This window comes from Eptatretus burgeri, chromosome 7 (genome assembly GCF_056783735.1).
Source record: "Eptatretus burgeri isolate ZD-2024b chromosome 7, Ebu_testis_v1, whole genome shotgun sequence".
Classification (NCBI taxonomy): Eukaryota; Metazoa; Chordata; class Myxini; order Myxiniformes; family Myxinidae; genus Eptatretus; species Eptatretus burgeri.
Window position 1 is genome coordinate 5,175,103 of NC_140967.1, and position 246,372 is coordinate 5,421,474.

At 42.2% G+C, this 246,372-nt stretch overlaps 1 protein-coding gene and 1 long non-coding RNA gene across 2 annotated transcripts; one reads left to right on the forward strand and one right to left on the reverse strand.

Moving 5' to 3' along the window:
- The first annotated feature begins 120,496 nt into the window (after positions 1-120,496).
- On the forward strand, positions 120,497-243,369 carry LOC147022596 (potassium channel subfamily K member 2-like). Its single transcript, XM_085887324.1, has 7 exons — positions 120,497-120,794; positions 125,596-125,891; positions 170,430-170,547; positions 170,814-170,974; positions 171,276-171,462; positions 238,629-238,771; positions 241,306-243,369. Exons 1-7 carry the CDS (start codon positions 120,509-120,511, stop codon positions 241,621-241,623), a joined length of 1,509 nt encoding a protein of 502 aa, XP_085743450.1. The 5' UTR covers positions 120,497-120,508; the 3' UTR covers positions 241,624-243,369.
- On the reverse strand, positions 148,174-150,092 carry LOC147022597 (uncharacterized). Its single transcript, XR_015059806.1, has 2 exons — positions 149,981-150,092; positions 148,174-148,301 (listed from the first exon to the last, which is right to left on the reverse strand). It is a non-coding gene; the product is annotated as an uncharacterized LOC147022597 (long non-coding RNA).
- Positions 243,370-246,372: the final 3,003 nt, after the last annotated feature.

Below are 246,372 nucleotides of genomic sequence, written 5' to 3' on the forward strand. Positions count from 1 at the left end.
GTTATTTAATTTATTATTGGCTTTTTTAGAAACTCTATATTTTATCCTAAGTTCAGGTTTAATTTCAAGATAATCCATTATTTTATTTATACAATATCTTGTGTTGATATTTCCCTGAAAATTACATCCATGAATAATATACAACAACAATCCTTTGAACATTTCTCTTATACGTTCAGTTTCTTCCCTTGTAAGGAAAGGTGTGTTATCATCCTCATACTTTACATTCATTTCTCTAATCAATCTTGTAAAGTAATTCATTTTTGGTGTAAATCTAAAATAATTATTTTCCTTTTTATATTTTTTATTATCATTAATTAGAAGATAATCACAGAATATACATTGTTTATAGGCTTTTGACTCTGTGTTTAATCCCCGTCTTTCACACGCAGGACAATTCTCAAATTTGTCATATGGAGAATCAGGAAAGTCTAGCATATTTATAAAGTAAAACTTTACTTAAACTGAAATTCATCTATACTTTCAGTTGTATATTACCATCGATATCGATATACTTTTTTTCATTATCAGATTCAACGACAACATTTTTTATATTAAAGGTAATTTTAAAATTATCGTTAACTACTATTGAACGAAATGTCATTTCACCTGATATATTAACATCCTTTATTTCATCAAGATTTACATCTTTAGGGTTGTTGAAAAAAATACAAATTTCTCCTTGCATATTACAGATGGTCTTATCTTTTCTTTCTAAAGCTTCATCCATAAGGTTTTTGTTCTTTGATACTTTTTCTTGTTTCATTGCTTTTTCTAGTTTTGAATATATTACTAGAAGGAGAGGAGAAACTTTTGTTAGAGATACTTTAATTGATGTTCTACCAGGTATACTAAAAGCCCTTCCACTGAAGGAAATTGAAGAACTCATATTATTTACCATAATAGTTTTTATCCAATAGTTGTTATATTTATCTTTGTTCAATTTTACATCCTTGACATATTTCTCAGTATCTTTAACAGATGAAGAGCTTGATTGAAACTTGTCTTTTGTGTCTTGAAACATTGTATTTATTAAGTGAAAAAGTTGGAGGATAAAATGTTTTTAAGCACAGATTCACCTATAAATTAAACGAAATTTTCATCAAGAAAATTTTAGTTTAAGCAAAGTTTTATTCTATAAATATGGTGAATACAACGTACTGCGATGTTTGTAATCACGAATATAAACATTATAGAAAACACCTCCGAACCAACAAACACACATTTAATCTATTTCATCAAATATCTCCTCTTGAGTTGGAAAGAAAACATTGTGATATCTGTTCAAAGGATGTTTTGAAGAGTAGTTATAATAAACATCTTCAATCACAAAAACACAAGAAAAATGAGTTTAAAGTAAAGGGAGACTTTTATATTGAAAACACTGATGGGGCATTTAAAAGGCATATAAAAATAAGGATTTTTCAATTTGGAGAACCCGGTCCATCATCAATAGCTGAATCAATTGAAATAGTGAAACCCGATGTTAAAAAATTTATTAAAAAGACATTAAAAGAAATGAAAACTTTAAAGTTTTATATGGGAGTGAAAATGAATATGAAAAGACAAGATGAAGAACAAACTCCTTATATGAGAACAGATCTTCATTTTATAACATCATTTCAAGATTTTTTGAATAGTGGGGTTTATGAAGAACTATCAAGACAAGAGGAGGATGTTGATAATACAGTGGTAGGAAGTGGATTCAATATTAAAAAAATCATCTTTTTAGATATACACATTCTAAAATCAAACCCTCTTAAAGCTTCTTCTTATATTGAATTACCAAAAGAAATAAAACTAAAGAAGGGAGTTGTTAATATTAAGAACAATGATAATAAATGTTTTCTCTGGTCTGTTCTTGCTCACTTACATCCACCAAAATGTAATTCAGAAAGAGTAAAACAATATATGAAATATGAGAATACCTTGGACATTAAAGATTTTAAATTCCCAATGCCACTAACAGATATTCCTAAATTTGAGAAAAAGAATAATCTTTCTATTAATGTATATGGATTAACGGATACAAACAAAGTTCAAATATTAAAAATTTCAAACAACTATAAAAATGAAGAAACACACATTGACCTTTTATATTTTAGTGTTGGAAAGAATTCACATTACACATACATCAATAATTTATCAAGATTAATCTCTTCTCAGGTATTCAGAACAGCAAACAAAATATATCCTTGTAAGCGATGTCTTAATTCATTTCATACAAAAGAACGATTAGAACAACATTCAAAATATTGTAGTAATCATAAATCAGCTGTAATTACAATGCCTAAACCTGGTGAAAAGATTTATTTTGAAGATTATAATAAATCTATCATGCACCCATTTGTGATATACGCTGATTTTGAATGTATCCTTAAAAAGATAAATACTGCTTCTCCTAATCCAAAAGAACCATATACAAATAAATATCAAAAACATATTCCTTGTGGTTTCTGTTATTATATCAAATCATCTGTTGGAGAAAAGTATAACAAACTTGAACATTATCGTGGAAAAAATGCTTCACAAGAGTTTGTAAAACGATTAGAAAAGGATTGTATAAGACTCACTAAATTAATGAAAGAAACAAATGAACCGATGAAATTAACCAAAGAAGAAAAATTAGAATTTAGAATGAACAATATCTGTCATATTTGTGAGGGGGAAATTAAGGAGTCTAAAGTTAGAGACCATTGTCATCTTACTGGTAAATATAGAGGTCCCGCTCATTCCTGTTGTAATCTTAATTATAAATTACCTTCTTTTATTCCAGTCTTTCTTCACAACAGCGCCAACTATGATACACATCTATTTATAAATGAACTTTCAAAAACACCAGGGAATATTTCTGCTATAACAAACACAAGTCAAAAGTATATTTCATTTTCAAAAATGATATTCACAAAACCTTTAACTCGTATTAGGTTTTTAGATTCTTACAAGTTTATGGGAACACCACTAGCCTACCTCGCATCAAATCTAAGCTCCACGGACTCTTTTCCAAATCTTAATTCATTCTTTCCAAAAGAGGAAATTCTCACTCAAGAGGAAATTCAGATTAAAGAGAGAATTCAAAGTAAAGAGGAAACTCTAATTAATTAAGAAATTCTAACTGAAGATGAAATTCTAATTATAAAGAAAATTCGAACTAAAGAGGAAATTCAGATTAAAGATGAAATTCTGATTAAAGAAGGAATTCTTACGAGAGAGGAAATTCAAACAAGGAATGAAATTCAAAGTAAAGAGAAAATTCTTACAAGTAAGGGAATTTATCCTTATGATTATATGGATTCATTTATGAGATTTAAAGAAACACAACTTCCTTCAAAAGAAAGTTTCTATAATAACCTTTATGAAGAAGAGATAAGTGATAAGGAATATAAACACGCACAAGAAATATGGAAAATATTTAAGATAAAGAACCTTGGAGAATATCACGATTTATATCTAAAAACAGATGTTTTATTGTTAGCTGATGTGTTTGAAGCTTTTAGATCACTCTGTCATAATAAAAATTGTTATGGATTAGATCCTGCCCACTATTTCACAGCTCCTGGTTTAGCTTGGAGTGCAATGTTGAAAATGACAAAACAAGATATAGATTTAATCAGTGATGTGGATATGCTTTTGATGATTGAGAAGTCCAAGAGAGGTGGAATATCACAAGTATGTTCAAAAAGATATGCTAAAGCAAATAATAAATATCTTCCAAATTATGATAGTGAAAAAGATAGTAATTATTTGATGTATTTTGATGCTAATAATTTGTATGGATGGGCAATGTCTCAATCTCTGCCTTATGGTAAATTAGAGTGGGTGGAAGAAAAGGATTATGAAAAGGCTTTGATGAATATTGTTATTTCTTCTCAAGAGGAATTGAATGACGAAGAAGAAGGTTATTATTTTGAAGTTGATTTGAGGTACCCGAGTGATCTTCATAATAAGCATAAAGATCTTCCTTTTGCATGTGAGAAAGAAACTCCAAAGAAAGAATGGTTAAGTGATTATCATAAAAGTTTTAATATTAAAGGTAAATCAACAGAAAAGTTATTAACAACATTCTATGATAAAGAGGGATATGTTTTGCATCAGAGAAGCTTAAAACAGTTTTTGAGAGAAGGATTGAGAGTAGCTAAAATTCATAGAGTTTTAAAATTTAAACAAAGTCCTTGGGTGAAAAAGTATATTCAATTCAATACAGATATGAGAGCAAATACAAAAGTAAAATTTGAAGGGGACTTTTATAAATTAATGAATAATGCTGTATTTGGAAAGACTATGGAAAATGTTAGAAACAGGCAAAACATTAGATTCGCAACATCTTGGAAAGAAGCTTCGAGATTGATAAATAAACCAAGTTTTGAGAGAGAAGAGGTTTTTTCAGAGAACTTTTCTGCAATTCATATGAAAAAGGAAAGTATTGTAATGGATAAACCAATTTATATTGGAACAGCAGTTCTTGATTTATCAAAGATATTGATGTATGATTATTTGTATAATGACTTAAAGAAAGAGTATGGTGAAAATGTTTCATTGTTGTATATGGACACTGATAGTTTTATCCTAGATATAAAAACTGATGATGTTTATGAAGATATGAAGAAAAATATTGGAGTATATGATACAAGTAATTTCAGCAAGAAGAGTGAGTTATTTTCCAAAAAGAATGAAAAGGTTATTGGTAAGTTTAAGGATGAGTTGGGTGGAAAAGTAATGAGTGAGTTTATTGGATTGAGAGCAAAGGCATATGCTTATAAGTATGGTGAACAGATTGATAAGAGGTTAAAGGGAATAAAGAAATATGTAATAAAGAAATCAATAACTTTTAGAAATTATTATAATTGTTTGATGAATAAGAAAGAAGAATATAGGAAAATGAATACAATAAGAAGTTATAAACATAACATATATAGTGAAGAAGTAAATAAAAAGGCATTAGGAGCCTTTGATGATAAGAGATTTATTTTAGATAATGGAATAGATTGTGTTCCATATGGATATTGTATGATAGAGTGTATAAAATAGATTATGTTTTAACGATGGGAAGATGGGTTAGGGTTTTTAAGGGCTACCGCCGCGTTTTTTCACAATATATAAATGGTTAAACCAAGTATTAATCAAACTAAAGAGTGGAGAAAATCTCAGTCTTGGTATATAAATGGAAAACATAATGAATGTGAAAAATATCAAATAAGTCTTATTGAAAAAATAACTAAAACAAAGGTAAATAAAACAAATAAGCGAATTAATTTAAAAACTAGTAAGTTAGAGGATGTAAAGAAAAAAATGAATATCCTTGAATGGACTGAAAACTTTGATGGTTATCAATTGAACAATGAAAAACAATTTACTATAATCTCAAAATGATATGTGGCTCAGGAGGTGGTCAGATGAGAGCATTAAGAGAAGTTTATCATTTCGTAATGGCACAAATGGGGTATCTTAAAAAATATAAAGATTCAAATGTTTTGTTTGTCAATATTTTAGATGGGGATTATTGTGCAAAGAAAATTAAACTATTGAAGGAATTTGAGAATGAACAAATCTTTATAGGTTCAATGAGTGAGCTGTTCAACCCCCAGGTGTTCAATTCAATGAGGTTCAACCTCCAGGTTAAAAGGGGAGACAAATAAATATACCTTGGGATAAAAAGGGGATTTATTTTTAGGGAAAAAAATATGAATCGCTGAAAATCCCCCATTCATTTACATGGGGAAAAGTGAGCCAGAATCAGTATTCTTACCCTACTCATATCGACGGAAAAAGTGATAATGAGGGTAGAACAAATTTCAAAAATTAAAAAAAAAAATTTCAACTCGATCGACAACCCAACAGACAGACAAACATCGATGGAAAAACTGATAATACAGGGAAAACAAATTAAAAAATTTAAAAAAAAAAATTTTTTTCGACTGGATCGACGACCCAACATACCATGAACCTACCATACCAGTTTCATGTATATCTGACTCATACTCTCTGAGATATAATAAACTTCGATTTTTTATTGTTTTTGACCAAGGTTCATTCAAAGTCGATCTTCTCCGGCAGCTTTCATAGCATTCGGCTGGAAATTTTTGACAATTTGGCGGAATGTACTGCCCACAGGTGCTCCTGGCTCGATTTTTGATTTTCGAAAAAATAATTTTTTTATGATTTTTCAAAAATTTCAAAGTCCCGTTGCTAGGCAACGGTGGTGTCCATAGCAACGGTACTCATTTGAACACAACTTGGTCATGGAATGAACCTACCCACCAAGTTTCATCGAAATCGCCATTGTATTAGGGGAGCACTGGACTGAACAGATAGACAGACAAACATTTCGACGGAAAAACTGATAAGGGCAGAACAAATTTCAAAAAAATAAAAAAAAAATAAGGTTTTTTTCGACTGGATCGACTACCCAATAAACATATCGACGGAAAAACTGATAATAAGATGAGAACAAATTTCAAAAATTAAAAAAAACGTTTTTTTCGACTGGATCGACTACCCAACATAAATATCGACCGAAAAACTGATATAAGTGGAGAACAAATTTCAAAAATTAAAAAAATATATTTTTTCGACTGGATCGACAACCCACCAAACATATCGACGGAAAACGGATTATAAGGGTAGAACGAATTAGAAAAAAAAAATTTCGACTGGATCGACTACCCAACTTACCATGAACCTGCCATACCAGTTTCATATATATCTGAGTCATCGTCTCTGAGATATAACGAACTTCGTTTTTTTATTGTTTTCGACCAGGGTTCATTCAAAGTCTATCTTCTCCGACAGTTTTCATAGGATCCGGATATAATTTTTTGACAATATGGCGGAATGTACTGCCCACAGTCGCTCGTGGCCCGATTTTTGATTTTCGAAAAAATAAGTTTTTTATGATATTTCAAAATTTTCAAAGTCCTGTTGATAGGCAACGGTGGTGTCCATAGCATCGGTTCTCATTTGCACACAACTCGGTCATGGTGTGAACCTACCCACCAAGTTTCATCGAAATAGCACTTGTATTAACGGAGCACTGGACCGAACAGACAGACAGAAAAAACATATCGAAGGAAAAACTGATAAGGTGAGAACAAATTTCAAAAAAATGTAAGAAAATTTTTTTTTTTCAACTGGATCGACGACCCAACAAATATATCGACAGAAAAACTGATAAGGGTAGAACAAATTTCAAATAAAAAAAAACAAAACTTTTTTTCGACTGGATCGACTACCCAATGAACCATGAACCTTGCATACCAGTTTCATGTATATCTGACTCATAGTCTCTGAGATATAACAAACTTCGTTTTTTATTGTTTTTGACCAAGGTTCATTCAAAGTCTATCTTCTCCGGAAGTTTTTATAGGATTCGGCTGGATATTTTTGACAATATAGCGGAATGTACTGCCCAAAGTCGCTCGTGGCCCGATTTGTGATTTTCGAAATAAGAATTTTTTTATGATTTTTCAAAAATTTCAAAGTCCCGTTGCTCGGCAACAGTGGTATCCATAGCAACGCTTCTCATTTGCACACAACCAGGTCATGGTATGAACCTACCCACCAAGTTTCATCAAAATCGCCATTGTATTAACGGAGCACTGGACCGAAAAGATAGACAAACATATTGACGGAAAAACTGAAAAGGGCAGAACAAATTTCAAAAAACAAACAAAAAAAAAACATTTTTTTTTCGACTGGATCGACGACCCAACAAACATATCGACAGAAAAACTGATAATAAGGGAAGAAATTTCAAATTTCAAATTTTTTTTTTTTTTCGACTGGATCGTCTCCCCAACATACCATGAACCTACCATACCATTTTCATGTATATCTGACTCATAGTCTCTGAGATATAACGAACTTCGTTTTTTTATTGTTTTCAACAGGGTTTTCAACTGATAAGGGTAGAACAAATTTCAAAATTAAAAAAAAAAAAACTTTTTTCCACTGGATCGACTACCAACTCACAGACGAGCATATCGACGGAAAAGCTGATAAGGGGAGAACAAATTAAAAAAATTTTTGAAAAAAAAACTTTTTCGACTGGATCGACTCCCCATCAAAAAATATCGACGGAAAAACTGATAAGGGGAGCACAAATTTCAAAATTTAAAAAAAAAAAAATTTCCAATGGATCAACTACCAACTCACAGACAAGCATATCGACGGAAAAACTGAGAATGGGAGAACAAATTTCAAATGAAAAAAAAAAAAACTTTTTCGACTGGATCGACGACCCAACAAAAATATCGATGGAAAAACTGATAATAAGGGAAGAACAAATTTCAATTTAAAAAAAAAAATTTCGACGAGATCGACTACCCAACATACCATGAACCTACCATACCAGTTTCATGTATACCTGACTCATCGTCTCTGAGATATAACGAACTTCGTTTTTTTATTGTTTTCGACCAGGGTTCATTCAAAGTCTATCTTCTCCGACAGATTTCATTGGATCCGGCTGGAATTTTTGACAATATGGCGGAATGTACTGCCCACAGTCGCTCGTGGCCCGATTTTTGATTTTCGAAAAAATAATTGTTTCATGATTTTTCAAAAATTTCAAAGTCCCGTTGGTAGGCAACGGTGGTGTCCATAGAACGGTTCTCATTTGCACACAACTACGTCATGGTGTGAACCTACCCACCAAGTTTCATCGAAACAGCCATTGTATTAACGTAGCACTGGACCGAACAGATAGACAGACAAATAGATAGACAGATGGAAAAACTGATAAGGTGAGAATAAATTTCAAAAAAATTGAAGAAAAATTTTTTTTTTCAACTGGATCGACAGCCCAACAAACATATCGACGGAAAAACCGATAATTCGGGAAGAACAAATTTCAAATTAAAAAAAAAAAATTTGACTGGATTGACTACCCAACAGACAGACAAACATATCGATGGAAAAACTGATAAGGTGAGAACAAATTTCAAAAAAATTGAAGAAAATTCTTTTTTTTTCGACTGGATCGATAACCCAACAAAATATCGACGGAAAAACTGATAATAAGGGAAGAACAAATTTCAAAAAAAAAAAAAAAAAATTTCAACTCGATCGACAACCCAACAGACAGACAAGCATCGATGGAAAAACTGATAATAAGGGGAGAACAAATTTCAAAATTTAAAAAAAAACAAAAAAACATTTTTCGACTGGATTGACGACACAACATACCATGAACCTACGATACCAGTTTCATGTATATCTGACTCATACTCTCTTAGATATAATAAACTTCGTTTTTTTTATTGTTTTCGACCAAGGTTCATTCAAAGTCGATCTTCTCCGGCAGTTTTCATCGCATTCGGCTGGAAATTTTTGACAATATGGTGGAATATACTGCCGACAGTTGCTCCTGGCCCGATTTTTGATTTTCGAAAAAATAATTTTTTTATGATTTTTCAAAAATTTCAAAGTCCCATTGCTAAGCAACGGTGGTGTACATAGCAACGGCACTCATTTGCACACAACTCGGTCATGGTATGATCCTACCCACTAAGTTTCATCGAAATCGCCATTGTATTACGGGAGCACTGGACCGAACAGATAGACAAACATATTGACGGAAAAACTGATAACGGCAGAACAAATTTCAAAAAAATAAAAAAAAAATAACGTTTTTTTCGACTGGATCGACGACCCAACAAAAATATCGACGGAAAAACTGACAATAAGGGAAGAACAAATTTCAAATTTCAAAAAACAAATTTTTTTCAACTTGTTCGACTACCCAACATACCATGAACCTACCATACCAGTTTCATGTATATCTGACTCATAGTCTCTGAGATATAACGAACTTCGTTTTTTTATTGTTTTAAACAGGGTTTTCAACTGATAAGGGTAGAACAAATTTCAAAAATTAAAAAAAATTAAAAAAAATTTTCAACTCGATCGACAACCCAACAGACAGACGGAAAAACTGATAACGGCAGAACAAATTTCAAAAAAATTAAAAAAAATAACGTTTTTTTCGACTGGATCGACGACCCAACAAAAATATCGATGGAAAAACTGATAATACAGGGAAAACAAATTAAAAAATTAAAAAAAAACAAAAATTTTTTTTTCGACTGGATCGACGACCCAACATACCATGAACCTACCATACCAGTTTCATGTATATCTGGCTCATACTCTCTGAGATATAATAAACTTCGTTTTTTTTATTGTTTTTGACCAAGGTTCATTCAAAGTCTATCTTCTCCGGCAGTTTTCATAGCATTCGGCTGGAAATTTTTGACAATTCGGCGGAATGTACTGCCCACAGGTGCTCCTGGCCCGATTTTTGATTTTCGAAAAAATATTTTTTTTATGATTTTTCAAAAATTTCAGTCCCGTTGCTAGGCAACGGTGGTGTCCATGGCAACGGTACTCATTTGCACACAACTCGGTCATGGTCTGAACCTACCCACCAAGTTTCATCGAAATCGCCATTGTATTAAGGGAGCACTGGACCGAACAGATAGACAGACAAACATATCGACGGAAAAACTGATAAGGGCAGAACAAATTTCAAAAAAATAAAAAAAAATAAGGTTTTTTTCGACTGGATCGACTACCCAATAAACATATCGATGGAAAAACTGATAATAAGATGAGAACAAATTTCACAAATTAAAAAAAAACGTTTTTTTCGACTGGATCGACTACCCAAAATAAATATCGACCGAAAAACTGATATAAGTGGAGAACAAATTTCAAAAATTAAAAAAATACATTTTTTCGACAGGATCGACAACCCAGCAAACAAATCGACGGAAAACGGATTATAAGGGTAGAACAAATTAGAAAAAAAAAATTTCGACTGGATCGACTACCCAACTTACCATGAACCTGCCATACCAGTTTCATATATATCTGAGTCATCGTCTCTGAGATATAACGAACTTCGTTTTTTTATTGTTTTCGACCAGGGTTCATTCAAAGTCTATCTTCTCCGACAGTTTTCATAGGATCCGGCTAGAACTTTTTGACAATATGGCGGAATGTACTGCCCACAGTCGCTCGTGGCCCGATTTTTGATTTTCGAAAAAATAAGTTTTTTATGATATTTCAAAAATTTCAAAGTCCTGTTGATAGGCAACGGTGGTGTCCATAGCAACGGTTCTCATTTGCACACAACTCGGTCATGGTGTGAACCTACCCACCAAGTTTCATCGAAATAGCCATTGTATTAACGGAGCACTGGACCGAACAGACAGACAGACAAACATATCGATGGAAAAACTGATAAGGGCAGAACAAATTTCAAAAAAATTAAAAAAAAAAATTTCGACTGGATCGACTACCCAACAAACATATCGTCGGAAAAACTGATAATAAGGGTAGAACAAATTTCAAAGATTTCACAAAAAACAACTTTTTTTCGACTGGATCGATTGATTACCCAACAAAAATATCAATGGAAAAACTGATAATAATGGAAGAACAAATTTCAAAATTAAAATTTTTTTTTCGACTGGATCGACTACCCAACAGAAAGACAAACATATCGACGGAAAAACTGATAAGGGGAGAACAAATTTCAAATTAAAAAAAATATATATATATATTTTTTTCGACTCGATCGACTACCCAACAAAAATATCGACGGAAAAACTGATAAGGATAGAACACATTTCAAAATTAAAAAAAAAAAACATTTTTCCACTGGATCGACTACCAACTCACAGACAAGCATATCGACGGAAAAACTGATAAGGGGAGAACAAATTTAAAAATTTTTTGAAAAAAAAACTTTTTTCGACTGGATCGACTCCCCAACAAAAAATATCGACGGAAAAACTGATAAGGGGAGCACAAATTTCAAAATTTCAAAATGAGTACCAGTGTACTGGGCCGGTGTATACCCCGGTTAAAATAGGTGTACCATAATCCCTGTGTTGTAAGAGGCGACCAGGGTTGCGTCAGGAAGGGCATCCGGCGTAAAACATGTGCCAAATCACTATGCGGATCATACGGATGATCCGCTGTGGCGACCCCTAACGGGAGCAGCCGAAAGAAGAAGAAGAGAAATTTCAAAATAAAAAAAAATAAAAAAACATTTTTCCAATGGATCAACTACCAACTCACAGACAAGCATATCGACGGAAAAACTGAGAAGGGGAGAACAAATTTCAAATGAAAAAAAAAATACCTTTTTCGACTGGATCGACGACCCAACAAACATATCGACGGAAAAACTGATAAGGGTAGAACAAATTTCAAATAAAAAAAAACAAAACTTTTTTTCGACTGGATCGATGACCCAACAAAAATATCGACGGAAAAACTGATAATAAGGGAAGAACAAATTTCAAATTTCAAAAAAAATTTTTTTCGACTGGATCTTTTTGATCCATGAACCCAATGAACCATGAACCTTGCATACCAGTTTCATGTATATCTGACTCATACTCTCTGAGATATAACAAACTTCGTTTTTTATTGTTTTCGACCAAGGTTCATTCAAAGTCTATCTTCTCCGGCAGTTTTCATAGGATTCGGCTGGAAATTTTTGACAATATAGCGGAATGTACTGCCCAAAGTCGCTCGTGGCCCGATTTTTGATTTTCGAAATAAGAATTTTTTTATGATTTTTCAAAAATTTCAAAGTCCCGTTGCTCGGCAACGGTGGTATCCATAGCAACGATTCTCATTTGCACACAACTCGGTCATGGTTTGAACCTACCCTCCAAGTTTCATCAAAATCGCCATTGATTAACGGAGCACTGGACCGAAAAGATAGACAAACATATTGACGAAAAAACTGAAAAGGGCAGAACAAATTAAAAAAAAAAAACAAAAAAAAAACGTTTTTTTTTCGACTGGATCGACGACCCAACAAACATATCGACGGAAAAACTGATAATAAGGGAAGAAGAAATTTCAAAATTAAAAAATATATATATTTTCGACTGGATCGACTACCCAACATACAGACAAACATATCGACGGAAAAACTGACAATAAGGGAAGAACAAATTTCAAATTTCAAAAATTTTTTTTTTCGACTGGATCGTCTCCCCAACATACCATGAACCTACCATACCAGTTTCATGTATATCTGACTCATCGTCTCTGAGATATAACGAACTTCGTTTTTTTATTGTTTTCGACCAGGGTTCATTCAAAGTCTATCTTCTCCGACAGATTTCATTGGATCCGGCTGGAATTTTTGACAATATGGCGGAATGTACTGCCCACATTCGCTCGTGGCCCGATTTTTGATTTTCGAAAAAAATAATTGTTTCATGATTTTTCAAAAATTTCAAAGTCCCGTTGCTAGGCAACGGTGGTGTCCATAGAACGGTTCTCATTTGCACACAACTCGGTCATGGTGTGAACCTACCCACCAAGTTTCATCGAAACAGCCATTGTATTAACGTAGCACTGGACCGAACAGATAGACAGACAAATAGATAGACAGATGGAAAAACTGATAAGGTGAGAACAAATTTCAAAAAAATTGAAGAAAAAATTTTTTTTTTCAACTGGATCGACAGCCCAACAAACATATCGACGGAAAGAACTGATAATTCGTGAAGAACAAATTTCAAATTAAAAAAAAAAAATCGACTGGATTGACTACCCAACAGACAGACAAACATATCGACGGAACAACTGATAAGGTGAGAACAAATTTCAAAAAAATTGAAGAAAATTTTTTTTTTCGACTGGATCGATAACCCAAACAAAAATATCTACGGAAAAACTGATAATAAGGGAAGAACAAATTTCAAAATTTAATTTTTTTTTTTCGACTGGATCGACGACCCAACACAAATATCGACGGAAAAACTGATAATAAGTGAAGAACAAATTGCAAAATTTAATTTTTTTTTTTCGACTGGATCGACGACCCAACAGACATACAAGCATATCGACGGAAAAACTGATAATGAGGGTAGAACAAATTTCAAAAATTAAAAAAAAAAAAATTCAACTCCATCGACAACCCAACAGACAGACAAACATCGATGGAAAAACTGATAATACAGGGAAAACAAATTAAAAAATTTAAAAAAAAACATTTTTTTTCCACTGGATCGACGACCCAACATACCATGAACCTACCATACCAGTTTCATGTATATCTGACTCATACTCTCTGAGATATAATAAACTTCGTTTTTTATTGTTTTTGACAAAGGTTCATTCAAAATCTATCTTCTCCGGCAGTTTTCATAGCATTCGGCTGGAAATTTTTGACAATTTGGCGGAATGTACTGCCCACAGTTGCTCCTGGCCCGATTTTTGATTTTCGAAAAAATAATTTTTTATGATTTTTCAAATATTTCAAAGTCCCGTTGCTAGGCAACGGTGGTGTCCCTAGCAACGATACTCATTTGCACACAACTCGGTCATGGTATGAACCTACCCACCAAGTTTCATCGAAATCCCCAATTGTATTAAGGGAGCACTGGACCGAACAGATAGACAGACAAACATATCGACGGAAAAACTGATAAGGGCAGAACAAATTTCATAAAAATAAAAAAAAATAACGTTTTTTTCGACTGGATCGACTACCCAATAAACATATCAACGGAAAAACTGATAATAAGATGAGAACAAATTTCAAAAATTAAAAAAAAAACGTTTTTTTCGACTGGATCGACTACCCAACATAAATATCGACCGAAAAACTTATATAAGTGGAGAACAAATTTCAAAAATTAAAAAAATACATTTTTTCGACTGGATCGACAACCCACCAACATATCGACGGAAAACGGATTATAAGGGTAGAACAAATTAGAAAAAAAAAATTTCGACTGGATCGACTACCCAACTTACCATGAACCTGCCATACCAGTTTCATGTATATCTGAGTCATCGTCTCTGAGATATAACGAACTTCGTTTTTTTATTGTTTTCGACCAGGGTTCATTCAAAGTCGATCTTCTCCGACAGTTTTCATTGGATCCGGCTGGAATTTTTCACAATACGGCGGAATGTACTGCCCACAGTCGCACGTGGCCCCATTTTTGATTTTCGAAAAAATAATTGTTTTATGATTTTTCAAATATTTCAAAGTCCCGTTGATTGGCAACGGTGGCGTCCATAGCAACGGTTCTCATTTGCACACAACTCGGTCATGGTGTGAACCTACCCACCAAGTTTCATCGAAACGGCCATTGTATTAACGGAACACTGGACCGAACAGATAGACAGACAAACATATCGATGGAAAAACTGATAAGGGCAGAACAAATTTCCAAAAAAAAAAAAAAAAAACATTTTCGACTGGATCGACTACCCAACAAACATATCGACGGGAAAACTGATAAGGGTAGAACAAATTTAAAAGATTTCACAAAAAAACAACTTTTTTTTCGACTGGATCGATTCCCCAACAAAAATATCGATGGAAAAACTGATAATAATGGTAGAACAAATTTCAAAATTAATTTTTTTTTTTCGACTGGATTGACGACCCAACAGACAGACAAGCATATCGACGGAAAAACTGATAAGGGTAGAACAAATTTCAATTTTTTTTTAACTTTTTTTTTCGACTGGATCGACTACCCATCAAAAATATCAACGGAAAAACTGGTAAGGGTCGAACAAATTTCAAAAAAATAAAATAAAATAACCATTTTTCCACTGGATCGACTTCCAACTCACAGACAAGCATATCGACAGAAAAACTGATCAGGGTAGAACAAATTTCAATTTAAAAAAAACAAAAAAACTTTTTCGACTGGATCGACGACCCAACAAAAATATCGACGGAAAAACTGATAATAAGGGAAGAACAAATTTCATATTTCAAAAAAATTTTTTTTCGACTTGATCGACTACCCAACATACCATGAACCAACCATACCAGTTTCATGTATACCTGACTCATAGTCTCTGAGATATAACGAACTTCGTTTTTTTATTGTTTTCGACCAGGGTTAATTCAAAGTCTATCTTCTCCGACAGTTTTCATAGGATCCGGCTGGAATTTTTGACAATATGGCGGAATGAACTGCCCACAGTCGCTCGTTGGCCCGATTTTTGATTTTCGAAAAAATAATTGTTTCATGATTTTTCAAAAATTTCAAAGTCCCGTTGCTAGGCAAGGGTGGTGTCCATATAACGGTTCTCATTGCACACAACTCGGTCATGGTGTGAACCTACCCACCAAGTTTCATCGAAATAGCCATTGTATTAACGGAGCACTGGACCGAACAGATAGACAGACAAACATGTCAATGGAAAAACTGATAAGGTGAGAACAAATTTCAAAAAAATTGAAGAATTTTTTTTTTTTTAACTGGATCGACTACCCAACAAACATATCGACGGAAAAACTGATGATGAGGGTGGAACAAATTTCAAAAATAAAAAAAAAATATTTCGACTCGATCGACAACCCAACAGACAGACAAACATCGATGGAAAAACTGATAATAAGGGAAAACAAATTAAAAAAATTAAAAAAAAACATTTTTTTTTTTCCACTGGATCGACGACCAGTTTTCCATGACCAGAGAGACGACGACAACATACCATGAACCTACCATACCAGTTTCATGTATATCTGACTCATACTCTCTGAGATATAATAAACTTCGTTTTTTATTGTTTTTGACAAAGGTTCATTCAAAGTCTATCTTCTCCGGCAGTTTTCATAGCATTCGGCTGGAAATTTTTGACAATTTGGCGGAATGTACTGCCCACAGTTGCTCCTGGCCCGATTTTTGATTTTCGAAAAAATAATTTTTTATGATTTTTCAAATATTTCAAAGTCCCGTTGCTAGGCAACGGTGGTGTCCATAGCAACGGCACTCATTTGCACACAACTCGGTCATGGTATGAACCTACCCACTAAGGTTCATCGAAATCGCCATTGTATTACGGGAGCACTGGACCGAACAGATAGACAGACAAACATTTCGACGGAAAAACTCATAAGGGCAGAACAAATTTCAAAAAAATGTAAAAAAAAACAACGTTTTTTTCGACTGGATCGACTACCAACAAACATATCGACGGAAAAACTGATAATAAGGGTAGAACAAATTTCAAAAATTAAAAAAAAAACCTTTTTTTCGACTGGATCGACAACCCACCAAACATATTGATGGAAAACTGATAATAAGGGTAGAACAAATTAGAAAAAAAAAATTTCGACTGGATCGACGACCCACCAAACATATCGACGGAAAAAGGATAATAAGGGTAGAACAAATTAGATTATCACTCGATGGCGTTCAAAAAATGGTGATGTCTCTCTTTATATGTTGTCGTTGTTCGTCTTTCGGCTGCTCCCGTTCGGGGTCGCCACACCGGATCATCCGTTATGATCCGCATATTGATTTTGAATAGTTTTTACGCCAGATGCCCTTCCTGACGCAACCCTGGTCACCTCTTATGACACAGGAATAAGGATTAGGTTTCACCATGATTCCAGGCTGCCCTACACCCTCTCATAGCACGGCCCAGTGCAAAGCTGCCGTCCTCAAGCGATCCTCCAACCCAAGCCTCTGAGTAGCCAGATTACAGGCACACGCCACTACGCCTGGTGATGTCTCTCTTTATATCTCTCTGATTAAGTGAATATACTCGACTCTTTGAATGGAGTGAAAATATAAAAGGAAATCAGTAAGTCATGGGGCAGAGATCGATCTCTTCTTTTGACCCCATGGACCGAGAGTCAGAGGGGGCAGGGGTGGGGTTGGGGTGGGGGGGGTTGTGTTTTTGGGGTTTTGGTTTCTTGAGACAGCTTAACATGAGCTTGTATGGGAGAAAATCATTCTCCTGTTTTAACCGAATGAGCCTTGAGTCAGAAAGGTTAGCTTATACATTTGCATGAGGTTTTTTGAGTCCTGAGACAGTCTCAATTCAACATGAGCTTGAATGAGAGAGAGAGAAAGAGAGAAAGAGAGAAAGAGAGAAAGAGAGAAAGAGAGAAAGAGAGAAAGAGAGAAAGAGAGAAAGAGAGAAAGAGAGAAAGAGAGAAAGAGAGAAAGAGAGAGAGAGAGAGAGAGAGAGAGAGAGAGAGAGAGAGAGAGAGAGAGAGAGAGAGAGAGAGAGAGAGAGAGAGAGAGAATGAGAGAGAGAGAGAGAGAGAGAGAGAGAGAGAGAGAGAGAGAGAGAGAGAGAGAGAGAGAGAGAGAGAGAGAGAGAGAGAGAGAGAGAGAGAGAGAGAGAGAGAGAGAGAGAGAGAGAGAGAGAGAGAGAGAATGAGAATATCATTCTCCTGTTTTAACCGCATGAGCCTTGAGTCAGAAAGCTTCCCCTATTAATTTGTATGGGAGGGGGCGGAATCAGTCTCCTGTTTAGGGGTTTTCGGGGTTTAATTGACAGTTTTCCCCCTTTACCCCATTTATTTGCATGGATGCTTCAGAAGCCCCATTAACCCTCTACTGACCTCATTGTGAACATGGACCATTTGGTTTCATCTGTAGTCGTGGGGTTTCGGGATGGAAGGTTGATGGAAATTCTCTATATAAATGTGTATCATGTGGCGTCACCCGGTGCTGGTGGCAGAGGGTATTACAAGTCAGCTGTGGAGATAACTTGCACATGTCCCCAGAGAGTGGAATGGCCCAAAGCCAACCTGCACTAATCAGGGGAGGCAGGGGAGAGATGGGAGTCTGGAAGGAGCAGAAGGGGTGGGAGGAGATAGGGAGAGTGGTGGGACGAGGGAGGGGAAGGGATTGGAGGAGAGAGGGGAAGCAGCGAGAGGGACCCGGTGTTGTGTTCAACCCTGCTCGTACGTAATAAATCCCTCAACATTGGTGGCATCTCCCACGATGAGGCCAAATAACAAGGCCTGTTAATTTCACATCGCAGACAGGTTGGTGGTCTCGGTTGTTTTTTTTTTTAAGCGTCTCTCTTCTGATCCAGCTCTCTCTCTGCTCTCTCAGACCACCCCACCCCTCCCACCACCCCACTGCTTACATGATGTTACTTCAGTTCAACTCCATTCTTGGTTCAACTCCAAATATTCAGGCTTTCCACCCTCCTCCATTCTTGTGTTCCCCTTTTCTTCCGTTTGTGGAATTTTCCTTCTGGAGACAGTTCAACCTCACTCTTCCCTTCAGGGATTCAAGGAAGTGCGACACCAACATCTCATGTCAATTCCCATCCCTACTCGTGATCTTTTCTACCCCCATTAACTCTACCTCACTCAAACATCTTAGCTGAAAGTTAATGTGTTCTCTCTCTCTCTCTCTCTCTCTCTCTCTCTCTCTCTCTCTCTCTCTCTCTCTCTCTCTCTCTCTCTCTCTCTCTCTCTCTCTCTCTCTCTCTCTCTCTCTCTCTCTCTCTCTCTCTCTCTCTCTCTCTCTCTCTCTCTCTCTGTCTCTCTGTCTCTCTGTCTCTCTGTCTCTCTGTCTCTCTGTCTCTCTGTCTCTCTGTCTCTCTGTCTCTCTGTCTCTCTCTCTCTCTCTCTCTCTCTCTCCCCTCTCTCCCTCTCTCTCTCTCTCTCTCTCTCCCCTCTCTCCCTCTCTCTCTCTCTCTTTCTCTCTCTCCCTCTCTCTCTCTCTCCCTCTCTCTCTCTCTCTCCCTCTCTCTCTCGCTCAACTTTTGTTGTTATCTCCTTCCCTCGTTTGTTGAACCCAACCGTGACTCCTTCATGTCACTACTTTGCCTTTTTATCCCCCTCAACTCACTCTTACATCGACTATGTACTGTCTATTAAACAATTGATAAGTAAACAATTTTGTGAGTTTTCCCAACAGCTGTTTTGTACTCGTGGTATGCATGATAAACATAAAATTCACAATCAAGAAATATGTATTTACTTTTACAGAAAAAAACACGGGGATTATCCGCCACGAAAAAAAGTTAATTAAAGAAATAATTTTCAATGAGAAACACCTTCAACAAGGATTTTCGGACAAATCGGGAGTCATTTGCTCCCAAGAACAAAATCTTAATTGATCAGTTCCGTACGATGTGTTCAACTGGGGTGTTGTCTCGTCGGGAGCGATTCAATCCTCCATCAGGACCACGCACCAACGGCACGGCTGTGATGCAATAATTGGTGCAATATACAGTTGGAATTCTGTTGCATCCTCTCTCTTCCACAGATATGGTTTTGATTTAATTCTGGATGTTCAACAAAATGAAACCTTTGATTGCTAGCTCTCATTTTCTCATCACCGTCGGCCCTTGAAAGTGATACATGTCACTGTTTTAAACACACAATGGAAAATGACTTCGGTTATTGCTACAATGAACGGATAAAACACGAGGGGACTATGTATACACCTTCAGGGACTACACCTCGTGCATATTCACAAACAAAACAGGTAACGCTGTGCGAAACCAATCCCATTACAGGTGAGTGTTTAACTTAAAACAAAAAAAATTCTCCTGCAGTTGTCTTTCCAATCGTTTGCATCAAATTTAATCATTCAATTTTTTTTGGTGAAACATCACAGATGACGGGATCAACTCCAGTCTTTTTTTGTATAAAATGTCGAGGCTCATGGAAGAGCCAGACCAGAGAACGAATGAGGACAGAAGAGTATAAATGTGGGGGGGGGAGGGGGGATGTGCCAACAGCAGAGACGAGGGACAAAATAGAGGGAGAGTTGGAGAAATAGGGGATGTGGGGGAGAAAGAAGGCTAAGGGAGGACACAAGATGGGTACAGCTGCCAACTCGAAGGAAGGAAAACTAAAAATTTGGAAAGAGGGTTTGGAGTGATTTAATGGGTGTGGAAAAGTTCACGGTGTTGGATTGGGGACGATCTGAGATGGTGGTGAACAGCTGTCTTGAAGCTTTTGAGAATGGACCCTTCCAACCCCTTCGACTCTTCAGACCCTAAGTACTATTGGAACGTACAGTTTAGAACCTTTAGTTAGACCATCTAGATGCCTTTAGGCACACACCATGCAACATTCTTGAAAATGAAACCTTTGATTGCTGTTTGAAAATGAAATGTTAGAAAATGTTTTGAAAATGAAAATGATTTAATTGAAAATGAAACCTTTGGAAGAATGAGATTGAAGAACATGTGGAAGTTGATTCCACAGTTGGGAAAAAGAGGAACAAATGAGTGGAGGTGTTGCAGTGATCATGGATTTTGGAAGTTTCACCAGAAGGGGGTTGGTGGTGGATCATATGAGCGCCGCAGATACCTGGGGCTGGGTGGACAAAGCATGGAAAGAGGAGGGAGTGTGATCCCAGAAAAAAGATGGTGGATGACTGAGAGACCACTGACCTGTCTGTAATGTGAATGTGAGAGGAAGATGTTTGTTCCTGATATTGAAACATCTCTCCGATTTTTTTGTGTGAAACAGAATTGTTTGTCATCAATCATTAACTCTATATTAAATAAAAGAAGAATAACAAATGTGTAATTATAAATTCATTTTTGATGTCGTTGTTGCCCCCAATCTCAACATGAATGATTAATGGTTGAAACCAACAGGACATTGTTTGATATACGTGAGGTACGGTATGTTAGTGAGGTCTAACGACTATAGGAAGGAAAGAGAAGCTGACATTTCAGGTAATAACCCTTCATCAGAGTCTCTCATTCCACAAAAAATATCTCTCCCCACCCCCGCTCCCTCCAAAAACGACTCAAGTCCTGGTCACGTGGCTTTCAACATTAACTCTGGAATGTACCATCATGGAAGTGACCTCGGGGAGAGTGTTCTTCAAAATAACCAACGAGGGATGTGCAGCCCATTTGGTTATTAAACTGTCTGTGCCTCTACAATTCTACGACTATTAATCGGCGCCAACAACCTTCCTTGACCATGTTGTGAAACGTCGGCCGAAGCCCTCATCTCTTTTTTCCTCCACCCTCACTTTTTCACCTTTATTCACTTAAAAATTTGTTTTCTCCTCAACCACTTGAGCGACTGATTCGAAACTTTCAACATAGGAGTGACATGGAGAATGTTTTAACAAAGCTACATTATGATTGGAAGGAAAATGCAGCCAGCATTCCAAAAAAAAAAAGTTTTCTGTCGACATGAGTTGCAGGGGGTTTAACGTATCAGGAATAAATGGCCTTGACCTCACTTGGCTCATCCTCAGCCAAATGAACCTGCCCACCTCAATCAATTATAATCATAAATAAAAACTATAAGGGCACTCGGTAGAGCACACACCTCCACCACGTAATGCCTGATCCACGAGAACATATCGGGCCCAACACATTTTTGAAATATCATGCGATTGAGTACTATATCGTTTTTGGCCCAATTTCTCAATGGTGAAGAAGTACTTGAAAAATTTAATAATTCTAGTCGTCAGATCCGGATTTGGATCTTCACTAAAATCGAATCAGTTTGTCCTTATCACACACCCAACGTGTCCACAAAATTTTATCCGGACCCATCCACAACTTTTTGAGACACCCTGCACAAAAACAAGCAAACAAACAAGACGAAGACGTCGTGCAGAGCACGATACTTGCAAAATCCATCAAACAGATTTGACCGAAAAATAATTGGTGGTTGAATTCAATGACCAAATTTGCACCACCTCTTCAAATTTCAAATGAATCAGATGAAAATTGACAATTTTAGAAATTCGTCCTATGTTGACCTTTTGGACTACGTTGACCTCCAAAATAATTGGTGGTTGAATTCAGTGACCTGAAATATATATCCTCTTCAAATTTCAAGTCAATCGGATGAAAATTGAGGATTTAGAAATACCACATTAGTTGTTGACTTTGGGACTATGTTGACCTTTTGGTCGATGTTGACCTCAAAAATAATTGGCTAGTTGAAACAATTGACCTGAAATATAAATCCTATTCAAATTTCAAGTCAAATGGATGAAAATTGAGGGTTTTAGCAATCTCACCTTCGTTGCTGATCTTGGGCCTATGTTGACCTTTTGGCCGATGTTGACCTCAAAAACAATACTCTTCTTCCTTATGCCAAACTCTACCGTGTGGTGAAGTTTTGTGAAGATCGGTTGAAAATTTTGACCTGTAGGTGACAAACAGAATAACAAAATCGACTAACCGATATACTTGAAAAATCTTTGATTTTCCAAGAAAGAAACAAACAGAAAGAGGTGAAAACATAACCTCCTTCACCCTCGGTGGCGGAGGTAACAAAACACAATCAAACATATCCATGAACACAGCAAGCAACATGATTAAAAAATAATAATAATAACAATAATAAATAATCATTTTCATATGATTCCTCTACTTCATTTAACGGAAGGAATTATGAATCACACCTTGTTGTGGAGTTGGCGGGGGAAAGTTATTGGTCCAAGTCTTTCACAAACTGGCTGACCAGGACTGAAGTTCGACAGGAGGAGGCAGAAATATGGAATTTGTTTAGTGTGAAAGTGATAACTTACTCACTCTTCGTCAGAGACACTGTGGGACTTTTAATGTCCACAAAACTAATGCTAGCAGATGGGACAACCGACTTAACATCCATTCGAGGGACGGTACACTTTGTGGTGCAACGCCCAGCCTGTGAAGCACTAGATCGACAGTTTCTCGTCGGACTGGGAAATAAACTCAGTGAAGGAAGATAAACAAAAAAATTCAAAAGGCTCGACTTCAATCCAAAGGACACCATGAACGTAAGAGTGCTGTAAACATGGAAATCTTTACTGGAAGAGACAGAAAGGCAAAGGTAGAAATGGGGAGTAGGTATCAAGTGAAAATATTCAAACAAAGTAAATCTACCCAGGCAGACACCATCACAGGCCATAAATCCATAGACCGTCATCCAAAATGGGAAGTGTGCCATGGTGATATGGTTTTTCATGTATTGATGTGAACACCAATCCTATAAATCTCTGTTTTCGTCTTCAGCTTAATCAGCAGGGAAGATGGTTTCTTCCAGACATACTGTCTGACAAGTGTTCTTGGTAGCCACGGTAGTTTCGTGGTGTCCAACAAAACATGATGCAATGTGAGTCATCGTTTTCACTCAATTTGTGCAGTCCTCTGATGGCACTCAGGTTACAACATCCCTCTGGTTTTCCTGTTAAAGGTCAACAGAGAGAAAGCGTGTAAACACCAGGGAGAGGACTCGAGGTTAGGGGGTCTTTCCCCACTTGCGTTTGAACCAAACGGAGCCATGAAATGAGATTCTGTACGAGGGAGGCTGTTCACAGTCACACGCGTCTCCGAAATATGCACTGTACGTGCGTGGAAGACTCACGAACAGCACATAATCATTCATGTCGATAAGAAAAAAGAAACCGTTTCTTTGAACCTGGACTCACACAGAGCAGCACCCAATAGTGGGCTACCCTTTGTGTAACCCTGGACTGGGATTGACCGTTTTCATTACTGCCCGGTATGTCGCGGGTGCAAGGCGTAGGGGTAACGCTCTAATAAAGTGCAATGGATCATTTTATACACACACAGACAGGAGCATGCTTTTCAACTTGCTCTTAAACAATTGGAAAGCACTCATTTATTTAAAATGAAGAACCGTAGAGCTTTGCTCGTAAAGGCTAGCGTCGATGCCCACTGCATGAAAGTTCCTCCATCAATGTTGAGCAGAAGCTTGAGCAATAAGGTTTGTGTTTCATGAGCCATCCACCCATGCAGTATTTCAAAAACATTTATGTTTCATGTATTTCATGGTTCTTTCTGGCATAGTTGGTGTCACGTAACCAGTCTTGGCCGTGCGTAGAGACTTCAGCCTCGATATGTGCTTTCTGGAAGGAACAATGGCGCTCAGCAAGTGCATTCCAGTGGTTTATACGACATTCAGCAGATGGTGCAGAGAGCATATCAAGAACCTCCTGTGCTCGTCACACAATGCCCTCCTCGATGATTCTCTTCTTACAGAAGCACCGCAGATCCAGATCCAATCATTAGTCATCTGGAGAATCAGTTGGAAAGGAACTTTATCGGTTAGCAACTGTTAATACGATAACATATATCAACTGGTGAAATTAATTTATTTCTTCCAAATGCGACAATGCACGGAACGGTTGACCACTGTGACATTGAGAGATAGTAAAGAAACACGGTAGGATGGTGATGCAGCGTTCCGCATACCTTTAGATCATGACATAAATGTTGCAGGTCGTATTCCCTTACAGGTCACTGATTTATTACAAATTTGTGCAAAAAGAACTTTTCATTTCTAATTGGAACAAAAGTGTGAAAGTACCGCTCGGTGCTATTCTCTCCGTGTAGATGTAAGTTTGTCAAACTACGTCTCTTTCCTCTCGTGCTGTTCACCAAACTGCAATTCCGATTCAATTGCCAAACTTTACATCATAGTTCCTTCAAAGCATCAATGAACAAAGCAACAGCATACTTCAAGGAGTCAAATGTTTTCAACTGTCTGCCTTGCATCTGGTGCTTCCAATTATTATCGACGAAGCGCACGTCCCAATCCAACATCGGACTTGATGGTTCGGTTTTGAATCCAATGGATTGGCCAAGAAAAAAAATGACAACGATTCTTTATGGCACAACGTAAGGGTGATGAAACAGAAAGGCAAATGAACACTTCATTGCAATCCTTACCTGTCTTTCCTTACTTTTACCTCCACCAATGAAGCTGATTAGACGTTATGTTTTCACCCTGTTTGTCTGTCTGTGAGCAGGATATCTCAAAAAGATTGTGGACGGATTCGGATGAAACTTGGTGGACACGATAGGAGTGTGATTCGATTTTGGTGAAGATCCGGATCCAGATCCGGCCTATCAGTGGGATACAAAATGTAAACTGTTCAGCCTAGTGGAGGCAAGTTCTCTACTGAGTGCTGTTCTAGTTCACATAGATATAATGATCACCATTACTTGCACTAATTAATTGACTCGTTCGATAATAAATCAGTGGAGTTTAGACGAGTTTAAACCCATGTGTATTTTTATAAAGGACGGAGAGCACATGTGCATCTGAATGAATTCTTTACCTTTCAGCGACTGACCAGATCCACATCACTTCCCATAACAGACAGAAAAGTGATTGTTGTTTAGAGACCATTAGGAGGAGGAGACCATTAGACCCATCGAGCCGGCGCAATTGTGCAAACATCTTAGTACTCCCTCACCTGCACTACTTCCAGAGACGTATCCAACCCTATTTTAAAACTATCCACTGACCCCACTGCCACTACCTTTCCAGGGAGATCATTCCATGCATTAACTATTCTCTGAGTGAAAGACCCCTACCTCACTACCATCACAACTCTCCTCCTATATACTGTTAACGAGGAGCTGCTGATCATAACTTCAATACTTGTGCTGTTACCAATAAACACAAATTGGTTCATAATACCGAACATATACATATCCATCTCTCCAAGCAGAAAAAAACAAACTCGAAAATACATGCTCGATGCCAATAACCAACTGGATAACCAGCTAAATACGAATAACCAACTAGATAACCAGCTACATACGAATAACCAGCTCAGGTGGATTTTGCGCCTCTAACACAAAATAATAAAGTCATATACATATAATGTTCTTGTGTATTGAGATATAATCTATTCTACCACCATTGTTTTATTTTATAAAGTCTCCTATTATTTGTCATTTTGACCCATTCTTTGCCAGTCTTCACAACAAAATATAATGTTTTCTGCAAGTGCTGAGACTCAGGGAAGGGCAGAACAGCAGAGTGTAGAAGATCAATCGACAAAGTAGGGAAAAGGGGGAACAGATGCACGATAATGTGAGGATGGACAACAGCATTGTAGAGAGGAGTTGCAGGTGAAAGTAGGATCAGGGGTTAGTGGGTGAAGAAAAGCTCAGATATATTAATTGGAGTTACCATGATGAAGCAACCAACACCGAACTTGTATCCATTATTTAATTTCCAAGGAGATCATGAGATGGCAGTGAGCAGAGGGAGATTATCAAACTAGTGGGGCAACTTAGCATAAAAATTGTGCATTTTGTGAGGAAAGCACCAAATTTGGCACACGAGTAGCCTATCATATTATGAACAGATTTGGACATTGGGCCATCTCAAAGTTTTTGATGGCAGTAGAAAATGGCTGCCACAGCCATCAGGGGCTGAATTTGAGATGGCTCAATATCCAAATCTGTTCATAATATGTTAGGCTACTAGTGTGCCAAATTTGGTGCTTTCCTCACAAAATGCACAATTGTTATGCTATATTTAGCTAAGTTGCCCCACTAAACACCTATTTCCATTATCAAGGACCTGGAGGGAAGAAAACGAGACAGTGGAATCAACAAGATGGTTCCACAGGTAAGATAAGAAGGTGACTAAAGAATGGAGACAATTGTTAATTGGAGATAGCTGGAAGAGCAAAACCAAGAATGAGACTTAGAGAAGAAGAAAAAGAAGAAGAAAAAGAAAGAGAGAGAGAGATTTTGTTCCACTTTATTTCCAGGAATCATTGTGCACAAGGATGTGATAAACCAAAGGCAAACATTGTACAAAGTTAAGATGAGAAAAGAGGTAGTACATATAAACAAGGTAAAATCATAAATTAACTATAAGGACACCATGAACAAGTTTACATCATGATTCGTTCACACATCACTTCTGTAAAAACAACATAAAATCACTGAGTTGAAATTCAAAGTGCAAACGTGATGCGACGAAGGCTTTAAAAAGATAAACTACATCATCATCAGAATTGTCAGTATTTTGCATTTTATGCTTCCTTGACAAGTATATAGCAAGTTTAGCCTTGGACGACAAATAATTTGCTAAAAGACACTCACTTTTGCATCGGTAAGAGATACTAAAACCGAAGATAAAAACACAATGTGTAAAAACAAGGCCGAGCCCTCGGAGTACATGTGATAAAAAGATAAAAAGGGGGGCCAGCCTTGGGCACTCAATCAAGATGTGAAAAATGTTTTTAATAGCACTACAGAAAGGACAAAATTCCGTGTTACTAGAGAATTACTGTGACTGTTACAAAACATTTGAGGGTAAAATATAGTGCGCCAGCCGCCACTGCAAGTCTCCAGAGCGCTTGGCAATGGGTACCTTATACAGAACAAGTCGTTGTATTGCAGTGGATGGAGTAACATGGAGCATCCTTATCCAGTGCGCTTGTGGTTCTGCAGGTCTCTCAGGAACAAGGGCTTTAACACACAAAAAATAAACAGTACGTTTTTCCATTGAGTTAAAAGGGATAAAACCTTGAAAGTGAAGTAAAAGTGATGGAAAGGGGTGTTGGAGCGAAGGTGTGGAGTCCAGCTGTGGAGTCCATTTTAATCCGGACTGCTTGAAAAAGTATAGAATTACAAAGAAAATTCTTCCTATGACTCGAATGGACCTAATTCCAGTGGCAACAGCGACCTCGGCAGCTGGCTTCCATTTATAAGGAAAAGGAGTTCTAAAATGTTTAACCTTGGTGTATTTAACCAGCTTAATGGCATCAATAACATTTTGCATGAAATTGCGATCACCACAAACTCCTTCAAAAATAGGGTTTAAAAAACTTGGCTCGTTTAAAAACATTTTGAGAGAGTAGCTACTGTCATCACGGTGGATGATGACTGCCTGCCATGCCTCCAGCATACTTCTATAGAACAGGGGCACTGATGTAATGTCAACTTTCTTTGTGTCAATGAGAAAGAGTTCCTAATCATAGCCAAGTTTCCCTGCAGGCAGTGAGTGAAGGCTTTCTAAGAAACATCCGTGTATAACAGCCTATGAAACGAAAGGAGACAAAAAGCCATCACTTTGCTGGTAACGGCAACCAACCCTGTCCTCCTTCAGCAATAGGCAGGCTTAGCACACTGGACACACAAGTCAGTGCTTTCCCCCCAAAAAGAAGTCAATAAAAATGGATTGTAGTTTTTTTAAGAATGAAATCTGGGGGTTGTAGTGCCGTAAAAATATGCCAAAGCATTGACGCCGCAAGGTTATTAATAACAAGGGTTCGCCCCAGATATGAGATTTGACTAAGCAGTCCCTTCCATTTTAGTGACCGTCTCTCAGTTTTATTTATTAAAATTCCCAGTTTTTAAAAACGAAATTTTGAGTGCCAAGGAAGACACCGAGATAAAAAAAATTCCATCCCATGCCCATTCAAGTTGCTCCCGCAGGGTCGGAGAAGTGGCGCCATTTTGCGGACCTAGATAGAGAGCTTTGCTCTTTTTCCAGTTAACTTTGGTGGAGCTTGCCAAACTGAATTCATTGATGCAGCGGACCAAGGCAGAGACATCCTCATCTGAAAGGATAACCGCACAAAGATCATCCGCATAGGCAATTACTTTAACTGGGTTCGCCATTGGTTGGGGAAGAAAACCATGAAGATGTACCCACAACCAAATGAGTAAAGGCTCGATTACTCGGGAATAGAGAAGACCGGACAAAGGGCAGCCTTGACGAATGCCTCTACTCGCTGGGAAAGGCTGACATAAAATATTGTTAACTTTGAGTAAACTAAAAATGTTATTCTACAGGAGCTGTGTGGAAGAGATAAAAATTCCCCCCAAAACAAACCCCCATAAAACAGAAAAAAGATAGAGGTGATCGACAGTATCAAAGGCTTTTTCCTGGTCTCGAAAAACCAAACCAATATTTTTTTTCCTCAAGATTGCAGATATCAATCATGTCTCACACAATAAAAAATACTGTCGTGTATTGTTCTTTTTGGAACACAGGAAGATTTATCAGGGTGTATGATTTCCCCAATCACTGGTAAGAACCTTTGAGAATATTTTATATTCTGTGCAAAGCAATGATATAGGACGCCAGTTGCACGGTTGCTGAAGGTCACCTTTTCTTGGGACAAGGTCAAGTACAGCCCTGTGACAGCTTAATGGCAACAAAGCCGACCATAAACCGTCAATCAGAGCTTCAAGTAACTCAGGTCCCAGGAGGTCCCAAAAGGTTTTGTAAAGTTCTACAGGCATTCCATCTAGACTGGAGGCTTTGCTTGTTGGTAGAGTATGTAGGTCAGCCTGTAGTTCCTCCAAAGTTAGTTCCTTGTCTGGTTGTAGACGTGTGGGTTCTGATAAGGATAAGGTAGGTAGGAAAGAAGTCAGGGATTCCACAATTTCGTTATCAGTGCTCTTCGATTGGTACACTTCAGAGAAGTAATCCTTGAGTGAAACCCTCATGTCTTTTTGGCAGTGCATTATTCTTCCTTCCTTCGTCTTTTGTGAGGCTATCTGCTGACTTGTTTTTTTTCCCAACTTCCAGTCCAAAGAAGAACTTGGAGGAAGTGTTCAAGTGATATAGATTTTCCATTCGGAGACAAATCAGAGCTCCCCTGGCCTGCTTTGAACAGAGTCCAGCAAGAAGGGCTTTTTTCTTTGCAAGCAAAAAGTTGGTCGTTTTGGTATTCGAGGCGGAGAGGTTGGATTGTAAAGATAGTATTTCTCTGGCAGCCAGAGATTGAAGGGCAAAGTCATGTCGAGTTTGATCAGCTTCGTATTGCTGGCAGAAGGATCTTATCTGTGCTTTGGCATTGTCCCACCATTGCACAAGACAGGGAAAGGAGGGTTTACATTGGATAAAAGTTCTCCAAAAACAACGAAAGGCATCAAGGAACAAATGATCCTCGAGGAGGCTTACATTAAAGGTCCAGTAGGCAGCACTTCAGTTACGAACTGGTAGGTGACGACAAAGTGTGACCATATGATGGTCTGAGAAACCACTCGGGACAATACCAGTGTGGGTCACAATTGAAAAAAAAATCATTATTAATATAAAAACAGTCTAACCTTGCGAGGGAGAGACAGCCATCTAAACACCGGCACCACGTATATTGTCGTGTTGATGGATTACAAGTTCTCCAAATGTCAATAAGGGAGAAGTTTGTCAAAGTCCTAGCCAGGGGCATAATGATCGCTGGGTGAGGCTCTTTCCCATTGTGATCAATGGTAGAATCCATCGTGCAGTTAAAATCCCCTCCCAAACAAACAAATCCATTAAATTCTAAGTGTGTGAGGGATGTTTCTCACTATGTGAAAAACAAGAGTTCGATCCGTACTGTCACTCGGTGCACAGACATTGAGTATTGTGTGTTTAAAACCATGAAGAGTAAAGGTGAGTGAGATTAAATATCCTTTAATAATTTCATTAAAATCAACAATGAGATTACAGAGAGAGGGATGTACAAAGATGGCTACCCCAGCTCTGCGACACTCTAAGCCGCTGAAGAACCATCTTCCTTTCATCATTCTCTCCCATTCGCTCATATAGGAGGAGCTACATCTGGTTTCCTGTAAGAGTAAAAATTCAATGTGGTTCTTCAATACAAGCTGCTTAACTTCAGCTTTGCGTAAATTCGAACATCCTCCATTAATATCTAAAGTAGCAATCGAGAAAGCCATAGTGTGGAATTTTGAGAAAGACATCGGTCAATTGGCCGGCTTATGGACGCAGCAGTTTCCTTGCTTTCAAAACCCACTTCTTCAGATGAAACATTTGTGGCTCAGTCATGCCAAACTGCTCGGACTGAAGGAGCCACTTTGCAGAGGTAATAAAACTGTGCATGTCTGGAAAGGAGTCTTGAATTTGAACATGTCTCTTACGGAAGGTGTGCTGTAAAAACTTTATGATCTCCTGGGGGGGGGCACAGTTGGAGCACCCTCCGGCTCATGAAATGAGCCTGGATCATTCCAGACTTCGGTACTATCACCAGAAGCAAGTGACAAGGCCGCGACAGAATCATAGTCTGATTGGTGATCCATACTTGAACCATGCACCACAGGTGGAGCAGGCATTTCCATTTCTGTTGGGAGGGAGAAAACCGTGACCGAATCAGAACACACGTGCTCCACTTCTGTAACGTCCAGAGTTGGCTGGAACGCAGATGTCTCAGACACTATGTCTTTAGTGGAGAGAGGGACCAACATCGGCTCGCTTTCAATGTCCATGACATCAGCAACCATTGAGGTGGTCGCAACTACTTCTTGGGGCACAACACTGCCCTGTTGTTCATGCTCATGCTCATCCCGTACATGATCAGGAGCACTGTCAACATCCACCGAAGCTAGAACAGCAAATTTGTTTTCCGTTTCCAAAGCAGCAAATGAGCTGGCTGTATGTACATGAGAGGCATGTAGTTTGGTCGACGGCGCTAGCTTTTCGAAACGCTCACCATTACATCATGATTGTTGTCGTTAGGATGCTTGCTTCTTCGGGAGTGAACGGTGACAAAACCCTCGTCATCTCCTTGAGATTCTTTTACTTCTGCACTCTCTTTCCAGGACTGATTATTATGGGAGGTGTCTGCACGTTCCTCCGCTATAGATGTACCACTGGTGCTTGGCTTGGGTTCTGCAGCTCTAGATGTACCATTACTGATTGGTCTAGGCTCCTGGCATTTAGATTCCTCGTTAGGCTCCACATGTTGAGACTCACCACTCGAAATGTTTGGTTTCGGACACACTCTTTAAATGCTCGTGCTCGCCACAAATAAAGTACGTCATTACATCAGTGGCGATATAAACCTGGCAGCTGCGATCTTTATATTTAAGTCACAGCAGTACTAAGTGACCATGCACCGTTCTTCAAAACAATATAACAGTGGCGTCGGAACGACATCCAGTAATGTGTCGAACCGAAACGCCAGAACGCAAACGTAATGGGATCATGGAAATCCGTGACACAACCGTCCCAAAATAACTTAAAGCAGAGATAATCTCCTCGCTTTTAAAGAAAGGTGGAATATTTGATATAATAATTTTAACAGCAGGTGTGTCCAAAGGACTCACAGGAACAAAAAGATCCGGCGGGAGAGACAAGCCGGTTTCAACGGTTTGAGCAACGTATCGCTCTTCGGACAAAAATAGCACAACACGTTGATTCATCCTTGACGCCGTGAGGATGTTTTCAAGCCCAATGAGCTCTCCGAAAGCCATTGCGACATCACCAACACTGACTCTGTCCGGTAGACAAATTATGACCCCGTTCTTTGGAGTAAGTGCTTAATATACATGAAGCAAACCTGCCACAAGCAAAGCTAGCAAGTGGAGGGAAACAAAAATGAATATGAACTAAGTATTTAGTGAAGAAAAAGGCTAAACGTAGAAACACAGCAAGTAGTAAAGCAGGCCCCAAAACCAGGAAGTCCTGAACAGGTCTGCAAATCATTTACTGTGCACGCTCTCTTTCTCTCTCCTGTCTCAAAAAAGAAAGGAAACACAGGGAAAACCTTCACAAACACATACAAGGACACAAGGGGATAGGACAGACAAGAGAGAAAGAGAGAAAGAGAGAGAAAGAGAAAGAGAAAGAGAGTATTTTTGTAGTAGCATATCGGGTCCAGTACATTTTTGAGATATTGTGCTATATATCGTTTTTTGACCAAATCTCTCAATGGTGAAGAATCACTTAAACAATTATCGGTTTCGGATCTTCATCAAAATCTAATCAGTTTGTCCTTGTCATGCATCGAACCTGTCCACCAAATTTCATCCAGAGCCGTCCACAACATTTTGAGATATCCTTCATAGAGACAAACAAACAGAGAGACAAGGGTGAAAACATATCAATATTCCATCTTCGGTGGCAGAGGTAATGAAACCAGTTACAAACAATTTTGCTTGAGAGGAGACCATAAACAATAAAAGGTTGAGTAACCATAAGAAGCACAAAGGAAATGTAATAAAGGCTGGAGATTGAGCACCAAACAGCCATCAAATATTTTATAAAAATCATCATTTATACACCATAATTTATCAAAAACTTCAAGTTGGTTGGACAGAGTGTAAGAGTGAAATTCAAGTTTTATCCGACTTTCACAAAGTCCTCCAACCATTGCTATGGTATCCATACTGCACAAATCATTTTGTATCTTTGATTTACTCGTCTTGTAAATTGTAAATTTTGATTGGGAAATGAAAACGTTGCAAGAACATGTTGTTTGAAGGTTAAAGTGGCCACTTGGACCAAAAATGAAAATTTGAAAAATGAATTCAAGGGAAGGACGTGCAAATAGCACTTTCAAGAAGATAAGGAGTTAAACGATTGCATCGAACATACGCATGGGACAAGGTTTCACTCCATCTGCAAAAGGAACACCGATCGCTTAATGCTTGTGTAAAGTGGTGGATATTGGAGTTCGTGGGCAGTATCCAATGTGCAATTCTCCATTGGAGATCACCAACACGTTTTTGCACAGGTTTGTTTTTTTGTAGTAACATCCCTGATTTGGGGAGAAAGCAGGACTATGTGACATGACTGTGCACCACTTACAAGGTGCTGGTCTAGACAAGGAAGGAAAAAGAGCTTTTAAATATTGTTGATACAAGGTTTTGTAGTTTTTATTGGAAAAGGAAAAGGAGTGGCCAAAATATATTAGTTCTAAGCTTTCAGGTTGGGGAAAGAGGAAAAGACTCGGTTCGGAGGGAGGTACGGGACAATCGGACCAAGATTTGAAGGTACAGTAAGTATGAAGCACTGACCTTAAACACTTGTCTATTTTGCGACCGGACCTATACCAGTCGCTGCGCCAACAGCAGCAACGCTTAGCCGCTTATCATTGGCATTGTTTTTATGGTGGCACACTTTAGGTATTGATGCATTGACAAACTTCTGGATACTGTTCCTATTGTTATCAAAACTTTCAAACAGTGTGTTGTGAAACAGTGGCCCATTCAAAAACATTTATCACTTTTACGGAGTGAGATGGCGATGACCTGTTAAAGCTTGCCAAGCATTTAATATACTTTGATAGAAGAAAGGGAGTGAAGAGAAATCAACCTTGGTCAAGTCCATTAGGAAAAGCTCCTTAGCTTGGCCCAAAAATTCTCAACTTGGCCCAAAATACGGTTTGCAAGGCAAAAGTGGCTCGTGCAAAAAGGACCACATCATACGAAGACGGAAAGCCATGATTCAGCACTTTGCGTTGACAAGTCCTGGACCACCCTCAGACATCGGTAAATTCAACTTTTCTGGTCATAGCCAATGTTTTTCAGACCGGAAGAAATGAGTCACGTGCTTATGTATTTCGTCGACCAATACAGTGGGTGGTTGCAGAGCCAGAACCTTGTGCCAGAGGATGGGAGTAACCAAGTTATTTATTACCAACAAGAATGTTTTTTTTTTTTCAAAAACAATGTAAAAACATAGTGGGATGAAATCTCAAAACAACAACAAGGTAGGAATGACACCACATTATGATGCCACAAGACGACACCACAATCCTCAAGGATTACCATCATGACTTCTTTTGACATTTTACTTTTGTTGTGGAATCTCTCGATCCTGACAAATCTCATACTCACACTCTCTCTTTTTCTCTCTGAAAGGACTGTCTGGAAACCCACTGGCCCCCATTTACTTTCTTAACAATCCTATTGAGGAGGTTCAGTCATTCAAACTCCTGGGTCTCACGATCGGCCACGATAATTCTTGGGCAAACTACGTTCCAAAGTTGGCCTCCAAAGCCAGCTGCTGTCAGGGGATCCTCTGTCGTACACAGTCCTTCCTTGGCACACCTGAACTCCTATCCACCTTCAAGGCCATTTCTGCAGCTTGATGGAGTACTGCTCTCTCCTTTGGGCTCACTCCTCTGCCTCACATATTGTTCATTTTGACGCTGTGGAAACCAAGGCCTTCAAGATCACTGGAATCTCCTGCACTGAAGTTAAGTCTATGGGCAGATCACTTTGCGATCGCAGACAGGTCACTTATCTCTCTGTCTCCTACTGCTCTTTACGTGCTTTAGCCCGCCCCCCACCCCCCCCCCCCCAGGTTTCTGAAGGTCACAAACAGTCCACCATCAACCCCCTTCAGGTGAAACTACTTATATGCAGGATCACTGCTCACCTTCACTTATTTGTTCCTCTTATTCCCACCTGTGAAATCAACTTCCACATCTTCTTCAATCTCATCCTTCCCTCCAGGTCATCAAGACAGCTGTTCACCATCATCTCAGATCACCCCCAATCCAAAACCATGATCTTTTCTACCCTCGTAAAAGGTTAACCCAACCCAAATCCCTCCTAATTTTCCAGTTTTTCTCCTTTGGAGTTTCCTTCTCCATGCATGCCTGTTCTGTGTCCTGTTTTTGTCTAAGTCCTGATTCATTTAGTGTGCTAGCTCTTTCACGAGCCTCGATTATGTATACATTGAATACGTAATGGACCATTGTACCATTTGCCTATTTTTGGAACCTGCGTAAATATTTTTTATTTAATTATCACTATTTAAAAAAAAATAATATCGATTTTCTGGTATGACCCCACCGGTATAGCGATATTGAAAAAAACTGATATCGACAGAGCCTAGTATACAAAAATAAATAAATAAAAAACATTAAACATGCAGGAAGTGAATGGTTGTGAATTTCTATGGTATAGTTCATGTAATGGTTAAAGTGGGTAATCCTACTTCGTTTCTGTTTCTAGGTAATAACAGTTAATATTTTGTAATACCTGCAACAGCAATTTTTACCTTTGAACTCTTAGAATTGTTTACTTTTTCATATATAAAACAGAGTTCATCATTTTAAATGAAATTTAATGATTTTGTCGTAAAGAAAATTGTAATTTTGAAGTTTTGTTATGGATTTGCATGTCACATGACGTGGTCTGTTACATGTTCTTCCTTTTTGTGGAAGCAGCTATTTTGTTACCGGCGGCCTCGTGTGGTGGATGTTGTTACTCGTGCTAAATTGAAACATCCATAACTTTCAAAGGACCTTGTTTGTGATTAACATTGTTAGTTTGTCACATGAGGGTGAGATAAGTGAATGAGAAAGCTTTAATATTTTGTTTCTGACAATATATCTCTCTCTCTCTCTCTCTCTCTCTCTCTCTCTCTCTCTCTCTCTCTCTCTCTCTCTCTCTCTCTCTCTCTCTCTCTCTCTCTCTCTCTCTCTCTCTCTCTCTCTCTCTCTCTCTCTCTCTCTCTCTCTCTCTCTCTCTCTCTCTCTCTCTCTCTCTCTCTCTCTCTCTCTCTCTCTCTCTCTCTCTCTCTCTCTCTCTCTCTCTCTCTCTCTCTCTCTCTCTCTCTCTCTCTCTCTCTCTCTCTCTCTCTCTCTCTCTCTCTCTCTCTCTCTCTCTCTCTCTCTCTCTCTCTCTCTCTCTCTCTCTCTCTCTCTCTCTCTCTCTCTCTCTCTCTCTCTCTCTCTCTCTCTCTCTCTCTCTCTCTCTCTCTCTCTCTCTCTCTCTCTCTCTCTCTCTCTCTCTCTCTCTCTCTCTCTCTCTCTCTCTCTCTCTCTCTCTCTCTCTCTCTCTCTCTCTCTCTCTCTCTCTCTCTCTCTCTCTCTCTCTCTCTCTCTCTCTCTCTCTCTCTCTCTCTCTCTCTCTCTCTCTCTCTCTCTCTCTCTCTCTCTCTCTCTCTCTCTCTCTCTCTCTCTCTCTCTCTCTCTCTCTCTCTCTCTCTCTCTCTCTCTCTCTCTCTCTCTCTCTCTCTCTCTCTCTCTCTCTCTCTCTCTCTCTCTCTCTCTCTCTCTCTCTCTCTCTTTCAAAACATCCATAACTTTCAAAGGACCTTGTTTGTGATTAACATTGTTAGTTTGTCACATGAGGGTGAGATAAGTGAATGAGAAAGCTTTAATATTTTGTTTCTGACAATCTCTCTCTCTCTCTCTCTCTCTCTCTCTCTCTCTCTCTCTCTCTCTCTCTCTCTCTCTCTCTCTCTCTCTCTCTCTCTCTCTCTCTCTCTCTCTCTCTCTCTCTCTCTCTCTCTCTCTCTCTCTCTCTCTCTCTCTCTCTCTCTCTCTCTCTCTCTCTCTCTCTCTCTCTCTCTCTCTCTCTCTCTCTCTCTCTCTCTCTCTCTCTCTCTCTCTCTCTCTCTCTCTCTCTCTCTCTCTCTCTCTCTCTCTCTCTCTCTCTCTCTCTCTCTCTCTCTCTCTCTCTCTCTCTCTCTCTCTCTCTCTCTCTCTCTCTCTCTCTCTCTCTCTCTCTCCGTCTCTCTCTCTCTCTCTCTCTCTCTCTCTCTCTCTCTCTCTCTCTCTCTCTCTCTCTCTCTCTCTCTCTCTCTCTCTCTCTCTCTCTCTCTCTCTCTCTCTCTCTCTCTCTCTCTCTCTCTCTCTCTCTCTCTCTCTCTCTCTCTCTCTCTCTCTCTCTCTCTCTCTCTCTCTCTCTCTCTCTCTCTCTCTCTCTCTCTCTCTCTCTCTCTCTCTCTCTCTCTCTCTCTCTCTCTCTCTCTCTCTCTCTCTCTCTCTCTCTCTCTCTCTCTCTCTCTCTCTCTCTCTCTCTCTCTCTCTCTCTCTCTCTCTCTCTCTCTCTCTCTCTCTCTCTCTCTCTCTCTCTCTCTCTCTCTCTCTCTCTCTCTCTCTCTCTCTCTCTCTCTCTCTCTCTCTCTCTCTCTCTCTCTCTCTCTCTCTCTCTCTCTCTCTCTCTCTCTCTCTCTCTCTCTCTCTCTCTCTCTCTCTCTCTCTCTCTCTCTCTCTCTCTCTCTCTCTCTCTCTCTCTCTCTCTCTCTCTCTCTCTCTCTCTCTCTCTCTCTCTCTCTCTCTCTCTCTCTCTCTCTCTCTCTCTCTCTCTCTCTCTCTCTCTCTCTCTCTCTCTCTCTCTCTCTCTCTCTCTCTCTCTCTCTCTCTCTCTCTCTCTCTCTCTCTCTCTCTCTCTCTCTCTCTCTCTCTCTCTCTCTCTCTCTCTCTCTCTCTCTCTCTCTCTCTCTCTCTCTCTCTCTCTCTCTCTCTCTCTCTCTCTCTCTCTCTCTCTCTCTCTCTCTCTCTCTCTCTCTCTCTCTCTCTCTCTCTCTCTCTCTCTCTCTCTCTCTCTCTCTCTCTCTCTCTCTCTCTCTCTCTCTCTCTCTCTCTCTCTCTCTCTCTCTCTCTCTCTCTCTCTCTCTCTCTCTCTCTCTCTCTCTCCGTCTCTCTCTCTCCGTCTCTCTCTCTCCGTCCCTCTCTCTCCGTCTCTGTGTCTCTCTCTCTCTCTCTTTCTCTCTCTCTCTCTTTCTCTCTTTCTCTCTTTCTCTCTCTCTCTCTTTCTCTCTCTCTTTCTCTCTCTCTTTCTCTCTCTTTCTCTCTCTCTCTCCCCTCCCCCCTCTCTTGTGGTTAGTGTGTTAATCCCTGAGCAACATCTCCCCACGTGGCAGATAGGGGTAAAGCTGCTTGGCAAATAATTACAGAATCATGATTATGCGTTAACGACTTCATTCATTAACAAGTAAAAAAGCCCATCAAAAATGATGTTTGGAATTATTTTATTCAGAGTACTCAATGAGACTTGAAGACATGATGTTTTGTAGCAAGAGGCGTTATTTTAAAACACTACATGTACAAATGTGATTTTATTTTCTTTATTTTCTGGTACATTTCGTTTTGATGCTACAGCCTCATGAGCATGCCAAAGTCTGAAGCCTCGCCCTAGCGTCAGGTGTGCTTACATCCTCTTTATTTATAGGATATCCTACGGACGTAAATGAACACTCGTTTTACTCTGCGCATGTTGCACATCACGTGCCATGAATTTCACCTCCCTGTGCCTTGTATTTATTGTTTGTTTTGAGTTTCTGTACACCGCCCTTGAGGCCCGGTTCCAAATCACCATCTACATTTCCAATAGAAGAGACGTAATTACTCTTTTGAAAAATGTTTTTCGAGTTTTTTTTTCTTTTTAATCCTGAAATATCGACCATCGTGAACACACAGTCATGTTAAAAGATTGGTCTTTAAAACCCTTCTTAAATTGTCCTTACGAAGGGGGACAGACAAACACAAATACACGCTTTGTTTTATTTGGGTAAATTGTAATTAACGAATTGGTTTGTGTATTTTCATCATGTATACACACCTGTATTGTTGAGGTCAATTCCATTGTTTCTATTTTTCAATTTTTTCACAAAATGAGATGGGTTATTCCACCAGTTAACTTCGTCATAACAGCTTCACTGTACCAATGTTGTATTATATAACATGATATAAATACTACACACGTATTGAGGTAATGCACAATGAAATATTTGTTGGCTGGCATGTTGCTGTGAAGTAATAGGTCTTCAATGTAAAAGTAATGTATTGTTACTGTAAGAGTAAGGGGCATTTTAATCACTGTAAAGGTAATAATGCAATGTCAGGTGAGCTACTATTTATAACATCTTGGTAATATTGTACATTATCTGCTTGTACTTCATGCTGGTTGAATGGCTGGATTTGTCCTGAAGGCGTCACTCAGGTCTTGTGTATCGGGCCGTGCCATGGGCATAGAATGTAATTAAGCTACCAGAACTCAAGATCATCTCTTGGCATTAGTCTTCATGGGCACATTCTAACCTTTTTACAATTATATAAAAAATTGTAATCTTGAAATTCCTTTGACTTATGAACTGCATGCTTCCATTGTTTGAGATGTCAAGTTGTGTAAAGTAATGCTGAAATATCCGATCACGAGGAGGTAAAATTGCTCGACTAATTCTTGTGATGCCGCGGTGACTAAAAAGGGTGATTTAGACCACCTGGCGATAACACGTGATAGCCGAGAATTGGATTTTGGGTTCCATTTGACACCTGGTTCACACATTATTTCTCATAATTTATTTATATCGTTAATTAGGTACATATTTCTCAAGCTATATTTAAACAGAGATTTACAAACACGGGATGCAAGTAATTGTGAGAGGTGGGGGAGAATGTAGAGGGTGGATAAGAAGGATACAAAGAAAATAATTTGGGAAGTGGGGGGGGGGGATTTAACGGGTGTAGGAAAGACCATGGTTTGGATGAGGGATGATCTGAGATGGTGAACAGTTGTCTTGAAGACCTGTAGGGAAGAATGAGATCTTGTTAACTTAAGAGTACTTATCGCAAACCTCTTCATACTTCAGCAACCAACACAATCTAGCAACGTTTTTGGAATATTTGCCTCCATTGCTCTGCTGAGAATGAAAGGCCGAAGCCTGACCCGCAGAGCTTAACCCTCTGCTTTTAAATCCCCATATGTTGAAAAGTGCTGTTGTCGGTTGGATTTACTAATTTTATCTGCAGACCTCGGTGACTCAAGTGATGATGCATGTACCCTGGGGTACCCGATGGCAGGCAAAGTTCATGTTTTACAAAAAAAATTATTATTATTATTTTCAAACGTTCAAACACAGCCTCTCTTTATTAACACCATTCTCTTTAGGTCTCAACAGTTTCTTTGGAATTGAAAATTGCACCAAAACTGCCTGTGGATGTATTGCATTTGCTTCAGACTTTAATGAGACTGCGCATAAAGCATGACCCTGGGAGAGAACTGCTGAGTTGATGATAAGGCAGACATATAAAAGCCTCGTTCTTTATTCACTGTTTTAAAAAGACCATTACAGAGAAACTCTCAGACATGTTTGTAGTAGCGCTTTTTATAATCGCAATAAGGTTGAAATCACGTTCAGGGTTTCTCTAATCACAGTATGAACCACGTATTATTTAATTTTTAAAAGAAATGACAAAGGGCACTACAAGACTTGACATAGTATAAATGATTGTTTAATCAGTATACACAGAATCGTGCACAAAGGATTTTAAAGAACAGTTCTTAAGTGCAGGCATAACTTTGAGAAGTAATAATGTGGTTCATCATTATCATTGTCATCTGCAAATAATTTCGTTACATTTCAGCGATTTTAACCTCTTGGTATTCCGGCTTTAAATTATGGGAAAACGTTTTAATGTTTTCTGCACATACATAAGGAAAATAAATAAATGTCATCCCCTGTTTTGGAAGGTTTTGATTGTTGAAGTTTTTGATTGTTGAATTTTTTGATTGTTGAAGTTCTTGATTGTTGTTGTTGTTAACCTTATAGTGTCTCTCTCTCGTGCGCCGCTACTGGCCGTTGTTGCGTTGTTTGTTGTGTGTGGTATCACACCTGGCGGCTTCGTGGGTTTGTCGAAGCTGCGAGCTGCTCTGTTTGTCGACTCTTCTCTCCCTCTTCACATCGTTTTCACCCTTTTCTTCCCCTCTTTAGTTCACTACACATCATGACTCTCCGTCTGGGCCCACACCATTCAGTTTCCAGCAAACCCGGCACAATACCCCTCCCCACTCCCCTATCACCCCCTTCCATCCCTTCCCCTCCTCCCATCGCCCTGGTTTTTGTTGCTGTCTATTTGTTTCGTTATATTTTATTTTTCCTTCTCCCCCCCCCCCCACACCAATCTCAAAATAAAATCAGAGAGAGCCAGAGAGACAGTGACCACAGATTACAGTCAGGCAGAGGGGTGAGTTTTCCATTGACACTCTAACTTGTTGCCATGGTTTCTTGAGCTGTGTTTTTCTGCGTTATATTTTTCGTACTGGTACTGTATATGCCGAGTAGAGCCTTTGGCTTTGTTTTTGAATCCCTAATTTTTTCAGGAAGCTGTACCCCCACCCACACCCAGCCTCAACTTGGCTTTGTCCAGGGAATTTTCTATTCGAGAAATGTTGACATGCTTCCAATATGGGGCTTTCGAGACCCTTACATGGAAGCATGGCATGGTCTGTGTTCCTCCTGACAAAGTCAGTGCTGAACACATTATTGTGATTGGTAATACTAGTGCGGGCACGTAGGTGTGGGCTCGTAGATGAGTGCCAGTATGTACAGCCCTCTCTCGCCCCCTCTCTCTCGCTCCCCTCTCTCTCCCCCCTCTCTTGCCCCCCTCTCTCGCCCCCTCTCTCATCCCCCCTCTCTCATCTCCCCTCTCTCCCCCTAGTCTCGCACTTCCTCTCTCCCCCTCCTCTCTCGCCCCCACTCTCATCCCCCCTATCCCATCCCCCTCTCTCGCAAATATTGGTCGACAGATAAATGGCCGTAACTTGGGAACCGCTCGTCTGATATTATCTGGGATATTATCTGGGAAGCTTCACTCATGAATAAGTGCAGTGGTTTGTGTAGCGGAAGAAAGCCTCGTACATGGGATTGTTGCGGCTGGCTTGTCCACAGCCAATGGACATTTCGTTCTGGTTTCACCACTCGACACCCTAGCCTTAAAAATACTATTATCGAACCACGTGGTTCATTACTCTGCCGCCATTATTATCTCCCGCCATCCATTAAGAACGAAGCACTGTTAGCGGACCTGTCTCAGTATGGTACTGTCATGTCCCAGATCAAAATGTTGCCTCTGGGCTGCTGGAATGAACAGGCAAAGCATTTCATGTCCTTCCAGCAACAGGATGTTACTTTATTTATTTATTTATTTATTCGTATGCAGCCTGTGGCTGCTTGGTTGCATTGTTTTCTGGGGGAGCTGCTGGTGCAGTACCCCTGTTACCAGAAAGTTAGTACTCATTTAGCCAACCTCCAAAGGATGACAGATTGAGTCAACCCTACCTGGTGTTAATTCAATAGCCCAAAAGGTGCTTGAACTCAAGAGTACATGATCTTAAGCCAAGCACCTTAACCACTAGGCCAGCACCAGGCCTAGGATGGTACTTTCATGTCCCAAGTCAAAATGCTGCCTCCAGGCTGATGGAATGAACAGACGAAGCACATCATGTCCGTCCGGTGACAGGCGTACGTTGTACAGGGTGTTCCAAAAAGACCTGGACATCTTTGGTTGTTAATTCATTTAGTACCACAAATGACACAATGATACCCTTTGGTTTAGACAACACAGAAACTCATGACGTTTTCTTTATTTTCAGGTCTGGCGGTTCCATGTAAAAGAAAACGGTGACTCCACCGGAGAAAGCTCAATGCATCCAATCGATGATGAAGATTACCTGCAAAAGGCCATGTTCACAGACGAAGCTTGCTTTCATGTATCGGGGAAGGTTACCCGGCACAATGTGAGGATATTGGGCTCGGAAAACCCCTACATGGTCATTGAACACATTTGTGATAGTCTAACGGTCAATGCGTGGTCAGCCTTCTCCATGACTGCTTGCTGGGTCCGTTTTTCTTTGTGGAGGACACAGTGACCTCAACAATTTACATGAACATGTTGAAAGGATTTGCCTTCCCACGGATTGAAGACCTGCAACCTGATATCATTTTTCAACAGGATGGCGCTCCCCCTCATTGGGCATTAGTCGTTCGAGCCATCTTGAATGAAAAATTCCCAGCATCGCTGGATTGGCTGAGATGGACCAACCGCCTGGCCCCCACAATCACCAGACATAATGCCCCTTGATTTTTTTTTCTGTGTGGGTTTATCAAAGATGTCTACATCACCAAGGTTGCAAACCTGCAGGATCTTTGTTCTCGGATCATATCTACATGCTCACTGATGGATGCAAACATGCTGAGCCGGACATGGTAGGAACTCGTGTACCACCTTGATGTCCTGTGCGTGACAAATGGAGCTCACATTGAAGTGTATCGATGGAGTGCACAAAACTTTGAGTGTCTGTATCATATAAAACAAAGGGTATCATGGTATCATTTGTGTTTCTAAATATGTTAACAACCAAAGTTGTCCGGGTCTTTTTGGAACACCCTGTACTAATCCCTATATCCAACGTCCAAAAAGTACTAAACTTAGTACTGTCGGACCCTGCTATTCGCGGGGGGATATGATCCTGAAAAATGGCATGAATGTCAGGCAGGGAATTGTTTAAATTTTACTTTATTTATTTCGTGCTTTATTTATTTTACACGGTCTAGGCTCATGGAAGAACGATTACACAGAACAAAGGGAACAGCAGGGTGGAGGGAGAAAGTAGTCGGGGATGGACAAACAAGGGATGCAGGTACCGATGAGGGGTAAGGGAGAATGTAAAGGGGGGACAATATGGATACCTCTCAAAATTGTGTTTGAACAGTTTGTAATTTTTGTCAACGTCTGAAGAGAGGGAAGAGGCTGCTGCCTGCCTGTCTGAAGAATGAGGGATGCCACTGCAGAGGGTAGTCATCAGCAAAAAGATAAAGAGGATTTTCCAGAGAGTCAGAGAGATTATTGATGAAAATCAGTAATATGACTCGGGCAGAACACAGCCTTGGAGCACTCCAGCCTTGACAGGGAGAGGAGATGAAAGGATTCCGTTGAGTGCCACACTTAGCCTACGAGAGTAGAGGAAGTCATAAACCATGAGTGGAGTTGGCCTTGGATGCCAAAAGCAGTTTGGAGAGTTAGACAGGATGCCAGACTGCATCAAAAGCACAAGATATGTCCAGAGAGATGGCCCTGATCGCATGTGTGACATTGAGGGCCTTCATCCATTGTTGGGTGAGTAGAATCACTATACCCAAGGTGGAGTGACCTGGTCTGAAACCAAATTGATTATCTGAGATGAGGTTGTTGGAGAAATGGAAGGATTTTATATCAACTGCAATGATGGATTCCATGACCTTGCTGATGATTGGAAGTAAACTGATGGGTCTGTGGTTAAGGGGATCAGTTTTTGCTACTTTTTAAAGTAATGCTGTGATGTTGACAGATTTCCAAGCAGATGGAAGATGACCTACAGCAAATGGTATGGTGAAAAGGGTAGAAAGATGATGTGCAAGAGTAGTAGAGCATGTTTTTAGGACACGTGAACCGATACTGTCCAGTTCAGTAGAAGAGTCAGAGGGTTGAAAGAACCTTTTCCACCTTCTCAGGTGCAAAATACATGAAGTCTAGGAGCAGTTGGGTATGACAGGAAAAGATGGGTACCGAGAGTGAGGGTTTGGGGGACACAAAATTTAAAAGCAAATACATAATCGAGGCATCATCCTTCTCACGAGTAGAGTCGGCTGTAGTGCCTTTTGAAGAGAGGGAATGGGATGGAAGTGGAGCATACACCAGAGACAGACTTATTAAAGCACCACCAGGTTTTAGAGGAGGGAGACAAGTTTGAAAGTTCATTTTTGCAGTTGGACAGATGTCGTTTCCTGTCTCTTCTGAGAGCGGACACAAACTTGTTGCAGACTTTTTGGAATGCACTGAGATTGCCTTTGGTCAGATTTATCTTCCAGGAAGAGAAGGCAAGTTTTTTCAGAACAACTGCTTCACCACAAGATTTAGTGTAACAGGGGCGGGAAGAATGGAGAATAATTGAAGATGAGAGATGGAGACGGAGATAGATAGATTACTGATGAAGAACTCCCAGGCTGTATTAACATCAGGTGTAGTAGATATGAGAGACAAGTCCTTGGGACAGATGATGCTTGCAGTCCCTGCCAATCTGCCTGAGTGAAATGCCAGACTCGGCAGCATTGAGGCAGGTCTCTGAGAATAGCCAGAGAGATGTTGACCATCACCAGCACATGATCAGATGAACCAATTGGAGCAGAGGAAGAGCAGGAGACATTTGTGGACAAGTTAATCATCACCAATTCCAGAAGGGAGAATTTGCCATCGGGAGAAATCTGGGTTGAAAAGTTGATGTATGTTTACTTATTACATGTGCACCTTTGGTATTCAAATATTAGCTATGCACAATCCTCGATTTCAAACCTATACCACGATTACACTTTAGCTTCTGACATCAGATAAATCCCTTGAGCTACAGCCTACCGGTAAGCTTGAGTTGGGACACAGGTCAGCAAGGGTCGGAATTTGGAGCAATCAGGCAGGAAGGAAGAGACCTTGAAGTGACCACGTTTGGAGATGAGATACTTTCACATGTTGATTGTACTTTCTTCATTAAGAATTGTAAAATTTGAGTAGTTTGTTGTCTTGAAAAGACTGGAGTGATGCATATTGCAAAGAATGAGGATGGCACGGTATTGGTCCAAAGCAGGACATTGGTAGACGGTAGTTGTACATCCAGGACCAAATGAGATGCAAGTAAAGTTTAAGACCTAAACCTCGACCTACCACCAAATCTTCCTGCTGAGTTCTATGCTCCAAATCTGCTTTGGGGATTATGTGGTTCATTCCTTTGCTCAATAACTTACATTTCCTGATGTTGAACTGTATCTATCAATTATCTACCCTGACAATGAGAGCATATTAGCTTCTCAGAATCAAGTCACTGCCTTCTTTGATAATCTCCTTACCTCCAAGCACGGTGTCCATCTGTTAACCCTGCAGTCCAAGTGTAATTATAAATTTTATTGCTATAGTGCTGAAAGATATCTGCAGGAAATATATTTTACTGGGACAGAGAGGACCTGAACCAGGGGAATGTCTTGAGAATGAACAGAAAGTTGAGTTAAGACTGAAGCAAATCATAGTGGAGTGTAATGTAGCATTAATGTATGGAACGGTCTTCCTGGGAAGGAGGTAGTAGCAAGGAGAGTATACGTGTTCAAAACTTATTGATTGGCTATCGACAATGAATGGAGATAGAGGTACAAAAACACAGGTAGGTATGGTAGGTAGACTCCGGATTGGAATGGTGTGTGATCAGTGGTTGGTATGTACATGTTGCGATTTGGATATTTTGAGCCATTTTCATTCACATCAGTGTGGGTTTCGTCAAGTGTGATCATTTGATCTATTAATTCAACCCCCCACAACAAGTAAATATCAAAGGTGCTGTGAAGGCAGCTTGGCACAGGTGAGACAGGCCCGAATGGCCCATTCCTGCATTTGATTGATGCTTTGACCGTATAATTCAAGTGAGTAAGCTCGAGCGGACCGCCTTCCGTGACAATAATAAAGTAGTTTAAAAATTTGCGAATCTGAGGTTATAAAACAAAACCTTAGATGCGGGGTAGTGTGTTAGTTCAGTCAATTACACCACAACACATCACCAAATGTCATAGGTATTGTCTGTGTATGTAAAAACCCTAGGTGACTGTTTTGAACAAAGCCCTTACACTATGCAGGCCTGGGTCTGGGAACCTGTCAGCATCGTGGATGAATTCCTTTCAATCCAGGCATCACTTCCTTTGGATAAGGCTGCAGATGCAGGGTGGTTTTGAAGAGCTATCGTCTCCTTGTGGGTAAATTGCGTGCCAATTACACAAGAGAAAACACAAATCTAATTATACACAAAAATTACCTTATAGTGCTCGAAAGGTATACTTACAATCCATCGTGGATAATCATGTCAGCTACTGCCTTATGTTTACGTTGTCATCAATTAAAATGTTCAGTAACCAGCTTGGAATAATGTCTTTAGCCAAGACATGGTATCGATTGAATGAGTTGAATCATCTTTTTTTTTCATAATTAGTGGGTTTTTATAATCATAAGTTTCTACAGTATCTTGTAGGGTTGAAACTACGACGTTCTTTTAAGTGTGTCGTGACAGATTTTCTCATCCTTCACCATATTCTGACATTGAGAAATACTTTACGTTAAAGGTGGCTCCCAAACCAGGAACAGCAACAGTTTCTACAATTGTGGTGGCAAAACACCAACAACGCAAACAAACACCTGATTCCAGACCCGACCGAAGAGCCTCCTCGATTTCATCTGCACCAGAAACAATGGTCCACGTCAAACCGGATTCTCACTTGCCATGCTCCGATGGCTCAGCATCTGCACGAGTTCAACGTGTGACTTCTCGAACCCTGAAAAAACGTGCACATTGAAGTAAAAATCCAGCGGTGGCATCGGACAAATCCATGTATCCGCCTGAGATGCGGTGACTTGCATGTTCAACATTAAACCTGGACTTGGAGTTATAAGTCGCGAGTCATCAAGTTCTACGCAGGAGGAGAGTTCACGTACGTGCAGTGCAAAAGCAGAAAACTTGCAAAAATCATATCACGATGACCTCTCCAACGATTAGCTGAGGTGTTCGGTGTTGCAACCATGTATGTATATATATATATATGTATATACACACATACACACACACACACACACACACACATAGTAGGTCCAGCCTCGTGGAGGAGTGAAACGACAAAGGCAATCAGGTTTATAAACTCCCAAGCGGTCTGGGAAGGATGGACATGCACACAAGGAGGAAATGAGGAATAACACAAAAACGCGAAACAATGGCCCAGAGAGGAAAACAATGGGAAAGAATGAGCGCGGGTGGAAGAGATGGTCCGAATGCATGGGACCTTGGACCTCCTCGCAAGGACGAGAGCAGGTGGTTTACCATCCACGGATCCCACCCACCCACGCAAAGAAGCCACTTGTGGCTCAGGGCTTATTTGTGGATCCCGGGGACAGGTGGGACCACGTCCACGATATTGTACATCTATTCTACACTCAAAGAACCATCAAAACCACCCCCAAAAAAACAAGCAGCATTTTAAAATATCTGCTTATTTATACACTCAAAAAATTCACGAATAATATGTATGATTAAATAGAATTCAGATAAAAATGAATGGAAGTGGTTAACGGATTCGAATGAAAACTTTGTTTGTTTTAATCCACATGTTAACCGACTTTCCCCCCCCCCCCCCCGCAAAGGGAATTTAAATGTTTCTCCAACCGTTGCTGATCCAGTCCATCCAAAAGGATAAACTTCCCACGGCACTCCCACCACGGCACTCCCTCACAATCATAAGAATGTACCTTTTAAAGGAGCAACACTGTGTGTGAGATAAAGCTTGGAAACATTCACATTATTACATTCTCGAGGTAAACAGTGAGCACTCCACGTGAACCCCGGACGTGAATGTTCACATCCACAGCATTTCTCAGGTGAGACCCTCCTCATGGAAGATCTGTTCTGGACCCTGAACACTCATTTTAAAGTTAAAACCCACCTGGTGTCTTAATTAATTAATTATTATCTGAGATGATCACCATGAATAATCCTGATGAAATATTTCACTTTGCAAAGCGAAAAGGAACTCATGATTGTGAATGAGATAAAAGAGCGATTTACCTTTTATTTCATTCATTTATTTTACACGTTGACGTCATCCCAAGATCAACCTTTACATTCACCACTTGTACTCTTCCCATTTTACACAAATCCTATTTTATATTTCATTCGAAGTGTTGTCGTTATTACAAAGATAACGCATGATGTCCAAGGTTTACAAGAGATTGTGGAGGAAAGTTTCGGTTGAACAGATACTAAATCAAAATGAGTGCTTCACAATGCGTCACCCCAGGGGTGTCCCCCATCACCAATCGGCTTGCTTTCGTTTGCCAAGCCGGCCATTCCTTATCGACCTTTTCATTTGAGTGCTTGTTTCAGTGCTTGAGCCACTTGGCGGACACTCTCCAAGCTGAATGGTCATGGAATGGAACATCGCTGTTGGCACAGTCCTCAAATCAAGAATGCAGACCAAAAACCGTGCACACGACCAATGAAACAGTCTTTACTTTGACAAAGAAGCAGTTCTGTGGTTAATTTCCCATTTTATAGGCGATGCAACAAAACCTGCCAATCAAATAGATGGGGTGTATTCCATTACCAAGGAGCTGGTTATCGCTTTCCAAAACAGTTGTTCCATGATAACCGCTTCACAATCTGCTTGGCAAATGGAGTAAAGCGACAAAGAGATGTGCTTCGTTATGTTAGCTAAAATAGCCACTGTATTCTGACTCAAAACGATACGACAATCAATGAAATGTTCAGTCATACATACCTTGGTATGTGCACTCATGATATTATGTAAACATGTATTTCACAGTTTAATTGACGGAGGTAAAAATGTCAAAATATGTCATGATGGCAATCCGTATAAAGATTGTGGTGTTCCATTGTAGTGTTATTCCTTGTTATCCTTTCCTACCTTGTTTGGTTGTATTGTTGAGGATTCCATCCCCATGTATTTATTCATTATTTTTTTCTGACTTTGAGGTTTAGATTCTGCCTAGATGTCAATGATGGATATGCTTGAATCAAGGTGTGGAGAGATTCGTTGATTGTGCCATGAGGCAGTATGATTCGTTTGGTATGGGCAGCCTAATGATATGGGCTGGCATTCAAGTTGGCTGAAGAACTGAGTCACCATTCGGAGGGCTGCTTCGACAGGTGTCAGATACAGGACACAGGATTGCAATTATAATTTGTAATTTATATCAATATACCTGCAGCCATCACTCTGGTCCATCACATCAAGGTCCCAATATGGATGAAAACGCTCATCCACATCGTGTACATGGAATGAACAGTACACTTAATTGCACAACATTCACTCAGATATATCAGATGGACTCGCCTGTACGATCTCCAGACCCAAACCCTGTAAATTTTAAAACATACAATTCCGAAACCTAGGACAACCTATGACACCATTAAGTCCAATGTGCTGGTCTTCAACAACTAGATTACAAACACATTTCAATGAACAATTTCAATGTCATTGATGATTGTCAAAAAACAATACAGCCTTGAAACGTTTGTAGCTTCAATTTTTGGTGAGTAGTCAATAACAAGGACGCTTGCTGAAAAATAATCAAAACACTTGAAAATTAATAATAATTTCTTGATCTGCTTAGTGTTTGAGAATCATCTGAAAACCTGGTCGTGATGCTCAGATTCTCAGTTCATGTCACAAATAACAGGTCGATTTGTCTATCGTTTCCTCATGCCCTCGTCCTACAAGTGACTTTGGGACAAGTCTTAGATCTTTGAGGGGAGGAATGAAGGGGATGGGGATGACGGGTGGGGATGGGGGTGGGGAGCAATGCTAATTTTAGATATCAATGTTTCACCTTTTAAACTTCTATTTAATTCCTTTTGAAAAACAGAAATCTTGGCTCATATTTTCGAGCGAACTGCTAAAGAGGTCAGTCGGTACACAGACTGTAATGACATCCAGGAAGACAGATATCACATAGGAGTGGGTGGGCCACAGAAATGAAAGGAGTGGGAGGAATGGGTCAGCATGAGTAGAAGAGAGCAGGGGTGAGTGTGGAAGAGAGCATGAGGTCATGGCAGGCAGAACTTGCCATCCAAATCTGAAAATAAATGCAACATTAATCAATAAATACAACACTGGTTATTTTCCCATTTTTTAATTTTGAATCTGCAGATGATTGTCAAATCTTGTTTCCTTTTTGGCCTGCGGATGATTGTCAAATTGTGAAATCTTGTATTCTTTTTGGCCTGTGGATGATTGTCAAGTTGTCAAATCTCGTATCCTTTTTGGCCAGCGGATGATTGTCAAGTTGTCAAATCTCGTATCCTTTTTGGCCTGTGGATGATTGTCAAATTGTCAAATCTTGTATCCTTTTTGGCCTGCAGATGATTGTCAAGTTGTCAAATCTTGTATCCTTTTTGGCCTGCGGATGATTGTGAAATTGTCAAATCTTGTATCCTTTTTGGCCTGCGGATGATTGTCAAATCTTGTATCCTTTTTGGCCTGTGGATGATTGTCAAATTGTCAAATCTTGTATCCTTTGTGGCCTGCGGATGATTGTCAAGTTGTCAAATCTTGTATCCTTTTTGGCCTGCGGATGATTGTGAAATTGTCAAATCTTGTATCCTTTTTGGCCTGTGGATGATTGTCAAATCTTGTCTCTTTTTTGGCCTGCGGATGATTGTCAAATCTTGTCTCCTTTTTGGCCTGTGGATGATTGTGAAATTGTCAAATCTTGAATCCTCTTTAGCCTGCGGATGATTGTCGAATTGTGAAATCTTGTATCCTTTTTGGCCTGCAGACGATTGTCGAATTGTGAAATCTTGTATCCTTTTTGGCCTGCGGATGATTGTCAAGTTGTCAAATCTTGTATCCTTTTTGGCCTGCGGATGATTGTCGAATTGTCAATTCTTGTGTCCTTTTTGGTCGACAGATGATTGTCAAGTTGTCAAATCTTGTATCCTTTTTGGCCTGTGGATGATTGCTGAATTGTCAAATCTTGTATCCTTTTTGGCCTGCAGATGATTGTCAAATTGTCAATTCTTGTATCCTTTTTGGCCTGAGGATTATTGTCAAATTGTGAAATCTTTTATCCTTTTTGGCCTGCGGATGATTGTCAAATTGTCAAATCTTGTCTCTTTTTTGGCCTGCGGATGATTGTCAAATTGTCAAATCTTGTATCCTTTTTGGCCTACAGATGATTGTGAAGTTGTCAAATCTTGTATCCTTTTTGGCCTGCAGATGATTGTCGAATTGTAAAATCTTGTATCCTTTTTGGCCTGCGGATGATTGTCAAGTTGTCAAATCTTGTATCCTTTTTGGCCTGCGGATGATTGTCAAATCTTGTCTCCTTTTTGGCCTGCGGATGATTGTGAAGTTGTCAAATCTTGTATCCTTTTTGGCCTGCAGACGATTGTCGAATTGTGAAATCTTGTATCCTTTTTGGCCTGCGGATGATTGTCAAGTTGTCAAATCTTGTATGCTTTTTGGCCTGCGGATGATTGTCGAATTGTCAATTCTTGTATCTTTTTTGGCCTGTAGATGATTGTCAAGTTGTCAAATCTTGTATCCTTTTTGGCCTGCAGATGATTGTCGAATTGTCAATTCTTGCGTCCTTTTTGGCCTGCGGATGATTGTCGAATTGTCAATTCTTGTGTCCTTTTTGGCCGACAGATGATTGTCAAGTTGTCAAATCTTGTATCCTTTTTGGCCTGTGGATGATTGCTGAATTGTCAAATCTTGTATCCTTTTTGGCCTGCGGATGATTGCTGAATTGTCAAATCTTGTATCCTTTTTGGCCTGCGGATCATTGCTGAATTGTCAAATCTTGTATCCTTTTTGGCCTGCGGATGATTGTCAAATTGTCAATTCTTGTATCCTTTTTGGCCTGCGGATGATTTTCATATTGTGACCTGATTATTACACTCAATTGTACATTCATAAATAGGTTTTTTTTATCAACTATATGTTGAGGACGTTATGCTAAATTCTGTGGGAAACATTGCAATGCTGAGATTGCTTTCAGCCGTTATCCCTTCATTAAAGCCTTCTTGCCAACCCAGATCGACAATATCATTGACAAAGTCTCCTAAGCATCCATAAACACCAAAATGCCATTATGGACAATACCAGCAGGGGACGCTGGTCATCAAAGCATGTTGGTACTTGCAGATTGGTATGTGATACATCGTTGCAAGGGTAGTACGATTACCTCTAAGCTGCCGAGTCAGGGTTCAAGTCCCATCCCAGCTATAAACTGCCATTCTGCTGATTCACAAGCATGGTGATTCATCATTATGTGTGGCATCCTGCGGAAGGATGTTAAACTGGGTGTCCGGTCTGTTAGCATTAGTAGGTGGACCTTAAAGATCCCACGGTGTCTTTTGTGAAGAGGAGTTGAGTTATCGATGGCACCCTGAACAAATTACAAACTCCTGCCCTAACTTCCAAGGGGCACTGCATTAGTGGCACAGCCTGACTGAAAGCAATGATGCAACAAGCACCCATGTGTTGCACATGAATTAGTGAATGGATTGGGTATCTAATTTACAAGTCCCTTATTAAAGCCGACTTTCATCATCACTATATTTTGCTTGTTGAGGTGAAACATCCAGGTGCTTTTTTAAAATAGAAGGCCACTGTGTGTCCGTTGTCAAATTTTCTGCTTACCTGCAGTTAGTGGGATGTTTGTCTCGATTTGGCAGACGTGGTTAAACGGCCTCCTCTTGTGATGAAGTTACCTTACACAAGGTTGAAATTGTTTGTAGAACTCTGGAATTTTTGTGAACAATTTTGTTACTTTTCATTGATTGTTGGTTATTTCATGTGAGGAAAGGAACTTATTGATCATCATTCGTGCAATATTCGAGAAAGACTTCAAGCGATCTGTGATCAATTCCATCAAATATTCAGATTAGTGGTACTTTATGGTAACACATTTTAACCTACCTGGGACAAGTGCCGTTTATTATAGGATTAACTTCCAGAGCTGGTTAATAGTGGGGCAACTTAGCTAAATATAGCATAACAATTGCGCATTTTGTGAGGAAAGCACCAAATTTGGCAGACTAGTAGCCTATCATATTATGAACAGATTTGGATATTGGGCCATCTCAAAATTTTTGATGGCAATGGAAAATGGCTGCCACAGCCATCAGCGGCTGAATTTGAGATGGCCCAATATCCAAATCTGTTCATAATATGATAGGCTACTAGTGTGCCAAATTTGGTGCTTTCCTCACAAAATGCACAATTGTTATCCGAAGTTGCCCCACTAAAAGAGCAAGTTAACTAGGAAATATGATGAATCTCTCACTCACTTCGAGCACTGAACGTTCTCGCTGTTATGGGATGTGCATCACGTTCACCCTTAAATGACTTGTTCGGCTTGAGTGACGGCCATTCCAACGACTGAGGGAACAATATCACAAAGCATATCCCCATGAGATTCCTTGTCACCTCTTGTGGGTTTAATTTCACTCCCTTACATGCAGTCCCCAGTTTAAAACATTACATTGCTCGGCCCAAATAAAATGATTTTAAAACTGTCATTTTACCACATTGATCTTTTTGACTTAAAAATAAGAGGTATTTCATTTAAATAGCTTATTAACAAAAAAAGAGAGAGATTATGAACAAGGGGCCTTCCATATCTTATGTCAATGCTCAAAGGGGTGTGTGAATGGTTGGAGTAGAAATGCTGGTGGTTGTGTGTTGGGGGGAGACTAAAATTGCAGAAACCTACATTATTTAATATTTGGATGACCTAAGCTTCAATGAGGGACAAATAAACTTGTTTATTTGTATAAATTTAATCCACATCCGAGGTGAGTGGGAAACATCAAACGGTAGGGGCAGCCATTCCCTGGAGAAATGATGAAAATATTATTGCCATGTTGGGTGAGAGCATAATTAAATAAATGCTGCAATGGACCTTCAGGAACCAAAAGGTTTGTCAACAAATAAGTGAATCATTTTCTTCCATGGGATTGCCAATTTAAAAATTTTCCTTCCAGCAATGGAATCTCCCGAAGCCGAGTTTATGGGCCGATCACTCTGTCATCATGGACAGATCAGTTGTCTCCCCCTGTCTTCTACTGCCTCCTTTCTGGTCTTTCACCTTCTGCTCTTTCCATGCTTTTCCCCCTCCCCTCCCTCCTCCAGGTTTCTGCAGGGTGTACACGATCTACCTGTTGAAAACTACCTTCTGTTGAAACTACCTAAATCCAGGATCACTGCTCACCTCCACTCATTTGTTTCTCTTTTCCCCCCCCCCACCTGTGGAACCACCTTCCACATCCTCTTCAATGTCATTCTCCCCTCCAGGTCTTCAAAACAGCTGCTCACCACAATCTCAGATAGTCCCCAAACCAAAATCATGCGTGCTCTCTTCTACCCTTCCTCCTTCCAAATTACCAGTTTTTCCTCCTTAGAATTCCCTTCTGTATCCATCTTGTCCAAGGATTGCATCCTCTCCTGCCCCTCATTCCTCCCCACACCCATTATTTGTCTGCCTCCCTCTGTCTGTCTTGGTCTTCGGCTCTGCTGTTGGTGTTTCCATGCTCTCTGTACACCTTCGTCCTGATACGTTCAGAGTTCTAGCTCTTCCACAAGACTTGATGTTGTAAACAATAAAACAAACAAATAACCTTGAATTACATAACATAAGTAACACAGACACCTCTGTAATGATGCAAACAAGGAGCCAACTCCATAATTGGATCCTGGTGCAACATGTGTTTGCTACGTATATCATTTATGAGTAAGATCTTGTGGATTGATGAAATTGACAATTAATATTTTGAATCTAGCCCAGGGGAGGATTGAATTAGGAATGCGTGATGTCATTATAATTTGAGGGAGAGATATAATTATAGATAAGGGATATATATATATATATATATATATATATATATATATAATTTGAGATATTATAATACCCCCCCCCCCCAAGACTAACCAACCTTGCATTGCAGGGGTGTCTCCGTTCAAAGGCGCCCGCAAATCATGGCCCAGGACTTCCTCAAATCAGGCATTATCGTGCTGCCCCCCCCCCTTGAAGCAATGTCCCCTGAGGACTTTAAAAAATGCAGTCTCAACCAGGAAACCAAGATCTGCTTCCCATGCACTGACAGCTGGGAAGAGACCTTTCCCTGTGTGGGTTGGAGGGAAACTTGCAGTATCGCCCCCACTGGCTCTTACTGGCCTCGCACAGTTCGGCAGACGGGAACTAGAGGAGGCACCATACCTCTCACTATTATCTAAATTTGACAATGCCACCCCCACCCCCCTCATGGTAGCACTGAGGACACCATAATTGAACCACATGTACTTTAATAGTGTTCACAATGTCCTAAGAACCTTAAGTCAACACAAATAGTCACTAACGTTTTACTTAACCATAACTCCACAAATGCAACAGTAACTAGAAGGGCACTCGGTAGAGAACGTACCTCCACCCCGTAATGTCTGATCCACGAAAACATATCTGTCCCAATATATTTCAGAGATGTGGTGCTATACATATATCGTTTATGGCCCTATCTCTCAATGGTGAAGAATCACTTAAAACAAACTCTTGCAGTCGGATCCTGATCCGGATATTCACTAAAATCTAAGCAGTTCGTCCTTGTCACACACCCAACCTGTCCACAAAATTTCATCCGGATAGTACACAACTTTTTGAGATTTGATTTGAGAAAAAAAACCCAGTAAATAATTTGATGAGTAATTTTATTTATACTGTGACTTTTGCTGATGGATACTAGACCCTGAAAGAAAGAGAAAGAAAAGGGGTCTTGGGTGGGGCAAAGGGGGAGGGGGGGAGAAGAAAGAGCAAATGGAGGTGCTGACATGGAAGCGCTCAATCCACCATACAACGTTGAAAATCATTCCCACCCCACGACCTTTCCTTGAGGAACTGTATCTGGAGATCCCTCATCATCGTTTTTAATCATTCAGCAACCTCACCACAACACCCTCAATGACTGGTAATGGTTGTTGTTGTTTCATAAGCAGTTTATGGCTGCTGGTTGCATCATATCTGGAAGCACGGGTGTGCCGCTCATGTAGTGCCTGTTAACAGTAAGCTGGTACTCATTTTGCCGACCTCGAAAGAATGACAGGCTGAGTCCACCCACCTGGTGCATTTTCAACGGCAGGACAGGGGATCAAACTCAGGACCCTAAGATTTCAATCCAGCCACCCTATCCGTTAAGCTAACTGCAGGCTTACACTGGTAATGGTCCTGGACAGGGATGAGCCCACAGGGCCTCACCATTTCCTTGGTTAGCCAAGGCTTGTGGAATATCGAGGGCTTGGAAAGATAAAGAATGATTAAGGACAGCATCTTGTTTCATCCATCCTTTGACAATTTGCAGGTTATCGAGGACCAACAAAAGAGCTTCAAGACAACCACTACTCGGCAGACGATGGTCCTGGTTTGATAGCGCAGATAAATATCTTCACACACACCAACACACACACACACACACACACACACACACACACACACACACACACACACACACACACACACACCATTCTTCTTTTCCAAATCAACCCATGTGATCACGCATGTCTCCACGACATCATCTGGACGCTTGTGTACAACCCAAAAATCCGCAACCCCAACAAAAACTCAGCAGCTCGGAGCCAAAGCTGCGTAGCTGGTATCAGGGCTCAGGTGGGAGAGGGGACAGGTTTTGAAAACTGTTTGGCCAGTGGTGTTAGAGAGGGGCAGAGGGAAGAGGAAGTAGTTTCATGTTTCCAAGTCCATGATCTGCAAGCATTGTCCTGAATGCGTGAACCCATACCATTCCTAAAGGCCCAGTCACACCTTGACGTTTTAGCCAGCAATGGCAACGTATTAAAATGTATGTAAAACGCTGGCTTACGTTGAACTTTTGATGTTTTTTTTTTAAGATTCGGACATATTCATAACGACTTGGTCTTATGCATAACGTATTAGTAACGGACACAGAAGGTTTCGTTGTGTTATAGATAACTTATACCAACGAATGCTGAACCTGTTGTCGGCCTACACAACCTATGCCCAATGATAGTCTAACTTATGTATAGCGCGCTGCACGCATCGCCGACGATGACGTGGCGTAGGTTATGAAAAGGCTGCCGCACAACGATTCAAATCATAACCGCCGCAGAAATGGAAATGTCAACATCGCAGTCACACCTTGGCGATCTTGCCAGCGTATACCGACCTCTGAAAAATGCATCTAAAACGCTGGCGCACGTCGAATATGGTATGGGTAAGTTTGGTATACGTGAATAGAACGTTAAAGTACGCTATCATACGTCGTATTAAATGGAGTACGTCTTGTAATTTTAAACATGTTGAAAATTTTACGACGTACTTGCCGTATGACACGCTCCGCATGCGATGGGAATAAGTTGTACGCACGATATGCGATCGTTGACACACATCGACACACGTTACTTGTAAGGTGCTCATCAGTCGAAACACGTCAAGGTAATGGTTAGCGTCAGTGTTCCAGACTCCCGGTTTTTTTTTTCTTCGGTATGACGGTGTTCAGTGTGCAGTGCGGTTATGATTTAAATTGTTGAGCGGCAGCCTATTAATTATATTATATTATAACCGCACTAGAAATCGAAGTGTCAAAATCACCATCATACCGAAGGAAGGAAGAAAAAATAAAAAAAAAAACCAGGGAGTCTGGAACACTGACGCCAACCATTACCTTGATGTGTTTCGACTTATGAGCACCTTACAAGTAACGTGTGTCGATGTGTGTCACCGATCGCGTAAAGTGAGTACAACACGTTACTCATAGGTTAGAAATAAGTTTCGGGTACGCTAAACATTACCTCGACGTGTTTCGACTTATGAGCACCTTAAAGTAATGTGCGTCGATGTGTGTCACCGATCGCGTAAAGTGAGTACAACACGTTACTCATAGGTTAGAAATACAAGTTTCGGGTACGCTAAACATTACCTCGATGTGTTTTGACTTATGAGTAACTCACAAGTAACGTGTGTCGACGTGTATCAATGATCGCGTGACGTGCCTACAACTTGTGGCCAGCGTTATGCGGAACGTGTGAGTCATACGCTGGCATACGTCTTAAAATTTCAAGCATGGAAAATTTGAGGACAACCGAAAAGTATAACATTTAAAGCCAGCGTACAACGACGTATGGCAGTGTTTTTCAGTGTGCTCTCAATGTTATCAAAACTTACCCATAACGTATTCGACGTGTACCAGCGTTTTAGACAAATTTTCCAAAAATCGGCATAAGCTGGCTAAAACGTCAAGGTGTGACTGGGCCTTAATGTTTCACGGTGAACGTGGACGGAGCATCGAGCGAGGAGAAAGAGGAAGGTCGATGGCTGCAATGACGTTTAGAATCGTTTGTAGGTGGAATAGTTGATACATTACTTCTGAGGACAATTAGTACAAATGGATATGCATCACTTGTAAGATGTGAAGAGATGCACGAGAGGAAGAACAGCAGTATCTTTTATATATATATATATATATATATATATATATATATATATATATATATATATATATATATATATATATATATATATATATATATATCTGTGCCAGTCTGTCCGTCCATCTGTCCGTTCATACGTTTGTTCGTTTGGGGAGGGGTTTCTCAATTCAGAGCAGGGCTTCGAAATCGAATCTCCGCCATTTTGTTTGTTCCGTATTGCCTCTTATATAAGGCTCGCACTTTCTTGCACTCTCATGGCTTTATCTTAACTCGAATTCGAGATCTGGTTTCATTTTTTTGTAGTCGCTAAGATGTTGTAAGTTTCGGACGCAAAACAACGGGAAGAAAAATTCACATTTTTAGACAAAAAATGCATTTAAAGTGAAATTTAGGCCTGTGATTTCAACGATAAAGTCCATTCAGACTCCCTTGCAGCTATATTTTCACTTTAATTCACCTTCTGGTTTCATTTTTTTGTAGTCGTTAAGATGGTTCAAGTTTCAATTACAGAAAAAGGTGAGAAAATAGGACGAACATTGGCATTTATACACAACAATGCATTCGAATATCCGTTTTCAATGTATCTGGTCAGACGTGACGTGGGGAGTGGGAGTTATGATTAAGTTACCTTTTTATCACAGTTACCGTTTGAAGAACCAAAGGTATATTTTGATTACAACTCATGCAAAGATAAGGAAGTAATGCATGTCAGTGACCGGAGCAGTGGTCTAATTATTTACCACCCAAAGAAGGTACATTTTCATAATCCAGAGGAAAGAAAATCATGAAATCTTTAATAATGAAAAAAAAACTTTTGGTTTTCCTATGAGTTTTTAAGTCTGAATCGTGTGTAATTACAAATTATAAACAAACAAATTATAATTACAATTATAAACAAACCGTATTTCACATATGCCTGGTGTTGTCTTCAGGGTTAGGGTGGTGGGTTTGGAACCTTGGGTCCTGAATTCAAATCCTGCTCAGCCGTTGACTTCAAACCAGGTGTGGTCGGTTGACTCACCCTGTCATCCTTCCGAGGTCGGCCAAATGAGTACCAGCTTTCTGGGATGATGGAGCCATTCGAATATCCTGTACCGGAGTGATGACCCATCCAGGATTGTGTCCAATAGCCCAGGAGACTGCTTCAGCAGCACCGACGCTTTGTACAGAGTATGGTCCCGATGGATTTGGATTTTTTTTTGTATTCCACATGTGCATGGACATGTAATTCACATACATATACTACGTGAAATAAATAAAGGTTGGAAGAAAAATTTCCGAGAGATGTATTTTAGTTCTTATTTTACAAGTTATATTTTACAACTTTCTATTTTACAAGAGACTTGTACAGGATTGTGAACAACGAAGACTTTGGAGGGTAACACGTGCTCAGCAAACATATATAACAGTATCTGTAATCAAGTAATTAATCAAACAAAGGATCTGATACTATTGTCCAAGAGCAGAATTACGGTCCTATGACCTCAACATGTGTGTACTGTTCTGAGAAACATTTCACAAATTAATCAACAGCGAAAGGGGATGATTTAACACTTTGTTGCTCCAAGGAGAAAGTCCAATTACCTCCACTATATGCCATACCTGCTCAACTGCAACACCTGTTTGGGTGAGGGAATCACTGCTCACCTTCACTCTTTCATTCCTCTTTTCCCCCACCTTTGTAACAAACTCCCAAACTCTTTTCAATCCTTCAATCCCACTCTTCCCTCCATGTCTTCAAAACAGCTGTTCACCACCATCTCTTATCTTGTTCCATCCAAAACCATGATCTTTTCTACTCCCGCTTATCCACCCCAACCCACCTCCTTCAAATTCCCTGCTTTCCTTCCTGAAAGTCCCTGTCATGTAAGGACTTGAACGTCTCTGAAGCGTCCATCTTGTTTAGCCCGTGTACCCCACCTCATCCCTCTCCCTTCCACAGATCTCATGTCTGTTCCCCACTGTTTTGCCCTTCCCCCTCGCCCCATCTTCTACTCCCCTTGTTTTACATTCTGCATGTTAGCTCTCATACGAGCCTCGACATTGTTAAAAAAAACCCCAAAAACTTTAACAAGGTAATGATGGAAAATATCGCAACTTCCGAGACAATATCCAAAGTCGCAATTCGGCTTTGCTCCAAACACAGCCATTTCAGATATCTGGGTTTTTATAACCAAACTGTATTTCACAGATGATGTCGTCACATGTTATGTGAAGTAAATAAATTGTGGACATTATAAATAATTTCTGGATCTGATGAATTGCCAGGACCCATTTTGGAAGACTCTGTGCAGCATCCAACTCAAGATATCCAAATGTCATACATTTCAATGCCCGTGAGTTTCCCACGAGTACCCCAATAGTCATATATGTATATATATATATATATATATATATATATATATATATATATATATATATATATATATATATATATATATATATATATATATATATATATATATATATATATATATATTTCACCAGTCTGTCTGTCTGTTGCTCTGATGCTTGTAAGCTCAAAATAATTTTAAAATCTAATTATACATCCACCATTTTGGTCAATACTTGAGGCTGCAGGCTTCAGGCCTAGGGCCTTAGGCTTCAGGCCTAGGGCCTTAGGCTTCAGGCCTAGGGCCTTAGGCTTCAGGCCTGTGGTGAACATTTGAGGAGTGAACAACGCATCTTCTGTCATGTAATAAAAGTATGTTTTGAGGAAATAAAGGTCGGTTTAGATTGTGACCCATGTTGAGGAAATGAGGTAATGCATGTTTTCCTCGGGACCAATCGAGGCAGTGGTCAATAATTCACCGCCCAAAGAAAACTTTCATATCATCAAGAGGACTGCTGAGTTTATGTGCATGATTCATAAACTGTTTCGCATGTGCAAGGACATGTAATTCACATATTATGTGATGTAAATACACATACATAGCCAGTTGGAGGCGACAAAAAGTGGGTTTGTACGAATGGGAAAGCGGGTTTTATTTTGTTTGTTTGTTTTTCACCCAAACCTGATAAAAAAAAAAAAAAACGCTATTTGAAAGATTGTCGGTGACACAAAATACACCAGAATAGTGAGATCGTCGTTATTGACGAGTAATGACGAGGAGGTACCGAGAAAGACAACTTCAAATTGCGGTGACACGATGTTAAAGATGTATGTTCAATGTAAGAATGTCCTTTTGCTTTTATGAGTGGGAGCAGGGGAGGAGAGAAAGGACAGAGAGTTGGGGTTCAGAGGGGGTGGGAGAGCAAAGATGGGACAGAGATGGGAGGGGGAGGTTGAGTCTTTGTGGGTGGGAGGAGTTGGGGACTCTTGGTTTGGTGGTGGGGGGTTTGAGGAGTTGTGGTGGTGGTTGGGGGATTGAGTTGTGGTGGTGGGGGTGTTGAGGAGTTGTGGTGGTTTGTGGGGGGTTGAGGAGTTGTGGTGGTGGTGGGGGATTGAGTTATGGTGGTGGGGGGTGTTGAGGAGTTGTGGTGGTTGTGGGGGGTTGAGGAGTTGTGGTGGGGCAGTGGGGGGTTGAGGAGTTGTGGTGGGGGAGGGTTGAGGAGTTGTGGTGGGGGGTTGATGACTTGGGGTTTGTGAGCGGGGTTGATGACGGGGTTTGTGAGGGGGGGGCGGTGTTGGAGTTGAGTACTTGAAGTCACGTTTTACTTGTAAGATGTGAAGACTTGTAAGATGTAAGATGTGATGTAAGATTTTACTTGAAGTCACATTTTACTTTGTGCCGATATTTTTCAGGTCCCAGTTAGTATTACAATCTTATGGAGGGAAAGTATGTGTACATATGTATTTATCATTTCCTTCTCCAAGAGTATTAAACCTAATTCGAGAAAATGTCATATAATAGAAGTTCCAGGAAAAAAATGTCGATTTCGTGCGAACGGTGTTATTCAGATTTGTAAAAATATTGAATATTTGGCCAGAATTCCTGGGAAAAAAATTAATAAATAAGAGAAAAATGACACTTTCTGCCCAGAAGGCAGGTATTTGCAAGTTTGGAGAATGAAAACAATGTAATGAAACATCAAACTGCCCTTGTGTTTGAAAAAGGAAACTTCACAATCAGTGCGTTATTCGTGTAACGACACCTTGATGGTGAAACACGGCGCCTAATGAAGACAATGGAGCAAAAATTGATCAGAATGCAAAGAACCCTGGGATGATGGTGTCTTGGCATCAACAAAAGAGATGAAAAGATAAATAAATGGATCAGAAGTAAAACGAAATTCCTCAATGTTCCGGTCACAACATAAAAACTGCAATGGAGCTGGGCCGGACACGTAACAAGAAGAATGGACAACGAGGAGAAATCAAGAATTACAACCTGGAAGAAGAGAGAAGAATGTCCTGGAAGAAGCAGAAGGTTGACCAAAGATCAGATCGAGAGATGAGATGGAATAATTTCCAAGAGTATAAATGGTTGTGAAATTACGTTGAATAGAATAGAATGGATCATGGTGATGGAGGCCTTTGTCCTGCAGTGGACTAAGTAGGCTGGTCAAGTCAAGTGATTATAATATTATTATTGCTATTGGAGGATTATTTTCGAAATACTGAAAGAACGAACTATTGATCTATTGAACCTGCAAAGAACCAGAAATAACTCTGTCTCGTTAACACCAAACTGAAACCTTGTCCTGTTTTTATCCTGTTTTCCAGAAGGAAATTCCACCTCAAATCAAGTCATCAAAATGTTCTTGAGGAACCCTTTCCCACTCAGTAGGAGGAACAGTTCATCGGTATAATAATGTCATCACACTCACTCCAAGCCTCTTTTAAGAAAGACCAAGCAGATGCAGCGAAGGCGCCATCTTTCGACATTGCGGAGTTGCTGGCACTTTTGTCAGACGAGAACACAGAAGCTGAATTGGCATCAAGTTAAAGGAATGAAAAAGTGTTCCATCACATTTGCACACATTGTTATCCAATAGTTCTACAAAGCATTGTTCGGGGGGGGGGGGGGGGTAAGGTGAAGGCTGAAAATTGTGAACAAGATAATGAAGGACCGTAATCGTAAAAGTGTGGAAGTGCCAAAAACAAGTCAATAATTATATCACACATTTTGTTAGGAATTAGAATAAAATTACAACTCAAACTTTTATATCGAGTCATTCATGGTTGAACTTTTTGCCATCTTTCCATTTTCCTTTATAGATGGGAAGTGTAGGGATTTGCGATGGCTGTTAGTGTGAGCTGTCGATGGCTGCCAACTTTGGTCTCGTTCTTACTGTGGTCAAGATCTATTTTTATAATCAGGCCTTGTAGCAGTGACCATTAACCCTGTGCTTGCTTGGCCACTTAATTGCTGTTCCGAATGTCAATAATTAACTCCACAGTCAGGGAAATGCAGAGTTGCTATGACCTCCTCATGAGAAGTGTCTTGGCATTCCAAATACCTCATGGGGAATCTCAAACCTCAGTCATGTGTCGCTATATCAAAAAGCATTACAAGTGTTCAATCGAAACATTTCTTCAACACCAAATTTGGAGTTTCAGGGAAAACATAAATCTTGTGTGGCTAGACAATAAGGTCATATGGAATGGCCTTCTCAAACATCTGAAAGGCTAAATGACGTTGTACCACAAAATTAAGAAATACGATTCACAGATGTACAAATGTATGGAGACAAATAAGGGACGTGAGCATAAACAGATCAGATTGAGAAGGTAGAGTGGGTGAGTTGATAAACAGTCCTATCCCTGTGAAGTTTGAATTTGGAAAGAAACGATTGACAAGGTCGGTAAGAAGGGCAGATGAATACTGAGACAGCCAAGGTGAATTTCGGGCAGGAATAAAGAAGTCTCCATCATACCATAATGAAAAAGCATTATTAGTCAAGGCCTTGGATCCCAGACATCAAAAATTACCAAGCGAGCCTTAAACGTTCGAGCCAATTGTGTCGAGATATAGTGCTTGGTACTGCATACAAATGCCACCAATTCCATGAGGAGCTTAAAGGTGTTCACAAGGTATTACTCACAACAACTACTGTAGCGAACTGAGACATGCAACTCACCCAAGTCTGGTCGTTAAATCTTGATAAAAACCACAGCATTGATAAAATGTGAGCAATTCGATCAAGTGCTTTGAAATTCTTCCAAAAGTTAGTAAAATATCATGAACATGTCTGTGAAGAATCTTAGCTCTTGGATAATTATAAGTCACTGGAAAGGATGAGAACCATTAAGTTATTGTTCCATTGCAGTGGTTTAACGTGAATCGGCATAAGAATGGATTTTTTAATAAGAAATACAAACTTGTGCAGATATCAATACACATAGAAAGTTATGTACAATGCATGGTACCAAGGAATTCTCATTCCGCAAATCAAGTGCACTGCAGTTTTAACAATGGTGAGTAATCAAATAATAACAAGAAAAAGAGCAATCAAAGATTGCAGATCCTCACCAGGACTTCTTTTGTGTGGTGTATTTTGTGTGGCATTTGTGTCCTGGTGTGTTACTTAATAAATAGACATAACTAGAACTGCCCCTTCTAACTGCTCGCAGTGATGACCGGGTAACCAAGGCGTCCCGCTTTGATCAGACACCTGATCCTGACCCATAACGTTTTTTAGTAAATGGGATTCAGAATGGGATTAAAAATAAATTAAATTCAAATCAAATGGAAGACCAAATAGGTACAGTCGTGCATTGGAGTCATCAGAAGGAACACAAACAAGCAACAAGCAAAGATGAAGTCATCAGGAGAAACCTGGATCGGATTTTTGTTCCAGCTGCTACTCCTCTACCCTCAAACCCATCCAGGTACAACCATACAAGTGAGTCTTATTCAAACAAACAAAAAAAAAGAAAAAATGAACCCATATGAAAAAATCAAATAATTCTGGCTGCCAGACCATGTGTCTGATGAAGTTGAAATTTAAAACATATATTTCAAATCACTTCTAGATCACAAATGTGAAGTTTAATTTCGATTGTTTAAGCATTTCCAGAGAAAACATTATTTAATATCTTTCTTCAATCCAACATGGCTGCCAAAGCATGTGACCTATCAATTATTCCTTGACAAACTTGTACACGCATGGCTTGAAGAACATTTTTGTGAAGTTTCCCCTAGATTTGTCCAGCCGTTCTGGAGAAGAAGAATTTTTTATAGGTTTTAGGGTAAATCCAATACGGCTGCCAAACCATGTGACTTATGATGTCATATGTGTGAAACTTTTGTTCCTCATGGATAGGTGGTCATACTTTTAAAGTTTTGCCTCGATCTGTTCACCCACTTCAGAGAAAAAGATTTTTGAAGGTTTATAAAGAACAAAACAAAAGAAATATGGCTGCCGAATCACGTGACCGATGACCTAAAAAAAAATTTCTGCAGACCATTTTATCCCGAGATGACCCTCAAAAACTTTCATACTCATTGGATGTAGAGTTCTACATTTGCAACTATGACATCATAACGAAGGCACCTATAACGTCATTATAAAGAAAAAAAAATCACTAATTCCGCATGAGGAGTATTTGCCATGTGCCAAGTTTCAATTTTTGTCCTTTTCAGAGATGGAGGTTTCAGAGATAGAGGTCCAAAGTTTCTGTTTTTCAAACATGGCTGCCACACCACGTGACCTATGACATCATAAATATGATGACCGCATTCTGCATGAGTTGTCGTACCAATGGCGAAAATTTCGTTTCAATCCGACAAGCGGTTGCGGAGAAAAACACAAGAGTTCTGTGCAGACAAATAAACAGACAGACAGACAGATAGAGACAAACAGACCCAAACGCAAGACCATCTCCTTCAGCGAGGTTATTCATCAGCCCTTTCTGGCTCAGGATAAAATAAACAAGAGCCATTATAAAAATGAACAAACAAACTCAAAACCCTAATATCTCAACACACACGAACAACAAAGCTTAACATAGAAAACCCTTTAACAAGTACAGTTCACGTCCGTTGTGATCACATTGTAATTCTGGGTGAATATTTTTTTTTTTTTTAATAAAACACAGGCTAATACAGTCTTCCTGGTGGGTCGTTAAATTTAACACGTTAAATTAGTTCTTCATGCCCGTTGTTTGTATTCTTTATAACATCCTGAAAAACAGTACGTTTCCTGTTTGGAATGATTTTCAATTTTGTTTAACTGACAGACAGACAGACAGAATGAAGTAATTGCTTTACTGCACTGTGCATGCATACACGGGACGAGACGCCGTACAATTTTGCCAAATCAGAGCCATAGTACAACTATACTGCAAGTTCTTGTTCCAATTAATGTTCCAATTTGTGTTCTACAGTGTTCAAAATATAAAATTAAATTGAAATTGACTGATCAACGGACAGAGTGAACCAATCACTGAACCCTGCTTTGCGTACGCATGCAGGGTGAAACAGAATTGTGTGTAGTTTTATCCAATACTCTTTGTGGTTCACTGTCGTGAAAGTTCAGTTTCTGTAATAGCTATTTGAATTTACTTTTAGATCAAACTTCCTTCAAACGAGATGTAAGTGAGATGTTCAAAATGTTTGAAGAATGTGGTATAATAGTCTGTGAAATGCCAATGTTTGTTTTTTTCAATACATAAATATTTCAAATTCGTCAAATATTTCAAAGCTATAATTTTTTTCTACTAAGTTTGTTAAAAAAAATACAAAGACCATCAGATCCTTTGAGTATTCTTTGAACTTACTGCTTACCAGATAGACTGGAATCTCTTCCTGCTCCCATGGCAGTTCAATGCTGTAGAGGGGAGAAGTGCATGGGAAAGGCTCCATTCTTCTGAATACATATGACCTTTGAATCCAGGCAACTTCACCCATTGCAATTGACCAAACATCTCCATTTGTCTTGAGGAGGGCCAAAAATTTAGATGGTATGTGAAGTGACAGTGCCTTGTGCGAAAAGACCTTCATAAAAAGCCAGTTGTGGTTGGCTGCTATTTAAGTGGCGACAGATATTCAAACCTTCAAACTGACTGAGCATCCTTTTGCTTCTGGTGAGATCAGAGTTGCCTGTAGTAATTATCTGAGGGTGAGCCCAAGGGCCACAGGGATAATAGGGAGATTATCATGCTCCCGAGCCCAGTGTTTGCTTCGCAGACAATCTTCTGTTTCTTGTGATGCAGGGCAAGTCCTTCACTTGTAAAGAGGCCTTCGGAGCCATTGAGGTCAATATCACACAGCCTCATTAGCATAACAGAAGCCATTTGAGGATATAATTTTGGTGCCCATTTTGGAACCAGGAAGTTTTTTTATTTATTTTAAATACCATGTCGAGGCTCATGTAAGAGCTAACACACAGAACATAGAGCATACAACAAGGCAGGAGACTAGAGGGGTGGGGGAGGAAAGCACAAAACAGTGGGGAACAGAGGTAATAGGAGATCTGTGGATGGGAGAGGGAAGGGGGGAGGGGGGTACACGAGGTAAACAAGATGGTACAACAGGGACTTTCAGGAAGGAAAACAGTAAATTTGAAGGAGTTTGGTTTGGGATGGATTAACAGGGGTAGGAAAGATCAAGTTTTGGATGGGGAAGATATGAGATTGTGATGAACAGCTGTTTTGAAGTCCTGGAGGGAGGAGTGGAATTGAAGAGAGTGTGGAAGTTTGTTCCAAAGGCGAGAAAAAAGAGAAATGAAAGAGTGAAGGTGAGCAGTGATTCTTGATTTGGGCAGTTTCACCAGGAGGGGTTTTTGGTGGACCTTGAACACCCTGCGGAAATACAGGGAGGACTGAGCAAAGACAGAGCAGGGGGGGGGGGCAGAGAGGAGATGGGAGAAGACAGAAAGACCACCCACCTGCCTGTGGTAAGAAAGCGAGAGACCCAAAGAGTCGGCTTTATCGTGGGAGATACCAATGATCCTAAAAGCCTTGGTTTCCACCGCGTGCAGCCAAACTAGTTGGGAGGCAGGAGAACCACCCCAGCGGGGAGAGCAGTACTCCATCAGGCTGCGGATGAAATATTTTAAGTGGTGAGAAGCTTTGGTGTGCCAAGGAAGGACTTTGCAGGATGGAGCATGCCCGGTCCACGACTGGCTCTGGAGGCCAGCTTGGAGATGTAGCTTTCCCAAGAAAGATCATGGCAGATCGTGAGGCCCAAAAGCTTGAATGAAAGGACTTATTCAAGTGGATTGTTGAGAAAGTAGATGGGAAGGGAGGGGAGGGGTGGGGTGGGGTTCCAGACGGTCCTTTTGGAGAGACATAGTGAGAGTGTGAGATTTGTCAGGTTTGAAAGACATCTTCCAAGTGTTTGACCAGTTTGTGATTTTATTCAGGTCTGCAGAGAGTGAAGAGGCCAATCAGCAGTGGGCTACCTAATTCATGAAATAGCTCCCCAAATCGCTATTCCAGGAAATTAGCATGGTGTCTGATTCTCACTGATACTGCTAAAGAGGATCCGGCAGGAAGCCACCCATTTGTTTTTTTATAAGCTACAAGCAAATACCACCTGTTGCTTCACTGATGGGAATACTAAAGGGGGAAGGGAGAAAAAGAGGGGGAATAGGGAAAGAGAGAGGTAGGGGGAGGGGGAGAGAGTCAGGAGAGAGGAGAGAGCAGGGAGGGGGAGCGAGGAAGGGTGGGGGATCGAGGTGGGATGGGGGAAGGGAAGACAGTGTGATGTGAGAGGAAGGGAAGGCAGATGTCAAACACAGCCCAGACATGTGCAGAGACAAACACCGCCTGGACGTGTCTGGAAACAAACACCGCCTGGACACATCTGGAGACAAACACCGCCTGAACGCGTCAGGAGGAAAACGCCGCCCAGATGCATCCGGAGACAAACACCACGCAGACGCGTCCAGAGACAAGCACCGCCCAGATGTGTCTGGAGAAAAACACCACCCAGACTCGTCCGGAGACAAACACCGCCCGGACGTGTCAGGAGGCAAACAATGCCCAGACGCATCCGGAGACAAACACTGCCCGGACACGTCAGGAGGCTAACACCGCCCGGATGCATCCGGAGACAAACACCACCCGGACGTTTCCATAGACATGCTGGCAGGAGACAAACACTGCTCGGACATGTCAGGAGATAAACCCCACATAGATATAACCACCGGCCGGATATGTCTCGAGACAGAGACAGACAGAGAGAGAGAGAGAGAGAGGGGGGGGGAGGAGAGAGTGAGAGTGAGAGAGGTGTGTTGGAGGAGGGTGCTGCACTGCATTGGGAGGGGGTGGAGCAAGGATGGGGGAGAGAGAGAGAGCAGTATATGCTTTATGAACAACACACACACACACACACACACACACACACACACACACACACACACACACACACACACACACACACACACACACACACACACACACACACACTTGGCTGATATTGGCAATAACCCAAAAACCTTGAGTAGCTTTCACAGAAAAACAACGTTGCATTTACGTAGATGTTTCAGGGATGTGCAATCTTTATAAACAGCTTCGTGTGATGGGTGGAAAAACATTTGGCCCGCAAATTAAAAAAAACGTGAATACGGCAAATGATTCAGAACTTGGGTGTTATTTCACAACTCGCTCAGGGGGGCGGAACACGAGCCACTCGCTCTGAATAATGTGGCGGGTAAAAGCGTCCGCAGTGAGTGAATGATTCACTCAGAAGGACAGAGTGTGGGACCACTACTGATTGTAAGGTGTTCGGCAAGTGGCTTAAGCCCTCATTCAAGCACTCCAACTAAATGGTTGATAATGAATGGTTGGCCAGGCTGTTGCTGCATATAATATAGGATCCCTTTAACTTTAAAGCTGATCTTCACCGTGCACACAGCAGTTTATGAAATTAAATGAATTCGTTCAAATAATGACTCAATCCAGAAAAGAGTTGCAGCTTAATGCAGAACAATCCTTGAGACTGCAAAGTTCAAATCGCCCATGAAATATACATTGCAGATAATCCACCATCTTGCCTGCTCCTCTGTGCACACGTCACTTGGTACACCGATTCGGGGTTTGCACAAATGTTATAACTTTCTTTTTTTTAATGTCCGTTTTCCACCAGATTTGCATTCATTCGCTGTGGAGCACCTCATGACACCTCCGAAAATATAGACACAGATCTGGCAGATGCTATGGATCGGCAGTCCCTCTGGGGGACTGCAGATGCTATGGATCGGCAGTCCCTCTGGGGGACAGGGCATGAGGTCGAGCAATGAATGCATTAAATCATACGGCTCAATGAAGCGAGTTAAATTTGGCACATTCCTAATTTTTTTATTCACTCATTATAATTCTCCAAACAGTAGAAAAAGATAAGTTTAATGTTTTGGAAATTTCACATTTTCTTGTGTATCGATGGAGAAGGAGGGAACGTAGCTTTGCTTGTTCAAAGTAAATAGGTATATCGGCTTGGTTATCAGACTTGTTATTTCTTTAAATTATCAGATTTCACAACAGATTTTGACACTTATTTAGTTCGGATGATATCCGATCCTCAAAACTGAAATAATATTTCGATGATATACTTTAATCAGTCCGTGAGAGTAGATCGTAGAAAATCAAATCATTTAACGCATGAAATTGCTCCAAGCTCCTAATTTGAAAACTATCGCACTTACGAAAGTGATGAAAACAATGATTCATCGCGATGATGGACAGGCATTCGATTATAATATGAGTGAGGAAAGTGAAAAATAAACTTTATCATTTAGAAATCATTGCGGCCTGTTCCTAGTCAAGGCAATGTTGAGCAAGCCAAAAAACATGGCAGCTTCAGACCCCAGCGAGGCTACCCATGAAACACCTTCCAACCCCAGCGAGGCTACCCATGAAACACCTTCCAACCCCAGCGAGGCTACACATGTAACACCTTCCAACCCCAGAGAGGCTACCCATGAAACACCTTCCAACCCCAGAGAGGCTACACATGTAACACCTTCCAACCCCAGAGAGGCTACACATGTAACACCTTCCAACCCCAGCGAGGTTACCCATGAAACACCTTCCAGCCCCAGTGAGGCTACCCATGAAATGCCTTCCGACCCCAGAGAGCGTAGTGGCTGAGGATCGCCTGATGAAGGATATAATTAAATAAGGATATAATTTGAAGATTAATTATCTTCAAAAGGGGAATAATTAACCCAAACACCCAATTTTCACTTTTTCACTTCTTTGGAGTTTTCTTAGTATGCATGCAAAGTTTCAGGCTGCTAGGTTTTATAGTTTGGGAGTTATGGAGGACACACACACACACACACACACACACACACACACACACACACACACACACACACACACACACACACACACACACACTTTTATTGGTGTAGAAAATAGTTGCTAATTCAAGCAAATAACTCATGGTCTCGTGGTCTGTGTTGGTGGCGCAAGAGAATGAAAACATGAGAATGACGTGGTTCAGGATATCTGCCGTAAAATATCACAAAGCGCTTTTTTCAGGCCTTGCCCTCTTCTTGCTCCAACAAAGGGCAAGGCCCAGAGCATCAGCATGTTGCTATCTTTTACAGCAGATAACCTGAAGCATTTTATTCTCGTTGTTTTAAGTTGATGCCTTATCTGGCTTGAACACACAAGAGGGACCCAGATCAACATGGCATCCATCCCACTTTGGTGATTGTGCCTGCTATGCTTCCTAACCACTGTGGAGATTGGCATGGGCAGTCAAGAGACTGAATTCAGAGCTCTTGAGGATGTTGTACAGGCTGCAGGGTGGCAGGTTGCACTTAGTGAGTTTTCCAACCTGGTTCTCATCAACAGTTTAACTCTCTTTGCTTGACCTATTCACTTTCCTGATAATATATCGAACTCTCTTTCTGTGCAAATGGTTCATGAGATCACCTGATGGTGAAACCATCCATTTTATTGACTCTCTTCGGTGAGCCTCCCTCGCATCACAGTGCCTGGCCGCTCAACAAATCAAACTGGTCTAGTCTACAATCTCCTCTTTCTCTCTCAATGGCTGGTCTTCCTTCCCCATAGCTACAAATTTTGAGAATGTCTGGAACTCCCTGCACAAGGTCTTCCTCTCTTTCCTGTATCGATCCACTAACTCGCACCTCCAGTTTTGCTGTAGAACATCTTGTTCATCATATACAAAAGCTTGTGCTTAGGTAGTAGCAAATAATTATCCTGGGCTTTACCAGTGAGAATAGGCGAATCCAAGAAGTGGGAATTTGCAAGCACTTAACAAGGCCTGAAACTAGTGTGTGTCAATCCTTCAAAAAGTCACAATGGTGTGAGTAAGAATGATGACAAATCCAGTTTAACTGCTCACCTCCACTCTTTTTATTGCCCTGTTCTCTCGACTGTAAAATTGCCTCCCCGAGTCTTCCCAATCGCGTTGTTCTTTCAATGAAATCCATTAAAATTAAACGCCGTGCAAAATCTCAAGTTATCCCCTCTTCCCATTCTTCATCTTTTCTCTTCTTCCAGACTCTCCTCTCATGACCACAAAAACTTTTCCACATTTACCCTGTTTGTCATCTTTTTCTGTCTGTTTACATGTTCCTGGTCTACCCATCCTACTTGGTTCCCTTGCCTTGTGTCTATGTTCCGCTTCTGCTGCCTCTGTGCTCTTTCTATTCCTCCATCTTACTTCATATGTCAACTCCCTCCGCTCAGTCGCCATGTCATCATCACCCCTGGATTTACACTTGACATTGTATGGTCACGTGAAACTATTTGCATAAAATATGGCTGTCATGAAGTCACATTAAGTAAGTATATTTGCATTCTTAACATTTACATAATTTCATTTACAGCTCTCTTTTTTATTATTACAATGGATAATTTTGGCTTGAAATTGCTGGAAATGAGAGTCTTGCGGCCCTGGAGTTGTTTGAGTACTGGACCTGCAGCCCTTTTGGTTAGATCAGGTTGTCTACCGCTGCTCTCGAGAGTTACGAAAGGGCCATACAGGTGTGTTTAATACATCGATGTGTTTAGCATGTGAAACTCTCTGAAGTGCTAACACAGGAAATGATGTACAGCATCAGACTTGACTTGTTGTCTTTCGATGACAACAAATCAGCACAATCCAGTACACTAGAAGAAGTGTTAGCACTTCAAAGCAACCGTTTATCCGATGCGTGCAGCGTCATGCTGTCTACAAAAGCCATTTGATGACCATTTGAATGCTCATATTATTCACTGTGGTAATATTGCAATGGGTTTTGCCACATGACAATGACATGAATCCAAGCAATGCTCTGTCTACTCAGACAGGGGGGGAAAAATATATAGAAACATATAAATTTTGCCAAATCAGTTTTTTGCCAGTTTGAATGCTTTCCAGGACGAATCTATTTTAATTAGCTCATTGGACTGCAAATCAAAAACCATGACAACATAAATAATGGGTATTCCCATTTCTTGCAAAATGGAATGATCGCCAGAACGCATACAGTATCTCTTCAAATTAACAAGACTCAACTGGATAACAAAACCATGCTTCATGCAGATACCATCTAAAGAGGCCCGAGTTACCCTGCTCTTCCTGTAGGAATAACTGGCATCCGCCCAAAGCATTCCAAATTAGAAGGGCACTCGGTAGAGCGCATACCTCCGCCACGTAGTGCCTGATGCACGAGAACATGTCGGGCCCATTCCATTTTTGAAATATCATGCTGTACAGTACTATATCGTTTTTGGCCCTATCTTTCAATGGTGAAGAATCACTTTAATAATTAAATAATTATCGCATCGAGATCTGGATTCGGATCTTCACCAAAATCGAATCAGTTTGTCCTTGCGACACTCGCAACCTGTCCACCAAGGTTAATCCTAATCCGTCCACAACTTTTTGAGATATCTTGCACACAAACAGACAAGCAAACAAACAAACAAACAAACAGACAAACAGACAGACAGACAAAAAGGGGTGAAAACATAACCTCCTTCAACTTCGGTGGTGGAGGTAATAAATCAACACAGTGTGTGGGATTCGAATGGGTGATGAGAGCATCATCAGGGAAGTCGTCAACTCAGAAAAAGAAACATGACAAGACTTTTCAGTTGTCCTTCCAACAACACAACCATTTGTTGAGTTTGATGTTCTTCTGATGCAAAACTATTTTAAATGAAAAACAATACAGTGTTGGTTAAACTGGAAAAAGCATCGTCATGAACGGTCTGTTGCATCATCACTGAGATGAATGTAGTAAGCATGTGTTAAATGTAAAGTTCATGAGTTTATTTTTGGGACCATGATTATTTCATTTGTACTCTGTATTTGGAACAAGCAAAAAGGTGTGATCTGCTCTGGGATCTGAAGTCTATAATAAAAGGACTTCACACATTCACCAGCTGTGACTCAACAATTATCATCTAGAAAAGAAAAGGCCTTCAAACGTCTGGAATTTTTGATGGAACATTTTTGAAACTGAGGATTCCTTCGTGCACTGGTTATAAAGGTTTTACGGTTTAGATATTTTCATCTCCCACGACGAGCTTTTTCATCTTGAACAATGATCATTGCTGAGTTTGTTACTCTAACTTTGAGGATATTATAAATACGTAAATTATCAATCTCTCTTATGGAAAAGTGTGGATTGAAAAGTGATTATTCACTGAAGTGGAATGCAGCAAAGTTCTCTTGTTTTGATGTTAACATCTCTTCCATCTCCTTCCCCCTCCTCCTTCATATGTCGCACATGGCTGAGGGTAGAATCATTGGCTGAAGGTACAGCTGTGCCATTCATGCAATGAACCTATTACCAGTCGACTGGTACTCATTTTGCCAACCTCAGTAGGATGGCAATCTGAGGAAACCCCACCTGGTGTGAATTCAACGTTAAAAAACAGGGGCTCAAACCCAGGACCCTGAGATCCCAAGACAGCCACCCTGACCGCTCAGTCAACACCAGGCTTATCTCTTTCACCGATCTCTATGAATGAGGTCTGTTGTGACATCAATAAAATATCACGAGATAGGATTTGATCCAAAGAGAATCACAAGAGAAATTTGATTTTGTGATGTTCAGTTTAAGCGTCGGTATTATGAAGTAGGAATGGTTAATTTGTTTGCTTAGTCTTCCTTGCTGACCTTGACAGTTCATGAATCAGGGAACCCAGTTTCAAATTTCATATGTATGTATGTATATATATATATATATATATATATATATATATATATATATATATATATATATATATATATATATATATATATATATATATATATATATATATCTACGGTTCTGCAAAACTGCATGACACGAAGGCAATGGCACCCAACATAGTGATCCTCAGGCAGTTATTCCATTAGTTTCGTGTAGTTAGTCCTCCCCTCATGTCTAGTGGGTTAACGGGACGAAGTGCGTTGCGTGGGTCTCATAGTTAGGTCGACTAACTTTCTCTGATTCCCACTCTAACACTTTCCTTTTAGCCATATCACAAAACAAGCATGCGAGCACACACGCCATTTAATAGGCAATTGTTTTCAAGCACATCATGATTCCTCCCGTGGCTCGGATCCTCCACATCCCCGTTGCACACTACACAACTCGTACAGAGGAATCGCGCCATTATTTCGTTCAAATCTGCATGCCCAATCCCAACGGGCACCTCATCTTACTTCGCACCTCGCTCACCAAATCTAACCACTTTGGACTCTGACCAAAAGTACCGAGTGTTATCTTGTTTCTCAAAACTGCTTTGGTAGCCCCTAAACTCTTCCACTGAGGATGGATGACATGCCAAAAAGTCTCACACATATCAAAAATAGATTGTCCAGCATAATTAAATGGACTTTCTGTCCAATATTTCTGCATGACGTTGTTATATTGCATCCCCAAACGATATTATCTCAAGAATTTTTGTTTTCTGCTATACCCCAGATAGTATCAATGAGTCTCTTGCAAGAATCAATCCTGTTTCCATGCTTACAGTGGAACAAAACCAGGTGATGTAATGCCATGTGATCAGGAGTTGAGACCACCGATGAAAAGTTCCAAAGGCCGAGAATTTAGGGAAGGTGTACAATGAAACCACACCCCAAGGCAGAAACCGCACACCAATCACAGATCAGTTAAATGTCACAGATAAACGAGCTATTGAGATGGGCAATGAACATGTTAACTGGGGGAAAGAAACCCATTCCACAATGCCGTTGATTTAAAGTAATTAAAATAATTATTATATAAAAATAATGGCCATTTTTCTGACCAGGGGCCATAACCTGAGGGTAAAGAAATGAGATGTAGGACAATATTAAGGCAGGGGTCTTTCAGTCAGAGTCGGTCGTTAATGCATGGAATGGTCTCCCTGGAAAGATAATGGCAGGAAAGGGTGTAAATAGTTTTAAAATTGAATTTGACAGGTACCTCGATGTATTGGAGATGGAGGGGTATGAGGATATTGGCAGGACTTGCAGGTAGTTGGTGTATGGATGGGTGATGGTTTCTGGGGTTGGTGGGCCAATTGACCTCCTCCTGCAACAAAGTTCCCTGTGTGTATTATTATGTGTAACCTTGGATTATAACCTATCACTTCACCCTTATGCTCACTTCCCATATTCCAACCAAAGTCGAAGCAGTCTGACAGAATTTAAAATCCAGTAAGATCACTAAAGTTGAATTGTGACTTGACGGTCTTGCAGCGTACATGCAGCAGATGGCATATGTGCACTGAATGAAGAACAAAGACACACGAATGGGAGGGAGCTCAGCCAATAGGGAAATTCACAGAATGAGGACCTCATTGGGTTGGAAGTACAAGTTTTCTGAGGAGGAGAGGATTACAAATGATGCCGACTATGGTGACAGCACAATAGCCTGCTCAAGGTTGCTCAATGCCAAAAACAAACTGTGTGACACCCATTACATAATGAAGTGGGAACGCTCCCACCTCATTGCTGAGTCTAATTGAGCCGTGGATGGTGTGCAACAGCGTTCTCATAGTTGGCTTGTTCCAGCAGTGATGAGACTACACAGTGAACACGAAGGCAGTGGGCCACGTATTCAAGCCAGAATAATGCATAGGCCAATGTTATAGCATTTGCCACTCTGCTCAGGTGAAGTCAGGCAGCTACAAACAGATTTTGGAAACATGGAGACATGCGACAAAAGCATCATATTTTCAGGAATTAGTTCTTTAGTACGTCGCGTTGGATTTTTTTTTTTTTTTTTGGTCGGCCCAACACCAAAAATTCTATAATTGATGACATCATCAACTGAAAATTGATATTTTATAAAAATTGCTAAAACAAGCCTTATTACACATCAAATCAAATTACATTTTTCTGAAGATTACAAATATGATGGTTATAAAAATGTATTGTTAAACCCCCCCTCCCGATAATTGATGATGTCATCACGTAGCAATCGATAATCCCACGATACTAAATAAAGCAATTCTCTGTATGTGAGTGCACGTCCGAAAAAACAAACAAACAAAAAAACATGCTTGGGCTGATCTCCATCAAATTTTGTAAACGTGTTGGTGGTGTGCAGGGGTAGGTAATGTTCGTCTTTCGGCTGCTCCCGTTAGGGGTCGCCACAGCGGATCATCCGTTATGATCCGCATACTGATTTGGCATAGGTTTTACGCCGGATGCCCTTCCTGACGCAACCCTGGTCGCCTCTTACGACACAGGGATAAGGATTGGGTTTCGCCATGATTCCGGGCTGCCCTACACCCTCTCATTGCGCGGCCCAGTGCAGAGCTCCCATCCTCAAGCAATCCTCAAACCCAAGCCTCCGGGTAGCCGGATTACAGGTGCACGCCACTACACCTGGTTGTGCAGGGGTAGGTAATGGATATACAAAAAAACAGCAGGGGGTGGCAGTAAATAATCCCCTGAGGAGAGGACTTGTGGTTTTCACCTGCACATGTGCCACAGTAAAAGTGGTTTACTGACCTCCATTGCAGACGGGGGATTATTAGCCCAGTCAGAGCCCCGACCTAAATCGAACCAAAAATCTATGGCATGACTTGAAGATTGCTGTCCATCAATGCTCCCCATGCAACTTGACTAATCTTGAACAGTTTTGTAGAGGAGAATGGGCAAATATTTCCCAACGAAGGTGCACAAAGTTGGGAGAGACCTATCTTAACACTTACAGCTGTAATTGCTGTCAAAGGTACTTCCACCAAGTATTAACTTGGTGAGGTGGACACTCCTCCAACCAAGATATTCTCGTTTTGTATTTTTAATCGATTTTCTGAATTTGTAGGTTTTGTTTTTTTTACTTGGAAGAGCATATTATGGGGGCCGGGGGTCGGGTGAGAAGACCACTGTGGGGAGGGGGGAAGCTATCTCAGGTTCTCCAACAGCCTTCCCGGACCGTGGAGCCGAACCGTAATCGACCGTGGATACCAATAACTCAACCGCGTGACCTAGGGTCCTCCCGTCTATGGGTTAACCAGGCTACCTAATTAATCACGTGATTTAATTACCGGGGAACATGCCCTCGGTACGCCTTGTCCGAACCGGATCACTTTACCGGACTGGATGCAGCCATGCGACACTGCCAAGGACGTACCAGCTAAAAGGAACGGATAGTTGGGAATAAAGGCCCGGCTAAGTTTGGATAATCTTCTGTAATCTGAACTTACGAGGACAGGTGCCAAGACACACACACACACACACACACACACACACACACACACACACACACACACACACACACACACACAACCTGACGAAGAGGAGTTCATGAAGAGAAAAAGGAAGAGAGGAGGCCAACAGTCTCTGAATACATTGCACGATTGCCCGATCGCACCACCAATATGTTTTTGGGGGATACTCCCCTGAGCGATACCTGCCTGACAGCTGGCGCATTGTTTCTTGCTTCGTGACACTTTGTGCAGTGAGCGTCGGTCCAGAGAATTAGACGCAACCGTAGGGCGTGAAGGGAGTGACTTGGGTCAAGAAAGCGGAGTCGATAGCGAGTGGGCGGAGTGGTAGACGGGACCAGGTGGAAGGGTGGAGTCAGCAACGTGTGGGCAGAGAAGTGGAGGCAGAGTCGCAGGCGATGACGGTCGAGTGAAGAAGGCAGAGTCAAGAACGAGTGGGTGGAGAAGGCGGAGTCACAGGCGAATGGGTCGAGATCCAGCGCGTGTGTGAGAGAGAGAGAGAAAGAGAGAAAGAGAGATACAGAGAGAGAGATACAGAGAGAGAGATACAGAGAGAGAGATACAGAGAGAGAGATACAGAGAGAGAGATACAGAGAGAGATATACAGAGAGAGATATACAGAGAGAGATATACAGAGAGAGAGATACAGAGAGAGAGATACAGAGAGAGAGATACAGAGAGAGAGATACAGAGAGAGAGATACAGAGATACAGAGATACAGAGATACAGAGATACAGAGATACAGAGATACAGAGATACAGAGATACAGAGATACAGAGATACAGAGATACAGAGATACAGAGATAGAGAGATAGAGAGATAGAGAGATACAGAGATAGAGAGATAGAGAGATAGAGAGATAGAGAGATAGAGAGATACAGAGATAGAGAGATAGAGAGATAGAGAGATAGAGAGATAGAGAGATAGAGAGATAGAGAGAGAGAGAGAGGGAGAGAGAGAGAGAGAGAGAGAGGGAGAGAGAGAGAGAGAGAGAGAGAGAGAGAGAGAGAGAGAGAGAGAGAGAGAGAGAGAGAGAGAGAGAGAGAGAGAGAGAGAGAGAGAGAGAGAGTACAGCTTCGCGATCCGCCTTTTATAAACCCCGCAATGCGGGGCAGGGGGCCACCCCGAAGCGATGCATCGTCAACCGAATCGGGCGCTCTGGCCCTGGCCCCCGCTCGGCCCAGCCGTGATGGCCGGAAGCGGCTCGACTCCACTTCCGGCAAGATGACTCCAAGCTGTGGAATCGTCTCGCTCCGACCCCACGACATGATATGAATCACCCCACACCGAACTCCGTGACATGAACTGCCTTGCACAAACACCCGGGCCATGCCCCGATGACCGGCCGAGAGTGGCGTCGGCCCCACATGCCTGCCCGGCCACCCCCGGCTAGCACTGGTCAATGTGCCTGCTACGTGATGCGCCACGCGGCCCAAGCTGTACAGCATGCCCCAGCCTCATCGCGGCCTTGCCGGCCTTAGAGGCGAGAAGACGTCCCCGTCTGTGGAGGACACCCACAGCCGCCAGCGTGGATCAACAGTAAGATGTTATGGCAAACCCATGCACAGACGGTAAGATGTGTGCCATTCGTGACCTGCTCTGTACGATAATAAAGTGTCGTGAGCGGTGCATGGGTCCGCCATGGAACACGTTGTCAGCTCCAGAACACGTTGTCACGTTGTCAGCGAACACGTTGGTAGGGCGTATATGAAGGGCGTACAGGAACTGATAGGGGGTTCACCCGATTCTGCTATCGTGTTCGCGGCGCCAACCCCAATCTGTGTCAGGAATTGAGGGGAACGATCGGATATAATAATTAGATGGAGATTTGGATTGAAAAATAATATAGATGTAAGTGTCAGATGTAGAAATGAAGGGAAAAGAAGATGCCGATATAATGAAATCCAGAAATGGGTTGAAAAGAACGAGCCGCTGGTGTCTTGCACACTTGTGTTTCATACAACGTGGCATAGTTGTTGTTTTTCTGTCATCGGCCTCTGACAATGTAATTATTGGCACCAAGCTACCAGCCATGCTCCCGCCGATATTGGGTCATTTGCTTCTGTGTTGTGAAAACAACATCCGTGCAGCCTCTTTGACTTGCACAGGTTATTCCGAGGGTATTGCTGTATCCTCGCATCTGCGCTGCTGTTGTATCTTTCCCATCCCCTATGGCACGTCCTGCATGTGTTGGTCTCTGCAAGGACTCATTGCTTACAGTAAAGGGCGTGGCTGCGGTTTCTACAGGGAGGTGTCTCAGCGTAGTGCCTGCTGGCCTACTCAAGGACCCAAATTCAGATTTACTTCAGGAATAAGCAGAAAAGGAGAGTAGAAATGAAGTTAGAGTGGTGTAAACAAACAGAAGTTAGAGTGGTGTAGAAATGAAGTTAGAGTGGTGTGATCCGTTCGATTCGATCTATGAGATCCCCGCAACGCACGTCCTGTTTGACCCGTTGGCAAGAGGGAAGGGACTAACTATACGTATATTAATGAAATAACTGTCTCGGGACCATGATATGTTGGATGCCATTGCCTTGGAGGCATGCGGTTCCTGGAACCACAACACCATTATGATACTAAGGATTCGTCACTCCTTGGGTGTGCTTTCCCTGGTTTCTGGAAATGCTCCGACTGAGGCGAGTGATCTCACCATGAAGGGCGTATTCTTTGCTACGCTCGAGTCGGTGGTTGATCAGTGCCCCAGGCAAGATACTCTTCTAGTCTTGGGGGATTTCAATGCATCGATTGGAACGGATAGGGATGGTTATGAGACGTGTATTGGTCCCCAAGGGTCTGGAACTGTGAACCAGAAAAACACTAAGTTCCTTGGCTTTGCAAGAAGTCATGGACTTAGGGTGGCTGGTTCATGGTTTCAGCGCCCACAGGCTCATCGCTGGACTTGGAATTCCAATGCTGTTGGTGTGGCATAGGAGATTGACCATTTGCTCACTGATGGGCTCTGGATGATGATCCAGAACTGCAAGGTCTACTGGGCTCAGTTCCTCAATATCAACCCCAGGCTTAAGGTAGCATCTCTGACGTTGCAACTTAAATCCAGGAGAATGGTACCATCCCAGCCTAGGCTGGATGTTGGCAAGCTCAAGGATGAGAGGGAAGCTGAGGAATTTGTGAACAGGCTGAGTGGGGATTTGTGAGGTCTGGGGGCTTTAGGGAATCATGGAGAGTTGTGGAGTGCCTTTAAGACCATCTTCCTTGATGTTGCCGGTGGATGTCTTGGAACTCACCAAAGGGTAAAGAAGAATTTTGTCTCTCAAGGGACACTGGATACCATTGACCAGAGCCAGAGGGCCAGGCTTAATGGCAGAGCTGAGCTGTTCAGGGAGCTGAGGAGTAAAACTGTACGTGCACTAAGGGTGGACAAGAAGGTCTACGTGCGAGGAATCTGTGAGGGTGTAGAGCATCACCTGTGGTCAAGTGATTCTCGTCCTGCTTACAGGGGAATTCGCGCATTGCATTCCTCCAAGTCAACCCACGGTGTACTGCAGTTCGAGTGGAGGGTGGTGGGCTTTTGACAGAGGAGTCCGAAGTGAAGGCCCGCTGGGCCGGTTACTTTGAGTGGCTGTACCAGGCTGATCCACCAGCTGTTGAATTGGATGTCAGGGGTGTTATTATCCCGAATGCTGACACTCCAATCAAAGATGTCTACCTTCATTTGTGGAAACACAGGCTGCGGTGAACTGGTTGAAATGTGGTAAAGCTCCATTTTTTTCCTTTTTTTGTATACCTTGGTCGAGGCTCGTTTGAGAGCAAACACACAACTCACAGCAAGGAGGCATGAGACAAGAGGGGCGGGAGTGGGAGGGCCAAAACAGTGGGGAAGACACATTAGGAGATCTGTGGAAGGGAGAGGGATGGGACGGGGAACATGGGGAAGAGAAGATGGACATTACAGGGACTTTCAGGAAGGAAAGCAGGGGAATTGAAGGAAGTGGGCTTCGGTGGATTATCGGGAGTAGAAAAGATCGAGGATTTGGATGGGGGGTGATAATAGGTGGTGGTGAACAGCTGTTTTGAAAGCCTGGAGGGAAGAATGGGAAAGAATAGAGTGAGGGAGTTTATTCCAAAGGCGGGAAAAAAGAGGAATGAAAGAGTGAAGGTGAGCAGTGATTCGTGATTTTGGTAGTTTTACCAGAAGGGGGTTGTTGGCGGACCTTGAGTGCCCTGTGGAAATGTGGTGGGGACAAATCGCAGAGAGAGCAGGGGGGGCAAGGCTGGAGAGGAGATGGAAGAAGACAGAAAGACCACCGACCAACCTGCGGTGATTGAGTGAGAGGCCCAAAGACTCAGCTTCATTGCGGGAGATGCCGATGATCTTAAATGCCCTGGTTTCGACAGCGTGAAGCCGAGAAACGTGGGAGGCAGGAGCACCAGCCCAGATGGGAGAGCAGTACTCCATCAAGCTACGGACAAAAGCTTTGTAAGTGGTCAGGAGCTCAAGAGGGCCGAGGAAGGACTTTGCACGACGGAGGATTCCCAGTCGGCGACTGTCTTTGGAGGCGAGGTTGGAAATGTGACTTTCCCAGGAAAGGTCATGGCAGATAGTGAGACACAGAAGCTTGAAAGAAAAGACTTCTTCCAGAGGATTGTTGAGAAAGTGGATGGCGGGGTTTTCTAAATGGTCCTTTCGAAGAGACATAGTGAGAGTGTGAGATTTGTCTGGATTGAAAGACATGTTCCACGTGTTGGACCAGTTTGTGATTTCATCCAGATCTGCAGTGAGCGGAGAAGCTGCTGCTTGCCGGTCTGAGGGATGACAGATGGTACGGCAGAGGGTGGAGTCGTCGGCAAAGAGAAATAGAGGATTTTCCAGAGAGTCGGAGATCATTGATGAAAACCAGAAAAAGAACAGGGCCCAGAACGCTACCTTGAAGAACCCCAGCCGGGACAGGAAGAGGGGATGAAAGAACTCCATTTAGGGCCACACGTTGACTGCGACAGGAGAGGAAGTCTGTGAGCCATGAGTGGAGATGGCCTTGGATACCATGGGAAGAGAGTTTGGTGAGTAGGGCAGGGTGCCAGACTGTGTCAAAAGCACGTGATATGTCCAGGGATACGGCTCGGATTTCCTGTCTGGCATTGAGGACCTCCATCCATTGATGGGAGAGCAGAAGCTGCATATCCAGGGTAGAGTGAACTGGTCTGAAACCAAATTGATGATCAGAAATCAAGCCATTGGAGAAGAGGAAGGATTTCATGTCTGAAGCGATGATCGATTCCATAGCCTTGCTGATGATTGGGAGAAGGCTGATTGGTCTGTAGTTATAGGGATCTGTTTTTGCACCTTTTTTATGCAGGGCAGTGATGTTTGCAGATTTCCAAGCAGATGGCAGATGACCTTGGGCAAATGAGAGGGTGAATAGAACAGAGAGAGGGTGAGCAAGAGCAGAAGAGCAGGCTTTGAGGACACGGGGGCTGATGCCGTCTGGACCGGTTGCAGACTCTGAGTCGAGGTTTGAAAGCAAGCTCTCCACCTTGTTAGGAGAAAAGGACACAGAGTCCAGGGACAGTTGGGTGCGACTGGGTCAGGTGGGTAGAGAAAGTGATGGGTTTAGGACACAAGATTTAGCTGCAAACACCGAGTTTAGGCATTCAGCTTTTTCACGTGTGGTATCAGCAGTGCGGCCTTTTGAGGTAAGGGAGGGGATGGAGGGGGAACATACACCAGAAACAAATTTTATTAAATGCCACCTGGATTTTGAGGAGGGAGAGAGGTTTGAGAGTTCAGACTTGAGATGAGAAAAATGTTGTTTTCTGGCTCTCCTCAGGGTAGATACACACTTGTTCAAAGCTTTGTGGAAGGAACTGAGGTTGCCTTGAGTTGGGTTTGCTTTCCATGAGGAAAAGGCAAGTTGTTTCAGGACAACTGCCTCGCCACAAGCTTCAGTAAACCAAGGGCAGGAGGAAAGTTAGGACAACTGAAGACGAGAGGGGATAAATCTGTGCATGAGGGAGAGCAAGTTTCTTTGAAAGAATTCCCAGGATGAGTTGATGTTTGAGAAACTAGTGATAGGAGACCAGTCTATAAGTTTGATGGCTGCTTGGAGACCCTGCCAGTCGGCTTGAGTGAAATGCCAGACTTGACGGCGGTGAGGTGGTTCTCTGATAACAGCCAGAGAGATGTCCACTTTGACAAGGACGTGGTCAGAAGAACCGATTGGATCAGTAGAAGAGCAGCAGATATTGTCAGGGAAATTTGTCAAAATCAGATCCAGAAGAGATGGAGTACCATTGGTTGAGATCCGGGTCGGGAAGTTGACCGATTGAGTCAGTCCCAATGAGTCGCAGAAGACTTTTGCTGAGGTGCCATGACAGGTGAGAGAGGTATCCACACCTAGCCAACTGGCATGATGACAATTGAAGTCACCACATAAGAGGAAGAGAGAGTTTGGATGAGAAGATGGAAGTTGGTCCATGTTTTCGGATCGAGAGGTGTAGATGGAGTCATCACTGTTAGGTGGATGGTACAGTACACATATAAACATGAGGTGGGAGTGGAGGGGAACCTGTAGCCAGAGGTATTCCTGGGGGTGTGGGTGAGTGAGAGCAGTGCATGGAGAGTGAGGAATAGAGTCTTTGATGAAGAGAGCAACTCCTCCACCAGGACGAGGCTCAGGTCTATCATACCGGAGGAGGGAGTAACCGGGGAGAGATACTTGGGAGTCAGACACGTCTTGGGAGAGGAAAGTTTCTGTTCGGCAGATTATGTCTGGTTTGTCAGTGGCAGCCTGTATGGAAAGATCTGAAAGATTTGAGTGAAGGCCTCGGATATTTGAGGTCCACACTTTTAATGAAGAGGAAGGGGAGGAGGCTTTGGGTGCAGGGGGTGGGGGGAGGGGAGGGTAGGACAAGGGACGAGGGGGAGGTAAGGAGGATTGTTGAAAGAGTGTGGGGGATTGCAGAATAGCTAGGGAGGGGCCGAATGAGGAGGAGAAAAGGCTCTGTGGTGCTGGGGGAGAGGGGGGACAAGAGAGGGGAAAGAAGGCAGTTGAGGATTTGAGGAGGTGGAGTGAAGAGATGGAGGTGAGAGGGCAGTGTAAGGATGCAGCTTCGTGGATGAGAGGGGGGGGAAACTTTGAGAAGGATGAGCCAGGGGGATGAAAGGTGGGAGAAAGGTGAGGGGGACTTTTTGAGAGAGGTGAGAGGGAGACTTGGAGGGAGAAGAGTGGGATGGTTGCTTTGAGAGTGAGAGTGAGGGGTGAGGGGGTTGAGCTGGCACTGAAGTTGGAAAAAAAGAATGGTTGATGGAAAGCGAACAATCATAGTATACTGGGGTTTTTAAAAGTTTGAGGTCAGAGATGCGATTTAACACAATTCTTGAGGGATGCAATAAAGGCGAATTCAGAGAATGGAGAGAAGAAACGCTGTAACAGTTGGATTTTTTAGGCAAGGAATGAAGGAAAGGTTGAAATGAGAGCAGTCTGTTAAAATAGCAGAAGAGTAGTGCATTATGAAACAGTAAAGAGTACCACATGTGTGAGAGAGGAAGATGAAGCATTATAAGATAGTTTTTGTTATTATTATTATTAATGTTTGAGAGTTTTCAACAGATTAGGTCATGGAAGTGTTGTGGAAAAATCGAGGAAGAAGAAGTGGAGGAGGAATATGAGGAAGAAGAAGTGGAGGAGGAATATGAGGAAGAAGAAGTGGAGGAGGAATATGAGGAAGAAGAAGTGGAGGAGGAATATAAGGAAGAGAAAGTGGAGGAGGAATATGAGGAAGAAGAAGTGGAGGAGGAATATGAGGAAGAAGAGGAAGAGGAAGAGGAAGAAGAAGAGGAAGAGGAAGAGGAAGAGGAAGAGGAAGAGGAAGAGGAAGAAGAAGAAGAAGAGGAAGAAAAAGAAGAAGAAGAAGAAGAAGAAGAAGAAGGAGAAGAAAAAGAAGAAGAAGAACAAGAAGAAGAAGAAGAAGAAGAAGAAGAAGAAGAAGAAGAAGAAGAAGAAGAAGAAGAAGAAGAAGAAGAAGAAGAAGAAGAAGAAGAAGAAGAAGAAGAAGAAGAAGAAGAAGAAGTGGAGGAGGAATATGAGGAAGAAGAAGTGGAGGAGGAATATGAGGAAGAAGAAGTGGAGGAGGAATATGAGGAAGAAGAAGAAACAGAATCGGGAGGTTGGCGTATTGCTGTTGTTGTTTTATTTTATTTGTTTTTAAGATAAGAAATAGAGATTAGTTGGGAGAATGGTGGACATTAGGAAAGTGGGGAGGATAGAAATTGAAGGTAGTGGGAAAAAAAAAAAAAAAACGATCGAACACGGAGGGGAACCGGTAGGCCTCAAGCCGAGGCCTCGGCCTCAAACACCCGATAAGAACGTCGACAAAAACTCATAAAATAGCACGATTTTTGAAACAAAACCGAACTCGGAACACACAGTAACATGTAGGTGAGAAAATTAAACAGTTAAAACGGGACAAATAACGACCGGAAACTTAACTTTGAGAACGTCAGCAGAACTGAAAGAGACCTGTCGACGCTCCAAACCCGGAACCGGAAGTGATCAAAAGAAAGCTCTTTTCCTCCAAAACTCTTTTCCTTGGAGAAAAGAGCGCAAGCTCTGCCCGTCTTTCGGTGGAGATGCCTCTGACACCGCAACAACACGAGAAGGGTCAGATGTCAGTCCTATGTGTGACTCTACATGTCTGAAAAATGACAGCTCTGTCTGTCTGAAGTAGCATTTTGAATGGTTCCGTTTCAGTCCAGTTGCATCGATGTGCTGCAGTGCCGCTCTGAGGTGTTTGTCACGTGCTTCAGGTGTCCCTCCAAAAAACGATTACATCACCAAGGTAACATCGAGCTCCGGGTTGATTTTTTTAAAATTCTCTTTCAGGAAATGATTGTGTTCTTTGAGAGGCTTGCTTGTGAAGCTCTGGCACCGTTTCAGTGGGTCGGGTTTCTTGTGGATTGGATGTTGCCTGTCGGCATCATCTAGTTTGCTGTTTGAGATGTCTTGTTGAAAGGTTGCTGGTGTTTATGAGACCTTGGTCTTGGGTGTGTAGACAGTACCTTTAGTATATCTGTGTCCTTCAACAGGTTGCTCCATCTTCGATTGACCTGTGCTAAAGGTGTAGCGAGTGAATCTGGGATAATTTCTTGTCCTTGCTTCACTGCAAACAAAGCTGGTAATGAATGAGAATGGAGGAAAGCAGATGTGATACTGTTTCTCGTATTTGGAGCCCTGGGACATCCACTTCTATTGCAGATTGTGGGGTAATTTCTCTGTGATGGGGTTTACGGCCCATGCTGTGTCCAGGTAAGTGAGCCCTGGTGGGGAGCCCTCTAACTGAGTGGACTCCAACTTTCGCAGCAGATCTGCTCGTTCTCTGAGTTTTTGGTGATCCCTTTTGTTACCTCCACCACAGAAGTTGAATTAGGTTATGTTTTTACCCCTGTTTCTTTGTGTTTGCTTGTCTGTCTGTGTGCAGGATATCTCAAAAAGTTGTGGACGAATCCGATTGAAACTTGATGGACAGGTTGGGTGTGAGACAAGGACAAACTGGTTAGATTTTGGTAAAGATCCGAATCCGGATTTCGATACGAGATTAATTTAATTTTTAAAGTGATTCTTCACCATTGAGAGTTGGGGCCAAAAACGATACTCTTCTTCTTCCTCTTTCGGCTTGCTCCCGTTAGGGGTCGCCACAGCGGATCAACCGTCTCCATTTCGCTCTATCCTCGACATCTTCCATTGACACTCCAACCACCCACATGTCCGCCCTCACCGCATCCATGAACCTCTTCTTTGGCCTTCCTCTTCTCCTCCTGCCTGGCGGCTCCATCTTCAACATCCTTCTCCCGATATACTCTGTTTCCCTCCTGTGCACATGTCCAAACCATCTCAATCTCGCCTCTCTCACTTTGTCTCCAAACCGTCCTACCTGCGCTGTTCCTCTAATATACTCATTTCTTATCCTATCCATCCTCGTCACTCCCAACGAGAATCGCAGCATCTTTAACTCTGCCACCTCCAGCTCCGCTTCCTCTCTTTTTGTCAGTACCACCGCCTCCAAACCATACAACATAGCTGGTCTCACTACCGTCTTATATACTTTCCCCTTCACTCTTGCAGCTACCCTTCTGTCACAAATCACTCCTGCAACTCTTCTCCACCCACTCCATCCTGCCTGCACTCTCTTTTTCATTTCTCTCCCACCCTCTCCGTTACTTTGGACAGTTGATCCCAAGTATTTAAACCAATCCACCTTCCCCACCTCAACTCCTTGCAACCGCACCATACCACCACCCTCCCTCTCATTTACGCACATGTACTCCGTCTTACTCCTACTGACTAACATTCCCCTTCTCTCCAGTGCGTACCTCCACCTCTCAAGGCTCGCTTCAGCCTGCTCCCTACTCTCCTTACAGATCATGATGTCATCCGCGAACATCATGGTCCATGGAGACTCCAGTCTGATCTCGTCCGTCAACCTGTCCATCACCATTGCAAACAGGAAAGGGCTCAGAGTCGATCCTTGGTGCAATCCCACTTTAACCTTAAACCGGTCCGTCATTCCTACCGCACACCTCACCGCTGTTCCACTGTCCTCATACATATCCTGCACGATCCTCACATACTTCTCCACCACTCCCGACTTCCTCATACAATGCCACAACTCCTCTCTTGGCACCCTATCATAAGCTTTCTCTAAATCCACAAACACACAATGTAACTCCTTCTGGCCTTCCCTATACTTCTCCATCAACATTCTCAAAACAAACATCGCATCAGTGGTGCTCTTTCCTGGCATAAACCCATATTTCTGCTCACAGATCGTCACCTCTCCTCTCAACCGAGCTTCCACTACTCTTTCCCACAACTTCATGGTGTGGCTCAACAACTTTATCCCTCTGTAATTTCCACAGCTCTGCACATCGCCCTTGTTCTTGAAAATCGGAACCAGTACACTTAATCTCCACTCCTCCGGCATCCTCTCACTTTCCAAGACTTTATTAAACAATCTGGTTAACAACCCCACTGCCATCTCTCCTAAGCACTTCCATGCCTCCACTGGTATACCATCTGGGCCAACCGCCTTTCCACTTTTCATCTTCTTCATAGCAGTCCTCACTTCATCCTTACTGATCCACCCCACTTCCAGATTCACTATCTCCACCTCTTCCAACCTTCTCTCTCTCTCATTTTCTTCATTCATCAGCTCCTCAAAGTACTCCATCCACCTTCTCAACACACTCTCCTCGCTCGTCAGCACATTCCCATTTGCGTCCTTTATCACCCGAACCTGCAGCACATCCTTCCCAGCTCGGTCCCTCTGTCTTGCCAATCGGTATAAATCCTTTTCCCCTTCTTTTGTATCCAATTTCTCATACAGCGAGTCATATGCCTTTTCCTTGGCCTTTGCCACCTCTCTTTTTGCCTTTCGCCGCCACTCCTTGTACTCCTGCCTACTTCCTTAATCTCTCTGACTATCCCACTTCTTTTTCGCCAACCCCTTCTTCCTTATACTTTCCTGTACTTCCTCATTCCACCACCAAGTCTCCTTATCTTCCTTCCTCTGTCCAGATGTCACACCAAGTACCTTCCTAGCTATCTCCCTCACAACTGCTGTCGTTGCCCAATCATCCCACCCATCTTTACCACCATCCAACGCCTGTCTCACCTCCTCCCTAAATTTCACGCAACAGTCTTCCTCCTTCAGCTTCCACCATCTGGTCCTTGGTTCAGCCCTCACTCTCTTCCTCAACCTCACCTCTAAAGTCATCCTACAGACCACCAATCGATGCTGTCGAGCTACACTCTCCCCTGCCACCACCTTACAGTCACTAATCTCTTTCAGGTTGCATCTCCTGCTTAAGATGTAATCCACCTGTGTGCACTTTCCTCCACTCTTGTATGTCACCCTGTGTTCCTCCTTCTTCTTGAAATACGTGTTTACCACTGCCATTTCCATTCTTTTTGCAAACTCTACCACCATTTGCCCTTCCACATTTCTCTTGTTGAGACCGTACCTCCCCATCACCTCCTCATCCTCTTTATTCCCTTCCCCAACATGTCCATTGAAATCTGCTCCAATCACCACTCTTTCATCCTTGGATACATTCTCCACCACTTCATCTAACTCACTCCAGAAATCTTCTTTATACTCCATCTGACACCCCATATGTGGGGCATATGCACTGATGACATTCATCATCACCCCTTCAATTTCCAACTTCACCCTCATCACTCGGTCAGACACCCTCCTCACCTCCAATACCCTCTTGACATGATCTTCCTTCAGGATTACCCCGACACCATTTCTCCTCCCATCCACACCATGGTAGAACAGTTTGAAACCACCTCCAATGCTCCTCGCCTTACTCCCCATCCACTTGGTCTCTTGTACACACAGTATGTCCACCTTTCTTCTCTCCATCATATCAGCCAACTCTCGCCCTTTGCCAGTCATCGTCCCAACATTCAGAGTTCCAACTTTCACCTCCACACTTCTACCCTTCCCCCTCTCCCACTGCCTCCAGACTCGCCTTCCCCGTCTCCTTCTCCTCCTTCGCCCAGCAGTAGCACAATTTCCACTGGTACCCTGCTGACCACCGGTACCGGTGGCGGTCGTTGGTAACCCGGGCCTTGACCGATCCGGTACAGAAATTCGTTTTGTTGTCTGCATAATGATTTGGCATAGGTTTTTACGCCGGATGTCCTTCCTGACGCAACCCTGGTCGCCTCTTACGACACAGGGATATGGTACACCTATTCTAACCGGGGCATACACCGGGCCCAGGTCAACTGGTACTCATTTCGCCGACCTCGGAAGGATGGCAGGCTGAGTCAACCCCTGGTGTTTTCGACTTGGTATGTATGTATGTATGTATATATATATATATATATATATATATATATATATATATATATATATATATATATATATATATATATATATATATATATATATATATATATATATATATATATATATATTAATTCAGTGTCCCAACAGGGCTTGAACTCAGGACCTTTTGGGTCCCAAGCCACTGCCCTAACCACTGCGCCAACACCAGGCTACATATCATGATATTTAAAAAATGCATTGTGCGCAATATGTTCTCATGGACCAGGCATTACGTGGTGGAGGTATGTTCTCTACCGAGTGCCCTTCCAGTTAATTTTCGGGAAGTTCTTTATCCTCTCGAAAAGAGCTCTTTCAATCACATCATCAGAGCCAAAGCACTCTTTCAGCCATTCCGAGGACATCTTCAGCCCTTCAGCAGGGTGTCTGATGTGCATGGCTCTAATCCTCCTTATGTGCTCTGAGGACTGGTTACCAAGTCACTTCGTTAAAAGGTCGAGCTCCTTGCTGGACGTCAAGTTAGTCCCTTCCATGGTGTTCATAATTGAGGACCTCCATACCCAGCAGTTTTCTGGACGGTCATCAAATTTAGTGAGTCCGGTGTTCACAAGCTCATGGTGAACTAGAAACCTGGTAATGCCACTCATATCTGATTTCTCCTGTAGGAATGTCTATGATCCGACTCTGTCAGGTGAGGAAGTGCAGGGTTGTCGAAGGCAATGATGTTGATCAGGTGGTTTTTGTCTCCTTGGCTGGTATTCATCATCATTATCATCTTCATTTTTCACACGATTGGTTCTTGTTCCAGAAGCTTGGTCCTGTCCAGTGATGGAGAAAGGCTGGGGTGGTCTATCTGAAAGCATGTGCTCACGTGCGTTACTGGGCATGTGACTGACATATGAAGAATGGTGTGCATCTTGATGGTTTCCAACAACACATGATTACAGTAGTGATGGTGTAAATGGTTGAATACCAGGTAATGACCGCAGAATTGTGTGCAACTGTAAGTGATTCTTTACAATCTTGCTGGTATGCTGCATGGAATTGAGAGGGGCAAAATAAGAGTCCGACCCCCCCGAGGCCCTCTTCATCTTCTCGCGCTGCTGCTGCTTCAAGCTCCTCGGCCTTGGCCAAAGCTGCAGCAGTCTTCTTCTCATGTTGCAATGAAATTTAAAGTGGTGTATACGTAAGCCCTTTCCACCTTAACCGCTATTTCTACATTCATAAAGGTTGCACGTGCACATGCTGCCTCCGCTTTAGCTCGTGATTTGGTTGCCACGATGCTTGCTGTTGACTTGTTTGATCCCCAGGATGAGGCAGAGGGGAATGACCTGGCCTCAGACGTGTAGTGAAATTTTGTGGTCTCTCTTGGTTGCAATTCTGTGGTATCCTTGTTCTCCGTCATCATGTACTGCTGTTTGTGCGAAGTCACGTGACCACTGTTGTAATTGAGCACCTGGTCAGTATGCGTGGGTTTGCAGTACGCATGGGATTGCGGTACACCTGGGTGCTCAAGTACTGATCTGTTTGCACGTGTGGTGCATACATCCAGAAAAGCAATGAAGCCGGATTGTTTGAGTTCATGAGTAAACTGTATGGCAGGTGTGATGCTGTTGATGCGAGTTTGGAACCTGTCAAAGCCCTCTCTTTTGATGATGGTGGACGTGTCATCCACAGGGCAGAGTCAAAGTTTGCAGCATGTTCTTGCCATTTAATGCCTGTTGCTTGAAATGTTGCATTACTAGCTCTGTGATCAAGCCTGATATGGGAGATCCCATGGGTGTACCTTGGTGTTGGTGGTAAATTTGACCTCCAAAGCAGAAGTATGTGGATGTGAGGCACAAGTCCACCAGTGAAAGTAGCTGTGTTGGACTGAGTCGGCTGTTGTTGGCCAAGTATTGATCTACGGTGATGGTGACCTCAAGAGTTCTCCTTGTTAAGTTAAGAAGGATGCAGGTAAATCGGGCTGTGACATCAAAAGACACCGTGTTCTCATCATCTTCAATGTGGACAACTTAGATATGTGAGAGGAACTGCTCAGCATTGCAGACTGTGTGAGATGAATCTGGCACCAAATGTGCAGGATTCTAGGTGGGGGAACCTCGTCAGGCTACAATGGGTCGGAGTGGTATTCCGTCTTTCTGCACCTTGGGTAGGTCGTAAAATTTGGTATCACCGAGTCCTCTGGTTGCATTGTCTGTTGTTCCTTTTCCATCAACATGGCAGTCACATGGGAAAACACGGCAGTGGAAGCTTCGGCACCCGGCCGAGCCAGCCGGGAAATTCTCAAAGTATGGTTTTCGGGCACATGGTCCATTCACTGTCACATTGACCCACATGCTATCGAGGATTATGCAATCGCCTACAGCCCCCACCTGCGGGTGTGAAGGCCAAACCCAAAGCGCAAACCCGGATCAGACATTGAACACGTGACACCGGACATTGAAAGAACGTGACCCAACCATCCAATCCGGAAGCAAATCCACCCTCCAATCTCACCCTCTCTAATAAATCTGTCTGAAACCTCACGCTGATTGGTCCCCCTCACAGCCCAATCATGACACGCCACCATTCGTGTTGGACAGAAGTAGAGTTAACGTCTCTGCACATGCGGTGTTATAAGAAATATTTTTTTTACTGATGAGGACTTCTTAAATGTCAGGGTTTTCATAAAGAATTTTGTTATTATTTTAGGCTGAATGTGCTTTTACTCTTCATACAAATATGTCTCCTGAGCAGCCTATTTTTAGTTATTTACATATATATATATATATATATATATATATATATATATATATATATATATATATATATATATATATATACATACATATACATTTATTTATTTATATTCATATATATTTGTAAATAATGGAACAAGTCTGTGTTATTGAAACAAGGACAATTAATTTTCTCAAGTGAATGTTGAGAGAGGCATGCTAACCGCTCTGGGAGGTGGGGGTGAAATGACATTTCACGCATGAGGTCTTCTTCAAAGCCAAAGAGAACGTCTGTCCTGTTCGAAGAAGTGATGATGCCAGAAGCTTTGCGAAACCTATTTTGCCATGGTTGTTAGCATTTCTTGGTCAAACATTAAGTTGAGAAAAGGATTTGAAAATTCCAGCATGGGTTCGATTCCTGACCTGACTATAAACTGTCAGATTGGTCCTTTGCAAGCGGCGTGTTGCAACACAGTGTACCGTACCTCAGATGGAGTTTAAACTGGGGACACATCCGCTAGCATGAGTTGGTTACCTTCATGATCTCACGGTGTCCTTCATGAAAAGTAGACGAGTTATCACGGGTACCCTGTATTAATCACATGCAGTAATTCTGCCGCCTTCAGTCTAACATCAATGTCTGACAAGGCGATTTGTGAAAGATTTTTGAATACAACCTTTTCACGACTGATCCCTCAAGAATCTTGGAATAATTGGAGCCACAAATGAAGGACTGACTAGCAGATAAAGACAACCAGAGAGTTGGTGTCAAAGCCACCCAATGCTCGGCTGTTTATACATTTATCGTTTTTAAAAGACTCGTCTAATAATTAATATTTTTTATAAAGCATTGCAGTGAAGTCTGATCCAAATAATTTTAAAGCAATATATGTATTTGTATGTTGTAATCAGTAACAAGAGCGCAAGTGAGCACAACATCCGCCTGAACAAGAAGGTATATATAGAATTGTGCTACTACATGGAAAACAGCATCCTGGTTGCCATGGCAACCACTTTAGATGACAAACGTATGTCACGACACACCGTCTCCAGAGTCTGTGCCTATGTACCAAATATGAAACGTGAAAGTTGAAAACTTTGGGAGTTAAAGTGCGGACAGGAATGGATGGACGGACGGACGGACAGACAGACAGACAGACAGACGGACAACAGGTATCACATGATACACCCCGATATATATATATATATATATATATATATATATATATATATATATATATATATATATATATATATCGGGCGTATAAAAATAGTGTGGTAGATAAAAACTTTAGAAAGGAAAAAAATAACTTGCACCAAAAACTTTAACATTTTCATGCTCACGCTGACGCTCATGCCGGGGGTATCGCTATAGCTCTCTGTTCTTCGAAAAGGCGAGCTAAAAACAAAGATGAAAAGAGAAAAAGAACAGATTGAGGTTCAGAAAAGTTTCATCCAAGACCCATGGATTTCTTCAGGCCCCGGTGTGACTCTGGCACTTAGCTTGTGTTCTTATTCCTTTGGCAACTGATTTCTGATCAGGCACCAGAGCGTGCAGTGAAAGTAGCATAATACCCTAAACACTGCACTATCGTCGATATTCTGTTCAACCCAAATTTGAAATTGGTGTGCTTTGGTTTTATTTGGATGTAAATAAGCAGTAGTGTAAGTACTTTTATGCTCATGTATTTCTGCCCAGGGAGTCAAGAAAGGGATGGAAAGGGGGGAGGGTGTAGTGGCAACATGTTGCTGCACGGAGGTGACACCCGTTCTTTGAAGGGGCACCACATGCTTAGTATGGATTGAGGTGGGGGATCGTAGGTTGAGAAACAGCGAGGAAGTTATAGGAGTAGAAGAAAGACTAGGGATGAAGAGTGGAGGAGGAAAGGGGGAAATTATCACGTTTCATAATATGTAGAACAGCCATAATCTCCTATTATATGAAAGAGACCATGAAGTAATGTGAATGCAGAGTACACCGAGACCCCATCTGGCAGTGAAGGTTCGCAGCTGGGACAACAAAGCATTTTGTCATTGTCAGACACATCCCATTTTTCCAGTGGAAAGTGGGAAGGAAAATATTCCCACCCAGGATCATCTGAATCATTGGGAAATGGTGTAATTTAGCATTCCTGGACGAGGACTTTCGCCTGTCCGTGGATAAATTCTGTGCTCTTTCATCACACAATGGACAGAACATTTCTAGTCAGGAGTATGTTTGGTTGATAGCTATTAAAACAAGTAAGAAAAGACTTCTTTTTTTAAAAAAAAATGTAAAAGGATGTAGGCATGGTATGGCAAATAGTATGTAAATAAGGTAGGAATACAATGGTCACAATAAATTATCATGTGAAACCATCCCTACACTTTACTTTGAATAAAGCTTGTTCCTTGTCCATCCCTACATCCATTTGCAATGATCGTGTATGGTGATTGTTTCCATGTATGAACTTCACCAGTGAAAAATTTAAGTTTTTTTTTCATGTTTTTTCACACATACATCTCATTTTATTCATTTCTGTTCCTCACAATTAGAGGACACACACACACACACACACACACACACACACACACACACACACACACACACACACACACACACACACACACACACACACACACACAGTATCGGCTATTCCTAAAAATCATATAATTTACAGGATTGTTGTCAATGTTGTTCCTTTCATGACATCCGATATACAACTTTATTCAAACCTTTAAACTTGTCAGTAACTGAATGGTTTCCCGACCACACAGTTCATAAGCTGGGCACCGTTCTTCCACGAGGTTTCGATCCTTTCAGCCCAGAGCCTCTCCAAACGGCAGATCCACAACCGCGGTCATTGATCTACATCAGCAGATTACGCACATCAACAGATCCACAACCTCAGTTGGCCAGGCAGTCAGTCAACTCATCAATGCAACATCACTATTCAAAATTTACTCGCTAGAGGATTTAATGTACATTCACATAGTTACCACTCCAATCATTTACACTCCATTATACGATAATACATTAAATCATGCACATCTTAACTTAAATATAACATGTCCACCAACCAGAACATCAACTCCACTTACACGGAATCAAACTGTTATTCAAATCTTCAAATGGTATTTATAATGTATTTTCTACATGCTGTATGTCTCCTTGCAACCACGGAAAATGATATATATATATATATATATATATATATATATATATATATATATATATATATATATATATATATATATATATAATATTATATATGTATATAATACATATATATATATATATATATATATATATACATACATACATATATTATATACATATGTATATCTTATATATCATATATATTATATATGTGTATTATATACATATATATTATACATATATATCAAATATGTGTATTATAATATATATATATATATATATATATATATATATATATATATATATATATATATATATATATACATGTACATAAATATATATATTTTAAATAATGTATTTATATAAATGTCTCATTAATAGAAATTTTACTGTTCATATTGTATTTCCATAATTCTATTTGGTGTCGTTTTATGTGTAACTGTAGCTTCTTGTGTTAGCATATGTATGATTATCTGTTTTAATCGACAAGTTTATCCAATCCCTCTGGGAGCGTCAGGAAGGTTCATGTTATTATCCTCTCTGGTCTAAATAGATTACTTTAGATCTATTATTGGGTCCGTTTTTCTGTCTTGGACGTGGAAAGCATAGAATGTCTCAAGGATGTCAGGATTTCTCCAGATTTCTTTCAGTTTCATGTTAAACAGTAATCGTGACTGTTTAACAATGTAATCATATGTGTTTGTGGTTTATAATTTTTTTTTACTTCTGGTAGGCCTCTTTCTTCTTCTTCTGCTTCTTCGTGGGGCTTTCCCCATAAAATGTCACGATAAGCTATTTATATACGTTAACACGACGTTTGTCCAAGGAGGAAAAACCCCTTGGGGAGAGGGAATATTATTGGTGTTAATATAGTTTTGTAATAACCTTAATATTATGCTATTATCATTCGTGTTGTTATCACTTTTGATATTAGTAGCGGCCTTGGAAGAACACCACCTTTAGCTATCTTAACACAGATATACACCTCAACATGGACTTCACCCAAGGCAGAACATCCCATTGGGGAGGGGGGCAAATTAAGTCGCTGCAACCTCCATCATGTGACCGTTATTCCTTCTGTCAAGTTTGGTTGATATTGGATAAGTAACAACTGAAAGTATCGTGGTCACAAAAAACAGTCAGACAGACACCAAATTGCATATTTTAGTATGATTGATAAGTTCAGTGCTGTATGTGGTTGCTCTCACAGTCTTCATTATTTCACCTGCAACTGTCCCATAAAATAACTTCTTAAGAATATTGCTGTCTAAGAAAGGCATTTGTATAATGTGGAATGTAAAAGCATCTCATTTATCAAATAATTATTTATTGATATTGATTTTTAATTCTAAAAAATAAACTGAAGTGTGAGTTTGGTTTTCCTCTTTTAATTTTAGTTATTTTGGATATTCAGTGTATCATTATCAAGATGATCAAATACAAACCCATCATCAATTGCTTGTAAATCATCAATGAATCTGAATATGTATCAACACCTTCGTGCAGTTGTTCGTTCATTCCTGCACATGTTCTGAACTCAATCAGACTCGTACATGTGCAGGAATAAATTTGCAAAGAAAGGGGCAAGATCTGAACCCATGGGTATCCCCACTGTCCGCTGGAGTATCTTTTTGCCAAATGTAAAGAAACTGTTGTTTTGAAGAAATCTAACACCTTATTTAAGTTTATTTTTTGAAAAACTTCCCCGGTCCAAAACCACGATCTTTTCTACCCCCGTTAATCCACCCCAAACTGCTTGGGGTGGATTAACGGTGTGAAATGATGAACGGTGAAATGGTTAATGGTGAAACCCCCAAATCCACCCCAAACTGTCAAACTCCTTCAAATTCCCTGCTTTCCTTCCCGAAAGTTCCCTGTCGTGTAACGTCCTGAAAATCCCTGTGGTGTCCATCTTATTTACCCCTTGTTGCCCGCCCCATTTGTTTTTTTTTGTATACCTTGTCGAGGCTCGTATGAGAGCTAACACACAACGCACAGCAAGGGGGCATGAGACAAGAGGGGCGGGAGTGGGAGGGACAAAACAGTGGGGAACAGACACACTAGGAGATCTGTGGAAGGGAGAGGGATGGGACGGGGAACATGGGGAATATAAGATGGATATTACAGGGACTTTCAGGAAGGAAAGCAGTGGAATTGAAGGAAGTGGGCTTCGGTGGATTATTATCAGGGGTAGGAAAGATCGAGGATTTGGATGGGGGATGGGGGATAAGAGGTGGTGGTGAACAGCTGTTTTGAAGGCCTGGAGGGAAGAATGGGATTGAATAGAGTGAGGGAGTTTATTCTAAAGGCGGGGAAAAAGAGGAATTAAAGAGTGAAGTTGAACAGTGATTCATGATATTAAGAGTTTTACCAGAAGGGGGTTGTTGGCAGACCTTGAGCACCCTGCAGAAATGTGGTGTGACAAATCGCAGAGAGAGCAGGGGGGGCGAGGCTGGAGAGGAGACTGTAGAAGACAGAAAGATCACCTACCAGCCTGCGGTGAGAGAGTGAGAGGCCCAAACACTCAGCCTCATCGGGGGAGATGCCCATGATCCGAAATGCCTTGGTTTCTACAGCGTGAAGCCGAGAAAGGTGAGAGGCAGGAGCACCAGCCCAGTGGGTAGAGCAGTACTCCATCAGGCTGCGGACGAAAGCTTTGTAGGTGGTCAGGAGCTCAGGTGGGCCAAGGAAGGACATTGCACGAAAGAGGATTCCCAGTCGGCGACTGGCTTTGGAGACGAGGTTTGAAATGTGGCTTTCCCTGGAAACATCATGGCAGATAGTGAGAGCCCGAAGCTTGAAAGAACAACAAATCCATTGTTGGGAGAGCAGAAGCAGCACATCCAGGATAGAGTGACCTGGTCTGAAACCAAATTGAAGATCGGAAATCAAGTCATTGGAGAAGAGGAAGGATTTAATGTCTGAAGCGATGATGGATTCCATAACCTTGCTGATGATTGGCAGAAGGCTGATTGGTTTGTAGTTGCCGGGATCTGTTTTTGCCCCTTTTTTATGCAGGACCGTAATGTTTGCCAATTTCCAAGCAGATGGCAGATGACCTTGGGCAAATGAGAGGGTGAATAGAACAGAGAGAGGGTGAGCAAGAGCAGAAGAGCAGGTTTTTAGGACACGTGGGCTGATGCCATCTGGATCGGTTGCAAAATCTGAGTTGAGGTTTGACAGCAAGCTCTCACCCTTGTCAGGAGAAACGGACACAGAGTCCCGGGACAGTTGGGTGCGACTGGGTAAGGTGCGTAGAGAAAGCGATTGGGTTTTGGACACAATTTAGCTGCAAAGACCGAGTTTAAGCATTCAGCCTTTTCACGTGTGGTATCAGCAGTGCGGCCATTTGAGGTGAGGGAGTGGATGGAGGGGGAACATACACCAGAAACAGATTTGATTAGACCCCACCAGGATTTTGAGAAGAGAGAGAGAGAGGTTTGAAAGTTCAGACTTGAGCTTAGAAAGATGTTGTTTTCTGGCTCTCCTGAGGGTAGATACACACTTGTTCCGAGCTTTATGGAAGGAACTGAGATTACCCTCAGTTGGGTTTGCTTTCCATGAGGCAAAGGCAAGTTGTTTCAGGACAACTGCCTCGCCCCAAGCTTCAGTGAACCAAAGGCAGGATGAAGGGTAGGACAACTGAAGACAAGAGGGGATAAATCTCTGCATGAGAGAGAGCAAGTTTCCTTGAAAGAATTCCCAGGATGAGTTGATGTTGGATAAAGTAGCGATAGGAGACCAGTCTATAAGTTTGAGGGCTGCTTGGAGACCCTGCCAGTCGGTTTGAGTGAAATTCCAGACTAGACGGTGGTGAGGTTGTTCTCTGATAATAGCCAGAGAGATGTCCACTTTGACAAGGACATGGTCAGAAGAACCGATTGGAGTGGAGGAAGAGCAGCAGATATTCTCAGGGAAATTTTTCAAAATCAGATCCAGAAGAGATGGAGTGCCATTGTTGAGATCTTGGTCGGTAAGTTGACCGATTGAGTCAGTCCCAATGAGTCGCAGGACGCTTTTGCTGAAGTACCATGACAGGTGAGAGAGGAACCCACACCGAGCCAACTGGCATGATTACAATTGAAGACGTCACATATGATGAAGAGAGAGTTTGGATGAGAAGATATAAGTTGGTCAATGTTTTTGGATAGCGAGGTGTAGATGGAGTCATCACTGTTTGGTGGATGGTGCAGTACACATATAAACATAAGGCGGGAGTGGAGGGGAAGCCGTAGCCAGAGGTATTCCTGGGGGTTTGGGGGAGTGAGGGCAGTGCATGGAGAGTGAGGAATAGAGTCTTTGATGAAGAGAGCAACTCCTCCACCAGGACGAGGCTCACGTCTGTCATACCACAGGAGGGAGTAACCACGTAGAGATACTTGGGAGTCAGACACGTCTTGGGGGAGGAAAGTTTCTGTTCGGCAGATTATGTCTGATTTGTCAGTGGCAACCTTTATGGAAGGATCTGAAAGGTTTGAGCGAAGGCCCCAGATATTTGAGGTCCACACTGTTAATGAAGAGGGAGGCTATGAGGCTTTGGGTGCAGGGGGTGGGAGGGTAGGGGGAGGGTAGGACAAGGGACGAGGGTGGTGGGGGGAGGTAAGGAGGGTTGTTGAAAGAGTGTGGGGGATTGCAGAATAGCTAGGGAGGGGGCTGGATGAGAAGGAGAAAAGGCTCTGTGGTGCTGGGGAGAGGGGGGACAAGAGAGGGGGAAGAAGGCAGTTGAGGATTTGAGGAGGTGGAGTGAAGAGGAGGAGGTGAGAGGGCAGTGGAAGGAGGAAGCTTTGTGGATGAGAGGGTGGAGGCAACTTTGAGAAGGGTGAGTGAGGGGGGGTGAATAGTGGGAGAAGGGTGAGTGGGGAGAGTTGAGGGAGAAACGTGAGGGGGGGAGTTTTTGAGAGAGGTGAGATGGAGGCTTGGAGGGAGAAGTGTGTGATGGTTGCTTTGAGAGGGAGGGTTGAGAGGGGTGAGTTGTCACTGAAAATGGAAAAAAAGAATTGTTGATGGAAAGTGAACATTCATAGCAAACTGGGATTTTTAATAGTTTTAGGTCAGAGATGCGATTAAACACATTTCTTGATGGATGCAATAAAGGCGACTTCAGAGAATAGAGAGAAGAAACGCTGTAACAGTTGGAATTTTTAAGACAAGGTACGAGGGAAAGGTCGAATTGAGAGCAGTCTGTTTAAATAGCAGAAGAGTTGTGAATTATGATACAGTAAAGAGTACCATATGTGTGAAAGAGGAAGATGAAGCATTATAAGAGATAGTTTTTATTATTGTTATTGTTTTTTGAGAGAGTTTTCATCAGATTCGGTCATGGAAGTGTTGCAGAAAAAATCGTGAGGTGACTGCTGAAATTGGATCGGTAAATGCAGGGGGTGTAAACAGATCACATGGTTACGGGAGAAGCACTTGGCTCTGGGAGGTGTATCGTCAAAAGTGAAATTATTTATTTTAAATAAGGATTGCATAACATTCGGAAAAGGGAAGGTTGAAGTAAAATCGTGGAAGTGTGTGGTGAATTTGGAACTGTAAACGCAGTGTGAAGCTGCTGGGTCGATGAAAAGTACCAGGGGGAGAGAGAGAGAAAGAGAGAGAGAGAGAGAGAGAGAGAGAGAGAGTGTGAGAGAGTGTGAGAGAGTGTGAGAGAGTGTGAGAGAGTGTGAGAGAGTGTGAGAGAGGGTGAGAGAGAGTGAGAGGGAGAGAGTGAGAGAGAGTGAGAGAGAGGGAGAGAGTGAGAGAGAGTGAGAGAGAGTGAGAGAGAGTGAGAGAGAGTGAGAGAGAGTGAGAGAGAGTGAGAGAGAGTGAGAGAGAGTGAGAGTGAGAGAGAGATGGTGTGGAGATCGAAAGAATACAAGGAAGATTATTATTTTTTGATGTATTTTTGAAGAACAGGTTAGATTCGGGAATGGAAGGTTGTAGGAATAAATCGTGAAGGTAACGGCGAGAGTGGGTCAGCTTAGTAGAATAAAGATGGTGTGCCGGCAGGAGGAAGAAGAAGAAGAAGAAGACGAAGAAGAAGAGGAAGAAGAATAAGGATCGAGACTCGTGAGTGTGCAAGGAGAAAGGTATTTTATTTTTATTTTTTTTGGATGTAAGACAAGAAATAGAGTATTTAGTTGGCAGGGATGGGGAACATTGGGAAAGTGGGGAAGATAGAAATTGAAGGTAATGGAGAGAAAATACAAATAAACACGATCGTACACCGAGGTAAGGGATGGGTAGGCCTCAAGCACACGGTAAGACAAGGTCGACGAAAACTCACAAAGTAGCACGATTTTTGAACCAAAACCGAACTAGGAACACACAGTAACATGTAGGTGAGAAAATAGACAGTTAAAATGGGACAGATAACGAATGGAAACTTAACTTTGAGATCATCAGCAGAGAGCCCTGGAGACCCGCCGACACTCCAAACCCAGAACCGGAAGTACCATTCCTCTCCCTTCCACAGTTCTCCTTATGTCCTTGTTTCACACTGTTTTGTCCTTCCCTCTCCCGCCCCTCTTGTCTCCTGCCCCTCCCCCCCTTGTTGTGCGTTCTGTGTTTTCGCTCTCATACAGCCTTGACAGTGTATACAAAAATAAAACTACGTGAATATTGATTTTCCTTTATAGATCAATTTGCTCTTTTTTGATAGACTTTCAATGTAAAATTTATTACCTCCTGTAAATGCTTTATCTACCACTCTGTCCAATGTGGTTACGAGCTTGTCATGGAGAATGTTTGTGTTTAATGTGGAAAAATCACCAGTTTATAAACATGTAGTCTTACCCTTGTTATTAATGTTGTGGGTACTGTCGATTATAGGTTTGGAATTATCAATGATCCAGAATTTTTTAATACCAGAATAAAACTTCACCTTTTCATGGTAGTTTTTGTTAAAAAAGCATTGATAAATTAGTTTCATCATCCCTGTAAGACTACTTGACAATGGTTTCAAACTACATTCTCTACCTGTGATGATGAACCTCATCTTTCAAGGGTTTTTGTGCATTTTGTGGGATACTGTAAATAAATGAATTGTAATTTATGGTGTTTATCTAGAAATAAGAGTCATCTTGCTTTTGTTTTGAGTAATTGATATGATGTTGTATCATGTCTATTTTATTATCGTTACTTATTTTGTAGTCTTTGAGAGTCCAGTCTGTATGTCCAATTATTCCAAAAGTGTTTGAATGTGGAATGTTTTGCATACAAATGCAATATTATTATTTACTTTGTCAATGGGAACAATAACATTGTGTTTGAAGATGTTTTAACTCGACATGTTTCCAGATTGTTAAAAATTACGTTCGGATTATTGATTCAAACTTATCTTTTGAAATCAACAATTCTCCTTTTTACATGTTTCTCTACTTCCTCCAACTATAAAGCCATTTGTGTGTTTGGTACTTTGTGTTTATCAATTTGTTCTCTCACTCATTCCATCCAGCCTGGTGTTGGCATTGTGGTTAGGTTGGTGTCTTGGGATCTGCAAGGGTCCTGAGTTTGTAGCCCCGTTGGCCACTGAATTAACACCTGTCATCCTTCTGAGGTTGGCAAAATGAGCACCAGTATATTGGAAATAGGGGCACTGCATCAGTGTCATAGCCACACGCCCACACCCCTAACCAATGATGCAACCAGCAGCCAAAAAGGCAACACACGATGATAAGTCATTCCATCAGTCTTATCATTGTAAGTTCATTGCCTTATTCCAGTTAATCCTTTTATTTTCTCGATAATTTGGTCCTTTTGTAAGTCATGTATGTAATTTTCTATCCTTCACTATTCTGAGATCACTTGGGACAATGTGTTTTTGATGTGGATCTTTAAACATGGAATGTTCACAATTACAATGATGTATGTTACTCAACCATCCCTCTGCATCTATAAATTGTACTGTTTCCTTATAGTTGAAGATTTTTCCCGAATTGCATTTCGCAAAAGTGTACATCACCGTCTCTCTCTGTCTCTCTGTCTCTCTCTTTGTCTCTCTCTCTTTGTCTCTTTCTCTTTGTCTCTCTCTCTCTCTCTCTTTGTCTCTTTGTCTCTTTGTCTCTTTGTCTCTCTCTCTTTGTCTCTCTTTGTCGTATTTTCTCTACATTGATCATTTCCACCCCTTTGTTATCAGATATCATTTTGATTCTGTCATTCTTTTCTTTGATTAACTTCTTTATGTTTCTCTTTCAACATTTTATGGTCAATCATATCAAGAATTCCTTCCATTAATTTGTTAACGATTTGCCAATTGCTTTTAGTTTTATTTTAAGTATTGATCTTACTTACACTGTTAAGTAATATACATATATTTGGTTTGCTAAGATCGAACCAATCATTTACAATTTGTTGTGGTGTGTCTGTAACTGGATGTTTACGTCTATAATTATGTACTCTGTATTTCTCTCTGACAGTCTTGTGGTATTGTGTTAAAAAACGGAGGCGATTCTGGTTTGCCATTATGTTGCATGTATGTATCATTCGTTCTTTCATTTAATCCATATGGGGAAACAGTTCTTAATTCTTTCATCCAGAAAAGTTTTCCACACCTACATAATTGTGTGATTGTTTTATCTTTCAATCCCATTCTTTTGTTGGCCATTACCGCTTATCTTTTCTACAACATGAACACTGAAGCTCGCATCTTTACAGTATCCATAAGTGAAGTGACGAGTAAGTTATTGTAAGATTTAAGTTGATCACAAATAGCATTTATGTGAATTATAGTGTTTTTCGGCCACCATTTTGGATTGACACATGTTCTGTCACTGAGTTTCCCATTTGGCCAGGCCAGCATGGGTTTTTGTAATGTATGGATGCAATGCAATAAAAATAAAATCACTATAACGTTTTGCTCCACAATATCGTTCCAAAAAGTTCTCAAGCTCATGGGCTAATAGATGTGATTGGCCCTTGGCCAATTGTGTCGTCACAGGCCCGTCACCACCAGGCCGATTGACAGGCACTGACTCGCCCATCCCTCTTGGTCCTTCAATGCCCTATGTGTAGGTATGCAATACTTTCTAGTTATCGTGGGGAACTCATTGGCGAATGGGTTCCCCACCCTGCCTACTTTGTAGAAACCTTTCAAGTCTTGAGGAGCCATGGACTTTCCCACTGTGAAATGTAGTGGATTCATGTATAATCCAAGTACTGAGTGTAAGCCAATTTTTTGAGTTCAGCTGTCTAAACAGAATAAGAATTTAAAAAAAGAAGAAGAAGGAATGGGGATTACAAATAGGTTGTTTTGGTTCTGTCAGTTTTGTAGTTCAGCGATGCTGTCCAAGAGCTACATGAGTGTTGTTGGATGTGAAATCCTCTGCAGAAAACTAGTAGGATACTTTATCGGTTTATATGTGTTTATCTTGGTGGATTTATTTGGAGGAGTTGTGTTGTGTTAGTGGTGAGTGTAGGAGTCTGGGTAATGTTCATGTCCATTCGCTCATCTGGCGCAACTGGGTTTTGTTCCCAATAGCCAATCAGTGAAGAGTAATGGGGGTGAGGTTTAGATCACATTTTTTTCATGGCTTGGGGTGGAAGAACAGACTTTAAGTGGTTGACTCGTTATTTACCTGAAGCTAAAATAAAAACTTGTTATATGATCGAACTACTACCTTGTTCTCATTAAAGTGGTGACCCATGACGTGATCTCTTCACAATGTCAAACTTCAACCCTGCCATGGTCGACATGGCACCGTTACTCACTGTGATTGACATCAATCTGCCGCCATTTTGGGCCAAGGATGTAGCCTTGTGGTTTGCACAAGTGGAGGCAACCTTCAGAAACCATGGAATTACGGTAAAACAAATGATGTATGATCATCTGCAGCAAGCCTTGCCTCCCCAGGTTGTGATGCACATATGTGACACCTACTGAGTGACGAATTTGATGCCCTCAAAGCTGCCCTCATCACTCGGTTCTTTGACAGTGAGTTCCGACATTTTGAACAAGTGAGACACCACCTCAAGCTGGGTGACTCCAAAGCTGTCCCATTTGTTTTGTCAGATCCAGCAAATATTTGGCTACAGATATGCCAGTGATCCTCGGTTCATGTCATGTGTTTCTCTCATAGCTAGATTACCACACCAAGCACATTGTGTGCTGGCAGCTTACACCATCTTGGAACTGTTACAACTTGCCACAACGACTGATGCAGTTCTGCAAACCAGCATGGCTGTGCCGGCTGGTCGACTCTCCACAGCCTTGGCCGATCAACCACATGCGATGAATACACGTGTTTTATTCTCCAACAACTGCCAACACCAACGATACCACCCACCACTCGCCACCGTTATCGCCGATGCAGGCCCAGGCCCAGTCATTGGATGGAAAGAACAGGTTGCCACGATAGTCCATTAGGAGCTTTGGACCAATGAGGTGGGCAGTGGTGGACCGGCCAAAAGGCACCAATATATGTATACAGGTATTTTGCTTCAACTTTTACACAACAGTCAGAAGAATTGCCAATAGCTGAGAGTATTTATCAAGGAGGTGAAGAAGGGCTTTTAGAGAAGATCCAGGTTGGAGTGGTGGAAGTAAAGGAACAGCTAGGTAATCTAAGAGTAGATAAGGCTAATATGCAAACTAATATAATCTGTTCACCCCAGCGGCGAGCTCACTGAGTGCTTCTGCATGAACTACACTCGCTCGGTCACTCTTCCCCTTGGTCCTCAGTCATCATACCGGTGTTCTCCCTCCGTGACCACACCCGACTACCAATCCCACGGGTTGGACCGGCCCCGACACAGCGATGCCACGGTCTGGGCCATGTTCAAAAGATTGGTCTCAGCTTTGGCAATAAACCTGGAGAGATTAGGGCAATGTGGCTTGGAATGGCTCATCAAACAAGATGTGTGCTCAGGCACAGCTGCTCTGCATGTCGCATCCTCAACAGGGGGCCATGACAAAGTGTCTCTTATGCGGCGATGATGGAACAAACCTGGAAGTGGAAGTGATGCAGCAACATCATCACAGTGCTAATCAGCTGCCAACGTGCTGCCCCAAAACATTGAGACAGAATACAATATTATATATATATGTATGTATGTATGTATGTATGTATGTATATATATATATATATATATATATATATATATATATATATATATATATATATATATATATATATATATATATATTGTTGCGGGCCGGGGTCTGGTGGCGAGAACGACAACGAGGTGGGTGAAGTTACATCGTCTCCCACCAGACTCCCGGAATTGTAGGCCATTGCTCACGGATAATTCCATGACGCGGCGGGTTGCTTAACCGACCGTGGACACCAATACCTCAACCCCGTAGCTTAGGGTCTTCCTGCCAGGTGTAATCAGTTTACATAATTAACCACGCGGTTTCGACTTCCGGGGAACCACGCCCTTGGTACGCCTTGCCTGAACCGGATCACTCTACCAACTACCAACTCTGGATCGGATGCAGCCGAGCGGAACTGCCAAGGACGTACCGGCTAGAATGAACAGATTATTGGGGATAAAGACCCGGCTAAACTTGGATCCGAACCATGCTGGACCAATGAAGGTAAAGACAAAAACGAACTGGGAACATTTCTACAATTATTTATTTACACTAGGCGAGGAAAAACATGTGGCACAGGAACAAGTTTATTGGTGTGTTATGCAGGGGAAAGAAGAGGGATGTAGTGCGACAATAATACAGCAACTTACCAAGGCGGACACAGTGCAGACTTGTGCTAGATTAATACAAGCAACAATTACAATAATCAAAAATCTTATACAATTTACTTAAAGGACAGGTGCCACACACTCAGACACACACTCGGCCAAAATGAACCCCATTAAAAGAAAAGGGGACCTTTCACAGTTCGGAAGGGGGGGGGGAGTTGAGGTCGCAGTTCTCGGTACCTGAGAGTTTCGGGGGAAGGAATGCTCCGTGGTGCGGCACCTGACAAAGGTTGAGTTGGTCAGCCACAACCGTACGTGTGGAATTCGTGTCCGTGAAGGAGCTTGAGTGGAGAGCGGGGGCCGCCGAGGTGAGATGTGAGTAGAAACTTTGCAACAACGCCAACGAACCCACCGAACTCTCCAACCACCAAAGAACCCACGACCTTCCTTCTTTCTTTCTCAAGACCCTTCCACCAACTCAACCACCCCCACAAAAAGAACCCTCAAATCCAACTACGAACTCCATGAACTCCAAGCACTCAACCCTCCTCTGAGGATCGCTCGTACTTTATAGATCCTCCTGGGTGGGGAGGGGCCTTGGCGAAGCTGACCTCATCGTCCGTTCCGATTGGACAGGGCCTTCATTGGGTCTGCCCTTTCTGGGTAGGGCTTCGGCCAGGCAGGCAAGCCAGCCCGGCGCCCACTCCACGCGTGTCTGGACCCGCCAAGAAGGAACTACTGCAAGATTTTGCCTCTACAAACGAGTCTCTGGTTAGGCGAGTAGGCAGTGAAGCGCTTGTCCAGCCCAAAACGAGAGTAGCAAGCGAGAGGAAGGTACTGCGGCTTCAACAACAGGGGAAATAAAATAAAAGGGGAGAAATGATTTATAATCCCAACGAAAAACCCATCGCAACGCACCCCAGTGTCTTCCCACTACACACAAGGGAGGGATCTATCTGCTCATATACTAATGGCATCACTAACTTTGGGACAACTGTATGTTTGCAATATATATATATATATATATATATATATATATATATATATATATATATATATATATATATATATATATATATATATATATATATATGATCGCGGTGTGAACTGACACATTGTGTAAGCATACGAACCGTGCTTCCCCATTGTCGGGTCCATCCATCCATTGGGACCATACTCTGTGCAGAGCGTTGGTGCTGCCGAAGTAGTCTCCTTGGTTGTTGGACACAATCTTGGACGGGTCGCCACTCTGACACAGGGTCTCAGCAATCTGGCACTTATTTTGCCGACCTCGGAAAGATGACAGGCAGTCAACCCCACCTGGTATTAATTCAACAGATATGGGATTTGAGCTCAAAATCTTAGGATCCCAAACCCACCACCCTAATCATTAATCCAACACCAGGCATTGTCTCGGGTCGCTCACGGGCATTTGAGTTTTCATTCATTTATTTTCATTTATTTTGTTTCATTTATTTATATTTTCATTTGTGGATGATGTCCGACGATTCTGTGATTTTTTTTTTTTCCGGTGTACCAGCGAAATTTCAGCTTTCGATATCACCCGGAAGGCACCGATCTTTAAAATCAGTCATTCAGTCAGTGGTGAGAAAGACCTATATATAATAAATAATGTTGTTGTTGTTCGTCTTTCGGCTGCTCCCGTTAGGGGTCGCCACAGCGGATCATCCGTTATGATCCGCATACTGATTTGGCACAGGTTTTACGCCGGATGCCCTTCCTGATGCAACCCTGGTCGCCTCTTACGACACAGGGATAAGGATTGGGTTTCGCCATGATTCCGGGCTGCCCTACACACTCTCATCGTGCGGCCCAGCGCATAGCTCCCGTCCTCAAGCGATCCTCCAACCCAAGCCTCCGAGTAGCCGGATTACAGGCGCACGCCACGACGCCCGGTTATATATATATATATATATATATATATATATATATATATATATATATATATATATATATATATATATATATATATATATATATATATATATATATATAAAAATCAATCCTCCATCCTTCCATCTATATATATGCCAATGTTAATATATATATATATATATATATATATATATGTATATATGTATATATATGATTGACCCCTCCCATGCTCCTCCAGCCAAAGTAGCTGCATAAAGCAACCCAAGAAGACTTACACAAGGTAAGTGCTAAACGCTGTTTCGAACCCTTCCCAGAGTTCTTCACCAACTATAAAGACGTTCCCACATAGTACACACAGGACAATCCCAATGCTATACCCTCCCCTCAGCTACTGGACCGGTTTCATCACTTATTGGCAAATCATCACCGATAGCGCAGACAGAAATGCATACGAATGAGGCCCTCAAGCAGTACCACGTGCAAACGTCAAAAGCAGTCAATATATAAATAAAGACCCACCCACCTCTCTCACCTGTGAATTGAAGGAATAGCCAATCAGCTCTCACTGAATCGATGACACCCAGATGACCGGGATTATATATATATATATATATATATATATATATATATATATATATATATATATGTGACCCCTCCCATGATCTCTAAGCCAAAGTCGCTGCATAAAGTAACCCAAGAAGACATATACAAGGTAAGTGCTCAGCACTGTTTTGAACCCTTCCCAGAGTTCCTCAACAACTATAAAGAGTGATGAGAGAACATCGATACAATAAGTGATGAAACCGGTCCAGTAGCTGAGGCGAGGGTATGGCATTGGGATTGTCGTGTGTACTATGTGGGAACATCTTTTATATTTGGTGAAGAACTCTTGGAAGGGTTCGAAACAGTGTTTTGCACTTACCTTGCGCAAGTCTTCTTGGGTTGCTTTATGCAGCTACTTTGGCTGGAGGAGCATGTGAGGGGTCAATCATTTATATAATCCTTACCAACTGGGCGTAGTCGATTAGGTGAGGGCTGATTGGCTATTCCCTCCATTCATTGGTGAGAGATGTGGGTGGGTCTTTGTGTGTGTGTGTGTGTGTATATATATATATATATATATATATATATATATATATATATATATATATATATATATATATATATATATATATATATATATATATATATATATATATATATATATATATTGGCCTGTCTGCTTGTCTGTCGTGTTGTATTACTTGAGAACAGATTATCATATTTCAATACATCGAACTATGGTGGATTCAGGGAACTCCTGGGAAGGTTTGTGACAAAAACTTTTTTTTGGTAAGATTTCTTTATGATATACATATCTATATCAATTTTATAAAAGGAGCTGTGTCTGTTTCATTTTCATATATATATACATATATATATATATATATATATATATATATATATATATATATATACATACACATATACATACTGTATACATATCCACACCACATTGCCAAAAGTATGTGGACACCTGCTCGTCCAACATCTCATTCCAAAATCATGGGTATTAATATGGAGTTGGTCCCCCCCTTTGCTGCTATAACAGCCTCCACTCTTCTGGGAAGGCTTTCCACTGGATGTTTGAACATTGCTGCAGGGATTTGCTTCCATTCAGCCACAAGAGCATGAGTGAGGTTGGGCAATGATGTTGGGTGATTAGATCTGGCTCACAGTCAGTGTTCCAATTCATCCCAAAGGTGTTAGATGGGGTTGAGGTCAGAGTGCTGTGCAGGCCAGTCAAGTTCTTCCACACCGATCTCAACAAATCATTTCTGTTTGGACCTCACTTTGTGCATGAGGCATTGCCATGCTTAAACAGGAAAGGGCCTTCCCCAAATTGTTTCCACAAAGTTGAAAGCACAGAATCATCTAGAATGTCATTGTATGCTGCAGCGTTAACATTTCCCATCACTGGAGCTGAGGGGCCGAGCCCAAACCATGAAACACAGCCTAAGACCATTATTCCTCCTCCACCAAACTTTGTAGTTGGCACTGCATTCGGGCAGGTGGTGTTCTCCTGGCATCCGCCAAACCAGATTCATCCGTCAGACTGCCAGATGGTGAAGCGTGATTTATCACTCCAGAGAACGTGTTTCCACTGCTCCAGAGTCCGATGCCGGTGAGGTTTACACCACTCCAGTCAATGCTTGGCAATCTTAGGCTTATGTGAGGCTGCTCGGCCATGGAAACCGATTTCATGAAGCTCTCGACGAACAATGCTTGTGCTGACGTTGCTTCCAGAGGCAGTTTGGAACTTGGTAGTGAGTGCTGCAACCGATGACAGACTGTTTTTCCACGCTACATGCTTCTGTTCTGTGAGCTTGTGTGGCCTACCACTGTGGCTGAGTTGTTGCTCCTAGACATTTCCACTTCACAATAACAGCACTTATAGTTGACGGGGCAGCTCGAGCAGGGCAGAAATTTGACGAACAGACTTGATGGAAAGGTGGCATCCTGTGACGGTGCCACGTTGAAAGTCACTGAGCTCTTCAGTATGGCCCATTCTACTGCCAATGTTTGTCTATTCGAAGATCCTCGTCGCCAACTGTACTATACTGGAATGGGAGATGCTTAGCAGGCAGACACGAAGCGGAGGAACAGTCGAGCCGGGCTGTGTTGCACGAGTGCGAGCCAGGGCGTACTGTGCCCGCGGCTCCCCTTTATTCCGTACGCGGTACACTCACGAGCCGGCCGACTCCAGTATTACTACGACGCCTCAGACGGCGTGCACACCTCATATCCCTCGCCGAACCCCACGGCCACTCCTCCACCATCACGCCCATCATGCATCATCATCATGCCCCTCCCCGTGGGCATGGCTACACCACAGAGATCAATTAATTAAAAGGGGTGTCCACATACTTTTGGCCATGTAGTGTGTATATACATATATATTTTTTATACTTAGAAAACAAACAGGATAGAACATCATAAATATATGTGGAAAAATTACAGGCTCAGTTGGAGAATCAAACCCAGGTTCTCGGGAAAACAATACCAGTGCTCCGCCATCTGAGCTATCTGGGCAAACCACCAGCAAAACAACCCAATTCTTCCACATATACAGGTGCCGCTCTCTTCCCCCTACTGCTTCCAGGGCACTCGCTGCCAACCATTGGAGCAGCTATGGTCTGCTCTCAAAAGGGTCTTCCCCCTATGGCAGAAGACATCATAGTTGTAGCTGTGAGATCCCTCCCCGGATGCCCTGGTTCAAATCTCTATGAACCGCTCAACGCGGTCACACTGGCCAATTGTGTTGTTGCTCTGAGCAGCGTCCCAGTCCGAAAATGTCCCAATCTCTCCTTATATTAACTGAATGCATCAATTGTCATCATTCACAGACACAAAGTGAATTGTTGTGGTGTATTTCAAAATGGGGTTTAGAAAGGAAAAGTAAACGAATAACATTTAAATTCCATTACTCTCCCCCGAAACAATGTACAGAAGAAAAATCCTTAATTGCACAAGTCTTCAGGCCTCATTCATTCCATGAGAGAACACAGGAAGAACGGACGGGACACAGGAATACCGTAGCTGCACCTTGAAGGGGCACAGTGAATCCCAGTCTGTACAGTTTGTACAAATGTGTTGCACAGTGCGAACTGGCTGGTGAGAAAAGACAAGTTCTGGGCGTAGCTTGTTCAGTGCTCGATTCGGGAGATGGCACTGTGAGGACGACGCAGGGCAAAGACCTCCAGCAGCTTCTCTCGTCAGGTGCAAACAGATCTTACGTGACTTCCGCTTATGCCCGCCTTTATAACCCCGGGCCTTCCGCCCCATGACATCATCCAACTTCATCCACTCCATGCCCATTGGCCATGCATGCGTCACTCACACAGAGGCCACCCCTCTAAAGGGGCTGTCACACCTTGATGTTTTAGCCAGCGTATGGCAATGTCTCAAAATGTATGCAAAACGCTGGCGTACGCTGAACTATTGATGTTTTTTTAAAGTTTTGGGTGTATAATAACGTGTTGGACGTATGCATATCATATTAGAAACGTACACAGAACGTTTCAATCACAAATAGATAACTTATACCAACGAATGCTGAGCGTGTTGTCGGTGTTCACAACCTATGCCCAACGATAGTCTAACTTATGCATAGCGTGGCAGCGTATCGCCGGCGATCACGTGGCGTAGGCTATTCATAGGCTGCGGCTCGACGATTCAAATCATAACCGCACTAGCCATCGAAGTGTGAAGCCGCTGTCACACCTTTACGTTTTAGCCAGCGTATGCCGACATATGAAAAATCTGCCCAACCAAGCTGGCACATGTCGAATATGTTATGGGTAAGTTTTGTATACTTTAAGAGCATGCTGGCATACGTCGTAGTATGCTGGCATACGTCGTCATACGCAGAGTACGTCGAGAAATTTTCAGCATGTTGAAAATTTCTCGACGTACTCGGCGTATGACATGCGTTCCGCATACGCTGGCCATAAGTTTTAGGCACGTTACGCGATTGTTGACACATGTCGACATACGTTACTTGTACGTTACTCATAAGTCGAAACACGTCGAGGTAATGGTTAGCGTCAGTGTTCCAGACTCCCTGGTTTTTTTTTTTCTTCGGTATGACGGTGGTGTTGACACTTCGATTTCTAGTGCGGTTATGATTTAAATCGTTGAGCGGCAGCCTATTAATTATATTATATTATAACCACACTAGAAATCGAAGTGTCAACATCACCGTCATACCGAAGAAAAGAAAAAAAAAAAAAAACAGGGAGTCTGGAACACTGACGCTAACCATTACATTGACGTGTTTCGACTTATGAGTAACTTACAAGTTATGTGTGTCAACAATCGCGTAACGTGCCTACAACTTATGGCCAGCGTTATGCGGAACGTGCGAGTCATACGCTGGCATACGTCGAAAAATTTCAAGCGTGGAAAATTTGTCTAACAGTTCGGCGTACTACGACGTATGCCAGCATGCTCTTAACGTATACAAACTTACCCATAACGTATTCGATGTGTGCCAGCGTTTTAGCCAAATTTTTCATAGGTCAGGCATACGCTGGCTAAATCGTCAAGGTGTGACAGGGCCTTAAGGTTCGTAGCTATCCCCCGGAGCTCCCGGCAGCTGATTCATTCTTAAACAGGCGCCTTTGGTGGTGTGCAAGGCTGCTAATCTCCCCAAGGGAATATTATACAGATTACAAAGGGTAGAACATTAAAAATGGTGAAGGAAGAAACAGTATTAGACGAAAACATTTGTGGAGGGTTGACAGAGCTGGCGATGTGAATAGCGACACATTTTCTCGATCACAATGAAATTACCTCACAATTACTCTAGTACATGCATACTCTACCGGTCAGGAGTTTTAGAACGCCCCCATTTTTCCAGTTTTTACTGAAATTTAAGCAGTTTAATGTTTCAATGTTCTCTGAAATTATAGCACAGAATATATAAACAATTGCAGATAAAAAAGAAATCATGGAATCGTTTTGATGAACAAAATTGAATCAAATTTTTGACTCATCAAAGTCGCCACCTTTTGCACTATATAACAGCCAAACATACTTGTGGCATTCTTTCGACAATGGAAATCAAATATTGTTCAGAAAGTTCTTCCCAACACTGTTGCAGAAGTTCCCACAAATGTGTTGCACTTGTAGGTTGCTTTGCTTTCACCCTTCTGTCCAGTTCATCCAAAACCAGCTCGATGGGGTTGAAGTCTGGAGACTGTGAAGGCCATTCCATGATTTGAAGCCTACCGTCTTGTTATTTTCTTCTGAGGTAGTTCTGACATAGCCTGGAGGTATGTTTTGGGTCGTTATCTTGCTGTAGGATGAACTCCTGAACAACTAGGCGTAGACCAGAGGGTATTGCATGTCGCTGCAAAATGCTGTGGTAGCCCTTTTGGTTAAGGGTGCTAATCACTCTGTGCAAGTCGCCGACTCTGGATCCAGGAAAAGAGCCCCAGATCATCACACTTCCTCCTCCATGTTTTTAGTTGGTATCACACACTGAGGAACCATCCTTTCGCCGACTCGACGGCAAACAAAAACCCTGCATGATGAACTGAAGATTTCAAATTTTGTTTCATCGGTCCATAATACCTTCTTCCAGTTTTCAGTAGTCCACTGGTGGTACTTCATGGCCCAGCCAAGCCTCTTTTTCTTTTTTTGCCATCTTAGCAATGGCTTTCTTACTGCCACTCGACCTGTCAAACCTGCAGCTCGAAGTCTTCTCTTCACAGTTGAAACTGAGACTTCCTTACTTCGACCAGTGTTAAGCTGTGCTTGAAGCTGCTGTCCTGTGAGCCGCCTATCACGCAAGCTGTTGACTCTCAGAAACTTGTCTTCTGATTGTGTTGTGGCTTTGGGTCTGCCAGAACTCTTCCTGTCAGTTTCCTCCAGTTTCCAAGTGTCTTTTGATAGTGTGGGAAACTGGACTCACTGACACCTTGGCTTCCTTTGCAGTTTCTCGAAAGGAAAGACCAACACTTTTAAGGAATATAATGGTCTGTCTGTCTTCCTTTGTTAATTGTCTTTTTCTCGCCATTATGATAGCAATATACAACTTCCTGCAGTGCAATATTGTCCAAATAATGCTTCAGAGGGTGGAGCAATACAGTCTGTTCCAACATTGCTTTTTTCCAGACAGAGGGTTTGTAACTAATCAACAAAAGTTGTGACACCTGCAGGAATTGTTTGCATCAACTTTCAAGGATTAATTTACTTCCATTTGCTGCAGAACAGCTGCAGTTGCAAACCCATTACTTGTTCCCTGAAAAGGGACTTTTTAAAGATCTATGAAATTTACATTATTCTTCAGTCTTTGGGTACCTAAACTTTTTTTAACCTCTGGCAGTTTACCGCTTAGCTTTGTACCATTTCAGGTTATTCACTGGACTTGAACTGTTTAAATTTCAGTAAAAACTGAAAAATGGGGGTGTTCGAAAACTTTTGACCAGTTGAGTATATGGGAGAGAACTGCACTATACTATGCAAAGGAAATCCCGATAAGTCATTCCCACAACAATATATAGTGTATTTCATGCTTTTCACTGCAATTTTAACACACCGATCCCAGAGAGAGAAAAGGTAGTTGGTTGGAAGGTGCCGTGCTGTGAGCTATCTCATATTCTATTTGTTCCACATTCAAAGATCAGCAGGCCGGGCTCCGATCCATCATCATTCTTTGGATCCCCGGAATGGCCTCACACCAAAAACAAGCGGATTTGCCAATTGGTTCCCCACCCCACCTCAATGAAATGATGAGCGAATGTTCACAGGTTACCCTTTTTGATGATTGGAGAAATACATTGATGCACATGGAGCAAATTAACTAAATGCAGTAAATATACTGATGCAAAGTTTCCGAGAGAGTGGCTGGTCACCCTGTAAACTGTGATCCCGTCCTTTGAGTAAATGGAATCAATTTATAGTGTGAGGTTCCCATGTTCGATTCCATGCAAGTGACAGCCCAATCTTCCTGAAGTGGTAAAAGTTTCTCGAACTGAAATACTTGCGTTTGGAAGATCATCAGATTGCTTTTTTGCCATCCTCATCATGCATCTTGGGGATTTCCTGAACGGCAATACCGCTGATTGCCACACCTGAGCAGGTGCACATGGAGAAAATTCTGGCCACACTCCCTCCACTACCCCAGGAGGCTTTCCCATTGATTCATGATTTTTTTTGATCTCGGACTTTGTGTTTAAATATTCAGCAAAAGGGTCTGCCAGCACCGGCTGCACTCACTCCCGCCTGGAATCTGGCACTCCGATCCCTCATTCTCCACCACCCCAAAATCACATCTCCTCCCACCGCTGGGATAGCAGCGCGCCCGCTCAAGAGCCGATTGGCAAACGGGTCACTCTGAGAATGATCCACAATATTTTATTTTTAGATCGCAATATTTTACAATTTCAAGGACGACGAACGTGGTTATAAGTTAAACAATCAGCCAGATTTCACTGCACGCCGGAAGCAAGCGATCGCTGATGCTCGAGCTCCATGAGCATCGCATGAATCCACGAACCTACGGTGCAAAGGGGGCGTGGGGTCCGCCCGCCCGGTATCTGCCAACAATCTGTGTGAGGTTGGTCGGAAGCTCAGAGGGAGTGTTGGCACAAGAGCTGATACAACAAAGGGATATTGTCCTGCTGGAACAAAGGGATCATACTATTGTGCTCGTGCGGGGAGCTCTCCTCTGTGACGTCCGGACGCTTTTTGTTCTGCACTGCTACAGCCCAAGACGGACGTATCAACGCAGCCACACCACAGCGAGTGAGTACGACCTGCATGCCATCTTATCACTGCTGGTTGATCCATCCCATTGCTGTTCTATCCGTTCCCACTGTCAGGCGCCGTTCCGGGGGTGGGAATGCCCGAAGACTTATACTGTGGGACTCGACGCACTCTTCTGCACACCACATCTTTTCCAGCCTTCCAGTAGCCAGTAAGGGTTTGTAATGAGAGCAAGTTGTATAAATATGATTTGTGAATATTTAATTATTCATTTGGAGGATGGGGGAGAGGAGGGGTGCACTCGTGTCCCTGTCGCTTTATCTTTGATCTCCCTGCCATTTTTCATCATCATTTACTCTAGAGTATCAACTTCCATTCAAGGTGAAGTGTTTGAAACCCTATTTCACCTGAATGGTTGCAGTTGTATGCTTTTTTCCCGATAACGGTGCAAGAGAGTGTAAACTTTGGGAATTTTAGGAAGTGCATATAAAATCAGGTGGATGTAAGATGGCTCTGTTAGTACAGTGCTTTAAATCCCCATCCACAGCTCAGTTACCTTGGTATGGGTTTCGTGTAATTTGGGTTCAGTCCTCCACCTTGTCCCTTTAAACCAAACGCCACCGTCTTGGTGGCGTGCGGACATGGGACACTACATTTGGGATCACCATATATAAAGACCCCACGATGTATTTCGACATCATTTTTAGCCACTGTGTGTTTACCTGTATTCCTGTTTCCCATTGGGCAAATTACCTGCATTGGATTCGCCGTGAGGTGGGGATGCTGAGATTGGACTCGGTGCAGGGACAACAGGCCAAACGCTCTTTGTAATGTAAAAGTTGCTGAAACTATTTATTCCCTCAAAGGAGTTTTTGATTAATATACTTGCCTGCAACCCTCCCCACAACTGGCCCTGCAAGTTCGTTAAGCTCTTGCGGCAGTTTTTCAACACAAACCATTTTGTGCACAACACATGATATTTCGTTTTTTATTCTTGGATGTACTCAGACCTCCTGACTCTGCCCACTCCACAACATCAGGAGACTTTGAGACTTTTCACATTGCTATCCTACAATTTCCAATTTTTAATGACATTCACATAGTGATGGCATTGACCGAAGCCCTTCCCCTTGTTCTCGACTTGGGTAACGACTTTAAGCCTCAATGATTGCAGTTGAAGTCGGCAAGCACAGTCCGATTCATGACTCCAGTGTTGGGTGTCCTGTTCTAGTGGACAACGGCGAGTGGAACGTTCGCAAAACACTCAGTTGTACAAACATTTTGGCCTGAACTACAAAAGTAGAAAAGGAAAACAAACAAACGTGTGTTTCCATCATCAAATTATATCATAAATTTCAAGTTTTATTTTATTTTTTTCTTCCAAAAAAAACCTTTTAAAAGTACCTACGCCACTGAAGGTGGATGGAAGCTCTGTTTTCACCGCTGTCTGTTTGTCTGCGTGATTGTCTGTCCGTGAGCAAGATATCTCAAAAAGTTGTGGATGGATTCCGGCAAAACTTCGCGGACAGGACAGGGGTGTGTGACGAGGACGAATTGATTCGATTTCGGTTAAGAACTGGATCTGGATACGACAATATTTATTAAATTTTTTAAGTGATTCTTCACTTATTGAGAGATGAGGCCAAAAACGATATGTAGCATGAAATCTCATACAGTTAATTATGGATGGATTATGAGAAACCTTGGTGGACGAGTTGGATCGGTGATGAGAAGAATCTGATGAGATTTTGGTCCAGGTCTGCTGTCCGGATCCAAATCCAGCCTGTCAGTGGGATACAGAATGTAAACTGTTCAGCCTGGTGGAGGTATGCTCACTATACCGAGTGCCATTCTAGTTTACATGTGGAATTACTAATCTGATCCATTGACTGTTGCCGAGTAGACGTGTCGGTGAGCTCTCGCTTCCTGAACTCCCAGGTTCACCAAGCATAATCCTCATCCCAGGTTCATCTGGGAAGATCCCAATCTCAGGTTGGCCCTGTGCGATGCTCATCTCAGGGTGGTCCTGCACAGCCCTCATCCGAGGTTGACCCCATGTGGCCCTCATCCGAGGTTGGGCCTCATCGAAGTTTGCCCCAAGTCGTTCTCATCCTAAGTTCACCTCACATGGTCCTCACTCTTTCTCACTCTACCCACTTACTGTATTTTTTATTGAGATTTTCTTTAGCATCTCCACTACATACAATACGTACTTACGTGCCACCTTGAATTATTTATTTATATACTCTACATAACTGCTCCCTTCATTCCACCTTTAATGAGTTCATTATGCACACGTTACCATCTCCACCACCAACACAGAACTTTGAATTATTTATTTAATTATATCCATGTTACCATCTCCACCACCCACCAACAGTTTTGTAATTTATTTTTATTTATTTATCTACACTTACCATCTAAATTACCTACATACCACTTTGAATTATTTATTTATTTCGTATATACTGAGTCCGTATATACTGGGACTGTCGCGACAACTTGCAATTCGACGCCATTTTGTATCCATCGAGTGCGGCGCACCGAACATGCGCCCATAGTGCGTGAAGCGTGATCAGATGTGTGTCTGTTTTCTCATCAAGTTGTTCTTCTCTGCACCCAAAAGGACGATTAAATTACTTAATGCTTTATTTTCGTTCTTCCAACACATCAGAATAATCAATCAGACAATCAGACTGGCAAATTTTTTAAAAGTCAGCACAGTCCGATTACAGAGTTCATCTCTTAGCTGCCTAGCCTGAGTTTGAATCCTGACCCAGCCACAAACTGCCATCTCGGTGTTTCACGGGGAGAGTGATTCATCAATGTTTGTGCCATCCCTCGAATGGACGTTTAGCCGGGTGTCCTGTCTTTTAGCATCCATTAGTGGACGTTAAAGATCCCACAGCAAAGAGTCAGCGGGTTGTCGTGAATAAATTCCAGCCTTGAATGTTGTTGGGGAGGCAAAGTCAAACCATTCAGTGTAATGGTGGCCGTGGGGCACCATCCATCCATCCATCCATGGGGAACATACTCTGTGCAGAGCGTTGGTGCTGCCTAAGCAGTCTCCTTGGCTATTGGGGACAATCCTGGACGGGCCGCCTCTCCGACACAGGATACCAGCAAGCTGGCACTCATTTTGCCGACCTCGGAAGGATGACAGGCAGAGTCAACCCCACCTGGTATTAATTCAACATCCCAGTGCAATTTGAACTCAGGATCCAAAGATCCCAAACCGACCACAGTAACCAATAAGCCAACACCAGGCATGAACCATAATCCAGGATGTTTATGTATTACATACTTTATAATTGCCACCCACCGCATCCCTGTTTTTGCAATGCTTGTTCCTTCCCCCACTTACATTGCACTACTTTCCTCGAAATCTCTTCTTCCAGTTCTCCCCACTACTCTCACACGACCCTTCTTCTCTCGTTCACCCTTATTTTCCTTATTATTACTTACAAAATCAAAGATTCACAAGTGTATTGGTTGGGCTGCTCTGTGGTTCTGCGATGTCTGTTTGTTTGTTTGTCTGTCTGTACGTCAATCGAATCCAGGTCACAATTTCAAACCGATCTTCACAAAACTTCAGGAAGTGGTAGAGTTGATCATGGGCAAGCAGCCTCTTGATGTTGAGGTCAAAAAGTCAGGAACTTTGGCAAATTTCTAAAATCATCAATTTTCATCTGATTGACTCGAAATTTAAAGAGGATTTGCACATAAGGTAAGTGAATTCAACCACCAATGATTTTGAAGTCGATATAGGCCAAAAGGTCAACATGAATCATATTTCTAAAATCATCAATTTTCATCCGATTCACTTGAAATTTTAAGAGGATTTGCATATCGGCTCACTGGATTGAACCACCAATTATTTTAGAGGTAAACATACACCAAAGGTCAACAACTTTGGTGAAATTTCTATAATCCTTAATTTTCGTGCAATGGAGTTCAAATTTGAAGAGGATTTGCACATCAGGTCACCGAATTCAATGAACAATTATTATTTTTTTGGGTCAAATTTGTTTTATGGATTTTGCAATTGTCATGCTCCTCATTCAGAACATTTGTCTATACATTCGTGTGTGTGTGTGTGTGTGTGTGTGTGTGTGTGTGTGTGTGTGTGTGTGTGTGTGTGTGTGTGTGTGTGTGTGTGTTTGTGGATAAAAGTTACATGTGAGTACGTCTATTAATTACATACTGTTTGAACGTGATTTCGACTGTGCCGACATCCATTAATTCTCTTACATATTATTGAAACATAACTTTTGACCTCTTATACGTTTAAGACCACGTACACCCCTCAGACCCTTTAAAAACCCCTCAAACCACTTACACCCAATAGACCCTTTAGATCCCCAGATCCTTGAGACTCCTTAAAGACTCTTCAGACCCGTTAGATCCTTTTAAAGACCCTTTTGATGGGAAATAATTCGAAGTAGCACTTACTTAATGCTTCCTCGAAAGGCATCTTCTCAGATGATATACCTTGTGCTGGCATGCATCATTCTGTTTGGTGTGTACCTACGTGTGTGCGGTTGGACCGAATTCCTCGGTGAATGTCACGTAAACCAAACACTCATGACAACTGTTTTCGACGTGTATGTCATAGTTTGATTTTTTCCCATTTTGCTACAAACTCCATCACTAATTCATTCACATAAGTTGGCATTGACATGAGGAAACGCCGTGTAATTGCTTTTACACCTGTGGTTATTGAGTACATGCTGTATGAGTATGAACATCTTTCTCTGTGTCTGACATTGCAACCCTGTCCTTTCTCTGCTCCTGATCCCCAAACAATCCCTTCATTCCACCATAACCACATCATGATCAGTGGATGGCTTTGGCAGCACCCCACTGCCACGCCTATCTGTCGACTCTCGTTTCACCGCACTGACGACGGGTGAAGACCTTGGAAGCATGGCTGAAGGTGGTTCTGTTATGAAACGCAAAACAGTCCTGGCTGTGTTTACATTGGTGCTCGTTTACCTTGTCCTGGGTGGAGTGGTCTTCTGGGCCCTTGAGAAGCCATTGGAAAGCAGACTGCAGTTGACCGTGGTGAACAGTAAGGTTGCCTTCCTGAATCGGCACACCTGCGTTGCTTCCGACGAGTTGGAGCAGCTCATCCACGTGAGATTCTCCCAACTCTCTTTAAAAGATCTGTTGTAAAACAGTGAGCAGGCAGACAACCAAGAAGAGTATGAAATGTGTCTGTTATGTATCCAATGCGTACATGCTGATCATGATTCAGTTATGAAATAGGTCTGCTGGTTGCATCATTTCTAAACTGGGGCTATTCGACAGATGCAGTGCCTCTGTAGTCCATGGCAGGAATTTAGAACTTGGTCAGCGTGTTGGCACACAATGACCTACTCTTTTCAAAAGGTACAGTGTGATCTCTAACATTCACAAGGGAGCAGGCAGGACAACTGGCGTTGAAGGACGGCACACTCAATGTTGTAAGGCCTTACCTGTGAAGCATCGGGTTGACCATTTATATAATTCTATTCAAATCAGGAATTGAATGTAGACTTACCGGCAAGTATCTTACCACTCAGCTATCCTGCCAGCCCCATGTAGCAATTATTGTAAATGGACGCATGAACAAACAGCCCAAGCGATGGCCGTGAAAGCATATTAATTTTTTTCGTCAAGTTGTGTTTGTGCACCGATACGTATCTGTAGGCCCACGTATAGGGCTATCCATCTCAGTCAGGGTCAGTCATTGGGTGCAGTCCATTACACCATTGTTTCCGCAGCCCCATGACTGACGTGTGATTTATAAATGCCTCGACGGGTCACACCTGGAACGCATATTGCGACTCAGCGAAACAGGATAGCTGAAAAATGCTGTGTTAAGAAAGCATCGTTATTAGGACTTTCAATGAAGGACAACACAAAGCAGTCGAGAGAAAAAAAAAAAAAACATGGCCACCGTGGGAATCATAGCCTCCAAGGTTGGCATCTTCAAAGTATATATCTAATTCAGTGACATTATTGAGATTTGCTGCCAGAAAATGGAACGTAAGGTGACTGACTATGCTTTTTTCACTTGGGATGTAATGTTATAGAATTTAAACATACACTCGAGACTTTAAAAAAATAAAACAGCCTTTTTACAGCCATGGGGTTAGCTTTTTGCGGGCTGCATGTAATCATGGTTCCCTTCTTGAGGCAATGTTTTATGGCTGGATGCCCTTCCTGACACCAACCCTGGTCGCCTCTTCCTGGTCGACACACAGGGATATGGTATACCTATTCTAACCGGGGAATACACCAGTACCAGTACACTGGTACTCAATTTGCCGACCTTGGAAGGATGACAGGCCGAGTCAACCCCCTTGTGTTAATTCAGTGGAAAAAGCGGGGCTCGAACTCAGTACCCCAGGATCCCAAGTCAGCCACCCTAACCACTAAGCCAACACCAGGCTATACACTCAAAACTGATGAATATTATTCATGAGATACAGTGGCTTGGCACTTATGATCCAAATATCAGATCGTGGATGGTTGTGAGAATACCTTGCAGACCCATGTACAGACTGGATCCATCAAATTGTTAACTGGATCGAAAATTGTGATTTGATGTTTCAACTTTTCTCTGACGAAAGTGCTAGTGCAACGTGGACCCCGTCTGTGCTGCACTGCATTACATAGTCTTCGCTCTTCGGGGTGTGCTCTTCATATTTGAAGTTTTCAAGCGATCTTGTGTTCATAAATGGAGCTTGGGTGAATTGTCAAATGACTGTACTTTTCTGTGCCAACGACCGAGTCGAGGTAAAACATTGTGGAGCATGGAATATTTTATGATGCTTGGGATGATTGACTCTGCTTCTGCCACGGTGAGACTATTATGAACTGTCAGATGTATGTTGTGTGGTTAATACCAGCTTTTAAAGCAAATCTGGGTCTCTGCACAGTTTTGTGGTGGTCAAGGAAACATTCCACAACTTGTCTTTTGTCGCCTTAATGGTTTGGCGTCCACTCGTCGAAGTATTCTATGTTGTATCTCTTTGAGCATCTCAACTCCACCCTTTCCTTGTTCCTGGGCCAAATCTATTTCGGGCAAATTTCAGTCCTTCGTAATCGATACTCTTCCTTATCATGTGCCTTTCTGAATTATTCATGAACCTTTCTGTCATGCTCTTCCCTTGCACCAGGAGTCCTATTATAGCGTTATGTGTGTGAGGTACTCTACATGCTAGTTTTTAAAATGTCAGGCCTCAGCATGGACTGTAGCAGAGATCATTTCCACTTGTATCAAGGAGTTCACGTTTGGGTTAAGTTGTCCTGTTTTTGTAAGTCGTTGGAATGCAGTGTTTGCTTGAGAGAGGATACCTATGCCAAGGACATCACGTGATCTGTCCTTCCATCCTGAACCAGTGGAGGTCAGGTGTTGTAAGGTGAGGGGGACCCTTGAGAGAATAATATATATGAGGTCTCCCTTGCACATGACACAATAATGTCGCTCCCTTCTCCCCCTCCCTCTGGCATCTGCGTGCGTCTGAGGGCGTGACGTCACAATTGCCACGAATGTCACTCCGGGGCAGCCCTCCTCCCACCCCCGGAAGTATCCTCCAACTACGGCAGCAAAGCGGCTTACTATTGGCCATAACCGCTGGCAAAGGGAAACATCACTGTTGGCAAGAGCCTGATTTGGTCAATGGTGGGAAGACGCCATACCAGTGGCTGCGCTGCCTCACGTTAGGGGCAAGAGTAGGTGCGAGGTGGGAGTATTTGAGGACCGGAGGGGAGGAAGTCACTCTTTCAGTGGGGATGCTCTGTGGTGTCGGAGATGAGCTCTTTTGTCTGGGACACTCTTGGTGCTCGTACGCTGTGCAGTAATCTCTCTGGTTGGTACGAGACTGCTCTGCTCTCCTTGCTGTTTCTTTGAGGATACCTGAACTTCATAAAGTCTTGGCTGGTTCTGTGTGAAAGCATGAAACTGTGTCCTGGTTCTGTGTGAATGTATGTGAATGTATTACAACCAAGCTAACCAATTTAGAGGGGTTAGTTTGATTGTAATTTCAGGGTTAATTTATTTATTATTACCATCATTGATCGTCTGTTCTCCTGCTGGATCTGTCCTTTTATTTAATAAATCCTGATAACCATCATGCGATTAGCCCATGCTCAGAATAGGATTGCTGGCCCAACCTCTGAGGCTCGACAATCTCTCGAGGTGGCAGGTGCATTTTGCCACCAAAGTAGGGCTACCCTTCACGGATGCAAGGCCGGTACCAGACACGTGACAATTGCAACCTGTGAATATCTTACTATTTTTTACCATCCCTGATCTTGATTCAAACAGAATTCTCGACATTAGCCCCTCCTGGGTGATCCTTTCTCTTTTTACAATACTGTCTTTTACCCACATTGCTTCACCTCTTCTGATTTTAGCTTTCCTGTCGCACCTCTGCACCTTGTAGCCTTATAGTCTTGTCCTCAAATTTATCTCCCCTTGAAACCATCTTGCGTACTGCAGCCATACCGTACTCCTCGCTTTTTATAGTTCTTCACTTCCAACTCATACACATTATTATTTATATTCCTGGTATCGGTATCGAATGTTTTTATTTATTTATTTATTTATTTATTTTAACTTTCCCTTTCATTTAATTATTTTTATGCCTGCCTTAAGCATGTTCAACCACTGAAAGCAGCCTCAATATTATGGAGACAAAAACCAATGTAGTTACATGCTATTGACCTAAAAACACGACTACCACCTAAATGAATACGGATCTCCGCACAGCAGATAAGTACCATCACCAACTTCTAACCCTCACCATCATCCATGACCTCTCCTGAGCTACCCATATAGCAAAGCTAACCTCAAAAGCCAGATGCAGACAGGGTATCCTGGATCTTTCCAATCTTTCCTTGAAAAATCCAGGCTGACTGCACACCTTAACTCTTTTGTTTCTCCCATATGTGGAACCCCATTCCAGATTCTTTGTAGTTCCACTCTTTATGTGCAGGACTTCAAGTAAGCAGTGCAATGCCACCTCATGCCATTCGCATCCTGACTCATGATGTTTATTACCCCCCCATAACACTTCCCACTTCAACCCATTTTTCTCACAGGTTGTAGTACTTTCTCTCTCTCTCTCTCTCTTCTCTCTTCTCTCTTCTCTCTTCTCTCTTCTCTCTTCTCTCTTCTCTCTTCTCTCTTCTCTCTTCTCTCTTCTCTCTTCTCTCTTCTCTTTCTTTTCCTGTTTGTTAATTCCCTTGTTTTGTTATATCCAGAACTTGTCCTACTAACTGCCTTACAGTAAGTGCAGACTCTCCATCACCTTGCTCTTCCATGAGCCTCGTTCTTGTCGAGACAAAAACCAACGCTTGTTACATGCTGATCTGCTACAAACACAACTCCAACTTTAATGTAGTATACAACACATTACACAAAATCAAAACAGCAAATACTAAAAACACCAATAATACAAACATCTCTTCTGCCTTGAAAGCAAAAAAAATCTCTGAAAAAAAGTGGCATTTTGATCCTTCTTCGTCATCCTTCTCCCTTTTTATACTAAAAACTTCCTTTCTACTTCCTTACTCACAGCACTCATTTATCACTTCAAAACCTCTTGAAAATGATGTTGGCACTTATCTTTTAAATGATGTCATAACCTCTTAAAACATTCCATCTCTTTTAATCAATCTCTTGTGTTTCTCTTTTGGTTTGTTTGCATACACCAAGGCTCATCATGTCCGTGCAGCAATACGTTTCTTTGTTCTTTTCATCAATCTTTCCTGTATCCTGGTCATGAAGTTTGGCTTCATTTGGTAGAACTTTGGATGCAAACACAACCCAGTTTGCAGCAAGTGTGGGTTCACTATTGTTAACCCCTTCATGTCTGCACCTCCACATCTTACCCTAACGATGTCCACCCACCTCTTCTCCCTGAGCTCCCACCCCCCACCCTCCCAAATTGTGTGGATGAGTAATATCTTAGGTCTTTGTTCTATGATTACTGATCTATCAGATCTGATTACTGATCTGATGTCAAATCCAACAAAAACGAGCTCAAATGAGCTAAGATCCTCGTCCTCTTAATGATGACGTCATAAAAACGAATATGAAATCATTGTGATGTATCAGGTTTGTGATAAATTATCTGTGCTAATGCCCGGCTTGATTCCCGCAAACAAAATTCAAACAGCTTGCCTAGTTTCGGAGATAATGGTAGAGGCGATTTCTATTAGCGGCGATATAATGACGTCAACTTTTTTTCTAGGAAGAATTTCCAAAATCGGAGATGGTTACTGCCTGCGCGTGGGCTTTCTGCATATACATGGCAAGTTTCACGAAGATCCGATGAAAACTCTGGGTTGTGAAACAAAAACTGTCAAAAAATAGGAATGACGTCATAAAAATTGATATGACGTCATAGTGATGTATCATAAGTGCTGTAATTCATCTCTGCTAATGCCCTGTTCGATTCCCGCAAACAGAATTCAAAAAGCTTGCCTAGTTTCGGAGATAATTTTTTAGGCGATTTCTATTAGCGGAAATATTTTGTCGTCATAACTTTTTTTCTAGGAGGAATTTTCAAAATCAGAGATGGTTACTGTCTGTGCAGGGTATTTTTACATATATACGCCAAGTTTCAGGAAGTTTTGATGAAAACTGTAGGCTGTGAAACAAAAAAGTCCACAAGAAGAAGATGAAGAACAACAACGTGAGTAAGACTTAGAGATCCTCCACGAGGATCTAAAAAACAATGAATTAGAGCGAAAATAAGGAGCAGTAAAGCTCAGTTCCAAACACAATTTCATGCCAAAATAAGCTACTGATCGTCTAAATAAAGTCAGAATCGGTTTCCTCAACAAAGATTAACCTGAAAATGTTTGTTGCAATATTATTTATATGAAAAATTATGTTTTTTCAAAATTGCATCTGGAAAACCGGAATTCGATTTCCCTGTGCAGAGTTTACTGCTTTTTTTGTTGTTGCCGCATTTATGTCAAACTCTAACGTCTTAATTTGAACTCACATGTAAGATCGTATTTACATGCTCATTTTTTCAACATATATATTTGCAATAAGTATATGTAATTTTTGTGGTATATTAAAGTGGTGCACATAGTAATGGAGCACTCATTTCTAAGATTTTTAATTTTTTTTTTTAAAGTCTGAAGATAGCTGTTATTTGTTATTTTTATGGTACTAATGCTTAATGCAAAAGTATGGTATTTGTCATATTACCCAAAATGTTACTGTTCTTTACTATACAACACTTTAAAAGACGTGTACTCTTTAAATGAAATGCAAAATCAAAATAAAGGCCAATTACTGTACCGTCGTCCCAAAAAGGAAGTCAGACAACAACACACACACACACACACCATATACCTCCACCATGTAATGCCTGATCAACGAGACCATATTGGGCCCAATAACCTTTTGAACTATTACGCTACATATTGTTTTTGACCCATTGTCTCAATGGTGAAGAATCACTTTAAAAATTAAATAATTCTCGTATCCAAATCCAGATTCAGATCTTCACCCAAATCGAATCAATTCGTCCTTGCGACACACCCAACCTCTCCACCAAGTTTCATCCAAATCCGTCCCCAAGTTTTTGAGACATCACGCTATATATTAGTTTAGCCCAATCTCTCAATGGTGAAGAATCATTTTAAAAATTCTACTAGTTGGATCTGGATCCGGATCTTCACCAAAATGTAATCAATTCGTCCTTGTCACACACTGAACCAGTCTACAAAATTTATTCTGGATCCGTCCACAACTTTTTGAGATAGCCTGCACACACAGAGACAGACAAACAGACAGACAGAAAGGGGTGAAAACATCACCTCCTTCACTTTCGGTAGCAGAGGTAAATATGTTAATATATCAGTTTATTCTTCAGTTTCATAATTGAAAGGGAAACAACAGAATATAGACCAACGTTAAATGTTAAGATTAAGTGATTAGCTTAGGCCTAAGTCACATTTGCTCTACGGCGAGGATATAGCGGCCGTAAGCCCTCTAAATTGACAGAAACGTGCGGCGGCCGCAGAGTTTCTGCGGTGGCCTCAGGGTGGCCCTAACGCCGTTTGGCTATCTTTTACAGGCCGTAGGGGTCGCCGTGGAATTATAACGCGGAGTTATAACTTTTTTCATTTCTACGTTCCAGTAGCAATTCGACAAGCCGGAAAAAAAAAAAACTGGTAAAAAAAATAAAAAAATAAAAAAATGAATTCACTCGTTACCGTCTGTCTGGCCGCACGCTCGCCTTCGGGCCCCCCTGCGGTCGCCTTGTGGGCACCTTGAGGCTACCTTGCGTCTGCCTTGAAAATTCTATGGCCGCCGCAGGGCCCCCTTAAGGTCACCGTGCGACATCAAATCAAAGACTGTACGGCAACCCCACGTTTTCGGTCTCCACAATTTATAAATACGTCGTGCGGCTCCCGGAAGAATAAAAACATATGTGACTGCTACATTGTGTGACCATGGAAATACTGCGGCCGCCGTATAATTGCTAGTGGCCGTACATTTTGGAGACCCCACGGCCGCCGTGGCAAATGTGACTTAGGCCTTAGCAACAATACATCAGAATTATAATTTTTAGTATTTGCTTCATGCTTTTGTTTAACGTTGCGAATGATTGGGGAAAAAATTCCCGACGTTGAAATCAAATTTTAATGTCACCACAGTGTCGAGATGATGTTACTGAGAAGAACAAGTGTTCGCATTAACTTGTATGATGTCAAATAAATGAAATGCAATGGCTGGGACGTTTGGACGAACATTTTCACAGCACAATTAACTTTGTCTGCACGAGTACATGCTCGGGCTCAGAGGTTGTTCTTTTTCAAAAGCTGCATTTCCATTATATTGTTGCGGGCCGGGGGTCGGGTGAGAAGACCTCTGGGGGGGGGGGAGTTATCTCGGCTCCCACTAGACTCCCCGGAATGTAGGCCGTCGCACACGGATAATTCTGTGACGCGGCGGGTCGCTTAACTGACCGTGGACGCCAATAACTCAACCACGTGACTTAGGGTCCTCTGTCTAGTTAATCCGGTTACCTAAAAATATATACGTGATTTAATTACCGGGGAACACACCCTCGGTACGCCTTGTCTGAACCGGATCACTCTACTGGATTGGATTACTTTACCGGATCAGATGCAGCCGAGCGACACTGCCAAGGATGTACCGGCTAAAAGGAACTGATTGTTGGGAATAAAGTCCCGGCTAAGCTCGGATTCAGACCATGCTGGACCAATTGAAGGAAAATATAAAAACGAGCTGGGAACATTTCTAATAATAATTTATTTACAATGGGCGAGGAAAGGTATGTGGCACAACCAAGAGATTTATTGTGGTGTGTTGTGCAGAGATAGGGGAGAGAGGTGTGGTGCAGCAATAAACAAGCAACTTATAAAAGTGGACGCAGAGCAGACCTAACCCCAAAATAATAACGATCTTCTGCAGGCTTACTTACATAGATAGGTGCCAGGACACACAGACACAGAAAACTCAATGAAGAGGGATTGAAGCAAGACAGGAGAGGAGTTGAGGCTACAGTCTCTCGGTACTTTTGTATAATTGATACGCAGTCCCCGAACGCGCCACCAATATGTTTGGGGGGAATGCTCCGTGGTGCGGTACCCCACTGACAGCTGGCGTGACGTCTCCTGCTTAGGGCAGCTCGTGTCGAAACTGTGGGCGTGAAGGAGGGGCTTGAGTTGGGAGGGTGGAGGCAGCGTCGTGTGGGCGGAGAAGAGGAGGAGGATCCCAGCGATGACGACAGAAGGCGGAGTCAAAGAGATGATGACAGAAGGCGGAGTCGAGGTCCACCTTGAGTGGAAGGCGAGGCAGGACAGCAGAGAGAGAAAGAAGGATCCGCTCGGATCTTTATAGGCCCGCGACACGGGCCAGGGGTCCACCCCGAAACTCGGTGACATCACCCGAATAGGGCGCTCTGATTGGCCCCGAACACCTGCGCGGGCCTGCCGTGATGGCCGGAAACTGCAACATTCCATTTCCTGCAAGATGACCCGCTCCGACTTCACGACATGATACGAATTGCCCACACCGAACTCCACGCCATGAATCGCCTTGCAACAACCCCTGGGCCATGCCCTGATGACCGGCCGAGGGCAGCGTTGGTCTCGCACACCCTCTCGGGCACCCCCAACCAGTGCTGGCCAATGCGCCCAGTCCGTGTGCGCCACGTGGCCCGAGCTGCACAACATGCCTCTGCCCGATCGTAGCTTTACTGGCTGTAGAGGCGAGAAGGTAAGATGTTATGGCAAACCCATGCACACACAGTAAGATGTGTCCATTCGTGCCCGGCTCTGTATGATAACAAAGTGTCGTGAGCAGCGCATGGGTCTGCCTTCGAGCATGTTTTGTACAGTGCGCGTGGATTCGCCATTACGCACGTGACCAGCGCTCGCATTTGCCCGATTCTGCTATCATGTGCGCAGGGCAAAACCCGATCGATATAATTAGTCCATAAATGGGTTGAAAGGAACGTGCCGCTTGCACCTTGCACACTCGCATCCCACGCAACGTGGCGTGGGGTTGCCTTTCTATTATCGGCCTCGGTACACATTCCGTGCAGTGTGGGCGTCATGCTGGGTGTGTTTCCTGTGTTGTGGAAAACACCATTGAGTGGAAATTACCGCTGCGTGTGCGTATGGCGGGCTGTGTTTTCTACGGAGGGGTGTGGGTATAATGCCTGCTGGCCCTTTGCTGAGGACCCATCTCACAGCGAGGGGCGCATGTGTCTCAGATTTACCTTAGGAATAATCAGAAAAGAAGAGTAGGAATGACGTTAGAAATGAAATGAAGAAGAAATGATGTAAGCAAACTGAGCTATGAGATCATCGCAACACACGCCCCTGTTGTCCCACTAGACAAAAGGGAAGGGACTATCTATACGTATATTAATGGAATAACTGTCTTGGGACCACTATCTGTTGGATGCATGCGGTTCCGAGAACTGCAACAATATGTTATACCATGATCATTGCTGTTACTATGAATATATATATATATATATATATATATATATATATATATATATATATATATATATATAATATTTTAAAACATTATTAAGCTCTGAAAGAGTAATCAAACATTTTTTTATTTATAAGATGGTGTAAAAGACGTGGGTTTAAATGGTGGTAAATGATCTGTGATTGCCAATGATTTATAAGGGGCCGTTTAAACATCACTTGATGATATTTCCAGTGGAAAGAGTGTTTTCAAGAGGAGTCCTTATGATGTGCCATCATTGAGCAAGGTTGGGAGCGGACACTGTGTATAAACTGATCTTTTTAAAATGCAATGAAGCTATTCTTGGCAGCAAGTATCAACCGGTCACCCCAAACTTTATTTTCATGAGTTAATTCCTCTATTCATTAGTTCATTGAAATCAGTTCATTAGCTCATTGAAATTGTTTAGATATAGATAATATGGAAATGAAATTTAAACATATTTATGAAAACATGTCTAACTTGCAGGCAATCTTCTAACCCTTACTATAATTCACCGACCAGTGTTTGTGTGTGTGTATGTGTGTGTGTGTGTGTGTTTGTGTGTTTGTGTGTTTGTCACACTCCTCCTACAGTTCTGGGGTGATTACATCCAGACTTGCTGTCGAGGATCAGCAATCTCAATTAATGTATAGGGCTGTTTTTATCTTTGCTGGTGGTCTTGGGGAGGGGGAGAGGGGGGGGTGCAAATTCTCTATGTAAATGTGTATCGTGTAGCGCCACCTCCAGGTGGGGGAGGATATTACAAGTGTCCACCATTTACAGTGAAGTATTTCTGGCCCCACGTTTTCCAGTGCAGTGAGGTGTTTTGTATTATAAGCAGTAGGTATGTTTTTACTTCATGCACCGTAACCCGGGTTATTTATTTATCTTGCCTATACAGAGCTTTCATTTGCCTATACACCGCCCAAATAAAGGTATGCGTCAGAAGAACTTGTTGTATTCTTGGACCAAGATCACCCATAGGGTGGGGTACTCTGCTCGGATGGACTAAAATCCTGATGCAAGTCACAAGTTACATTGGTCATCAGTTTTGATGTTTAATTATTTTTTATTTATATTATACATAAACACACACAAAAAAAAAAAATTTGGCCACTTTCCAATACATGGCCGGCACAGGATTGAGATTTGGACTCGGAATGCCAAGTACACACACTCAGATCACAGGACTCGGACTTGGACTCAGACAGATTGGACTCGGACAGATTGGACTCGGACAGATTGGACTCGGACTCAGACCTGGTGGAGTTGACGACAACACTGATAATGAACAGGGTGCTGATCATGAAAAAAAATGCTTTACGAAGATGGTGGCGCACCAGCTTGGTCAGCCCACGGTCATCTCGCAGGGGTCTTCACCCGCCTTTTTGTTTCGCCGTGCTCAACAATGCCTTGACTTGGAACAGGCCGCAACGGTTTCTGTACGATAAAGCGCTCCAAATTGTTGTTGTTTTTTTTCCTTTTCCTCACTCATATTATGGAAAGCCTGATATTCATACCTAAGAATCGCTGTGTACATCACACTTGTAGGTACTATACTTTTCAAATTATGAGGTCAGAGCAATGCAATTTCCCTCACCCCCATTCCTCTGCATTATATAATGCAAGTTTCCTGACTCCTCTGAGCTCCCAAGGTGAATTGCGACAAAACTTTTTATTTTTACCACAATGCACCTTATTAGGGGTTTTAAACTAATTTTCTCACAATTAGTAACTTATAAAAACATGAGCCACCACCTATCACCATCGCCGAGGGTGGATGCATGTCTACAATGCTTTACAAAAAGACCTATTTTTTTGGATTTCAACGTGGATACTTATATAATTGGTGAGAGGGTGAGCTCCGATCGTCAAATATGGTATCAGATGTGAAAAATAACTGTTAACTAAGATGTTACAACGATCGGTAAGATTGGTGAAGGAGTCACGTGACCTCTAATATGCACTAATCGCTAATAGTTTAAAAAAAACATGGAAAATAGTACAAACACAATCCAGCCATCGATTTAAAGGTAATTTTTACTGTTCATCTAATGACATAATTCTCAAGGGTGAAATGAGGTTACCACCTTAGCTAACTTTTCCAAATATACACCCTGCAAAAGGGGGGGCAGTTGTTAAAAACACCCTTCAAAAAGGGGGGGCATATTGTGGAAACACCGTGACCTTTAACCCCAACCCCACCTCCGACTTGCAACAGCACCATTGGATAAGCTCAAACTTTACACCTTGACTTATTGCTGGAACCTCACCCCCATCCCCCTTCCCCGTGATGCCACATATATGACAGGTGACTTCCAAAACACCGATATATTTGTACAAACGGGAACAAATTTTTCTAATTCTTCCAATGAATGCACTGAGAAATGCTTTTCTTTTATTGGTACAGTACTTTGAACACTCAGTGATTAGGCTGACCATGCAAGACAGACATTTGGAAACATCATGTTGGTGTATTTTTGGATACGTTTACTGGAACTATAGTACTCAATTGAGAAATAATCACAGTAATATGAGATACATGATCAGATTGGAATGCTGAACAAGCCAGCCCATTCAGTAGTTCCATTCAGAGATTCTCTGCACACTGAAATGCATTACTAATACACAATCTGTAATGTAGATTTTCAACACTTCATTATTCTCTGTTTTGTTCTGTATCCCATATTGTCGAGCCTAATGAGTCACTTGGCTGAAAGATTATGGCAGAAAAACGAGTTTAATCAACAGGCGATTGCCTTTGAGAATTTCAAGGCTGTTCCTCTTGGCTGGAATCACATTTCTGTATGTTCCGACTTTCCTAATGATGCAGCACAACTTGTACAAGTATAATTGCCAACTTTCGGAGACACGGCATTGTAATTTGTGCACTTGCAAACGACCCAACTGTTGGGAAATATATGGTAATTCTCAGTCCCTCTTGTGTTTTTTTTTTTAGCTCACCTGGAATGTAGTTCCGGGGAGCTTATGGGATGGTGCGTCGTCTGTCCGTCCGTCCACAAACATTTACAACTTCTTCTCTGAGACTACACACACAATTTCGATGAAACTTCACCACAACATACATCACCCAGTATGTACCTAAGTTTGTTCATGGCATTAAAAAAAGAAAAAAAATCAGGGTCTAAGAAAGTGTATGGGTGGGGGGGGGGGGTTCTCCCAAAATATGTATTTGCTTTCTTCTCCGAAACCACACACACAATTTCAATGAAACTTGACCACAACCTTCATCGCCGTGATGCACCAAAATTTGTTCACTGCAATAAAATAAAAATCCATAGGTATTTACTTTTTTCTCCGTTAATTACTTTTTGGGTTATCCACCCCTACTGGTGGTTCCTTGGTTTTCGTATCCAGCCGCTACTAGGTGTGCGCCCAGGGGTATTGCCCCTATATGTCTTTATTTTTTGGACATCACAAGAACAGGAGAATGCCTCTAATCTCCACTGTACAAATTTTTTTTTCATTTATTTCACACATAAATGCAGGCCAACATTGTTCCAGGTTCAGTGGGTTGCAAGGGGAGTTCTCGGACACACTTCCCGGCCGATGACCCTAAAGCCAACGAGTTGCGAATAACTCTGCAGCATGATGGGTTTCCAAGCAACCATAGATGCCATCTGAGATTCTCAGTTTTGGGAAGGTCCAGCGTCCAAATCCCGCTTTACCTCCCGAGCAAATTTATCATCCCAGATAATTACTGTACTTCCCAACGCTCTTGCTGTCAATCAAAACTGCCGAGCGATACCATAAGTGGAACATTGGCTAATATCTTACCATAATAAAGTGGTACGTTTGAACTCCCTCTCCTAACAACACGCTATGCTTAACCAATGTAAAAAGACAATCAGACAGTTTGGAAAGAAGTTTATACGGATTAGCAAAAAGGCACGTACAAGGCAAAGTCTCACAAAAGAAAGCTCTTCCTCCAAGCACATAAGCTGACTTAGTCAGTCAATTTAGTCACATTTTCTGCAGACACGGGCGCCTCAATCATTCCGGGCAAAAGAGATAAGAAAGATTGATAGACAGCGGAATGAAGCAGGAGAGGTGTGGTGTCGACCCTGTCCTCACCGGTACATGAGCCGGGGGCTCACGTGGTAACAAACAGGGTTTGTGTTGTGGGTGAGTGAGAGGTGCAGTTGCAGGTGAGACATGCGGTATATGCGGATGAGTGTAGTGTGAGTTCTGTCAAGGACTGTTGTGATCTCTGTTGATACTCCGTAAAACCAGGGTGAGTCAATGAGGTGCGTGCAGTGGTTGGTGAAAGTGTGTAAGGTGTGTGAGTAAGGCATGAAAGGAGATAAGTTAGCTTTGAGGAGAACTACTGTTGATGCTCTTGATGCTCAAGAGTTTGTAGCTGGAATTAATGAAGTCGGTGAAGGTGGTAATGTCAGTGAGGAGGTGGTGACCACAAACTGGAAGTCCACATCTCCACACTCGTTCTGCTTGGTGCTTTCAGCGGTCATTCTGCTGCGCTCTCAGTGCTCGTTCCACTTGGTGCTCAATGGCCATTTGATGGCATTCTCCATGCATGTCTCTTGCCGTGGTTCACCTCAAACTCTCAGCGCTGCTCTTTCAACTCTCAAATTCTCTCACCAACCACAACAACTCCTCCTTCATATGCAGCACACGGCTGTGGGTCGCATCATTGTCTGAGGGTGTGGCTGGGCCGCTGTTGCAATACCTCTATTACCAGTACACTGGTACTCATTTTTCCAACCACACCTGGTGTTAACTCACTGGAAAACAGGGACTCAAACTCAGGACCCGAAGAAGATCCCTCGCCAGCCACCTTCACCACTACGCCAACATCAGGTTTATACCAACTCCTTCAAACTCTTCAACCATGCTGAACTCTTGAACCAACTCCAGTCAACTCTTGTTTTGACTCTGCAGGCATTTTATGGACCCGGCTTCTGTCTTCTCCCACATCAGCTTTTTGTGATCCAGCCATTTTGATTGGCTGGCACTCTGCAATCCAGTCATTACGATTGGCTGCAGTAACACAGGGTGTTGGGGGGATGGAGGCAGGCTGCTGATTCTTCGTGGCGTGGCAAGGACAGGGCAATGAGTCTGATGTTTCCGTGACCATCGAGCCTGAATTCCTTGCGTTGCAGAGGACACAGTGTTCGATGTATAATGATTCGTGGTGTTCATGGTGTGGTTTGTGGAGTGAATGTTGGCTGAGGTTTGTATCTGCAAAGTGTTTACAACTCCTGAGAATGGACTTTGAGAATGAGGAAAAGAGCAATGGAATAACTCTAACTCCACTTGCAACGCATCTTTACCTTCCGCTGATACGGAGAGGAGAGGTAATTTAGCTCGACAAAATACTGCAGATGTAACTACGCTTGGGATCCCTTATTAGGCCATGAGCACATAATGTGGCTAGAAAATGATTTTCGTGGCACCCAGTCAGGAATTACGGGAACATTGTTGATTTTTTATAGTCAAAGATATTGTTGCGGATTTCGCGCCCGCCGGCGTGCGAACGGCCACGTAACTCGAATCGCGGCACGTCGCCCACCGGACGGACAATCCAGTCGTGACCCTCTCGGACTAACGCCGGGAACCAGTCACGGGTGGACCTTTCGGTCTCACCGCGATCGAGCCAATCAGCCCCCGCGTGGGATAGGGTTGCTCGCCAAATTCGACCTACCTAAGTACCCACGCGGAGGGTAGACCGGGCGATCGCACCTCGCCGCAGGTCGACTTCGGACACGGGCCACTTAAGCGACCCGTTCCATACTATCAGAATAACCGAGCGGTGTTATCGTCGACCTCGACGGTTCGATTAATTATCGGGCGTATTCAGCCCACTACCAACCCTTTACGTGAAGCAAGATGAGGGTTCAATGGGGGAAAAGACGAAGCGAAGCGGGAGAACAGTTCAACAATAAAGCACATTTATTCGCGGCACACGGGAAGCACACAAATACAATTCCACCAAAAGCACACAAAAAAAAGAAAACACAATTCCATTTTCACAAAAAGCAAATATAAAAGTGAAAACACAGTGCAGAGCTAATACCGACTACCGAGCACACGGCAACACTTATACAATTCTACTTCACAGACGGCGCCGACAACACATACCAAAAACCAAGGAAAAGAAACACCCTCAAGGATGAGGCGGGCCTGAGGCCGAGACCGGGTCGCGCCTACCCGTCTGGTGATGAGACGCGGAGCGGCGATGGCGCCTCACTCCGCGGGCCTCGCGGACAGTGCCTGGCAGGGGGTGGGAAAAGGGGCCCCCTTGGTCGCACTATCTCAGCGCGGGGGGGAAACAGGAGGGAGTTGCTGATGCTCGGGGTATAGAGGATCTTTATTATCCCTGGTGTGCGTCTCCACCTCGGCCAGGTCGCGCTGCCGGCCTTCCTCGGGCGTGCAGCTCCCGGCACCGTCGCGAGCACCCCCTCGTCTGCCTTCGCCGCTGCCGCCTCTCCGCCTCTGGACTCTCCACCCTGGACTCTTCTTTGGGCTCTCCTCGTTCGACTCTCTTCAGCTTCTCCAGCTACTGCAGGCTTCGGGCTCCAGACTTCCACACTCTTCCCCTCCGTTCCGACTCCTTCTCGTTCTCTTGACTGACGAACACCGTCCTTTTTATCCCCCCGTAGCTTCGCCTTTGACCCCCTCCCTTCGACCTTTCACCTCGCTCCCCATTGGCCCGAGAAAAAGTGGGCGTGAAGGCTTTTTGATCCACAAATTTGCATATATCGATCGTTCTGGAGGCGGGGCCAAATCGCCCCTCGCTCACCGATTGGACGGCAAAAAGTGGGCGTGTGTCGTTTTTGATCCGTTTTTGAAGCACAAAATCCGTGATTTTGTACACGCTGTTCAACGTGCGCCCTGCACGAGTCCAACACCGGTACCCACAGCGGGGCAAGAACGGTGGCGATGCTACGGTTGCGAGGTGTGACGTGAAGGTCGTGGCGGTTGTGGTGAAGCGGCGTTGTGGTTGGTGGTTGATGTTGTGGTTGTGGTGATGGCGATTGGTCCAAAATAAAGATAGTAAAAGAAAAACGGCTATCCTGAAGAGTCGCAGCTCGCATAAATGACATGTATTCCCACTAGACAACGGGTTCGGGCCTAACTACACATGTACTTACCGAGATACCTCACCTAAGGGACCTGAATGGTGGTTTGCGAATTTGGTAACCACAACAATATTCTGAATCCAAAACTCAATGTTCCCACTTTGAAAGGTGTGGATAGCTATGTGAAATCTGCTCCTGAATGGTCTCATTAAGGGGTCAAAAAATAGAGAAATTGGCATTTTTGCCATTGTTGAAAGGCCGCAATTCAGCCAATTTGGTTCAGATTGCCACAAAATTTCATCAAGCTGCAGTCATCAGCCCATAATCCAGACAGATGAAATATCACAAAGCAGGACCCCTTGGTTTTTTTGGCTACTGCTAATGACAAAGGGTCATTTTGACAATCACGGCTCTAGTTCGTGAAATGTGAGGAGCAAGCATATACGAGAGTAACAGTCATCAAAATTGATTCATGGCTTTTATGCAGGTCTCTATTGTTCAGTATGCCTGGTGTTGGCTTAATGGTTAAGGTGGTGGGCTTGAGATCCCACCGTCCTGAGTTTAAATCCTGCTTGGACATTGAATTAATACCAGATGATTTACTCAGCCTGTTATTCTTCCATGGTCAGCAAAATGATTACCAGCTTGCTGGGATGATTGAGCCATTGGAGCATCCTGTGTCGGAGTGGCGACCCATCCAGGATTGTACCCAATAGCCCAGGAAACTGCTTTGGCAGCACCAATGCTCTGCACAGAATATGGTCCTGATGGATGGATGTATTGTTCAGGATGGACACTGTACCAAATTCAAAATGTCAGATTAGGAGGTTCAGGGGTCTCTGGACCCCATAATATATAGGGAACCAAACATGTCGGAAAGCACGATTGGGCTCAAATCCAAGTGGGGTTTCTCCTCAGAGATGTCTACTTAGACCTCCATACAGGGTGGGCATTGATGAGGAGTGGGCATGACGACCCTGTTTTCAAATCCCTACACTACCGGTCGAAAGTTTTAGAACACCCCCATTTTTCCAGTTTTTACTGAAATTTAAACAGTTCAAGTCAAGTGAATAACCTGAAATGGTACAAAGTTAAGCGGTAAACTGCCAGAGGTTAAAAAAAAGTTTAGGTTATCAAAACCTGAAAAACAATGTAAATTTCAGAGTTGTTAAAAAGGCCCTTCTCAGGGAACAAGTAATGGGTGAGCCACTGCAGCTGTTCTGCAGCAATGGAAGTAAATTAAGCCTTGAAAGTTGATACAAACAATTCCTACAGCTGTCCCAACTTTTGTTGATTCATTACAAACCCTCCGTCTGTATAAAAGCAGTGTTGGAACAGACTGTGTTGTTACACCCTTTGAAGCATTATTTGGACAATATTGCACTGCAGGAAGTAGTATATTGCTTTCATCATGGCGAGAAAAAGACAATTAACAAAGGAAGACAAACAGACCATTATAACCCTTAAAAGTGTAGGTCTTTCCTTTCGAGAAATTGCAAAGTAAGCCAAGGTGTCAGTGAGTACAGTTTCCTACACCATCAAAAGGCACTTGGAAACTTTTGGAGACTCTGACAGAAAGAGGTCTGGCAGACCCAAAGCCACAACACAATGAGATGACAAGTTTCTGAGAGTCAACACCTTGCGTGATAGGCGGCTCACAGGACAGCAGCTTCAAGCACAGCTTAACACTGGTCGAAGTAAGGAAGTCTCAGTTTCAACTGTGAAGAGAAGACTTCGAGCTGCAGGTTTGACAGGTCGAGTGGCAGTAAGAAAGCCATTGCTAAGAAGGCAAAATAAGAAAAAGAGGCTTGTCTGGGCCATGAAGCACTGCCAGTGGACTACTGAAAACTGGAGGAAGGTCTTATGGACCAATGAATCAAAATTTGAAATCTTCAGTTCATCACGCAGGGTTTTTGTACGCCGTCGAGTAGGCGAAAGGATGGTTCCTCAGTGTGTGACACCAACTGTCAGACATGGAGGAGGAAGCGTGATGATCTGGGGGCTCTTTTCCTGGATCCAGAGTCGGCGACTTGCACAGAGTGATTAGCACCCTTAACCAAAAGGGCTACCTCAGCATTTTGCAGCGCCATGCAATACCCTCTGGTCTTTGCCTCGTTGGCAGGGGTTCATCCTACAGCAAGATAACAATCCAAAACATACCTCCAGGCTATGTCAGAACTACCTTAGAAGAAAAGAACATGATGGTAGGCTTAAAATCATGGAATGGCCAGCACAGTCTCCAGACTTCAACCTCATCGAGCTGGTTTGGGATGAACTGGACAGAAGGGTGAAAGCAAAGCAACCTACAAGTGCAACACATTGGTGGGAACTTCTGCAACAGTGTTGGGAAGAACTTTCTGAACAATATTTGATTTCCATTGAAGAAAGAATGCCACGAGTATGTTCGGCTGTAATATCTGCAAAAGGTGGCTACTTTGATGAGTCAAAATTTTAGATTAAATTTTGTTCAACAAAACAATTCCATTTCTTTTTTTTGTCTGCAATTGTTTATTTGTTCGCTGCTTTAATTTCAGAGTACATTGAAACATTAAACTGCTTAAATTTCAGTAAAAACTGGAAAAATGGGGGTGTTCTAAAACTTTTGACCAGTAGCGTACATCTGCTCCAGGAAGGTGATGTGTAACCATCCACGTGAATATAGGATCGGGTGACTACCTGCCTGTATTCCTGCAAACAATGGAAAGGGGTGGATGCTGATCCATGCGTGAATGGCAGATGCTGATCTGCGGACGAAGGGTGGCTGTTGATCCTCGGGTGAGGGGTGGATGCTGATCCGAGGGTATCGTGATCAGAGTGATGAGCGCTAATCTCACATGTCAGTATGTTTGTCGGACCAATTCATGGAGATGACTGCACATATTTTATTTATATACATAAACTCGGACAACACAATATACAGAATATAGTTGAGAAGATCAAAGAGTATACATAGCAGTATATGACCAAAAATAGCACTGCAGTATATGACTTGGTTTAACGATTAAAGTACCTGGTTTAAGATCTTAGGGTCTCGAATGAACACCAGGTGGGTTGACTCAGCCTGTCATCCTTCTGAGGTTGGCAAAATGAGTACCAGATTACTGGTAATGGGGGCACTGCATCAGCGGCACAGTCCAGCAAATGATGTAGCCAAGCAGCTGCAGGCTGCATACGAATGGATAAACAAGAAAGATGTCGCGCATAACGCGATACTTGTGAAATCCATTAAATAAATTTGACCTTAAAAATAATTTGTGCTTGAATTCTCTGACCTGATGTGCAAATCCTCTTTATATTTCAATTCAACCAGATGAAAATTGACAATTTCAGACATTTTGCCTCCGTTGACCTGTTTGGCCTATGTTGACCTTTTGACCTCAAAAACAATAGACTACCTTCGTATGACGAACTCTTCCAGGCGGTGAAGTTTCGTGAAGATCGGTTTAAAATTGTGACCTGTCAGCGATTGACAAGCAAACAAACAAACAAACAAACAAAGGCAGGCAGACAGACAGAATAATGTACAAGACCAACCTCAGGAACTTTGAACTCAGGAACTCAGAATATACTTGAAAAATCTTCATTTTTTGCAAGTCATATAGTCTTATTGTTTAACACTAACTGATACAGTTGACTAACAGGTTTGCCACTGATCTGAAATCTTGACAGAGATCCTTGTCTTTCACCACCTGATTGTCTGAAAAAGCAAAGGAAGAACTCGTATCACAAGCACATGCGTAATCATGGAAGACATTTTAATGAAATGTGAGGTGGAGACGCCAACCTGGGGGGTTGAGCCTCAGTCTCTAAAAATCGGGTGTATCTTCGATAACGACTACCATGATATTTGACCTCGATTGCCACACAGTCTTTGCCTCTGATTTGTCTCGGGATAGATTCATCAGCTTTAACTGTGGCTGCTGTCCTTCGGAGACCTGTAACAATTGAACAAATTAAGATTTACTCCTACATAACAAGCTAATAGGCTGTTATGTGCACTGAAGGAAGTCAATGCTACTACATTTACTATTTGTGTTGATCATATGAAAAATTTCTGACGAGCATCATTAGTCCCAGCTTGTACAAGTTTGGCAGTTACATGTTTAGCCCATGGTCCTTCACGTAGCTTTTCTTTCCTGCATGCAATACAGATTTTTGGAAGACCATTTGATGACCTGGCTGCTGTCCGACCAACGACTGATGCTGCTGGATGAGCGTGCAGATGCTTCTTCAGAGAAGAAATATGTGCAGTAATATCTTCAACTTCTTGCGGTTCATCAGCTATAACTGCTTGAGTTCTGTGGGCCATCGCTCTTTCAACTTTAGATTTGTCTGATAAACGGCTGTAACAGACATGATGAGTTGGATCGATGTTTTTTAACATCGTCTGAAAACGTACATCCAACAGCTTAGCATGTTACCTCTTCAAGTTATTGACACCCAGTACAGTCATTCATCTATTGGGACCATACTCTGTGCAGAGCGTTGGTGCTGCCTAAGCAGTCTCTTTGGCTACTGGGCACAATCCTGGACGGGTCGTCACTCCGACACAGGATACCAGCAAGCCGGCACTCATTTTGCCGATCTCGGAAGGATGACAGGCAGAGTCAATCCCACCTGGTATTAATTCAACAGCGATATGGGATTTGAACTCAGGATCCTCAGATCCCAAGCCCACCACCCTAACCATTAAGCCAACTCCAGGCATATTGATGCCCAGTCATCAAGAAGGTATTTATTTTGTTTACAAAAGGCATCCCTCTTCACTTTCACTATCATAATCATCAAACACCGTAAAAATGCACATAGGGAGATGCCAATAATAGAGAATCAGCAACTATTGTCCCTTCTGTTTGACCATAACTTTATTCAATGAATGTCGTGTTATTTGGATGAAGGAAGAGACAGCAACATTAGAGAGCAAGAAGTACAATGGTACCTATCCCAGTACCTATGTTGGGTGTACTTGGAGAGTGGAAAGGTTGGGTTGAAAAATGACAATCTGTTAGCTTGTCCACCACCACCACCACCACCACTACCACCACATTTGGTGGTCCATTCAGTCATCAACTGACTTGGGTGAAATAGACACATCAGAATAGGCTGCACTGTGGCCTCGACATTTTCCCCATTTTTTTTCAGCCAAACCTTTTTACTATACCAGTACGTACATCCAGCGTACCAATGACACTGTGCTGAGATAGGCATCATCTATCTCGCAATGAGAAGAAACACCCACCTTGTTGTAACAAATCACTGCTTTTTTCAGCTACTTCTTGTTCAATGCCATCGAGTTTGATCCATTTCTTGGAAAAATCACACACCCTCGACCATGATTGTTCAGTAAATGGCCTTACATTGCTGAGATTCTTGTTGCAAACGTGAATAGTGCAACGGATTTTGGGCCGCACCTTCTATGAAATGGGCGCAGCCATCTTTCATCACCTCTGATCAAGTGTTGTGATTCACGACCTGTGATTGGTGGAGGGGAGTAAAAGGCATGAATTTTGCATCATACCACGCACTTGTTTCGAATTTTGGCCGAGTTTTCAACGTAGCCATCCACACTTTTAACACTAGAAACATTCATAATACACTTTTTTATTGACGTAATCTTAATATTCAGCCCATCAGATTGTAGTTCCTGACCTCGATGTATAATTTTTTAGCCACCTCGATGTATAAGTCAGGAAATATCAGTTTAAGCATTATCTTGTTTGCCTGTACACTGTCCAGGGGATGATTGTGGTAATAATTAGATAGGGATTATAGTTAAGGAAATTGTGTGTAAAACCCCGATGCAAACCTCTGCCGGGGGGGGGGGGGGAACTTTGAGGCTTGGCATGGAAGAGGTGGGAACAGAACGGTGGATCGCCACCCAAAAAGGGGGCGGAGCGGTGGATTGCTTCCCAAGGCGTGGAGTGACACACCTCCCAAAAGGGGGCAGAACGGTGGATTGTTACCCAAAAAGGGGGCGGAGCGGTGAATTGTTACCCAAAAAGGGGGCGGAGCGGTGGATTGCTTCCCAAGGCGTGGAGTGACAGACACCTCCCAAAAGCGGGTGGAATGGTGGATTGCTTGCCAAGGGGTGGAGTGACGGACGCTTCCCAAAAGGGGGTGGAATGGTGGATTTCTACTCAAAAAGGGGGCGGAGTGGTGGATTGCTACCCAAAAAGGGGGTGGAGCAGTGGATTGCTTCCCAAGGGGTGGAGTGACAGACACCTCCCAAAAGGGGGCAGAACGGTGGATTGCTACCCAAAAAGGGTGCGGAGTGGTGGATTGCTACCCAAAAAGGGGGTGGAGTGGTGGATTGCTACCCAAAAAGGGTGTGGAGTGGTGGATTGCTACCCAAAAAGGGGGTGGAGCAGTGGATTGCTTCCCAAGGGGTGGAGTGATAGACACCTCCCAAAAGGGGGCAGAACGGTGGATTGCTACCCAAAAAGGGTGCGGAGTGGTGGATTGCTACCCAAAAAGGGGGTGGAGTGGTGGATTGCTACCCAAAAAGGGGGTGGAGTGGTGGATTGCTACCCAAAAAGGGGGTGGAGTGGTGGATTGCTTCCCAAGGGATGGAGTGACAGACGCCTCCCAAAAGGGGGTAGAGCGTGGCCAAGAAAACGATTGAAGGAAGGGCCAAAATCGGCAAAATCGGCAGTTGGGGGAGGGAGAGAGAACATTCTTGGCAGTTTGAGAGAAAGGATTTGAGAAAAGTTGAGAGTGAGTGTTGGGAACGGCTGAGGGGAAAGTTGGTCTGAGGAGAAGGTGGAGAAGTCTGGGAATGCGACTGGGAGTTGTTGGCATGTGCGAGAGTGAGAGGAGAGCTCTCTTTGAGGGGGTCATCCTGCCTGCCTGCCTCTGGCCCTGTTCGTCACCGGTGTCCTGTGTGTGACCCTCCTACAGATATAATCGTCCTGCGATCTTCTGGACGCCTTAATCTTTTTCTCGCTTCATTGCCTCCTCATCTCTCACCATCTGGCCGTCCCACTGCCATAAGGCTGAGTCCCCCCCGGTTTTGTCCCCTCCCCGTCTTAGGCCATCAGCCATGGCTCAGAAAGTGCCTGAAAATCAAGTTTCGTTCCACTCATCGGGAGGGGGTGTGGGTGGGGGGGTAGACAAAACCTTGATGATATGATAGTCTATATCCAAATACATACGTATCCAAAAGTTCTCCACTCAAAGAGCTGCAGTTATTGTGTATTTTCATCTTGAAAATCGATGCATTCCCCGCTCTCTCTCATTTGAATTTTCTCCACACGGATCACGTGTTGGCCACGTGACGCCTCGACAGCCAATAGATCGGCTGACATCGCATGCAAATTACGTCAGACCGTCATGTGACCAGCTTCGTTGTCCAAGATGGCAGCTTCCTGCAGGGAGGAAATCACCAGCAGCTGATCGGCGATTTTTGATGAATATGGCCAGTGAGGACGCTCTCCCGTGTATTATTCACCAGGACAATGGAGCGAACGAAGAAGTCAAACGTTTTACGTCTGAAAGATGAAGTAAATGGAGAGAAAGTGTCAACAAATGGCTCGTGTTAGACGGTCACGAACGACGTTTCGCCGAGAGTGCCGGGGCGGGAGGACTAACTTCGATCATGGGCCTATTGTACCCGGAGTGCAGGTGTAAAGATTTCAAGTTACCTCCCGGTAATCTGAAATCGATTTAAAGTTACCCCCTCCGATTACAGATTACCCCCCTCAAAACATTTATTTATGTTGTTTATTTACAAAAACTAGTAATTTAACTGATATTGAAAACTAATTAGGGAAAAACCATTGACCACGTGACCACCTTTATAGAGTTTGCAATGAATTTTGATTTTATTATGAATGATTTTATTTTAATATTGTTATTAAATGAAATCAGTATTTCTCATACAGTTATAGTTTTTGCCACATTTTTATGAAATCCTTCTTCGATATAGTTGATCCAAATAGACAAACTGGTTTATCTTTTAAACCAACTCAGACTATACTTACAATTATGGAAACAACCCAATGAAATCAATGTATAAGAAAGGCAATGAAATCAGCTTATTTTTAATTTACAATTTCGTTGTAGTGGTGGTGGTCGTATGGTAGCTTATCTGCCGGGGTAGCTGTCATTTCTTGAAGCGCGACTGTGTCGCTGATGCAGTGCCCCTCTACCAGTGCACACACCGGAACTGGTACTCATTTCGCCGACCTCAGAAGGATGACATGCTGACCTGGTGTTGGCTCAGTGGTTAGGGTGGTGGCTTGGGATCCTAGGGTCCTGAGTTCAAGCCCTGTCGGCCGCTGAATTAATCCACCAGGGGTTTGACTTAGGATGTCATCCTTCCGAGGTCAGTGAAATGAGTACCAGTTCCAGTGTGTGTACTGGTAGAGGCGCACTGCATCAGTGGCACAGTTTCTGGAGCAGTTTCTTGGCAATGGACAAAGGCTATACTATGTGGTTTGCCATTGCCTTCCCAGCATTGTTTTTCCATGCTCTCTCGTGTTGAATGCTGAGTGTCAAGCAAGGAAGCTACCGTAACTTTGTTTCATTGATTAGGTGAGATTTTAATGTTTTTTTTCCTTCCAATTACGTGTGAGACGTGATCTAGTCTTGATATACAGTACATATGCATACACACCACGCACACACACACACACACACACACACACACACACACACACACACACACACACACACACACACACACACACACACACACACACACACACACACACACACACACACACACACACACACACACACACACCACCTACCACCTACACACACACACACACACACACACACACACACCACCTACCACCTACACACACACACACACACACATTGTTGTGGTTAAGGAAAAGACCCCAGGGAGTTGCATCCAATGCTTAAAAGAACCCTGGAGTTTAAATATTTCCATAGTCATTGTTTCATGAAGTTCCCCATCCCTTTCTAGAATTTTAAAGTGATTCTTCACCATTTAGAGATATGGCTGAAAATTTTATATGGCACGATATCCCAAAAAGTTGTGGACGGATTCGGATGAAACTTGGTGGACAGGTTCGATGTGTCGCTAGGACAAATTGATTCGATTTTGGTGAAGATCCTCATCTGGATCTGGATATTAGACTTATTTAATTTATAAAATGATTCTTTACCATTGAGAGATAGGGCTAAAAACGATATCGATAGTACTGTATTGCATGATATTTCAAAAATGTATTGGGCCCAATATGTTCTTGTGATTAGATATTACGTGGCGGAGGTGTGCACTCTTCCGAGAGCCCTTCTAGTTGTTTCCTGGAATCGTAGCTTCGAGTTATATTGGTATGCAAATTTTCAACTACATATCTTACCTGGACAGACATTAGCATTTACATGTAACATATATATATATATATATATATATATATATATATATATATATATATATATATATATATATATATATATATATGTATGTGTATATGTATGTGTATGTTGTGGGTGTAGATTTAATTGGGAATTTAGGATTGAAGAGAGTTGGTTGGTCTGTGGATGTGTATGAGATATCTTGATGTAATTAAGTAGGGAACCAGTTCGCTTAAAGGCCCAGTCACACCTTGACGTTTTAGTCAGCTTATGCCGATTTTTGGAAAATTTGTCTAAAACGCTGGTACACGTCGAATACGTTATGGGTAAGTTTTGATAACATTGAGAGCACGCTGAAAAACACTGCCATACGTCATTGTACGCTGGCTTTAAATGTTGTACTTTTCGGTTGTCCTCAAATTTTCCATGCTTGAAATTTTAAGACTTATGCCAGCGTATGACTCACACGTTCCGCATAACGCTGGCCATTAGTTGTAGGCACGTCACGCGATCGTTGACACACGTCGACACACGTTACTTGTGAGTTACTCATAAGTCGAAACACATCGAGGTAATGTTTAGCGTACCCGAAACTTATTTCTAACCTATGGGTTACGTGTTGTACTCACGTTACACGATCGGTGACACACATCGATACACGTTACTTGTAAGGTGCTCATAAGTCGAAACACGTCAAGGTAATGGTTTGCTTCAGTGTTCCAGACTCCCTGGGTTTTTTTTTGTTTGTTTGTTTTTTTTTTTCTTCCTTCCTTCGGTATGATGGTGATTTTGACACTTCGATTTCTAGTGCGGTTATAATATAATATAATTAATAGGCTGCCGCTCAACAATTTAAATCATAACCGCACTGCACACTGAACACCATCATACCGAAGAAAAAAAAAAACCGGGAGTCTGGAACACTGACGCTAACCATTACCTTGACGTGTTTCGACTGATGAGCACCTTACAAGTAACGTGTGTCGATGTGTGTCAACGATCACATATCGTGCGTACAACTTATTCCCATCGCATGCGGAGCATGTGTCATATGGCAAGTACGTCGTAAAATTTTCAACATGTTTAAAATTACAAGACGTACTCCATTTAATTCGACGTATGATAGCGTACTTTAACGTTCTATTCACGCATAGCAAACGTACCCATACCGTATTCGACGTGCGCCAGCGTTTTAGATGCATTTTTCAGAGGTCGGTATATGCTGGCAAGATCGCCAAGGTGTGACTGCGATGTTGACATTTCCATTTCTGCGGCGGTTATAATTTGAATCGATGTGCGGCAGCCTTTTCATAAGCTACGCCACGTCATCGTCGGCGATGCGTGTAGCGCGCTATGCATAAGTTAGACTATCGTTGGGCATAGATTGTGAAGGCTGACAACATGTTCAGCATTCGTTAGTATAAGTTATCTATAACACAACGAAACGTTCTGTGTCCGTTACTAATACGTTATGCATTAGACCAAGTCGTTATGAATACGTCCGAATCTTAAAAAAAAAACATCAAAAGTTCAACGTAAGCCAGCGTTTTACATACATTTTAATACGTTGGCATTGCTGGCTAAAACGTCAAGGTGTGACCGGGCCTTAAGTGTAACATGTCACCACATGGGGGATGGTGCGGTGTTAATTAGATAGGGATTAAGAATAAGTTTCCCCAGTATGTGATTGCCCCCCTGTAACCTATTCCTACATTTTTGCATTTACAAGTGAGCCAAATGTGCCAAGCAGGCAGAAGCCCCATCTCTAAGGGTGATTGGGGGCCGGGGGGGGCGAAATCACACCCCCGAGGCTAATAATTAATTGATGGGCGTGACATCAGAAGCTAGCCAAACATGCAGAGCGGGCGGAGGCCCCGCCTTGCCAGGTTTCGTGCACGCAAGCTACGCCCCGGAGGAGGAAACTGGGGTTCGTTGATGTCAGAGTTGAGTTCAGGGAAAGAACATACGAGTGCGGAGTGAGGGACGCACACGGTCGAGAGAGAACGTACTTGATTCCAAGTTCCATATTTTTATATACAATATATATATATATATATATATATATATATATATATATATATATATATATATATATATATATATATATATATATGTACACGCGATCTTGCGCGCGCACACACACACACACACACACACACACACACACACACACACACACACACACACACACACACACACACACACACACACACACACACACACACACACACACACACACATTACTTTTTGTTCAATACTCATCAGAAACATGAATATTTCAGTCATTAAACATTAATGTTTATCTCTGTTATAATGCTTTGCATTAAGGTTTTACAATAATATCAATGTTGACGTTCTTCGACCATCCTCAAAATTGTAACTTACAACTTCAGACAATTTGAGGTTTAGACTAATATTTTGAAATAAATTAACTTCTTTATTTATTAACGTACAACAGCCGTGCCAGATAATTGGATGAAATTGAGAGAGAAAAGGATCTCGTTGTGTTGTTGTCAGGCAATTTTATTAACAATAGAGTACGGGAAAGTGAATGTTTTATTATTTTATTACTCATGTGAATGGAGTATTACTTAATTACTTTTACTGTGATGGTGGTTCAATGAATATCACTGTTGGTGATTGATATCTTTCTGATTGTTGCTTTTTGTGCTTTGTTTTTAGCTATGCTAAATTGTCCGAGCAATGCCATTGCCAACATGTCCTCCACATTGCCAGGTTTCCATCAAGCCAGAAAGCTTTCTGTAATTTGACAAATTCAATACAGTCAAATGTGTACAGTTTAAATACAGTGACTTGCACTTTTGTGAAATAGAATGACCACATGAACACAGGTTTGTAAGGAGAGTTTAGTGCAGGAAATCTTAATCTCACTCTCCTTTTATAAACACTGTTTTGACAGAATATTCAGTCTGAGCTCCTTGTCACATTGAAACGCAAAAAGAAGAGGAATATAATTTGTTTGGCAGAATAGAAAATAAAGGCTATGTGGGTTTGGTGACGTGAACTGGGGGATAAGTAATAACACTAGCATGCCGAAGCCAAACAATGGGAAGCTGATGTGGAGCTTTGCAGGCCTTTTGTAAATTTGCCTCTTGGGTAATATTAATAGCGTCAAGTCCAATGTCTGCTTGACACCGTGGTATCACTGTTGGTGAAACCTTGGCTACGTTTTGATTTATGAAACAATATACGATTTTTAAATGTTCACATGAGTGTATTGCTCCGCATACATAGAGTGTTAATTAGACATGCCATATGTTTATTTATCTTCCTAAAGAACTAATAAAAATACAGGAAATGAGAATGAATTCTGTGGATGAAGTTAAACAATGCTATTAAATTGGTTTGGAGTTCCAAGCAGTAGAAGTATGGATTACTAAGTGATTATTGCACATCTCCTTGGCCTGTAGGGGCCATCTGTCTATCTCGATTACGTATGCAATACAGTAGTGGTTGGATTTTTTAATTTTATTTTAATTTATTTCCACTGCTTATTAAATACATTCCTCTTTCCTCCCTTCTCCTTCCTCCACTAACGACAACCCCCTCTCCTCTTTCTACACATGCAGTATATTGAAGGTCCTTTTGAAAATGCCCATTTGTCTTCTCTTCAATCCGAGCGGTGCTGGGAAACGCGCAAGTACAGATGTTTGGAGAAATATATGTGGATGTTTGTTGGTAAACTACCAGAGAAGATTTTACAAGATGTGCACAAAAAAACCCATAGTGGCCAGGCTTATAAAAGTAGAAAACTAATTTCATGAATGCCGTCGGCGGTAACCTTGTGACGAATTTGCTTGCATTTTGGAAGGAAAGTTAAACAATATGGTTGAAAAGGTGAACCTTTATTAAGAAGTTCTTGTACGTACAAGATTTTTATATTATTTGTATGCAGTGTCGAAGCTCATGAAGGAGCTAGAACACAGAACTGACAAGGAAGGATATAACAGAACAAAAAGAACTGCACAAAGAGAGGGTGAACACCAACATCAGAGTTGAGGGTTAAAATAGACAGAGACTTGGATGGAAAGGGATGTAGGCAAGAATGAGAGCAAAGGGGGGGGGGGTGAACAGGATGGATACAGCCACAAACTCTCAAGAACATAAGTGGAAGGGCAAGCTAGAAACCTGGAAAGAGGTGGGCTTGGGGTGCGTTAATAGGCGTATAAAAGATCATGGTTGTGGAGAGGAGATGACCTCGTATGGTGGTGAACAGCTGGCTTAAAGCCCCAGAGAGTATAATGAAATTGAAGTGAGTGATTAAATTTGTTCCACAGGCGGAGAAACGAGGAACGGATGAGTGGAGTTGGTCAATGGGTCTGGATTTTGGAAGTCTCACCAGGAGGGGGTTACTCACAGACTGCGTGCTCCATGCAGAAACCTGAGGTGGTTGGGGGGGGGGGGACAGAGCATGGAAATGGCAGAGGGTGCAAGACCAGAAGGGAGGTGGAAGAAGACAGAAAGACAAACGGCCTGTCTGCGATGTGAAATTGATAGGCCTCGAGACTCAGCTTCATCGCAGAAGATTCCAATCACATCCAGCCGAGCAAGGTGTGAGTTTGGGACACCAGCCCAAAGAGGAGAGCAGTACTCTATCAAACTGCGGATGAAGGCCTTGTAAGTAAAAAAAAATAGTTCAGATGTGCCAAGGAAAAACTTTGCATGAAGGAGAGTGATCAGAATGGCTTTGGAGGTCAACTTGAAAATGTGGTTGGCCGAAGAACGTTAATGGCTGATGGTGAGGCCCAAAAGTTTCAGTGACTGAACTTCTTGAACAGGATTGTTCAGAACATAGATTGGAAGGTTCACCAAATGGTATTTTTGGAGAGACAGTGAGAGTGTGACATTTGTCATGATTGAAAGACATATTTCAATTGTAGGACCAGCTTGTGATTCTTTCAAGGTCTACAGAGAGGGAAGAGGCTGCGAGTGTCCGGCTTAAGGATGAGGGATGTTACTGCAGAAGGTGGAATCATCAGCAAAGAGATAGAGGATTTTCCAGAGCATGAGAAAAATCGTTGATGAACATTAGGAATAGGACTGAGCCCAGAACACTGGCTTGGGGCACTCCAGCCTTGATGGGGAGAAGAGATGAGAGGATCTTGTTGGCCACGAGAGTAGAGGAAGCAGTGAGTTTTGTGTGGAGTTGGCCTTGGATGCCATAGGCACAGAGTTTTATGAGCAGGGCGGAGTGGCAGACTGTACAGATTGCTCGAGAAACTGTATGTCTAAAGAGACAGCCCTGATCTCATGTGTGATATTGAGGGTCTCCGTCCATTGTTGGGAGAGCAGAAACAGCATGTTCAAGGTGGAGTGACCTGGTGTGAATTCGTAATGATAGGCTGAGATCAGGCCATTGGAGAAAAGGAAGGATTTGATGTTGACTGCAATGATGGATTCCACGACCTTGCTGATGATTGGTATTAAGCTGATAAGTCTGCATTTAAGATAATCAGTTTTTTCACCTTGTTCATGTAATGCAAGGATGTTGCTTGAATTTCCAGCAGATGGAAGATGACCTAGAGCAAATGATAGGGTGAACCAGAGCAGAAAGAGGATGTGCAAGTGCAGCAGAGCAGGTTTTGAGGACACATGCACTGATGCCATTTGGGCTAGTTGCAGAATCAGACTTAAGGATTCACATAAACTTCTCCACCTTCTCAGGTGAAAAACACAATGCTGGGTTTATCTCGCTTTGAACCTTGTTTGCTTTCTTCCCCGCAGTCTCTCCTAACTAGGATTGAACAGGTGTTAGTGAGAAAGATCAAACTTTAACCCAATAAAACCTGCCGATGAATGTTTTTATCAGTCATGTCGCTTCATTGGCACTATTGGCGCATCATCACATTTGTGGAACACCCTTCCGGAGATGGTTCATTCTCACTCTTCTCTCTCGGGCTTCAAACAAGTGATACACCACCATTTCATGTGATCCCCACCCACTACCCACAATCTTAGATATCCCCTATTACATTACCCAATCAAATTAAAGAAACAAACACTGCATTGAAGTCATCAAAACAAACCTGGATTGAGCAAAGACTGGAGGCATCAGGAGGAACCTGAGATAGGATTCAGGTTTCAGCTGCTACTCCACTACCCTCAAACGTACTCAGGTTCAGCCAAGTGAACCTTACAAAAACAATTTGTGAGAACTCACCTCTCCAAAGACAGTTAGATGGAGAAATAAATTTATTGAAACTAAGAATAAGATAAATTAAGCACACAATATACTATATTAGCACAAGCAGGGTTACCAAGCACTGCCCAGCTGGGTGAGTTTTTCCCAGTGGTAGTTTTGGGACGTGCTGCACATTGAAAAGCAATGGAGTTATTGGGCTCATGGTGGTTACCTTTTGCCTGCGGGCTGGTGGAAGCACTGCTTGATCTCACCTCCCAATATACACGTTATAGCCGCCCTTGGTGGCCTCAAGGCAGACGTCAAGCCCAATGTATGACAGCTTAAAACTTTCCGAGATTCTGAAATCCCTAAACCCAAAATCTGGGGTCTCTCAATGTTACTGTTCGGCCGTGAAAGGATAACGTACAAATGCACAAACAAACACACGACCACTTGAAAATATTTACAAGATTAACTCGATGTTAATACTGTACAAAGTATATTCTAATACAGGTGTAAAGCTCGAGGCAAAAAGAGAGCACAGTAGTTGAGCGGGGAGTTAAAGAGTGCTGTTAGATTAGCACAAGGGATTTATTCATTCGGCTGACAGGATGGATTCGAGGTACATGCACACTCGGTTCTAAGTTGTCTCGCCTGGTTTGAATCCCAACCCAGTTGTCCACTGTCATCCCGGTGTTTGAACAGGCAGAGTGATGCATGGATGTTAAACTGGGTCTGCCAACATTAGTTGGTGGATGTTAAATATCCCACTGTATCCTTCACGAAGAGGAGTTGAGCTATCGCTGTCATCATGGCCAAATTCCAAATTCCTGCCAGAACTACTGCTGGGAAGTCGATGGCAAAACCACCCAGTTAAACTTTTGCCAGGAAACTGCTTTGGCAGGACTGAATCTTTATCTTAAATATCTCATTGAAATCAGGAAAGGTATCAGAGGAATGGACAGTAGCAAATGTAACATGACTTCTCCACTTTCCAGGCCACCAAGATCAGTGGCTCCTCTTCCTTCTTTCTCAAAGACAGAAGTTGTTTCCAGAACTTCCTGGAATTCCCCTCCCTGAGAATCTCCCATCCTATCATGTTACCTTTACAAGGGGTCAGAGTCATACAGTGCAGCTCCTTCTATTTCTAGGCCACACAGAACCTTCCACATATCCTTTTCAGAACCATATTCTTGTGAGAACTTGCACGAGTCCCTCCAGTACAAAGTTCCAGCAAACCTGAGAAAGAGGTAATGAATCAATTTGCATTAGCTTGCAATTTTGCCTCACTACTCGAGGGTAAAAATCCCACCTGCCACTCCAAAGGGCTCTCTCGGTGACAAAGGGTGAGCTGGACAAGAAGACAAGATCACTAAGCAAGACAGACAAAAAGTAATGGATGTAATATTGCATACCATAATGGTAATAAGCAAAGGTGAAGCTGTGATTATGTAATATTAAACACACCGAAATGTAAACTTTTATAGAAAGCAAAACATCTCCATAAACACAGTGTTCCATTGATTGAATAAACGCCTCGTGGTACAGATATAATGATACAGGTGGCAGAAACAGGTTGATATGTTGGTTCGTGTGTACAACATTGTATGTGTGCATGCAGTCTTGGATTTATAAAATCTGGCATGTAAACCCGAAGGGTGATTGCATCGCCCCACCACTCCCCCCCCCACAGTGACACACACACACACACACACACACGCAATTCCAAACTCAGCCACCTCTGTCCCATCTTCGCTGCCCCCTACCTAACCCCAAGTCCTCACCCTCCCCTCCCAAACCAACCCAAAGGCATCGATCCGCTCCCCACACTCAAGTCCTCAATCCCCCCCCCCTCACCCTTCCAAAGTTGTCCCATCTTTACTCTCACCCCCCTCTTGTCCATAAAAGCAAACGGGAATTCCCACATCAAAACAGTGGAATATGTAACGTTTTCTGCTCTCCTATCAGGCTATCAACGACTTCACAGAAACCCGTCGACACAGTCACCCGTTGAACTCACAATTTGAGAAAATAAAATAAAATAATAGCAAACTCTGCATAACATCCGTGGTAAAAACGCTGCTTGAGATTAAAGGTAATTTTGAAGGGTTCCTAAATTTGTGGCTGTCGTACAGAAATTGTGTGTGGAGCGAGTGTCCATCCAATGGGTGGAACTTACACACACGGACACACACACACATAGCTCCTTTAAATAGATTTTGGTACTTAAGTATAATTCATTATTTGCAGTGAAAACGTAGCTTTTTCTTTTCATCGTACCCAACATTGAGCTGTCAATTCTGGGTTCTGTTCTTGAAAACATTGCATTTAACAAAAATCTGCCATTCTGGTGGGGTGTTATTGTGGGTGGCTAAGTAAAACTGAAGATGCTTGATGTGAAGGCCTGAGGAAGCCTGGTGTGAGGCAGGTGAAACATCTCCTGAGACCGGGTCTGCTCATTGCTTCTCATTGCTCAAATTAGCGGAGTAGATCTAGTTTCCTCTTGATTGGAAGTGCCTTCTTCTTTTTAAAAAATGTATAATCCCAACCACCCTCATCTTTTATTATATATATATATATATATATATATATATATATATATATATATATATATATATATATATATATATATATACCCCGGTTAAAATAGGTGTACCATATCCCTGTGTCGTAAGAGGCGACCAGGGTTGCGTCGGGAAGGGCATCCGGTGTAAAACGTGCCAAATCACTATGCAGATCATACGGTTGATCCGCTGTGGCGACCCCTAACGGGAGCAGCCGAAAGAAGAAGAAGATATATATATATATATATATATATATATATATATATATATATATATATATATATATATATATATATATATATATATATATATATATATATATACACAATCCTGGTGTTGGCGCAGTGGCAAGGGCAGCGGCTTGGGATCCAAAAGGTCCTGAGTTCAAGTCCCGTTGGGCCACTGAATTAATACACCAGGGGGTTGACTCAGCCTGTCATCCTTCCGAGGTCGGCAAAATGAGTACCAGTATACTGGGCCGGTGTATACCCCGGTTAAAATAGGTGTACCATATCCCTGTGTCGTAAGAGGCGACCAGGGTTGCGTCAGGAAGGGCATCCGGCGTAAAACATGTGCCAAATCACAATGCGGATCATACGGATGATCCGCTGTGGCGACCCCTAACGGGAGCAGCCGAAAGAAGAAGATATATATATATATATATATATATATATATATATATATATATATATATATATATATATATATATATATATATATATATATATATATATATATGTTGTCGTGTTTCCACATCGATTAACACTGATGCTGGACAGATGGACTGAACTGGCTTTAACTCCTTCAGACTGTTCAATTAATAATTGTTCGAATAACAAAGGAAGATTGACCTAACGGAGGGATATGACGATGGGTTGAAGTGGGGAAATAAGGGGGAAAAAATAATAAATATATAAATAATTATGTACAATAACAATAGAACCTATGGCCCCACACATCAGATTTATTCACAGACAGGGACGGGGAACATGAACTGGATTAGCCCTCAGCTGCTGGTGGACGAGCAGGGGATGAGCAGATGAGCAGACGGCAGGACCAACAAACAGGGCCAGGCAGGAATGATGAAGCACAAGGGCAGGAACCAACGAAGGGACCAAGGCAGGAACAAAGAAGCAGAAACATGGCAAGAGCAGGAACAACAAGGCAGGGCCACTGCAAGAGCAGGAACAGGAGAAGGCAGGCAGGACTGACAGAGCAACCGTTAATGCTCGGTTCCCACTATCACGATGCACGGGCACGATTGAAATCGTGGTCTTAATCGTGGACTAATCGTGGTGATCCTATCAGATCTTATCAGATCTTGAGGTCAGTCGTGGCAATCGTGTTAATCGTAGAAAATTTTTGAACGGTTCAAAGTTTTTCTACGATCAACACGATCAATTGTCAATCGGGATCATCGTATCAGATCGTATTGCATCGTAACAAAGCGCGACAGATCGCATCTAATCGTGGTGATCGGGATCGATCTTAGACAAGAGAAACACCACACTTTGTGAGACCACGATGTCAATCGTGCTGCGCATCGTGATAGTGGGAACAGACTTTCAGAGAAATTCCATGATCAGCTACAAATGGCCAATCGTGGCATTCGTAATGGATCGCACAACAGTGGGAACCTAGCATTACTCGACAGCACAGAATCTCATTCTCTGTTGGCGCAATCCCTCCTCTCTTTCTCCTTTCTTTCTCCTCTTGATTCATGCCCGACCCTTCTCTTCTTGCTTCACTTCGCTCCCAACACTACTCGCTCTCGTGAGAGGTACCCTATTGCCCCGCCCTCTCATGGCAACAAAAACTCCACCTCTCCAGAAAGACGAATTCCATCCTTCCAGAGGTGCCCAATACTCTGCCCCTCAGGAGCTCCTTCCCTCGCTTTAGAGGAGATCCAATATCTCTCTCTCTCTCTCTCTCTCTCTCTCTCTCTCTCTCTCTCTCTTTCTCTCTTTCTCTCTCTCTCTCTCTCTGTCTCTGTCTCTGTCTCTGTCTCTGTCTCTGTCTCTGTCTCTGTCTCTGTCTCTGTCTCTGTCTCTGTCTCTGTCTCTGTCTCTGTCTCTGTCTCTGTCTCTGTCTCTGTCTCTGTCTCTGTCTCTGTCTCTGTCTCTGTCTCTGTCTCTGTCTCTGTCTCTGTCTCTGTCTCTGTCTCTGTCTCTGTCTCTGTCTCTGTCTCTGTCTCTGTCTCTGTCTCTGTCTCTGTCTCTGTCTCTGTCTCTGTCTCTGTCTCTGTCTCTGTCTCTCTTTTTTTTTCTCTCTTTTTTTCTCTCTTTCTCTCTTTCTCTCTTTCTCTCTTTCTCTCTTTCTCTCTTTCTCTCTTTCTCTCTTTCTCTCTTTCTCTCTTTCTCTCTCCTTGCTTAGGACTCGGGCATCTCATCTGGTAGGCATACAAGAGGTTAGTTATATGTACAATTGTCTTAACCTTAATCTCTAACTAATTATTACCACTCACCATCCCCCATATGGTGCACATTTAAACAAGACAATCCTTAAGCTAACGTTTCCCTACTTGATTCCATTGAGATGGGCTAACTTCTCATACACAGACCATACTACTCTAAACATGTCTATCTGTTCAAAGGTAATGTCTATCCCCCCCTCCCTCCCTAATACAAATGTAACAGAATTGTATAGGCTAGCAGGATAGCCTAGAGGTTTGCACAGTTGCCTCTCAGCTGTCTATCTTGGGTTTGAATCCAAACCCAGCTATGGACTGTCATCCTGGTGTTTTGCAAGCTGGGTGTGGTATCGGTGTGTGTCGTCTCTCAGATGAATGTTCAACTGGATTTCACATCTGCTCGCATTAGTTATTGAGAGTTTACTATCCTAAGCTGTCCTTTGTGAAGTGTAGGCGAGTTTTCACCGACATGCTGAACCAATTACAAGTTCTGTTTGTAACTACCGCTGTGAAATTGGCGGCAAACCACGCGGTATAATCCTTGCCTTGTGGCGTATTTGGCATCACTGAACATGCCTTCAGGCAGGGAATGAGAGAGGAGAGGGGAGGGGAGGAGAGGCGAGGGAGATAGTGAAAGTTTAAATTCATGTTTTAGTTTATTTTTGATGGTATATGCGGTAGTTTGAGATTTCACCATTTACAGTACAAGTTGTTGGGTAGGTGTGGTTTGGAGTGGTGGAAGCCTTGTTACTAAAGGAGACTTTACTCAATGGAGCACAAAATCTCCACCGACTAAATGCTACTGTCACTCAGTTTCCTGGGGAACATGCCATGCCCTGCCTGACCTAAATTGACCTAAATGTACAATTTCTGCAAAAGGAAATGCTCTTCCAAGTGTCCTTTGGATAACGGATATTTTCATTTACGGGCGCTTTCTGTGACCCCCCCCCCCCGCCCCCGGTGTATCGGCTTCAATGTCCATCGGCACACAAAATTTCAGCTTTTTATGTCATCCGGAAGGTACTGAACATTAATATGTCAATCAGTCAGTTTGTCAGTAAGTCGATGAGTGAGTGGTTTGAATGAACTTTATATATTAGAATTTAGATGTACAGTATTCACAAATCAAAGATTTTTAAACTATATTGGTTGGTCACGTGTGCTATTCTGTCTGTCTGTCTGCCTGTTTATCTGTCTGTCTCTCTGTTTGTCACCTACAGGTCACAATATATAACCGATCTTCATGAAGCTTCACCACATGGTAGAGTTTGTCATAAAGAAGAAACCTATTGTTTTTAAGGTCAATATAGGTCAAAGTTCAACAGCTTTGGTGAGGTTTCTAAAATCCTAAATTTTCATCCGATTGACTTGAAATTTGAAGAGGATTTTTATTTCAGGTCAATTAATTCAACCAACCAATTGTTATTGAGGTCAACATCGGCCAAATGGTCAGCATAGGCCAGCTTTCTAAAATTGTCAATTTTAATCCGATTGACTTGAAATTTGAAGAGGAGTTGCATATTTGGTCACTCAATGAAACCAGCCAATTATTTTTGAGGTCAACATAGTCCCAAAGTCAACAACTAAGGTGGTATTTCTAAAATCCTCAATTTTTATCTGATCAACTTGAAATTTGAAGATAATTTATATTTCCATTCATGTAATCCAACCACCAATTATTTTGCAGGTCCACATAGACCAAAAGGTCAACATGGGCTGAATTTCTAAAATTGTCAATTCTCATCCGATTGACTTGAAATTTGAAGAGGAGTTGCATATTTGGTCACTCAATGAAACCAGCCAATTATTTTTGAGGTCAACATCTACCAAAAGGTCAACATAGTCCCAAAGTCAACAACTAAGGTGGTATTTCTAAAATCCTCAATTTTTATCTGATCGACTTGAAATTTGAAGATAATTTATATTTCCATTCATGTAATTCAACCACCAATTATTTTTTCTTCTTGTTTCTCTGTTTGTCTATCAGCCGCCTTCAGGTTACAATTTTAAACTGATCTTCACGAAACATTACCAAGTTGCAGAGGTAGTCGCAACCGATAAGCCTTTTGATGTTGAGGTGAAATATGTAAAATCGTTATTTTTCATCCGATTGACTTGAAAGTTGAACACATTTCCATATTGGGTCACTGAATTGGGAAACCAACTATTTTGAGGTCAAAAGTCAACTCAAGGTCAACTTTATAAAATCAATTTTCATCTGAAAAATAATCTATTTGATTAATATCGTCAATTTTAATTTTAATGAAATGGACAATTTGAAGTATCCATGGCAACGTTTTTTGGGGTAAGGTTGGTGGGATGGATTTTGCAAGTATCATGCTAAGCACAATGTGTATCTTGCTTGTTTGTTATTTGCAAAAAACGAAGATTTTTCAAATATATTGGTTGGTCTTGTGCGTTATTCTGTCTGCCTGTTTGTCTGTCTGTCTCTGTTTGTTTGTATGCCAATCGCTGACAAGTCACAATTTTAAACCGATCTTCACAAAACTTCACCACTTGGTGGAGTTCGTCATAAGCAAGAAATCCTCTTGTTTTTGAGGTCATCAGGTAAACCTAGGCTTAAGGTCAACAACTTTGTCAAATTTCTGAAATCCTCAATTTTCATCTGATTTACTGTAAATTTGAACAGGATTCGCATATCAGGTCGCTGAATTCAACCCTCCATTATTTTGAGGTCAATATAGGACAACAGGTCAACATAGGCCGAATTTATAAAATTGTCAATTTTCATCTGCTTACCTTGCAATTTGAAGAGGATTTGCATATCAGGTCAATTAATTCAACCACCAATTATTTTTGAGCTCAACATAGGCTAAAGGTCAACAACTTTGTCAAATTTCTAAAATCCTCAATTTTCATCTGATTTACTTGAAATTTGAACATAATCTGCATATCAGGTCACTGAATTCAACCACCAATTATTTTGAAGATCAATTCGGTTTTAGGGATTCCACAAGTATCATCTCCTGCATGACGTCATTCTTGTTTGTTTGTCTGTGAGCAAGATATCTCGAAGAGTTATGGACGAATTTGGACAAAACTTGGTGGACAGGTTGGTATGTGACAAGGCCGAATTGATTCGATTTCGTTGAAGATCCGGATACTGGAAATTTTAAGTGATTCTTCACCATTCAGAGACAAGGCCAGAAATGATATACAGTACGATATCTCAAAATGTTCTGGATGAGTTGGTTAGGGGACAAGGAGAAGCCGATTAGATTTTGGTTCAGGTCCGGATGCAATTCCAGCCTATCAGTGGGATTCAAAACGTAAACTGGTCAGCCTGGTGGAGACAGTATGTGTGCTCTACCGAGTTCTGTTTTGGTTCTCACTAGTTTAATTTGGTTCCTGCACTCTCGTTTAGTCACTGGCTGCGAGTATGAGCCAGTTCTTTTCTAATTAAGTAACATTGATTTTAACCTTACCATTTGGTTTGAATAATTAATTTAAAAGTACAGCGAAAAATCCAAGTCATCCCTCTCTATGGAGCACCTTTGTGGTGTTGTGTCATCAAAGCAGTCGGTGAAACATTCATGTAGAGGCCCTGCTGGTGAACCAGAGGATTATAGAGGGGGAGCACAACCAGGAGAACACTGGCAGAGGGTAGCGCACAGTCCCGGTGTGAAGACAGAGTGTTTTGAAATGAGCTGCCCTTCACCTATGGTCTGATAATGTTTCTGTAAACTCATTTCAGCCCTGTGGAGTCCAACACCTCATCTGAGTCTGAGTGAGGGTTTGTTGCATGTGTGTAATTGACAAAGACTGTGAATTTGGAGTTGTGATGTGGCTCTGCTGTTGAGTCAAAAGCAGGAAGACTACAAATTGTTGTAGGGGATAAAAATAAAAGAATACCCAAAAAATTATGCTATGATAGAAGACGAGGCAGACGTTTGAGAGTAGGAGAAGCATTATGGAACCTGTTGGTAACAGGAAGAAGTGCCTCGTCCCCTGCCCCTGCCTCCTTACTTTTTTATGAGAGTGGTGTAGAGCATGGAGTTATTGATTGTGAGTAAGGTTGTTAGGAAAGACTAACATGAGTAAGTAAAATAAAAGAATAGAGTAGAGTAAGGAAGGAGTAAAGTAAAAGAATGGGTGTTGCGATATGCAGGTGCGGAATGCAGGTTACACAGATGAGAGCAAGGAAGAACAGATATTATAAATGTTTAAATAAAACACCAGAAATACAACTCTCGATACTTACAAGAAACGATAAAATAAAATAAAAAATTCAATATTCTGGATGGTGTCTTTATCCTTCATGAAAGATCACCTGAAGTAGAGAGATGCACGTCCTTCGATGAGGAACCGGAAGTGGCCGTTTCAGCACCATGACCAAAAAGCACTGCTTCAGATTGTGGTGCTGAGGTTTTTGTGGGGATCCAACTTTCGGAGATGCGATGTCGGACACGTCCAAGTATTTTGTGTGTCGAGAAGCAAATTCTGCCTTGACAAACGACAATTTGTGTAGCTATTTCAGTGATGTTCATGCTGTAATCTTTCATGATCAATGCCTCAAACTGGGAAATAGTTTGTACGTCGGCAGCATCTGCCATGCATGTTTACCTGGAGTCATCTTCAAGGGGCTTGCATCCCTGATTAAAATCAGTCGCCAATTTTGCTACTGTATAATGAGGTCACACCTTCACCACACACCATCATCATGTGTTTGTGCATTGGTTTTTATATTATTATTTATGGAAATCACCCCAAACAAGGCACAAAGCTACTCTAGGTAGGGGGCTAAGGGAAGGCTAGATTAAGATAAGGATAAAGCAAAACAAAAGAAATAGAGACAGAAATAACAAGAAAACATCAAAGACACTGGGAATAACAGAAGTCAGGTGAAAGGTGATGTAACCTCAAAGATGGAGGAAGTAGGAATTGACATTCCTCTTAAAGCTGGGTAAATCATAGGATAACAGGAAGCACGATACAGGTAGTGAATTCCAAAGCGCGACAGCACGAGAGATAAAACTATCTGCATAACCTTTCATTCAGCACTTTGGATCAGCTACAGTGCATGGGTGCACGGAGATGGCAAACAGAGGCTTGTGTCCAAACACTGGTACAGGAGGAACCAAGTTAGAAAGTCCAGCAGACCATTTACCATGAAATTAGCTGTAGAACAAACTAAGAGGGCAACTGACCTACGATGGGAGAGCAGTTTTAGAGTTTAATCCATCTCAGCACAAACCAGGTTAACTATGCGTTTCTGGAGCATATCAAGTAAAGATAAGTGGCAGACTGGTGCTCCAGCCCAAATGTGGCAACAGTACTCCATAAGGGGACGTACAGTTGCCTTATACAGGTACAAGACATCATCAGGAGGTAAATACCTCTTTGCTCGATAAAGACAACCAACTCGCTTGGAAGCACTCTGAGCTACATCAGAAATCTACTTATCCCAACGGAGGTTAGAGAGATGTCCAGATCAAGAAACCTATAGCTCAGATGATTTTGTTAAGGCTGAAGACCCCATGTGCACAGAAGGGAAAGACGTGTTTCTGGAGTGAGACATGGACAAGAATTTTGTTTTCTTTGCATTCAAGGTTACCAGCCAGTCATGCCCCAACTTCAACACATTATTTAAATCATTGTGCAGTGAAACTCCAACCTCATTACGAGTAGTGTTGAGTCAATCAACAGATGTACAGTAAAGTGAGTCATCATCAGCAAACATGGCTAGCTGAGACAGAACATTATCAGGAAGATCATTGATATCAACAAGGAACAGAGTGGGACCAACCCTGTGGAACACCAGAATTGATGGAGCTAGTCGGAGAAGGTTGACCCTTGAGTGCCACCTACCACTTTCATCTTGTGATTTGTAAGGAAAGTTGAAATGATTGAATGCATTACAACAAATTCACCATACGACTGAAGCTTGTGGAGCAGACCCTTGTGCTGCACTTTATCAAAGGCTTTTGAGATATCCAAAGCAACTAATCAAGCTTCATTCTTGAGCTCCAATGCTCCGTTGAAATGATCCATTATTAAGGATCGCAGATCACCAGTAGAGCGAGAATGGCGAAAGCCATACTGGCAGTGAGTGAGAGGTTCATTGTCCTCCAGATAGCTGAGAAGTTGTTCATTGATGAAGCATTCAAACACCTTACTTATTGCAGGAAGCAGGCTGATGGGGTGATATTTACTTGGCTCAGAATTCTCACCAGCACCCTTGAAAACAGGGACAACAGAAGCCACTTTCCTGGATGAAGGAAATACTGAAGCAGACAAGCACAGGTTGTATAGCTTGGCAAGAATCAATGACAGTTCAGGCCAACACATCTTCAATACAATCACAGGGATTCACATTAGGACCAGTCGTTTTCGAGGCATCTTCTTTGGAGCTGGCAACTTCTTTGAACAAAGTTTAAACGAAACCTCGATGCTCAATTTCAGTAAAGTCCAAAACGGTTTATTGTAGCAAACTTCTGGTTATACTCAGAAACAACACACACTCGGAGATGAAACGAATTAAATGTAATATAAGCATACATATTTGTTTAATATGAGCAAAAGACCTGTGAAATCGAAGGTGTCAATGAATACTCTGTTCCTCGAACATTTTGAACATTTCTCATAACTTTAAGCCATGTCTTGTTCCTAATTTCTGCAATTTAAGATCATTTGCCATGTATTTCTTTCAATATAGTATTAAGTTCATTAAATGGGCTGACAGGATGGCCTCGAGGTACGCACACTTCCCTCTACGCTGTCTCGCCTGGGTTTGAATCCCAACTGAGCTATAAACTGTCATCCCGGTGTTTCCCGGGCTTGGTGATTCATCAATGTGTGCTGTCCCTCGGATAGATGTTATACAAGCTTCCTGTCTGCCAGCATTCACTGGTGGAAGTTAAAGATCCCATGGTATCCTTCACAAAGATTAGGTGAGCTATCGCCAGCACCCTGAACAAATTACAAATTCCTGCCCTTACCACTAGGGGGCACTGCATCAGTGGTACAGCCACATGCTCAGCCAATGATGCTACCCTGCAACCTTGGCCTGCAAAAAATGAAGAATAAGAAGTAGTACGTTAAATAATCATCTACATTCTGCAGCATGTGACACTGATGAATGTGGCACAGACTTGCACATTGTGTCCTTTAGTTTGCAATGTCTCTTCCTTTTACAGACAATCACCATAGCAGTGAAAGGTGGAGTGAATCCCATTGCGAACTCCACCAATGTAACGAGCCACTGGGGCCTGGGTGATGCCTTCTTTTTTGCTGGAACTGTCATCACTACCATAGGTAGAGTTTGTTCTACTGTGGTCTGAGATTCTGCGAATGTAAAGAAAAATCTTGGAAAGTTTTGTCATTGTGTTCATAAAATTATTCTCCATTAAAAATTGGCGCTCCAATCTTCGGAGGCCTATTTTGATTGGTGAAATCAAGTTGAAGGTCCACGTCCAATTGAAAGTGGGCTTTGACGTGTGGTGCAGTGGTCGATTTGCTGAGCTGAGTTTGAGAGTTTTGTAAAATATATTACTGGAAATCGATCAATTTGCATATTGCAGGCTTTGGTAACACTGCTCCGAGTTCAGAGGGTGGGAGAATCGTCTGCATTGTGTACTCTATCATCGGAATCCCACTGTTCGGGATCCTCCTAGCGGGTGTTGGCGATCAGCTGGGCACCATCTTTGGCAAAGGAATTACCCACGTCGAAAAGATTTTTGTTGTAAGTGGTTTCCTCATAAGGGGTAACACCATTTTGAAAGCCATAGGTTTTTGGTTGCCTTGCAGTCACATTTGCTGTGCAATTTTTTTGATGCCTTGTGGAGATCAATTTCAGGATGTGTTCTCATTGATAAATTGACGCTAGTCAAGGCATTGCAAACTTTGTTCCACAATGACACAATATGATTGCATTTTCATCTATTTCCTGTTCTTCTTCTGTACTACTTCACCCCTACCTTGTCACTTTTTCTTTTTTCATTCTCCTTCCTGAATCCTGCTGTGATGCAAAAACATTATCTCAGGAGCGCAAGATCAGCCAAATACGAATCCGTGTTATCTCTGCCTTCCTGTTCGTGCTTGCTGGGTGCCTCTTCTTTGTAGCCCTCCCGACCGTAATCTTCAAATACATAGAGCAATGGAGCACCCTTGAGGCACTCTACTTCGTCGTCATCACGCTCACTACTATTGGCTTTGGGGACTATGTAGCAGGTCAGTGACATCGCACCTGTCCTCTCTGTGTGACGTGTCTCGCTCGTGGAAAGTCAAAAGGCCATCCTTCCTGATTGTGGTGAATACAAAACTATCTCCGAGGCTGAAACATTCTTGGTAATACGAAGTTTTTGTTCGTGCTTATTTTTGAACCTTTATTTTTGAAAAATACAATTTGAATGTTTTTGAGATTATTTTATTAAATTTTATTTTAATGGGTATTACATGAAGCACCCTCATGTAGGAAGGTGATTGAGCTTTAATTAGTCGTTCTCTTTTTTTTATTATTATTAAAAAGAGTTAAAATACTGATTCCTAATGATTGTCTCAGCTGCTGTTGTTGGCACTCAGTTACTTCTTTCATCTAATTTTGATTTGCACATAGTTTATAACTTGCTTTGAGTAGGTGGACATTTTTGGAGTGCATGGATGGCTAACAACTTTAAGTATATATGACGTCATCATCTGAAAGTACCAAATATTAAGCGGCCTTTTTCATTAAGCATGTTTTATTTCATGCATCAAATCTCCAAACATGTTTCTTTGCAAGAAATGGATGACATCTTTGTTCGGAAAAAAAAATATGCAGGAATTGATATACCATTAAGGATGGAAAAAACACGAAGCTGGTGTTTGCTTTAAAAATGAGACAGAGATTGAAATCGGAGGTAAATATTACAATACTGTAATAAAAGAAGAGACTGAAAATAGAAATATAGAGATGGGAATGTCATTCTATACGCGTCATTTCTTTGAAGTACTGTCGACACAAATGTCTATGAGTATGGAGTGGAGCGATGATGGACAGTGCCTTGAGATGTGAGAAACGTTTTCAGGTTTATTTTTATATTTATTTCCTCAGACACTTATCAAAGTGATATCACATTCAAAATTGAATCCAAACAAAGGAAATGTTGTTGTTAAATCCCACTATTAATTTGCTATTGGTCACTGGCTTTGACACCAACACAAATTCTTATGACGGACTCAAGGCATCGAAACCCTACTTAGATCGAACCGACAGTTTCAAATGGAGCGCCTCGCCTCTATTAAAGCATTTAAATTGCATGAGAAGTGGCAATAAATGTGAATTGCTGCTCCCAGCTTGTCAGCTTGATGGCAGAAGATCCCACTTGCATTTTTGCCACCTTCATGCTTACCCCGTTTTGAATCCTGTGCAAGCACCGGTTACTTGCGAGTAGAGATAAACCTAAATTTCAAACAAGGAATTATCAGACGGTATCTGATAAAATCAAATTTTTCATTTTGCATCCAATGACCTTCCTCGATCCTGCTTACGTGTTCATTGTCTTGAATGTTGGCACCAGAGGGCTCTTCGGCTGATTCATGGATGCAGCCAATTTCAAACAAAGATGTTCAGGATTTTGAACAAGAAGACTGCAGAGGTGAAATGAAAAATTGTCCCATTCAGTGATAAATGCAACTTCAATGGCATGACTGCATCCATGAATATGTTACTGGGAAATTCACTGAACTTCAACCTGCCACTTAATGGTGCATTTTTGTTACAGAAACAATCATGACGACAAATGAAAAATCTGATAATTAATTATCAAATATAAATATTCTCAGGATTTGAAAAGTGAAGTTGTTTCCCTCTACACATTGTTGTGTTAAATTAATCGATATTATAATACTTTAAGTCTTAGGGGTCAACATTCTGCATCCATCTCCTTTGGCATGCTGTTGTCTATGTTCCCTTATGTGGTCTCACAGGTTTTAATACCGACTTTCTCTTTTGACATTGATGGTTTTGTATTTTCACCGACTTGATTTGTTGAGGTTTTTAAGGTTTAATCTGCATGTTTTTCTTGGCAAATACTGTTATCTTTCTGATTGAAAGGAATAGTACAGTAGTATTGTTCCAGTTGTGTAGTTGTGAAGCTGCAGCATATCTATATTATAAAAGGAGCCATGTCTGTTTGTTTGTCGTGCTATAACTTGAGAATGGATCAACAGATTTCGATGAAACCAACGATGGTGGATTCAGGGAACTCCCAGGAAGGTTTGCAATGCAAAAATATACAAACAAGAAAGATGTCATGCAAAGCTACTTGTGAAATTTGGCCTATGTTGACCTTTTGGCCTATGATCACCTCAAAAATAAGATGTCATGATACTTGCGAAATCCATCTTTAAAATAATTGGTGATTGCATTCAATAAGAAAATGCACAAATCCTCTTCAAATTTCAAGTCAAATGGATGACAATTGATAATTTTAGAAATGACATGACTTTTTGGCCTATGTTGAACTCAAAAATACTTGTTTGTTGACTTCAGTGACCTGATTTGCAAATCCTCTTCAAATTTCAAGTCAATGGGATGAAAATTGAGGATTTTAGGAATTCTATCTATGTTGACCTTTGGCCTATGTTGACCTTTTGGTCCATGTTGACCTCAAGAATAATTGGCTAGTTGAATTCAGTGAACTGAAATATAAATCCTCTTCAAATTTCAAGTCAATCGGATGAAAATTGAGCATTTCAGAAATCTCACCGAAGTTGTTGACTTTTGGTCTATGTTAACCTCAAATAGTTGGTGGTTGAATTCAATGACCAAATATGCAACTCCTCTTCAAATTTCAAGTCGATTGGATGAAAATTGGCAATTTTAGAAATTCGGCCGATGTTGATCTTTTGGCATATGATCACCTCAAAAATAATTGGTGGGTGAATTCAGTGACCTGATATGCAAATCCTGTTCAGATTTCGAGTCAATCGGATGAAAAGTGAGGATTTTAGAAATCTGATAAATTTGCTGACCTTTGGCCTATGTTGACCTTTTGACTTCAAGAACAAGAGGCTTCTTCCTTATGATGAACTCTACCATGTGATGAAGTTTCGTGAAGATCGGTTTAAAATTGTGACCTCTAGGCGATAAACATAAAAACAGACAGACAGCACAAGACACACAACCAATCGATTTCCTTGAAAAATCTTCGATTTCTGCAAGTAATAAATAGACAAGAAAAAGACAACATTCAGAGCACGAAACTTGCAAAATCCACCCATCTCCAAAGGTTTCCATGGATACATCAAATTGTCCATTTCATTAAGATTAAAATTGACAATGTTAATCAAAGCTCAGAACAATCGGATAAAAATTGATTATTTTTCAGATTGAAATTGATGTTCGAAGTTTGACCTTTGACCTTTTGACCTCAAAAATAGTTGCTTTCCAAATTCAGCGATGCAATTGCTGCTTAAATTTCAGGTTAATCAGATAAAAATTGATGATTTTTCAGATGAAATTTGATGATCTTATAAGTTTGACCTTAAGTTGACCTTTGACCTTTTGATCTCAAAAAGAGTTTCTTTCCAAATTCAGTGACGGGCTACCCAAATCCTGTTCAACTTTCAAGTTAATAGGATGTAAATTGCCGATTTTTGCAGTTGAAAATTGATGATCCTATAAGTTTGATCTTGAGTTGACCTTTGACCTTTTGATCTCAAAATGGTTGGTTTCCCAACTCAGTGATGCAATATGCAAAGCTTGTTCAAATTTCAAGTCAATCGAATGGAAAATTATTTTTATGGAAATTTGACCTCAAGATGACCTTTGACCTTAGACGTCAAAATCAAAGGCTTCTCAGTTGAGATTACCTCTACAACAAGGTGAAGTTTCATGATGATTGGTTTTTAAATTGTTACCTGTAGGCGATTGACAGACATATCGACAACAACAAAATCGACTGACCAATATACTTGTAGTCCGGGAGCCAACCTGTGTACGAGGCTGTTTTAGGGTTGGACCTTACAGCCTCTGCTATAAAATTTTACACCCCCAGGATGTTTAGATATATGTTTGCAGTTCATGAAAACCAATGTTGGCAATTCATAAGCTCTTGCGAAAAATTTTGGCGGCCGTTTTTGTTTGAGGAAGATTTGAAAAATTTGATAAAACAGCAATTGTCAATAAAATTTCTAAAAAAATTAAAAAATCACATTCATGAAAAATAAATGTGAACTAAATGTAAGAATTCAATCAGTGCATTGTAAAATGACAAAAAAAAATTGCCTTTGTGAAAGTAAACCTCGTAAAAGTACATAATTTTGTGAAAAATGCCTTAAAAATAACGTTTTTTGAAGATGGCCTTTAGAACTTTTCTTATCATAGGCAGATGCTGCATTAGAATACTAATTTCTCTTAATGTGATATGAACATGGTATCCATGGCTAATTAAAACAGCAAATTTGATTGAGTTCTATCAATTTTTAAAGAGAAAATTAACATTTTTGTCAACCAAAGTTACCCCTACCCCCAAAATCCTCTTACTCTATTGAACACAGTTCGGTTAAGGTTTGCTGGATCCAGGTTGGGTACTTCACAGTTCACTCTTCCAAAGGAAAATTCAATGGTGTTTGGAGTGACATGGCCCTGGAGCAGACATACAACAATGAAGGGAAGACATCTCTGTTCAAACGCATATCTCAGGCACCAGCTGCTCGAGATAAATATGTGAAAACAGCACCATATTTCACAGCTGTATCAGAGAACATAAAGTCTATGGCTAATCTAGGCCAACAGGAATCTACTCATCATGGAGAAACACAGAAGCAGGCAACAGAAGAACATATGCATGTTGAGGAGATCAAGAAAGTGATATGCCAGCAGATGATAAACCCATTCCAGTGTAACAACCAAGTGGTTCTGCTCAATAGAGCAACTAGTGAGAAGGCTGCTTCAAAAGACTTGGTCCATGCTCAAGCTAAGGGCATGGAAGCCATTATGAAAGCAGAAGAGGTGGTCTCTATTAAGATTGAACCACTGAAGCTGGTAACTTTCTCCTCACAGAAGAAATCAAAACCATCAAGGAAACAGAGTTTAATCAGGATCTATCAAGATGAGACTGCAACTACACGTGTGCTGTGTTTCTATCGAGATGCCGACCCAGTCACAAGACAGATTGCATTTTCCCATGAGTGGACAGACTATCCATCATCCCTGTTTGAGGTTGATCCACGCTTAGCACAGGGGGTTGTAATGCGCAAAGGCAACGAGTCTGATTTCGTGGCAGTGCTAATTGCTGAAGCTGAGCAGGATGTTGTTTTACAGCTGCCATCATTACCACAGAGTGACCTATACACAGTTTATCTGGTAGACACAATGGCATTTGTAAATAAATACCAAAAAATGGGTGCGAAAACATTTGGTGAACTTCCCCAGCTGTATCTTCGCAAGCAGGTGTATCCTGCAGTTGAAACCTGAAATGTGCAACTGTGTCAACATCATTGGTGATCAGTATGATTTTGATGATAGCCATACTTTGAAGGGTGATGAGCAGCAGAGGAGAAACCAGACAGACCAGGCAAGACAATTCTCACCATCCAAGAGTCTAGAAATTCCGGACTGGAATTTATTCATGAAGAATCCAAGAAATAAAGGAAATCTTCAGAACTTCATTGGCACTTCCCTTTGTGAGAGTCCTGAAGCTATTCCGGATGGAGTGACCATCATTCTTGGTAGTATGATGGAAAACAAAGGTCACACTCTTTCCATCACATCAGCATCAAGTTCAGTTCTGGACTTACCTTGTGAAGAACATGAAGAGGCAGACACAAGGATTATTGCTCATCTTGCGTATTGTGTGGAATATCTTGATCACCATCGAGCTGTTGTGCATGCAACAGATACAGACATAATTATGCTGTGTATATATCACTTCTGCTGCTTGAACACATTGCAAGAACTCTGGATACAATGACAGAATCAATACCTACCTATTCATGAGCTGGTAGAAGTGTTGAGCAAGAAGTACCAGAAAATCCTCTTGATGTCGCAGCTACACTTCTGTGCACATATGTGTTGTGTGGATGTGACACAGTGAGCTACCCATTCAGAAGGGGAAAAGAAGAGGTCAGGTCAGGTATGGGAGCATGTGCCAGAACAGCGCGTCGCTGCGTCCACTTTCCGCCGGTACTCCAGGGGCCTCCGTCTGGCCATCCCCCAGGCAGATGCCAGGCCCATCCCCATCTCCTTGAGATGATGGTCAACCTGCTGCAACCATGAGGCACGTGGTCGGCCCACTGGCCTCCCACTCATGAGACTCCCTCGCTGAGAGAATCTGGTGAGCAGGATCAGCGTCAGGAAAACGAGCCACATGTCCATACAGCCGCAGCTGACGCTCACGGACTATGCAGGTAACAAATCTCATCCGAGTCTCTCTCAGCAACCGCTCGTTGGACACAAAATCCGACCAGCGATAGCCAAGGATTCTCCGAAGAGACCTGGTACCAAAGGAATTAAGTCTCCGTCTCAGATCCTTGGTCAAAGTCCAAGTCTCGCACCCATAGAGCAAGACTGGAAGTACCAAGGACCTGAAGACTCAGACTTTCGTCCTCCCGCACAGGTACCGGCAGCGCCACACCCCATGATCCAGTTAATCCATGACTCCCCAGGCCCGACCCAGACGTCTATTGACCTCCGGCTCACAACCTGCGGAGACATGAATATCACTGCCAAGGTAAGTGAATCTCTCCACGACCTCAACATCCTCACCACAAACAGACACAGACAGGACAGCAGCATCCAAGATGTCACCGAAAGCCTGGATCTTAGTTTTGACCCAAGAAATCCGTAATCCCAACGGCTCCGACTCCTCATTCAGCACCTCGAGGGCCCCCAAGAGGATGTCTAAAGTCTCCGCAAAGATGACTGCATCATCTGCAAAATCAAGGTCTGAGATCTTGACATTGCCAAACGATGCACCGCAACTTGATCTCTCCAACATCCTCCCTAGAATCCAGTCCATACAAGTGCTGAAAAGTGTGGGGGCAAGTACACATCCCTGACGAACTCCAGTAACAACTGGAAATAAGTCAGCGATGGTACCACCACACTTCACAGCACTCTCAGTACCAGAGTAGAGTTCAGACATCAGATCGATCAGTTTCGGTGGCACCCCACGAAGACCAAGAATCCTCCAGAGGACATCCCGATTCACTGAATCGAACGCTTTACAGAGATCAACATAGGCTGCAAGCAGCCCCTGCCGAAACTCTCGTCTGTGTTCGGTGAGGACACGAAGTGCAAGGATACGGTCAATCGTTGACCTCTTTGGTGTAAAGCCTGACTGCTCTGGACGCTGGTGCTCAAGCAGATGGTGGCAAACCCTATCAAGAATTATCCGAGCAAAGACCTTGCCCGGCACTGAGAGCAGCGTCACCCCTCGGTAGTTTTTGCAGTCTTGGCGATCACCCTTCCCTTTCCAGAGAGGGACAACAAGGCCCCTCTTCCAGTCAGTTGGGATGATGCCTGTGTTCCTGTGAAAAGAAGAGCTGGCACAGGTTTCTCTGGGACTGATAGGAAACCTTCCCCACCTTGTTGATTTTGGAAGAGATAGTGAAATGGCAGCAACAGAATGTGTCATTGATGAGGCCAGAGTATACTGGACTGCTCTGCATGGCCAAAAAAGGGTTCAGCTGTTTGGATACCCTCAGGCAGCATATGTTTGTCTCTTCAAAATTAGACCTTAGGTCACTGCCAGCAACAGAAGATGCGTTTTACTTCCTTGTTTTAAGAGCATTGTATCAATTGCTTCTGTATAGACGTGCACATCTCAGTGACCGAGCACTTCCCCCAGCCACAACATTTGGCAGAACCCTTATCAATGGAAAACTGGTCCCAATTCTCATGTCTAAGCCAGCCAAGCCAAACATAGACAAAACGGTGTCTTGCATGTGCAAATTATCCAAATGTCTGAAACGATGTTCATGCAAAAAGGCTGCTGTGCCTTGCTGAGTGACATGCATATGCCTTGGTCAGAGAGGTTCATGTGGTGGAGTTGTTTCAGAGAGTGACTCTTCCTCTGAAGAGGATGTTTCATGTCACAATATTGTGTTAATCCATTTCTAATTTTATCTTCCTTAAAACCATGGCATGTAAAAGTATGTTCTTGTTCCTGACCCCATTGATAGTCAAGCATTTCTGAGTTACATAAATCTTTTGTTGTTTGACATATAACCTTGTCAATTGAAGGTAGGTTAAATCTACACCAATTGTGATATAGGAAATGAACTCCTCTTTAATATGAGGGGTCATTTGTGTATATAGGTTTAGTGGTTATGATTTTAGGACAATATGAATTACCCCTACCCCCATCCTACATCTTCGCTTTTGCCAACATTTTGTTATCAGAGGGGGCTCGCAAAAGTGTTGACTGTGTTGTTGCGCAAGAGTTTCACCATTGCCAACATTGGTTTTCATATACTCAAAGGGTGTCTCTTTATGAAAATCAACACAAAAATTTTATAGCAGACCGGGCAATTTTTTTTTAATTTTGATCGGTTGGCTCCCGGACTATTGAAAAAATCTTTGATTTTGCAAGTAATAAAGGACGGTTTGTATATGGGTACATGGGCATACGTTGGGAAAGTACAAACACCAACTTACGATGCTGGTTATCCCTGCATGGAGGGCAGTGTAACATACACGAGACTCCAGCTTGTCAGCCATCTGGGCCACGCCGGAAGCGCGTTCTTTATTTTTCTTGTTCTGTTGAGATAACCAACAACAACAACACTAAAGTCGTTTCTGAATTGCAAGGACTTCAAACATATATTACATCTTCCCCTTCAAGATGGACAAGAGCAGTGAACAAGTCATTATTGCATGAGCAAATAGTGCAGAGCTCAAACCAATGCAGTAAGAGAAATAGAATCAGAACCTAAAATAAATGGAAGCATTGATGGCTTGCAAAGTCCAACTCGGTCCCAAAACGAAACAACAGATCAAACACTTTAATCAACATTACCTTGCAACAAATCAAATCCAATTCAATGCGAGGAAACATCCAAACTTAACGAGGGTAACATTTACAGTTCATCACACGTCAAGTCTGTATAGTCGACGACTGATACGACCACGTCGAGTATGAGTGACGCATGCGGTAATTGGGCGAGATGTAGACACTGACTGCTCTGTCTGGCTCACCCAGATCTACAGTAGGTGCAGTATCACCAGCTGGGGGCTTCATGTCTGACGAACAGCTTGAGCCATCATGGGCCTCACTGGTAGTGTTATCATTATCAACGAAAGACCGATTGAGAGTAACACTCTCATTGGCTACACTGTTGCTCTTGTGTAAATCCTGACGGTTACGGTGATAAGTGTCACCCGTTTCTCGGGACCGACCAATGTACGAATGTGGCTCGGAATGCTGCTTCACAATCACAGTTGGTATCCATCTTTTGGAACCCGTAGGAGGCTGCATTCCAACTTCATCATTCTGATGTAATGGTGGAAGATCTTTAAGTCAGTGATGATCATGGTAGAACTTCTGTTTTGCTTTTTACAGCATCATGGTCATAAGCTATAGGCACCAGAAGACCTCGGGCAATGAAAAGGGTATTCCTCGGGTGTCATCCCATTAGTAGTTGAGCCGGTGATAGATGAATGCCTTTCAGTGGTGTGTGATAATCCAGCAAGGCCAGGTGCTTGTCTAGATTTTCACCAGAGTTGTTTTACCATTTGTACAGCCCTTCTCTACCTCTCCATTTGAACGTGGATATCTGGGACTAGACGTTCTAAGAATGATTCCATGATCCTTGCAAAATTTCCTCACAAGTTGTGAGTTGTACATCGTCTTATTATCACTCCGTCGAGTCTCCGGTAGACCATGCCAACTAAACTGGGCTTTTAGCCGCTCAAGAGTTGTACTGCAGCGTAAATCCTTCACTTCATCCACCTCAATGAATTTGGAGCAATAGTCAACTGTTGTCAGGTATGTCTTCGCATCAAACTGGAACAGGTCTGTCCCAATTCCACTCCAAGGTAGATTCGGTGTCGGAGTTGGTTTCTGGGCTCAGCAGGCAGGCAATTTTGATAGTCTGCACACTCAGAACAGTTCTGGAGGGCCAATGGAGGGTTTCTGGAGGGTTTGCTCTATGTCCCCATTCATGGAGGGGCAATGTAGAACCTCCCTAGCTCGTTGCTTACACTTGACTATTCCAAGATGCGATTCGTGAATTAGGCTCAACATGCATAATCTTAGAGTAGGTGGTGTGACAATTCGCATGCCTTTGTATATGATGCCCTCCATAACCGAAAGTTCACTCCAGGAACCCCAGTGTGGTCACAGACAGAATGATGCATCTCGCCTGGCCTCTGACCATCCGCCAAGAATCATGGACCGTAAATGACCGAGTTCTGACTGAGTGGCTTTTTGAAGATCCGCGTTCCTCTCGTCAGAAATGGATAGAATGTCCAGCATTGAAATATGCTCCAAGTTGTCCAGTTCTCCAGTATCTGACATATGCTCTGAAATATGCTCCAAGTTGTCAAGTTGTCCAGTATCTGACAGGTATGCTCTATAAATGGTGTCTGGAAGTTGCATATCCTCCCCTCTCCTGTGCTGAATGTTGAGGTCATACCATTGCAATTGTAGTAGCATGATCTGCAGTCTCATCGGAGCGGACAGCAACGGCTTCTTGGCGATCATGTCCAGAGGCTTATGGTCATTGTAGACGGTGACTGGTTTCCAAAATATATAACAATGAAACTCCTTATGGGCATGAACTATGGATAGCATCTCCTTCTCTATTTGTGCATACCATGTCTCCGTCTCTGTAAGGGCCCTGGAACTGTATTCTTCCGGTCGGTTGTCCTGAAAGAGAACTGCATCAAGTCCACTTCGGCGGGCATCACATTGAATCGCGACTGGTTTGTTAACATCAAAGTAAGCAAGAACAGGCAGAGAACAGCAATGTTCCTTCAGTCTCTCAAATGCTCTGGCTTGAGCCGGTTGCCATTCATATTCAACATCTAATTTCAGTTGCTCTCGGCGTGGCGCTAACTCATCACTCAGCCGAGGGATGAACTTTGACAGATATGTGATAAATCCAATGAAGCGCCTCACAACCTCCTTATCGGTTGGAATCGGCATACTATGAACTGCCTAAACTTTGGCCAGATCAGGTGATAATCCATCAGCAGACAGTATGTGTCCTACGTACTGTACCTGAGACTGGTGGATTTTGCACTTCTTCAGATTCAACTTCAGATTCTAATTTGTTGCTCTCTCAATAACCTTTTCCAGAATTCGATCATGCAACTCCATGTTTGGACCGGCTCCAAGAATATCATACTTGATTGCACGAATGTTCCATCTCTGCCTTCAATCATCTGGTCCATAATCCTCTGAAAAAGTTCAGGTTTCTAGTTCCGTTGAGATAACCAACAACAACAATACTAAAGTTGTTTCTGAATTGCAGGCACTTCAAACATGCAGTGCTCGGTTTGGCATACAGTTCGGCAGTGTGCGTGTCAGTCTGATTAATCAGACAGCGTCATCGTGTTGCAGGGAGCTCCGGTTCGGCAGTGTGCTTGAGACGCTGATAATCAGATAGTGTCATTGTGTTGCAGGGAGCTCCGGTATCAATTCTGAAGGTCACTTGCCTTCCTGATACCAAGAGAGACTGCCTCCCTTTATCACCTTGTGATGCAGCCATTGTCTGCAGTGCACTGATCCATATAATTTGCCCATTGGTTTCATCCATGTACTCGGTTGTATCAGTACAAGCACCGTCAAAGTGAGTTTTTACTGAATGTATGCTGGCATGTCGACGGCAAGTTGCAAGCCAATGGTTCGGTTTCTTGCAATAAGAGCAGGTGGATCCAATGGCTGCGTATTCACCATGATTCCATGCATGGTTCAGATCCTTACCACAGCAGTGGCAGCTGTCCTTATGCTGGGGTCTCTTCGGGGTTGATCTCCTTCGTGACGGTAGTTGTGGTGCTGGGTTCAATTGTGGTTTCGGCCTCGCTTGTTTGTAGTGTACTGCAGCGACACTCTTGTCCTCATCATGGACCATGCGAATTAGAGTCCTTGGAAGCTCAAATTTCTGACCCACTTGAAGAGCTTTGGCCAGTGTAAGTTCCTCACCTCCGTCTAGCAGGCGCTGCTGAACCTTCTCCTCATACACGCCTTGGATAATCGCATCCACGAGCACATCTTCAGATTTCACATACTCGCAGTCAAAGAGAATGAGACGCAAGTCCTTAATAAAGTTGTCAAACGATTCCTCGGAGCTGTTTCCTCTTGAACAGCCGATGCCTCGCGATACGCTTGTTTTTTCGGGGACGAAGAAACAATTCAAATTTATCCAGAACTTTGTTTGGGTCATCCTTCTCACCTTCAATCCATTCAAAAGTCTTGTATATCTCTCGTCCTTGTTCCCGGATCCATGTTCCAAACCAGCCTGCCTTGCGTTTGTCAGGCAGATCAGCCAACGGACCATCAAAAACAAATCCAACGACATTTCGAAATCGAACAAATTCCAGATATAACGAAGCAAAATCCCAGTCAATCGTGGGGTGCTCAAAGTTAAGGCCCAGTCACACCTTGACGTTTTAGCCAGCAATGGCAACGTATCAAAATGTATGTAAAACGCTGGCTTACGCTGAACTTTTGATTTTTTTTTTTTTTAAGATTCGGACGTATTCATAACGAGTTGGTCGTATGCATAACATATTAGTAATGGACACAGAACGTTTCATTGTCTTATAGATAACTTATACCAACGAATGCTTAGCCTGTTGTCGGCGTTCACAACCTATGCCCAACGATAGTCTAACTTATGCATAGCGCGCTGCACGTATCGCCGACGATCACGTGGCGTAGCCGATAAAAGGCTGCCGCACAATGATTCAAATCATAACCGCCGGAGAAATGGAAGTGTCAATATCGCAGTCACACCTTGGCGATCTTGCCAGCGTATGCCGACCTCTGAAAAATGCGTTTAAAATGCAGGCGCACGTCGAATACGGTATGGGTAAGTTTGGTATACTTGAATAGAGCGCTAAAGTACGCTATCATACGTCGTAGTAAGTGGAGTATGTCTTGAAATTTTAAACGTGTTAAAAATTTTATGATGTACTTGCCGTATGCCTCACACGTTCCGCATGCGATGGGAATAAGTTGTACGCACGATATGCGATCGTTGGCACACGTCGACAAAAGTTACTTGTAAGTTACTCATAAGTCGAAACACGTCAAGGTAATTGTTACCCTCAGTGTTCCAGACTCCCTGTTTTTTTTTTGTTTGTTTGTTTTGTTTTTTCATCGGTATGACGGTGATGTTGACACTTCGATTTTGAGTGCGGTTATAATATAATATAATTAATAGGCTGCCGCTCAACGATTTAAATCATAACCGCACTAGAAATCGAAGTTTCAACATCACCGTCGTACCGAAGAAAAAAAAAAAACCAGGGAGTCTGGAACACTGAAGCTAACCATTACCTTGACGTGTTTCGACTTATGAGTAATTTACAAGTAATGTGTGTGGACGTGTGTCAACGATCGCGTAACGTGCCTACAACACGTTACTCATAGGTTAGAAATAAGTTTCGGGTACGCTAAGCATTACCTCGACGTGTTTCGACTTGTGATTAACTTACAAGTAACGTGTGTCGACGTGTATCAACGATCGCATAACGTGCCTACAACTTATGGCCAGCATAGCGGAACTTGTGAGTCATACGTCGTAAAATTTCAAGCATGTTAAAATTTGAGGACAACCGCAAAGTACAACGATGAAAGCCAGCGTACTCCGACGTATGGCAGTGTTTTTCAGCGTGCTCTCAATGTTTCCAAAGCTTACCCATAACGTATTCGACGTGTGCCAGCGTTTTAGACAAATTTTTCAAAAATCGGCATAAGCTGGCTAAAACGTCAAGGTGTGACTGGGCCTTTAACGGATGCCATAGTTTATGTATCTCGGATACCAGATTCAGATGGCACGAATGAACGAAGTTATTTGCAGATAACTTCTGACACCATGTAACATACGCAAGACTCCAGCTTGTCAGCCATCCGGGCCGTACCGGAAGTCCGTTCTTTATTTTTGTAGTTCCGTTGAGCTAACCAACAACAACAACAACAACAACACAAAAGTTGTTTCTGAATTGCAGGCACTTGAAACATACATTACAGGCAGGATCTTCCAGGAATCCTTTTTTGTTCTTGCCCCATAGATTAGCCATCGCAGCAAAGATCGGGATTCCCGTCAGCGAAGCAATGGTCTTGTATGCCAGCACATCTGAAATACCAGTGGGTGTGTTTCAGTTTCTGTTTCTTTTTAATTTAAGTGTATATATATATATATATATATATATATATATATATATATATATATATATATATATATATATATATATATATATATATATATATACAGGGTGAGTCAGAAGTAGCGCCCGATTTCTGTCAGTTGATTGTTTGTTTGCCATTTGTATTACAGTGTACAAGAAGGTAGAAATAAATGAATGACATGTTTATCTAACCATTTATTCAAGAAAAAGTTATTATGGAACTTTACCAAGCTGTTTTACTTGCAATTTTCAGTGCCCTCCCTCGTGATGGATGCACAATTGCAGCCGAGCAGGCACAGAGCGGCGCACACGTCTGCAGAGTTCGATATCAATTTCCTCAAACTTTGCAGTGATTTGAGCCTTCAATTCCTGAATGGTACGAGGCTTTTCACGATAAACAAGGTCTTTCATGAGCCCCCAAAGAAAGAAATCTGGAGGTGTAAGGTCTGGGGAGCGTGCCGGCCACTCAATCGGACCGCAGCGGCCGATCCACTTTCTGGGATGAAATTAATAATCTGAAAGACAATTATTAACAACATGACATCACAGAAAGAATCTGACAGCCAAAAAACAGAAATCGGGCGCTACTTTTGACTCGCCCTGTATATAATGACAGGATGGCCGAGTGGTATGCACACTTGCCTCTAAGCTTTGTAACCTGGGTTTGAATAATCAAATTTTTTTTATACACCATCTTCCATAATACGTGGTTCAATCTGATTTTCCAACTTATTGAAAACATTCTCCACTTGTGAGTTAATTTCATGAATTGCATTTGTGATCATAGCCCGAAGTTCGTCCAAATGTGTGGTTTTGATGCGTAAACAATAGTTTTACATAGCCCCATAAAATGTAGTGCAATGGAGACAGGTCAGGCGAATGAGGTGGCCAAGCAATTAGTCCACGTCTCCTGATCCACTTGTCTCGGAAGACGTCATTCAAGAACCCTTGCACATTCGAAGCATATCGGCAGGTAGCCTAGTCCTGCTGATACAAGGTGATTTTTAAATGATTTCATCGTCATAGTTTGGGAATCAAATGCGGTAATTGTGGTGTCGACTTGACCACTTATGTAGAAATCGTCTCATTCAAAAATTTCAACTCATCAATAAACCCAGGGTAATTGTGCATTTAACAACACCAATAACAACGTTAATAGCAACATTAACAAAACTTGACAAACAATTCTTTCTTGCACCATTTACAGTTTGTTTCTATCTTGTGTTCATCAAAAGGTTTCCTCGCACTCTTAAGTAGAATGGTCACCGATGACCATGAACCTCTGTGGCACACCAGCACTTGCTGCAGGGTTCTTGACAAACAGAGATGAACCAAACCTAACCAGAAAGACCATGGATAGGGCAGTGACATGTATAATATGTCTTTGGTTTGAAATTCACTGATTTGATCCAGTAATTCCGTGATACTTGATCATGATGCCACAATGTAAGCACACATGGCCATTGTTCGACATAAATATGGAGTTTTTTTTAATGCAAGTACTAAATGGATTAAGTTCCTTTATGCAGATGGCTCCAAATTATGGTATACTGTACACCATCCCTCCAACAGAGAGCCAGCAGTTGTATCACTCTCTACTTATCTGGAATTGATTACATGCTAGTTTGACAAATGGAAAATGTCCTTCAATCCTAACAAATCTCACAATCTCACCCTGTCACTCAAGAAGGATCGCAAACCCACCTATCTTTTCACGATCAGCCATTGGAGGAGGTTCAGTCTCATGAACATTTCATCCTCAGCATCAGCCATCACATCTCCTGGACTGAACAAACCTTCAAATTAAGATGCATATGGAACATCCTTCATTTCCCTTCAAATGTAGGATCCATTCTTTTTTTTTCCTCCTTTCACTCATTTGGAGTGGATCTCATGATGGTCCAGAGATATGCACACTCGCCTCTAAGCTGTCTTGCCTGGGTTCAAATCCTGACCCAGCTATAAACTGTCATCCTGGTGGTTCACAGGCAGGGTGATTCATCAATGTGTGTGCCGTCCCTCGGATGGACTCTAAACGGGGCGTTCTGTCTGCCGGCACTGGTTGGTGGATGTTAAAGATCCCATGGTGTCCTTCATGAAGAGTAAGCTAGCTATCGCTGGCACCATGAACGAATTACAAACTCCTGATCTCACTACCACTGGGAAGGCAACAGCAAACCACCTAGTGTAGCCCTTGTCAAGAAACTGCTTCGGCAGCACTGATGCTCTGAAACAGAGTATGGTAATAACAATCACAGATCTTTCATTTGTGAACCTTCCTTTGGAGGATCTTCAATTCCACTGTCCTTCAATGGCATCAAGTTGGTATAACACCACCAGTCCACCACCTTATGTCATTCTCCATCCTCACCTGTGATATTTTCTTACCCCATTAACCACTCCCTAAACAAACCTTCTGACTGAAAGGTTGTCGTGTTTCCTTCCATCTTTCCACCCTTCTTTTCCTGTCCGTTCATTCCCTTGCTTTGCGTTTGTTTGTTTTTGGCCAACTGCATCACCGTTCACCACTATCAGTTTGTTGCCTTTTTTGCCACCTGTCACTTCACTCCTCCAAAAGCCAGATTTTGAATCGAAAAATAACTTTTCAAACCGATACCATAAACAGAACAGTTGTTTTCATTGCATGTCAGTTAGCCAGTTGAATAGTCAAATGTCAAATGCATTTGAATAATCAGTTGCATAATCGAATGCATTCAAACTTGCATGACCAGACACATGCCGAAAAATGAATGAAAAACAGATGAACGTGAACTGCTTTTACAAAACAAGTTTTAAACGATCTTTGCCTTGTTTTGTTGTGATTTGTTAAATTTAGTGCCCTTTGACTTTCCCTCCTGAATTACCGATATGGATAAAATACAAGCAATTCAGTATTCAGACTACAGCCTTTATTCCGCATGATCTCTCACAGTAGAACAACGTGAACTTGATGACCAACGCACTTCCATTGAAACATCTTGGGAAACCCCAAGTGCATTCCTTGCAGCATTCGCATCAATTTCTCCAAACAAGAAAACGTGATGCGGAATGGTGTGAGATTGATTCATTCCTGCGTCTGATGATATCGATGTAATAATTATCAACCGGCCAGTTGTTTGTAATCACGTTGTACATGGCACGGACAACCGTCCACCTCTGTACAGCAGTCTGTGTGCAACCCTGAGAAAAACTTTTTTTTTTTTTGCATACATAGTTGAGGCTCATCGAGGAGCTGGAACAAAGAATGGATCACGACGTCACAGAACAAAAGGAACAGTAGAAAGAGACGGGGAAACACACCAACAGCAGGATTGAGGGACAAAATAGAGGGAGACTTGGACAACTCAAGGTGTGGGGAAGAATGTGGGGTAGGGGAGGATGCACGAGGTGGACAATATGGATACATAAGCAAACTCTCAGAAAGGAAAAACTGGAAATTGCAAGAAGGTGAGCTTGGAGAGGGATAATAGTGGTAGAAAAACAATCATGGTTTTAGATGGGGAATGGTCTGAGATAATGGTGAATAGCTGCTGTTTTGAAGACCTGGAGGGAAGAATGAGATGGAAAATCTGAGAATGTGGAAGTTATTTCCATGGGTGAGGAAAAAGAGGAATGAATTCTGGATTTTGAGAGTTTTGCCAGATTGGGATTGCTGGTGAACTGCATGCCCTGGGGAAACCTGGGGATGGGGAGCGTAGGGGGGGGGGCAGAGCATGGAAAGATCAGAGGGACCAGAAAGGAGGTGAGAGAGAGAGACACAGACACAGACACGTATGTCTGCGATGGGAAAGTGAAAGGCCCATATATTCAGCTTCATCGTGGGAGATTCCAATGATCTTTAAGGCCTTGGTTTCCACGGTGTCAAGTTCAGAAAGGTGTGAGGTGGTGGTGCCAATCCAGAGGGGAGAGCAATACTCCATCAATATGCGGATTAAGGCCTTGTAGGTGGAAAGGAATTCAGGTGTGCCAAGAAAGGACTTTGCACAATAGAGGATGACCATTCGGCGACTGCCTTTGGAGGCCAATTTAGAAATCTGGATTGCACAAGAAAGATCATCGCTGATCATGAGGCCCATACGTTTGAGTGACTGAACTTCTTCAAGAGGTTATTACGTCCATTGTCTTGTGCTGGAAAAATTTTGAACCAATTTGTGGACATGCCATCCAAATTCCATGCGTAAACCACTTACGATCCAGCTGTTGAAAGACTATAACTCATTAGGCATGTTTTACGGGTATTAAGTAATTTTGAACCTGACAAGCATGCAATTTCCTTCGCGTTAGATGCTTGTATTGGCGTATTTGCATTCTAATTGGCAAGTTTATTTTCCAACCTAATGATGACAATCCTTAGAACATGCTAGGTCACGTGATGTTTGATAATTAATTTTGTCAGATTATTTCAAGGCATACACTTGAATGGCCCTAATATGGAAAACATTTACATCAGTGGAAAACCAAGGTGCACAAAAGGTGCTGATAAATTCTCAGGTTTAAATTACAAATTTAATTGTCCCACGTCTACAAGTAAACTCAATAGAGTAACCACAGCTAATTATGCAAGAAAGTGGAGAATAACCTCATACATCGTTTTTAAAGCCTGGATCTTTGCTGAAAATTGATTTGAAAGTTAATATGTCATCGTTGGGTTCACCTGACAACCCAGTCCCTGGGTCCACTATGGACTCCGGTGGCTGGTTCTACTGGGTACCCTGGTCAATTGGTTCACTGCGGACACCCCAGTCAATGGGCCCACTATGATCTCTGGTCACTGGATCCATTTGGTACCATGGTCACTTGGTTCACGTAGACACCCCAGTTGTGGAGTCTGCGCTACACCCTGGTGTGTGTGTCCACTGGACCCCCAGTCACTGGTTTCACTGGACAACCAGTCGTTGACATCACTGGACACCCTGGTCGCTGGATTCATTTGACACCCTGATAGCTGAGTCCACTGGGCACTCCTTTTTCTCAGTGTGCCTGACATTCTGTCGCTGGGTCCACCCGACATCCCGGTCACTGGATGACCTGGACACCCCAGTCAATGTGCCCAGTATGGACTCCAGTCACTGGGTCTTCTGGGCACCCTGGTTCTCCTTGGTTCATGTGGACACCCCGGTTGTGGAGTCCACTGGGCACCCTGGCATTTGTGTGTGTCCACTGGACCCCCAGTCACTGGACACCCCGGTCACTGGGATCACTGGACACCCCGGTTGCTGGTTCCACTGGGCACGCTGGTTGCTGGATCAACTGGGCACCCATTTTCCTCGGTCCACCTGACACTCTGGTCGCTGGATCTGCTGGGAATCCCAGTGGATAGTTCCACAATGGACCCCGGTTGCTGGGTCCACTGTGAGCACCTCGGATATGAGGTTCACTGAGCACCCTGGTGTGTGTGCGTGCATGCGTGCATGTGATTATTTATTTTCCCATAAGTTTCCCACTGGAATGTCTGATTTGGTAAGGAATATTGGAACCCAGAGAAGTTTGGCCAGCCAACATTTGGCCTTAGCAGGCATCTTTTACATGTCGTCTGCCCAGGATATGTCAGGTCTGATGGTGAGGTCCATTGATTCAAATCGACTGTGCATTTCTTCCAGAGGTTCATTAATAAAAATAATGAATTGTGAAAATACAACGTGGTCATTTGAGAATGACACCACAAGGTTGTGGTACTTCCTTGCTTTAATTGTGAAGTTTCAGTTGCCAGACAATCTTTCGATGTAATGTGGATTTCTATCGGGTGGTGAGGTCTTTGATAAAATTGTTTATATTACATAGTTTGTAACCAACTATCCTCGTATTTATGACATGACAGAAAAAGAGAAATGTTCAGATTATACTTTGCTGGAGTATAAGGCTTCGTTTTTATTTAATGCTACATTCATCCCAAATGCCACATGGTGTTTTGTTTGAGTCTCACCAAGTGTTAGCTCATTGTTCTGAGAGTTGACGAGTTGCAATAAATGGAGGTCAGCCAAGTGACCTTTACTGGCTTGTGATCATCCAAATGATGACAAGCTGCAATGCCTGAAACGTTTGCCTCATCTTGTTTCCCATGGGGGGGTAAACTTGTGCTTTTTTTCAAATCCACTGTTTGGGGAAGAAAAAAAAAAAAACACGATTTGGCTTTGCCAATCTGTCGGAGGCTCGAGATGCTCAGATGTTCCTTGCCTGTTGGCATTTCTTGGCATCTGTTTCCTCCAATTATTAACATACAACAAACCTCCTCTCCCCCATAATGGACACACTTTATAACTAAAAATGTAATGTTTTGTTGTTATCCACTGGTGTTATCAGGGGAAGCATTGTGTATGCTCTTCCCTCCAGGGATTCATGATGTCGGGTTTACTCATCCATACTCATGATCTTTTATGCTTTCATTAACCCTCCCCAACCCTCCCTCTCCAGCTTATTGTGCACCCCTCTCCTTTTCCCTTCCTTTTGCATTTTTGTATCCCTGTACCCCACCCCCCCCCCCAAGCATAACCGCTGATTTTCCATTCCTGTTATTTTAGCCCCCCTTCTTGCTGTGTTTGAGCTTGTATCCGGCTGATTCATTCCATGTGTCCCACTCCTTCCCCTTGCTCTCATTCTTCCCCCAAGTATATCCCTCTGTTGTGTCCCTCTACCCCGTGAATTTCCCCCGCTTACCATTGTCATCCTGTTCTGTGTTATGGCTCTTCCATGAGCCTCGACTTTGTACACAAAGAATAACATGTTTAACGAATGAAAACAAATAATTCCAATTAGTTTGCTTTGTTCCATTAATTCTCTGTCTGTTGTTTACATTTATAAACAGTTGATACTTTGCTGCAGGAGTTAACCAAATGTATTATTGAACGTTTTGTGAATATATTGTTGTGGGCCGGCAGGGTCAGGTGACAAAACGACCACGAGGTGGGGGAAACTAAGTCGATTCCCACCAGACTCCCCGGAATTATAAGCCGTCGCTCACGGATAATTCCGTGACGCGGCGGGTCACTTCACCGACCGTGGACGCCAATACCTCAACCGCGTGGCGTAGAGTCCTCCTGTCGAGAATCAAGTTACCTAATTAACCACGCAGTTTCGATTACCGGGGAACCACGCCCTCGGTACGCCTTGCCCGAACTGGATCACTCTACCAACTACCGACTACCTTTCCGGATCGGATGCAGTCGAGCGGCACTGCCAAGAACATACCGGCTGGAAGGAACGGATTATCGGGAATAAAGACCCAGCTAAACTTAGATTCGAACCATGCTGGACCAATGGAGGAAAAGACAAAGGTGAGCTGGGAACATTTCTACAATTGTTATTTATTTACAATAAGGCGGGGAAAAGCGTGTGGCACAACAAACAGGGTTATTCAGTATGTAATGCAGGGGAAAGATGAGAGAGGTGTGGTGCGGCAATTTTACAAGCAACTTACACGGACACAGTGCAGCCTTGACGCGAGATTAATAAAAGCAATAATTACAACAATGAAGATCTTATACAGGCTTATCTAATGGATAGGCGCCAACACACTCAGACACACACTCAGACGAAATAAACCCAATGAAAAGCAAAGGACTTTTGCAGCCAGGGAGGGAGGGAGTTGAGGTCAGTTTTTGTTACCTGAGCGTTTCGAGGGAAGGGACGCTCTATGGTGTGGCTCCCGACAAAAGCTGCGCAGTTTGGTCCACAGCCACACGTGTGGTAATCGTGTCTGGTGGAGTCCAAGAGGCGAGAGATGAGCAGTTGGCAGGACCAGGTTAGAGGCTTGGTCGAGGTCCTTCGCATCCACCAACTCCGACTTCTCCCTTTCAAAAACCAACCGCGACCTTTCAAATCCAACGGCAACCTTCCCTCGCATCCAACTCAACTTTCCCTCACATCAAACTCAACCTTCCCTCGCATTGAAGTCAACTCTGAGGATTGTCCCATACTTTATAGATCACGGAGTTCGGGGTAAAGCCATGGCGAAGCCGACATCATTGTCCATTCTGATTGGACCGGGCCTTCATGTTGTCCGCCTTTCTGGGCGGCGTTTCGGCCAGACACTGGTGAGGACCGCCCACACCGCCGTGTCTGGGTTTGGAAAGGTGGAAGCCGATGCGGCTTTCATAGCGAACTTCGGGATTCTGCCTCAGAAAACGAGTCGCTGGATAGTCAGTGGTACGCTATGGTAAGCGAGATGAGGGTTTCACAATTCACCTCAGAAAATAAATGAGGAAGAGTGGGAAGTGGAATGGAGGGGAAAATGATTTAATAAAATAAAAGGGAAAAAATGATTTATTAATCCTAACTATAGCACATCGCAACACACGCCCTTGTCTTCCCACTACACAAAAGGTACCTAACTACACGTATATTAATGAAATAACTGACTCGGGACAACTGTATGTTGTATGCAGACGGTTCCGAGAACCGTAACAATATTAACTTTGTGAGGTTTACACACTATTTATACCTTTCAATTTCCTGTTCACTTCGTATTTTAACCCCAGTCCGACCAACAGTGGTCTTTTTGAATCCCAGGCATACATTTTGATGTGTTATTTCGGTATTAGTTTTTACAATCTATTTTATGTTCTATTAATTTGTTTACCTATGTGTGCCGGTAATATAGAAATGCGGAAATGGCCCTTAATGTGTTATTAAATATAGGATTAGCCCAGATCCCCCATTAAATGCATGTTTAGCCAGGTTGTTCGGTAAATGGACGCTACATGTGTGTCGGGAGGTGTAAGAGGCTGTTCATTGTTCGTACATTGGTGGTGGACCGAGAGGTTCTTCTTCTTCCTTCCTCTCTCCAGACAATAGTCCCCGCCCAGCTCTGAGAGGGGGGGGGGGTAGCAGAGAGTAGGAAGTGAAACTGAAGGAAGGAGCCAGTGGGCTTCGAGACAAGCGAGCAAAGGAAAGGCAGGGTGAATCTGCCGGGAGAAAAACTGAACCTGAGCGTGCCGAGTCTGCGATCGGCAGTGGTGAAACTGAGCGCCGAGGTGGTGCGCAATCGGCTTTCGTGAGGAGCACATCGACAGGTTCATCCGGAGTCCAGTGACGGAGCCTCTGACTGTCCCTACTCACCTCACGGCTCGACGATGTCTTGGAATCCCATGGACCCAGCCTGCGGAGCCCAACACCTTGATTTGGCCTGGTCTGGTGAACAGGCCAGGTCTGGACTTGTATACTGGACCTTGTGAGAAGCCAGCTGGGACCCACCATCGACCTGACGGTCTTTTACCGTCGACGTTGCATGGGGTCAGAACGCGCTGAGGAGGGCGTGCGCAAGCGATGCCTTGAGAAGAAAGAGTATGACGCCACCATCTTGCCATGCGGCATGCTCGAGCTTAGGTGCTCGAATCCGTGGACATTGGCTTGTCACGAGCCACATTCGTGTTTTTGACACTTTCCTCTCATCCATGAAACATCACCAAGTACTCTTTGTCTTGTCTGCATGTCGTTTAAGGTTTATCTCGTTAGGGTCCCCTTCGAAACCCGTAATCCTAGCTCCCTAGTTAAGAACGGGCAATAGATTAATTATAACATTGTCGTGAATGCTTTGCTTGTGTTGTCTTTCCCTGATGTGTCCCCAATAAATTTGGCTGATTCGTATGAAGTTGCTGCTTTGAATTAATTCGTGCCGCGCCGAGGAACGATCCGCTCGATTTGGATATAAAAACCAAAATGGTTACAGACTGGCAGAATTTGCTCGGTCTCTGACAAAACCAGTCTGTAACCGGGGTGTATTTCCCCAACTGGTAAGGTCCAAGTGTACATTGGTATCGCGATTCGAGACGCGTGACCCGAGGCCCGTGCCGAACCAGCCGGCGTTATAACCCCAGAGATGGCGGTGGTTAGGGTGGCGCCGAATCTGTAACATTTGGCTGTCGAGAGTAGGGTGCGAAAACCCATACTGGTTACGGATAGTCTTTGACGCATTCGTCCGAAGCACCCCCCTCCCCACCCCCGAATCCGTAACTATATATATATATATATATATATATATATATATATATATATATATATATATATATATATATATATATATATATATATATATATATATATATATATATATATATATATATATATATATATATATATATATATATATATGTTTTTTAAGATCCCACCTTGCTGCATAGAGTTACAAGAAAATCCTTTCTGGGGTCCAGAGACCCCAGTTGTTTTCGTAAAATTTCTTGGATATATGATTACTTCATGTGGTATTTGTATGGAGCAAGTCCTCCAATTAATTTTTTTCTGCTTATGTTTGTTTACTTTATCACTGAAACATCATCCAATCAAAATAATTATGTTTCCTCGTTGATGTGAAACTTCAGCAGATTGAATGAAAGTTTATAGTGCTTCTAAGTTGGGGGTCAAAGCCTGGTGTTGGCTTAGCAGTTCAGGTGGCTGGCTTGGGACCTTAGAGTCCTGAGTTTGAGCCTCTGTCAACATTTGAATTAACACTAGGTGTGGTTGACTCAGCCTGTCATCCTTCTGAGGTGGGTGAAATGAGAACCAGTGTACTGGGGTAATAACCATTGGGGGTAACCTGTGTCTGAGTGGCAACCCGTCTTGGACTGTACTCCTTGCCAATGAAACTGCCTCAGCAGCACGAAGCGCCTTTACAGCACAAAAAGAATGTTGTTGTTACCTCCGCCACCAAAGGTAGAGGAGGTTGTGTTTTCACCCCTTTCTCTCTGTCTGTTTGTCTGTTTGTGTACAGGATATCTCAAAAAGTTGTTGATGGATCCGGATGAAATTTTGTGGACAGGTTCGGTGTGTGACAAGAACGAACTGATTAGATATTGGTGAAAGATCCGGATCCGACTACGAGAATTTTTTAAGTGATTCTTCACCATTGAGAGATAGGATGACAAATGATATATATATATATATAGTACGATATCTTAAAAAGTTGTAGACGGATTTGGATGAAACTTGGTGGATATGTTGGGTGTGTGACAAGGAAGAATTTGTTCAATTTTGTTGAAGATCCGGATACGAGAATTATTTAATTTTTAAAGTGATTCTTCACCATTGAGAGATAGGACCAAAACGATATAGTACTGGTCTCGCATGGTATTTAAAACATGTATTGTGCTCAGTATGTTCTCGGGGATTAGGCATTGCGTGGCGGAGGTATGTGCTCTACTGAACACTCTTCTAGTTATTATTTAGTTAGGGGTGCGAAAAGACCCCGGTTTATAAGATGAAGTACTAAAATATGTTGGTACGACTAGAGGTAAGGCAATGAGAAACCAATTAAAATGAACAATCTGTCTAATAAACACAGGAAATAATTTCCTTATCGGGAAGTTTCAAGAATCTCTGGAGTAAATATAATAGTAATATATTTTCCATAAATAAGTAATTTCAATACCTACTCTCTTTCATTTCTGTATTGAAGAGCGGATTCTTGCACAAACCAATGCCACATCGATTTGCAGACAATAATATATGTCAGAGACTCGTGAAACATGCCGTACAGCCATCACGTTTCAATATTCCAGATTGTGAACCTGTTTTTGCCTGTTGTAAAGTTGTTCTGTTCAAAATTAAACTTATCCTATTGTTCAGACTTGGGGCAGTGGAGATGAGACAATTATTTAATTATGTTGTTCCTTGGAATCATCCTTTGGAGATGGTTGAAATTATTTAAAAAAATTTGACACAAACCAACCCGCTACCTCTTGACAAGGACAAGGTCAGGAGGTGTTGACGAACACACAACAAGGACAATTGCCGAGAGCACAGTTGGTAGGGAGAGACGTACTGTACTCTATAATCACGCCAGTCGATAAACTCGTTACTATGGGGCCTGTCGGTAAACACAAAGATCATTTGACTCTTTCCGTAACCCATTCAATGAAAGGTACAGGCACAAGCCTAAAGGATGAAGACTCGATGGTGTTGCCAATGCTGGAGATTAATTCATGGCCTGTGGCATGGGAGTGGGATATAATAAGGCGATTTTGGACATATCTGTGTTCTTAACAAGATTATTTCACGACCCCTCCTTCCATCCTTCCATAAGATTTTTATCCCCATGCTATTTGAAAAAAAAACGGGTGATATTATAATCTCCGTCCGTCTGTCTGTCTGTCTGTCTGTCTGTCTGTCTGTCCGTCACGCTATCTCCTCAAGGGTTGTGCAGAAATTCACAAAATCTGGTAGTTATGATCACCACATGGCAAGAAGGTGCAACAACAGTATCATTTTGGGCCCCGTCTCCTGGGGTGAGGTCAAAAGGTCGAATACCAAAAAATGCAACTTTCGGGTACATTTTAAGACGTATTTTAATGAAACTTTGTATATGCAATCGACATTAGGGGGACGTATGAAATATGTAACATTTTTTTAAATTTGACCCCCGGTTCATACCCAGGGGTTGGGGATTTTTGGTCGCAGGGGCCAAAACGGAAGATTTTTTTTTTTTACTCAAAATTTGATATCGGGTCATTCCTGGTGGAACTTTTTGGCATCTATCAACTTTGCTTTAGGTGGGAAGCATGGAGATTTGCGATGGCGTGCCATCGACTTCGCTCAAGTTGTAGCTACTCTTGTACTGTGTTCACAAATAAAAGTTAATTCGCACTAAATCCAGGTATTCGATGCTTGAGATGATGTGCGAATGGAAGTTGGTACTTTTAAGTTTCGGACTAGTTATTCCTTGTGGGAAATTTCTCCCCTCTAATTTATATGGCTCTTGGAGGAGCTGTAACACGCACACGCACACGCACACGCACACGCACACGCACACGCACACGCACACGCACACGCACACACACATCACACACTCGCATCATCGTATGCACACAGACAACACAGGACTTCACATCAGACAAACACGTGGGTGTGCTACCATGTCGTGCCGGCACTGTTCTCTCCTCAACGTTTAGGGTGGTGTCTCTCACCAAGGGATGGCAACCCACAAAGTTTCTCCACGCTCTATCCTTTTTAAGTGCTGAGCATCTAGCACAAGGCATTTTAAAAGTCTTTAGTACGACTCGGCCGTGGTTCGAACCTTCCTCGACTGAGCGGAGGCTCAAACCATGATGTCACTATTCCACTGCAGCTTACCTTTTATTTACTATTTCTTCTCTTCCTTAAGTTTTTTTATTTCTGGTAGTTTACTTGGTGTCTCTGATCTCCCAGATCACTTGGTGCCTGACAAAGTTGAAATGACGATGCTATTGGAATTGTCTCTCACGGACACTGCAGTAATTAAATAAATATCAGTTAACCACGTTTTAAACCACCATATTTAAGGGGCATCTGCTCTGCGAGCAGGATTGTCTGTCTCAACCTTTAAAACACTGTACGTTTCTGATGAATCTATTTCTGCTTGCTTCCATTTTATTTGACCTTTTCAGCTGTTCGCACATAAGTGGCCGAGTAACCGACTTCACATCAATCTCTGGAATAAAATCAAAATTTTAAGAATTTTATATTAATTGTAAGAATATGATTTTAAATACCTGCTGTTAAAATGGGACGGACATCCTTACTAAAATTCATGGACCGGTGTATGTTTGTTTGTTGGGGGACTACTCCTCCTACAGTTCTGGGCCGATTACATCCAGACTTGCTACATAGGATCTGCATGATCCCAATTAATGTATAGGGGTGTTGTTATCTTTACTGGTGGTCTTGTGGGGGTGAGGGGTATGGAAACGCACATTCTCAATGTAAATGTGTATCGTGTAGCGCCGCCTCCAGGTGGGAGAGGGTATTACAAGTCTCCACCATTTACAGAACAGTATACCTGTCCCCACATTTTCCTGCACAGTGAGGTGTTTTGAATTATAAGTAGTCGGTATGTTTTTGCTTCATTCACCTAACCCTGGTTGTTTTTTTTTTTATTTTTTTTGGGGAGTGATTGAGGCAGCTGCCAGTCGCTTATACACCACCCAAATAAAGGTGATCGTCCATGTGGCGGATACTCTGATATAGCATATTAAATACCTGGGAGAGGGATGCTGGGTTTTGAGGGGTGGGGGATGGGGGGAGGTCGGTTGGTTAGCCAATAGTAGCTGAGTGTCTGTACGAATAACTATTATCAATAATTATTTACCTTTTTGTTCTATTTTTCAACAAACTGTTTGTAATTTTTGTCTCAATGAAATGTTAATTGTTTGTTTGTTTGTTTTTTGAAGCTGTCAACATTTCTCTTTCAACACACTCATCTTGCAAGGTAGATTAATGCTGATCAAAATGTTTGAGGTTTTGGTAATTTGGCCCATCATGCCTGTGCTTTATCCTGCCCCATTAACTTTCTCTATCAATTTCCTTATCAAGAAGTCGGGAGACTTCTTATGTTGGGATGTCCTGGACATTCCATTGGCTCAATACAACATAAATCCTCAAAAATCATCTTCCAAGATAGAACTTATAAAACCCATAAGTTACCTACCAGTCATTTGCGGAGAATTCCCCATCCAATAACACTCATTAAACTTTGGATTATTTATATATATATATATATATATATATATATATATATATATATATATATATATATATATATATATATATATATATATATATATATATATATATATATATATATAATGAGCCTGGTGTTGGCGCAGTGGTTTGGGCAGCGGCTTGGGATCCAAAAGGTCCCGAGTTCAAGCCCCGCTGGGCCACTGAATTAATACACCAGGGGGTTTAGTCAGCCTGTCATCCTTCCGAGGTCGGCGAAATGAGTACCAGTGCACTGGGCCAGTGTATACCCCAGTTAAAATAGGTGTACCATATCCCTGTGTCGTAAGAGGCAACCAGGGTTGCGTCAGGAAGGGCATCCGGCATAAAATATGTGCCAAATCACTATGCGGATCATACGGATGATCCGCTGTGGCGACCCCTAACGGGAGCAGCAGAAAGAAGAAGATATATATATATATATATATATATATATATATATATATATATATATATATATATATATATATATATATATATATATATATATATATATATATATATATATATATATATATATATATATATCTGTTCATGTCTGCATGTCACAAGATGTCTATTAATCACGTATCGGCCGGGGGCCAGTGGGACCTTCCTTGCACCCCCCTGCGACAATTTTCCACTAATACCACAGTGTTCATATATATCCCAAGTATCAGAAAAAGATGTTCCTAGAAAAATAACTCATTTGCACTATGCTTTATTAAGCTGTTTCCATGGCAACCAATCAAAAATAGACGAATCTCACAAAGATCGGCAAAATGTCAATATCTCTGTCAAGTATAAGCATAAAATCACAAAATTGGTTTCAAATTAAAGCTTATACATTTACGTGTTAAAATTTATTTTGTTTCTGCTAATTATCTCTTTTGCATATTAATTAAATTTGACTTGAAGACAATAATTCCCACAAAAATGCAAGAATTTCTATTTTCTTTCCTTGCAATTACCACACGTCAGTTTTTTTGTCAAAATAACATTACTTAAGTGTTGCCAGATACAAGCCAGGTTGGCAAAGAATATATTAAAATTTTTGAATTTTTTTCAGTCGGCTAATTACAATAAAATACAAAGCACAATGAATCGTTCGAAAATCATACGAAATCAGATTAATCAATATAATTAATTACCTGGGCCTGATATAATACATAACTGCGACTTATGATGTCTGTTGGTGTTTAAGGGAAACATAACTATTTTCCCTTAAATAACTCCAGGGATTGTCAGGTCAGGTTCGATCTGTGACCTGCTACAGGTACCATGTAAACCTGTACTAACCTGTTCCATGGTCGGGTTGTCGGCGACTAAACCGTCTCCCCCACCAGGTTTTCTGGTGAGGAGGGTGTTTGGATATGGACACCCAGCAGGAGTAAAAACAAAACCTGTGAAAGGGCGGAGGAGCTCCTTGTGAGCCAACGGCCATCCATATCTCGTGCCCAACTGTGTCTGCAGACGTCCTCCTGCAGTTGGGTTACTTCTTATTAGGAGGTTGGTGGCAGGATTTGCACTCCAACCACCGTAAAACCCTTCATTCCGCAAAACGCAAAAACGCAAAAAAATCTTAAAACCCACTCAGTGGGAGTATCTCCTGTGCAGCTTCCCTTCGCAGGGCAGCTCACCGGATGACGGGATTGGGGCAAAGCCTTCAGGACCCCCAATCTTTGATCGGAGGGAAACCACGGGGTAACAACCCTGGGTCAGATTGCGGGAGAGTGTGTCGGAGTGGTGCTGAGGTGTCGTCCACCAGACGGCGGTCTCCTTGGGTTAACCTGAGGCGGTCCCTTCGGGTGGGTGCCTGGAATGTCCTATCCCTAAGAGAGGATGATCACCTGTCTCTGTTATCATCTGAGCTCAAGCGTTTGGACATCGGGATTGCAGCTCTCTCTGAGGTTCGGAGACTGGATTGCGGCGAGATAATGGTGGGTGGTTACACCTACTATTGGTCTGGTCGCTCTGATGGTTACCATACCCAAGGAGTTGCTGTAGCTGTGTCCAATAAGCTGACCCCAATGATAATTGAGGTAACACCGGTCAACGAGCGTATTATGAGATTAAGGATTCGTCACTCCTTAGGTGTCATTTCCCTGGTCTCTGTTTATGCTCCGACTGAGGCGAGTGATCTCACCGTGAAGGATGCATTCTACGCCACACTCGAGTCTGTGTTTGATCAGTGCCCCAGACGAGATACACTTCTAGTCTTGGGGAATTTCAATGCATCGACTGGAACTGATAGGGATGGTTATGAGGTGTGTGTTGGTCCCCATGGGTCAGGAACTATGAACCAGAATAGCACTAAGTTCCTTGACTTTGCAAGAAGTCATGGACTTAGGGTGGCTGGTTCATGGTTTCAGCGCCCACAAGCTCATCGCTGGACTTGGTATTCCAACGCTGGCGGTGTAGCAAAGGAGATTGACCATGTCCTCATTGACGGTCATTGGAGGATGATCCAGAACTGCAGGGTCTACCGGAGTGCTCAGTTCCTCAATACTGACCACAGGCTTGTTGTAGCAACTCTAAAGCTGCACCTTAAATCCTGGAGAATGGTACCATCCCAGCCTAGGCTGGATGTTGCCAAGCTCAGGGATGAGAGAGTAGCTGAGGAGTTTGCGAACAGGCTGAGTGGACACTTGGGGGGTCTGGGTGCTTTGGGGGGTCCTGAAGAGTTGTGGAGCACCTTTAAGACGACCGTCCTTGATGTTGCCGGTGGATGTCTTGGAACTCACCGCAGGGCAAAGAAGAATTTTGTCTCTCAAGGGACACTGGATACCATTGACCAGAGTCGCAGGGCCAGGCTGAATGGCAGAGCTGAGCTGTTCAGGGAGCTGAGGCGTAAAACTGTACGTGCACTGAGGGGGGACAAGGAGGCCTATGTGCGAGGAATCTGTGAGGGGGTAGAGCATCACCTGTGGACAGGTGATTCTCGTCCCGCTTACAGGGGAATTCGCGCATTACGTTCATCCAAGCCCATCCCTCGGAGCACTGCAGTTCGAGCAGAGAGTGGTAGGCTCTTGACAGAGGAGTCTGAAGTGAAGGCCCGCTGGGCCGGTTACTTTGAGCGGTTGTACCAGGCTGATCCCCCAGCTGTCGAGTTGGACGTCAAGGGTGTTACAATCCCTGTTGCTGACCCACGAATCAACTGTGGTCCACCTTCGCTTGTGGAAACACGGGCTGCGGTAAACCAGTTGAAACGGGGCAAAGCTCCAGGGATTTGTGGCATCCATGCCGAACTTCTCAAGGCTGGTGGAAATGCTGCACTCATGTCGTTGCTTGCAGTTTTGTGCTCTGCCTGGAACACAGGCATCATCCCAACTGACTGGAAGAGGGGCCTTGTTGTCCCTCTCTGGAAAGGGAAGGGTGATCGCCAAGACTGCAACAACTACCGAGGGGTGACGCTGCTCTCAGTGCCGGGCAAGGTCTTTGCTCGGATAATTCTTGATAGGGTTCGCCACCATCTGCTTGAGCACCAGCGTCCAGAGCAGTCAGGCTTTACACCAAAGAGGTCAACGATTGACCGTATCCTTGCTCTTCGTGTCCTCACCGAACGCAGACGAGAGTTTCGGCAGGGGCTGCTTGCAGCCTATGTTGATCTCTGTAAAGCGTTCGATTCAGTGAATCGGGATGCCCTCTGGAGGATTCTTGGTCTTCGTGGGGTGCCACCAAAACTGATCGATCTGATGTCTGAACTCTACTCTGGTTCTGAGAGTGCTGTGAAGTGTGGTGGTACCACCTCTGACTTATTTCCAGTTGTTACTGGAGTTCGTCAGGGATGTGTACTTGCCCCCACACTTTTCAGCACTTGTATGGACTGGATTTTAGGGAGGATGTCGGAGAGATCAAGTTGCGGTGCATCGTTTGGGAATGTCAAGATCTCGGACCTTGATTTTGCAGACGATGCAGTCATCTTTGCGGAGACTTTAGACATCCTTTTGGGGGCCCTCGAGGTGCTGAATGAAGAGTCAGAGCCGCTGGGATTACGGGTTTCTTGGGTCAAAACTAAGATCCAGGCTTTCACTGACATCTTGGATGCTGCTGTCCTATCTGTGTCTGTTTGTGGTGAGGATGTTGAGGTCGTGGAGAGATTCACTTAAGGCCTGGTCACACCTTGACGTTTTAGCCAGCGATGGCAACGTATTAAAATGTATGTAAAACGCTGGCTTACGTTGAACTTTTGATGTTTTTTTTTAAAGATTCGGACGTATTCATAGCGACTTGGTCTTATGTATAACGCATTGGTAACTACACAGAACGTTTCGTTGTGTTATAGATAACTTATACCAACGAATGCTGAACCTGTTGTCGGCCTACACAACCGATGCCCAACGATAGTCTAACTTAGGCATAGCGCGTTGCACGCATCGCTGACGATATCGTGACGTAGCCGATTAAAAGGCTGACGCACAACGATTCAAATCATAACTGCCGTAGAAATGGAAGGGTCAAAATCGCGGTCACACCTTGGCGATCTTGCCAGCGTATGCCGACGTAACAAAAAGTGTGTCTAAAACGTTGGGGCACGTCGAATACGGTATGGGTAAGTTTGGTATGCGCGAGTAGAACACGAAATACGCTATCATAAGTCGTAGTAAGTAGAGTACGTCAAGAAATTTTGAACATGTTCAAAATTTTACGACGTACTCGGCGTATGACACACGTTCGCATGCGATGAGGATAAGTTTTACACACGATATGTGGACGCTTACACACGTCCACAAAGGCTACTTATAAGCTACTCATAAGTCGAAACACGTCGCGGTAATGTCTTTTTTACGCGAAACTTATTTCTAACTTATGTTTGACGTGCTTTGAACCAATTCTTTACGTAGTCCCAACACACATCGACGTATGTAGACGTATTCCAATGACGTCTTCCGGTCGACAAAAAAAAAAAATGAACGTGTTTCTAGGTTACAACTGCCATATAAAGATGTGTTCCCAGCGGTTTTGGGAATTGGTATATAAAAATGCTGCTCATAAAAGGGGAACCCAACAGTGTTTTCGAGTCCTTTTTTGAGTCGATGTCCATGTCAGCAGTAACAGTATCAGTATTACTATTAGTATTAGTATTAGTTTGTTCATGTTGGCAGTAGTAGGTGGGTGTGAGGGGGAGGGTGTGGGTTATGATGGATCGTCCTTGCGTCCGCGTGTCCACGGGTAGGTTCATAGGCTGCCACTCAACGATTTAAATGGCTGCATCTCCACTATTGAAAGTAGACGCTTGCGCTCAACAATTTGAATTTTTTTACACTCTACGACTTTTAAACGGTACCACTCAACTATTTTCATTGTTTACAATGAACGATTTAAATTGCTGTCACTCGCCTTTGTTTTTTGACGCTGAGGTTTGGAAATTTTAATCGTTTCTATTGAACGTGTTAAATCGCTCAAACCCCACTATTGAAAGTAGACGCTTGCGCTCAACAATTGGATTTTTTTTACACTCAACGACTTTTAAACGGTACCACTCAGCTAGTTTCATTGTTTACAATGAACGATTTAAATTGCTGTCACTCGCCTTTGTTTTTGTTTTTTTTTGTTTTTTTTTGACGCTGGGGTTTGGAAATTTGAAACGTTTCTTCTGAACGTGTTAAAACGCTCAAACTCGACTATTTTAAATAGACGCTGCCGATGGACAATTGGAATCATAGCCAAGCGAGACATCGAAGTGTGAACATCCTCGTCATGCCGAAGAAAAGTTTGAAGAATGCTGCAAATAAGTGTCCTGGCCGTGGCCGTGGACGCTGACGCAAGGACGATCCATTATACCGACGTCTTTCAGCCTATGAGTAACTTAAAAGTAACGTCTGTCGACGTGTGGCAACGATCGCGTAACGTGTCAACAACACGTTAATCATAGGTTAGAAATAAGTTTCGGGTACGCTAAACATTACCTCGGCGTGTCTCAACTTATGATTAACTTACAAGTAGCATGTGTTGACGTCTGTCAACGATCGCAGACCGAGCCTACAACTTGTGGCCAGCGTAGCGGAACGTGTGAGTCATACGCCGGCATACGTCGTGAAATTTCAAGCATGAAAAAATTTGGGGACAACCGAAAAGTACAACGTTTAAAGCCAACGTACAACGACGTATGGCAACATACTACGACGTATGCCAGCGTGCTCTCAATGTTATCAAAACTTACCCATAATGTATTCAACGTGTGCCAGCGTTTTAGAAAAAAAAAATAAAAAATCGGCATACGTTGGCTAAAACGTCAAGGTGTGACCGGGCCTTTACCTTGGCAGTGATATTCATGTCTCTGCTGGCTGTGAGTCAGAGGTCAATAGACATCTGGGTCGGGCCTGGGGAGTCATGGATTCACTGGATCATGGGGTGTGGCGCTGCCGGTACCTGTGCGGGAGGACGAAAGTCCGAGTCTTCAGGTCCTTGGTACTTCCAGTCTTGCTCTATGGGTGCGAGACTTGGACTCTGACCAAGGATCTGAGACGGAGACTTAATTCCTTTGGTACCAGGTCTCTTCGGAGAATCCTTGGCTATCGCTGGTCGGATTTTGTGTCCAACGAGCGGTTGCTGAGAGAAACTCGGATGAGATTTGTTACCTGCATAGTCCGTGAGCGTCAGTTGCGGCTGTATGGACATGTGGCTCGTTTTCCTGATGCTGATCCTGCTCACCAGATTCTCTCAGCGAGGGAGTCTCATGAGTGGAGGAGGCCAGTGGGCCGACCACGTGCCTCATGGTTGCAGCAGGTTGACCACCATCTCAAGGAGATGGGGATGGGCCTGGCATCTGCCTGGGGGATGGCCAGACGGAGGCCCCTGGAGTACCGACGGAAAGTGGACGCAGCAACGTGCTGTTCTGGCACATGCTCCCATACCTGACCTGATAACTATTTTCTGTGTGATTAAAAGTAGTGGAAAATATTTTAAATGTGTTGATATGCTAATTTGGATCCGCCATTATGGAAATTCTCATTTTCGTAAATATCTCAACTTCTGGTGTATGGAAATTTGTAAATGAGGAATCTACACATATGTTTGGAGGGTCAAGGAATAAGGCGAACATATATCCTTTGTTGTCACCGATGTAGATTAATGTTTGGATTGCTTAATTACATGCAAAAATGGAAACAGCTTAATATAGCATAGTGCAAATGAGTTATTTTTCTGGGAACATCTTTTTTCTGATACTTGGGATATATATGAACACTGTGGTATCAGTGAAAAATTGTCGCGGGGGGGGGGGGGTGCAAGGTAGGTCCCACTGGCCCCCGGCCTAGTACTATTTGGACATCAGTTGCATGCTGATTACACGTACGTATGTAGATTATTTCCTACTTTTGGAATCTACCTTTAAACCAATCAACCCTATAGACTGCTGAGACCCCTTAGACCTTTGAATACCCTTTAAGATGCCCTTGATCCTTAAGACCCTTAAGACCCTCAAAACCACTAAGACCCTTTAGACCTCTAAGCTCCCAAAGAACCCTCAGGCCCTTTCAAACCCAAAGATCCAAAAGACCCTTAATACCCCTAGGAACCTTGAACACCCTTTAGACCCATGGGACCCTTAATACCCTGAAAACATTTGAAGACCCTTAAGACCTGGAAGACCGTTTAAGACTCCTAATACCGTAAAGACCCAGAAGACCAGTTAAGACCCTTTCAACCCGTAAGACCACTTAGAGCCTTGAAGACCCTTAATATCCCTAAGATCCCTGAGTACCCTTAAGACCTGGAAGGTCCTTTAGAAGCCTAAAGACCCCAAAGACCCTTTAAGACCCCTAAGCCACTCAATACCCCCAAGACGCTTAAGACCCCCAAAATCCTTAAGACCTGGAAGATCCTTTAAGACCATTAAAACCCTTGAACACTCCAAAGACGCATCACACCCATAAAACCCCCCAAGACCCTTAAGACCCTTTAGACCCCAAGACACCTCTGATTCTGAAGACCCTTTTAAGCTTGAATACCCTTTCGACACTTCAGACGCCTTTAGGTCCCTTCACCCTTAAGACCTTTTATACTCTTTATACCCATAGAACCTTAAGTCCTTTACACCCCTTAAGTCCCTTTATACCCCGTAGACCTTATATTATGTGTCTGTGTCTGTGTGTGTCAGAGAGCCATACAATAAGAGAGCTATTTGTGTCCCTGTCTGTCTGTTGGGATGTTCCTCCAAAAAGTATGTAAACAAGGCAGGAATGGTCACAACAAATGATCATATGAAACCATCCCTACATCTTTCTTTGAATAATGGTTGTCCTTACACAAGACACTAAGTGTGTGTGTGTGTGTGTGCGTGTGCGTGTGCGTGTGCGTGTGCGTGTGCGTGTGCGTGTGCGTGTGCGTGTGCGTGTGCGTGTGCGTGTGCGTGTGCGTGTGCGTGTGCGTGCGTAAGTGATTGATTGTTATCTCCATAATTCGTGTTTCAGAAAAGGTGGAACAGAGTCCTCCCAGAACTCGAGGTATCCACCTTCGTTCCGGCGAAGGATCGTGATTCATGGCCTAAGTTGTGAAGTTTTGTTGTTCTCAGAGTTTTGGTCTGTGGGCTCTTTTCAGGATCGTCACTGAGCCCATGACGGCCTCCAACTGTAGTTCATTTGTGGTAATATTCCCAGGGATGGTTTGCAGGATCTTTGTGAAGTTCTTCTTTATCATTCCCGTTGCTCCAATTATCCCTGGTATAATTTCAGTGCTGTTCAGTTTCCAGGATCTTTTCACTTCATTCTTGAGGTCTTGATATTTGGTCATTTTCTTGATTTCTGCATTATTTAGACCAAAATCACTGGGTACTGAAACCTCAATTAGCAATGCCTTATTTTCCATTTTTGTATCTGAGTACAATGTCTGGTCACGGTGCTTTGTTTTCTGTGTTCACGCTGGATGGGATCATCGGGTCGTATGTGAGCATTTTGTCCTTTTTTTTCAATGATTACTTTTGGTTCATGTTTCCATAAGTTTTCTGGGACTGGTATATTGAAGTTTTTGCAGATGTGCCAATGGATTACTCCACATACCTTGTTGTGCCTTTGTGGGTACAGCTGTTCTAACATGAGTTTTTTTTTTTTAACATCCCGATAGAAGGTGACTCGTGCTTTCTGTTTCTACCTTGCAGAACCCACACCTATCCGATTGGCTCAGTCCTACCATTTTATAAAAAGCCATTCATGTTGTGTCCTTGGTCTTGGGCATTTACAATGATTCGTTCTCCACATCCCAATTAAATTGACCTCTTCTTATCCATTCCAGTGATTCTTCTTTATTGATCCACATTCTGTCCAACTCTTTTTTTAAATATATATATATATATATATATATATATATATATATATATTTCCCTGCTTTTTTTCTTTCTCCCAGTTGTCACTAGATATCTGTTGTTATTTTGACTTGTGTTTTTCTTTTGTCTTTTCTGCAATTGTTGTGGCTGTATTTGTTGCTGTTTTGGTTTGGTGTGTGACATCTATTCGCACCTGGTTTTGGATTTTGTTTTTGCAAGGTGAGTGAGAGATACCTTTTCTGGCTTGTGTTCATGCTTGGTACAAATTGTATTCAGTAGTCTGTTGAAATTTGTACTCTGCTAATCCTACAGTCGTCGCTCTGTGCACTTGATTGAGTTCCATCAGGCTGCCACCTCCTTTCCTCGGCAGGTACATTCTCGGGATGCATTGATTTTTGGAGAACATTTTGTGACCAGTGAGGAGTTTCCTTGTTCTGACATCTAGTTTTCTGATTTCCACTTGTGGCCAGTTTACTATTCCGCAGCTGCATTGGAACACTGGTACTGATAGTTGGTTTATGGCTTTGATTTTGTTCCTTGGGGAGAGGTATGTTTTCAGGATCATCCTCGTTCTATGCAGGTATTCTTTTCTTTTTTTTTGATAATTTTTTAAATGATATATTTGGTGGAACTTTTCTACTCCAAGGGATTTGTAAGATGCTTTGTTGTCTCGCTCCTTTATCGTTGTACCAAGGTCGATTTATATATTGTCCATTTTTGTTGGTCTACCTTGTGTGAATGTGCACTTGGCACACTTATCTAGGCCAAATTCCATTTGTATGTTGTCAGAGTACCGTTGCACTAATTTCACTTGTTTATGTGAAATGTGTCAAGTGGTTTCACTAATGATTTAACACTTTTTGCACCGAACGATGAAAAATTGAAAAAAAAATGTCAGTTTTCCGTTGTTTGGTGCAAATAGTTTTAAATCATCCATGTACAGTAGATGCGTCACCTTTCTTGTTTCTTTGGACATTGTTTTATTGGTTGTTCAGGCGTATCCGTGTCCTTGCTCATTAATGAGGTTACTTAGTGGATCCAGAGCCAGGCAAAACAGGACGGGGGAAAGACTGTCTACTTGGAAGATCGCCGTGTCATATCTTCACTCCTAGTATTTCGATCTTTCCTTCCGAGTGCTGCAGGATTAGTGTGGTATTTCATAAATCCATGGCTTTCTCAATCAAATTGATTTATTTGTGGATTTATCTTGTACATTTGCATGCACTTTATCATCCATGAATGTGGGACACTATCAGAAGCTTTTTTTATGGTCTATCTTGGCTGTGGACAATTTGGTTCTAGTATTGCAGTTTTAGAGTCTGGCCTTGTTTAGTAATAAGTGGTTTATTGTTCCATAGCATCCCCTCTTGCTTCCCTTCTGTTCTGCCTCGATGCCTCCTTGTTGTGTTCGGTGGTGGTACATTGTTTCTGTGATGATTCCTGTTAAAAGTTTGTACGTCGTTGGTAGACAGGTTTTTGGCCGGATTTGTGAGATAGTTGGGTTTCTTCAGATTTTGGGATAAGGAAGGTGTTACCATCTGTGAGCCATTAAACCATTTCCTGATCCCCTTGGATAAGTTCATTGAATTATCGAGCGTAGTGAACGTGGAGATCATCAAATTGCTTAAGCCAGAAATTTGGGATCCCATCTGGGCCAGGGCTTTTGAAGTTTGCCATGTTTTGCAAGTTGTTGGCTTATCTTTTCTGCATTAACTATTACTGGGGGCATTTCCTCCAGATGTTGCTTCTTCTCTCGGTTTTGGATCCATTCCGCCTCCTTATTGTGTTATTTTCGATCTTCATAAATTCCTTTCCAGAATTGTTCCAGTTCATCTTTTTCAGGAGGGGTTTACACATTCTTCTTCTGCTTCCTAGATCACGGTAGAATCTTTTCGGGTTGTTTTCAAAAACATCTGGCCTTGTTTTCTCCTGCTATTAGCCTCGTTCTAGGTTTAAAAAAAAATCCCTTGCTATCATTTCTATTTTCTGTTCGTTTTTAGCAACCATTACCTCAAGGTCTTTGTCTTCAATTTTGTTTTTTTATTTTTTATTTTTTGGATCCTCTTTAGTTTTGGGCTTTGATTTCATCTTTGGAATTGCTGAATCTGTCCTGTCTTCTTTCTTTCTTGTCTCCTTGCGGTGTTTTGGTGTTACTTTATCCTGAATTAGTAGTGCTGCTGCGAAATTTACTCTGGTTGCTTCTTTTAGGGTGGCCGCTTTTGGTATAATATTTTTGAAAGATTTGTTTGTTCTGCTGATGAGCGTTTTCGTGCGTTTATTAATATGTAGTCGAATTTGACGTGGTCTTTCTTCAGTTTGTGTCATTCTCACCTCTATCTTATGAGCCAACTCCTCTTCTAGAGAACATTGTTGTTAATCATCCTTCTTTCTTGTACCCCTGTGTTCCTCTTCATCCTTCTGCCCATTATCACTTGTCCTTTCCTCATCTATATGTGCTGTAGCCATGAATCGATCTCCTCCACCACCCATGTCCCATGCTTGAAATTCAGAGCATGTTCTGCATGACGTCCTCCCTCCCATCAGCATTCCAGCTTTCATTGTTGTTGTTTTTTTGTTTGCAGTCCTGCTTTGGTCTTTCCTTTGAGACGGGCAGCATCGTCGTAGCTTTGTACTTTGATGGAGTGCTCAATGCCTGATTGAGGAAGGTGTAGCCATTTATCTTAGCAGGACACACCCCTTCTGCCTGGAGTGTCTGCACAGATTTCACAGAGCTTTATATATTTGGTGCCTGTGACCCTTTGTTCGGAGTTTGTTTTTTTAATACTCTCCAACACACCCACCTGTCGTGCGTCACGCATGAGGCTTCCGTTTCGCCACTTGGGTTCTCCCGGGAGCTCCCTTGGCCTTTCACACAATACTGCGTGCGTGCGTGCGTGCGTGCGTGTGTGTGCGTGCGTGCGTGCGTGCGTGCGTGCGTGCGTGCGTGCGTGCGTGCGTGCGTGCGTGCGTGCGTGCGTGCGTGCGTGCGTGCGTGCGTGTGTGTGTGTGTGTTTCACATGATCACTTTTTTTGACCATACCTACCTTGTGTTTACATACTTTTTGGAGGATTCCGACATCCTTTTGCATTTTTATGCCTCCGCTGACGTCGTCGCTGGAGGCAATATGTTTTCGGGTTGTCTTTCGTCCGTATGTACATACGTACATTCGCCCATCCATGCTAATTTTATCTGTTTTCTCTGCAACTGCTTATCCAATTGACACAATTTTTTTTACCATAGGAGAGAAGACTCATGTAGAATGTTTTATTGATAATTATGACGTCATAGGTCATGTGTTGTGGCAGCCATGTTGGAAAAAAAGACAAACATTTGGACCTCTCTATCTCCGCAACCACACGAAGGAAAAAATTGAAATGGCACATGGCAAGTACTTCTCATGAGAAATAAGCTTGATTTGCTTATGATGTCATAGGAGCCTTCATTATGACATCATAATTTCACATGTAGAACACTACATCTGATCAGTATGAAAAAATTTGTGGGTCATCTCGAAACAAATTGGTCCACAGAAAAAACTTGATGATGTCATCGGTCATGTGGTTCGGCAGTCATTAAAAAAAAACAAACAAGAAAACCTTCAAAAAACTTCTCTGAAACTGCTGTACAGATTGAGGTGAAACTTTACACGTATGACCGCCTATCCATGAGGAACAAATCATTCACACATATGACATCATAGGCCACATGGTTTGGCAGCCATATTGGATTTACCCTATGATCTTTAAAAATCTCCTTCTCCAGAACAACTCAACAGATCAAGGGGAAACCTCACACACATTTCCCAAGCCTTCGGGGTACCTGGGTGTTCACGAATAATTGATAGGTCACCTGGTCTGGTAGCCATATTGGATTGAGCAAAAATCTTGAAAGAATTATTTCTCTTCAACCGCTTCATCGATCGACGTGAAATTTCACAGTTATGTTCTCGGAGTGATGTGGAATATGTGTTTTATATTTCAACCTGATCAGACACATGGTCTAGCAGCCAGAATTATTTACATTTTTTATATATAGGTTTTTCATTTTTTTATTTTTCTCTAAGGCACACTTGGCTGTGCCTGGATGGGGTTGAAGGTAGAGGAGTAGTAGCTGAAACCCGAATCCTATCCAGGTTCCTCCTGATGACTCCATATTAGCTTTTTGCTTGTTTGGGTTCCTTCTGATTACTCCAATGCAGGACTGTACCTATTTGGTCTTACATTTGATTTGAATTTAATTTATTTTAATCCCATTCTGTATTCAATTGCATAATAATAAACATCATGGGTCAGGGTCGCGTGTCCGATTAAAGCGGGGTTGTATCAAAGCGGGACATCTTGGTACCCAGTCATGACTGACAGCAGTTATAAAGTGGCAGTTCTATTTATGTCTGTTATTAATTACAAAACACAGCAGTACACAAAATACACCACACAAAACTTCACAATCTCCACACAAAATAAATCCTGGCAAGGGTCTGCTCTTTTTTTGCTCTTTTTCTTGTTTGGTGCTTGTATCACTTGCTGATAGTTATCTCTGTGTGAGACACATTTGGATTTACCTCCTGTCCCTGCTGCTGGCCCGAATCCTAGCTGCTCCTCAGATCCTCGTCTCTAGAACCTGAAATCGATCTCAGAGCTCTGCGCTAAATATAAACTACTTAAATAGCAGCTAAGTCCTTCCTCAAACAGGTCCACTAAAACTGAACACAATAATGAAGATGTGTCCTCACTCGATTCCTTTGTAATGTTAACACCACATCCAATCTATAAACGATGCTCCTGCAAATTCCAGCGAAAATCATGTTTGCTTTTCAAATTGCTGCCCTGCAATGCACAGACTCCTGAAGCCCCAAATATACAACCTCCGCTAATTCACACGTTCTTCCTGTTTCACATGCTTCAATACTGCCCTTATTATTATGTAGGCCCCATTTCTGGTATTCCTGCTCATGCCCAATCCTATTATATTTCCTAACATATTGGATTGCATCTGCTAATTTTTCCTATGCAATGAGAGTGTCTCAGCTTTCCTAACTCTGAACCCATCTTCCCCCTCTTAGCCATCTTCAAGCATGGTATGATCTGCGATTATTATTATCATTATTATTTTTTTATATAGCATTTACCATGCTATATAAATTATAATGAATATATATTTAATTACAAAGAACAGAGGCCTGCGTACCAATCCCTGAGCTACTCCACGATACTTACAATTTCCTGGTCTGCCATACTCTCACTGGCAACCATTCTTTGTTTCCTATCCAAAAGCAACTTCTTGATTCAGTTTGCTACTCTAGCAACGATGTCATGAGCCCTGATCTTCACTAATTGCATTTCACGTGCTGTTTCCTGGAGGTCTAGGTGTATTAATTACATCTACTGCAATGCATTTGTGCAATGCACCTAACCAAGAACTCCTATATAAAATTCAAATCAATTTGTTCAACACGATCTCCCTTTAGTCAACAAATGCTGACTAACTTTAAGTAATTTGGATTTTAGTGTCCATCCTGAATTTATCAAGCTCTGGAATATACCCGTTAATATTTCATTTATGTGCAGGGCTATCTCCCCACTCTCAGATGGTCATTATCTCACCTTAGAGTCTGATGGAGCTTGAACATTACACTCGTGAGGGAGCTGTTCGGGTTAGGGTTGTATGCCCACCTGTCCCATAAAGTTATAAATATACTGTATTGTTACGGTGTATGGATTAGCTAGTATGTTAAGTTCGCCGAGCCTGTGGAGGTTATAACATTTGATGTAACAAGGGACCTGTTAGAGTGAAGTTGTTTGTTTTAATGTAAGCTGGTGAGAACTGGCATAGTTGGCATCAGAGTAGATAGGAAAGTGGAATTTATACGTGTCCTCTCTGTAAAGACAGACAAAGTACCAAGGCAAGGGAAAAAGAGGGGTATACTTGGATGTATTGGCGGTTTCTGTCTGGGCTGATATACTTCCCTCGTGGTTTGTGCTCTGAGTACATGGCGCCTGGCATGGCACTAACCATTACAAGGACTCCCAAGGGCGTGCTGCCATTGGCACATTGCAAGGTGTCACATCATTGATTTGGGCAGCGCTGGTGGCAACACTCCATCAGCGCGACGGCAACATGCCACCTTGTTGGCTAATGCCGGATGGAGCGTGAGCAAAGATGTTGTAAAGCATGGTGCGGCACCACGTGGGGAAAGAGAGATGTTATAAGGCTGTACATGGACTTGTTCATTCTCTTTTATCTTCTCTTCACTACTCTCCTTTCTTCTCGCTCTCTGCTGAGTAACACTCAGCGATGGGGTAGATCAATTTGGTCAGAGCCAGGGATGCTTGCAATCTCTCAGGAATCGGTATCGCCAGCGCAAAGTGAGCCGGCCTTCGTGGATACCGGAGTGATAACCTGTACCACCTTGCAGTCTTTCCCTGTGCTTCGCCCTGGACACCTGCTCACCCATATCCTTCAAGACCCTACCTGGTTTCTTTCTTTCGTGCATGAGTTGATGAGTACATGTGGCGCCATCGGTTCTTTCCTTTATTAAGTTTATTTTGGGTTAACGAATTTGTATTTATTTGTTTTTCTTCATTCATTGTTTCAGTCTGCCTTTCATCTTAGGATTCTCCATTTGTATTGTGCTGTCTCTCCTTTCAATAAACTTCCTTAAGAATATGTGCCGCCTGATACCCGCAAACCGTTTTGGCCCAGGTAGGTTAATCCCTGGGGGAGATGATATTTGTTAAAGATTAGTTTAAAGAGATCAGCAGGATTTTGATCATGACCTGTGAATGCTACGCCATCAGTCCAAGTGCAATTCTCTTTAATTTGTGCCAAAGCGCATTGCTTCGGCGCAGCGAGTCCGCGTTAGCAGACCCTGTCGACGCGACAATATGTTCCCTCTGCTTTGAGATGCTTTTGTAAACTAAGTATTTTGTGCCTCTCAGATCTTGACTCTGTGTCTCTATTGCACTGTGCCTTTTGGGTGGGTCCTTGGTGCTGTCCTGTTGATATGTATATCTGTGTTGGTTATGCAAGGGAGGCATTTCTTACAACCCCTGTTAATATATGTCAATGTGACATGGATGGATTGGTAGATTACATCAAAAAAACCTTCTCATTAAGCACCGACCCTTGTTTCAATGCTGAGCAAATGTCGTGACATTATTGGTGGTTGCACTACAAAGCATAGCAAACAAGGGCCTTGAATAACATGTGTCCATACCAAGCAAGTTGATGTAACATTTCAATCAACATGGCCTGCAAGCTGAGTTTTTATGACGACGTATTTCAACGAGTTATTTTATATTCTGATGAGATGATGTACTACTTTCAATATTTAATGTATTAACAAACCAGCATACATAATTTATCACACTAATCAGCATATTTTGTAAACTGCAAAATCACTGCTTTCAAATGTATATGCCAGATGATCCATAATTATAATAACAACTAGAAGGGCAATCGGTAGAGTGCATACCTCCGCCACGCAATGCCTGATCCAGTAGAACATATCGGGGCCAATTATTATTATTTTTTTTTTTGAAATGTCATGCTATATATCATTTTAGACCCCACCTCTCGATGGTGGAGAATCGCTTTAAAAATTAAAAGAATTCTCGTATCCGGATCTGATTCCGTATTTTCATCAAAATTGAATGAATTCTTCCTTATCACACACCCAACATGTCCACCAAGTTTAATCCGAATCTGTCCACAACTTTTTGACTGAAGTTTTGAAGTTTGAAGTCCTGAAGTCCACAACTTTGACTTTTTGTCCACAACAACACAACTTTTTTGACACAACACAATCTCCATGAACCACGATGATATGATGTCGTGAACAATTGCTGAACAAACACCAAATGCAAAACGATGTCAGCGAGTGACGGTGGCCTTATTCACTTAATCATTTCTAATACCTGGCTCCAATTGCTTTCCCTTTCCCCCCAATGTGTAAGCAGAACACTGTGTCCAGGACATGATATGATGGTCAGGAATAAACTTAACAAATATACAAGGTGTACAGGACATGATAGAATGGTCAGGAATCAATTTAACAAATATACCACAAGCAGCCCTCTTGTTTATGAGCCAAGTTTACGGAATTTGTGGGTAAATTAATTTTCCAAGTGTTGAATTTTTTATTTTTTATTTTTAGAAATGCGCATTTATCAATTTTGGGAGCTTGGTGTTTGCTTAGCGACGAGGGTGGCTGTCTTAAGATCTTAGGATCTTGAGTTAGAGCCCCTGTCTGCGTTGAATTAACACCAGGTGGGGTTGACTCAGTAGGTTATCCTTCCGAGGAAGGCGAAATGAGTACCAACTTATTGGGAACAGGGGCACTGGGGACAGGGCACATCAACAGCAAAGCTGCGCCACAAGAAAATGATGCAACCAGCAGCCATCGCTGCATAAGAAACAACAACAACAACAAGATTCCATATCCTGAATTTCTGAACAGTGATGACTGGTGACAGGGATGAAGTTTGGACACTGTCGTGCAATGGTGTGAACATCACTTCTTGGTAATGAATTCAACAACAAAAGTGATGATCAATCAGTTTCAGAAGTTCAAAGTAACCGATGTTATAATTCAAGGTAAATGGGTTGAGTTGAAGTCCAGTCGCAAATATCTCGGTTTTAGGATGGATGATAATCCCAAAGTATCAGATAATGTGGAAATGATCAGAGAGAGAGAGAGATAGATAGATAGATAGATAGATAGATATAGAGATAGTGAGAGATATAGAGATATATTGTTACTGGAGCGAAACATTTGCGTCTAAACATCTTGACCTTGGAGGAAGGAGTTGTACCAATCCTCTGTTATTGGTAGAGTGTTGGACCTTGATGTACCCATTTGGCATTAAATTTCGTTCTTAGAATTCTGGTCTTTGAACAAATCGATTTTATTAACCCATCCCCCACACATGCAATGTGTGTGTGTGTGTGTGTGTGTGTGTGTGTGTGTGTGTGTGTGTGTGTGTGTGTGTGTGTGTGTGTGTGTGTGTGTGTGTGTGTGTGTGTGTGTGTGTGTGTGTTTTTGTTTGGGTGTGTGTTTGTGTGTGCGTTTTCGTTTGTGTGCGTTTTCGTGTGTGTGTGTGTGTGTGTGTGTGTGTGTGTGTGTGTGTGTGTGTGTGTGTGTGAGAGAGAGATAGAATTGTTAGGAACAGTGTGTGTCCGTCCAGGCCTGTTTTTTTTTTGCCGTTTGAGATTGTCATAAATTTTGAACAAACGTTTTATTATGAGCATATGGAGAAAAAGAATAAATAATTTGGTCAAAATATCAAAGAACGAAGTCATACTAACTATAAATAGCCCTTATAAGCCCCACCACACTGCAGCTGCATGAGACTGCGGGTTTATTTCGCCTTGGAGACGAGTTTCTGGGAATGTGGTTGCTCAGGAATAGCCCTGTATTCCTATAACATGGAGGCCCTTCCCTGTGAAATGTTTTTCTCAGCAGAGAAAAGGATTAAAAGTGTTCAGGGCAGTGATAATGATGATAATAATGATAATGTCAATAATTATAATGGTCCATAATGATAATAATGATAATGATACGTCAAGATGATAATAATCATGATAATGTTAATGATATTGGTGCATAATGATAATGGTCAGGTCAGTGAGGTAGGGGAGCATGCGCCGGAGCAGTGCATCGCTGCGTCCACTTTCCGCCACTACTCCAGGGGCCTCTGTCTGGTACATTATGATAATGACTGTCTTTGTGTCCAGACCATAACATTTTTTATGAATTGAGCTTTTGTCGTCAAATTTTCACCAAGCCTTTATTTTGAGAATATGGAGAAGACTAATTAATAATATGGTCAAAATATCAAAGGGAAAAAACACAGTGAGTACAAGTAGGCATCAACCTAATTTTTCCCCCCATTCATCCTGATGTCCCTTCCCGCGAAAAATGTCTCATACACGATGATGGGCTTTAACAAACCCCTCCGGTTTTTTTTGTTTGTTTGTTTGTTTTTTTGGGGGGGAGGAGAGAAGGGAGGAAGGACAATTTTTTTCGTGCGAAGAGTGCTTCAACCGCAGCATTGTTTTCGTTGCCCAGGTTGTTGTAGCTGTTGTTTTCATCAAGTTTAGTTTGAGTACGAAGTGGACATGGATGAGCTTTCCATTTTGAGATGCTTTCTAGTTTTATTATGGTTTGTGAATCTTCCATTGTGCAGTCAATGCGAGCTCAATGAAGATACATCCGGGAGAATATGGGGTCATATATATATATATATATATATATATATATATATATATATATATATATATATATATATATATATATATATATATATATATATATATATATATATATATATATATATATATATATATATATATATATATATATATATATATATATATATATATATATATATATATATATATATATATACTCTCATGGAGAATCTGGTAACTGTTGCAGTGGTTAAAGCAGGTGGATTCACATCTGCCATGGTGGGACAAATTGGAGTGCATCCAGGCAGCCTTTGTGACTGGAAGAAGTGTAAGGCTAAGATGTTGGAAGTGTATACTACAGAGGAAACGTGGTTGCATTGGAAAATTTCATCAAATGGAGGACATCTTGACCATTCTCTTCCAGCACTTGGAAAGAGAAAGCATTCTCTAGTCTGCTACTCCAAAACAAACCGCTGGAAGTTTACAACATTCGCTCAGTGTAGTATACACTTGTATAGTGAATTCAGAGACAGATATCGACAGCACAGTACCAAGCTCAGCATCTTCAAACTCATTCATCGAAATAGCACGAGATCTCAGCTGACAACTCCTCTGCCCTTTTATTTTTTTTTATTCTCAACTTCTTTTACAACTTTGCAATTTACAACAACCTACAGAAAAATCTGGCATTGAGCAAGGGGAGTCATTCACTGCAGATGTTTGCTGGCAGACCTGCTTAAAAATTCATCACGGCTTCCACTTTTCATCCATGCATGGAGAGAATGCAGGTGTGTGTGCCCATGCATGTTCATTTCAGATTTCATCTTCTGTCTTTTTTTGACCTTGCATTCTGGTAAAAGCTTTCGATGGTGCTTGTAAATAGACAAAATGATTTGAGCAGTACTTTGGAGTTGTTTCAGAAATCCCTCACGCTCTCAGCTGCACTTCACTGCGTGAGTTACAACACCAGGTCGACAAGTTGCCAAAGCACCGTCATGTTTAGTACTGTACCTGTTGTTTAATGTTTAAAGGGATTTGTAAATCGACCATTTTCTGTTGCTCGCAGTGTCGTACCTGTCGAAAGAAATACTCATGGCGTCATCTGTACACTGCATGCAAATGGTTATTTTGTTTAAAATGGTCATATTACGATTCATTTTGCAACACGATGAAAATATAGTGGAGTGCAGATAAACTCCAATTTATCCGATGAACTGGGAAGAAAATAATTAAATAATCAACGGACTGGGTACTTATTTAATTAAATATCACATGAATTTGTTTGTCTGTGAGCAGGGTATCTCAAAAAGTTGTCTGGATTCGAAGGACATTTTGTGGACTGGTTGGGTGTGTGACAAGGACAAATTGATTAGCTTTTGGTGAAGATCCAGATACAGATCCGGATACTATAATTTTTAAGTGATTCTTCACCATTGAGAGATTGTGCCAAATATGACAGATAGCATGATGTCTCAAAAAGTTGTGGAAGAGTTATTATAAAACTTGGTGGATGAGATAGGTAGGTGACCAGAACAAGCCGATTCAATCTACTTAAGTAGAATATTTGAATGATCATTGTGACATCATTGGTCACGTGGTGTGGCAGCAATGTTGCAAAAAAGGAGAAATGTTTCTCAAAAACTGCTTCTTGGAAAAAATTGAAACTTAGCACCTGTCAATTACTCCACATGGGGAATAAGTGTGATTAAAAAAAATGATGTTATAAGTGCCTTTGTTATGATGTCATAATTGCATATGTAGAATGCTACATCCGATCAGTATGGAAAATTTTAATGGTCATCTCGGGATAAATTGCTCCACAGAAAAAAAACAAAACAATTATATCATCGGTCATGTGGTTCAGCAGCCATATTAAAACGACAACAACAAAAAAAAAACCTTCAAAAATCTTCTCCGAAACGGCTGAAGAAATCGAGGAGAAACTATACAGGTATGACTGCCTATCCATGAGGAACAAAAACTTCCCCACCTATGACATCAGAGGTCATATGGTTTGGCAGCCATATTGGATTTCCTCTGAAACCTTTAAAAATCTACTTCTCAAGAATGGCTCAACAGATCAAGGGGAAACTTCACACACATGTTCCCTAAGCCTTGGGGATACCAGGGTGTTCATGAATAATTGATAGGTCACATGGTTTGGCAGCCATATTGGATTTCCTCTGAAACCTTTAAAAATCTACTTCTCAAGAATGGCTCAACAAATCGAGGGGAAACTTCACACACATGTTCCCGAAGCCTTGGGGATACCAGGGTGTTCATGAATAATTGATAGGTCACATGGTTTGGCAGCCATATTGGATTTCCTCTGAAACCTTTAAAAATCTACTTCTCAAGAATGGCTCAACAAATCGAGGGGAAACTTCACACACATGTTCCCTAAGCCTTGGGGATACCAGGGTGTTCATGAATAATTGATAGGTCACATGGTTTGGCAGCCACATTGGATTGACAGAAAAAAAAAATTCAATTTTCTCACTTGAACTGCTGCATCAAACAACATGAAACTTCAAAATTATAATGTAGCATTGATGGGAATATCTGTTTTAAATGTCAATCTGATTGGATGCATGGTCTGACAGCCAGAATTATTTAATTTTTTGAATCAGTGTTCTCTTGGTGTGGTTTTTTTTTTTTTTTTTTAATAAGGCTCACTTGGCTGTGCCTGAATGGGTTTGAGGATAGAGTAGTAGCAGTTGAAACCCGACTCCGATACTTTTTGAACAAGGCTCACTTGGCTGCTTCTGGATGGGTTTAAGGGTAGATGAGTAGCAGTTGAAATCCAAGTCCTATCCAGGTTCCTCCTGATGATTTCGTCTTTGCTTTTTGCTTGTTCGGGTTCCTTCTAATGACTTCAATGCTGCACCTTTTTTATTTAGTCTTCCATTTGATTTGAATATTATATTTATAATTCCAAATTTGCCGCCAGAAGTGTTGGCTTCCACCAAGTCCTTCTCAAGACTGCACGGGGTAAGTATTCCAAATGAATACCATCGAGATATATATGGAATTGTATTTTTTCTGAAGATTGAGAATATTGTTGCGAATCTGGAAACCATTATCGCACTCATCATTCAGGTCCTTTCGCTCAGTTATCTCGGTAAGTGCATGTTCCATAGATAGCTCACCTTCCATTGTTTAATGGGTAAAAAATCGATGAAATGCGCTGTGATTCATTTTAATAGTTAGGGTTCCATCAGAACACAAAGAAGAACGACCCTCCCCCTCCTCTGCAAAGAGGAAGAAGAACCCTCCCGTCCTGTGATGCAATGACGTAAACAACTCCCACCCACCCGCGGTTGTGCGGCGCACGAGGGCATGAGTCACTCCGGGAGCGGGGGAGGGGGCCGATAGGAATAAAAAAGGGACACTCTGCTTGGGTCTTGTTCTTGGTTCTTGTTGGAGAGTTGTTCATCGGAGGAGTTGGTTCGGGTTGTTGTGGTTCTTCTTTGGCCTGGTGGTCGAGGAGTGTCGGCCTGGTTCAAGGGTGGTCGAGTTGGTTCGAGGTTGTTATTCTGCTGGTGCTTCTTCGAGTTGGCTGTGCAGTCGGTGGTTCAAAGGGTCGTGCTGGTTCTGAGTTATCTTGGTTCGGCCTTTGTTCTGCTTCAAGGCCTCATCTTGGTTCGGCTGGCTCTACTTGGAAAGCGACGCATCTTTGGGAAGGCTCGATGTTTCGTCTCACCAGCACGTGGTCCGGAGCGCGAGGGGATCCGCTGGACCTCGGGAAGGATCGCGGCTCATGGCGATTGGATCCAGCTCACCCTCGCTGGAGCCAGGGTCCGAACAGCTTGAAGACCACATGAGGTGGAGAGGTTCGAGATAGGTTCTGGGTTTCAGCTCATCTGTCCCTCTGAGCTGAAGTCTTTATTAAGTGTGTGTGTGTGCGTACGAGTGTCCGTGGGCCCGTCTAACAAGTAGAGAACTGTTTAGTGTTTTGTGTGCTGTAAATGATTGCATTTCATTTATTGTATTCGGTATAGTTCTGCTCTTGCATGCTTCCCTAGTTCCCCGATTACTGTATAAATAAACCCCAATTGTTAAATGTTTTCAGCTCGTCACGTCGATTCTTTCATTGACTGAGCATGTTGTGTGTTAGGAATTAGAAGGCCGTTGGGCCGCCGTAAGGGGACATTCGGACCGACGGTTCTCGGCGATTAAGCTGCTCAGAATCGCGCACGGGACAGGCTTGCTTAAGCGGCTTGTTTCGTACGAGTTCCGTCGAGGGCGTGGAGGCTCAAGTGGATCGCCACGTGGTCTCCAGGTATTTTGAAGAATTGGCAAATAACCCTGTACCACGTGGTAGAAACATTGGCCCTTCACGGTTCTTGCACAAGGACCCGTCGGCTTCAGACTTATCCGGGCGACGATCTACATTCCGGGCGATTGGTCGGGCTGACTCGACTTGCAGCTCCGTCAGAGCGGTCAGCTCACGGCCGACCCCCCCCCCCCCCCAACTACCGTAACACTATGTTTGTTTTAAAAGATTATTTGGTTAAAAACATGCGTTGGTTAATGATTGCATCAACCATTAGCATGCAATAATCAATTCAGGCTCAGATGGAGACATGGTCAAAGAAGTTGATTTGGACAACTGCACACTTTGCACAAGCAATAATTGGGTTCTTCAGCTTGAGAGTCAGCTGGATACTGTCTGGGAGCATGAAAGAGATGACCTTGTAGTTCCAGCTCAGTTATGATGCTGACTTCTTACTGTGGGAGAATTTGACAACTTGCATCTCATCCCTTCAAGTACACTAGCCAATGGCTCATTTCATGGTACAAGCATTGTTCTATTGGTTCACAAGTCAGTAAGTGACCACTATATTTGTTATGGGGGGGTGTCTGTCTGTCTGTCCCGAGCATAGCTCTGTGGGTTTTGATCTGATCCTGATAAAATTTTGGTGCGAGGTTTGTATCATGATCTAGTTGTTTTCCTGAGAATGGGCGTGCTGCACCCATTATGGGCGGAGCCACGCCCAAAAAAATGTGTTTTTAGGGGTAGCCGATTTCAAGTTGCATCTTCTCCTTGGGGGTTTGGCGAATCTGGCAGCGGTTTCGGTATTTGCTTTGCCCAATGGCACCTGCATAGCCCTACGGAGCTCGATTTTTCATTTTCGTCCCAAGGTCAAGGTCACAAGGTAAGCCTGGTGTTGGCGCAGTGGTTAGGGCAGTGGCTTGGGATCCAAAAGGTCCTGAGTTCAAGCCCCGTTGGGCCACTGAATTAATACACCAGGGGGTTTACTCAGCCTGTCATCCTTCCGAGGTCGGCGAAGTGAGTACCAGTGTACTGGGCCGGTGTATACCCCGGTTAAAATAGGTGTACCATATCCCTGTGTCGTAAGAGGCGACCAGGGTTGCGTCAGGAAGGGCATCCGGCATAAAACATATGACAAATCACAATGCGGATCATACGGATGATCCGCTGTGGCGACCCCTAACGGGAGCAGCCGAAAGAAGAGGTCAAGGTCACAAGGTCACGAACTTAGAAAATGTCAAAAAAAATCAATAAATTGGGCATCGAGCTCCTAGGGTTTTCAACTGTTTCGAATGAAAGTTGGTATGCAAGTAGTGCTCTTCGGGTACTACAACTTTCATCATTTACGTTTTCCCGATACCCACCAGTTTGCCTGTGGCGTCCCCTCGAAGGTGAAAAAATAAAAAAGGCGAACTGTGTATATTGCTCGTGAACCATCGCCGTCTCCAGACTTATTTCAATCTTACACTCAGTTCAATATGGGAAAAAAGCAGAATGACACAAAATTACCCTCTCCCAACGAGTCTGACACCAGTCTGCTGATTGATGTGCAAGAATCACTGAATAATGGTTCAAGCACCTGCTTGGTATGAACGGTTGACAATGATGTTCTTATTAAACTCATTGGTAAGTTCCCATATCGAACCACTTTGTGCAGTGCTGAACACATTTGGGTAGCTTTTGGTGGAGTCATAAACTTTACATATTATCACATCAATTCTATCTGCCATATTCTTCGTGAGGATAAATCTCTGGCACTGCCAGTCTTCCATAGACTCTGACACAACCTCGGCCTTCTTTGTGAAGGGTAAAAATTCAACATGGGAAGCATGGGATTGCTATCCTGAAATGACCTAAGCCTTCACCTTCATGGCATTAAAACATTATGCCCCTATAGCTATATGCTCACCACTTTCAAATTATGGAGCACATTATCACTTGCATAAGTAATCAAACCCCTTTGCCTAATTTATCCTAAATCACTTCAGGAGCAAATTATTTGTTTGGGGGTAACAAAATAAGTGTAATAGGTGTTACTTGTATGTAGTTAGTGATTTAACTAAAAAATTAAGCTCCCCCACTTGTCTAGAATTTTAAGGTGCAACTTCACTTGGTCAACCAGCAAGGGAAACATGAAGACCACGGAGTTTCCCAAAGAAGTGACATAATTGGTGGAGAAGCATCGTTCAGGAGAGGGTTATAAGAAGATCTCAAAGTCACTCATTATCCCTTTGAGTATGGTGAAATTCATCATTAAGAAGTGGAAGATGTATCATACCACCGAGACTCTATCCAGATCAGGTCACCCATCTAAACTCAGCAGCCGGGCAAGCAGGAAACTGGTCCGGGGTGCAACTGTAAATCCAACAATGGCTTTGAAAGATCTGCAAGGTTCCATGTCCGAGATAGAGTTCAGCGTTCATCAATCAACAATATCTCGTTCCATTCACAAAGCTGGCCTCTATTGACAGGTGGTTAAAAAAGAAGACATGACAGAACAAGTATGACCACACTGTGGTCACAACTTGACAAAATTCAGTAATGCGGTGATTGCGAAATGCGCATTTACAGCACTCTCTTAAAAGATGAACAGTGTGATTGTGAAACACATTTACTGTGCTATTAAAAGATGAATTTGTCACCTCTTATCCATGTCAACCTCCGCCACAGTTATATCAGAACGAGCTGTTTTGTCACAGTCATGGATTGTTTAACGCCGTTTGGGGCCGTTCAAAAACGACGTAACATTTATAAATTTATTTAACTTGATTACATAATGTAATGCTTGATTCCCATGCGTTCTGTGATGGATCGCACGTTCTGATGGGTTTGATTAAACCTTTCCATTATTCGACTTGTATTATGATTGGAATTTTCGGAGTCCCTCATTGTGATTGACACTCAACCCAAACAAAGCCAATGGAAACCTGATGCAACAAAGCCGGATAGTGTATCATCGGCAAAGGCTTACAGGCCTAATGTGTTCAGCCCACCAGAAAACCAAGATGGTGACGATATCATTATGTATGGGTGCTATGGTGGGTGAAGTCAAGCAAAAGATGTGGTTGTGGTCTGGCAGCTGTCCAACCAATGCATGCACTTTTCATAAATCAACCACCAACAAGAACCCCAACAATAACAGCAGCAGCAACACAAAGCTATTGTAGACCTGCAACATGTCGCTGGTAAAAAAATACTCATCTCAAAGCTCATATGGAGTTTGTGGGGGGGAATTGAATCTTAATGATACTGTAGGCATGTGGAGAAACGTTTTTTTGCTCAGAGGAGACAAAAATTGAACAATTGAATGTCTGGCACAAACCAAACACTGCACATCACTGTTAAAAACATCCCTCCTGTCAAGAATGGTGGTGGCAGCATCATGTTATGGAGCTGCTTCAAGGATTCTCCTGTACTTTGACCGACCACATATATCTATCTATATTTCTGTATATATATATATATATATATATATATATATATATATATATATATATATATATATATATATATATATATATATATATATATTTCTGTATATATATATATATATTTCTGTATATATATATATTTCTGTATATATATATATATATTTCTGTATATATATATATATATATATATATATATATATATATATATATATATATATATATATATATATATATATATATTTCTGTATATATATATATATATATATATATATATATATATATTTCTGTATATATATATATATATATATATATATTTCTGTATATATATATATATATATATATATATTTCTGTATATATATATATATATATATATATATATATATTTCTGTATATATATATATATATATATATATATATATTTCTGTATATATATATATATATATATATATATATATATATATTTCTGTATATATATATATATATATATATATATATTTCTGTATATATATATATATATATATATATATATATATATATATATATATTTCTGTATATATATATATATATATACTTATATAAAAATATACAGTTCCTATAGAAAGTCTACACCTGTTTTCAAAATTTTTACCTTTTGTTTCCTCATAACCTGGAATGAAATTGCATTGAATCAGACCTTTTTCCACCTTTATTTACACCTCATCACCCACAACTTCCAAGTGAGACACAAATTCTTGAAATTTCAAAAAAGTTTATTAACAATACAAAACTAGAATATTTTGCTTCGATAAGTGTCCACTCCCCTTAAAATAGCACTTGTAAATTATCTTAGGTGTAACCAGTCACCTTCAAAATCACATATCAAGTTAATTGGCCTCCACCTGTGTTAAATTGTAGTGATTCTGTATATTTCAGAATAAAATCAGCTGTTCCTGAAGGTTTCCTTTGCTGGGTGGTGCATTTCACAGCAAAGACTCAACCATGAGCCCCAAGGAGCTTTCAAAAGACTTCTGGGATAAAGTTGTGGAAAGACACAGATCAGAGGGTGGGTATAAAAATATTTCAAAGGCCTTGAGTATCCCTTGGAGCACAGTCAAGACTATCATTAAGAAGTTGAAAGCATATGGTACCACCAAGACCCTGCCTAGATCAAGACCCTCCAAACTGGATGACCAAGCAAAGAGGAGACTGATCAGAGAGGCCACCAAGAGGACAATGGCAACTTTGTAAGACCTACAGCCCTTTATGGTAAAGATTGGTTACTGTGTGCATGTGACAACAATATCCCGAGCACTCCACAACTCTGGTCTGTACGGTAGGGCAGCAAAAAGGAAACCATTACACAAAAAAGCCCACCCCGAGTCCTGTTTGAGGTATTAAAAAACCACTACAGAGATTTTGAAGCCATGTGGCAAAACGTTTTGTGGTCTGACAAAGCAAAGATAGAACTTTTTTGACTGAAATGCAAATGTTACATTTGGCACAAACCCAACACAGCACATCACCAAAAGAACACCATCCCTACTGTGAAGTATGGTGGTAGCAGCATCATGTTACGAGGATGCTTCTCATCTGCAGGGACTGGGGCACTTGTCAGATGGGGATGTTTCTCATGAGCAGGGACTGGTGCACTTGTCAGGATAGAAGGGAAAATGGATGGAGCAAAACACGGAAAAATTATTGAGGTAAACCTGCTGCCCTCTGCAAAAAAGATGAAATTAGGATGGAAGTTCACCTTTCAGCATGATAACAACCCGAAGCACACAGCCAAAGCTACATGGGAGTGGCTAATAATAAGTGGCTATAAGGAGCAAAATGATAAATGCCCTTGAGTGGCCCAGTCAGCCCTGACCAAAATCCAATCGAAAATCTGTGGCATGACTTGTAGATTGCTGTCCATCAACGTCCCCCACGCAACTTCACTGAGGTTGAACAGTTTTGTGCAGAAGAATGGGCAAATGTTGCCCAATCAAGGTGTGCAAAGTTGGTAGAGACCTATCACAACAGACTCACAGCTGTAATTGCTGTTTAAGGTGCTTCCAGCAAATAATAGCTCAGTGGGGTGGACACTTCTCCAACCAAGATATTCTAGTTTTGTATTTTTAATTAATTTTTTGAAATTTGTAGAATTTGTTCTTCCCTTGGAAGCTTTGGGTTACGACATGTAAATAAAGGTGGATAAAGTCTGGTCTAATGCAATTTAATTCCAGGCTGTAAAGCAACAAAACGTAAAAATTTTGAAAGGAGTTGTCGACTTTCTATAGGCACTGTCTGTATGTATAACGCACCTCCTGACTGGTATGGTGAGCATCGCCACGGATTATGTCTTGCATGGTAAAACCACATAATCCGCAAAGAGCAACCATCACTCTGCCACCCAGACAATTGTTCCTGCTAATGCAAACCATTCATCCAGAAGGCACGTGACGTAATCAGCGGGTAAATTGAAACATGTGGAGTGTAACGAGCAGTCCCCCGATCCTCATTGGACATCGTCCTACACTGCAGCCTCAACTCCAACCAGAGACCTTGGCCCAGTGACTCTGTCGAACAGACAAAGACTACATGGTCAACATCAGTTAAACATCAAGTGGAGCTGCCTCTCCAGATTTCGGGCTTATTTGCCCTCACCAGGATGGCATATCGATAAATATCTCACTAATGATGACCACATTCGTTGTGTATATATCAGACGCACCTCCTGACTTATGGTGAGCATTTCCACGGATATTGTTTCTATAACTCTAACCACTGACTCATATATATATATATATATATATATATATATATATATATATATATATATATATATATATATATATATATATATATATATATATATATATATATATATATATATATATATATATATACATATATATACATCTCTTCCATTATAGACAGATCTATCTTTTTGAAGTGGCCAGAGTCCACTGTAACGTTCCTAACAGAATTGATAAAAATGATGGACGCTAAATTCCACAATCTCCCCTTCATTGAAAGATTTGCAAAAATTCACAAGGGTCTGTGCAAGAAGAGCTTTATCATGTACAATGTCATTTTAACGATTTTCAAAACGTACTCCTGAAGCGATACTTTACCGAAAGTAATTCAGCCTTTGGTTTATGAGCCCTGTACAAAATGACCACTGCGGTTATCTGTCATGGTAATTTACCCTCAAGTGTTGTACATTTGAGCGATGCGGTGTTCCCCATAAAATCCCGTGATTTAAGCGCACCTGCTGATCATCAATTGTGAAATTAAAATAAACCAATTTTACATTTTGTTTGGAAAAATATTTTTATGAAAAGCAAGCCAGTACTTGGACTCCAGATTGAGTCGAATCAAACTCGTACTCACTCAGTTTCAATGCAGAGATCTTTATTTTATTGCATGGTCTGAGGCTCGAGGAGGAGATGCAACACAAATTACACACATATACAAGAGACAACACTAGACTTGACTTCACAGAAACAGCAACGAAACTTGGGAGAAGTGATTTGACTCATCGCTGTTTGACTCATCACAGTTGACTCATCACAGGAAACTAAGGAGAAATGTTCTCTTTCCCCATGGATGCCAACTTATGAGGTTTTTTTAATCCATTCTTTATCCTTTAAAAGCTGAGAGTCAAGCAAGGAAGCAGCCAGCACGTTTTACATTTTATGTACATCAAACACAAACTAGTTTCAGTGTTTCCCCCTCCTCTCTCAACTGCCGATCGTCAAACCCTGTTTGTTCATTCCCTTGATGTTTGTTCCATCGTCAGTTCTACCTTGCTCTACCATGAACCTCACTCCTGTAAAGAAGAAGGAAAATGTTGCCCTGAGATGGAGCATGTTACTACAATGGGGGTAATGGAGTGTTTTTAACCAATTGATGCATCCTGAGTGGCTAATCCATTTGATTTTCGATGCACACATTTCAATGCAATTAAATCAAAAACCACCTTGTAGGTGGTGTCATGTAATCACAACTACTCTTCGAGTATTTCTGACTGTTTGATTAATTTGGGGTGAATCTGAAGGTAAATTGTGTTATTGCTCAAGTGATTCGAGAGGATTTATGTGGTTGTGAACCATGAATGTGAAATTGACTGAATACATAGAGACTGTGGACAATTGCAACCCAAAATTTTCGATGATGCAGCTTCACCAAGGACATGTGCACAGAATCCTGGTGTCGAAGAATATGGGTTTTTACAAAAAAGAGAAAGCCTTCAGACTAGAGTCAAACTCGAGTCGGTCTGCATCATCGTCCAAATAAGGACAACAAACTTCTTCAACCAAACATTGAGAGATGTATGGTGAGAGAGAAGATGAAAAGGCATTTTTGGTGTGAACCCTTCTTCAAGTCAAGAATCGGACCTTCTTTCTCATGGTGGTTAGCTAGCAGGTCTCTCTCTCTCTCTCTCTCTCTCTCTCTCTCTCTCTCTCTCTCTCTCTCTCTCTCTCTCTCTCTCTCTCTCTCTCTCTCTCTCTCTCTCTCTCTCTCTCTCTCTCTCTCTCTCTCTCTCTCTCTCTCTCTCTCTCTCTCTCTCTCTCTCTCTCTCTCTCTCTCTCTCTCTCTCTCTCTCTCTCTCTCTCTCTCTCTCTGAAAGAATTTATTTTCGTTTGAAGAAAGAACCAACTTATGTACACATCTGTCTTAAAGGCCATTCCCTTTTGTCCCAAAACTTCCACCCAGTAATGGTGATGTTAAAGCTGAATAACGCATTTGGCTGTATTTCATGGACACCGGAAACACCAGCTCCCTTCGGGAACATTGGCAAGTCATTTCTCAACCCCCCCTCCTTTACGGGGGGGGAGAGGGGGATGGGGGGGGTATGTTACCTTGGATACTACCAACACGTATACAAAATTTGGTAGAGACTGGGCCAGCCATGTTTTTTCTATGATTTTCAGATGTGCAGTACAAATGTATGTACATACATATATACATACATACATACATATCATTGCCTTATTTAGCATAGTAGAATTTCAAGCCATGCACACTAATGACAAGATTCATACACATTTGATGAATTATGATTTTACCATTTCATTCGTTTGAACAACTCTTGGGAAGCGTGCTTTGCTTCCGATGTGGATTATTAAAAATAAGATTGTTCGTAATCTCTGATTTCTTTCCATACAAGTTCATTATAATCATAATGAGATACCAAATAAGTTTGTTAAAAGAACCTTCATAAGAGTAGTATGCCTCGTGTTGGCTTAATGGTTCAGGTGGTGGATTTGGGATCCTAGGATCCTGAGTTCAAATCCCACTCGGTTGTTGAATCAATACCAGGTGGGGTTGACTCTGCCTGTCATCCTTCCGAGTTTGGCAAAATGAGTGCCACCTTGCAGTTGTCCTGTGTTGGAGTGGTGACCCATCTAGGATTGTACCCAATCACCAAAGAGACTGCTTTGGCAGCACCAACGCTTTGCACAGAGTATGGTCCTGATGGATGGATGGATGGATTGGACAAGTAAGTTCCTCCTGTCATGTTTGGGACATCGGGCAGCAAAATAACCTTAACAACTAGAAAACTCAATGCTACATATGACTGTGTAAATCAGGGCGTCACATTTGGCTCTAAATAATTTAGTATAAAGACTTGAATGTGAAAAATGCGAAACCAAGAAAGAAATTAAAATTAATTGCTGATTTTGCGCTTTTGCATTTAATAACCGATGGATGTCCTTTGCACCCTTGGAGAGGATAAAGTTGTGGACGAAGTTAATTAGAATGTAAAAATTGAAAAAATAAAGAAATAAATAGAAATAAAAACGAAGAAAAGTTGTCAAAAGGCAAATGTTTGATCTCAGGAAATGTATTTTTTAGAATTCCGAAGGAGTAAACGTGATCCTAAGGAGATGATTGAGGAATACATGAACGAATTGTTCCATCAAGTTGAACTTGAACAAGAATTAAACCCGTGGTGTTGCTGCACATCCTGATGCTGTGATCCCAGATTAAGATCCCATATTTAGGTTCACAGAGCTGACAGGATGGCCTCGACCTAGAGGTCCTAAGCTTTCTTACCTGGGTTTGAATCCCGACGTATCTCTAAACTGTCATCCCAGTTTTTCACAGTCAGGGTGATTCTTCAATATGTGTGGTGCCATCCCTCGGATGGATGTTAATCTGGCTGTCACATCACCAACATTCGTTGGAGGATGTTAAAGATCCCACCATGTCATTTGCGAAGAGTAGGCGAGCTATCGCCGAAACCTTGGACAAATTGCAAATTCCTGTCCGAACTACTGCTGGGAAGGCAGTGGCAATCCTAATGTCCTTGTAATTCACATAAAAGCACACTGGTAACTTTTAATGTCCTTGTACAAGTTCTCCCGTGAGTTTCTGATCAAAATAATAATGCCACTGGTTTTGAAACATTTAAATAACCTTCCTGTTCCCATCCGGTTTAGAATTGTGATCACGACTCTTCCTGTAATGTTATAAGAAGGATCATTTAACTGAAACAGGCTTGTATCTGAAGGTTAAGCGAAGTCAATGTAATATTTTCACGATATTGTGAGCAGAAATCATTCGTTTTATCAAGTGGTCCAATACCCAGACTCATCCAGTTATGATTGTTTTACCTCTTGAACCTATGTTATAGGCCAAGGTCATGTGACCTAAGAGGTGCATATTTTGACACATGTGAAACTCGTGATCCCTGTTTCAGACATTCCATTGTGTTCCACTTAAGCATTTTCAGATTGCTCTTGTGCGTGACTTGAAAATAATAATTCATTTTCATCGAATTAACCTGTGTTACCTTTATTTTTAAAATGTCGCACTTATATATTACCATCCCGTTGTTGTTACAATAGTTGTATTAAAAATGAAATGTTTGGGGTGAGCTTGGTACCATATGTCCACACGAACGTCCCACATACAAGTACTATGCTCACCTTGTTGCGAGTACTGTCCTGCTTGAGAACTCGTTTCTATCTCTTGGATTTTACCTCCGCCACCGAAGGTAAAGGAGGTTATGTTTTCACCCCTTTCTGTCTGTTTGTTTGTTTGTCTGTTTACAGGATATCTCAAAATGTTGTCGATGGATCCGGATTAAATTTTGTGGACAGCTTCGGTGTGTGACGAGGATGAATTGTTTCGATTTTGGTGAAGATCCGGATCTGGAAACGAGAATTATTTAATATTAAAGTAATTCTTCACCATTGAGAGATAGGGCTATAAACCATATAGTACTGTATAGCATGATATTTCAAAAACGCATTGGGCCCGATATGTTCTCATGGATCAGGCATTACGTGGCAGAGGTTTGCGCTCTTCTGAGTGCCCTTTTAGCTATGCATGTCATGATAAACCAGATGGACATTGGCATTAAATGATTCTGCTTCTGAACAGAACACTTGCTACAAAATAACAGCTAACTTTTCAAGGTCACTTATTAAGGGGTGAGCTATCTCCGCTGCTTTTTACGGCCTCATTCTGCGATCAGAGTGTGGGCAGCTGTATCTTGGATGTTGAACTGTGCAATTTGCTGTACTATTTGTATCTGTTCACTGCTAGAGGGCACAGCTGATCCGTGAAAGGCAACTTTGAACTAAATGATTGTGTTGCCACCTCAACCTGTTTTTCACACTGTTGAACATGGGGATGTTGTGCTAAATCAATGCACTCTGATTGTGACTCCTGTGACCTTTAAAACACTATTTGCTTCTGGCTCGTAATGCTTCGACTTGACGGTTCGGTTCGAGCATCTAACCGGTTATTAAGGTTCTCAACCTGAATTCGGCCTCATGCATGTATTCTCTTATTCTTTTTCACTTCGAAATTATTTTTGACATGTAATCTACAGCACTCCGCTCGTAGTTTGATATCGTGGCAGCATTTTCAAACTGCGAAGATTAATAATTCCAGATTCTTGCCTTTTATTGTTGCTTCAAATTTCAGGGTGGATATTCCCTTTTTTTTTCCTTTTACAATCAGGAGAGGAGGGTGAAAGTTAATGATATGCATTTATGTGAACAGCAAGGATGTCCTAACGTTGCAACAAAGGTGGTCAAATTGTCTTGAGATTATTTGATTGTTAAATTTACTTTTACCACATCGTGGTCAACAAAAACTAAATATCTACCTTCCAAGCAACTCCGCATACACTTAAACACACCATCTGTTGGTCCCTCTTTGTTCATCGATTGCGCAGATCGATGTTGGCTCATCTGTAACATGAACTTGAATGTCCAAACGTGGTCTGTTTCTCCAAAAGATATCACCATGTGTGGTTGAGGTAGCTCACAATAGAAAGTGAGGACATCACAAATGCAAATTGATGGATTTAGCCTGGAGAAGAGAATGATAAACATGATCAGTCATCCATTATTACTGGTATTTCTTTCCAAATGTCAAAATCTTTCTTTTGAACCGTCTATTTGTTCCAAAGCAGAATTCCATGAAACATCGTCTTGTTGTTTCAGCCAGGAGTTAAATATTGAGATGTTGCAGGGGTGCTGGCACAACCTTGAGAGACCTATACGACGATGATGAACACCCATTGCACCTGCTGTATGTGGATTATCTTTTGTTATGTGTGCTTTCGATGACCCTTTTCTCCATCAATATGCACTCTCTGATCTAGCTTCACTGTCCTTATTCTGAACGCACGCAATATTCTGGTAAAGAGGAAGTGTTTTTAACCCCACTTGTGCAAAGTGAAAAGCGGGGTTAAACAATTGGTTCACTTTGTCTGTCTGTCTGTATACAAATGTCAGTTGATGATCGACGAGCAACTAAATTTCGATCGAATTTTGTATTTTGAACACGAATCGGATCATGAATCAGAACACGAACCTGCAGTTTTGGATTTGAATTAGTCATGATGTCAAAGCCAAAATCTTTGAATTTGTATTTTAGTTCTGAATTTGTCCCGATCACACACATGGAGTGAGATAATTTTGCTCTCTCTCTCTCTCTCTCTCTCTCTCTCTCTCTCTCTCTCTCTCTCTCTCTCTCTCTCTCTCTCTGTCTCTCTGTCTCTCTGTCTCTCTGTCTCTCTGTCTCTCTGTCTCTCTCTCTCTCTCTCTCTCTCTCTCTCTCTCTCTCTCTCTCTCTCTCTCTCTCTCTCTCTCTCTCTCTCTCTCTCTCTCTCTCTCTCTGTCTCTGTCTCTGTCTCTGTCTCTGTCTCTCTCTCTCTCTCTCTCTCTCTCTCTCTCTCTCTCTCTCTCTCTCTCTCTGTCTCTGTCTCTGTCTCTGTCTCTGTCTCTGTCTCTCTCTCTCTCTCTCTCTCTCTCTCTCTCTCTCTCTCTCTCTCTCTCTCTCTCTCTCTCTCTCTCTCTCTCTCTCTCTCTCTCTCTCTCTCTCTCTCTGTCTCTGTCTCTCTCTCTCTCTCTCTCTCTCTCTCTCTCTCTCTCTCTCTCTCTCTCTCTCTCTCTCTCTCTGTCTCTGTCTCTGTCTCTCTCTCTCTCTCTCTCTCTCTCTCTCTCTCTCTGTCTCTCTCTCTCTCTCTCTCTCTCTCTCTCTGTCTCTGTCTCTGTCTCTGTCTCTGTCTCTGTCTCTGTCTCTGTCTCTGTCTCTGTCTCTGTCTCTGTCTCTCTCTCTCTCTCTCTCTCTCTCTCTCTCTCTCTCTCTCTCTCTCTCTCTCTCTCTCTCTCTCTGTCTCTGTATCTGTCTCTGTCTCTGTCTCTGTCTCTGTCTCTGTCTCTGTCTCTGTCTCTGTCTCTGTCTCTGTCTCTCTCTCTCTCTCTCTCTCTCTCTCTCTCTCTCTCTCTCTCTCTCTCTCTCTCTCTCTCTCTCTCTCTCTCTCTCTCTCTCTCTCTCTCTCTCTCTCTCTCTCTCTCTCTCTCTCTCTCTCTCTCTCTCTCTCTCTCTCTCTCTCTCTCTCTCTCTCTCTCTCTCTCTCTCTCTCTCTCTCTCTCTCTCTCTCTCTCTCTCTCTCTCTCTCTCTCTCTCTCTGTCTCTGTATCTGTTTCTGTCTCTGTTTCTGTCTCTGTCTCTTTGTCTGTCTCTGTCTCTGTCTCTGTCTATGTCTCTCTCTCTCTGTTTCTCTGTCTCTGTCTCTGTCTCTCTCTCTCTCTCTCTCTCTCTCTCTCTCTCTCTCTCTCTCTGTCTCTCTCTCTCTCTCTCTCTCTCTCTCTCTCTCTCTCTCTCTCTCTCTCTCTCTCTCTCTCTCTCTCTTCCAAACAGGAAACTTACTGTATTTAAGGACGTCATAAAGGACACAAACTACAGGCATGAAGAACTAATGTAACATGTTAAACAAAGTGGTGTAAAAGACTCTGCATCAATGGTGGTAAACTTCTGAATTTTTTTTCTACAACCTTTAAAATACATATTTAATTTCAATTGAATTACATACCTGAACACTGTAAAACACAAATCACATTGTTTGCACTTCCAAAAACCTCCAGTTTAGTAGTATTTAGGCAAAATTGTACGTGGTCTCGACCAATCAAATTTGCCACGTGCTCTGAGGGCAGAGTAATAGCGAGATTCAGACAAAATGGCGGTATCTGTTGGTGCAACCACAGAGGTAACTTTGTCCAAAAGATGTTTGTTTTTCTCAAAGGTCGTTCCAAAATCGTCAGTTATTCCGAGAAGAGTTGGCAGAACATTCAGCTCTCGGCTGTTCCGTTTGACCGATTAGCTTGGCACCTGTTATTCAACGTTCACAAACAAAGCTAACATAGATCGAACTCAGAAACCAAAGGAAGAGTTGAAAATACCTTCCCCATGTCCCGTTTCTCAAGAGTGCGTGGGATAAAGTGCTCTATGATCTGTCTAGTTCTTGTTGGTTTTTTTCCAAATGGATGGGAAGAAGTAAGTGCTTTATGAAAGTTTTCCAACAATAATCTTTCTTTCATTCATGGTAAAACTGAGACACCCACCTAACCTCCTTCAAACTGACATCACATTGGTGTCTATCCATCCATCGGGACCATACTCTGTGCAGAGTGTTGGTGCTGCGTAAGCAGTCTCATTGACTCTTGGGCACAATCGCCACTCCGACGCAGGATACCAGCAAGCTGGCACTCATTTTGCCGACCTCGGAAGGATGACAGGCAGATTCAACCCCACCTGGTATAAATTCAACATCCGAGTGGGATTTAGAACCCCTGACCCTCGGATCCCAAGCTCACCAGTCCACCCTAACCATTAAGCCAACACCAGGCATGCATTGGTAAAATAATAAATCTTAAGCCTTTTTAAGTGTTACATGTCAAGCAACATGCACCATTTTAAAAGTCTTTGGTATGACAAGGCCACGGCTTTAACCGCTGACCTCCCAGGCTCAGAGTGGACGCTCCAGCTATTATTACACCACCGAGTCTGGTAATCCTTCACAATATGACTTTTAAAATGTTGGCTAACCTTTGGTTATTGAACTATTCCTCCTTTCTCCTTAATAAATTCTGGATTGTGACACTGGTTCTCATGGCTTGAGGAACCTCAGGTTCTCATGGCACTGTGACCTTGATTCAAACATTTGTGCACGCAGGTGGAAACCCCGCCATTCGCTATGGGGAATGGTACAAACCACTTGTGTGGTTCTGGATCCTTATTGGACTCGCGTACTTTGCTGCCATGCTAAGCATGATCGGATACTTGCTCCACGCCCTTTCTCGCCGCACGCGCAAAGAGGTGAGGAACACTTTGTGAGGGAAATGTTGGCCACAGCGAATTCATAATGGCGACTTGCTAATGCACCCGAAATCACTTAGAGTTTGTGCTCACTAATGAGGAATTGCCAGGATGTTTATTTCATATTAATCGTTATATTTTATATCCACATTGTTAAGAATATCATATGTCAGATCATCTACATTCAGTGTGTTTTCCAGGAACAACCTTCCAAGTTGTTTTAATTTACATCGGTTAGAATTTTCCCGACATCGTGAGAGATCTCCCAGGATTTACCCCAAAATTTGCAATACCTCCTGATCTGCTGACGTATGTTTGCCTACAATAAAAATCTACCGATTTTAAATAATGTTAAGCCCAACATCGATGTGAGATCACCTGCACAAGCTATTTTTTATGTTACATGACTTGACTTAGTATGATTTAGATTTTAGAAGAATCGATCTGGTTAGTCCACTGGCCCTGTGAATGTCTCATACTTGATATGAATGTCTGGAGACCTAATTAGTGTTTTCTTTCCACTAACTTGTACATTTAATAAACTCTGTCTTCCTGGAAAAATCGCACCGAAGGTCGGGTGACATTCTGGATATCTATTTGGCAAAATGAATCCATTTCAAACAATCTGATACAAGTTCAGGTACAGATAAATTAAAGTCCGAATCTCGATTTGGAAAGGATTGTGTATAAGATGTTCCGTGGATTCAGCACAATGACCAGGCTCTCACAGTTTGTGTGTAGTCTGTAACCAGGACGTTTGGGTTACTCGCAGAGGAAAAAAAATGATGTGAACAAACAATAGCATCCTGAGTGTCACATGGGAGAGTGGAGGAAGGTGAAAAGGAATGGTGTTCTGATCTTCACATTTCCATAACATTTGTAACAGGTGAAGGGATCAATAATTAGAAGATAAAACAAAGCATATACTACTTTTATACTTGATGTCTGCTATATTCTACTACTTATATTCTACTCATGGTTAGGTGGCGAGCTTAAGATCCCACGATCTCGAGTTCAAGGCCCTGTCGGTCCATTGAATTAACACCAGGTTGGGTTGACTCAGCCTGTCATCCTTCTGAGGTTGGCAAAATGAGTACCAGTGTACTGGAGTAAAAACCATTTGGGGTAACCGGTGTCGGAGTGATGAACTCTTCAGGTTAGTTACTGTACTTGCCAGTGAAAGGAATCATCGAGTGAAAGAAATTCATAAACTCTTCCGTGGGATACACGGCCCTGGACCCCCTTTCATGTCCATGAACATTTTCCCTCCATCTTCGGGGTGTCAGCTGATAATTCACGATATAAAGATGAGCAGATATAAATTGTTAACCCTTTGCACTTGGGTTCTCTACATCTATTTGCTGCACACAAGCTCAACATTTGTAAGTGGGGAGGGGAGTTCTGAGGTTGGAGGGGAGTTCTCCATCATCCTGATGAAGGTAAAAACAAAAATCTACCTTTAGAACGTTTTGCTCTTCCAAAGTATTTGATATTCCAAATTGAATGGTCATTGAAATGTACTTTCCAGGAGGACATCTTTGAACTGAGTGTTATTTTCCTGCCGCTAAACAAAAACTCCTATTAGTGAGCAAGGGCCTGCTGTAGTTTCCCGTTTCATAAGATATATCCCATTTTCAAGGCTACCTGATCTCTTCCAATCAATAGTTGGTGAAGGAAGGTGAACTACCAGGCCAATCCATTCCAGGGAAACCATACTCTGTGCAGAACGTTGGTGCTGCCGAAGCAGTCTCCTTAGCTATTGGGCACAATCCTGGATGGGTCGCCACTCCGACACAGGATACCAGCAAGCTGGCACTCATTTGGCCAACCTCGGAAGGATGACAGGCAGAGTCAACCCCACCTGGTATTCCACAGCTGAGCAGGATTTGAACTCTGGATTCCAAGCAACCGTAGCTGAGACCCTGAGGGACACCACCGTGGCTGAGACCCTGAGGGACACCACTGTGGCTGAGACCCTGAGGGACACCACTGTGGCTGAGACCCTGAGGACACCACTGTGGCTGAGATCCTGAGGGACACCACTGTGGCGGTAATTTTTAATATTTTTAAAGTGAAGAATCACCTTAAAAAATAAAATAAATTTTTTTATCGTATCCGGAATCGGATCTTTACCAAAATCAAATCAGTTAGTTCATCCTTGTCACACACTCAACCTGTCCACCAAGTTTCGTCTAAATCCGTCCATCACTTTTTGAGATATCCTGCTCATGATCAAACAATCAAAGAAACAAACACACAAACAGTGGTGAAAATACAAGCTCCATCCACCTTCGGTGGAAGAGGTAATCATTAATGTTCTGTAAATAAGCCCTTGCTGGAAATTTGTATTCAATTATAAATCTTGATTTTCACAAGTGTTTCTATACTGGGAAAGGTGTACCACCTATTATCACATTTGACATATGCAAAATGTTTTTTGAAGAAGGTACACCTTTGAAACTGCTCATGAAGGGTAAAATGGTAATAAATGTCAGAATTGAATTGAGCAATGGGTGATCCACATTTCTCCCAAGGTGGTCGAGATCCGCGCACAAGCTGCTGAGTGGAAGGCGAATATGACTGCCGAGATTAAGCAGACGCGAAGGCGTCTCAGCGTAGAGATCCACGACAAGCTGCAGCGCGTGGGAACCAGTCGGCGACGTGTCAATGATTCCAGTGGACTGCGGCGCCATTCCGTGGATGTCTTCACCACGATGCACCGACAAGGTTCTCTGGCACTGACCCCTAAATCTGGATCGGCCGACGGTATTGCCGCCGGCTCTTATCATGGCAACTTGCTCCTGCCAAATGGACATGACATGGTCCATCACAAAAAGCGCCTTTCCAGGTAGCCAAATTAGAGACCAACCCTTTGTCTGTCTATTTGGACATGATTGACATTGATAAAGTAAAGTGTTCAAGCTCATGACATCCTTAGGCCTTTATAATGAGAGAGGAATACAAAGATCCACTGGAAATGCCGAATCATCGTGTGACTACAACAATGATGACTATCGTCACAGTTGGCCAGATGCCTAAAAGGACAACCAGAGCCAATTTCACTCAGGAAATTGATATTGACATCTCAGTGCCAGACATAGACCGACAGAGAGTGTATGGGAGGGGTGAGTATGAGATTGGAGGGAGGGTGGAGGAGATTTTCACCCCATTGACTGAAATTGTGCGAGCGCACCTGTTTCCTCAACAAAGCCATTGTCCTGATTTTTTTGTATAATGGAGGCACAACCCATCAATAACTTTTGTACCTGACAGCAGATCAAACTTTTGGAGACGTGAAGGGGAAATAATGCCCAAAAGTAAATTCCAATAAAACTTTAAATCATTGGCGAGAAGCAAGGTGTGCATTTATATTGTGTTGCCCGAGTGATCAATTATGTGCGAAATGTGCAGGGCTTTGCAGTTTCTACCATAGAAGGTGGAGAAATTCCAATGATTTATGAAGAAGGAAGCCTTAAAGGATGCGGTCCTCATGTTTACAAGATAACGGTGCAGGTGTGCTTTTGTTCAGATTCAAGAAAGCAGCAGAATGAAAACCATAAAATCTTCGTGCCACGATTTTTGCCGAATGTACATCACCATGATGTTCCTACATATCTTTTGGTGGCAGGCTGTGATGATCCTTTTTGTTTCTGTGTTCAAACATATCCACCGGTTAAGAAAGTTCGACGCCATACCGGTGCTGCCATGTTGTTTATGTGGAAGCCAAAAATGTATGATGTCATTATATGTATTTTTTTGTGGCGAGATGAGTATTTTTGCAATGGAAATCATGTTTCAATCAGAATACATAAAAATGCAAGTCGCGCTGTTGTATTGCATGAAGCTTGCTTAAGTGATTGGCGTAATATGCCATTTCCATTTTGAGAACCGGTTTCTACATAATGCTTCTTGTTTTGCCAAGGGTGTCGGTTGGAAACCACCTCCTGTTGCCAATCGAGTAAAGCACATCAAATTCCAAGTATACTTAACGCATTCCCAAAATTATTTGACCGTCGTTCACGGTCAAAGCATTACTTTTCCAAGTGCATCAACACGATATATTGAAACATTCGGCCTTCCCAAATCTTGTGCAAGTGATGTCTTCTGATTATGCTCATGATGAACATCTGGATCTTTATTCGAGGAGCTAAAACACACCATCAGATGTTGTTGATAACCACAAAAGGGGGAAAATACTCGCTTGGAGCAAGAAATTCTCCTTTCTTAAATGTACAATTTTACAAAACTGGAATATCATTTTGCTGTGAGTGCATTTATGATATCTAAGGAAGAAAGATGTGATGTCACACTGATTTTAACTGGATGCGACCTCAGAGGAGGCTCTCGAAAACATTTCTTCTCAACAAAAAGCGAGTTCGGGGTTTTATCGGAAGTCCAAAGGAGAATCGATTTTTAAGTGGAAAAATAAATTGGAAATTAACAGCAAATGACGTCACGCAAGCAATGCCAGTACAGTTGCATGCATCAGTCACTAATTCATGCCAGACACTTTTATACGAACGGATTTGTTCTGTAATTATGCCTTGTCCATGAGCTGTATAATGCTCCCAATAAACATGACATGTGCACTGAAATAAGTGGCATTTGAGATGGCATGATCACCGAATATACGGCTTCACATAATAAAGGATTTTCTTTTTAATAGCAAGTAAACCGGAATCGTGGTTGAGTTTCATATTTATTTCTCAAAAGGTAACTTGAAGCTCATCCGCTCCTCTTATCCATAACCTTTTAACTTTACCATCAGTAACTCCAGAATATTATGTCTTACTGGTGTCATTTTCGCCTGTGACGTTGCATCAAGATGAACAATCACTAATTTTGCGATCATCTTGTTTAGATCATGAAACAATTCATGATACAGCAATTGGATTCTGGGGTGAAATGTTAGTGTTCTATGAATGACAGGTCAGGTCAGGTGTGGGAGCATGCGCCGGGGCAGCTCGTCGCTGCATCCACTTTCCGCCGGGACTCCAGGGGACTCCATCTGGCAATCCCCCATGCAGATGCCTGGCCCATCCCCATCTCCTTGAGATGCTGATCAACCTGCTGCAACCACGAGGCTCATGGTCGGCCCATTGGCCTCCTCCACTCATGACGCTCCCTCGCTGAGAGAATCTGGTGAGCAGGATCAGCGTCAGGAAAACAAGCCATATGTCCGTAAAGCCGCAGCTGATGCTTGTAGGCTATGCAGGTAACAAATATCATTTGAGTCTCTCTCATCAACCGCTCGTTGGACACAAAGTCTGACCAGCAATAGCCAAGGATTCTCCGAAGAGACGTGGTACCAAAGGAATTAAGTCTCCATCTCAGATCCTTGGTCAGAGTCCAAGTCAAACATCCATAGAGCAAGACTGGAAGCACCAAGGAGCTGAAGACTTGGGACTTTTGTCCTGCTACACAGGTACTGACAGTGCCACACCCCATGATCCAGTGAATCCATGACTCCACAGGTCTGACCCAACATCTATTGACCTCTGGCTCACAGCGAGCAGAGACATGAATATCACTGCCAAGGTAAGTGAATCTCTCCGTGACCTCAATATCCTCCCCACCAACAGGTACAGACAGGATAGCAGCATGCAAGATGTCATTGAAAGCCTGGATATTAGTTTCTACTCAGGAAACCCATAATCCCAGTGGCTCCAACTCCTCATTCAGCACCGAGAAGGCCCCAAGAGGATATCAACAGTCTCCGCAAAGATGACTGCATCATCTGCGAAAACAAGGTCAGATATCTTGATATTCCCAAATGATGCGCCGCAGCTTGATCGATCCGACATCCTCCCCAGAATCCAGTCCATACAAGCACTGAAAAGTGTGGGGGCCAGTACATACCCCTGACGAACTCCAGTAACAACTGTAAATAAGTTGGAGATAGTACCACCACATCTCACAGCACTCTCAGTACCAGAGTGTAGTTCAGACATCAGATTGATCAGTTTTGGTGGCACCACAGGAAGACCAAGCATCCTCCAGAGGGCATCCCGATTCACTGAATCAAATGCTTTACAGAGATCACCATTGGCTGCAAGCAGCCCCTGCCGAAACTCTCGTCTGCGTTCGGTGAGAACACGAAGGGCAAGGATACGGTCATTCGTTGACCTCTTTGGTGTAAAGCCTGACCGCTTTGGACGCTGGTACTCAAGCAGATGTTGGTAAACCCCAGCAAGAATTATCTGAGCAAAGACCTTGGCTGGCACTGAGAGTAGCATCACCCCTCGGTAGTTGTTGCAGTCCTGGCGATCACCCTTCCCTTTCCAGAGATGGACAACAAGACCCCTCTTCCAGTCAGTTGGGATGATGCCGATGTTCCTGACAGAGCACAGAACTGCATGCAATGACATGAGTGCAACATTTCCACCAGCCTTGAGAAGTTCAGCATCGATGCCACAGATCCCAGGAGCTTAACCCCATTTCAACCGGTTCACCGCAGCCTGTGTTTCCACAATTGAAGGTGGATCACTGTTGATTGGAGGGTCAGCAATAGGGATAGTAACACCCCTGACATCCAACTCAACGGCTGGTGGATCAACCTGGTGCAGCTGCTCAAGGTAACTGGCCCAGTGGGCCTTCACTTCTGACTCCTCTGTCAAGAGCCCACCACCCTCTGCTCCAACTGCAGTACTCCGAGGGACGGGCTTGGAGGAACACAATGCAGACATTCCCCTGTTAGCAGGACAAGAATCACTTGACCACAGGTGATGCTCTACCCCCTCACAGATTCCTCGCACATAGGCCTCCTTATCCACCCTCAGCACACGTACAGTTTTATGCCTCAACTCCCTGAACCCCTCAGCTCTGCCATTGAGCCTGGCGCTGTGACTCTGCTCAATGGTATCCAGTATCCCCTGAGAGAAAAAAAACTCTTCTTCACCATACGGTGAGTTCCAAGACATCCACCGGCAATATCAAGGATGGTGGTCTTGAAGCCACTCCACAACTCTTCAGGATTCCCCAAAGCACCCACACCCCCCAAATCCCCACTCAGCCTGTTCGCAAACTCCTCAGCTACCCTCTTGCCCTTGAGCTTGCCAACATGCAGCTGAGGCTGGGATGGTACCATTCTCCCAGATTTGGGCTGCAACTTCAGAAATGCTGCCACAAGCCTGTGGTAAGTATTGAGGAAATGAGCACTCCAGTAGACTCTGCAGTTCTGGATCATCCTCCAGTGACCATCAAGGAGCACATGGTCAATCTGCATTGCCACACCACCAGCAATGGAATACCAAGTCCAGCGATGAGCCTGTCGGTGCTGAAACCATGAACCAGCCACCCTCAGTCCATGACTTCTTGCAAAGTCAAGGAACTTAGTGCTATTATGGTTCACAGTTCCAGACCCATGGGGACCGACATGTCTCAAAACCATCTCTATCAGTGTCAGTTGATGCGTTGAAATCCCCCAGGACGAGAAGACTAAATTGCCTGGGGAACCTATCAACCACAGACTCGAGTGTGGCATTGAACGCATCCTTCACAGTGAGATCACTCGCCTCAGTCGGAGCATATATAGAAACCAGAGAAATGACACCCAAGGAGTGACGAATCCTTAGTCTCATAATACGCTTGTTGACCGGCGT

Bases quoted from the DNA above. Each gene is read 5' to 3' on its own strand.
- LOC147022596 (XM_085887324.1), top strand. From the start codon at position 120,509: ATGCTCGAGCTCCATGAGCATCGCATGAATCCACGAACCTACGGTGCA. The intron at 125,892-170,429 runs GTGAGATTCTCC...TTCCTTTTACAG, and splicing joins AGTTGGAGCAGCTCATCCAC to ACAATCACCATAGCAGTGAA. The intron at 238,772-241,305 runs GTGAGGAACACT...ATTTCTCCCAAG, and splicing joins CTCGCCGCACGCGCAAAGAG to GTGGTCGAGATCCGCGCACA.